Raw genomic sequence first — 225,563 nt, 5'->3', positions numbered from 1 at the left:
ATGCAGAATTCCCATTAGGAGAGCTTTTGAATCCCAGGATAACTTTTGATTCTTTTAGTATTTGGAATTTTTATTTTATTAAATATCATAAATATATTATAAATATTTTATTAAATATTACAAAATATTATTTTTTATTTAAAAAGACATTAAGGTTAAACAAGAGCTGTTTGATTCACTTACAGGATTTCAAAGGTATGGTGTAGATGCTTATATACTGAATTTACAATGGCAAAAAGTTCAGTTCTGTTAATTTCATAGATGCTTCTACTGATTGTCTCTTCTTTCTTGCCCCTCCAGGTGTTATTTGGTTTGTAGCATAGAGGCACTATGTACTCAGAGTGGAGATCCTTGCATCTTGTCATTCAAAATGATCAGGGTAACACCAGTGTGCTTCACAGCTATCCTGAGAGCGTGGGCAGAGAAGTGGCGAATGCGGTGGTGCGCCCCCTGGGGCAGGCTCTCATCACATCGTCGGTTGGGAGCGAGAGTTTGCTGAAAACAGACAAAGAAGTAAGTGATTCCTGTGACCTCCGTCGCCACGATCATAGTTCTCTTCGTGCTAAGGGTCTCTTTTAAGAGGCTGTAGAAAATCACTTTGATAAGCCAGGGTTTTGTAAATGTGCCGTGTTTTTAGGTTAGCAATCTGTGTAATGTTTGTACAGCCAGTTCGTGACAACTGTGTGCTTCATGGCCTAGTAGGAAGCGATGCGTGGTGTTCGGTGCTTATCTGAGCTATTATACCCAAAGTGCAGGCTGAAGGGGTTGGGGAAACTCAAAGGCTTGAGTTGGTTAACACTTTAAAGCCTTTGTAGAGCAGCCTTTGTATTTGCTGAAGCAAGTGTGTGACTGTAAGTGTTGGTATTATATGAGCACTTATTTGCTAGAATCTGCAAGTCTTCTACTACATCAGTTTATGGTTGTCCAGCTCTTTGTGTGTTCTGAGGAATTCTTTCTATGATTTAGACTGAAGAGATTCTTTTTGAAATCACAGGGCTGCATGAGAACACAGAGTCATTAACTTGAGCACGGTAGTGATAGGTTGCCAGTTGGACTTGGTGATCTTAAAGACTATTTACAGCTATTTACAGCTTTAATGATTCTGTGATTCTAATTTGTGTGTCCATCAGATCAATGCAGTTGTGTGGTAAAAGAAATTCTCTTTGCATTAGAGCTAGTGTGTGTTAATCATCCTTTACTCTCTAAAATTCACTGTTATTACCTTCACTTTACTCCTAGGTAAAATGGACGATGGAGGTGGTTTGTTACGGGCTGACCCTGCCCCTGGATGGCGACACCGTGAAGTACTGTGTCGATGTGTATACAGATTGGATTATGGCTCTTGTGTTACCTAAGGACTCGATTCCTTTACCAGTTATTAAGGAACCAAACCTTTATGTTCAAAGCATTCTCAAACATCTCCAGAATCTCTTTGTACCAAGGTGAGTGTCAGGGTAGTGGTGTTTAGGGTGGGAGAGATCCACAGGCATCCAGAGCCGTGGTCAGCAGGCAGTGTGTCAGAAGGATGTGATCAGCCATGCAGGCTCTTGTTTAAGTGAGGCTGTTATTGTAGCGAAGTTACAGGGATGTCACTCCATCCATGCCCTGTTGCTTATGTGTTTAGGTAACTAATCACTTCAGAACCATTATTATTACATGACTGGGGGGAGATTAAAAAAAAAAAAAAACTAAATCATGTGACTGTCTGCTAATAACGTGTACAAATGAGGTAAGTAAAAGCATGTGGTGGCCATCCCGTGCTGTGTTGACTTACAGCTTCTTCCATCACATCAGAAGAGTAGACACAAGCTGCTCCCTGCAAGTTTGCCAGAATTTGCTGCCTGTTAAATGAACATAATCGTATTGATCGTGTTTCACTGATCATTTTCAAGGAGCCCTACAGAAGTGCTTGCTATCAATCAGCCTGACATTACCCTGAACATCCTTGGACAGTGATGTTCATACGCATGCTCCTACCTCTTAGACAAAAAGTTGTGTTGCCTTGAGTGCTCTCAACGTTAGATTTCATGTGTAGTTTATGACAAATGGGCCTGATGGTGCAGAATACAGGCTGAATAAAGAAAAAGCTGTCTCAGTAGTTCCCTGTGAAACAGTACCTAGGTACTAGCTCCTGAAATTACTTCAGGTCTGGTACCTCCAGACCTCTACTGAACAACCTACTTTGCAGAATGCTGCATCACTGTGAGTGGCCTTCAAAACCCTGCTTGGGTTACTAACTTCATCTGAAGGTTGTACTGATAAAGGGCTTTGAAGAGGAATTCATACAAGCTCAAATGAAGAGGTCGTTCCTATTTGATTGTTTCAAATTCTGCAACTTAATTGGAGTTTTAATTCCTCTTAAGGCGCAGTGGAAGATGTTTTAATTCCCTTTAAAGGACAGTCAGGGAAGCAGTGGAGGGAAGAAACTTAAAGAAAGGATGCTTCAGATCAGGTTTCCACAGAAAGCTGTCTCTACTGGTCATTTCTTGGTGACTACCCAAGGAAGGTAAAGAAACACAGTCACTCCCTTCCTGGGCTGCTGGCATCTAGCCTAGAGCTGGCTGATGCCTTAGCTGGGCTTTGTCATGGGGCTCCATAAGAATAAAGCCAGAACTCAGTGTGTAGTAACCTGCTGTGAACCTGTGTCCAAGAAGAACAAAGAACTGCTATCTTTCCAGTTTCAAGCCGTGACCCTGAATGCACTTGTGCACAAGTTTCAAATATTTTGCGGTTAATAAGATAATTTTCAGATGTTTTCAGTATCTTTGAGTTGTTCACTCTCTTGGAGACATTGTCTTTTTTGGGGAGGGCTTTGTTACACTGCTGATTCCTTTATCTGGGATCTTTAGTCATTGTTTCTCAATAAGCAGCTCTCAAGCAGAGCAGATATTTAATCTTAGAATCCTTATTCATCAGTATCTTTTTCTTCTGAAAGCAATTGATGCAGGTTTGGGACCTGTGCTCTCACTTTAAGCACCAGATCATTTTAACTAAACACAGTGATTATTTTTACAATGCAATAATACATACTGGTCTAAAACAGCATTGCAGTGGCACACAGAGTTGAGGTAGAAGGTCCTTTGACTGCTGAGCACCTTCATGTGCTGTGTTGACATGTTTACTGTGTCAAAAACGCTGGGTGCTGGGAAATGTGGCAGTTGTTAAAGAAGCCTTCCTGAGGGATGTCTTTCCTGCTAGAGCTGGTGCAGGTCTTTAATAGGTGCAGAATGGAATTTGCTCAGTCCAGAAACGCTTATTTCCTTGGCCCAGTGGAGAATACACTCTTCTGTTTGATAAGCAGCTTTTTCCTGTGTTCCTTTGCCATGTGATAGAGGTCCTGTTAACAGTCAGTTTTGTTTCCTGTGTGCTGCTGACACTACTGCTGTTCTGTGCTTCTGCTCCAACTTCATATATTGAGATTGACGCAGGATGGCAGACCATGTGTGATGTCTGCTGAATGAAACAACTGACTTCTAGATACAGGATGAGCAGAGAAATCATGACTGTAAACCTGCGTGCACACCACAAAGCATAAGATCTCTCTTATTTTTCTTTCCCAAGCTCTTGGCATGTATCTGAAAGGCTGTGCTTGGTGTTTATTTTTTTTTTCTTCTGTTGTACCTGGTGCCTTTTCAGGAAGAAGATCTTAAAGCGTTTACTTCAGTTGAGCAATGCAAAAACATGATGTAACAAACATTAAATACAGAATTATGTTGTGTGCAAATTCTTTGAGAGAAAGGAAGGACTCATTTTCTTACACGTCTGTGTAGAGGGAGAAGAGTCTACTTTTGGTACCAAGCTGCTGCGGGTACCTGGTGCTGATAAGCACTTGTACACGCTTACCCAGGAGCTCCTGTAGCAACCTATGCTACAATATACTGATATACATTGATAATATATTGAACTATCTCCTGTAAGTCTCCAAAGTAGCAGGAAACACGAAGCTCTAATTGCAAACCTATGTCGTGTAGAGGTTTGGGGTTACGACAGTTTCCTTCCTTGGCCTGGTGTCCTGACAGTGCAGCGGATGCTTGGCTGCCTTAGAGGTGGTGGTTCAGAGTTGTGGTGTATCAGTGATATGTACTCACCAGATACAAAGCAGATGTGTATCATAAACCGTTTTAGTTTGAACATCCAGCTGAAGCAGCTGTTTATATGTTCTGTATGTTCATGAAATAGTGTGGTGCTGACAAAATAAAGACACTGGAAGAGGAGCAAGTCCAACTCCTTTTCTTCTGTCTGTCAGACACTAAGGAACAAGTGCATCTTTCCCTGCAGCACTGACCTGTCTGCCCTGCTGACTGGAGGACTTCTTTTCATGATGTAGTTGAGCACTCCTCAAGGCCCCCCCTGGCTGTCCATCTCTAGCAATGCTGTGATGCTCAGGGAGCGTAGCACACAACTTAACTGAGGTAGTTATTACTCTTAGGTAAGATTTCAGTTTGCTTGAACCATGGAAAGAAATTATGAAAGCTCTCTTTTCCCTGCCCTGTGGAATATAGGGTTGTAGACATGGCCCTGGGGTCTGCTCTCAGGTGTCTGGAATCTTTTGAGAGACCACAGGATGTGCGACTGGCCAAACATAACAGGCCTTTCTGATAACTTCTAATTTATGTATAAAATTTTGGGAGCAATTCTTGCTGAGTGTAGGTGTGGGAACCATAAGGACAGGTCCTGGAGAAATCTCTGGAAATAAGCCTGCAGAATGTTGCAGCTGAATTGAATTTGCCATTCAATTGACTTTGTGGGGAAAAAAAGAACTGATAAAGGGGTGAAAGCTGCAGAGCTGCCTTTCCCACTTCTGTTCAGGGGTTTCCCATTAGTCACCAGGAGCTCCTATTTGTACATCCCTTAATATTAATTCATTAAAATCTTAGGGAATCAATTCTTGAGACAGGCATTGAAACATAATGAATGACAAAATAAGGGTATTCTTTGCTTAAAAAGTTTGCTTTGTTGCATGGGGGGGAAAGCAGTACCATAACAGAGGCTTGCTTGTCCCCAGCTTTGTTGCTTTACCAAGATGATCTGTTAGGAGCAGCAGCACAGAACAGCCCCTTGGCGTTCTGAACTGTGACTGCTCCACGGTTTTGCTCTAGGCATTGTCTCTTTGTAATCTTACTTCCAGTACTGGCATACAGTATATTTATACTGCACAGATAAGAGCCGGTGATCCTTTTAAAAAGCATCTGTCGGTACGTGATCTCAATTTGAGCTGCTGTTCCCTGAAAATAGCAGATCCTTGTCTAGTGGATCTGCACGTTCTTGAGAGCTCGCTGTGTGAGCGACTCGTGGTTTACATTGCGCTGGCAGTGCTTGGGCTCTAGCAGTGCTGCTTAGTGGGTTGGTGGATGGTCATATCTTTGTGATTCTCTTTATTAGCAACTGGTAGGATGACCTAAGCTTACAACTTGAAATTTAAGCTTGCAAGTCAAAAAAAGGCTCGCATATATTGCACGCTTAAATCAGTAAGCTCTTTCATTCTTCATTCTTTCACTCTTTAAGTTTTTGGGCGTGCTTAGATGTGTTTACCAGTGTCCTCAGATACTCTCCAGAGCACTTCATGTAACTGTTCTGTCCCCATTCTGCCGTGCACAAACTGACTGAAGAGAGCCTGCTGCGCATGCAACACCTTGTGCTGTGTGACTCAGCAAAGGCAGTGTGTAACTGGTTCTTTAAGTAGGGAAAGACTTCATACTGCCAACTTCTTCCCTTTCTTCCCTCCTTATCCCTTCTTCTTTTAGTCTAGTTTCCCTATTTAATGACTTTCTTCAAGATTTTCTTTTTCCGAAATGCCAGAAATTCAAGGCAAGAGTTGGGTGTGCATTCGGAAGCAAGAGGTGAACAAGGAAGAAGTTTTAACATGTTTTCTAAATTCAACACTTTCTTCTCACTTAAATATCAAACAATGAAAGGTGTCTTAGCATTCGCATTGTTTGTCCTAGTAAATATTTTCTTGTTGTAAGAGATTATACTTTCTCTGGTTAAAATGTTCACTTTGTGTCGGTGAGTTCATGTAAAGAAAAGCATTACGGTACACCTTGTACTTGTTAAGACAGAGTTAGGATGCTCAGAGGCACAGCTGTGATGCATACATGCAAATTAGTTCATGTTCTTGGCTCTGGTTCAGTCATACTGATGTTTCCTCTTATAATTGCTCAAAGTTCTGATTACTGAACATGCTTGTCTATGGTGTATTCCATTTCCTCTTTGGAGACTCAAGTAATGTTTTCCTTCTCTTGCAGGCCAGACCCAGGATCTAGTCAGATTAGGCTGTGCTTGCAAGTTTTGAAAGCAGTCCAGAAACTGGCTCGTGAATCAACAATTATGGCAAGAGAAACGTGGGAGGTTTTGTTGTTATTTCTTCTTCAGATTAATGATACTCTTCTAGCAGCTCCAACTGTGCAAGGTTTGTGTTAGACTTTCATTTGATCCAATTACTAGAAAATGCTTTGGCTCTGCTGGATGTTGAACTGCTGTGGGAATTTGGGGAAACGTGTTAAAAGCTTGTAGTAGCCACCAGAGTGCAATAGCTCACTCCTAATTCTGCTACACTACTCCAAAATAAAGCACTGCCAGAGAAGATTGAGTGCTCTGGAGCTGAGTCAGTTTTCCAAAATATGTTTTTGCAGAACAGTGGACTCAGTACACAAAGAGTTCGTAGTGAAGGGTGTAGATAACATTGTTCCCTGTTAGTTTCACTGGAAGCCATACGTGCCTTCCAGTTTGGCCTGCCTACAGAAAAATAATGTTATCAGTTTATACCTTACTTAAAATGAATAAGACATCAAATATTCTGTGTGCAGAAGAAGACAGCCTAAGGTCAGTAGCTGAATTCTCAGTATCTGTTAGTGACACGAGCACGTGGCTGGGTTTTCTCTGTTACCTTTGGGCTTGTAAAAAGTTCTGTATGAAGCAATGGGGGATTACCTTAAATGATGAAAAATATGATGAAAAGATTGGGAATCTTTACAGTTATTGCTTAAACTGAAATCTAATATGTGAGATGCAGTTGTGGAGAGGGTCCAGAGGAGAGCCAAAAAGATAATCAGGGGACTGGAGCAGCTCCCCTATGAACACAGGCTGAGGGAGCTGGGCTTGTTCAGCCTGGAGAAAAGAAGGCTGCAGGGTGACCTCATTGCAGCCTTCAGTACCTAAAGGGAGCCTACAAACAGGAGGGGAGTCAACTCTTGGAAAGGGTGGATAACAGCAGGACAAGGGGAAATGGTTTGAAGTTGAGGGAGGGAAGATTGAGGTTGGATGTCAGGGGGAAGTTCTTTACAGAGGGAGTGGTGAGGTGCTGGAACAGCTGCCCAGAGAGGCTGTGGATGCCCCGTCCATCCCTGGAGGTGTTCAAGGCCAGGTTGGATGGGGCCCTGGGCAGCCTGGGCTGATATTAAATGGGGAGGTTGGTGGCCCTGCATGTGGCAGGGGGTTGGAGCTTTGTGATCCTTGAGGTCCCCTTCCAACCCTGGCCATTCTGTGATTCTGTGAGGGTTGTGAGAGTCCTTTAGTATCAAAATAATCCTTGAGGAGATGTCTGAAGTTATTTAGATTGAGCACTCACTAAAAGTATGCTTCATTTCTGCTATAAGGTGGCATTGCTGAAAATCTGGCTGAGAAGCTTATTGGCGTGCTGTTTGAGGTGTGGTTACTGGCCTGCACACGGTGCTTTCCAACACCACCTTACTGGAAAACTGCCAAAGAGATGGTGGCCAACTGGCGGCATCACCCCGCAGTAGTGGAGCAGTGGAGCAAGGTCATCTGTGCTCTTACCTCCAGGTAGGAGAAGTTGTGCACAAAGGGATGGACACCTGCTGCTACAATCACAGCTTGATTTCTCTGGAGTTTCGTGTTTCTGGAATGCACAGTGATCCCAGAGCGAATGAGCAAAACAAAGTGCTTAATAAGATTTTACAAATGCTCTTGGCTCTTATGGTTTGGGCACGTATGTATTTTCATTCTGCAAGTGAATTGTCTAAATGGATTTGTCCCTGTTACTGCATAATCGCAGCCTTCCTCCAACAATCAGCATTTTACTCAGTGTGAACGTGTATCAGTCTCCATCGCTGACTTTTGTATTATGTTCTGTGAGGAATGAGTCATTAGCATTAGTGTAGTACTACAATTTGTGTGTGTGACAGGCATCACCGAGATGATGAGGTTCTTATCACCACTGAGCAGTGCCTGTGTTTGAGGTGTCTCCTGCTCTGTGAAGCTGCAGCGATGCTATGGGCTGGCTGTGGGGATGTGAGGGGCCAGATGCAGGCTGCAGACTTCTTGCACAGGAGCAGTACCAGGCCACACTGTGAGGAACTGGGGGCTGCAGGGGAGGCTGGGCTGTAGCAGGAAGCCTCAAACAGTGAGGAGAGCATCAGTACTGATAATGCTGAGCTCTTTGTGCTGTGAAGTCTTTGTGGGGCAAATCTCATCCTCCTGGAGATGCTGAAGTGAGGATCAGGGGGATGAGTCTCCCCTGAGACTTACTAGTGATTTGCATGAAAGTTTGAAAATGTATTAAAATTGCTGCGCTGTGAAAAATTAAATACTGAAAACTTGCTTTTTAATTACTTGTTAAAAAAGCAAGTGTAAATAGATGTTTGCAGATTATGCAGCTAATTGTTAAACCTTTGTGGGAAACAAAGCCTCAATGCAAGTTTTGTGTATTTTGCACACTACTTCTTTAGCTATTTCTTGTTTGTTCGATGCAGCGTTGCATAACAGAAGGTATTTTATGATTCACTGATCTGAAAAGCGCAGCTCTGAATCCAAACATGCGTTGGCATTTCTGTTCCATGCACTTCATGCCCAAATTTTATCCTTCACTGTTGACTAACAGTCTTAGCTCTGTTGATTCACAGTAATCTGCAGGATTTCTGTAACGTTTATTTTGCTGATCTGCTGCATAGTAATGTTGGTTTATATCTAGCAAACTGAACTCCTCTGATGCTAACTTTAAGTGTAGTGCATTTAAGCTGAATTTTTAATACTTAAATAAAATAAAAGCTTCAAACAGTTGAAGTGCTGTCCTAGTGAACTGTTGTCTGAATTGAGTTGTCATCCATCAGCCACAAGTAAGGATCTCAAAGCCAGATAGCAAATTATATTTGGAACTTTGTACCCTTATGCAGCGTTAATCTGTGTCCATGGCTGTGATGAATAAAACAAGCTCTTGTGCTGCCATACCAATAGGAACTGCTTTTCCCCATATAGGGTGCTGTAAGTCTGTTTTAACTGATTGTGCATTACGACTTATTTCTGTTTGTAGTCATTCTTGAGTAAGTCTCAAATTTCAGTTAAGATCCTATCAGCTCCCTTGAGGAGCTGGTTTCTTGCAGCCCATACAAGAGGAACTGTGAAGCAGTGTGTTCTTCTGCAGCACACAGATGTGGGGCATGACTTAGCAAGAAGTGCAAGCCAAGGCTGATGCTAGGATTCACTGGGTGGTTGATTAGGTTCATGATGAGGTTGTTGGTTTTTTTTTTTTTTTGCAGCAGAACCCTATAGGAGCTTGCCTTTGGGGCACCAAGTGCAAATGGGTGCTGGGGCATCCAGCGTGGCACATTGCAAAGTGGCTCCTGCTCAATATGGGAATGTGTATTTCTGTTTTGGACTTAAAGAAGGCCTCGTCCTAAAGTTCATCTACTTTTCTGCCCAAACAAGTCATCATGACAGACTGTGGTTCCCTACATGCTGTGACTGTCTTTTGCATGAATTGGCTGCAGTGAATAGTAACTCAGGCTCTTTAACTTCAGGAATAAGCAGGACTTCCCCAACTCCTGGTGAGAAATGGTGCTACAAGACCATTTAACTTAGGGAAACCAATAAGTAGTTTGTGGGAATTGTTAGGAATTTCAGAAGGCACTGCTTTTCTCTCTTCCATGCTTTTAGAAAACACCAAGATTATGCTGGTCAGGGAAGTGAGCAAAGTTTGCAGAGCTGGGGATGAAGCAGGAATCAAATCAGACAGCAGCAGCTCGTAGAGGCTAAGCAGCGAGGATCCCAAACCACTTGTCTCAGCTATTGTCCTCATGGTATCGTGTTGCTGTAGTTCCCTTGTGGCCTCCTGCTCATTTCTTGGAGGCTTTGATGCACTGTTACATTTTGAGGAGTATTAAGAGCATGACAGATGTGTCTGACTTGCTTTCTAGATTGCTGCGTTTCACGTATGGACCTTCGTTTCCTCCGTTTAAAATTCCTGAAGAAGATGCTGGTCTGATTCCTCCTGAAATGGACAATGAGTGCATCGCACAAACTTGGTTTCGCTTTTTACACATGCTGAGGTATTGTAGCTACAACCATCCATTCTGTGTGTTCTTGCATCGTTTCTGAAGATTTTCAAATGAAAGGTTTCTCTGGAGGCTGCTGAGCTTGATGTACTGAAGTAGAACAAAGTGTGAGAAATGTGTGGTACAAGAGCCCTGCAGCAGTGCAGGGCAAAGCTGTGGTGGGCCGCTCCATTCTCAGCACACCACTTTGTGTTCTGAGTCAACAAGTTCAGTTAAAAAGTGTTTTTTGCTATGTGGCATTTTGGAGGATCTTAAAAAAAAAAAAAGACAGGACTTCAATAGAATTGTGTTTCTCTGAGCTAGCAAACAGGAACAGCAGAACAGTAACTGAGATGTGCACTGCTTCCATTTGCTTTGCAGGGCGTTAAATCTAACCTACAAAAGATTATTTCTAAAATGGGTGTATCTCTTTGCTTTTATAAGGAAAGCTTCATAGGTTAATTTTAACATCTATATTATCCTTCCTCAAATTTGCAGCAGAACCAAGTGGGTGCTTTGTTCTGAGGAGTGTTGGGAAGGCATCACATCAATGTTCCCAATGGACAGCATAATTGACTTTTTCCTCTAAAATCATCCTAACGCTTATTTAGGTTTAAAATTTACTTATTTTACTAGTTAAAATTTATTCTTCATTTCTGAGAGCAGTTTTGCGTTTCTGCAGTGTCTTCCCAATCCAGGCTTGATGGTGCAGCATTTGTATTTGGCAGGAAAAAACTCAAGTTTTTACAACCTACTCCCTCACTTTCACTTCATTTTTTTCTGACCATGTGTAATTTATCACTTACCCTTTGGGAAGAATCTTAACTATGTAAGATCTTAAAAATGGAGCTCAGAAGTCCTGAACACTACTGCAACTGCAGGATTGTTCTCTGTAGGGTGTGCTCTTGCTCTCTGGGTCTTAATAAATTAAGATTATTTGAATGCTTAAAGCTTTTTAAAATAGAGAATTTTTTGTTGTTGTTTTTTAAATGTTTGAACACAGTGTGCCACTACTAAACCAGGAAGGAAAAATGGACTTCTGTGACTCCTGTGATGGAGTAAAAGCAACAAAAAAGTCTCTATTAGAAAAAATGCTGGCAGAAGATGCTGACCTTTTGAGGGTTTTTTATTTGATGATCTCACGTGTTGCTGTTAATTTATTGCCTTAAAGCATTACATCTCTAAGCATTCTTGAAATCTTAAAAACTGTCCTTGAACTGACTGAAACATGTCCTCTTTTTTTCTGTGTGCAGTAATCCTGTGGATTTGAGTAACCCAGCCATTATTAGTTCTACCCCCAAATTTCAGGAGCAGTTTCTGAATGTGAGTGGGATGACTCAAGAGCTGAATCAGTACCCCTGCCTTAAGCATCTGCCTCAAATATTCTTCCGTGCCATGCGTGGGATCAGCTGTTTAGTGGATGCTTTCCTAGGTAATGCTTTCGACCTACCTGTGGGTAGCTGGGAACAGTAACTGGTCACTACTTTCTTCTTTTCTTTTTTTAATCTGGATTCTTCAGAAAACAGATGTGACCATTTGTCATTTGCGAGTACAGCCTAAAATTGATAGGGAAGGGACCTGAAGCCACTTGTAAATAACTGTCTGTGTACACAGTAGTTATATTTGAAAGTTACAGTCAACCTTAGTTTTAAACGAATGCCAAAAATGTTTTAATTAAATGTCGAGTCCAGCATCAATGTCTCTCCCCCAAATAAGGCTTCTTTCTCCTTTTATCTGACCAGCAATACAAGTGTTACACTTTAGCATGTTGTGAGCACTGACAACTTCACTTAGTGACTTTGTGGCAGCAGCTGTGTGCGGTGCCCATTTCTTGGTAGGTATTGATTTTTGATTGGCATCTTCAGGTACTTGTTCTGCAGCTGGCAGTTGCCCCTAGTTCAGGAATGGTTTGAATGCTGCTGCTGAGAAGAGGCTTTGTTTCTTTGCATCTCCTGGTGACGGAGTTGTTCAGGTTCCCTGAAAGATGAGGTTAGATAGAAGCACTGGCTGCTAATTTTTAAGTAACTTTGTAAAGCTTTTGAAATGTAAGGCAGTATTCTAAGTACCCTTCAGTCTTACTGAAAATTCTTCAGAGTTGATGTGCTATTGTAAGGTCAGAAAAGCCACCTGTCTCCTGCTTTTTTTTCTTTAAATGTGTGCAAGCAAGTGTTGCCATGTGCCAGAAGTGTGAGCTGCTACTGGACTGCAGTTGAGCAGGTACAGAAACTGTGCAGGAGAAAAAATAGGCTGAGAAAGTAGGCTGTGTTGGTACCCTGTTCCCCTGTGCAAACAAGCTTTGGTTGCTGTGTTTTTCACTTTGGTAGGAATAGCACTGTTTAGAAAGCTACCAAATGGCAGAAAAGAGCCGATGGTCAGTTGTCACTTCCACAGCCTGGGGCTGTTCTATGAAGTGATTGTGACTTTTAAAAGGGGTTGTGGGTACTGTGCTTCTTTCAGATTTCTTGCCACCAACTTTAGCTATCATTAAAATTCCTTATTTACTACTACTACATCTGAGATATTGAATGTTCAGTAGTCAAATACTATTGGAAGTTGTGGAAGAAAACTATATATAGGAAATGCCATATTTTGCTTCATAAAAGCATCTTTGTATTACTCTATCACTCTACTAACCTGTGATGAATTTGAGAATCTCCACTGAAATAATAATAAAATAAATAAAAATTGCAATCTGAGCATTAACAGGGAGAGAATCCTTTCCTGTCTGTGCAAGCTGAATTAAAACAACAACAACAAAAAAGCCCAACAAAGAAATGTAGCTCTTGGGCACAGCAGAGCTGCTGGTGATATCAAATACAGCACACACACACACACACACAGTGTGTCCTGGGCAGATGGATGAATTAATCTAAGGCTAACGAGAAATCCTGTTACTACACCAACATTGAAGCACATTGTTTTTATCTTGCCCTCTCTGGTACATGCTTAGGTGATGTGTGCATTTGGCAAAGTGTTCCACCTGACTTTCCACCCCCTCAAATAACAAATTGTACCAAAGGAATAAGTTTCATAGTACGTACATCACCTCTGCTTGGGGCCCAGCAGTAGTGGTTCAGCAGGAGTTCATTGTTCTGTGCTGTGTACATGAAGCATTCGAGTATTTCAACGTTGTCAAAAAACTGTGTCCAGTCTTCAGACCTGCTGCAGTTTTGCACTTAATTTTTCAGATGGGGGTGAGGGGCTGGTATTCACTGAAATGGGAAGAAGTGCTGTTTGTCACTGCAAGTTTGGCAGAGGGAATTTCTAAGCTAGTTACTTCACAATCTGTGACTAGAAAGAGTAACTTCTCACACACTTCAAATGCTTCCCCCAGGCTGGGCTGTGTGAGATTGCTGATCTAACTTCTTGCTGCCAGAAAATTATAGCTTGCTCAGCTTTCTTAGCCATCCTTTGCACTGGCTGTAGTGTTTGTTCAGTGAGCTGAAGCAGCTCACTAAAACAGCAGAATGCTGCACTGTGTATTGGTTTTGTCTTAGTTTAGTGAGCTGACTGAGGGTCAGACATCCTAGAGCTGCCTCAGAACGGGCTGTGGGATGTAGGTTGGAAAAGAAGGGCAAAGGTGAGATGCAGCTGATTTTTGGCAGGAGTGAGCTGTTAAATTGGCTTTGGCAGGTGACCCTTGCACCTTTCCCCCTGCCTGCTCCTAGGCTTTGTACTCCTGTGTGTATTTTCCCAGGTTCTGAAGTCATGGTTTTCTGTTCAACATTTGTTTATCTAACGCAACCAGAATTCTCTTCTGTTTGGGCATTTATTTTTGCCAGGAAAAGGGAAAAACGTCTTTCTTGTTCTATCTGCTCATGGAAGTGGGGGCGGAGGGAAGGCTAGTTTATTTACAGAAGGTCCAAAGGCTGAGTAACTGCGCTGCTGTGTGAGCTCATAGAAGAGGTGCTGAGAGCTTGCTGGATTCTTGCAGGCATTTCACGACCCCGCTCAGACAGTGCACCGCCCACCCCAGTGAACAGGCTGAGCATGCCCCAGAGCACCGCGATCAACACCACCCCACCCCATAACCGAAGGCATCGGGCCGTGACTGTGAATAAAGCAACAATGAAAACCAGCACTGTAAGATTTCGCATTCTGTGTTCATGTACTTGTCCTGTCGGAGGGCTCCCTTGGTCGGAGGAAGTGATTTTCATTTTTCTGGGAGCTGATTTGTTCTTCCATTCAAACAGGCAACCACTGCACATGCTTCCAAAGTGCAGCACCAACCCTCCTCTACTTCTCCGCTCTCTAGCCCAAACCAGACAAGTTCTGAGCCACGGCCACTGCCAGCTCCTCGCAGGCCAAAGGTTAACAGCATCTTGAACCTCTTTGGATCGTGGTTATTTGATGCAGCATTTGTTCACTGTAAACTTCATAATGGAATAAACAGAGACAGCAGCATGACTGGTAAATATTACTGAAAATGTGCTTTTTTTTTTTGTTTTATTGACATTTCCTACCTGCAAGATTAACATAAAAGCGTAATCAATCAATAAAAATAAAGCCTTAAGTGCTTACAGTGGTTAACCCCTCCCAGCTGAACCAGCACCAGTAGGTGTCTGGAGGCTGTTAAATTAAAACGAATAAATAAATCAATTACTTTTCACAATTAAGCACTCACTTGCTCTAACAAGTAGGGTGGTTGTAATTGTGCTAGTGGGAAAGATTTTATACAGAGGGAAATAGAGGCAAGAGTCCGTTTCCTGGTTTGAAATCTGCCTGAATATATCTTTGAATAATTGCAAATTTTAATGGTGACTCATATTTGTAAAGTTGTCAAACTTCACTGCAAATACCACACAAAGTGATGCTTTGTGTTTTTGGAGAATATTGTGAGCAGATGATTCTTAAAGTAGCAAGTTGTTTTCTTTCAATGATGGTTGTTACATGTTCCCATGTAAGACGTGATACCTTGCTTGTCTGCAGTTCTCAAGTGCTAGATTTATTTTGTCTGCTACACTTTGTTCGGCTCTAGAAGTTAGATGTTTTGAGATGTGATAGAAGTAGGGCGCTGCTCAGAGAGGCTTTCACACACTCTCTTTCCTTGAGTGATATATATTCAGAAAAAAAAAAAACCTCTCAGTCCTTGCATATTTCCTGTTCTTTATATTGTACTTCAGATGTCTTCTAAAGCTTTAGAAGACATCTGTTCATCAGAAGTTCACTGGCCAAAGTAAGAAAAATAGATAGAGGTTTGTTGTAGCAGGTTGGATTTCTAATAATATTCAATATTAGTAGTTAAACTAATGAACTTCCTTGTTCACTGTATCACAAATCACATTCTTCCTCTGTGCAGAAATGATGGGTTTAGGATTTGGGATATCCCAAATCCATTTTAAAGTAAGCACTGAAGAAGGATTTGTGCTGCTGAAACTCTACGGAGAGGCACCGTTCCTCTGGAGATCTCAAGGTCAGCTGCTCAGAAAACATGGCGAGTCTACTGAGGAGCTAACCTCATGGAGTTCCTGTTGACTTGAAGTATCAGAGTCTTCAAAGTCAGATCAAAGTCAGAATTGAAAGGCTTATTTTCTAGGAGTCTAATCTATGAAACCAGTTGCTTCCAAGAGAAATCTTTTACATCTTGAAATTTGTAAGGCGAAAGATGCTGCGTGGGACTGATGAGATGGGCCAGAAGGGCTGTATGCTGTGGTCCCTCTCCATCACACAAGTGGGGCCCATCATACTTGGTGTTGTGCCCATTCACTTGCCTCTGCTTATTCTACTCAATATAGAATCTTTAAGGTTGGAAAAGACCACTGAGCTCATCCATCTAGTGTAACCGTCATGCCCACTAAACCACATCCCTCAGTGCCACGTCTTCATGATTCTTAAACACCTCCAGAGATAGTGACTCTCTAACTACCTCCCTGGGCAGCCTGTGCCAATGGCTCACCACTTTCTGAGAAGAAACACCTCCAGATCCTTTTTCTCTGTGCAACTTTCCAGCCACTGTGCTCCAAGCCTGTAGCAACACATGGAGTTGTGAGGGCTTGGCTCTGCAATTGGTCCTACTGAAGCTCATGCAGTTGGCCTGTGCCCATCGATCAGCCTGTTCAGACCCCTCTGTAGGGCCTTCCTACCCCCAGGCAGGTTGACACTTCCTCCCAGCTTGGTGTCATCAGCAGGTGTCCTGAGGGTGCACTCAATCCCCTCATCCAGATCATCAGTAACACCTTTAAACGGGACTGGTCCCAGTACTGACTGCTGAGGAACACAGTTTCCTGACTGGCTGCCAGCTGGATGCAGTTCTGTTCACCACCACTGTCTGGGCCCAGCCCTGCAGCCAGTTCTTTACCCAGTGAAGAGTGTAGCTGTCCCAGCCACGGGCTGCCAGCTTCTGCAGGAGGATTCTGTGGGAGACAGCATGAAAGGCTCTGCTGAAGTCTAGGTGGGCTATGGCAGCAGCCTTTCTTGCATCCACCAGGCAGGTCGCCTTGTCATAAAGGAGATGAGGTCAGTCAGGCAGGACCTGCCGTTCACAAACCTGCGTTGGCTAGACTTGATCCCTTTGGTGAGGCTTGTGAAAAGAGATCAGCAGAGAAGGGACAGCTAGTTGTCACAATCCCTGTGCTTAGGGAAGGGGACAAAAGGAAATCTTGTTATGAGTTTCTTCGTCTGTGGGTTAGCTATGCCTGTATATCACAGTCCATCTCCCATTCTCAACAGCTTAGTACTGTAAAGCTTATGTCACTAGCTTGGATGCGTTTTGCATGTTTGGCACTGTTATTGATAAATCTTGTGTAAGCAGCAGGAAGAAAATCCTCTCTGCAAGACCAAGGAGGTCTCACTGCCCTGGTACACCTTTCCAGAAAGGTGACACAAACTTCCAACAAATACTGATATGATGTGATTTCTAAATAAACGTTTGTGAGCTACCCTAGAAGAAACCATGAAGGATGAGATGCAGTTTCAAATTCTACTTCAGAAATCACTTCAGCTCCTTTAAGTGAGCCCTACTGATTCGCAGGGACTAACACTTCACCTTTCTCCCATCTTACAAGACATCTTTTTGATGAGCTTTATGAATTAAGGAGTAGTTGGTCAAGGCCCAGGCAAATTAGTAGATATTGCTTTTCTGGACCTTGTGCTTTTATTCTAGATGTGGTGCCTCGTGTTTCTGATTTCTTCAACTCTTTCACCTCCTGAAAGGAAGTCAAGAAGAGCAAGAAAGGCATTTCTGAGATGGAAAAAATATGCAACTTCTTGTAGGTTTTGAGCTAAAAAATATTTGGGTGGATGGGAGAGTAACCCAGGTGGCTCTAGTTGATCTTGCTTCGATTTGAGCAGGGTGCCCAAATAGGTGATCTCCCCATGTTCCAACTTAGCTATTCAGTGGTTATGTGAAAACAAATACTGTCCCGCTGTATAATCAATGAATGTCATGTATCATCAATGAATGTTATATAAGGATGTTATAATTATGAAATAAACAAGAGAGTTTGGCAAAGCAGATTATAATAACAAGAAGAGAATAGATAGAACGCTTACCTGCATCCTGGGCTTGCTGTGAAACTCCAGAGGAGGGATCTCTTCTGGAGATCCCTCCCCACTGGTAATCAGCTCTTCAATGGGCCTGGGGGAGGTGCAGCCAGCCTCCACCCTTCCAGCAGCACAGGAGAATTGCCTTCACCTGTGCTCCCAGGGCTGACGCATTGCTCGCCTCAGGTGATCATTCAGAGGTTCAGGCCGTCATTCAGCAGTTCCCACACACCCACTCTTTTCAGTTTTCTGTTATTTCCATGGTAAAAATTGTACTAATCTAGAATCCTGCAATAGTTATCATAGATATTTCACATTTGCAGTTGTAGTGTTTTCAGCCTGTGTCTGTTTGGGAAAAGAGAGATTGCAGAATTATTTTCTCTGCTGTGAGGTTAGCTGGAGGTAATCTGTATACAGCTGAATGTTGATAGGGATTCATCACCTAGAAAGCAACCTTCCTGTTTGCTCTGAGCCTCCTCCTTCCAGATGGTGTTTCATAGTTGTTTCGATTCTGAAGACGTAACAGAGATCTTGGCATCAGTGCCAATGCTCTTGTGCCTGTTCTATGTCAGGTTTTAGCTTCTGCACTGAAACCTTAAAGGTAAAGCTTTATAGAAGGCAGCTACTAAACATTATTCTGTATCATGGGAAGAGAGGAAGAATGTTCTGTTCTGTAATGTATTTGGCATGGAAAGGAGCTGGGTGTTGCTGGTACAGTCTGTAGAATTGGATGGCTCAGTGATCATTATTTCAGTGTGGCACGGATTGCTCCACGTGATAAAACTCCTGAAGAAATCCATTGGGAAGGCTTTAGGAAGATAGTCCTGAATATGGCAGCTCTGGGGAGTGCGTGATGTGCTGAACTCCAGCTGCATGTGTCGGACACGCCGGGCTGTAGGAGTGTGTTGCTCATTGCTGTCCTCAGCAAACGGTGAGGACTGGGAGGAACCCATTAATCCTTTGTGCCACTGGTTCAACGAGAGGATCTTCCGGTGGCATGGGCTTGTTCTTAAACCTTGTTCCTAAAGAAGTCACAAGCTTGCCAGCCACGTGTTGTAAAGTGGTGGGGGAGTTGTGCTGCGGATGGTTGCTGGTATCACCAGGTGCTCTTGGGCCTCGAAGCAATCTCAGAGTGAAGTTCAATCCTCATCAGCTTTGGCCCTCCTCTTGTTATTGTGGTACCCCAAAGGCTGTATTGGTCTAGGAGGCAGGTAGGAGAAGGTAGGAGAAGCCCTGGTGAGGGAAGTTTTGAGTATTGCTGAGAGGCTTGGCGTAGGTCTTGATCTGACCCAGTGTGTGGAGAATGTGAGCTATGCAGATTGCTCTCATGATGCCTGGCTACTGGAGTCCTTTTACTCTCTCATCTGTTTCTGGAGATTGTTTTTGAGATGCTGATCTTTCTAGTGGTGCTCTGGCTTTATTTCTGCTGTGGAAGGTTGGTGGAGCTGATGGCCAGGGCAGGCATGCCCGTGCTGGTTTGGGTTGTTAGCAGCATGGCATACAAAGGACGGAGCAGTAGTGCAGTCGGGAGCTTATGGTTTGGAAACTTATGGTTGAGGAGGCTCTGTAGGTAAGTAATCTGCCCTTGTGAGACATAACCGAGTCACTGAAGTCGTGGGGGGAGCCCACGTGCAATGGAACGTAGGCAAATGCACCTGAGCTGGGAAGGGTTAATAATCCTTTTAAAAACTGATGTATGTCGGTATGAACAGATCTAAATCTTGCTAGTATTTTGTAACTTTTTGTTCCTTGTTTTGCATGATACTTTCAAAACCATAATTTTGGACCTGAATGCCGATTTCCTGTGTGTTTAACAAGCTTGCTGTATCATAAAGCTTTTAATCTATTTTTTAAACAAGCTAAAAGCTTCTTAACTTATATTACAATTTCACCATCTTAAAAGTATTTTATAACTACTGCTGTCCTTTGATTTGTTTCCATTTTATTTCTATTATCTTGCAGCATCTTTTATCCAAATTCTTCTTTCTTATAAATCTTGTAAGTAGGAACAAGTAGCTTTTCCTTAATTGCGGTCATGCTTTTCTTTTTCCATAACCCCATCTTTTATTTGTAAATTCATTCTCATTGTCCCTTGTAGCTTTTGCACTTTTACTTGAAAAAGACAAGTAATTTTTTTGTGTGTGTTTTTGAATGGGGAGGATTGTTGGCAAAAGCAAATTAATCTGCCTGAATCAGTCCCATCTTTTATGTACTTTAGTCTGTGATCATGTCATGAGTTTCAGGACTTTGCACTAACCATGTTTTTTTTACTTAAAGCTTATTTTACAGACTAGTGTTTGATTTGTATGCATTGTGCATGTAGTGTTTTTTTTCCAACTACAGTATATTGCTGGATAGCTTATTCAGGACAAAAAATGGCTCATGGGAAGATGCATAAAGATTTGTGCTTATTTACTACTCACACTGTGAAAATTTCTAAGTTAACCATAGGTCAAACAATGAATTTATAGGCAAAAATTAACAGGAGGTGCTTGTCATTGGGAAGTTTCCTTTTAAAAGAAACACAAACAAGCAACAAAAACTAAATCCAAACAAAAATCTTATCCATAAATGAAAAAGTATTCCATACATCCAAGTGTTCGAGTCTTTGTTTGCAAGGCTGACTGTGAACCTGATATTCCCGAGTATCCCAGGCACGAGATAGAGCAGCTTCTCTGGTACTGCTGGAGTTGTTAGCTTGATTCACCAGGAGCACACGTTATTTGTTCTCTTTGGTTTTGTAGCTCATAAAATGTCTGAAGATCAGCATAGTCTTAGCTAAAAATAAGAAAGAAAATACTGCTTCTGCCATTAGTTTTCCAAGAGTGAATTTTTTACTGTTTTTTTTTTTTTTCCCCTATCTCCTTGCACATTGAGGGCATTACACACAGATTTGCTTTGGTTGCCATTTTAGAAGAAATGAAGAAGCCAGCGAGATGAGTAGCCTCTTGCAGCCTGTGTGTCTGATACTGGTGTGTGAAAGGTGTACTGCAAAAAAGGCACAAATTGAATTGAGTCAGACTGGCAGAGCCATCCTGCAGGAACTGAGCACAAAGCTAAGCAGGATCACAGAACCTGGGGCTGGGACCTTAGAGATCATTGAGCTCCAGTTCCCCCACTGTAAGCAGGACCCAGTCACGGCGGTGATGGCGGCCTCTCGAGATATCTGTGAGCACGGTGTGCGTTGGCACACGGGGAGGCCTGCCCTCCTGGCAGCTTCCATCTGACAGCACTCTGGGCTCAAATGGGGACAGGGGGGACCAAAGCAGGAGAGTGGCTCTCAGCAGATTTCCTTCTTACAGTGAGTCCTTCGCAATTCTTGGATTTTTTTCATTTTTTTAAATTATCAGTTATGTTTATGCAACGTAATTGGATCGAAGTGGTTTGATGTTCAGAACTAGATAGGTGATCAGTCAGTTGCAAGTAAGCACTTGTGTGGAGGTAGTAGTAATGGCACAGTGAAAATGTTTGATGGTATTTTAAGAGTGCAAGGAAAGCCATTTTCTGGAGATGAGAACAAGGCGAGGAAGATCCTTGTCCTCTGAGAGGGTAGGGAGGTGTTCTGGATACAAGGAGACACTTCCCAACACAGAATTGGGATGAACTTCAGAATATGAAGGTCAATTGTTGTAATCCTTACACGGACAAAAGTTAGTTATAGCCTCAAATAGTTCCTAAACAGAGGCGCTGACTCAAATACAGTGAACTAACAGCTTCATGATAACTGCTAAATTGGACTTGATCTTTGTGTCCAGGATCCCATGAGCCTATTATATATGTTAACAAACGCAGTGAAATGCTGTTTTTTCTTTTCCCAGCTATAGCAACTCAAGCTAGTGTGGAGTTTCGCCGGAAAGGATCCCAAATGTCCACAGATACAATGGCTTCCAACCCTTTGTTTGATGCCAGTGAATTCCCAGACAACTATGAAGCGGGAAGGGCAGAGGCATGCGGGACACTGTGTAGGATATTTTGTAGCAAGAAGACTGGGGAGGAAATATTACCAGCTTACTTATCCCGGTACTAACCTATCTTTCAGTTGCTTTATTGGTGTAATGTTACGGTGCAAAGGAATTTGCAGTGCATAGCATTCAGTTACTGTCTGAATCCTGTGCTGCCAGCTCTAAGAGCGTGGCTGGCCTGCACGAGGCACAGACAGAGCTCCCTCTGTAAGCTGAGTGTTGGCTTTGTGTTCCCACAGTGCTGGTTTCCATTGGGCTTTCTGCAAGCTCTAGTTGAGGGGGAGCCCCTCCAGCAGCTGGAGGGAACTTCTTTGGTCTTTTTGACACTTGAAGGTTTTTAAACTTGCTATCAAATGTTGTTAAGATGGACAGAAGTGTGCAGATGTGAGATTGTGTTTTGTTAGACTGCAAAAGGTGCTGTCTTGTCAAGAAACATTGGAGTGGAGTATATATTTTTTAATGGTTTTTACATACAGAAATGCACTAATATTCTATTATTTGTTTGTATATATATATTTATTTATTTATTTATTTTCATCATGAACTACTTTGATTTTCAGTTTAATTTCTAGTAAAACAAGGCCATCCTGCCTATCATAGTTCTTGTTTTTCCAACTTTTTTGGTTAAAAAGTAGAAAAAGCCAGAGGCAGAGAATCAATTTTATAAATAGTAACTCTCTCAAACTGTTCAATTACCTTTGCCATAGGTGGCATCAAAACTTCTGGAAGACTGAACCACTGTATTTCATGTATGTGGTAGTGCTATATGCATTAGATGGTCTGTTCCTCATACACAGTCAAATTCCTCTGTTTTGTTAAGTTGTGGAGGGTTTTTTTGTGTGTTTTTTTTTTCGTTTTTTTGTTCTTTTTTTAATACAAATGCACTGTAACCTAAAACCTGTAGAGGAATCTAACTGCTTTAAGAGATGAGGTACTTTGGGATGATGGCCAGCTACATAAGGTGCTTCACATCCCTCTGCTTTTTCATTTGAAATAGCTGATTCGTATTTTCCCTCTTATTTACCAGATGTTAGGAGTGCTGTTCCCCCCCCAGGGATTTTGCAGTATTTTTCTTCCATGCTAGGGAATTGGAACCAAGGTCTCATTTACACCCTTACACGAGAAAGGCGGTGGCGGGGAGCACAGTTAGCACGCACCTGTGCTGTAGCTGCAGCAGCTCCCAGGCCCTGAGCTGCGACAAGGCAGATTTGCAGCAGAATGGTGCTCTGCTGGCTTTTCATGTGTAATATGTGTGATTAGCGTGGCTTTTTTTGAAAGCTAGCTAACTGCACTTGCCTGTGCTAACATAACTTCGGGGAATGCTCAGAAAAGCTTCTCTCAGCTCTGATTTTGAAGCTGTTCTGTGTAGAAAAGATCTAATTGCTGCACATTCGTGTTCGTGTGGGATGCTGATACTTTTTATGTGCAAATAATTCCGTCTTATCTTTCTTTGTCAGATTTTACATGCTTTTAATTCAGGGTTTGCAGATAGCAGATTTCGTTTGCCACCCCGTTCTTGCCAGTGTTATTCTGAACTCCCCTCCTTTGTTCTGCTGTGACCTGAAAGGAATTGATGTCGTGGTTCCATATTTCATTTCGGCTCTTGAAACTATTTTACCCGACAGGTAAACTGCTGTTTCCCTGTAGATACTATCAGAAATATGGGGAGATGTTTATCTTCTGGGGTTTCTGTCGTTCCTGGATGGCTTTCACTGGAGGAGTTCTGTAATGTGGGCCCCATGTTGTGTTATGTATGTGATAGTGATAACAGCAGCATTTCATAAGCTCTGACTTTTCATTTCATTTAATGCAATTATCCTTAAAGTAGCAGTAGGCCTTTTTAAAAATGAGAATGTTGGAGTTGTGTTATCTCAGTATTCATTATTGAAAAACAAGAATAGGGAAAAGAATACATTTAAAGCTGATTTATTTTTAAGGAGAACTTTACAGCATGTTCTATACTGGCTGTTATTGCAGTGACTTTATTCAGAAAGTAACTTTACACACCACTAAACGGAAAGAATTGATCATTTAGACTGACAGGGAAGTTGGAGTAGGTTCCTAAACTGGAATACATGCCCTTGTCTGTCAGAGCCGTACAGATTGCTAAATAACTTAAGGCACTTACTACTGCTCTGTGCCTGCCTTCCTCTCCATATCTTGTATGTACTGATGGTGCATTTCAGCTTGAAGTTGTGCATAAACTGCTGTTATTCTTCTGGGCTTAAATCTGAGCTGCTGCTGCTTGTAGGTGGATCTTACAAGCAGAATTAACTCGTGGCTTCATAAGAAACGTGGTCTGTTTCCAAGCAGAGTGTGCATACAAGATGCACACGAGCAAATTCTGGGGATTGTGGTAGAGCTGGGTTGGTGGGATTTGCAGTAAGCACGCAGAGGCTTGTGACTGGCATTTCCTGCCTTGAGGATGCAGAATACGAATAAGACTTCTGTTTGCTTAATGGTTCAGTGCAAAACAATTCAGGCAGGACTTCATAATTTGCTAATTGTTTCATTGCAACTGCTATAAAATAAGAATCTTGAATCTAGGAAGAAACAGCTACATTGGATGTTGCAAGTTATTTAAGACCAAGGAGTGGCTGTTTGTTTAATTTTCACTTAGGTTTGGCTTCAAAGTCTTATGAAAAGTTGATTAATTGTATGGTGCTTTGATTTGCAGGGAACTCTCAAAGTTTAAAATATATGTAAACCCCACAGAGCTAAGAAGAGCTTCAATTAACATCTTGCTGTCTTTGTTGCCTCTCCCTCATCATTTTGGAACCATAAAATCGGAGGTAATAACCTTACAGCTTTGTCTTACATGTTGAATTTTGTCTTTTGGGTTGTGGAGTGGCATTTGGGTGAGGTGAGTTGTGGTATTTGGCATTCTGTTTAGCCCTGAAACTCTTGGCACAAGTTTGACAGGAGTAATTTGTGCTGTGGATTCTGACTTTTGAAGGCAATGCCATGCTGGTGTGTTCAGTGTAAAAATGGCATCGAGTTCTAATTGATACTGAAATAAATTCATTGTTCATTCAGGTCGTCCTGGAAGGGAAATTCAGCAATGATGACAGCTCAACGTATGATAAACCAGTAACCTTCCTTTCCTTGAAGCTGAGGCTTGTGAATATACTTATAGGAGCTTTGCAAACTGAAACAGATCCCAACAACACTCAGATGATACTAGGTAATTTCAACATTTTTAATGTATCGATTGTGTTATGAAAGTGTCTTCACCTCTCCTGGAATAATTTGGTACATTCATGTGATACTTGGCAAGAAAAAGGAGAAATTCCTGTCAGATCATCTTCTGTGTAATCTCCCTCATACTCTCAAAACATCTTTGAAATCCTCACGTTCTTGTTAAGTAATCTCTCTCTACCATTCTAAATGTAATCCCTTCCATTCTAAATGTAGAATGGCGCTTGAAAAGTAAAAATAGAATTAAAGCACATTCCAGCAGCAGAAGTCAGTCATAACTCAGAACGGAAATAGGAAGAAATGTTCTAATATTGGTAAAAAATCATGAGTAATGGATTACAGGGAACATTTCAGTTTTTGCCATGCTTGAGCCTAGAAACAAGTTGAAATACTGGGTAACAAGTACTCTAGCATTGGCAGAATACAGATGGTGTTTGTTCAGCACTGTGTCAGTCCTTGCAGAAAAGCTTCAGCATAGAGTCTGCAGATACAGCATGGTTTGGCAACAAACTGTGTGTTGAGGTGGTTGGATGTGTTGAGGTGTCAGTGCTGAGGAAGTAACCAGAAGCTGGAATCTTACATAGTGCACAGTCTGTTAAGCAGATGTATTTTCAGGCAGGTAAAAATTTTGTTGCCTTACACTTTTTTTTCCCTTATTTGCTTCCCTCTCATTATGTAAAAGTACCTTTCTTCACATTATAATAGTTACCATGCCATTTTCCTTTAGTTTAAAAAGCAAGTGGATTTGCACTGGGTAGATATCTGATTGGTTCTGGAAGCCTGCCTGGATAATAGGAGAGGGAGGAAAAAGTGCATAAGCAATGAAGTGAATGGAAACAAATCCAGTCTGCAGTCTTTCTGAAAGCTGTTCTTTCAGGACAACTCTTGAAACCTTTTCTGTACAAGCAGAAGACATGGCGATAATAATTTTGAAGGATGATTTGCAGCCAGTGCTGCAAGTGAAGGGATGAGGATGTGTGTGGTTTCTTAGTCATGCTCCCAGAGCACATGTTGCTGTATCAGCTGTAGGGTGAGTGATGTTCTGTTAAATCCTACCCATGTGTTCTTACATGCCTCCACTGAGGTTGGTGCCTGCACCCCAGCTTTTCAGATACTCTGCCTATGATGTTTTTTTTACCATTACCTGGCTGACAGACCTTACTGCTTTGTTTCTTCAATTTTCCTACTGTTAGCTACACATGTAACAGGAGTTTATGTCCTGCTGGCTTTGGTTGGAGAGAATTAATGAGTCTGTATCTTAGCCAGAGATTCTTGCATGTTCCACCGTCCTCTCTGAAACATTGGTGTTTATTTCCAGCTGCTTTTTTAAATATTTGACAACAACTGGAGTGTTTCGTTTCCTATTGCAGCTGTTGTTCTCCTCAGCCCCATGGCTGTGCTGGAGGAAAAATGATGCAGCTACAGGTGGTTTGTGCCCCATGTGACATAAGGCATCCAGAGTACAGGCAGTTTTAGTTTACCTGTGTGATGCTCTTGTTGGTAGCTCTCTCTCCCGGGCTGGATTTTTCTGTCCACCTGCTGTTTGATTTGAATGCAGTAAAAAAAAAAATTAAATAAAAAGGCATGAAAAATTGGGTCCTGGAGATCACTTGTAGGGGGAGAGAGTTTTGGTGGATCATACCTCTGACCTCCTGATTTTGGAATTTGGTTTAATGTTTTTGCTAAACTGAAATGAAATTTATATTTACTATACTGATCTGAGAGTTTGGAGAGTGGTGTTGGAAATATTGACACAGGTTTTGGACAGAAACATCTCTGTAAAAATGCTTGTGCTGGAGTGGATTTGGGGTTCATTTAACAGGTCCTTTGATGATTGATTGTGTTGAGAATGATTGTGGTCTCATGTTGATGTCTTCAGGGTTGCTGGATGGAGCAGATATTACCTTATCTTCCAACAGGCTGCTGCCTGCACTGACAGCCCATTAAGTAGTGAAAGCACATTTTTGTTTGCCAGTTACCAGGTGCCTTTTGGCTCCTAATGGCCAAACTGAGGAAGGGAGGCTCCTTGTGCCAGGCACAGAGAGGAGCCCAGACAGAACGGTGTAACCCTTGAGGTGGCTTTGGATTACAGTGCACTTTGGCTGTCTGTTACCTAACAAATGCTGCTTTTTTACTCACAAAATCTGTAAACCTCTTTAAATGTAACCTGAGTTTTTAAATGAGCACAATCTGCTGGGAGACAGGGAAGCATTCCAGCCCTTCTGTGAAACAAGAATCCTTCTGAACGGAGGAATTCAGGAAACCTGTGTTCAAAGCGTTTTTAAAATAGCCAAAAGAATTCTCTATCTCAGCTCTCATCTGCATCAAATTGCTAAGCCTGGAACAAATCTTCGTGTTTTATAAAACTCTTATAAAAGCTCTGTATAAATCAGGAAGGAGATTCTGGATGCTTAGACCTTCAGTGCTTCTCTACATTGTAGCTGTCAGTATTCTACTGTGGTTTTTAGTTACCTCTTCTGTCTAATTCTTCAGGTGCAATGTTGAATATTGTTCAAGACTCAGCACTGTTAGAAGCCATTGGCTGCCAAATGGAAACGGTAAGATTTGTTTAATTGTTGTTTATGAAGTTATTGCTTCAGAAAAAAATGTGATTCATTTATCAGCAGTTTAAGTAAGTTCAGTCCAGAGGTATGATCCCATCTAAAAATATCCTTTGTTATAGAGAATTCTGTTCAGAAGATCTTCTCATTACTTAAAACTTTCAGTTTCATAGAATCATTAAGGTTGGAAAAAGCCAATAAGATCATATAGTCCAGTATCAGCCCATCACCACTATGCCCACTAAAACATGTCCCTCAAAGGACAGTGACTCCAGCACTTCCCTGGGCAGCCTGTGCCAATGCCTGACCACTCTTTTTAAGAAGCTTTCACTGATATCCTACCTGAACCTCTCTTGGTGCAACTTAAGACCGTTACCTCTCATCCTATCACTAATCAGCTGGGAGAAAAAGCTGACCCCCATCTCACTGCAACCTCCTTTCAGATGGTTGTAGAGAGCGATGAGGTTCCCCTAAGCCTCCTCTTCTCCACAATGAACCATCTCAGTTCCCTCAACTGCTCCTCGTAATCTTGTGCTCCAGACCCCTCACAGCTTCGTTGCCATTCTTTGGATGCGCTCCCATGGTCTCAGTGTCTTTCTTGTAGTCAAGGGCCCAGCACTGAGCACAGCACTTGAGGTGCGGCCTCACCCGTGCTGGCTGCAGAGGTGCGATCACCTCCTGCTGGCTGTGCAGTTTCTGACACAAGCCAGGATGCCATTGGCTTCTTGGCCAGCCGGGCTCACTGCTGGCTCATGTTCAGCCAGCTGTCAGCTAACACCTCCAGATCCTTTTTCTGTGTGCAACTTTCCAGCCATTGTGCCCCAAGCCTGTAGCAATGCATGGAGTTGTGATCAAAGGGCATGGCTCTGCAATTGGTCCTACTGAAGCTCATGCAGTTGGCCTGAGCCCATCGATCAGCCTGTTCAGACCCCTCTGTAGGGCCTTCCTACCCCCAGGCAGGTTGACACTTCCTCCCAGCTTGGTGTCATCAGCAGGTGTCCTGAGGGTGCACTTAATCCCCTCATCCAGATCATCAGTAACACCTTTAAACGGGACTGGCCCCAGTACTGACTGCTGAGGAACACAGCTCTCCTGACTGGCTGCCAGCTGGATGCAGTTCTGTTCACCACCACTGTCTGGGCCCAGCCCTGCAGCCAGTTCTTTACCCAGTGAAGAGTGTAGCTGTCCCAGCCACGGGCTGCCAGCTTCTGCAGGAGGATTCTGTGGGAGACAGCATGAAAGGCTCTGCTGAAGTCTAGGTGGGCTATGGCAGCAGCCTTTCCATCCTCTACCAGACGAGTCACTCGTTCATAGAAGATGATGTTGGTCTTTAACAATGGTGGCTAGGTTACATTCTTGCTGGGTTTTCACTTTTCTAATTTCTTTTTCCTAAATTTGCAGAATGGTGGTGAAAACAACCTCTTCAAAAGCCACAGTCGTACTAACAGTGGCATTAGTACTGCAAGTGGCGGCAGTACGGAGCCTACAACACCAGATAGTGAACGACCAGCACAAGCCCTTCTAAGGGATTATGGTAAGGACAGCTCTTTGGAAAAAATGGTATTATAATATCCTAACTTGATGTTTGTTTTTCTCCTTTTGTAGTTCTGGCTCATAATTAATGTGTGCGGGTGTTTTGAAGCCAAGATGGATACTCCTTTGTTCATTGCTGATTTGATCCCGTATGCACCCGTGTGTGGTGCTCACATGTGCTGGCTGGTTCTGTGTTGGTTGGTGTTTAACCTGCTAAAGGACTCTCCCAATACAGTTTTTAAAAAAGCTCGTGGAAAACTGTTGTACTTTATCATGTGTTTTCATGAACAGTGATGCCATAAACATATACCAGGTGCAAATTAATGGCTTCATTCATTTTGATAGCATTCCAAGTTTAGTAGTACCTTTTCTTAACTGTTTTTAAAGACCATTTGGGGGACTCCTGTTTCTGCAAGATAAAGAGGCAGAACGCTTGCAATGTGTCATTTGTTATAACAAGATCTCTTCAATTAACATTGGTTTGTGATGTCCTGTACTGTGCCCTTTTCGAATCTTTTAGTAGAATTTATGTCCTTCTTAGTCTATGTGGTAAGCCAGCTGAATGTGGAGATTCTGGAATTTCATTTGCTCCTTCATGCTTTAGCAGTGCAATGGATGTTAATTGGTGAAGTGAATGTGAGAACAGACCACCTTGTAGGCTAGGTGGGAAACTCCATTCTCACCAGATAAAAATGCTTCTTCCCCCAGTTCTCCATGTAGGAGGAGAGATTAGTGGGAAAGCTTTAGCATATTCACATATATACGTTACATACAGATGCAGGATTTTGTTTAAATGTTAGTTATTTCTCTAACGGATTTGTCTGAAGTGACTTGAAGTGCTGGTTTTTACCACACCACCTTAATTACGTATATAATTCCTGTGTTTTCATTGGCAAGTGTTTTTGGCACCTTGCAGTGTAAAATGTTCCTTTGTAAGGCTAAAAAACCCTCATGTTTTAAGTTGTTGAGTCGCTGACTTTTCAAACCATACGTGTAAATTGAAAGATATTTTTTGTAATATCTGGCCCTGAATTTGTTGGCATTATTGATTCCTTTTACTGGATTTAAGAAAAAGAATTCTGTGCCCACAAGGTAAGGTTATAATACACTTACAAAAGGAATTTCAACATTTCTACTGAATGCTTGAAGGGAAAATTGGAAACAAGATGGTTTATTTTTACTGGTTAACTGTAGCTGACATGTGAATCTGCTGCTAGACTGGCAGAGAGCATTGGTGCTGAAATGAATTTGCCTACTTCAGTTTTAACAAGTGTATATAATATTTGTGCTCCTAATACAATGAAGTTATGAGCAACTGCTCCTAAAAGCACCTCTTTGTTTTTAATGTTAGCCAAAGGTACAGGAAAATTAAACATTTAGAAACAATTATATCTTCCAGGTTGGTTTCTTTCATTATCTGCACATAAATACCTAATGCAGCTTCTGATAAATGCTGTGCATAGAGAGAATAGGTAACTTCTGGCCTAGGTATCTGAAGTTACATGTGCTCTGTTCATTACTATGACTCAGTGTGAGTACTGATGTCTAACATACGTGACTAATGCCTAAATTCTTCTGAGTCTGCAAGACACTGCAGCGGTGTAAGCACGGTAGCAAACAGCAGCACAACCCAACACAGGCTGTTCTGCTGCTGAAATGCATCCAGTGCTGTGATTGTCCGAAATGTCTTTAGAAGAAACAACCAAATTGATACAAGGTGCTAATCTGAATAGATTTGTATTGTGTACTGGTGTTGCATACAAGGGAGTTAGCCAAATTTCCAGATTCTGGGTTGTATGTAATTTTATGTGCGTATCGTGGCTGCTTTGGCTTGTTCCTGTGCTTTGCTTATTGTTACTAATGCTTAGTTATTTTCCCTCCCTGTGGTATGTGTTACTGGGGTTACATCCTAGCTCTTAATACAGATACGGCTGCGGGACTTCTGATACGCAGCATTCACCTGGTAACCCAGAGGCTGAACTCGCAGTGGAGGCAGGACATGAGCATCTCACTGGCTGCGCTGGAACTTCTCTCTGGATTGGCAAAGGTGAGAGACGAAGCTGTGGTTACTCCAGCCTCTTCTCAAAGGGACGATTCCTGTTCTCTTCAGGTGAAAATCATGCCACCAGGCAGACGTCTGTCAGCAGACGTTCTGTTTGGAGCAAAGAGGGTACATCCTCTTTGTGTAGGATTGCTCTGTCTTATCCTAGTGTATATGCTCAGTGATTTAAGTCGAGTGAGTGCAGTGAATGCCTTTGGGCTGAAGGTGAAGCTCAAGGTGGCTGCTTCAGATACACTAGCCCTACTGTGTGATTCTGGCTGATTTTAGCTGGATGGCTTCTAATCGTTCTCATGGGTTCTCATGTGTGGTTTTGCTTTGCTTTGTGTTTAGGTTCTGTTTTGTTGTCACTGTTTTTTCACACTGCAGTGGATGAATCTGACATATTAGGTTGAACAGCTGGAAGAAAACCGTACCACTGAGCTTCCAGTGGGCAGCGTGGGCTTCAGCCCATAGTTTTCAACTCCACCGTGAACCATTTCTCATAGGTTACTTTGTTAGATGTTTCTAAGGCTGGTTGCACAGTGGGTGGACAAACCAAACAAGAGTTTCTGTTGCTGCTGATCAGGGTTGGAAATAGACCAGGACATAAAAAATTTGATTGCCCTTTTTGTAAGTGCTGTGCCAACTTTTTTCCTTTTGTGTCACGTGCAAAGTAATTTTCTGAGCTATGTGTGACACCTTCTTAATGTGAAGGTGTCACCTGCTTGGGAGCTTTGTCTTCACACAGCTCTGTTCCTCAGACTAGCTGTGCTGTTTCTCTTCACCACTTCCTAGATGAACCACTCCTGTTCTGTTTTAGCACCCTCAGTTGTGGTCTCTGTTCCTTAACTGTAAGGAAACTCACCTGGCAAGTAGCTGGAGTAATTAGCAAGTTAGTGAATAGTAAATAACTAAATGCTGGGTTGGGGGGTCCTTTTTTGATGAAAAGTAAAATGTCCCTTTCTGCTTGAGGACACTTATTGTTCCCAGTCTGGAGGTTGTGATGTTTGCTAAGCAATGCTTTGGTGTATTTACAGCAGCCACAATGAACTGGTGCAGCAGCTGGGCGTTCCCTGATGTATTCCCTTTGAATATGTATGTCACAGGGCTCTTTTAAAGCTTGGAGTCAGCACTGAGCCATGGTGGGCTGCATGCTGCTTTCGTTTCTGCGGTAGCATGAGCTGAAGGACACATTTGGAAGTATTCGGCAATGAGTTCAAACATGGTTTTGGAGTGTTCCAGAGCACAATACAGAAACGGGGGTTCCTGATTCAGTTAGGATATTCTCCTGTCCCCTCTTTGTGCAATGAGATGAGAATATAAAAACATGTTTTCAAATATCTACCCAGTTTAATATTAAACACTGTAATCTCTGTGTAACTCTTAGGTGACTGAAGTGATTCTTCTGGGACATGCAGGGTAGTCCTCCTTCTCTTAGTGATGAACCAAGTGGAAAGAAATCTCCACATATTGCATAGCTGCAGAGCAGAGAGTCCATTCTGCTTTCACCTTTGGAAACCACAATTCCCAAAACCCTTTTCAGGTTAAGGGATGCCTTGTCCTGTATCTTTTCAGCTGCAGGTTATTACTGGGATTTGGTCCATTAGAAAAATCCTGTTTCCTGCAAGAGTGCTGGAAACAGCCTCTTGTCCTAAGCTGATCTCAAAGGGACTCTGCCATATATCTTACGCTTCCAAAGGAAGTACTGTGTCGGGCTCCAAACAGTCGTACGTGCCCTTGTTGAGTACAGCTGTCTGGCTCCCGTGTTGTCACCTGCAAAACCAGTCAGCAGGATGCTGGTGGTGCCCCTCCAATATCGAATAAGACTTTATATGGCATGGTCAAACTCTGCAGAGTAGAAAAATCCAGGTTTACCTGAGAGCTCCTGTGTCAGCTCACATGAAGAAGAGAGATTTGGTGACCTGGTTAACTTCAGACTGCTGATCCTCGTCACTCGGAGTGCACAGCTCTTTGTTAGCCCTCACGGCCTGGAGCCTTGCTCCCTGAAGCCCATCTGGGCAAGGATAGGAGCTGAGGGGGTTTTCTGCAAATGTTTTTTTTTCTGGTTAATCTGCTTGTCTGAGCACGGTTGTTTGTCAGTGAGAAAGTGAAAGAAAATCACTCCGCTGACAGAATTTGCCTAGTGGAAAAGGACAGGAGCAGAATGAAGCCCTCTGGATGGGAGACTGGGCAGTGAGTGGTTTCTTAGAGGGACCGCGTGGATGTGAGTGGGGCTGCTGTAGCTGAAGGAGAGGTTTTTGCTGAAAATAAGTTTAAAACACAAATTTATTCAGCTTACAATTTGTTTCTTATCAAACCAGATTGGTATCATTCTTGCTCTTGGAAACAAACCCAGCAGGGTGGTGGCTCCTTACTGCAGCGTTTCTTTCAATTTCAGTATCCATCCCTGTTTAACATTTGTACCATGAAATAGCTCAACTGTTTATTCGCATTTCTTAAAGCTGCATTTAGAAATGCTTTCAAAAGCTGTTTCTTCTCTGGAAGGTTTTGGGAAGAAATTCTCACCTGACAGTCCTCTTTTCCTTGCTTCACACAGGTGAAAGTGCTTGTTGATTCCTCCGACCAAAAGAGAGCTATTAGTTCTGTATGCAGCTACATAGTGTTCCAGTGCAGCCGGCCGGCCCCGCTCCACTCCCGTGACCTTCACTCTGTGATAGTTGCAGCTTTCCAGTGCCTCTGTGTGTGGCTCACTGAGCATCCTGACATGCTGGATGAGAAGGTAAGAATCTCTGATGTGTGTATTCTTAGCCCCCAAGACTGATTTGCTTTTTGTCCCCAGCTGTCAATGTTTCAGACTTTAAAACAACACATCTTTGTAGTTTTCAGAAGCATAGCAGGAATTCCAAAACTAGTTTACTTGGAAAATAGCTTTCAGTTTTGATTTCTCCTTTTCATTCACTGAGAATATTTTTGGCTATGCAACCACCTTTCATGTTTATAAGAAAATATTTTGATCTTTCTTCTTGCTTTATGGACTGAAAAAAAAGAAGAAAAAAACCTGAAATTGGAAAAGCAGAAAAATAGTGGAGAAATATGAGAATTATTGGTGTGTCAATAGTGTAGTTACCTGCAGCAGATAAGCTTCTAAAAGCAATGTCTTTTCTCATTTCTCAGCTCTTAACTATCTAAGGAATTTTCTAAATTTAACAGTGGAATTTCTTTAATGCTAATGTTTTGATGATCGTAAAATCATAAGAATCATAGAATGGCTTGAGTTGAAAGGAACCTTAAAGATCACTGAGCTCCACCCCCCTTGCCATGGGCAGAGTTGCCAGTCATTAAATCAGGCATCACATCAGGCTGCCCTGGGCTCCATCCAGCCTGGCCTTGTGTGCCTCAGGGATGGGGATCCCCACCTTCTCAGGGCAGCAGCAACAGTGCCTCACCGCCCTCTGAGTACAGAATTTCCTTCAAATATCTAACCTGAATCTCCCCTATTTTAATTCAAAGCCATTCTCTCTCATCCTATAGCTATCAGACTGTAAAACGTCAGTCTCCCCTGTTTATAAGCCCCGTCCAAGTAACGGACAGCAGTACCTGGTGTCTTCTCCAGACAGAACAAACCCAACTACCTCAACCTTTCTTGATAGTAGAGGTGCTCCAGCCCTCTGATCATCTTCATGGCCTCTTCAGGACCCTCTCCAATTGCTCTGCATCCATCCTGTGCAGAGGCCCCAGGCCTGGACACAGTACTCTTGATGCAGTATCACAAGGGCAGAGCAGAGTGGGACAATGCCTTCCCTGCCCCACTGCCCCCTCTGTTGATGCAGCGCAGGATACTGTTGGCTTTCCAGTTGCACTCTGCTGGCTTGTGTCAGCTTCTCCAGGACTGCTCTGAAGGAATTCTTTTCCCAGTCTGAACACATATCTGGGATTGTCCCAGCCCAGTGCAACACCCTGCACTTGGCCTTGTTGAGCCTCGTTAAGTTGATGTTGCTTTTCTGGGCCCCTGTGGGTGGCAGCCCTTCTGTTCTATGGCCTGCATCACTCAGTGTCAGACTGAGTGCTGAGGGTGTGTACCCAATCCCTCTGTCTGGGTCACTGATAAAGATGTTGAACAGCACTGGTGCCAGGACTCACCCTTGGCATCTTCACCAGAAGTTTTCTAGAAGCTGAGCAAGGCAAACCTTGATCCAGGGTACAGCTTCCTAAGGGAGTATGAAAGATGCATGTTGCTGATCTGATCGCCTCCTGTCATAGTCTCAAAAAAATCTTTTTTTTTGCATGAGCATCTGCTTTTGTTGTAGGTCTGCTTACAGTGGCAGCTCAGTAATCTGCAAATATATGTTAAAAATAACAAAGAATAACAGGGAGGGTTTTCAATAAAGATGCTTTCTGCATGTACTTTGGGATACTGGCTGTTGGTTGTAGGTGACCAGGAAAGGGGTGATTTCCTGGGATGTGGCACAGCACAGGTTATAAAGTTACATTATGCTTCGTTTCTCTTTCTTTGTTTGTTTTTCTGCATAAATTGTGTATTCAAGAAACAGCACAGGCCAAAGTGCAGAACCCTGCCTGGTTTCTGGTGGTTAAAACTGCTGATTTATTTGTGTAGTTAGTGTTCATTGTAGACTGCTACTTGTTCTTGAGAAAGCTTTCCTCTTTATTCCCTTGTTTAGCCATCAGATCAGAACTTTTGTTGTAGCAATCCAGATATTTTCAGTAAATGACTTTGCAGTGAGCAATATTGGGCAGTCGTAGCAGTGATCCCACTGAGTGCTGGCCTCTTCTGTCGTGTGTTTGTTGATGCTTTGCTGTGCGCTTTTAGAACACTGTTATTGTTCTCTTGATGAATTAGATACCACATATATTATCCTTCCTTATGGATGCTATTGGCAATTGAAAGATTCTGGAAAATTTTCCAGATGAGTTCATTCTTAATATCCTGAGAACTTAATTAAATTTTCTGCAGATAATTTCAGAAATGCGTTTATTGTTTAAAATATGTTTATATTTTTCAATTGCATTCCTAGCTCTCTTGGCTGTTTTGTACATGTCTAATGGAAGACGTTGTGTATATATTAATTCAGAGCACTTTCTAGCGCTGGATGTAGAGGCACACTAACACAATTAGACATCTATATACGGAGAAAATACAATTAATCTAGCAAATGTGATCTTATTTCAACACTGTCTGTTAAAATAATTTTCTGCCTTTATCTCTGAGCTCGTACCAGAAGCAGCACACTGCTTAGATGAGTCATCTGTTGCTGTTTCTCTGAGGTCTCTGAGACGTCTGTTGGAATGCTTCTGTTTTAAGGTAGTTCCTCGTGTGTTTTAGGATTGTCTAAAAGAGGTACTGGAGATTGTGGAGCTGGGTATTTCGGGAAGTAAATCCAAGAGCAGCGAACAAGAGGTGAAGTACAAAGGAGATAAGGAACCAAACCCTGCATCCATGAGAGTGAAGGATGCTGCAGAAGCTACGTTAACGTGGTATGTGATTTCTCAGAGCGTGTTCAATGTTTAGCATTGCTTTGTCAGAGAATGCTTTAATGGGGGGTTTCCACCTGGTATGTAGTTGAGGGCATCTGAAAAGTCACCCAGAAGTTCCTTCTGTTTTGTCTTTTGGGCAGGGTTGTCTTCCCCCTTCCATTACAGACGTGTAGCAAAAGAAAGATTCCTGTAATTGCTGTCTTCTTTCTGCCCCTTCCTTTCCTTGGAGAGCAAAACCTTCCTGCAGCCCCTGATGTTCTGCTCTTTGCCAGTGCAGAGAGTAGCTCCTTGTCTCCCTCTTCCCCTTGTCACCTTGTCCTTCCAGGCCTGCAGCCTTCTCCTTGGCCTGACAAGTTATGCTTTCCCCATGCTTTTCCCCACACGGTAGCTGCTGTCCCTGTGTAACACAGCAGGCAGTGACACACGTAGCAGCTATAAGCTAAGGCAGGGTGGGACGTCATTCTGCTCACTGAACTGGGCTTGCTTAATAGATCTGGGAGACTCTGCTGGAAATGTGATTGCAGATGATGTGTGGGTGAGGAGGGGGAGCACAGAAGTAAATTGAGATTCACTCCAGAGAAGCTGGAAAGTGCTGTTATACTGCACGAATAGCATGGTGGTGTAGACATGACAAACTGAAGATGAGTAGGATAAACATGTGTTGCAAAAGGTGAGAGCTGCTTGCTTATTTAGTTTGTTTTACTTCACAATAAAATCACTATAAACTTTACTATTAGTAAAAACAATGGTGTCATTATGAAAGCAGCTTCTCATTGGCACTTGTGGATAAATTTTTCTTGTTGCCTGAAAGTGCCCTTTTTCTTTTGTTTAGAGGCATGCAGATATCTGTTTTCCAAGGGAAAAGTGTGGCAGTAGGACTTCTGTAAATTTAGTATAGATCTGAGTGCAGACCCATTCAAAACATGTGAACTCCAGTCAGTGACACTGCATGGAAACCTCTGCTCCTGCTGTTGGCTCCTGTCATGGCAGTTTTCTGTTGGGAAGATCCTGCACAATTTCAAATTATTTAAATATATATGTATTCTTAGGAGCACTGTGTGTGCCTTGCTTGTTGGTATTGAACAGTGGGTTAAATTATGGAGGAGTACCTCAGATCATCCATAATGTTCTTATAAGAACAAACATAAAAAAACTGTAGAACTACAGATTATTTTTTGCTCTAAAATGTATCTTACTGTCTTTATGACCTTGATTATAGATGAACTTGTTCTATGGGCAGGTTACTCTTCTTTGAAGGATTCATCTACACTTTTTCTGAAATTACTGGTTCTCTTTTAAGACAGGCTGATGGGATAGTGCAGTAATTGGTTTGTGCTACCCATAAGGGTAGCTGCTATGTCGAGATCCCAGTGAAGAATGGAGTGAAAGTCTGTGCTTGGGTGGGACAGTAGGTCTTAATCTGTGGTGACTTCTGTCTTTTCTTCCCGTTTGCAGTATTATGCAGTTACTTGGAGCCTTCCCTTCTCCCAGCGGCCCTGCTTCCCCTTGCAGCTTAGTGAATGAAACCACGTTAATTAAATATTCTCGCCTGCCCACCATAAACAAGCATAGTTTCCGTTACTTTGTTTTGGATAACAGTGTCATCCTGGCAATGTTGGAGCAGCCTCTAGGGAACGAACAAAGTAAGTCCAGCAGTCACTATTCCTTGTTCCTCTTGTTAAAACTCCCAGCATGGAGCTATAGGAAAACAAAAAAAAGGTACCACATCGTGTGGTTCTGTCGTCTTTCTGGGCCCCACCTCATCTGTGGACATGCAGCTGAATGGAATGTTGCTCTGGAATGAAGTGGCAGGGCTAACGTCCATGTCAGCGATAGTCAGGCTTATACAAGCCCTCCTAAATAGTTCACACGGTTGCCTTTCATCCTTTGAGACCAGATGAGTGCAGCTGAGTGCCATCAGAATGGTAGCTGGTGGACAAAAGCAGTACCATTGCGGTATGAAGACATCCGTGCTTTGACCAAGGATAGCATGTATTAAAAAAATCTGTTACTTACATGATGCTTTGAGCTGAATAACTGATCTCCTTACCTTCCCCCTGTGAATCCTCGTGTATCAAAGCATCGCCTAACAGAATCAATGAAACTCTTCTCCTGCACTCGCTTCACCAATGCTAAGAGGGAAGCTGGTTTCTTACGAGTTGTGTTCCAGAATGCTCCCATCTCGTGGGGAATCGCTGTGCAGATCCTGCAGCCATTGCCACACGTCCACCCTCAGTCTGGGTTGGAGCCAACGTGTTCCTGACTGCAGGGGTATGGAACGTGCCAGAACAGCTGAGCACTTCTCACCCTTATTCTGCCTGTGCTAAATGAATTACTGAGGAATCCTGTAAAGCTATTATAATCAGAAATTAAATTAGCTTTACTTGCTGTGCAGAACTTGCTTACAAATCCCCCTTGAAATACAAGATTAATTGCAGTAATGCTTAAGTGTGTCAGCTCTGTTCTGAGGCAGACTGCTGTAGTGAATCATTGCGGGGCCTGGTGTGCTGCCTGTGAAATGCCAGCAAAGAAGTGGCTGTCTGGTAGTTACCCAGTGGTGTCAGTTTATGGTTTACATGCACAAAAGATGAGACACATGTCTTTAAAAGGTGAGAAACTGTAGAGGTGTGATTCCTCTTCTAAGTTGGCCTTTAAGCCTTGAAGGGAGACTGGAATCCCTGCCACAGAGCCCTGACTGTGCAAGTGGAAAGGCACAGTGGGAGGACTGCAGTCTGAGCTGCTCTCTGAACAGAGTCGATATTGAACCCAGAGTAGGTTGTTCATGGCTTTGTGCAGGGAGGGCTTGGAAGCCTCGGGGGAGTTTCTCTGTCCCTATTCCAGTGCCTGGCTTCTTTTAGAAATGTTTTCACTGCGTAAAGTTAGAATCTTCCCCCATCTTAGTTTGACTGATGGATGCTTTCCACCATTCCTCTTGCCATTATTTGTGTGGGACCTTCACAGAAACTCATGGGGGCGTCATGGAAACCACATGTTTCTGCATGAACATTTGTTGTACCTAAACAGGCAGCGGCTGAATAATTTTTTTTTTTAATTCATGGGAATAATTTGGAGAGAAAATCGGTGATCTGCATGAATTTGGACTAAGGTTACTTTTAATGATGAAATGGAGCTGATCTGGCTACTGCAGAACAGAGTAGTTCTCTGCTGCAGAGAGGGGGATTGCATCCAGTGTTTGCTTCTCACCAGAATTTGTCTTTAGGGTCAGGGTGGGAGTTTTCCTTGAAAACAAAATGTCTGTAATGTGTGTGCTTTTTTACAGTTTAATTACTGTTCAATGAAGTATTTGTGGTTTTGATGACGTATTTTTCTCTTCACCCATGTGCTTTGCAGATGACTCCTTCCCCTCTGTCACGGTTTTGATCCGTGGGACATCTGGAAGATTTGCATGGGCCCAGCAACTCTGTCTTTTACCAAGAGGAGCTAAAGCAAATCAAAAGGTCTCTATCAAAGCCCATAAAGAAATCTTTAACTTATTGATGTTCAGCTGAAATTCCACTAATGTGAGACAGCCCCACAGATCTGGTGATTATACATTAAGGCTGAGCCACGGGGCCTTTAGCTGTAGGTAATGTGACGCATCTCTGGTGACTCTTTACAACTCGTGATTAATATGAAATATAGGCTGTGAAAGTACTGTTGCCTTCTAGGTTTGTGTAGGAGGGTGGAAGAACTCTCCTTATTCTCGTGTCTTAGAAGCATCTTCTAAGCTGATGAAGCAATGGACCGTGTGCTCAGTGTGTTGATGTTAGGTGTCAGGCAGGGCTTTTGCAGCAGAAGGAACAAAGTCTGGAGATAACGTGTGAGATGCTGCTGAGAGAGCAGCTGTTAAGACTGCAGAGTTCAGTGTTGCAAAGGCGGCTGTAAAACTGCTGTGGAAAAGCCTATAGGTGGACTTTGGAATGATTCTGGACAGTAATAGTGGAGGATAAATGGCCCAATAAATGGTGTTTAAGTAGGATCTCTTATTGCAGTTGCCTGGTGGATTATACCCTCGTGTTACCAAAATTTCTTTGTTTGTAAACATCTCCCAAATGTTCAAACTGTATAATGTAACTGAAATGTGGGCCTGTCAGTCCCAGCTGTCACATTAACGTGTAGATCTCTGTAGTGCAGCCCTTGGGAGGACCCTACACTGGATGCCTTTTGGAGCTATGCTGTCACTGCAGCTGAAGCGTTTTGCTGAATAGTGTCAGTCCAAGGGTGTTGCCTCCCACACCAAAAGAAAAGTCACACTTTGGCTGGGGATCTAAGGGAACCATTCCAACTTAAAAGCATTATGTAACTTCAAGATTTGCCATTTTAAAGTGTACTTGGTATAAATACACTCATAAAGCACTGTTCAAGGTGTAATTAAAGGTCTCTCTTGCTTGGAGCTTAGGCACATGCAAACCTGCAACCTTCGGTTGCTTTCATCAGTGATGTCAGTTTTTGAATTGCACTGTCTAGCATAATACAGCAGCATTAGCAAAACTGTATGATAGGTAATGCAAGGCTGTTGCTGCCCTGGTGGGACATCTTGCTGCTGGCCCACAGCATTGCTGCTGTTCACTTCAGTACTTCTCAGCTTCACTTGTTGAGCTCATCATAAGTCAGCAAGGCATAGCTGTTACCTTTCCTTAAACATGGTTGAGGTAGATTTTAACCTAAAAATAAGATGTTGCCACGCAAGCTTGCTGTTTTTAACAGGATTTGCAACTGCTTAGACTCAGGTGGTAAGCAAGTGTAATAGGCATGATGATTACCACCACCAAAAGGGACAGAATGTTGTTGTTCTGTTTTATTTTTATTTTTAATCTAATTTTCAGTACAAGTCTATTCAAGTCTGAGGCATGTCTGAGTGCTTTTTAACAATACCTCTCGTGTAAGGATTAGTAAACATGTGATGGGAGAGAATATTTCCCATCTGCTATAAGCAGGTATTTTTTACTGATGCAATGCCCCAGCTCAAACTGTCTCCTTGCCCACCTTTTTTTTTTTGTCAGACTTTTGTACCAGAACCTCGACCAGCTCCTAAAAATGATGTTGGATTGAAATACAGTGTGAAGCATCGGCCTTTTCCTGAAGAAGTGGACAAGATCCCATTTGTGAAAGCAGACTTAAGCATTCCTGATTTACATGAAATTGTGAATGAGGAGGTAAGGGAGGTTTTGTCTTTGACTTCATTTTGCTCATTTTTCTGCATGTTCATGAATCACACGCTAACTTCTTATTCTTCTGCTTGATTAATTCACACTACTTAATGGAATCGTGAACTTTGAACAAATGAATCTGTGCACCAGCCCAGGAAGATGGCAGTGCCTTGGATGTGCTCTTGGGGAGCACAGCTCAGCGCAGTTTATTCTGGATTCCAATAACCTGTACACCAGCACTGCGAGGAAGCAGTGGCTTGTCATGTGTTGCATCCACAAGGGAGATGGAAGGGGCACTTGTTAGATCTCTTATGGTGCATATGCAAAAACAGAAGTATTCTAAAGCTTCGCAGTACTTTAGCTTTTATTCATTAGGAGGAAGATGCTGCATCTGATGCTGGGTGCATAAATTTGCAACAGCTCTCCCAGGCAAACAAGGTTTTGAGATATTCACTGTTAACCTTGCAAGGTCTCGTTGACAGTGCTTTAGTAAACATCCTGGGGGAGCTGCAGCTGCTGCATGTGACTTATGGCTCTGCTGTGTGACAGGGCTGTTGTTAGTGCTTTGAGAGTTTGGTACTTCATGTCTGTACAATGTATTTCAGCTCGAAGAGCGACATGAGAAGCTGAGGAATGGCATGGCCCAGCAGATTATTTTTGAGACTTCCATAGATCAGAAAAGTGAGGAGGAGTGGCGTAAGAAGAGCTTTCCTGATCCAATCACAGAGTGTAAGCCCCCATCGCCGGCACAGGAGTTCCAGACTGCGCGCCTCTTCCTCTCCCACTTCGGGTTTCTGTCGCTGGAGGCGTTGAAGGTGACCTCATGATTCCTTGTGTTATACTAATGGCATGAGTACCACTATGGCTGGGCTTAACAGAAGGGGAAAACTTCAGTTTCGATAGTGGAAGATTTTTCTGTGCATTGCCAGCTGCTTTTGTGCTGTCATGTGCTTGAGTTAGGTGGCAAATTTCCATCTTTCAGGGTTGAGAACAGGGTTGTGAAAGGCCTTGCTTGAAGCTGAACGTGCTCTGAATGGGTGGCTATTAGTCTACTTTTGCAGTAGGTGCATTAACTCTCACATTCACCTGTTTGTATTTGGTGTTATTCTTCCAAATTGAGTTAGGGATGCTTTGTGAGCATTTCTAAATTATGACTGCCATACAAGTTTCTGTTCCAGAAATTGTATTGAAGTACTCTAAAATGTTTACATATGGCTAAACCACATTTAGGCTGTAGAATCGTCCCTTTTGAAGTTAAAATGCCAACAACGTATAGGAAAAAACCGACATCCTTAAACTGAAATTCTGCCTTTTAAGTGAGAATTTTGCCTTTCATTTATTGCATTTTCTTCCAGAAAACTATCAACATTAGGAGGCAAAGTAGCTATTGCAAAAATAAACATAAGGATGCTTAATATTGTGCATATTGCTGGTGTATAGGTTACAGTAATAAAAGCAAAACGAGATGCAATGCAGCTGTAGACAGTAATGTGGCATTTTGAAAGTCTGCTGCTTTTGTTGTGGAATGGAGCATGTTTTGAGCAAATTATTGCTTGTGTTTTACTTGAAAAGTGTTAGTTTTCTTCTAAGGATTAGTTAAATGCAACAAACTGTCAGACTTCTGCTTGTTGTTGATCATTTATAACACTATTATATTGGATCAGAATTTTTTTTGCATGGTTTTGATTCATTTTTAACGGATCAGTGTGAAAACCACAGAGATCTTTTCAGTCAGGAACGTTTTTTGAAGCTATTGAACTCTGATCTATGCAACAGGAGCCTGCTAACAGTCGTCTACCTCCCCACCTGATTGCACTTGACTCTACTCTGCCTGGATTTTTTGATGACCTCGGGTACTTGGACTTACTGCCTTGTCGTCCTTTTGATACTGTTTTCATTTTCTACATGAAGGCGGGCCAGAAGACAAGCCAGGAGGTAAGAGAATGCGTGGGGCAGAGCTCTGGAACCAGTGGTTATTGGCTTTGGCTTTACTTAGACAGGAGGTGTAACAAACCACTGCATATTTTTCATTTGAAAGGTGATTTATTATCTGCATTTAGGATTTTTGCACGTGTATGAACGAAAGGGTGTATTTGGAATTCAAAGATTCATATCAGAAATGCATTTCAGTCTGTAGGGAAAGCTGCAGTTTGTTCTTGGTATGTGCAATATCCAGGTAATTTAATTTGATTTTGATGTTAAACATATGTTAAAGAAATCAGAAACTTACTGCAAGAAAGTATTACTGCTTTGTAAGTCTTTACATCATACTATTTGTGCTGAAATGCGATTATGTTAATTAGGTTAATTTGTGTAAATCTAAGCCATGATTTCTTCAGACTGTGATCTAGAAATTTGCTGTGAGTTTCTAAGCAGGTTTATGGGCTCAGTGGAGATATTTCTATAATACTTCTCATTTCTATTTGTAATTGTTCTATTAAAGAGTAGAGGCATGGCTTCAAAACTGATGAGTGTGTCATTGCCTCGTGTGGCTGTCAGCATACAGGTGTCAGAGCACAGCAGCACTTTCCACACCTGAGGGGAACACACCACCAATTCTTGAGGCCAGCATTGTGCTGTTTGTGAGTTTTCAAGTCAATGTTCAGAGCAGCAAGTAAGTGGTCCCCAAAGTCAGTGAGGTTACGGGGCGCGATGCCTTCCAGCCGTCCAGAAATGTTCTGCTCTTGCTGGACTAGCAGAATACTTTTTTCCTCTGATGCTTGTATGCAGTTACAGATTTAGACAGGTGAGACTTCTGTGCAGACGTTAGTCCTGCAGAATTTACAGAGCTTTGGAAACCCAGTTGGTGGTCTGTACTCAGGAAGATTTGCCATGTCAATTATAAAAAAAATATTTTGTACATGAGAGATTGTGGGTATTAGACAGACAGTGTAAAGATGGCATTCCTGCTTCAGAATCCCAGGACATCTTGCTGTGATTCCTAAGCCTTCTCGGTTGTGAGAAGTCAGAGGCAGTCAAGCTGGTAAGGTGCTTGTCTCTACTGCCCTGAACTGAGGAGAAACTGCTGCTGTTTCTGTGGTTGAAAAGAATGAGAACAGAAATAAGTCAGTGGTAATTTTCAATATTAGCAATCGAGAGAGGAATCAAGGCTGAGCTGCGGCACTGCTTTGGGTAGGGATGGCTGTGTGGTGCTACATAGCCATCCTTGTGCATGTGCTCATGCAGTTCTTATCAGGACCTAATTCTGCTCTGCAAGGTGATTCCCACTCCTGTCACAGGGAGCAGTGGCAGCTCTACATCTGATGCTGCACAGCCTAGAGCAGTGCCATTCATGGAGGTGTTCCTAAGTGAGCCCCAGTCTCTCTGCTGCGGTGATGCACGCTGACGGCTTAGAAAGGTGTTGTGGAATTTGTTTGTACAGGGTAACGAAACTGCGCACACCACTGTTACAGTATGATACTTAATAACATTAAATGTCCTTTGAACATGCTCCCTCACCTTTATTTAAGTTCTTTTTCTGAAGGTGCTCAGCTACAAAACTACACATTTATGTAGACCTTGAGCTCACGTATTTTCTGCAGCTGATGTTGCTCTCTTCTCTGAATTCATTCTGAAATGTAGCTCTGACTTTGAGCGTATTGCTAATATTTCAGTGCAGTGTCTAGTCACTGCTGAATATTGAGCAGGGTGCTGGAGCTGGGTGCCAGGGCACAGGGCCTTCCTTGCTGGGAGCTTTCTTCCCAGCCTGTCCCCAGCTGTGCAGTTTCTGCTCCAGTGCAGTCTGTGTCCCAGGGAGAGTCCCAGCACTGCCCCATACAAACAAGCTCCAGAGATCTTCTGGCCACAGAACAAACTCCCTGTGACTCAGAAAGAAAGGACGACGCACGGCGTGCTGTTGTCTCTTCCCCGTATCCCAGTGGCCCAGTAGGCCAAATAACAAACCATCCACTTCCCCTGCGCTCCGCTCGGTGCAGCTCTCCAGCCTCCCTCGGTCACACTGGGATTAGGAGGTATTTGGATGAGGAAACAACCTGGATCTTTGGGCAAAGTGAGATTGAGGCTCAGAATGAGCAGTTTGGGGTGGCATTTGATTGAAGTGCACGTGCAATCCTGCTGGAAATTGTTCTGCAGAATCAGTTTCATTATTTAATGTGTGGTGAGGTGGTGCCCTAGATCACCATGTCATGTACAGGTAGTGACAGAACGCCTTTCTCCCAAAACTTCCCCTCGCTCTAAAGTGAAACGTGCCCAGAAAATCCTCTTGTTATGTCTGGTATTGATGCAGACTCTGCACTGGCCAGGTCTGTGGTTTACCCCCGATGTGTGGATAGATCCTGAAATTACCATTTGTAGCAATGTGATCTCAGGCTTCAGCAGTGATGGCAGAAATCAGGACGTTGCCATGCAGGATGGCTGGGCAGCAGGGGACCGGTGTCCATGTAGAAAGCCTGGGGTTCCTGACTTGCTGAAGATCTCTGTTTGTCAAAACCATTTTGGTGACACAAAATTTGGTGATAGAAACAAAGGCAGGGTGAGGAGGGAAAGAGCAATTTCCAGGAGCCCCTGCACATACCGTGCTTCTGCTGGTTGTTTCAGATCCTGAAGAACATGGAGTCTTCCAGAATTGTTCAGCCACACTTCCTGGAGTTCTTGCTGTCTCTTGGCTGGTCTGTCGATGTGGGGAAGCATCCTGGGTGGACCGGGCACGTCTCCACGAGCTGGTCCATCAACAGCTGCAGTGATGAAGAGGGACCTGAACAAGGTAAAGCATAGTCAGCTGCCTAACACTGAGTTTTGTCTCCTATTGGATAAAACTGGTTTAAATTTTTTGTTCCTGTGTGCCTGTATGAACACTTGCATACTTCCTTCACATTTTAAAAGGCATTTTCTAGAAAGGTACGTGTAAATTGATTAAACTTCAAGACCAAGTGATTAAAGCAGTGTGTCTGTGTTGTTGGGAGGAAGTTGTTTCAGCAAGGAACACCGTTTCCCGTACTTCTAGCAGACTTGGTGAGTTTTGTTATGTAATCCAAAACCAAGATGCAGATGAAATTGGGTACAGATTTTAGTGTGTACTAACAGATGTGCTTGAAATATTGTGTGATTTTTTTTTTGTGCTCTGTAAGTAGATTAAAATGAGCTGTTGGTGAGTAAGTTAGCTGCAATCATGCTTGGTAGTAAGTAATGAAAACAAGTGGCTGTTTGTAGGTCACTGAGGCTGGAGCCCACACACAGCTCTTCTGCTGTCCTGCTTCATTTACTCTGCTTCTTTTCCACTACAGCAACTCTTCCTCTGGGCTTGTCTGGTACTGTGACTGACTAAAGGCTTTTCTGAACATCACTACAAGTGATGGAAGGTTTGAGGTGTTGGGGAGGGCTTAAGAGAACAGATGTATGGCTTTTTCAGAACGAGTCAAGGGAGGTTACGGGATGGCCGGGGCTTGGTTTGTTATTTCTTTCAGGATGGAGTTGTTGTGCTTTGTACTGGGGCAGAGTCCTCTCTCTTCCTTTTCTGGTTGGAGTTGTCAGTATGGCTGCACATCTTCCCCCTCTGATCCCCCCAGCCCCAAAGGGAAAGAAGTTCTTAAGCAATTCAATTTGGGTTGAGTTGCTGCTCCCTGGGAGCAATGGGCTTGAGAGACTTTGCTTCCTGATGGTGAGGCATGGCCCCCAGCTCCGGCGTGCCGCTGGCCACGGCTGCGTGTCAGTGTGCTGGATGGCCCCTCTCCACTGCTTTTGCTGAGGCAGCTGTTCCAGGGGCTCCTCTGTAAGCTGGTTCAGAGAAATAATTCGGCTTAAAGCCTTTGCTGTTCTTTCTGGAGGAGGTACGGAGAAAGGAAAAGGTGGTTTGGTCATCTTCTGGTACTGTGGCTCCACTGAAGACTTATTTGCTCTCTGTACTGTGACAGCCTGACTGTGTTACCAGCTGTGAGGTGGGAATAAGTGGGGGCTGAGAACTAGGAGCTTTCTTGCATTAGCTTCAGTTCAAGGGTGTGGGTTTTTTTAAATTATAGAGAGAGAGGAATTTATAGAAATTGGCTTAAATTCTAGAATGTTGTCAGGTTGAAGCTACAAATGTAAGCTGTCTTCTGAAATTTAATGACAAACTGAACAAAACTTATGTTAAGGAAATGAGTAGAAATAGCTACTGGATGAATTCTTGGAGGAGATGCTTACTTAGTGACTACCTTAGACTGAGGAAAGGATGATATATGGTAAGTATAATGGAAATATATTCAGAATAAATCCTCTTTCCAACCCTTGGTGCTATTTACTTTAAAATATCAAAAAAGTTTATCTGAAAATTGTTGTTAGCCATGAAATTTCACTGTGAAATCTTCTCATTTTTAAAACATGACTTATGTGATTTCGTGCACCTTATGGTTGAAGGTCTGTGCCTAGAGAGATGAAACTGCCTTCTGAATTAACCTTCCATCTGTGTTTGTTTCAGATGATGTAATAATTTCAGAAGATGTTGGAGCAAGTATCTTCAATGGGCAGAAGAAGGTGCTGTATTACGCTGATGCCCTGACAGAAATAGCTTTTGTTGTCCCGTCACCAGTGGAGTCCCTAAGTAAGATCATTTCATGTATGCGTTTCTAAAAACAAAACACAATTCAGAAGATCAACAGTTGTTTGTTTTTTAATAGAGAGCTCTGTCAGAAGCAGAAGCAGGATCCTTGTCAGAAAAGTACTGATTTAAATATCCTAATCCTTAGAAACCTTCTGAGTGTAACACTCCTCAGTGATACCTGTTCAGTGCTCCTTTGTTTTCCCAGTCTAAGCAGCAAATACCTATCCAGGTTTGCATGGTAGTACGTGCTTGCTTGGGTGCCTGAGGTTGGATGTATGGTTTGGTCTGCAGTTCTGACATTGTTAAAATGTACTATTCCCTGCTATGGAGTTCAGAGCAGTTTTGCTGGTGGTTTTGTTCTCTCTGTCTCTTCTTGTTGACGTGCTCCTGCAACGCAAGGAGGAGCATGTGCCTAATGACCACACTGATGGCTTCGTGGTATCTTTTACCATGTGGTTTCAAAAGGTTGTCAGGGAGTTAGAGCAGTAGCAAGAGGCTGTGCTGTGTGGCAGACGTAGTCAGACAGGGTGCTTCTGAGTCCATGGGGAGTGCTTTAACTGCAGCCAGTGTCTGGGTAACTCGTGTTATCCACTGCTGAATTCTCTGCTTGATTTTGAGCTCCATTTTGACTTGACTGTATATCCATCCATGTATCCAGTTTTAAAAACCTTAGAACCTCTCTGAGTTTCAAGACTGCACACATGATAACAACTGAGGGGAATTGTTTGGGCAGAAGAAAAGACACAACTCACTTTTCTGTTGGCTTGTAGCTGATTCATTGGAAAGCAATGTCTCTGATCAAGAAAGTGACTCTAACATGGACCTGCTGCCGGGAATATTAAAACAGCCATCCTTGACACTTGAACTCTTCCCCAATCACACAGACAATCTTAATCCCTCTCAGCGGGTAAGACAAAACTTGCACTGAAAAATGGCATTTGTTTGTTTGGCAGGGTTTTTTGTTGATTTTTTCTTGTCTTCAGGGTACACAGTGGTGGTGCATGTGGGTTTTGACAGCACAGTTCAGTCTGCTGACATTTGGAGTCACTCGTTCCTAGATGTTAATCTTCCACAGCAGCATCCGTCTGGCTAGCATTTACACCTGCAGTAGGAGATTGCAAAGTTACATTGATTAACTGTAAAACTGGAACTTGCTAAGTAGGAACATCTTATGTACTAAAATTTTGAAGAGCGTGCAGGAAAAAGTACATGCAGTGTTCCTGAAGTAAACCAGACCCCAGTGCATGTTTGGAAATTCAGGATGGACTGACATGACTGTTCATCCCTACCTGATTTAAAACAGCCTGTATCAGTTGTGGCTGAATTATCTAGAGTGAAGTTGCTTGAGTAACAAAGCAGAAAGACTTGAACTTTGAACGTAAAGGATTTACGACTGCTTATTTCTTGTTATAAATTTACTTCCAAATGTACTTTCTCAAGGATTCTAAATCAGTAAGTATGTTAAGAAAAACTTGAATGAGTTTTTAAGATGATTAAATGACTCATCTAAATAACAGCTGTTGCCTGGGTCCCTTTTTATTAGACTTGCAGAAAATTACTCTAAGTATAAGCACAGTAAAAGTGGGAGCAAATGGATTTGAATGTAGGGCAGGAACCTCAGTTTAGCTGACTGGATTGAGTGGGAAAATTAGCAAGGAAAAAGGCATTTCTTTGGGTAATGAGTAGATTTGAGCTGATAATGAGAATATCATAAAGCTCTGCCATGATGGGTGTGCTGGGGTTCCACAGTAGCATGGCCACAAAGCAGTGCACGTGCGTGTTCCCAGGGAACATGGAGCAATTGCACTGACTGCAGCTTGGACGTGTGGGGAAAACAAAAAATTGACGTAGTTTTCAATGTGTAAAGGAATAAGAGACTTTTCTGTTGTTTACGTTGAATGTAAGTATTGTGGAGACCCGAATTACTGCTTTTAGGTGGGGTAGTCCCACTGCAGCAGCGCCATGGTAATCATTTGCAGAGGTTGTACCTGTCTGAAATCTGAAGGACAAAGAAACAATTGATGAGATGCTTTAGATAAATCCCTGGGCTTCTGGTGTTTGCAAATCCTGCTTTTCTCTTGTGTTCAAAACAGCTCAGCCCAACTTCCAGATCCAAGAGGGTGCCTCAGGGCCGGACCATTCCACCAATGGGACCTGAAACCAAAGTGTACGTGGTCTGGGTTGAACGTTATGATGATATAGGTGCGTAGAATTTTCATTGTTCATTGATGTAGCAACAGAACAGAGATGAGAGGAAAAGCTCAGCTCCACTTCTCTTAAAAAAAGAATGCTAAATCCTTATTTATTTCTATAACTGACGCTCAAGATTCTAAAACTGTTCTTTGATATTTGAGTGATGGTCCATGGGGGTGTGTAAGTGAATCACTGGCTGTGGATGTGGAGATTATTTTAGCTCTGGCAGTACATGCAAGACACCCTCATGGAGCTTCTCTGTAAGCTCAGCGTATGAGACCAGCACACTCTTGGCTGCTGTGTTCTCAGAATGGAGCTGTTGCTCTTCCTTTAGAAGAGTGACTTTCTGACCCTTGTTTTGCTTCTGATCTGCTGGTCTGTTCTGAAGGGATCATCAATTTCTTGGTACCTTTGAAACTTTCTGCTTGGATCTGTCGTGTGGAGGGCTCGATTAATCTGCTCACGTTGCCAGTTTGGATGGTGCTGGGCAGCCTGTTGCCTTTCTGCGTGCCATTGTCCAGGCAGGGCCCTGCTCCTCCTGCTGAATTAATGCTCCTTGCCCTGGTGGTTCCCCCCTGAGTCTGGATAACTGAGAGAGACCCAGCTTTGTCCATCCTGTTGTAGCCATAGCATGGTTAGTTCTAGCAGCTGTCCCCCAGGCTTGAGGAGTCCTTTGTTCATGAGAGCTTCTTGCATGCTAGTTCTAAGCCATGGGCCAGGCTTCTTTGTGATGCGAGAGCCTGCCTGTGCTGGCCTAGCATAGCAGGGTCTGTAACACTGCCAGCAACAGATCATCTGTTTGAAGTTGTTGTTCTGCCTCTGATTTCTAATCCAGGTTCCCAGTTTAACATTAATTAAATCCTTAGCACCTCCCAGAGGATAGCAACCAAGAGATTGCAAGAGATCGGAGGAAGCTTCCCATAAGCTACCTGTGTGAAATGTTCCCTTTCCCACCCAGGACTCTGGCACAAAGATCTTGGTGTCCAAAGGAACGTGCTGCAGAGCAGTGCCTGGGATCGGGATACGCACGTGACGTTCTGGAGCATCTCTTCCTTATCCTGATGTTGTCCCAGAGGGTTTCTCCTTGGCACCAGGAGTCCCTCAACACTTCATTTCCTGAGCTGCTGGTGTCCCTGACCCCCTCCTATGTGGGGGCAGCTCAGGCCAGCTCCCTGAGGGGCAGTGACTGCCGCACACACACGTTTCTGCTCAGCTGCTCCTTCAGCAGCCATGGGAGTCCCCCAGAGCCATGGGCCTGAAGCCGAACAAATGAGCCTCAGTATGCTTGGCAGTTGGATGTCTTGCGGGGTGCTCTTGGAGGTTGCTCCTGGACCAGAGGCTTTGCCTCATGCTTCTTGTGTTCTTGGCTTTTGCCTTATGCCATCTTGGTATTTGCACAGTGGAAGAGCTGACTGCTGGCCCTCCCTTTCCTTTATCTCAAAATACTTCAGTGGCCACCCCCTCTGTTAGTCCCATGTGCTGTGTGCAGTCAGTTGTGTTACAAAGTGTTTTCAGGCTTACACTCTTTCTGCTGCAAGAGTGCTTTGTGTTATGCTGCTGTCTGAATTATACTTGACTTTTTTTTTCCCCAAACTCGTCTGTAAGCTTCTGCCCCTGAGCAAATGGATGGGAAGCGCCACGTTCCATTCCAGTTCTCATTTATTTCTTCTGCACCTGTTAGTGAGGGCGAGGCAGCGGAGCAGTGGGTTGTGGTGCAGGCTTTGCTGAGGGAGCGGCGCTGTGTTTGCTGGAGCAGATTGGCATTCCCATGGCAGCGCTGCAGATGTGAGCAGCGGTACCGTTTGAAATTCCCAGCACTGTTCTTGAGGCTGATGACTTGCAGATGGGAGAAGAAGCTACTGAATAATAATTTAAGAGGTGTTTTGTGACTGCGACACGTTTCAGCTTCTTTCTGCTTCACTGCAGCTCTGGAGATTTTGACCTTTGGGACTCGGAGATCTGAGGGTCTGGGATGCGTTCCCTGATCTCCTGAGCAGTGGGTGAAGCAGGCGTGCCTGTGTAGCAAAACTTAACGTGTGCTTAGGTAACAAAACCACACTTTGTATCACCAGTTTTGCCAGAACATACCTGGTATAAATGCTTGAGGTTGCATTGGTTTAACTGATGATAACTTTGCACAAAAACAAAGAAGCAAACAAAAACCGTGGGGAATCTAAACTTTATTCTCTATGTCCTCTTACAGAAAATTTTCCCCTCCCTGATCTGGTGTCTGAGACCAGCACTGGCGTAGAAACTACAGCCAACAGCAGCGCTTCCCTAAGGTGAGACCACTCTTATTTTCATTGTTTTCTTGGTTCTTGTGGACGACAGTCTGTGCTGCACTTCAGAAGCCGTGACATGGTTTATTTGCATTCTTCAGCTTTTACTGGCAACTCCAAAAACTGTGGACAGTGTTGTTAAAAAGATAGATGAGCTCCTTCAGTGGATTTGTTTTCTGTTGAGGAAAAAAAGAATGAAAGGGCTTTTCATATTGCTGTGGTTGAAACATAAATTAAGGGGTGGAAGATGTGTAGTCTTATTCTTGGGTTTGTGATCAGCCTCCTCCCTGGCTTACTCCCTGGTGAGGTGGTTAATGCTGCATATTTGTCATGAAGCTCAAAGCCCCGTCTGCAGGGCTTTCAAATTCTGTGGTGACAGAAGTTTGTAGGAACAGTAGCTGATGGAGACATCCTAAGGTCCAGAGAATGCACACAGGAGTCCTGCTGGTTTAGCCATGAGACATTTTCATGTCCTTTTAACACTGGATCTACAAAGAAGAAGGCTCACTTTAATTGAAGCGCTGCTATAGAACTGATTTATACTTTTTTCCCTTAAGATCTACCATTCCTGAGAAAGAAGTTCCCGTGATCTTCATCCATCCTTTAAACACCGGCTTATTCAGGATAAAACTGCAAGGAGCAACTGGGAAATTCAACATGGTTATCCCGTTGGTGGATGGGATGATAGTCAGTCGGAGAGCTCTTGGTAAGCTGACAGGGGTTAGGAGCACCTGTGGCTCCTTCTTGTCCTTTTCACGTGGAGGCAGTTCATTGAGTGCTCTGATCCTTCCTGTTCAGCCCTCTGCATCGTGGTCATCCTGCCAGCAATACTTCTGCCTCTACTCCTTCATGAGAAGCGGAGCATAACCAGCACTCTTGGTTTTGTGTTTGTGCTTCCCATTTCTGTTCCTCTGTTATGCTGTTACAGTGAGATCTGGCTGATCCCAAGAACTTAGTGGGATCGGAGTGAAGGAAAGCTCAGGTGTCTGTGGTGTGGGTAATAATGTATCTGCAAAATGCACCTAGTGGGATTTGTCACTGGGTTTTGGACATGCCAGCAGGTCTGTATTTTGTTCTTCTCGCCACCAGAGTGGCAGAGGGGACAGCAGAGGGAGTAGGTGGTTAGCATTTAGCTGGAGGAGTTGTGAGATAGGGCTGTGCTGTCTGTGGGAACCAGGTGAGGGCTTGGAGTCATACAGTGGAAGGAAGAAATGTAGTGTGGATGGAAAGAACAGAAATGTGACCTGATGCTTAGCACTGAAGGCCATGATGCTGGTGTTCCTCATCTGCCAAAGGGTGCTGCTGAGTTCCTGCTGCATGCTGCACTTATTCCTTCTGTTTTAAAAGCAGGCTTGCAATGAAAAGCCACAGAGATCGGTAGCCCATGTTAGTGTGTGTGTGCTGTCCACCTTTTCAGGTATTCCTGGATGTATTAACAACGGATCTTGGCTGTCAGTGCTGTTAGAAACTCAACAGCTGGAAATCTCTCTCCAGTGAGAGCTATTCCTGTGACAGAATGAAGTGAAAACACTCTGAGTATTTAGACACAGCCATAAAACTGATGTAGGAATCTGCTGGGGATGACTCCCAGGTTCTGATTTTGCACATGCCGTGCAGTGATGGTGAAAGCGAAGCCAGACGGGGCCTGCAGATAAAGTTTGTGATCTCAGCTGATAACAGCAGCTTGCCCTAGTGAGGAACCAGGTGTGTTTCTTCTAGTGTGGTGCTGGTTTTTCAGCTGCACTGGGGTAAAACAATAACATTTGTCTGATCTCTAAGGTCAGCAGATGTAGCTTGTGTGCAGTTGGGGATCAGGTCCTCTAGATAAGGAAGGCAGTGTTCGCTCTTTTACTGACACCTCTGTATAGGCAGAAAAGAGTCAGTGAACACTTTTTTCATGAGATGCATAGTAATTTTATTTTGGAATACCAGTAGGTCTGCTGTTCCTAGCCACAGTCTGTCCTCTTTCCTCCCCCTGCTCAGAGGGGCAGTTCTGCCATCCCTGCTGCTCTGCAGTAGGTTTGCCGTGCCCAGGTGGCTCCTCAGCATCACCCACTGCCACCTCAGACCCAGTCCTTGTGTGCACAGCCTCCAGCTGTCGTACTGCTCTTCTGCTCACAGGACCCGTGTGCTTACTGACTCAGTCCCGAGGGTGCTGCTGTAGCTGCCTGGCACTGGCAGAGCTGGGGAGCCCTCTTTCTGCTCCCACTGGCTGGGCGTACTGCTGACTTCACCCCTTTCTTATTTGAGTTTCACGTTGGAATGGGCTGGCAGGGCTGGGGACAGGGGCTGATCAGTTACCAGATGGCCTTTCTGAAAAGCTGCTGAGCATCTTCCCCTGGGTTCCTGGGTGCGGTGGGACCCCATGTTTCCTTTAGCTGTAAAACCATTGCGGGGGAAAGTTGATTTGGTCTAAGCTTATTTCAGACCTTCTTTCTTGTTTAGGTTTTTTAGTGAGGCAAACAGTAATAAATATTTGTCGGAGAAAGAGGCTGGAAAGTGATTCATACAACCCCCCCCACGTCCGCCGGAAACAGAAAATCGCAGACATTGTCAATAAGTACCGCAACAGGCAGCTGGAGCCTGAGTTTTATACCTCACTTTTCCAGGAGGTTGGGCTCAAGAACTGCAACCCGTAGGCCGTGATCCTCCCCGGACAATTAGATCAGAGCTTGGTGGCTACAGTAATGAAAACAGTTAAATAACAACAAATTTCCTCAGCCCTCCGGAATTCAGGAAACCGTATTTTAGCACAAGTCAGCAGATACCGTGTGGGAGGAAGGAGAAACGAATCCCAAGCAGTGCAGTTGGGATACTGACTCAGTTCACCTACCCGCGAAAGATTACTTAATTCCAGTCTTCCTGGATGCTTGCAACATAATCTCTCCAGCAGCCATCTACTCCCGGCTCATTAAGAACTGCGTCTCGTCCTGTGGGAAGAAAACAATCAAAGCAAAACCATCTCTGCGTTGAAGCATGAGGAGTGCGGGGCAAAGCAGCCTGCCTTCACACAGCCCGCTGTGCCCCCGTGCTGGAGAGGGGAGCGGGATCTCTCCTTGAGGAGGGAATCTCTTCCTGAGCGCTCGCTGTGCCCACAAGAACTTCAGGAGAAGTTTCTGACCCCCTTCGGCGTTCTGCAGGACATGCTTCACTGCTTGAAGCTCATTTGTTCACCACAGGGAGGAAAGCTGCTCGGGAATATCAGGTCACCAAATGCATAGCCAAGATGCTGTGTTTCCCAGTACCCCCCTGTGGGTCTGTGCACAGTGTTTCTGTCATCCTGGGAACAAACTGAGTTCAGACACACCTTCTTACTAGATAAGAGATCTTGGTTCTATAGAAACAAGGTCATGACTTTCAGGTCTGTTGCAAAATGTCACATTTAATTTTAGTTGCTTGGTTTTATTTTCTTTATGCAGCTGATTATGTTGAAATGTCTCTGTTGCTCAGTCGTCGTTTTCATTAAATGTGCAAACATCTCTTGCTTTCCTTCTGCTGGGCTGAAATCTGAGGTTCTGGGGCTGCCTCCTGCCTGACATTTATAGAATATGCAGCTTTTGCAGCTTCTGCACTTTCCAGAAGCTCCTCTTACGCAGGCTGTGAAACAACTGGAACAGAAAAGTGAGGAACCCTTCTTTTGTCCATTAACTTGCCATTCCATAGAAAGTCCATTTGGAGTTGTATCTTAAAAGTGTTTTGAGGTTACCGTGCTTTCTTGGCAGCAGTGATTCCTCTCTCCTTGGTCAGAAGTTTCTCCCTGAGCTGCCGGTGCCCCGGCCGGGCTCAGCCACAGCCTGGGTTGCTGCCTCACCCCACAGAGAGCAGAGCCGTGTGGATTCGTTTCTCTGACTGCCGGCAGCTTCCATTCAAGCGCTTTGCTTCCTCTGTGGCTGCACTCTGGAGCTCAGGCTGGGCTGGGAAAAGGTGTTCACAACTGCGCGTCAGTGCTGGCAGTATGAAAGCTGCAGCAGCACTGCCGCTCCTGGGGCTGCTTTCAGGCCCCCAGCACAGTCCTGCCTTGTGGCAGCAATGAATCACTGCTGATGCTCCTGTGTGGGTGCAGCCTGCAATGGCTGGCAGTGCACGTGTTCTTTCTCTTCCAGTAAGCAGGGAGGAGGTGAGCGTAAACCTGAGCAGGAATTGGTGGAGCTCCTCAAGTTGTGACAAAGTGTTTCTCGGAAGCTTTTTAATATGCATTGCAATAATGCCTGTGAGTCACTTAACTTTGCTATTTCAGTTACTTTTTGCAACAGTTGTAACCTGAAACAGTCTTACTTGTTTCATTACAGTTTCCTTACCAGGGGTGTGCCCGGATCCCATCTGCCTGTGGTCTTTCGGAGGGTTCACCTGCACCTCAAAAGACGTGCAGGGACCTGCGGGTCTCAGCTGAGGGGAGCTGGGGGGCAGGAGCAGGGCAGGCACAGAGACCTCTCAGGAGGTTTTGGTCCAGATGAATCACAAATGGAAAAACAAAACCAAAATCTCTGTGGCGGTGAGCAGAGTGGCCGTGCTTCTGCACCGTCCTGGGTGTGAGGGGCAGCGCTGGGTCTGGTGGCAAAGCTGAGGTGGAGCATGGCCTCATCTCTGCTCAGCTCTTGCCAGTGTGCATTTAATGCACAGGTACTAAATTTACCCACGCTGTGTATGTACCTTTGGATCTACATAATGGCCAAACACACTTTAGTCCACTGACTTAAAAGGCATGACCACTGCATGTGTAACAAACAGAAACATACAGAGCGATCAAGCTTTGCACATCTTCAGCAGCTTAAAACCCATAGCTGTGTGTGTCACGTGCAAAACCATTGGTTTGTAGCCCAGTGAGCTGCAGAAGCTGCTGCTTTCAGGTGCACGGTGCAGTCAGGAGCAGAGCTGGGCTGCAGGAAGCCCTGAGTGTCTCCTTCTGAGTCAGAGAGCCAAAGGAACTGCCTGAAATATTGCGCTTTAATGCGCTTAGGTCTGTTCCTTGTTCCATCCAGAGCGTGAGTGTGGCACCCACCTGAGCAGTGCTCACAGGGGGAGCAGGGCCGTGTGTCAGAAATCTTGAAAGAAGAGTTTTGTGTGTGCAGCCAGGGTGAGCAGCGTTTATAAGTCTGATATAAATCTGATCTGCAAGGTCATGCTGGACACCTTGCACGCAGGGTGAACCTGCCCGTAGCTTTGGGGTTTTGCGATCTGCAGAGGTGAACCTTGAAGAAAGTCTGAGTGCAGCGTAGCAGTGCTGCGTGCTGTGCTGTCAGCCCTCAGTTTGGGCGTAGGCTGCATGGCAGAGCTGTGCCCGTCACAGTGTGGTGTGGGTGATGTGAGGAGCAGTGCAGGAGCAAAGCCAGGCAGCAGAGCTGACGGCTGCGGGTGGCCCAGGGTGCCTTCAGCTCTCCTCCCCCATGGACTGAGAGGAAAGCTGAGATTTATATCAGTCGTGATGCTTCTGTCGAGACCCTGAGCTTCTGGGGCTCTGCACCACAAACTGCCCTATTGAGTTGGCAGCTTCTCAACTCGCATGGCTGTTTTTTTGCATCCATACCCATGGGAGAGCAGATGCCCACCCAGGGGCAGCGCATCGCGCCAAGCTGCCGCTCGATCACAGATGTGACACAACCAGAGTTCCTCTATTCACACAGTAACGCCTTTCAGTCTGGGTTCGTAATTCTGCTCTAAATGATGGCATCCTCTTAATGGTGCAGAAGGGGGGTTGGGAGGCGGCCACCTCGTTAAATGCAGAGCTGAAATTGCAGAAATGTCGATACCTTAATAAAGACTCATTTAAAGAAACTATCCTTTCTTAAAGGTACCTGGCAGATGTATGACACACATACAGCAAGGAGCAGGGGGGGGGGGGGGAGGGGTGTTGAGGGTCTGCATGCCCACATCAGAGCAGCTCCACTGCAACAGAGCACAGCTGTGAGCAGTGGCTGCGTGGCTGAGTGATGCCTTTGAAGGAAGGCAGACATCTTCCACGTGGATGTTAGCAGGAGCAGTTTGAGGTGAGAATGCCAGGGATCACGTGCTTCGAGTCATATGCATTCTGTCTGGATCTCTGTATGTTGCCAAGACATGATCTTTTTGTTCCTACTGTATTTTTCTGTAAATACCCCCGGCGCTAAGTTGTAAAGTAAAGGCAAAATGTAAATATGAAGATGTGAACTACGTTCCCTCGTCTCTAGTCCTTTATCTCCTATTTGTTTAGGGAAGGCACACAAAGGCTTGTTTGTATTTATGCCAATTCTTTGTCCAGGAGAAACACATCAAATATTGAATGTAACACAATTAGTCCAATAAATTTTAAAGATTCTTATCTAAGTGACTTTTCACCTTTCCATTTTTTTGGTGTTACTTTTCCAGTTCCTATGGTTGAAAATGCCAATGATGGCGCTTCCCATGAGCGCCGACATGTCATGCCCCCTCTGCTGCTCTGCTCGTGGGGTGGGCACGGAGGGTAGAGGCCCCATTGCAGGCGGGCGGGTGCAGCTGAAGCGCTAAAGCCATGTGGTTAGAATGCAGCACCGCCGGCATTGCACAAATGCTTTATTTGGTGCAAACTGGGGATGAGGAATTTCTGATCTCGGTCACTCGGACTGGGAGAGGAGCCGGGTCATAGAGTGCTACCTCCTGCCGAGGCAGTGAGCTGGGAGCACCCCACGCCCGGGCCCTGGGCCCCAAGAGGCTTTGCTGCTCTGGGCCTGGCTGTGCATTCCGGTGCCCAGCAGTGGGTCCAGCAGCCCGTTCCCCCCGCCGTGTCCCCACACGCAGCAGTGCGGCACGAAGCTCCTCTGAGACTGCGGCTTTTCCTGGGGAGCGGAACAGAACCCAGTGGAGGAACCCTTCAGAAACCCTGGGCAGAGCGGTGCAGTGCCCTCAGCACAGGCACTGCAGTGTGAGCTGCTTCCTGCTCCCGGGGAGCGGTGAGATTTTCTGCTTCATACACCGAGGTGCAATTTGTTATCAGAAACACCGCGCTGCATCCCGGGGCTCAACTCTGCCCTCAGCTCCGCTGTGGCTGTGATGGCGCCAAGGCTCAGGGTTGTGCTGCCCCAGCCGTGGCCTCGGGCACCTGGGAGGTGACACAGGAGGGGCACTGCCAGGACAGCCGTCCCGTCCAGCAGCAGCAATGAGGCGCGGGCAGGGGCTGAGCTCTGGCACCGCAGGGTGACTCTGGTAAATGACTCCGTGCATCTTCTGCCTCTTAAAACACTTAATATGTGTGCCCGTGTGATTCATTATTATTATCTAATAAAAGATTATCTGACTCACTTTCATGTTTCTTCCAATTACAAATTGAAATTGTTCCCACTATGACCTTGCAGCTGCTAGATTTTCTAAAATTAGCCATAATGATGCATTTTACTAAGATAATTAATTATCTAAACTGAGAAAATTGAGTAGTAGAACTACTTCACATGCTGCTAATTATCTTTTATTATGTCATCTTTACATGCAAATAGAGAAATATTGTGATTATTTTAAACACTGTTTTCATTAGCTAACACACTTGTTAGCACAGCCATGGCTCCGCTCCTCCTCTGCACTGAGGGCCCCCCGGGGACTTTGGGTGCTCATTGCCCGCAAGACTCTGATTTTCAGATTAAAAATGCAGACTTGCGCTCCAAACTCGATCAGCAGGATGAAACTCGAGAGCGGATTGGCAGAAACGGCCCCGGGGCTGCGGGGGTCACCCCCGTGCCCTCCGGTCGGGCAGAGGGCAGAGCGCTGCCAGCGGGGCGGTCCTGCGTTGGGCTCAGCGCTGTGCGGCCGTGCGGGGAGTGCTGGGCACGGCTCGGGGCTCTGCAGCACGGGAGGGACGTGGGCAGAGCAGTGAGGGTCCGGCGGAGGGCTGTGGAGGTGACGAAGGGAGCAGAGCATGTCCGCTATGGGAGCGTGCAGAGAGCAGCAGCCAGCCGTGCGTGGGGACGGGACCGCAGGCAACAGGAACAGACGCGGAGCTGAGCGGTTCCCTCTGGACGTCTGCACGCTGCTGTCCTGAGAGGCCGTGCAGCCTCCTTCCTGGAGGTCAGCAGCTGCTGGACGCGGTGCTGGGTGCCGTGAGGTGCTGGACGCTGGAGCAGAGTGGGAGCAGGGATGTCTGAGATGCGGCAAAGAGGCGCCCCGAGCTCCTGAACAGCACTGGGAGATTTGAGTTCCTCTCCGTGCCTCCACTCTCTGCTCCCTTCGGAGATCTGCTGCTCCAAAAGCAGCACGAGGTGGCTCAGGGCACAGAGGTACCACTGATGTTCCGGTAGCATCCCCACTGAGGATCCGCTGGGAGATCTCCCCCAGCCCTTCTTTCTCTCCCTGTGACCTGGCTGAGCCCCTGACCCAGGAGCTGCCTTTGGGAGCAGTCCTTGGAAGAGCTGGGGGCCTCCTGGGGGGCTGTGCGGTGCTGGGAGGACCCCGTGTGCTGACAGCATGCTGTGAGGAATGCATTGGCAGCACCAGCACAGCACTGTGCCTCCCACTCACGTGGGCCCCCATCCACCGGGAGCCATTGTAGGCTGGCTCTGTGTGAGGTGCTGAGCCATAAATCCGCAGAAGGATGGGCCGGTTCGCACTGCCCAGCTGCTCAGCCCTGCAGCCCCTTCCCATCCTCTCGCACACTGGTGGGAGGCAGCTGTTGGTGCTTTAGAGCTCGCAGCCCCTGCTCTGGCAGCCAGCGCCCTTCTGTGCACGGGCAGGGGATGCTCCCGCTCCCTTCAGCCCTCAGCTCTTAAATCACATTTGCAAACAGGGAGGAATGGCAGGATGCTGGGACACACGGGTTGTAACTTGGGGGGGCAGCATGAGGACTGGTCACAGGGCTGCTGGCTTTTGTCTCACTGCTCCAAAGGGGCTGTGCTGGGTGGGCAAGCAGTGCTTGCCTGCTGTGCTTGCTCCAGGAGGGGCCCACAGCCACCACCCAACCAACAGCCACAGTGGGAGCAAACTGCAGCTTGGGGCAGTCCTCAGTGCAAGCTGCAGCATGAGAGTGCATGGCGATAGAGCAAGGTGACATCCTTTGCTGAGCTATGCACTCCCAGCAGCGGAGCTGTGCAATGATGGAACAATGCCATGCAATAAATCTTCCTGGGGCCACAGATTTAGTGAGCAGTATGGATTTTGAAAAGGAGGAGCTGGCAGTGTGGATGGGACAGGGCGAGCTTAGATCCATTTCCAAAAAGGCTCATTTCTCCATCCCACAGTGCCGGTCAGCCCCAGCTGGGATGGCAGCTCTGCTGCCCAGGCACACAGCACCCCGTGCTCCAGCAGAGACACTCCATCTCCCAGCCTGAACAGAATCACAGAATGACCTGGGTTGGAAGAGCCCTCTTGGATCATGAATTTCCAACTCCCTGCCACACGCAGGGCCACCAACCTCCCCATTTAATACCAGCCCAGGCTGCCCAGGGCCCCATCCAACCTGGCCTTGAACACCTCCAGGGATGGACGGGGCATCCACAGCCTCTCTGGGCAGCTGTTCCAGCACCTCACCACTCTCTCTGTAAAGAACTTCCCCCTGACATCCAACCTCAATCTCTCCTCCCTCAACTTCAAACCATTTCCCCTTGTCCTGCTGTTAATCCACCCTTTCAAAGAGTTGAGTGGAACACTTCTCCCCGTGAAGACACACAGGAGCGGCACCTGTTCCAAGCTCAGATCTTTTCATGTAGAAGCATGGTCATGACCTGATCAGCTCAAACCCCACGGGTTGCCTTGCTCAGATCACCTCCTGACCAGAGCCCTGTTTGCCACAGTTGTGGTTCCTAAGCCCCAAACAGCACAATAACTCCACACCAAGCAAATGCTTTCCTGATTTTCTGGTGGCAGCCGCTGGGCAGGGAGGTGCTCAGCAGCTGGGACAGAAGTTGCATACAGGTATGGAGCACAGGAGGAGGCACAGGGATGGTGCACACAGGGGTTGGTGCACACCTCGATGGTGCTCAGAAAGTGGTGCACACAGGGATGCAGCACAGGCGATGATGCTCACATGGGTGACGCACAAGAGACTGTGCACACAGGGATGGTGCACAGTGGGTGATGCACACAGGGATGGTGCACACATGGAAGGCACACACATGAGTGGCACGCATGGAGCTATCAGAGCCATTGATGCTTGGAGGGGAGGCTTCAGCCACTGAGCCTCAGCTGCTGGGGCACAATGAAGAATGCCTGGCTTGGCTGCTTGCTTTTTTCCTAAATGTTCAAAATCCTTCAGATCAGAGGTTCTGGCAAACACTGCAGACACAGCCCAAGCTATGGCAGGTCCCCTTTGCACCCCCTGCTGCCCTATGGGGCTGTGGAACCCAAAGTCAGCTCTGAGCCCTGGAGACACTTTCAGCAGAGACCTGGGGACAGGAAGCATGGGGTTGGCTTTTCAGAGCCATAGGGCAGGGCAACAGCTGGGGACAGCATGGAGAAGCAGGGACATGTGGGTACGTCCCTGCTCAGTGCCTCTGCAGCTGGTGGCTGATGCCGGTGGGGCCATAGTTGCTCTCTGCCCAGCACAAGCAGCCGCCCCCCTGGGCACTCCTGAGGGCAGCACCTCCCTGATGAGGAAAGGAACCAGGAAGGTGTCCTGAAGTGCCACCCCCCAGCTGCTCACCCCCCCCAGGGGCCCTCTCCCCAGCCCGTGCTCTTTGTGCCCCCATTCCCTGCTACCTGCCCAACCGGTCCTGTCACCAACCTGCATTCTTGCTCCAAAAATATGCCTTTGAAGTTTCTGGGCTTGCTTTCACCCTGCCCCAGCTGTGTCCCTCCCTTGCCCGAGTCGCTTTGCTCAGGCCCCAAACCACCCTTTCCTCCCATCACCTCTCTTCCAAATGAAATGTCCCCCCCCAGGGACCAGAGGCCACTATCAGGCCCATGCAGCCATTTGCATGTCCTGCGGACACTGGGCTCAGTGCCACTCTCTCCTGCAGTCAGTGGACGTGGTGGCACCTGGACATAGTGGCACAAGGCCATCCCTGCTGCCTGAGACCCTCCCTGTTGGTGGCCAAGTGCCGGGTAAAGAATTGTGTCCACGAGTCACAGCAAGGCACGTGCAGGAAGAAGCAGAGCTGTCCACTTAGCTAAATTGTGGTTCTGGCTTTGAAAGGATTTGTAATGAAGGAATGAGATTTAAATCAGTTCTATTTCCTAAGAGTTGTTATAACCTAAAAAGGAGCAAGTTGTTTTATTGCATAAAGGAATATGAAAATAAGTTGTGCTTTCATGTCTGGAAACTCTCCTCGGTAACAGGGCTGCTGCAGTGAGACACCAGACCTGAAATACTCCCTCATGGTTCTCTGCCTTGCTCAGTTTTGGAGGCCTGGCTGTGAGGATGGGGGGCAGTGCACCCCAGCATCTCTCTTCCAGGGTCAGCAGTGGCACCGGGCACTTGGCCTTTGTCCAATTTGGACCTGAAACTGCCAAGGACGGATCCCAGCCCCACTGCTGGCCTCTGCACACCGTGCATCCCAAGAGGGGCACGCTGCCGGCTGCTGCTGCTGCAGGTCGCAGCGTGGGTTGGCTGTGCTTTACCCAGCTGGTGGCAGAGCCCGGCAGCAGTGAAGGCCCGCAGTGTGCTGACACGCTGCCCTTGCTGTCGGGCAAAACAACCGGCATCTCTTCTACCCCAGCCCCTTCTGGGGGATGCAGGGACAGCCCCGGGCTGGTGTGGGCACACGGCGGAGCTGTGCGATGATGGTGATGCCGGCAGCTCTCCCAGCCTCACGTGGGAGAAAGGAGCTCCCAGCCCTGGGGGGGCCCTGTGTGTCACTTGGCGTGCCAGCCTGTCACAACAGCGCTGTGCAGCCAAAGCGAGGTGTTGGGCAGCGTGAGAACAGCCCCGGACTCGTGGTGGTGGAGGATGATGTCCATTGGGTGCACACCCTGCAGGGTGCCCCAACACCCATCCAGCACTCCGTGGGCTGAGGACAGGGCTCAAGGCTCCCCGGATCAGCATGTCAGCAGCTCCCCTTCCCTATATGTCCAGGAAGATGTCTGTATGAGTGCAGTGGTAGGACGTGAGTGATCCCTCCATTTGTGTTTATGGCTGTTTAATGAGCTAATTTTCCTTCACACTATTGATTTCCCTGGGTTCTGCTGAGAGATTGCTTGCCTCCGGGTAATGAGAAGTAACTCAGCTGTTCCAGAGGGGTTTATGCCTCAGACCTGCAGGATGGGATAACATGGAGCAGGGAGGTGCTGGGGACATGGCCATGCCAGCCAATGGGCTCGGTGCTCCGTGGTCAGCACAGAGGTGCCAAGGTCGGCCCTACCCCCCTGGATTCCCTCCCTGGATTCCCTCCCAGGTCTGAGATTAAGGAATAGATCAGCATCACCCCAGCCTCGAAACACCTCCAGATATTCAGCACCGCTTGGGGCCGCATTAAGAAGGAAGATGGCATCCGAGAGCCATGCTGATTCCTCACCTCTCCCAGCCCAGACTCAGGGCAGCCTCACTCCTCTTAGCACTAATAGCACCGAGGGAACAGATGCAGCACTAATCCCACCTTCCCGCTGCATCACCCAGAAAGCATCGGTGCTGCAGGGAGCTGCAACCCAAACTGTCCGCTCTGAGCAGCCCTGTGGGAGCAGGGGGCTGCACCAGGTGTCCTCCAGAGGTGCCCCCATCCACCCAGTGCTTTTTGGGCTCTGGGCTGTGCCTCTGAGCCACAGTCACAGCCACCCACATCCCCAGGCCCACGGTGACACCCGGCCAGTGGCAGCACTGGAAGGAGCCGCCGCAGTACAGGAGGAGGCATTTTGGACACGGCCCTTGGGGACGTGGGGGACAGGGGGTCAGGGTGCCTGTCAGCTTCTGCATTGGTATGCTGGCAGAGATAAACAAAAGGAGCTGGAAGTCTTAATGCATGATCAAGATTATGATTTAATTGGCATAACAAAGGCTTGGTGGGCTCAGCCACATGACTGGAATATTAATATCGGAGGATTCAGCTTGTTCTGGAAAGACAGGCAAAGGATTAAGGAGGAATGTGTTGCTTTGTATATTAAGGATGCAGACATTTGTTCTGCACTCCAGGGAGAACCTGGCTGCTGTGCAACCACACAGCTACAGAGCACATGGAAGGGGCTGTGCTGGAGCCATGGGCAGGCTCAGCCAAAGCCAGGACGCAGTGGGGATGGAGATCTCTCTGCCTGAGGTGCCAGTGTGAGATGGGACAGCAAGTGAAAGGTCCAGAGCTCCGGCCTCGTGGGAGAAACCCTGAGTTTGTGTCCAGTCACAGCCCCCCGTGTGCTGGTATGGCTGCTAAAGGCCAGGCTGTGGCACACCAAGGGCATCTGCTGCTGTGACAGACTGGAATGGCAGTATAAATCTTGATGCTTGTAAGGCTTTCGACATCGTTCATAAAACAGGCTCCTAAACAAGTTACAGATCACATTCTGCCTAAACCTGCTATAAAACGAGCGCCGTTCCCAGCTCAGATAGGAGCTGCCAGGCTGCGGCTACCAGCAGGTGAGATAAAAGGATGCAGGACTGGCTTTTAAATCTGCAGACAAAATATGAAGGCAGGGAGGATGGGAAGCATGTCGGAAAGAAGGCTCTTCATTGCAAGCCTCCACGCCTCCACTGCTGACATGTTAGAGAAATGATCTCAGGGATGAGGATGCCGTGCGGTACAGATAAATGCCGTTGGCACTTCAGCACAAAGAGGCAATTGCATAAACAAGAAATGGGGAGAAAGAAGGAAGAGATGAATATGGGGGAAAGGAGCTGCGGTTCTGCGGAATCACGTGGAGCAGAGGATGCTGGCGGGCGCTGGAGGCACGGGGAGCAGCGGGGGGAGGCAGAGATGCCTGGACGCTGCCCTTTGGGCTGCTTGGAGAGAGTCCAAGGAGGATGTCAGAGACCTGGAAAACATGACCGGCAAGGAAAAACGGCGAGATGTGGGACTGCTTAATTGGTAGGAGAGAGCAGAGGAGGCTGGAGCAGCCGTCTGCAGGAATGCAAATGGCTCCTGCAAAGAGGAAAGGATTAATCTGCCCATGCTGAATAAAACAAGGGGAAACAGGCTTAAATTATCGTGGAGAAATTCAAAGCAGATGCTGGGAAAACATTCCCTGAGGGACTAGAGTGTCAGCACTGTGGTTCCTAGGAGAAGTTGGCCTGAAGCTGGCCCTTAGCTGCTCCCTAAGGTTCCCTCTTTTCTAGGATTTCAAATTTCAGGGTAAAAGTATATGGAAAACCTTAAGGCAAGGGCCTGGCTGGCTTCACAGTGTGCGGAGAAGGGGAAGAGTTGCAGCTGGGCAAGCCCTGAGAACAACCTGTGGAGACCCAAAGGGTCTGTGGGGCAGCAAAGCAGCTGCCAGGAGCGAAGTGCAGCCATGGAAATGAATTTTTTGGATGAAGCATAACAAGAGAAGCTCACATGGCAGCAGAGCCCATCACAACGGGTGCTCAGTGGGACAGAGCAGAGCCACCAGGAGTGCCTGGAAGTGACATCAGTCTGTGAGAAGTCTGTAAGAGCAAACACACTGGAGAGGAGCTCCGCACAAAGTGGCACAGCGCGGATCTGCGGGGCTACTCTGCTGCCTGAGCACAGGGCTGGTCCTGGCTCATGGCTCGGCTCCAGCTCCAGGCACACGGCGAGCAGAGCCCGCCCGAGACACAGGTAAGGGATGCTCAGGGGCCTGGCTGATGGTGAGTGGCGTATAAAGCACCTTTCTCCCTCCTTAATTGGGGGAGAGATTGGGAGCACCTTTGAGCTGTTGACTCTGAAGCAACAGGAGCCACAGAATTTGAGCACGCAGCAAGTCACTGGGACTGTGATGGGAGACAGCCATCAGGAAACCTTTCTCCTGCCCAAAGGATGGCAGGACCTGGGGCCTGACCATGAAATTCCCAGTTCCTGGAAGCTCCTCGCATCTCCTCTGCCATCAATCATTCACGGCAGCAAAACCCAGGAAACCACTTAATAATCCCAAATAATCCCACAGGAAAATTTACAACGGCAATCTCGTACTTCATCTGATAAGGCCCTGCCCAGGCTCCTGAGGGCAGGGGAATTCCCTCAAACAACCACATCCAAGGAAAGCCTGTCCTTCAGTTTCCAGCTTCAGGGCTGCTTCACACAGTCCCTAAAATCACTACTGTGCACCACAGGTGAGCAGCCCCAGGTCCCAGGCAGTTGCTCCTTGCTGGTCATGAGCCTTCCTGCAGGCCACAGGCCAGGAGATGGACACTGGCCCCTGGGGAGCTGCAGCCGGGCAGGATTCTGCTCACCTCCCCACCAGTGTGTGGTGGAAGCCAGCTGAACTTGTTATTCCTTTAATTTCCTCATTGCTTTCTTTTGTTTGCTGCTGTTGCCTAGTACAGGCGCTGGAAGCAGGCAGCTTCATTTGTGTGGCGCTCTTCCTGATTCCAGCTAACGTTCATTCTAAGGTAAGCACGTAACAGTAACACATGTCTCCTCTGGGGCTTTACAGACCCGTGTCTGAGGTCGCAGGCCCTGCCAGCATGCTGTGGGTGATGACGGCCGCTCCATGAGGTCCAGGGGCTGAGCTGTCTGCAGTCCACGAAGGGAGGACCCTGTGGGCCTCAGCCTGAGACTGCTTGCTTACGGATGCTGTCACGGTCCCTCAAATAGAGGCCCAAATTTGATTATTTCAGAGCAGATGGGAGGGGCTGTGAGCCCAAGGATGGGGCAGAATGGCAGCTGCAGGTGGTGAGGTGTCCTGCGCTCACAGGGTGTCACGTCCTGAACCCCAAAGGGTCTGGAAATAGCCAGGACTTAATTCTGCTTTCTGTAGAGGCTAATGGGATTTCCTTACTGGTGTAAGCACGCCCTGGGGACACCCAGGAACAGAACTTGTGATGGGAGGGAGCCAGGTGAGAACACGAGGGCGTGCAATTGCTCCCGTTGTCAGCAGCACAACGAAATGACAACACAACTGTTCTCCAAATCACACTGCCCACAACAACCACTGCGAACTGCAGGCAGGAGTCAGGCTGGGTCAGCGGATGAATTTCCATCATCAAATCATATATTCTGTTTTCATTGTGTCCCACTTTGGAGCCTCTGAAATGGTAAAACAGGTATGCATCAGAGAGGGATGACAGAGGTGGGCGCAGGCAGAGCTTGGTTGTGTTTTTCTGGTGAAGATAAGCACAAGAGCTGCATTCACAACACTGAGCTGAGAACTGCAAAGGCACTGGAGGCAAATTCTTGGCAGAGCCCAGTGATAAACAAAAAGGCAAAAAGCAAAGAGCAAGTCCTGAAAGGTTTGGGTGGAATGTTAGGAAAAATCCTTTTGTAGGGGGATGGTGCACAGGTCACCAAAAAGATGAAGAAATCCCTGGTTCAGGTGGGCAGAACCACGGCTGAAAATAACCGTTTTGGTTTTCTGATCGCCCAGCACAATTAATTCTGCCTTACCAGGAGTTCTTCATACAGAGGACAAAGCACGGCTCCGGAGGCAGAGAGAATACAGGGAAGGGTGGGGGTGGCTGACCAACGGCTGGGCAACACGTGGGACAAGGGAAGCGATCAGGTACAGACACAGCTGATGGCTGCAGAAGGGGTGGGAGGACTGGGAAAAGGGGAGGAATACCTTACGTGTTGATATTCTATGTACAGAATGAGAATCTCAATGCAGGGGACAGGGAAGACAAAAATGTAATATCTCAGAAGTGTCCACACGTCACCTTCAGGCAAGGAAACGGGCGGAGGAAAAAGGGGTCAGGGTGCAGATATGGGCCGGAGCAAGCGAGGAGGTAGGAGCGGGAATGCTGCAGAGGAAGAAGCCCGGGGTCGCTGGGAGGAGCGCTGGATGCAACGGGCCTGGGCGAGGCGTCGGCAGCTCCGCAGTGCACCTGTGCCCGCGGGCCGTGCAGCAACGAGCACAGCAGCGCTGCCCAGCTGCTGCCGGACAAATCAAAGCCTCCGAGGATGCGGCGCAGCGTCGTGCCCGCGCTCCCCCAGGGCCCCGCAGGCAGTGCGGCTGCACAAGGACTGCGCTACAGTTGGTTAATCGGCCCCGAGTCTCAGCTCAGCTAATTAGCTCTCGCATAGCTTTGCTTCGGTGCCGCTGACTCGCTCGTCTCTGCACCGGCTGCACCGCCACGAAGCGCAGCGCGGCTCCCTGCTGCCAGCCCCAATCCTTGCACCCCAGGTCCCAGCCTGCTCACCAGCACAGGGTGCTGCTGGGGCTGGGCTGGGCAGCACTGGAGGCGCTCAGCGGGCGATGCCTCCCGAGCACTCCTCTCAGTCCGTTCACGTCCTTCGGCTGCAAAGTACCACGTGCTGTGCCGCTCAGCCTTCCTCGCCAGCCGACCCCGCCGTCCCCGGCCCGTCGCATCCAGCACGACACCCCGGCTGGGCACGGCACGGCACGGTGTGCTGCGGCGCTTCCAGCCTCTTCCCGACCCCTGGGGTAGGAAAAGGGCCCAGGGCGCAGCCGGCTCTCGGCCGCGGTGCCCGGGATCACCGCGACCCCTCGGGGCGGCCACATCCGGGCCCCGCGCGTACGCGGAGGGCGCGGGCGGTCCCGGCGGCGTGGGGGGCGGCGCGCGGGGGCGGCGGCGCGGCCAATCGGCGCCGCGCTCTCATCGGCGCAAACAGGAGCACAATGGAGCGGGCCGCGGGCGCGCTGCAGCCAAGCTTGGCGCGAGCGGCGCGCGGCTGACGGGCCAGGCCGCCAATGGGCGGCGGCGCGCGGCGGCGGGCAGCCAATGGGCGCGCGGGGGGGGCGTGCCCGGGCGAGGTTCGGGTGTCCTTGCAGGGCGCTGGGCTAAACTTCACCAAATAATGGCTGTTGGCGCCGGGGCTGCCGGGGAGCCATTTTAGGTGAGTTCTGCCCCGAACTTTCGGGTTCGCCCGCGCGGCGCGGCCGGGGACGGCGGCGGGGCGGGGGGCGGCGGCGGCGGGGCGGCGCCAGGGCCGAGAGTGGCGGCGGGCAGCGGCGGGGCCGGGCGGCGGCGGCGGCGGCTCTGGGGGCTCGGGCCGGCCCTGTCACTACGCCGTCCTTGGGGCGCGGGGCCGGGCCGGGCGCTGAGGGGCGCGGGGAGGGGCGGCCCGGGGGGCGGGGGCGCCCCGCGGCATCTTCCGCGCCGCGCTCCCCGCCCCCGGGCCGCGGGGGACCGGCGGGGCCGCGTCGGGGCGCGGCGCGGGGTCGGGGGCGGCGCGGGGTTCTCCCGGGCGGGGGGCGAAGCGCCACGGGACGGCGCGGGACGGCGGCGCTGCGGAGCGCGGCGGAGCGCGGGGTCCGCCGGGCGCTGCGGTGACCCTGCGGCCGTGGCACGGAGCGCCGCAGTCCGCCGCCGCCGTCCCCCGCGTCCGTGCGGCTCCGATGACGACGTCGCGGAATTCGCCGCGTTCCTGCCGCGGCTCTTCCCGGCGGGCGGCGCGGATGGCAGGGTGGTGGTGGGGATGGCGGGGTCCGCGGGGTCGGAGCCGCGAGTCGGAAAGAAACGCGCGCAGCCGCAGCGGGGGAAAGCGATGCTGTCCGCCGGGGTCGCGGCGCAGGGGGCGCCGGGGCTGCCGGCCGCTCGGCCTCCGCACGGCCGGGCTGAGCCGGGAGGCTGGGCTGGGCTGGGCTGTGCTGTGCCGTGCCAGCCGTCCGCTGGTGTTTCTCCGAACGCTGCCCCAAACCGACGCTAAAAAGCTGTGATGTATTTTCCTCTCTTCCCTCCCCCCACCCTCCCCACTTGAGAATTGCAGCAAATGCTTTTGGACGCAGAGAACAGAGGGAGAGGGGGTGGGGGGCTGCAGACTGCTTGCCGTGCTCACATGAAGTTTCCATAGGTGTGTGCTGGCCCCCAGCCCTGCCTGCAGCCAGCTGTGGGTGTCCGTGTCAGATGCAGTTGTTTATCCCTGACCCTTTTGCTTGCAGATCTTTGGCATCTGCTGCCTCTGTCTGTTTAGCTGCTGCGGGGTCGGTGGGGTTATTGCTGTTGCCAGCTGAGCTCCTCATCCTTCCCACAGTGTTGGTGCTGAGCTGATGGCACGGCTGTTGGTGCCTTCGTGCCTCTCCTTGTTTACCTCCTTCATGTGGGAGCACGGCTCTGCTGCTCTGCAGAGGAATTGTTGTTTGGGTCCAGCTGTTGAAGGATGAAGCAATAGCAGCACATTTTTGCTCTGGGAGTAAATTATTCCTGGAGTATAGATAGGTTGTTTCTCTTGAGGCTTCTGGCCTTCAACTGGATTGCTTTTGTGTAGGGCTCCTTCCCCTCTTGTTTAGTGGAAAATTGACTCTTCTTCCATTGTAAAGCTTAATGCTGCTGTCTGTTTTTGGAAAGCTAATTCTTCCTATCACCCCTGAATCAGTACAGCTGCCTGGACTTGCAGGTCCTGCCGGAGTGCCAGGTGTGCTGCTGGATTTTTTCCTCTGCAAAGGCAGGAGACACGAAGCAGCAGTGGGCTGCAGCTCTCTGGGTGCTGCCCCGTTAGCTCTTCTGGCTGTAAAGCTAGTGAGTAGTGGGGCTGCATCCTACCAGAATGTCTGCTGCACCCCGTGTGGCAAAACCGACACTGTGTGTTGTTGTTCATCCAATAAAAGCCAAAGGCAGCAAGAACCTTTGGAGAAAGACTGATCCTTGTGGTTTGTTTTCACTTCAGGAAAGTCTGAAGACCATCCTGTGTCCATGGCTGTTGGTTTCTGTGTGTTGTCTCATTCCTCCAAACAGTGGCGTTGGTCCCTCTGTGGGCTGCAGCCCGTTGCTGCAGGTGTGTTACAAATTAACCTGCGTGGATCTGCAGAATGGAGGCAGCTCTTGCACTGCTGCTCGGTGCTTTTGATGTGTGAGGAATGTGCATCTCTTGCTGAAGGTGCCATTAGGTCCCATTATACCCGTTCTGTGTGCTGCTGTCCGGTTGGGCAGCAAAAGCTGACTGAAGTTCCTGTCCCCATGCACTGGTTTCTCATTGGCAGCAGGAGGATGGCTCTGCCTGAGCTCATGGAGTAGCTGGCCTTGGCTATGCCAGCGTTAGCCCCAGTGCTCACTCCTGGTTCGGGGACTGCTGGTCTCCTGTGGCATAGTGAGCTCTCAGAGGAATCTCCTATTTTCCTGACTGCTTTCTGCTGTATTTCATTAACAGGAAGCAAAGTTTTACTGTTTTTTTCCCTTCTAGATGTGCAATCTTGCAGTAATTTTTCAAGATTTACTCTTCCCTGAGATATATTTAATATTTTCTTCTTAAATGCTTCTCTGAAGACAATAAAGTTTTACAGGTGGATAATAGAAAGCATTTCACATCATTGTTGTTTCAGGAAGGGTTTGCACAAGCAGAAGGGCTTTGAGCAAGACAGCAAGGCTGAGCGCAGCCACTGGAGCCGTTGTTTTTTGCATGAGGCTGTGCCATCCTGGCCTGTCTCAGGTTCATGGAGATAAGAGCACATCTCTTGCTCATGGGTGTGCAGGAGGAGCTGCTTTGTGGGGGAGGGAGCAGTCTGATCAGGCTCGCACCAGGAGCGAGCCCCTAGTACAGGAATGTGGGCTTGATGTGCTGGGGCTGGAAAGCAGACACGTGCAGGGAGCTGTAAGGAATCACTGGCAAATGCAGTGGCTGGATGTCACTGGGCTTTGTGGCAGCTGAGCAGGCTCATCCCAGTGGCTCGTGTAAGTAGCAGTGGAAAGGCTCCAGTCTTGTCCCATTCCCTGCTCGGGATGGCATTTGTCACTTTATCCGGGTCTGTGGGACCAGAAGCTGTTGTTGGGAGGCAAACAAAGCAAGGGTTGAGGTGAGTGATCTGCTCCTGGCTGAGCAGCGAGGCACAGGCTTGGCGCGGTGGGTTCTCAGCGTCCCAAAAGAATGGGACGGCACAACTTCACCCTAGCAATGGTGGCAGTGCAGCAGTGCTGCTGCGCCAGCCTGCAGCCCTGAACTCCAGTGCTCTGCAGGCAGGAGCCAGCAGGGAGCAACGGGGCTGTGGGGAATGGCCCAAACCAACAGCAGGCTGGGAGAAACGTGGTCTGTGGGTGTCTGCCTGTGACACGAGGAGATTCTGATTTTGCTTTCTGTTATCTCAGGCTGGTGCAACATGTTTTCCGTGTGATAGGACAATGCCTTCAACTTTCCCTTATATGGGAAAATCTGGTATGCAGCCTAGTAACCCGCCGATGTGTGGCTATTAATTTTTAGCATTGTTACAGTGGTGGTGGCCGGGCAGCCGAAGCAGCAGGCGATTCTTGGACTGGGGCAGGTCCTGAGGCCGGGCAGGGCTGTCGGGGGAGCACCCTGTGGGTGCTGCAGGAGGGACTGCCCGCGGTGGGGCTCCTGCTGCTGGTGCTGTGCCACTGGTGCTGCTGCAGATGTGCCAGGTTGGCGCCAGGAGGTCGGTGAGGTGCTCTGATTTTCCCCCTGGAGAGGAAGTGTTGCCTTGAGGTTAAGGGGTGCGTGCTGTTCCTTGCTGCAGGCTGCTGCCTCTAGGGGATTCCCAGCCTGTAACAAGTACAGATTCTGTTCTAATGAGAGCAAAGCGCTCCTGTCCAGAGGAGAAAGCAAAAAGTGTGGGAACTGAGTGTCTTGCCCCTACTGGTTTGCAGTGCAGGTGCTGGAGGCTGCTCACAGAGGTGTGCTGGGCACGACCAGGGAGCACAGGCATTAACAAAACAAAGAGAGGTGTTGGCTTGGCCATGGGGTGCAACATCACATTTTCCAGCCCTGCTTTCCCTGCGAAGGATGCTGCTCAGTAGCAGTCTGGTGTTGTTATTAACAGCGTGTCTCATCACACACATTGCTTGGGATCCCTCATCCCTGCAGTCCTGCCTTTGCCCTGGCTTTGTGCAGTCCTGCTGCTGCACAAGTATAGCTTGTTTTATCTGCTCAGGCTTTGTTTTGCTTTTCAGCTGTATTTTTACTGATGAGATTAAGTTTTTGCCTCTTCTGTGCTGAAAGCAGGTGAAAGTGAAACTTGTAGATGCAAGATTTGCAGAAGACTTGTTCTTCCTCAGTGTTTTCCTGAAAGCGTGGGATCTGTGAGCCTGATTTTGCCTGAAGCAGGAGGAGGCAGTGCTGGACAGCCCAGAGGTACCCGGCCCCATGATGTGCAGCAGTAGAGCTGTAGGAGGAGCAAGGTATCTTGTGGGTTCAAATTGCAGCTGGGAAGCTCCTGCACAGAAGCACAGCTCTTGCTAGGAGGACACACAGGAATGTGCTCTGAGAGACCCTGGGGTGAAAGCCTTTGCAGGGAGGTGAGCTGGGCTGCAAAACCTCATGTTCTGCATGGAAAGTGTGCCTTGGATGATGGGAAGGGCTGCAGCTACAGCCCTGAGGATTGCAGAAGCTCTCCTAGGACATGAGAGCCCCCCAGGAGGAATCTCACTTTGTTTGTTTTTGAAGGAAAAAGCAGTTATTGAAGGACTGGCTACAAGGTGCTGCATGTTAGCAGCTGCTGCTGAGAGATTCGGCGCCTTGGTATTGTCCCAGAAATACGCTTCTGTTGCATGGGCACTGTTGAGTTCCTTTCAAAAAAGTTTCATTTGCTAAAGCACCCATCAGCAGTCATGGAGGTAGGTAGCGAAGTTTTTTTACTTACTTTTCCTTTTTTACTTTACTTTACTTACTATGTTTGTTTCTGTTTTTCATTTTGTGCTGTAGCCTATGCCCAGTGCTCCTCTGTAAAGGTGACTCCCAGCATCAGTGGTGTGCTGGTGTGCGTTGTGCAGAACCAAGGGAGATGCCAAGTTACATGAGATGTTCACTTTTTCTTGCCTTGTAGGTAGCAGAAGTATTGCTTCTCCAAGAAGTATTAATGTCTTGCTATTTATATGCATTGAGGAAGAATTAATGTCAGTCCTGGATGCAAGAATAAACGTTAGTGCTTTGCTATGGATGTGCTGTGAAAGCTGGTATTTTTGTGTGAACTGCTGCCTTCTGAAGGATTTGCCTGCCGAGCACCTTTAACCCCAAGTGTTTCACCCTTTTTGGTTGAACTTGCAGTGGAGTTAAAATAAAATGAAGTGTGTAAAATGCTTCTTGATGGAAGATCTCACAGGAGCACTGTTCCTTGGCCACTTCTATATATGTGCATGGTGCATCCCGGCTGCGCCCAGCAGGACGGCGTGGCGGGCAGCCTGCAGCTCCTGCCTGTGTCTGTGTGCGCCTCTGCTGCTGCTCGTGGGCCAAGTCCTGTTCCTCAGAGATCTGTCAGTCCCCGTAGAGTGCCCCTCACCAAGGTATCTGAGCTCTTCCCAGCATGCACTTTCCTGCATGCATAAAGGCAGGATTCTCTTTCAGGGCAGACAGCAGACTGTGCCCCATTTGTTCTCGGTGTGCGATGCTGCGGGCAGGCTGAGTGCAGCACAACCTGTGTGTGTGTGTGTGGAGGGGCCGAGGTTTGCGGTTCCCCCGATTCCTGCAGAGTGGTTACAGATTTGTGGGCTGGGCCCTGTGCCTGCTCCACCTCCTTGCTGGAGGGCAGGACTTTCTGCCTGACAATAACAGGGCTGGAGCTAGGCCAAGTCCACATCACGCTTCTGGAACGAGGAGTGGGCTCCTGGGTCTGGGAGCCAGAGGCAGCAGTGGTCACTGTTGGAGCTGTCACAGCTGTTGTTCCATCCAGAGTGGCCTCTCCTGGAGCCCCCTGGCTACGTGTGGCTCTGTGTGTGTTTGAGGAGTGCAGCTGTGCCCACGTCTGGCAGGGCACAGAGGTCTGGCTCTGCAGGTGCTGCTCCTCAGCTCCTGGCCCGGCTCTGCCAGGTGAAGGGTGATGCTGGGGCTGAGGAGCTCGGGGCCCTGTGCCCAGTTCTGCGTGCTGCTCCTTCTGCCCTGCTCTGGGAGTGCAGAGTCTGTTGGAGCAGCACCACGTTTCTGGGCCTTGTGCGCTGCTTTCTCCAGGCACCTCTCAGCCCGGAAATGCAGGAGGTGTGAAGGCCTTGCTAAGATGTCTGCTTCAGGAAAGGGTCAGAAATTAGTTGCTCATCCAGGTACTCGGGGAGAGGAGACAGCATTGATGTGCGCTGGTGAAGGTGGTAAGCGTGGGCTCTGAGGCAAGGCTGTGGGGCCGTGCCACTGTGTCCAGAGGCTTCCTGCCTGCCCTTCATAGTGCTGCATGTCAGAGGAGATGGCAGTCGATGGGCAGAAGGGACAAGAACGTAGTGGCACTGCAGTGCCACAATGCCACGTATGTGCCAGCTGGCAGGGGTGCTGCCTTCTGCGGCTGCGCCCTGGATGAGAGCAGCTCAGCTCCCTGTAGTCCTGTAGCAGCTCTGCTGTGCTGGAAGGAGAGTGTGCTCAGAGCTCCTGGCTGTGAGTAGAATGAGGAACTACAAATGCAGTGCTCTGCGATGTTTCCAGGGCAAGTGGGCTGTGCTCTTTGTGGGCACACGCGGAACTCCAGCTGGGGCAGGAAGGGGCCGATCAGTGTGTGCTTCTGGTGGTGTTTTACTGGCCATGTGTTTGAGCAGGTCTTCAATAAGGGGTACTCAAGCGTATAAAGGAATTGTCTGTGGCTGAGGAGGTTTCTATGCCCTGTGCTGCTGAAATCCAGGCACTTGCATGGGAGAGACTGATGAATTTTTTTGGCACTTCTCTCTTCCTCCTGGGCTAGAGTTCCTGGGATGGCGTAAAGGACACAAATGAGAGGAAGCATGGAGATGATTGAGAGGGATGTCAGCTTACAGATGGTGTCTGAACTCTGGAGACTGTTCTTCAAAGTAGATTAAGCTGAGATTGTGAAGAACTTGTATCCCAGAGGGTTATAATTTATAATCAGCTGAATCCCTTGGAGGTAAGCACCAGCTGAGTTACAGCTCTGGCAGGGCAGAGCAGAGCAAAGCAGCTGGAGTGGAGGCGTGGATGCAGGCAGCACAACCTGGAGGATGTTGGCCTTAGGACCGTGGGCAGCCTGGAAGAGTCACTTCAGCTTTGTGCTGGATCAGGAGAGTTTGCTATGTTTTGAATTCTCTCCTTGTTCTTTAAGTACTCGAGAAACAGCCCCGATGCTGCAACATGCAAGTTCTTGGGCCTGTAGAACAGCACATTTGTCTGTTGCTATTGTGGGCTGATGTTTGCCAGTTTCTCTGAGGATGTATGGGCAGACCAGATACTATGAGCTGTGGGACCTCACTACAGCACGCAGCAAATCCTCAGGCCTTGGCTGTTCAGGACAGCACCTTGCTGGCTTTAGCAGAGTAGCAGGGTGTGGGCAGCCAGCCCCTGCCTGGGTGGGGGCCTGGGGCTGGTGCAGTCTCCTTGAATGTGGCAGCAGCAAGCTAGTAAGTGAAGTCTGTGGGCTGTCGTGGTGGTGCTGAAGATGTCCTGTGCTAGGAGGTGTTCTCCTGGGGTCATTTCTGCTGCCCTTCCAACCTCTGCCCTCTGCGCAGGAGCACAGACCAAGCTGAGCAGTCTTTATTGCCTGGGTTTTGAGACCTGTGGAATGGGGCTGGCGTTAAAGAGGGCTGCTCGCTCACCAAACACTAAGAACAGCTTGCAGGTCTTCAACATGAATTCAGGGCTGCCCTGCTCTGCCCACCACTGCCACAGCTTTCTAGTTCCCAAACCCTGGGACTGCAGTATGAGCCCTTATGCATGGCCTTGTTCTGCACCCTGCCTTTGGAAGGCGCAGGGAGAGCTTAAAGCTGGCTGCAGACAGCAGCAAACAGGACTGGGGGCCACCAGCGCTCAGGGCAGGTCTTGGGCATGGAGTTTCAGCTGGAGAAAACTGACAGAAACACCAGGAGGAGCAATCTTCAGAGGGACTGGGCTCTGCAGTGGGCTCGGTGTCAGTGTTTGGAGCTGCTGTGCCATCCCTGCTGGGGGTCTGCACTGCACTGTTAGACGTGCTCTTCATCCATCCACGCAGCTCAGGCTCGAGGGGCATCGAAAGTGCTTGCTAGTCTTCTCGGCAGCCCTGCTGCAGAGGCTGATTTTTATCCCAGTTCTACAGTTGGAAAGCAGAGGCACAGAGGGCTCTGATTGCCTTTGAGGAGCAGGCTGCAAAGTGGCAAAGCTGCTTTCTGACAGCTTGAGTTTGCTGTGCAGGATGTCAACAACAGCAAGAGTGGAGGATGTCTGCTTTCTGAAATGCCATCTCATTTTTGACTGGCTGCCTTGGGATAGCTCTTAGGTGCGTGGCTCTGGGGCAGCAGCCTTACCAAGGGTTCTTAGAGCTGTGGCTGTTGAGACCTACTAGGTGAGCTGTCTGTTGCACACCTTCAGCACTAAGAAAGGTGCTGTGAGCTAAATTGTGTGCCTGGTGGCATCTGTACAGGCCCTGTGACCTTGAGGGTGGCCTTGGGCAGCTAACTGAAGCCTGAAGAGTGCTTGGAGTGAAAGATAAGAAGAATGAGGAAAATACATTGAGTGCATGGGCGCTTGTTTCTGCAGAAACCTCTCTGTCTCTCCTGGTAGTTAGAGAGCAGCAGGTGCTGGGCCTGCTGTAAGGAGCCTTTGAAGTGGCCAGCTGGAACCTCAGCCCAAAAATTCAGGCTTTTGCGGTGCTGATGGTAAGACTGGCTCCTCCTGTAGGAGCCAAGCCTGGGATCCCATCTCTGACTGGGGTTACCAGGCCGGCACTTCATGCATTCTTCCAGCATGAAGAGCATGTCCTTGGAGCTGCTACTTTGCTTCTGTCCACCTAAAATTCTGTCAGGGCTGTGTTGTCAGGTGTGAGCTTTGACCCTTGGCTTCATGCAGCCTCCTTGGTGGCCTTTTCAAATGCCCATTCCTTGGGCAGGTTTGTGTGCAGTCCCCCAGGAAGCAAGAGGAGATGCCTTCGTGCTGACCAGCCCTGCGGCTGCTGAGCGTGGTGCCAGCTCCTGCAGCACAGGGCACCGTGGGCTGCAGCGTGCTGCAGGCTGCTCAGCCACAGCATTTGGAGTAGGAAGTGAAATCCTGAGAGCACGATGGAAGAAGTGGATCGGCTCCATGGTCGCTGGCATGTCTGTTCCCTGGGCACGTGATTCGTGTCCTTCTCTTGGCTCGCTGATGGACGTGCCTGGGCCTGTGAATAAGTGGAGGAAAAACATGGTGCTGGTGGCAGAGAAATGTCTAATTACGATTTGGCAGCCAGGGTAGCTTAGGGTTCATTTTGCCTATGTGGTGGCCTGGACTGAATGCCATACCAGTGTTTGTGTTTAATGGGGAGCGAAAGTCTGGAAAATGCTGTGCTTTGTGGTGGGCTTGGGCAACGTGGTGATAGGAGCTGGAGCGTGGCAACCAGCTTCCTGCAGGCTGCCTGCAGGGAGCTGCACGCCCCGAGCTCCTGGCCCTGGCCACAAGGCTGGGCAGGCTGCGCCCACTCCCTTCTCTCCCTTGTCTGCACAGGTACAGAGCTGCAGGGCTTAGCTTTTGTTTTATTTTCCTTCTGCTTTTTTGCCCTGCTGATGCTGAGGATTAAAATCCACTGCCAGAGGCTTATGAGCAACTGTGTGGAGTGAGGCTCAGCCAGCTGGTCGGAGGGCATCAACCTCGTCCTGGGAAACCTGACCCACTCCCAGCTGCTTCCCAGTGCCAGGAGTGCAGCTGGCAGCAGGCACGTCCCTGCTCTGAACCACAGGCTGCTCAGAAAAGAACTGAGAGCTGCCGCTCAGCAGCTCCGGCTCCATCTCCCTCGCTTTGGCAGCTGTGTGCTCCTGCGGCTGCTGGCTGCCTGGGCAGTGCTGCTCTGGGCTCTGCTGTGTGCCTTCAGTGAACAAAACCGAGGGGGTTCTGGCAGTTATGCAGCTTTCCTTCCCCTTGTGCTGTTGGTTTCTGTTCGCTGCTATGCTTGCTGGAGTCTCTGCAAACCCTCTGTCCCCAGCCCCGTAGCACTGCATGTCTTTGAAGTAATGGCTGAAGGTCATTGTGGTTACAATCGTGGGTTAGGAGCTGCATTTGAAAACTCTTAAAAGGAGCTCTTGCCATTTTTGCCATGTGAGCTTGATATGAGAGTCATGTAGCACAGCTGGCTGAAGGCTGCACCCACACTGAGTATGCTCCTGCTCGCTGTGTGCCAGTGCAGCATCTCGGAGCTGGGGAACTGGCACTGTCCCATATGGGACATGGCTGCTGCTCCCAGACTGGGGGCTGCCTGGGGGCAGTGTGCTGCTGAACCAGCTTCTTTGAGGATGCTGCTGGGAGCCCTGCGCTGCTGTCAGCGTTGTGTTCCTTCTACCATGGAGTGAGGAGGCCATGGCTGTTCCTTGCCTGCCCTGTGGGGTGGGATGGAGCTGGGTGCACTGGGGAGGTGTGGCTGGTAAGACTGTCACATGCATTAGTACTGTTTAATTCCCCCCAACCTTTTCTATTTATTTATTTTTTTTAAGCTAAAATATTCTAAGGACAGAAGGCTGCTGGGAGTGCAGCTCTGCCTGCCCTGGGGCTGGCCATGGTGCGCTGCTCTGCATGCCTGCCTTGGACATGTGTACACACGTGAGATGTGTTCCCACCTGGCTTCTGTTGCTCTCTGCCCTATCCTTTCTCCCCTCAGTGCTCTTCCGTGTGTCCCTGGACAGGCAGGCAGGCAGGGTCTGTGCCCCCATCCTGCTGGGGCCCGGGAGCAGCGAGGGGACCTGGGGGCAGCTTTGATGCAAAGTGCATTTGGCTGCACAGGAAGGTTGGGATGCTGGAGGGATCTGGATTTCTGCAGCTGCGTGTGCAGAGCTGGGAGGCTGCCTTGCTGTATCCTGTGCTTGGGAAGGAAAAAATGTATGCCAGAGCTGCCTTGCAGCAAACTCGCAGGCTCCCCAGCCCCCTGCCTTGCTGCTGCTGATTCTCTCTCACTAAACTACTGGGTTATTTTTAACTTGGAAGAATTACAACCCAAGATTCACATTCTCTCCCCCCAGCGGAGGGCTGGAGGCAGGATGTGGGGGAGGCACTGCGGAGGGCTGGGAACGCAGCTCACAGCCCCGCAGGATCTGTGCCATGGGCTCACGCCCTGGCAGCGCTCTGCCTGCTGGGCCCTGCGTGGCAAGACCAAGACTGCTCCCTGCCTGGGCTCTCAGCATGGCCGATGTGGAGCAGCTGCAGCCACACAAACAAGTCCTGCTGCAGTGGGCTGTGCGGAGTGAGCATGGTGTGGGGCTGCTGCTGCCACAGCCTGCAGACAGGAAGCTTCTGGCAGGGCTGGGCACTGCTGGAGCGTCCTATGGAGAAACTCTTGGGTGCCGAGATGCTGCAGGGTGCTGTGCTGCCCAGCGCAGGCGACTCTGCTGGGCCACGCCGAGCTGAGCCTGCTGGAGGCTGGAGGAACTGGAAGAGATGTTGCTCCTTCCCCCTCCCCTGACTCTTAGGGGGTTTTGCAGGTGGGTAATGCATCAGCCCCACATCACTCAGTGAGCTGCCAGGTGAGCGGGAGCCCTCTCTTGTCTGACAGTAGGGAGATGCCTTCACAGAGCCTCTGCTCCAGGCAGCTTGCAGGGATGTAGCAGCTGGGTTTCTCTGGATAGTACCACAGATCCTTGGGCTGTGAGCTCCCAGAGCCCCACCACCTGAGACGTGCTTAGGAACAGGGGCAGGTGAGGGAGTGAGAGCCAAACAGGAGCAGGCTGCTCTGAGAGCCCGTCTGTCGGCTCCTTGGTGACTAGGAGAAGGGTGCTGGTCAATCCAAGTGGTGGATGCAGGGCTGTGTAGGTCTGGAACTCTGCTCCTGCTCTGTCTCATGTGAACCCAAAAGGTTCCTCCTGCTGCCCATGTGTGGTGTGAGTATGTTGGGTAGGACAGGTGGCTGCTCCGTGCCTGGGCCTACTTGTCTACCGCAGAGGGCACAGAGTCCTGACCTGTCCTGGCCAGTGTTAGTGCCTCAGCTCTGCAGAGGCGAAAGGCTGAGGCTGCACCTAAAGCCTGACCCTCACATAAAAACAATGTGGGCTGGCTGCAGTCCTTGAGCCCAGTCAGTGCTGGCAGGATGGGACCCAGCCCTCCTGGCTCATCTCCTCTTTTCTTCCAAGCTGTGCCCAGCCACTGAGGAGATGCACAGTTCTGTGGCAGAACAGAGCTGCTGCTGAACATCAGTGATTTCACAGCACGGCTGTGCCATTCTCATCTCTTCTTTGTCTTGCTGCCTCTACAGCTCGTCCTTCAGGGCTGAGTGCGATGTGCTGTGCCTGTTTGGGATCTGAATTTTCAAGGCATCCTTTTCATAATCAAAGCTGTGGGAGGGAGGAGAGGGAGAATCCACATGATGCTTCGGAAGCGAGGGAGGCTTGCACCCCCCATCTGGTGGGAAATGTCACAGGGATATGCAGGGGTGATACTTCTCGCCGCCTCTGTGGCCATGGCCTTGGGCTGCTGCCTGCTTCTGCTCTGAGCCACTCCACATCATGGGAGCCTGGGGTGTGTTCCAGTGCTGGGTGTCTCTAGAAAGTGAGAAGAGGAGGTTTTAGTGGGTGTGTGAGTGTTGCTAGAACCCATGGTGCCTTTCAGGAGGTGCCCTGTGAGCGCTGCCAGCGCCCAGAATCCCGTCTGCTGGCACACTTTGTGCTTCCCTTGTGAGGAGCTGCACACCCCTTTTGCTCTTCTGTCTGAAAAGGATCAACAGTCTCTGGGGACGTGGTGCTTGGGTTGGTTTTTGTTATAACTGCATACGTTGTTTCCTGGTTGCAGCTTATTTCTGCAGATAAAAATCTGTTCTCTCTCCCCTTTGAAGTGGGAAACCACCTGCTCTTGCAGGCAGCTGAAAATGGTACTGTGCTGCAGGGATGTGTGTCTAATAAAGCAAAAATTTCTTGTCCATTCTCAATATGGAGCTTTCCTGGGAAAATGCCATTGCTTTCTGTAGACAGTGAGATCTCTGCTTTGTCTGAGTTTGCAGCCCTTGTGGCTGGGGATGGCAGGCACATGGCAGGGCTGTGCCCACACCTGCTGGGGGCAGCTCGGCTCCCTTGGCCACACCACAGGTGTGATTTCCCTGCAGGGAATGAAAGTTGCTCTTTGGATAAGTAAGTAAGGATAAAGTAAGGAGTAAAACTTTCTTTCTGGAGTGTCTCTATGGCAGGGGGCAGCTGATGCATCTGCTCCTGGCTTGGTCATTTGACCACAGGACTCTTGAAGGGATATTGCTGAAAATGTGCAATGTGGGAAGAGAGCTGGAATTCTGAACTTGTGCTTAGCCTGTCTGAAGTTACTGTGGGGCCTGTCCTGGGTGCTGGGTGCTGTGCCGGGGACGTGCCCAGCGGCCAGGACGGGCTGAGGGGTGCTGGGTGTATGTCGGGGAAGCGATGGGGCAGTGCTGTGCTCTGTGTTTCACTGCTCTGGTACTGTTTGCGGCTGTTGGGAATCGAGCCCCATGCTCCTGTGCCATGCGTGTGTCCTGCTGGCACCCTAAGGACTGCTGGGCTGAGCCCTGCTGCTCGATGTGATGTTGTGGGGGCACCTCTGGTGGGCGATGGGTATCCTGGTGATCAGAGGGCTTGCATCCCTTGGTTGGTTGGTTTTGGATGTGCTGTGAGATCAGCTGGAGTTCAGAAGTGAGAGCCCACCAGCAGACTCCCAGATGAGAGCGATGTGGATGGTGCAGACTCATCCCCTCGCCTGCTCTTGGTATACATAACCTGTAGGCACAGTCATCTTCTGCTTGTTAACACATGCAATATTCTGATCTCGTTGGCTGTGAAGATCATCAGACTTGTGGGCCAGTCTAATTACAGCTCATTCCCACAAGATACACTTTAATATAATTCCATCTTATGTGGTGTTGGTGCTTTGTGTGCTGGAGCTGCTCTGCACAGCTGGAATAATCCTTGTCTAGCTCTCACTGTTTTGCAGTGCAAATCTTTGCAGTGCCTCAGGCTGCCTTTTTTTTGGTAGGGTTTCAATGCGAATGAATGTTGTTTTTGAGGAAGAAAAAGTCAGAATTTGATACTTTACCTGTCCTTGTAAAAATTCAGCCAGCATCAGCAAAGGATCAGTTTCTGAAAACAAACATTTGATTTTAAAAAAAAAGCTGTTTGTTGCTGTGCTCTTATTCCCTTTGAATGAAGGTGGGCAGGATCCTGGTTCTAGGACTGCCTTGTGTTACCCTACATGGAGAAGTCGTCTTTTTTTCCGACCCAGCCCTGTTTTCCTGCTGAACTGTACTTGAGGACCCCCCTGGGCATCGCACAGGTGAAACACTTCTCCCTTCCCAGCATTTCAGGAGCCCACAGCTTGCTCTGGCAGCCCACTCCCAGGAGCTGAACAGCAGCTCTTGTCCTGCACTCCTGTCCCTTGGATGTGCCACTGGAGCCATTTCACAGACTGAAGGCTACCCCCCCCTCCCTGGGGGGCTCCCAGCAGCCTTTCCCTTTGGCAGCTCCTTTCTCTATCCCAGCCCTGTCCCTGCCTTCTGGAGGAGTGGCAGAGCCTGCGAAGCCATTTCCAGCCCAGAGGTTTCTCCAAGCCCAGCTCTCTTTGCAGCTCCCACTTGGATTTGGCAGCCCATTTCCAGCCCCTCTCCAGTTGCTTCTCTGTGCTGTCCCTTTCTCTCAGTATTACCCTAACCCTAATTTTAAAGCCAGATCTTTTGAAGAGACTGCCACGCCAAAGATTATTCCCAAGCCGTGGTCTCTTGACAGCCCATTTCCACTTTCTGTCAGCCTTAGCCATAGCTCTCATTTTCCATCTGAGCGCTAGGTGTGAAAACCCAGATGGAAGTTGTCCCAGCCCAGCTCTTTTGGCAGCCCCTTTCCAGCCATATTCCAGCGACAGCCGCAGCTCTGTGTCCCGACCACAGCACTCACCTTGCTCTCACTTTCCTGCAGAGCAGCAGAAAAGGCTCCATGACCATTGATGTGACAGTGACTTACACCCAGCCCAGCTCTCCTGGTAGCCCCTGCTTTGCTGTTGAAGCCCTAGTCCAGGCTCAGCTGTAAGCTCTATCTTCCGTCATTCAACCTTAACTATTTTGTGGGAAGCTGTTGAGAAGACCCTTGCTCAAGCAAAGCTTTCTGCCAGTGCTGTGCTCCTGGCAGCCCTCAGCTCCCTCTGACAGCTCCTTCCCTTGCTTTCCTACCAGCCCCCAGCCCCAGTAGCCCGTCTCTAGCTGAGCTGTAGGGACAGCCTCTGAGTGATTTCCTGGACTGATGCTTTCTCAGGACTGAACATTGGACCAGACCTTCCTTATGAACTGTTTCTGTGAGCCCAGGTCATTCCACAGCCCCCTCCTTTGTTCTGGTGAGTCCTTTCCAGCCTCATTTGCATTGCAGCTTTTGGCTTTCCCTCAGCCCAAAGGTGAATCTTATATCTGAACCTGAGGGCTGAGCAGGGGCTGCTGGAGGGAGGCTTCTCCCAGCTGCCTGCTTGGGCTGCTCCCACTTTACTTTGACGCCTAAAATGCCACATGTATATCTCTGGATATTTCTTTTTTAAACAAGTCAAAAACCCTTTGTTTCAGAATGAAGTCTCAGAGGGAACTGTGCATTGTGAACTCCTATTTTTCCTCGTGCTCTTGGGGAAATGCAGCTCAGAGCCTTTCCGCATGCAGGGCAATGAAGAATGCCTGTTGTTGTATGAAGGTGCCTCTGTCTGGGTTTGGATCCAGGCTTTGAGTCTGGGTGCTGCTGCTAGCATGCAGCAGGGTCAGGCAGGGCTTCTCCTGTACTGTAACAGCAGCTTGCAGTTCACCTGTCAGTGCTTGTGCAGCCTTCCCTGTAGTGTTCTTTTGGGCTTTTGAGTGCTTCCGCAGCCATCCTTGATTGCCTTCTGGGGAGAGCCTCTGCCTGGGGTGCAGCCGGTGCCACTGAGCGAGGAAGAAGCTCCTGAGCTGGCATCATGTGTGGTCATAAAGAATGTCAACAGCTTCATGGGCATGATGGATTTTGCAGCCCGTAAAGCAGTTTTAGAGCTCTCGCGTGGCTGTTAGAGGTGACCTGTGCAGGTTTCATGGCAGAGGAGCCAGAAGTGGGTTACAGAGGGTGAGGGGTGCGGGTGCAGGGCTGGCGCTGCCTGTGCTGGGGCCGGGTGCACCGCAGGTGCTCCAGGATGGTAGAGTGGGCACCAGGGGAACAGGATGGGCAAAGGGTTGAATATTTTGTTTTCCTCATGTGAAACTGCAGCATCCTGGGTGTGCTGGAAAATGGTTTCAGAAAAGCAACTCTCTCTTTGAAACACATTCATTTTCTTAGAGAGTGTGGCATGCTGAGAGCTCTCCCTCCTGCCTGTCCGTGGTGGGAGCACAATTGCCGTCCTCTGACCCAGCAAAGTGTACAGAAAGGCAAAGATGGCCCTGGAGTGATCTCCACAGCTGATGGAGCCATTGAAGGAGGCAGCAGCTGAGCTGGGCACAGCACCGTGCTGCCCTTGAGCCTGGTCCCAGCCATGGTGCATCCCTCCCGCTCACAGGAGCTGTGCTGGAGCAGGGGTTGTGCAGGCTCTGTGCAGGCCTTGCTGGAGCGGCCTTTAAGCTCGCTGTCATGTGAGGTGATGAGTATTAGAAATTCCTCTTCTGCAGTGAAATGAAGCACATTCCATACTGGAAGCAGGGCTGTGGGGTAACGCACAGTGCTGTTGGAGCTTCGTGTGCTGCTGTGCTGCCTCAGGACTTGTGTGGCCCGGTGCAGCACGCGGCTTCCTGGCAGACCAGCGCAGCAGAAAAACGCCGCTTAACATGGCTGCAGACCATAGCAACGTGGTATGTAAATGAAATTCTTACTGAAGAACATTCCTTGTGAGTTTGTTATCCTTCAAGTTTCAAAATGAGACAAAAAACGTGCTTATTCCATAAAACTGCGGGACTGCTTTGGATGTGGACTTCGAAGCTGCTCTGAAATACATTTGGACTTACTGAGATCCGTTTGGTGCTGAAGGAGGCCCTGAAGAGCTGCGTCTTCTGACACCAAGGCATCCTGCACTGGAGCACAGTCTCTGCATTCCCAGGATAAAGAAACGCCGCTAAGCCCTCCCAGATTTGCCCCGCTTGTTTTCAGGCAGCCTCACCGACTCCTGTAAGCAACAAATGCACAGTGAAATTGCTGATTGCAAGCAGAGGTTTGCTGCGGAGGTCTGAGTGGAGAAAGGCCTTGTGCCTCATCATTTTCAGCTTCAGAGGACTCTGGCTTGTGGCCAGCCTTGCTCTCAGTGCAGCCCCAGGCACACAGCATGGTGCTGGGAGCCGGTGCCCGTGGCTCCTCCTGGCTCTGTGGTGTGGCTGCTGACCAGTTTGGCACAGGATGATCCCAGAGCTGCAACCCGGGTAATTCCACACGGCTGCTACTAACAGAGCTTCTGTTACATGTCTGCTCAAACAACCACGTGCTTCACTTCTCTGGTTCAGAGCTGCTGTAGGAGCCAGAAAGGATGCACTGCCTGTGGAGCTGTGGAACCCTTGCCTGGCAAGTTTTGGCTCGCTGGTGGAGTACTGCAGGGCTGAGGTGGGAGCTCCCCAAGGGCGGCAGCACAGAGCAGCTGCAGGAGCTGTAGTGGTGCAGTGGGTGCTGCAGAGTGCAGCTCCTACTTCCAAGAGTGCCTGGGTGTTGGCTGGCATCTTTGCTGCTGCATGCAGGGATGGATGTTGGATACTGCTGAGTACCTGCTGCTCCAGAACATGCCAGCTCTGCTTTGCCCAGGTGCTTCTTATTCTCCTTCTGCAGGCTGGGTGCAGCAGTGTGCATCTCCTAACTGGACATCGAGTCATGTTGCTGCTGCATGTGAGAGTGGAGTGTGTTGCCCAGCCTGTGCATCGGTTGCAGATCACTTGGCGACGGGTGCGCGCTTGTGTGTGTTTTGTTTGCCCTGTGTGAGGCTGTCAGCAGATGGTGTTCAGTGGGCAGGAACCTGGGTGTGGAGACATTGTGCGGTAGAAAGTTTGGGAAGGCGCTTTGGCAGTTGTGCCAGGATCCCCTCTTGACATGCAGTGGGACATAGGCAATGGCAATCTGTCTGTCCGTCAGGTGCAGTCCTGGCAGCAGCCCCAGCAGCAGCTTTGGCTTTGTCCTAGTGAGTCCTTGTGCTTCCTGGGGCTCTCCCTGCCTGCTGTGGTCTCCTAACATTGTTGTTCTGTGACTGTGGCAGCACAGATGTGTCGGCATGCTGTCTTGGTGCTGCACGGTGTGTCACAGCCAAGGCTCTGCGCCCTGCAGGCAGCAGCCTGGGTGCCTTGTGAGTGTTGTGACAGGGTCTAGCCTGGGGCCTCACCCTGTTACCATTGTTGCCTTCCTCTCCAGACCTACCTGAGGCATTTCTGAAATGCGTGTTCAGTTTTCTTCAGTAGCTGTGCACAGTGCAGTGGGTTTTGGAGCAGGGAAGATATGTTTCTTTTTGGCTTTACAAATCTGGGCCATCTCCAGTTCTCCGTGCCTCTGCATTCGGTGTATTTTCAACACTCCTTTTTACTTTTTCCTGGTGCTCATCTTGAGAATCTATTCTCCCGTTTCTAAGAGGGTGCCATGCGGGGATGTGCACTGTTGGAGCTGTGTGCACGGAGCTGAGAGGTGATCGCTCCCTGTACGAGCCAAAATAGGTTTGTGCTGGCAGATCAGAGCGCTGTGTGTGTCTGCAGGATGCTTGGAGCTCATGAACCTCAGCCTCCGCACTGGGAAAGTCAGACCTTCAGCTGCAGAACAGAGCCCGGCCACTCATGTGAGGAGCCCAGAGAGGGGAAGGGCACACGGCCACTGCTTGGTCTTGGGGTGGTGTTGGTTCAGATGTGGAAATTGCCGATCGTGTTTCTGGTTTGTGCACAAATGCTTCAGCTCTTGGAGAGGCATAAGCAGGCGTGCCAGGAAGTGCAGGCATGATGTGGGGTCAGACTGGTGTAAGGGATGTTGTGCTCTTGCAAAACAATAAGAATAAATACCAGGGAAGATGCTGGTAACCTGATGTGCCCCAAATTGTGTAACTGCAGACGTCACTGCTCGCAGCAGATACTTTGTAGAGGCTGTGCCACCGCGGGATGGGCTGCTCGCATAGAGGGTCAGCACAGCTCTTGGCGCCGCTTTGCTGCTCTCTTCAAATACAACCGGACTGCTTCGAGCGCCCTGCAGGACCTGCTGTGCTGCGGGAGATGTCTGGCCTGGGGTGGCCATGCCTGCTGGGCTGGCAGCACTGCTGTGGCACTCGTGGGCGCAAAAGGCAGAAAAACTTGAGCGCAAAGTGAGAGCTGCCATTTGTGATGGTGGCAGTAAAGCTGAATCTAGTAGCCTGGAGCCCTTAGATGAGGCGTAGTGAGAACATGTTGATCTCCATATGAAAACCGTAAGCTCATTTAGAAAATTGGGCTGCCTCTATTGAGATTAGAGTTTCTCTTTAATCTGCAAATACTTAATTAGCATGGAAATGGCTAGCTAAATGGGGCTGGCGGCGTATACATCCACATGCCAGAGTGGTGGTGCTCCTTGGCAGGTGGTGGTGAAGCTCCAAGGCCAGGCGAGGCGCTCAGGCAGCAGAAACTTTAGAGCACGAGGCCATGCACAGAGGTGGCCCTTACCTCCCCTCCAGTTTGGCCCTGGCGGGTGATGGTGGGTCCATGGGATTGTTACCAAAAACTGTAACCAAGAAAACTCTCCAAACCTAATGATAGTTTAGAAAGCTGACACTGGATTGTTACAGTGCTGGGTGCGTGGGGATCTCGCCACAAAGCATGCACACCCCAGAGCTAAATCACCCTCATTATGTACATCTAAGTCTCTGAATTTAAGTCTTTGGTATCAGAACATTTGGAACATGTGTCAATGGCAGCTCCCTGGTGTTTGGATTCACACATGGCTGCTGTGGCTCTGGTCAATGGCCAGCTCACACAGCCAGGAGCGCATCATGCCCGTTGCTGCAGGACCTGCAAGGACCAAGGGGACGGACTCCTGAGTGGGCAGCTCTGAGTGTCAGGAGACCAAGCACTTCTGCTGATGCTGGCAGTGACTTTGCTGGGCTTTTCCTTATGCTGGAAGGGCTTTGCTCTTTGTCAGGACTGATATCTCTGTTAAAGCTGTCTCCTCTGGGACTAATGAGCATCTCAGCTTTGATTTTCCAAGACAGATGTATACACTGGCTTCAGTGCTGTGGAAATCAGCTGGGTGTTTTGTAGGGCTGGTGTTGGGTATCTGCTGAAATCAAAAGCCAGGGCATAGCAGACCTGAATGTGGGCTTGGGACTGCTCCTGAGCGTGGCATGGGCTTGGTCAGCACAGCTCTGTCCTGTGGCTGTGGCCTGTGGGGACAGCACCTGGGCTGTCTCCATGCCAAGGTGCGTGCCCCTCGTGCTTCGCAACATTGGTCACAGAGAAATATTCAGTGTCCCCTCCTGTCCCTGTGCCCATTCAGAGCCTGCCAGCAACAGGCCAGGCCCTTGCCGGCCACTGCTGTGTGCCAGTGCTGCTGGCTGTGGCCAGCACAGGGCTGGGCCGCTGCCATGCCTCCTGCTGCCCTCCGGGTTTGGGGCTGCCTGTGCTCTGCCATGCCATAGTGAGCTTTAGGAGTGCTTTTTGGTGCTAACTTTTCCCTGGGAAAAGTTGCTTGTGGAAACTGTGTGCGCATATTGTGCATGCAGCAGAGTCTGCCTGCTCTCTGGGGAAATGAGACATCAGGAATGGGCAGCCCCAAGCAGTGCTGGGGTGATGCTGGAGGGGGGCTGGGCTAGTGGGAGGTCAAGGTTGATGGCAGCGGGGCCCAGCCTCCAGTTGGGCTCTGGAGCAGCCACTGACTATGTGGACATCTTGCACGTCACTTCCTGGCATCCCCCTGCTCTCATGTTCAGCTGTTGGCACTGCCTGTGTCTAAAGGAAGCTGTACAGAATTTGGAGATTGTGCTGGTACAACACTAAGCGTGTCTGATCCGTAATGTATCATGTTTGTTTTATTTAAATCAAAGAACATGAAGAGCAGGAAGAGAGTGCTAGTGCCTTCAAGAGTTGGAGAGCCCAAATCCATCTTCTGGGCTACCTTGAAAGAAAATCTGTGAAGGAGGAGCTGGGAAGCAGAGCAAGGACTAAAAGCATCTCCAGTCTGGGGATGTGGACCGGTACAGTTTGATGGTGAGGAGTGGTCAACTGAGAGCCTTGGAGCCTCCTGCAGCTCAGAGGCCTCTGAAAGCTGAACCTATCACAGATTTTAGCATTTCTTGCTCTGAGTAAACCCTTGGGTTGGGGCTGCTCTTTACAGGATTGTTTTGAACTGCAATGGCTGCTCAGCGTGATACTTCTGCCTGAGCCTTCATGGCAGCTGTGCATGTCTGCCCAGCCTCCTTGTCCTCTGGGCCTTCTGGGCCATGTCTTGGTGGACGTATGATTCTGACAGACTTGGCTGTAAGGCACGGAGAATTTCTGTACCATCCTCTCCAGATGTCATCAAAATCCTCACTGCTCAGCTGGTGGCACTTGGATGCCTTTACTGCCACCAAGCTTGGCTTCTCCATGGTAAATACTGGCCTGGTCTTTGCTGCATAGCCAGGATGGGAATTGGAAGCCTTTGGTGGTTCTTCCTGGTGTGGCAGGGTTGAGCTGAGGAGTCTGGGAAGGACCAACATCACCACATGGGATTGATCTCCTTGGATGCCTCCCACATTGGGCTCTTGCTCTGGGAGGAGTCCTAGCAGACCAAAGGAGAGCAGTTGCTGTGGGTTTTGGTAATGTCTTTTGCCAGCTTGGAGCCTGTGCTGGGCAGGGAGGCTCAGCATGGGTGAGGGGAAGGATCAATGGTCTGTGGTGAGCCTGTGTGCCGTACTGTGTGGAGTGGGGTTTGTGCTATATGGGAGGCAAATGAGACACATGCTTGTGGAATTTGTGTCTTAAATGCTTGTCAAATGTTTCTGGGCTCCTTGGCTCCCATTCCTGGTGCTGTGGGAGCAGACAACTGCTGGCCCTTCAGCAATGTCTGCTGGAGTGGGGGCTCCCACAAGGCCTGTCAGCTTTGTTGGAGCACCATGGAAAGGCTGCGTTGGGAGGATGTGGAGCTGAAACTACGCTGTGTCCCCTTGACTGTCCCCATGGTGAGCAGCTCCAATCCCGGGAGAGCAACATGGAACTCAGGTGTGCTTCCTGCCTGCACCCAGCTGTGGGAACACAGGAGTAGCCCTGGCCCCCAGGCTTGCTGGGCTCCTGCATCCTCTCCAGGATTTCACGCTCCCTTCGGTGCAGCTTGGCACAGCCAGTTGGTTTGCTGCTTCGCTTTGCTGCTGCAGAGCTGGCAGCATCTGGCAGGTCTCTCAGGGCCTGGTGTGGGGTTTGGGTGGTGGTGGTGGTGGTGGGGTAGGGGGCAATTCTGCAAGTCCCAGGTGCTCCATTTTGTGCTGGGACTTGAGAGTGAGGATGGGTTTGGGTAGCACTGAGTGTTGCACAGGGTTGTGTGGCCGTTTCACTGCTGCCTTACTGCTCTAAGTGGGACTGGGGTTTGCGCAGCCTCTTAGGGGGGTGATGTGGAAGATTTTGAGTGCCTTGGGATCACCAGTCTTTTTATTGTCAATTTGTTGTTGTATTGTGTCTTACAGAAATAACATTCATCCCTGATTTGATGATAATGAAAATACAGAAAAAAGACAAGCAGGTTTGTGACCCTCTCTCCTTCTCCTAACTCAGCTGGTGAGGCGTCGGGAGCTTGTGCTGTATGGTATTGCAGTGGATGTGTGGTGGGAAGGGGACGAGAGAGAGATTGCTGCACTTCCAGCAATGGCCACAGCTCAGGATGCTGAAATTTGACCAGAGCTGCAGCCTAGAGTGGATAAATCTTACTTGGGTGATTAGGCACAAAAGGATTTGTGTTCATTGATGTAAATGCTCTTGGTTTGGTCCTGGTGCCTGTGTAGAAGCAGCCCTTCTTTCCTCCCAAGTCACTAGTTCTGGTTCTTATTTGAATCTCATCACGCATATATTACAGAAATGCATGTTTGCTGTGATTGCTGCTAATAACGTAATGCCCCGGGGCTGACACTACTAGGGAGGCTGGGGACCAGCACATCTGCAGTGCTGCAAGAGCTTGGCCAGCAAATCTTTCCTTGCTCAGAAATAATCCCATCCCACTGAGCTGCCACTTCCGAATTGCTGCATCAGAGCGTCACTACCTGCTGGTCCCAGAGGAGATTTATTAGCCAGCAGTCTTTGTATTAACTGTGCGCACAGGAGAACCTGACCATCGGTGCTCTGGGAAGAGGAAGGGACCTGTTACAGCAGACGGACAGCAGGGTTGAAATATGGCTGGGGCTGTAGAATAGCCCACTCTACTCTGAGCTTTTTTGTGCCTGTGCTGCTTTAATGGGAAACCACGAAGCTGAACACTGAGCTGAGGGACGGATCTGCTGAAGAGCAACAACTGGTGCTGCTCCTGCTGTGGAGCAGAGCTCGGTGCTGCTCAGGGTCATGCTTTGCTGCTGTGGCAGATTGGCAGGGAGGAGGAAGGGGGAAGGATTTGGAAAGAGTGTGTGGCCATGATACAAGGTAGTGGCTTGTGGAGGAGATGTGTGTGTGCAGTAGGCTGGTATGGCAAGGAGTTTAATGACTGCATGTCCCAAAGGTGCTGTGAGGGGGCAGAGCCAGCCTCAAGCTGAGGGTGGGAGTACAGCAGGACTGGGCTCTGCTGCCTGATGGGGCCTTGGGGCACGCTTATGTGAGACCCGTCTGCCAGGTAGGAAATTCCCACACTTGCGTAGCAGCTTTGACTGCTCTGTAAATGGGATTGCTGAAATGATGTGGGGTTTGAACGCTGCAAAACCATCCTCCTCTCACATTTGGAGGTTTTTAAATAGCTCAGTTGTCAGTGCTTTGTGCAGCTGTCCCTGCAGATCAAATCTGGGAGGGAGATAAAGGCAAATTAGCACGAGGAAGATGTAGGGTCGAGCCGTCCATCTCCTGTGCTCTGAACCAGCAGCAGCATGGGATATTCCTTACAGCGTCACGGAGCGTGCTGCAGCATTCCCCAGCTCATCAGTTCCACAGGAGCAGTGCGGGGACGTCCCCTTCCTTGAGGGGTCTGTGCAGCACTAACAGCTGCCAGGGTGAGCCCTGTGTGTGGGACGAACCTGCCGCTCACCTGCGGGATTTTGGCTGGGCTGTCACCCTGCAGGCGGCTGTTTGGGGCCGCAGGGAGCTGCAGGAGTTGGCAGAGTGCTCGGCACCCTTTGTGTTGGTGACAGATGCTGGGAGAGCTGTTGGCTTCCTTTGAAGTAGGTTGAAGTAGGATGTGCCTTCTGCAGGCCTGGCAGGACAGCTCCAGCCGAGAGGCCCTGCTTGGCGGTCAGGGCCTGCCTTGGTGTGACTCTTCTTCCTTAGCAGTGCCTGAAATTCTGGGGGTTTGTCACCAGGCTGTGACTAACTTGTGAAACAGGTTACCTCCCTCCTGACTGGTAGTGCAGCATGCTGGAGTATCTTGTCCATTGGCAGAGCAGGAGAAGCAGCAGGCCGTGGCACTCACACCTGCAGCACTGCATCCAGCCCTGGGGCTGCCGTTACAAGAAGGACGCAGAGCTCTGGAGCAGGTCCAGAGGAGGCCACAGAGGTGCTCAGAGGCTGGAGCACCTCTGCTATGGAGAGGCTGAGGGAGCTGAGGGTGTTTGCCTGGAGAAGAGAGGACTCTGAGAAGACCACCGAGCGGCCTTCCAGTACTTGAAGAGAGCTTATAAAAGCTCCATCTCCATCCTGTTTGCACAGTCTGATAGTGATGAGACAAGGGGGGTGGCCTTAAACTAAAAGAGGGGAGATTTAGGTCAGGTGTGAAGAGGAAGCTCCTTACCCAGAAGTGGCGAGGCCCTGGCTCTGCTGCCCAGAGAAGTTGGGGATGCCCTATCCCTGCATGTGCCCAAGGCCATGGCTGGGTCCTGGGCAGCATGAACTGGTGGGGGGCAGCCAGCCCACAGCTGGGGTCTGTGAGGGCCATTCCCACCCAGATATGCTGGGATTCTATGATTTCCTCTGAGGTTCAGTGGCTGTGGCAGCTCCATCCAAGCCTGGGCTGTGCTCCCTACAGTGTCCTGCTCCCTGGGCACCAAGGGCCCTGCTTACTTTCTGCCACGTTAGCAGGGACTGCTCCTACTAATTTCTGCCAAGCTCTGACTTGTTGAATAACCTGGCAAATACTGAGCTAAGATGTATCCAGTGGTGCCTGTAAATCACTACAGGTGCGGTGGAAATGGCCCTGTACTGCTTGGAGCAGCATGTTATAGCGGAGCAGCATGTGTCTGTGTTTCCTGCGTGCCCTAGGAGTTCTTCTGGTTTGAGCCCAGGTGTGCAGGGGAGGCTGTGGGGGCAGGTGGGAACAGCCTGGGACTGGAGACCACAGACTGGAGGCTCTGCTTTGCCTTTGATTCCAGTACTCCCTGCTTTCCCCTGGATGCTATGGGTCTTTTTTATTAAACTTTGATGTTTCCCCTACTGCAGACAATGTCAAGAGCCATTAACAGAGCTCACCTGATGACAGCAGGACATCGTGCAGGGGCTGGGGAACCCTATGAGTGTTTGTGGTTCAGTCCCAAGCTGTGTTCCTGGGCTCCTGCCATTGCCTCAGGTGAGTGGGGAGCAGTGGGGATGCCCTGCTCCTCCCACCAGCCCCCACGGCCCCCACCCTGAGGTGCTCACCCCACTGCTGCACATGACTCCCTGCAGGGCCCACGGCTGCTGCCTCCCCGTGCCCATTGCTTGTGCTGGCTGTGCTCCCCGGCCGAGGGCTGTGGCTCACAAAATGCCTTGGGAACAGAGCCAGCCTCCACCTCCGTCACGCTCATCCCATGCCGGCTGCGGAGCCTGCTCAGAGACATGAAGACATGACAGAGGGTGGCACTTTGGTATTTTTAGCTTCTGCTGCATTGCATTAAGAGCTGGGAACAAGGGGTGTGGACAGTCGGCGAGAGGATGCACCAGGCTGTGCTGTGCCGCCGGTGGGACTGCAGCTGCTAACAAGAATGGCTTGACAGCCTGTGGAAATGCTGCATGTGGGAAAAGCTGCCTTCTGGACCCCTCTGGTGCCCTGTGACCGGCCATGGGGACAGGTGGGCAGAGCTGAGCACGGGGCCCATTGGCTGGGTGCCATTGGTACTGCAGGGAGAGGCAGCTGGTAGGGGTGTGGATCAGCCCCTTGGTATTGGGCTCTGCTTTAAGAAACCTGTGCTGGACCCTTTTGCCATGGTCCCTGTTGATGCTCCCTGTGTAGGACAGGTCTCTGCAAGGTCCAAGCCAGACCTGGGGGGTACCCCCGTGTTCTTCTCCTGGAGGCTGCAGAAAAAGGGCACTGAATCGTGCTGGGGTTTACAGGGCACTGGAAACAAAGGACAGCGTGTGGCACAGCTCCTGCTGCTGGCTGCAGTCCCACATCCTGCAGGAGCACACTGTGTGGGTGCCGTCTAACCAAGGGAGCTGTGGGTGATGCCCTGGAGAAGGGCTGGCGAGGTTCTCTGCTTGGTGCCCACCGCTGCCTCCCTCGGGGCTGTGCATGAGGGGGGCCCAGTCCAGCCGCTGCCATGGGCTGGATCCTCTGCTCCCTGTGCAGGTGCTGGGCTGGCAGTGGGTGTGTACCAGCTGTGCCCCCTTGCCCATCCTCACAATGCTGGGCCGTGGGTAGCCCCACTGCTGCCCCTCTGTCGTGCTGCTTTCCCTCAAGTCCTGAGTGAAATCAGGGGAGTCGAGTCAAGCTGTGGCTCCTAATGAAATAAACTGATTTCAAGTTAAGGAAATGCACCATTAAGGCCCATCCTGACCTTGGCTATGCCCTCTTATGGGGTTATGCAATTATGAGTGCTCTCCGTTAGCCCTTACAGCTCTCTGGGAGGATTTAAGCACTTCTTTGTTTCTGACTTTGTCAGAATGTAGGAGAAGACTGCGTGCTGCTGCTGGGGGAATTCCCTCCATCAAATGTGATTTGTGAAAGGTTCAGCTGGAAATTAAAAAAAAAAAAAAAAAAAAAAAAGTGTCCAAACTATGCACAGAAGTGTATCCAGAAAGTGTAAAATCATTGAAATCATTGCAATCCTCACCATTAAAAAAGCAAAAAAACCCAAAAACAACATGGAGAAATAATTGAAAGGGACAGTCCTAAAGATAAACGTGGTGCAGGGAAACAGGAAAAGGGGGAGGGGTGCTGGGGGGAGTTCTGTACTTCCCCTTCCCCTCCAAAATATCCCAGGAGGAAACAGCAGAGCTCACCTGGTCACTCAGCTACAAAAGATGTGTGGAGGGCTGTTGAGTATAAAAAGATGATATATATATATTTTTTTTTTAATTAAAAAATTGTAGCGAGAAAAAGGGCACATACTGGGAATTTAAAATAAACCCGTAACAAGGCAGGGCTAAAAATATTTTTAAGGGTTGCTTGCTAAAAGCATGAATTCTAATAATAAGTTCTTTGAATATCTCAAGACCATGGTGTCTTTAGGAGGAGCTGTGCTTGGAGAGCAGCTGGTGGCGCGTGCACAGGGATTGCCTCAAATTACAGCTAACGTGGCAGAAAGTAGGCAGGGCCCGTGGTGCCCAGGGAGCAGGGCACTGTAGGGAGCACAGCCCAAGGATGGATGGAGCTGCCACAGCCACTGAACCTCAGAGGAAATCACAGAATCCCAGCATATCTGGGTGGGAAGGGCCTCCACACCCCCAAGCCGTGGGCTGGCTGCCCCCCACCAGTTCATGCTGCCCAGGACCCAGCCATGGCTTTGGGAACCTGCACCGCTGTGGGTTTAAAGTGAGGATGAGGTGAGTGCACCGGTACGTTGTGCACGGACTCTGTGCTGCTGCTGAGCGCATTCCTCACCAGGTGCTGTTAAAGGAGGTGTGCCGTCCTCTGACAAGAGGCCTCTGTGTATGAATGGTGGGTTAAAGAACAGGGTCTGTGTGTAGGAGAGCTCTTGGCTCTCGAGTGGTAAGCACAGGTGCAGTGTGCAGCGTGCTGTTGTGGTGCGTGGTCCTCCTGCTGTGAGTATGTGAGGCGGTGAGATGGAGGCAGAGTTGGGAGAGCTAAAGAAAAATCTTGCCAAGTAACACATAGAGGTACCACCGTGTCATAGAGTCTCAGCACAGCTGGGATGGAAGAGACCCCCCCCAGCCATGCAGTGTGCTGGCTGCTCCCCAGCTCAGGCTGCCCAGTGCCCAGCCATGGCCTCGGGCACCTGCAGGGATGGGGCGCCCACAGCTCTGGGCAGCAGTGCTGGGGCTGCACCGCCTCTGGGTAAAGAGCTTTCATTAGCACCTGACCTAAACCTCTGCTTTTTTTGTTTAGATTCCTTCTCCATTGTGCTGTCACTGTCTGCTTCTGTGAAAAGTCAGCCTCCCTCCTCTTATATGCATGTTCTTTTAGGGCTTTCCCTGCTTCTGGAGGAGGTTGTAAAGCACTGGAAGAAGATTTGGCTTTGCTTGCAGTGATTTGCAAAGGGAGAGAGAACAGAGGTATATCCTCCTGCTGCGTCATGGTCCATCTTCAGTGATGGGTGCTTTCCTGCTGCCAGCTCAGATAGGTGGTTTAGAGGTGGACCAGCTGGTGTCCATGGAGAGGGAGGCACCTGTGCTGGAGCTGGGCAAGGAGCTCTGCAGGGTAAGAGCAGAGCAAGTAGGGAATGGGACAGAGAGGGCAGCAATGAGACGTTTCTTTGTTGACCTTTTTCGCCTGTTGAGAACCTGGAGCCAGGCAGGAGGGCAGCAGGATTAAAGTAAAATGAGTGTGTTTTCCCACATCTTACCTGTTGGTAGCACCAAATGCTGCTGGGCACTTGGAACCCATGGTTACAAAGGGCTGTGGGGCTGCAGAGGGCTGGCAGGACTGTGCCAGGTGAGCTGCAGGAGTGCTCTGAAGCCACGCAGGAGCACACATAACACCTGCACTGTTTTCCCAGGCTTTTCCTCTTGACTTTTGGTGGAGAGAAGCCAGGATAAGCTGAACTTCATCAAAGGAAACAGGAACAGCCTGGCCCTAGCTCTCCCCATTGCACCAAACCGACTGCACATGGCAGCAAGCGCAGTGCAGGCGGGCAGCAGGAGCGTGCTGCAGCCTCATGGCACACCCATGCATCGCTGTGGGTGCAGCAGGATGTTTGGGCTGGCAGCCCTTATCCAGCCTCTCTGGAGATGCCTGGTTTTGGCGTTCTCATGTTCTGCTGCTGCCTGTGTGAGCTGTGTGCTGCTTGTTGGCTGTGGCCCTCTCACTGCACAGCAGTTTCGGACTGTTCCTGTGGCAGATGTGTACTGCTGGCTGCTCCCACAGCTCTGCTGTGACTCCCCTGGCAGGCTTGGTGACAGCTGCCTGCAGGGTGTCCTGTGGCCAGCACTGGCCTTGGGGCACACGGCCCACAGAACTGCCTTGGGCTCTGATGGGTGTCTGGAGCTGGAGTGGCTGCTGGCAGCCTGGGGCGATGCAGCAGAAAAGGGGTTCCTGCCTCTGTGCTCTCCTTCTCTTGGGCCCTGCAGCCTGTGGCCACGTGCGGGTGTCACACAGCTCGGGCACGGAGTGCTGGCTTTCTGTGAAGAGGTGATGCATGAGTGGCCCCCCATGCCTGGCCATCATAGCTCGGTGTGGGACTGATCTTGGCTTGGGAGCAGCTCACCCTGCTGCCATGCTGGGATGCTATTGACTGGCTCTATATGGTATCTGTGCTTGGCTGCTGTTCAGTGCAGGATCAAAAGGAGATCCATTCTCATGGGGTCTGCGCACTTTGTAACTAATCCAGTACATTGTTCCAGCTGATCCCCAGCTTGGGCAGCCTGCAAGATCTAAGAAGTGCAAAGGCTGTGGCTGAGGCTGACCCTGTTGTTCAGCCCAGGCTGAGGCAGCACCTGTAGTGCGGTGTTTCTCCCTGCAGGAGGAGAGTTTCTCTTGGCTGCCCAGGGGCACGGTGCCATGTGGGTATTGGTGCTCTGCTGCTCATTAGCGGGGCAGCCTGGCATGGCCACTCTGTGCCACCACAGTGCTTTTGCTGATCCAAATTAGCAGTGAGTGTGCAGAGTGCTCTGTGCTTGGACCACGGTGAATGGGTGACCACTGTGAATCCAGCCTCAGCCAATGGGATGTAAATATTTACAAACCCCAGCAACTCTGGAATACCCAAGAAGCTGGATGGGGCTGGGCGTTCCAGGGTGCTGGAGGCTGCTTCAAGGACAGGCCCTGCCCTCAAGGGAAGCAGCTGTCCTGGCCTTGGGCAGGAGGATGTGGGGTGCTGGGAGGGCCCCACAGCGCACCGCAGCCCCATGGTTCCCAGGCTCCTTTCCAGCAATAGGAGCTGGGCTCTGCCCCTGGGACATAATTGCTGTAAGATAGGGAAGAGATGTCTTTGTGGGAAAAATGGGGCAATTCTGTGTTTTGGGACAAAAAGCTCTTACTGCTAGATGCATTCTAGTTTTCACGAGCCCTGCTGCTCCTGTAGAGCGGGAGTCGCTGGTTGTCCCCTGCAGAGGCCCTGGGCTGACTGTGCCTTCCAGGAAGGGCCATGGTGATGGCACAGGGAGCACCATGCTCCTAGGAGGGCATTTGGTCTGGTGCTGTGCCTTGGGATGCAGGAGAGATGTCAGGCTGAGGTCTGTGTCCTGTCCTGCTGTGCCACCATCCAGCAGGGCCGGGACTCCTGCCTGTAGAGCTCTGTGTGGGGTGGCAGCAGGTCTGCCACACATCAAGGGGCACAGCTCATGTAGCGCTCTGGCACGGGAAGCTTTGCTGGGCGTACAGCGGTATCCCCTCTGCAAACACGTGCTGCTTCTGTCTGTGGGGTTTGCTTCACGTGCTGCCGTTCTGTTCTCTCTGCAGCCACCCAGCTTAAAAGTGCTGAGCCGCTCCCCAATGTCGGATGCCTCGGACACCTGGGAGTGCAAGGCGCAGGGCCCCTTGGCCGGCAGCGAGGAGCAGCAGACCCACAGGGCGACGGCCACAGAGGCAGGTGGGCAGTGCCTGTGCCCTGAGGAGCAGCCCGACGGGGCTCCGCTGCGGCGGCCAAGCGCCCAGAACGGGATGCAGGACACTGGGGCTGTGGGCACGGGGGTGAAGAAGAAACGGAAGAAAAAGGATTTGGGAGAGCAGGAAGGAGGAGAAAAAGCAACTGTGGAGGTGAAACCAAAGAGGAGAAGAGAGCCTAAAGAACCAAAAGAGCCTAGAAAGGCCAAGGAGCCCAAGAAGCAGAAGGAGCCCAAGCAGAGGGAGGTGACCAAGAAGCCCCGGAAACCTCGGGAACCCAAAGCTCCCAAGGAGCCTAAAGACAGGAAGAGCGGCTCTGAGCCTGGCCCCAGAACAAGGCCCAAGAAGAGCAGGTGGGTGCTGCTGTGACCTGGGCTCGGTGACTGGCAAGGGCTGTGGGCTCCAGGGGCCGATGTGGGGTGCACCCTGGGGCAGGGACTGCCCCCCTACAGAGGCCGTGGGCTCTTAGCAGAGCTGTGGCTGAGGGTACCCTTGTACCGCACGGCCGAACACCACTGCCTCTGGTAATTCCTCATCCTATTAATTAACATCACTGGACAGAAGAGGAGCTCTGATTTCTTTTTAATTGGGAATGTGTGCAGAAAGCAGAGCTGGTGTCAACTGGCATCATTTGATTTACTGTCAAGGACTTTCTGTGTTTGTGGAGAGTCCTGTACAAGGCAGACTTATTGATTGGAGCTGGGCCCTTCTCTAGTGCTGTAAATAACCCATAGGATGAATGTATTTGTGCCAGAAACGAGATTAGTATGGGATCCGGCTCGGATTTTTTCATCAAAACCTTTCTTTGTTGGAAGACACCAGTTTGGTAGAGCTGCTTGAAGGAACTTTCCTGGAAACAGTCACCAAGAATGGGCTTCCCAGGGTCCACTGCATCCACCCACCTGCCTCCCTCCTGCCACGGCTGTCTGTGTGCAGGATGGGATGGAGCCCCAGATCTTCCCCTCCCCAGGGGCTCTAGCTCCTTTGTAGCTTTCTTGTGGGTGGAGGAGAGGTTGTGCCAGGGCGGCCATGCCCAGGGCTTAGGTGGATTGTATGGGGCAGCACAGCTCCCACAGCAGGCTGGTGGGGAGCTCAGCAGGTGAGAGCTGGGCTCTGCCCCTGGTGGAGCACCCACAGCTGAGCTGCTTAGTGCTGCCTCTTCTGTTCACCCTCAAACCCAGTGCTCTGCGCACAAAGGATGCCTGGCCCATGTCATGGACTGATGAGATGTGGGTGACAGGTCGAGCAGGGAGCTAGGGAGTAGAGCTGGAGCAGTGGGAAGGAAGAGAAGGATGAGGCATGTGCAGAGGCAGCACTCAGTGCCCAGAAGGATTGTGCTTTTCTTAGGAAGGACAAACTGCAGTCTCAGTCTTAGAGCACCTGCAGGGTCAGCGCCTGCCCTTAACTCTCCCTGTTTCCAAAAAGCAGGATTTCTGTTTGCTCTGTGTGGCCCATGGGCCAGCCAGGCGGTGTGGTCACCGTGTCCTGCAGGATGTGTGAGCACGCTGCTCTCCTGGAGCCTCCAGCCTGGCGCCAAGCCCAGCCTGGCCTCGTGCCCGGCACACAGGCCTGCTGTGGCCTTTCCTGGCAGGAGGCTGAACTGGAGGCCTTGAAGGCAGCTTGTTTCAACCTTTGCCAGAGATGAAGGATGCCGCTGGCAGCCTTTTCTAGTGCCGCCTCCGCTGCGCCTGCAAGAAACTGCCGTGTGGGTGGTTCACACACATCCACCCGTGGTGGAACCTTGGGGTCCAGGCCAGCGGAGGGAGGCTTGGGAAAGAGCAGACCTTGGAGGCTGGGGTCCAGCTGTCGTCCAGGAGCCTGCTGCCACCTGGAAGGTCCTTTGGTTGCCAGCAATGCCTTCACACAGTGCTAAAGGCAGCCTGCGACAGCGTGACCTGCCTGCCGTGGCTCCGGCCTGGTTGGCCAGGCAGGGGGATGTGGTGGGGTCACCCCAGCTGCAGTCTGGGGGCTGCTGCAGAAAGCAAGGCAGGGCCCGTTATGAGACTCTCTCATGGTTGCCTTGGCCTGTGGCTCAGCAGACAGCAAACAAACCCACCTGAAGCAGGAACGGGTGCTGGGAGCAGACACCCTGAGGTGGAATGGGAATCCCGCTCCCAGCCGTGGAGAAGGCTGGGGATGTGGGACGCCAGGGGGAGAGCCCCATGCCAAGCATGCGACTGGTGGGGCGGGCGCTCCGTGCAGAGGGATTGATTGCTGGGAGTCCTCTAAGTGGCAGATAATGGTGGCATAATTTCTTCTAAATTATTTCTAATCACAGCCAACTACTGGCTCATGAATGAAGCAGTTGTTAATTGTGACTTGCAAATCAATATCTCAGGAGTTATTGCTCGGGTGGAAGCAATGCTCTCTGTGCATTTTCAGGGCCTCTAATTGAACTGCTGCTACAGTCAGGTCAAATTTGGCCTGAAACAGCAGATTTTTAACTGTGTGGCTTTTGCTGGCCCCAGACAAGCATGATTGTCTCATGAAAATGGGGACGAAACCTCAACGGGGCTTTGAAACCCACTGTTCTCTGCAGCTGTGCAAGTCTTAAATGTGGAGGGGCTGCTGGTGAGAGAAGTAGATAGCTCTGCTCCCAGGCTTCTTGCTCAGCCCAGGGACAGGCAGCAACTCCTGAAAATCTTTCTCCTAGCAGTGTTTGTTGCAGTGGGTAAGGATGGCTGTGCCCCCCAGTTGGGTGGGGAGATGCTTGCCTGGCACCTCCTGGCTCCTTGCCCCATCTCTGTCACAGCATTCAGCCTGGCTCCCAGGTCCCAGGAGCTGTGCAGACTGGGAGTGAGCTGAACCCCATCTCCAGTAGCCCCTGTGGTGCCGCTCCCCAAGTCCTGTGCAGTTGGACCCTTTTGTCCTGGTGTGCTAGAATCAGCTGGAAATACCTGATGATGATCAAAGAGAAGACAAACTGCCACCACTGCTGGCTGTGCTGTGCTGATATGTCCAGTGCTAGGGGAGGCCCTGGGAGCCCTGTGCTGCCCTTGGTAGAGGAGGGAGGAGCATTTTGGAGCAGAACCCAGTGCAAATGCCTTCTGGCTCCTCCCAGGACCTCAGAGCAGTATCTGACCATCAGTCTGTCCTGGCAGCAAGGAGCAGGGGCCCACCCCTGTAGAGAAGAAGAAGAAAGGGAAGAGGAAAAATGAGATCCCAGTGGACAGCTTGGATTTGGATCAGGATCTTCTGAGCCCATCAGTACAGAGCCCTGAGGAATCTGCGGAGTCGGCTGACAGCCAGGTATGGCCCCAAACCCTTGGCTGGGAAAATCCTGGCTGCATCTTAGTAGGAAAAGAGCTGGGCATTACCCTGTGCATTCTGGCAGTGCCCCTCCCCAGGATGGCATGAGAAGGCTGCGGAGCATCCCTGCAGGGCTCTGCTGAGTGTGGCCTAGGGGCCAGCAGTACTGCGCAGGCTAGGCACCCTGCTCCAAGGCACAGTTGGGGCCTTGCACAGCGCTGATAGCAGCTGCTCTACCTGTGGCAGCAGCGCAGGGGCTTACGTCTCATGGTGCCCTCTTCTTTCCCACCACCTCCACCCCACCTGTGCAGAGGATGGATGGTCTGGAGATCAGGCAGCCCTGGGGCTCTCTTTCCTCAGGCTTCCATCCCCATGCCAGGCAAGGGAGGTACTCGGGCTGCTTGTTTCCCCATGATTACCTCTTTCATCCCATACACAGAAACGACGCTCTGGCCGGCAGGTGAAGAGGAGGAAGTACAACGAGGACCTGGATTTCAAGGTGGTGGATGATGATGGCGAGACGATAGCTGTGCTGGGAGCCGGGCGAACCTCTGCACTCTCTGCCTCCACTCTGGCATGGCAGGCTGAGGTAGGGCTGGGGGTGGGACTGTGGTGGTGGGGCTTCCTGCATGTCAGGGTGTCCCAAGAGTGTCGCTGTGGGATTCGAGGAAGTGTAGGATCCTTCTGCAAGAATGGGGCAGCAGTGTGCATGTAGGAGTGTGCCAGCAGGAGGTCTGAGTGCACTGGGGGTTAGGTGAGGTCCAAACTGCCTCCTCCTGCTGGGAGAGTAAGGCCTGTGGGACATGTTCTTTAGCTGGAGTTGTACCTGAATGCACAACCAACCCTCTGCCTCTGCCCACCTTTGGCTCCTGTTTCTGTAGCTCTTGCCCTTGAGGTTAACCCAGTATTTTGGCTGACAGCCAAAGGCTTTGAGGGTGCCAGATCATTGTTTTCTGTGCACATTGCCACTCTTCATCAGTCCTTCTGATTGTAGAGATGCTCAGCTTGACACCTGCCACAGACCTGCTCTGCTGGGCAATGTGGCAGGGACATGGACAGCGTGGCAGGGACCAACTGGAGTCACCATGGTGTGAAGCTCATTGCGCTTCCTTCTCTGCACACTGATCTTGTTCTTCCTTCCTGCTGGCCTGTGTACCAGATGCCTGCAGCTCACTGCCTTTCTGTGGTCACCAACAAAGCTGCCAGATATTAATAACAGTCACTAATTGTTGTCCTGGTGTTCTTGTCCCTCCCTAGTCCCTTTTATCATTTGGTGCGGCTATTAACCAGACCTGCTGCTGAGCCAGTAAGACCTGGCCTGATGCCCCAGCCCTGTCTGGAGGGCTGCCCTCAGGACGTGTTGTCCTTTCCTTCAGCGGCTGCCTGGGGCCCCAACAGGCTTCCACCAGTGAACTCTTCAAGTGAGATTTTCAAAACAGCAATTGGGAATGGATTGCCTGTGTCAGGTGTCCATGCTGCAAGCCTGCTTCTCATTGTATTTAGTCTTGGACACCCACCTCGGTGTGCCCAGCTCCAGATGAGCTGTGAGGGCAGGCATCGCAACGAGGCTGAGCTGAGGACCTGCTCTGGGCTCTTTCCCTCAGGCTCTGCCAGTGCTGACTACGGCTGCTCCTGGCACCAGGATTGACCCGGCAGGACAAGAAGGGAGCCCTGAGGTCCCAGAGCTGTCCTCTCCATGGCCTGAGCTTGCAGTTTTCCTCCCTGGATCCTGTGCCACAGAGTGTTACTGGGAGGGCCTCAGACTCCCTGCTTGTTTTGTGCCTGCCATCTCGGGGCTGGGAGCAGGATGGTGTTAGGAACACCTCCAGCACAACTTTGTGGAGTGGGTGCCCATGGTGACCATCAGAAGGTCTCTGCAGCCTCAGGGAGAATTTCCTCACAGTAGGCCTAAAGTCCTTCCTGGTTCTGTCCCCTTGCGTGTGCTGTGGCCATGGGCAGGTGGCAGTGATGGAGTACCTTGCTTCTGTGAGTCTTGGCAGAGAAGCTCCCAAGCTTCCTCTTTTCTGGGCTGGTGAGCTTGCAGAGGAAGAGCAACTGCTCTGTGGTAGGGTGATGCCAGACAAAAAGCTGAGAAAGCAACTCTCTGCTCTCTTTCCACTGTCACCAGGAGCCTCCTGAGGATGATGCCAATATCATTGAGAAGATCCTTGCCTCAAGGATGGTGCAGAAGGAGGTGAGTGGCATAGATGCCAGTAGGGCCGGAGGTCTTTGGACAGAGAGGGGAGGAGACCTAGCTGTCTTTGTGCGTCAGGCACAGGTTATGCAGCAGGAGTCCTTGTCTCTGTGCTGTTCCTGCACCTGTGCCTTGCAAGGGGGTGGTGGGGTGTGCTCAGACCATCACCTGTCTGGGCTGGGAACAAGCGCAGTGCTTCTCCTGTCCTGGGGCACCAGGAAGCCTGTGGAGAGGAGTCAGACCTGGACTGGTCACCAGGTGTTTGTGACTCTCATCTTCAAGGCTGGTATAGCACCGTGCTCCTCAGGGCCACTGAGCCTCAGAGCGAGCACTATGCTGTGCCTGGCCATCATTGCTAACTGTGAGACACAGCCTGCCTGGGGTCCGCAGCTGAGAATGCCCCTCCTGCCCCCCATGTTCTGCACAGGCTCTGGATGCCACTAATTTTCCTTCCCTTGGTTTCAGACTCATCCTGGAGGCCTGACATTCGAGATGGAGGAGTTCTACGTCAAGTACAGGAACTTGTACGTGCAGCGTTGTGGTGCTCTGTGCTGCAGTGGTGTACATTCCATGTGCAGCAGTGTGCTCTGTGTGCTCTCACCTCTGTATCAGCCCCAGCTGCAGCTCTGGCCTTGCTGCTGCTGCTCTCCTGAGCTGCCCAGGCTGTGGGGAACAGGGCAGCCACCGCAGCTGCAGTGCTCAGTCTTGTCCATGGCTTTCTCTGGCCTGAGGCCCCATGTGGCGAGGCATGAGCTGGGTGTTCCGTGGGTCTCTGGGAGCTCCTTGTTTGTCTTTGTGGTGGATAGGATCATTTCCCCAGGACCTCTTTGGTCACCTTTTGTTGATTTTTTTCCCTCTGCAGCTCCTACCTGCACTGTAAGTGGGCAACTCTGGAGGAGCTGGAGAAGGACCCCCGGATATCCCAGAAGATAAAGCGCTTCCGAAACAAGCAGGCTCAGATGAAGCATATTTTTACAGAGGTGAGAGCTGAGTGCAGCAGGCAGCCATTCCCTTCCCTGGCACAGCTGGGCCAGAGCTGTGGCTGAGCAAGCCATGACAGTGCCCTGAACACCCCTGGTGTCAGCAGAGGAAGTATGGGCAGGGTGACAGATAGCCCTTGCTGGTCACTGCCAACCCTGGCAGCATTGCTCAATGGGAAGGAAGGCAGCACACAGTGCTGATGGTGCTTTCATATGGGAACGTGCCTGCTTGTGATGGGGCAGAGGGGAGAGAGACCTATAAATACCTGGGTGTAGGGCCACTGCTGTCTGCTTTGCTATATAAGCAGATTAATCTTGTTTAGTATGGAAGGTGTTCTATCATTTATCTTTCTGTTCCAAAGATAGTTGTTGGATCTCCTCAGACTGCCCCTTATAATGTGAACTAGGTTGGTGGTCTATGAACATTTCTCCATGGAAGTAATTGCAAACTCGGGGGAGTGTGTGTTTAATTTCTCAATCCTGAGTCTGTTTGGGACTTTCCCAGGATGCAAAGAAAAGGCATATGTTGGATGCACTGTTCCACTGACAGTTTAACAAAGAGCAACTGCTCTTTCCTGTGACTAAGCTTAGCTTGGGGAGCTGTGAACACAGAAGCCTATTTTTTCTTATTCCCAAGCCCTAGACGCCTCTACCCAAGGACAACTGCTACTCTAAAGCCCACTCCTCCCCAGGCTTTCCCTTCCCTCCTGAGCAGTTGCCGCTGGTGTATGCTGAGTAGAAAGTGGGGAAGAAGAGAGAGGCGGAGGGAACAAAGTGTCATTCCTTGCAGAGGAACTGGGCTCCATGAGGGAACAGCTGCAGGGACCCAGGTGGTGCCGTGTGCGGTTCTGGTCTGTGGCAGCCACAGCTCTGGATGCTGTATATAAGCTGGAGCACACAGCTCGAGTCTTTGTGCCTCAGGGCCGGATGGGCTGGAGCGGACAGTTCTGCCTCCCAGCAAGGGCAGCACAGGGCCAGCAGCCGCTCCAAAGCGAGGGCTTTGCCTTCTGCAGGGCTTCTGCATCCTCCCTGCCCAGAGACAGATGTCACGTACCTGTGTCCATGGGCACTTGGTGTGCTGCACACAGCAAGCAGCATGCTGGGGACAGATGTCCCGCAGTTGTTTTCTCATGCCCACCATCTGTTTAACCCTCGAATCACCTTGAACTTACCTCTCCTTTTGCTGTCACAGCCTGATGAGGATTTGTTTAACCCAGACTATGTGGAGGTAGATCGAATTCTGGAGGTGGCTCACACGAAGGACCCTGACACCGGAGAGGTAAGTGGCTGCATCACTCACCTACCCCAGAGGGGGAGGGAGGTTCAGCAGGACAGCTGGATCCAGCACACGCATCACGTCATCTCTCATCAACTTGCCTTTCCAGCTTTGCACAGCTCAGACCCTACTTCTGGGGGCCCCCTGGCACTGGGGTAATACAAGGGCCATTGGGCATTGCAGTGATTCAGTCTCAGTTGCAGCCTGTGCCCATGCCGTGGGGCTGAGCAGCCGTGAGCCCTACTCTGGTCTACAAGCCTCTCTATGTGCTGCAGGAGGTGACTCACTACCTGGTGAAGTGGTGCTCGCTGCCCTATGAGGAGAGCACCTGGGAGCTGGAGGAGGATGTTGACCCAGGAAAGATAAAAGAGTTTGAAGCTCTCCAAATCCCTCCAGAAATCAAGCACATGGTAACGTACCCAGAGGTAACGTACCCAGCTGGCAACTGCTGCCCTGGGCAGGAAGGGACTGTCTGTGTTTTGTCAAGGTCTAACAGTGGTCACCTTCTTGTCCCTGCTACTTCAGTGCAAGCCCCATATCCTCCCCTCTGGAGGTGTTAGCAGGTGGGATTTGCGGGTGGGATCCAGAGGCCAAGACCTCTCTGCGAATCTGCTGAATGTTTTGAAGCATTGTCCTGGTGCCCAGTCCTAAAATCAGGGCCTGGCCACACTGGACATTTGCCTTTTCCTCTCCATGAGTCTTGCTCCTGCTCTCTCCTGCTAGGAGCGCCCAGCATCTGAGTCCTGGCAGAAACTGGAGAAATCCCGAGAGTATAAGAATAGCAACCAGCTGCGGGAATATCAGCTGGAGGGAATGAACTGGCTGCTCTTTAACTGGTATAACAGGTGAGGAGGGGCTGGAGCTCTGGGCTCCCGTGAGGGGCGCTGGCACATGCCTTTGCAGGAGTCGAGCTGACAAGCAGGGGCCTGACTGCAGCTGCTGAGAGCTGCCAGTGCTGGAGCTGATGGGCAGTGGCCTCAGCAGCTGTGTTTGTGTTAGCCTTGCAATTGAGTCTTAAGGAATGTTTCTCTGTGGTGATAGTATGGGTCTGAAATACAGCTGATGTTTGGTATTGGTCAGACTTCTGATGACTCATTTTTGTGGGAGAAATGCAGAAGCATGCATGTTCTCAGCATCAGCAGGTTTTGTTCACAAGCTAGAGTGCACCCAAAAGACAGCTTCTTTCACACTAACTTCGAGTCCATCATCTGGAAGAGGTTGGATGGTCTGGCTTACCCAGACCACTTTGGGCCACTGACCTGATGTCTCCCACACCACGGAGTCAGGTGTGCATGGAGGTGACATGCTTGACAGCACATTGAAGGGCTAGTGACAGAGTGGTTCTTGCCCCTGAGGGCCACATTAACCTGTCCTTGCCCATATCTGCAGGAAGAACTGCATCCTGGCTGATGAGATGGGGCTGGGGAAGACAATCCAGTCAATCACCTTCCTCTCAGAAATCTTCCTGATGGGCATCCATGGCCCCTTCCTCATCATCGCTCCCCTCTCCACCATCACTAACTGGGAGAGGGAGTTTCGCACCTGGACAGAGATGAATGCCATCGTGTACCACGGCAGCCAGATCAGCCGGCAGATGATCCAACAGTATGAGATGGTGTACAGGGACACACAGGTGACTGATGCATGCAGCACTCCCAGGATGTGTCCTCCGATTCTGACTTCCTTTACTGAGGAAGCACTGAGTTGCACATGGGGCTTGTGGTATCTTTTAAGGACCCCTTTGGTGGCACTGTGTATGAGTGAAGAAAAGATCCAGTTCAAGCAGAAAGGGGAAAATACAGCTGAGTCCCAGCCACAGCTGTTGTTCGGGCTTGATTATTTTGCCTTGAAGCAGTGCCTGGTTTGGAGGCATGCCGTCTGCAGCCAGCATGGAGGCTTGCAGGAACCTGCCCACTGCTTGAGGGAGGTGAATGTGAGAGAATCCCAAGTAGGATTCAGAAGCTAACATTGTTATGGTGTCCAGCCTCTGTGGACCGCCAGGGTGTGAGACAGCGTCCTGCTGCCCTGCAGGAGTCAAGCGCTGTGTATGGTTTATGTCTCCCTAGGGCAACCCTCTGCCTGGGATCTTCAAGTTCCAGGTGGTTATCACCACCTTTGAGATGATCCTTGCCGACTGCCCAGAGCTGAAGAAGATCCAGTGGCGCTGTGTGGTCATTGATGAGGCGCATCGCCTGAAGAACAGGAACTGCAAGCTGCTGGAGGGGCTGAAACTTATGGCCCTGGTGAGCATGTCCTGCTCAGATTCATATGAGTAGGGTGGGTCAGAGGTGGCAATGCCAAGCAACGTCTCTGCCAGCTGCTTAGTCCCAGGGCCAGAGCTGAGATCTCCCTGTCTCAGAGGGGAGGATTGTTTGGAAGCCACTTAGTTGCTAAAGCAGCACTAATAAAGGAGGACCCTTTGATGGGTGGGGAACTGGTGACCTGTATGGTGACATTTTTTTTGCTGAAGTGGAATACTAACCCACAGCTAGATGACTCCTCCTATGTCCTTGCATCTGCGTGCACTCCCTGACAGAGCACTAGCTGGCCACACAGCACAGCTTTGGACTGCTTCAGCATACAGAGATAGTGGCTGAGCAGCTATGTGCAACATCCTTTGCCTGTGGCGTGCCTTGTACCCTGCAGTGAGCAGGGCTGCCATATTTAAGGTGTTCTCTTAATCCTTTGCAAACTTGGGACTAATCTGTGCCAGGGATAGCGGTGCAGGACTGTGTGTGATGAAAAAGGGGTCAGTGAGCTGCTCAGGGAAGAGATTTGGATGTTCACGTCCTTCATACCTATTTGCTGAGAAGAGGGCCATTAGGCCTATTGGCCCCGTCTGGAGTGCTGTGTACATGTCTGGGGCCCCAACACAGCAGGGCTGTGAGCTGTTGAAGCAGGTCCAGAGGAGAGCTTTGAAGATGATCGGAGGGCTGGAGCACCTCTCCTATGAAGATAGGGTGAGGGAGTTGTGCTTGTTTAACTTGGAGAAGGGAAGGCTCCAGGGAGATGGCATCATGGCCTTCTGGTACTTGAAGGGAACTTACAAACAGGAAGGGGACCAAATTTTTACATGGTCTGATAGTGACAGGACAAGGAGGAATGGCTTTAAATTAAGAGAGGGGAGATTTAGATTAGATGTCTGGGGAAATGTTTTACTCAGAGGATGATGAGGTGCTGGAACGTGTTGCCCTGGGAAGTTGTGGATGCCCCATCTCTGGAGGCATTCAAGGCCAGGTTGGGTGGGATCCTGGGCAGCCTGATCTGGAAGTTGGCAATCCTGCATGTTGGAATGAGGTGATCATTAGGGTCCCCTCCAACCTAAGATATTCTGTGATTCTGTGACCCTTTCCTACCCAGCTGGGTCACACTGACCTGCAGCTGGACCAAGTCATTTGCCCTTTTTTCATAGCAGGTGACTCTTGAGGATGTTACCGACATCAAGTCTAGCAGGAGGATTAGCCTGAGCAATGACTGGATGTCCAGGTCTCTGGCAATGCTGAGGCAGAGCAGCTGGTGAGCCTGGGAGGCAGCATTCAGAACAGTGCTCTGATCTACCAGAAAAAAGTCTTGCCCCTATGTGCATGGAGTCTTGGGCTTTGTCCACGTGCCAGCACAGCTCTACCAAGGGGCTCATGCCAGGGTAGGGCTGAGCTGTGGAGGCAGCGTGGGGGATCACAGAATCACCCGGGTTGGAAGGGACCTCAAGGATCATGTAGTTCCAACCCCCCTGACTAGCAGGGCCACCAAACATACACATTTAGATCAGGGATCTCAGTGTTGGCTGTTCTTGCTGCACAGCCAGACTGTTGCACATCCTGGGGAGCATCCTGGGAACCACAAGACAGCATCTGGGTCAACACTGTGGCCAAGGAGCCGCTCTGGGTGTTCCTTTGCCTCTTGGTCACACAGTGCTCTTTTGGGGCCGGAAGACAGTGAACGTTGTGATCTTGGGGCCCTTTGGTCCCAGTCAGTGGGTCAGCCTTCAACCTGTTCTCTGTGTACACCCAGGAGCACAAGGTGCTGCTGACAGGAACCCCCCTGCAGAACTCAGTGGAGGAGCTCTTCAGCCTCTTGAATTTCCTGGAGCCACAACAGTTTCCCTCAGAGACAGCCTTCCTGGAGGAGTTTGGGGACCTGAAGACAGAAGAGCAGGTACCTAGAAGAGTGAGGCTGGTGACTTAGTGCAGATCACTGAGACAGCTGGCACACACTCAAGCTTTGTGGAAGTGAACACCACCCCTCAGTGCCTAAAGATCTGCTCTTTGCAAGGTGCAGTGCTACATGTAGGCCCTGGACTCAGCCAGGAGAAGCAAAACTATGACAGAGGCCATAGGCCAGTGCTGCTTTGGAGAGAGGAGATATGTGCCATGCCAAGGGCAGGGTCTGCTCCCTTCCCCACTGTTCCCCACTGCCTCTTGCATGCTTGGGCAGCTCAGTGCACTCACCTTTCCCATCTTGTCCGTCCAGCGAGAGTGTAGGGTGCGTGAAGAAGTCAGTAAGTCCACGTGTCTGTCACTCTGTCAGGTTTCCTTGGAGAACCATTCTCAGAGATCCCCTCGAGCGTGGGTCATGGGGAGCAGCACAGTACCCTGGGTTGCTTCAGTGCACTTTGAGTGCCTAGCTTAAGTGAAGACTGCAGAAGATCATCCTAGAGGAGCAGGCATGGACGCATGGAGCTTTGATTAGCTGTGATCGAAGCTTCTGGTTTACTGCAGCAGACGCATGTATCCAAAGCTGCCTGCAGCAGAACTGTGCAGAGTTCATGGCCCGTTCACTTGCCTGCTGCAGGGAAACCAGATCCTAAAATTGCCCTGTTTGTCAGAGCAGCTGTCTCAGGGCCATTTATAGTGGGTTTCCAGCCTGGAGAGGCTCTAATATTGCAGGCCTCTCTGCTGTTGTCTCCGTGTGCTTGCCGTGCAGGGAGGGCAGTGAATCTCTGCTCTTGCTCTGTCAGGTGAAGAAGCTGCAATCCATCCTGAAGCCCATGATGCTGCGACGGCTGAAAGACGATGTAGAGAAGAATCTGGCACCCAAACAGGAGACCATCATTGAGGTGGAGCTGACCAACATCCAGAAGAAATACTATCGGGCCATTTTGGAGAAGAACTTCTCCTTTCTGTCCAAGGGTGCCAACCAGCACAACATGCCCAATCTCATCAACACCATGATGGAGCTGCGGAAGTGCTGCAATCACCCGTATCTCATCAATGGTGAGGGCTGTGCGCCGGCACTGGGGGTTGGGTCTCACTGCAGGGTTTACTTGTCGCTGCCCATAGGGCTCACTCAGCTCTGGCCTTCTGCCTGCAGTGATCTGCTTTGGTGCCCTCCTGGGCAGCCCAGCTCCCCTGCAGTGCTGCCTGCTGGTGGGCACTGCCAGCCTCAGGGTCCTACCAGGTTCTCTGTGTACAGCTGTTTCAGGGGCATTTTAGAGTGGAGTCCTCTTCAGCATTCCAGTGTGACGTGTTCTGTCAAAAGCTGGTGCAAGACCAGAAGGAGTAGAGTCAGAGGAATGTAGGGGCTTTTTGGAGATCTCTAGCCAGCCTCCCTAGATCTGTCAGCTGCAAGGATTCTCTTCCTTGCTGTTGCCCTAGACAGGAAGCTGGAATCAACTGCACTGCCAGCCTGACTAAGAGCATACATCCCTTGGGGTTGGAACTAGATGACCTTTAAGGTCCTTCCTAGCCCAAGCCTTTCTGTGATTCTGTGATCCATTCTCACCTGGCAGGGGCAGAGGAGAAGATCCTGGAAGACTTCCGTAAAACACACAGCCCGGAGGCACCAGACTTCCAGCTGCAGGCGATGATCCAGGCAGCTGGAAAACTGGTGCTCATCGACAAGCTGCTTCCCAAGCTGATTGCTGGTGGGCACAAGGTGCTCATCTTCTCCCAGATGGTGCGCTGCCTTGACATCCTGGAAGACTATCTCATTCAGAGGCGGTTAGTACAAGCTTAAGCATTCACTTCGGCTCCTCCGTGTCGTGTCCATCCTGCGCTGTAGATACTGGAGTGGAAAAAGTCCAGGGTGGGGATTTTGTCATTCTGTGCCCACGTACCGAAAGATCTGAGTTACAAGTTAGCACCAATGGGTGCAGACTCCAGTGCTGGGCAATGTGATCTGGCCACTCTGCATTGCCCAGGACTGGTCCTAGGAGTGACCAGATGGAAAGCTGTTGGAGAAGGTCCAGAGGAGCCACAAAAGATGATCAGGGGGCTGGAGCAGCTCCCCTATGAACACAGGCTGAGGGAGCTGGGCTTGTTCAGCCTGGAGAAAAGAAGGCTGCAGAGTGACCTCATTGCAGCCTTTCAGTACCTAAAGGGAGCCTGCAAACAGGAGTGGAATCAACTCTTGGAAAGGGCGGATAACAGCAGCTCAAGGGGAAATGATTTTAAGTTAAGGGAGGGAAGATTGGAAGTCAGGGGGAAGTTCTTTACAGAGAGTGTGGTGAGGTGCTGGAACAGCTGCCCAGAGAGGCTGTGGATGCCCCATCCATCTCTGGAGGTGTTCAAGGCCAGGTTGGATGGGGCCCTGGGCAGCCTGGGCTGGTATTAAATGGGGAGGTTGGTGGCCCTGCGTGTGGCAGGGGGTTGGAGCTTTGTGATCCTTGAGGTCCCTTCCAACCCGGGTTCTGTGAGATAGGACCTTCCCTTGATCCTAGTTTGGGCTGACTGTATGCCCACACGCAGCCTGGGGGGAAGGAGCAAGAGGGGTTTGTAGCTGTAGTGAGGTCAGGCCCAGCCATGACCCTGCTCTCACCTCTTCCCTCTTGGAGCAGGTACACCTATGAGCGAATCGATGGGCGGGTGCGTGGCAACCTGCGCCAAGCTGCCATCGACCGCTTCTGCAAGCCTGACTCAGATCGCTTTGTCTTCCTACTGTGCACGCGGGCGGGTGGACTGGGCATCAACCTTACTGCTGCCGACACCTGCATCATCTTTGATTCAGACTGGAACCCACAGAATGACCTCCAGGTAACGGGCCAGGCAGGGCTGGACCGTACACCTAGCTGCTCTGATACGGCGTGCGGCACTTGGAGAGCTGGCACACATCACGGGGAACATCCCACTGTGGCTCTAAAAGCACAGGTGGGCAACACTTTGCCTGTACCTGCTGGTGGAGGGGTTGAGGAGAGCAAAGGCTGAAGCCTCATCCCCATTTCCTTGCCTTGGAGTGGTGGGTCTGGCTCCTACTCCAGCCCAGCCACAGGTGCTCAGTGAGGGGTGCTCCAGGAGGTGGGAGATGTTGGGCTCGCATGTTTCAGCTTGTGGCCTCCTCTCTCCTAGGCTCAAGCTCGCTGCCACCGGATCGGGCAGAGCAAGGCAGTGAAGGTGTATCGCCTCATCACCAGGAACTCCTACGAGCGGGAGATGTTCGACAAGGCCAGCCTGAAACTGGGCCTGGATAAGGCTGTGCTGCAGGACATCAACCGCAAGGGCGGCACCAATGGGGTAGGTTAGCAATCAGCGGGGTTCAGCAGGAGGCTCTGAGATAGAGTATGTCTCCTTCCCATGCATCCTGTCCCCCTGTTTTCTCTGGGCAGCTGCGCAGGGCTGTGTCCCCACATGGGGCTAAAAGCCTCAGATTCAAGTAGGATGGTTCTTACCTGAGCTCAGACCAGACCATACAGTTCTCTGCAGCACCAGTCCATTGTCAGATTGGCCAACATTCCCAGCCTGTCTGTTCCTCTCCTACCAGAGCTTAAGAGGCCAAAGCCTGTGTGGCTGCTTTGCTGCCCCACATGAGAAGAAATTGTGGGCTATATTAGCAGCCCACCCAGCCCATTTCAGCCATGCAGAGCTGTTTTATGAGCATTGAGCAGTACTAGGCAAAGCAGAAAGGTAGACTGGAGAGAGAAAGAGGCTGGGTAACTCCTGGAAGAAGTGCAAGTGACTGTCAAGTTGCAGCAGGCTTCTGGGTAGGGAAAGCCCAGTCCTACATGCTCACACTGTGGCTCACACCTGGCAGGCTGCCCCTGCACTGTCACAGGGTTTGTGGACACATGGTACTGTGTCTGGTTGACATGGACTCATGCAGCAGGAGGTCTGGGTCAGAAGAGCCTTCTCCCATGGTGCTGGTGCCCAGAGCTGGTAGGGGGTGGTGACGGTGTTGTGTTTGGGCAGGTCCAGCAGCTCTCAAAGGTGGAGGTGGAGGACCTGCTGCGGAAAGGTGCCTATGGTGCTCTCATGGATGAGGAGGATGAAGGATCCAAGTTCTGCGAGGAGGACATTGACCAGATCCTGCAGCGCAGGACGCAGACCATCACAATCCAGTCCGAAGGGAAGGGCTCCACCTTTGCCAAGGTGTGTCATGCTCTTTGGGTGGGAAGGGAATTGCCTTGTGGGGCAGAGGGGGCCACTCTGGGGGGTGTAGCTCAGTCCTGTTGGCGTGGCCTCTTCCCTGTGTATGGCTGAAGCTGTCCGCCTGGAGGCCAAGCTCTTCTGCCTGCCCCTGAATGCCCGGGAGTAAGACCTTGTTGGAACATGGAGACAGCCATTCTCCTCTGGAATGGCTCATGGTCTCTGGAGATGGCAATGGTCTCAGGAGATCAGCAGAGCTGTGAGAAGGCAGCTGCTAGCCTGAGAGAATTGAGAGCTGTGCCAGCCTGGCAGTGTGCACTTGCAGTCCAGAAGGCCAACTATATCCTGGTCTGTGTCAAGGGAGACACGACCAGAAGGGCAGAGATGTGATTTTCTCCCTCTACTCTGCTCTTATGAGACCCTGTTCTTGTGAGTACTGCATTCAGCTCTGGGGCCCCTGGCACAAGGATACAGAGCTGCTGGAGTGGGTCCAGAGGAGGCCATGAAGATGCTCAGAGGGCTGGAGCACCTCTGCTATGGAGACAGGCTGAGGGAGCTGGGGGTGTTCTGCCTGGAGAACAGAGGGCAGAAGGGTGTGGGAAGGCTTTGTGGTACCTTCAGCACAGCCCATCCCTGTGGCCAGCCTCTCTTCTGCCATAGGACATGGCTCTGTAACAGGACCCCTGGAGAGGTGGCAGGACCTAGCTGCTGGCCTCCACGATGCCGGAAGCTGTGTGCTGCCACACCATGGGGAGCTGTGTGCCTTGGGGTCCTGACAGTCCCACCAGAGCAGCCTCCTGCAGCCAGCTCCCAGGAAGGAGCCCAACAGGCCGGCTCTGTGCTATGCTCTTGGCTGCTGTCCTTGGGGAGTCATCGGGCTTCCCTCTACTTGCAGGTGGCACAGCCCAGGCTCAATTTCCAGCAGGCCAGACAGGACTGTAATGGAAAGAGAGTCAGCTTCCTTAGGCAAACAGAAGAGCCTTCTGACATATGTAAACATAGGGTGCAGTGCACTGGGGATCTCTGCTGGGGAAAGCACATCTGGAGAACACAGCTGCAACTTGCTCACTCACCTTCTCTCACTCTCAGGCCAGCTTTGTAGCATCAGGCAACAGAACTGACATCTCCTTAGATGACCCTAACTTCTGGCAAAAGTGGGCCAAAATAGCAGAGCTTGATACCGATGCCAAGAATGAAAAGGTAAGATCCAGTTCATGGCCTGTGAGCCCCACAGCTGGTACAGAATTGTCCCACATTCATCTAAGTCTGGGAAGTCCTTCAGTGGCTATGTAGGTCATGTTCAATCTCCAAGAAGCAAACCTCTCTAAGATCCAGAAACAAATAGGGCTGAGGGGAGCTGCCCAGGCTTCTTCAGCCCAGGTGGAGCAAGTGGGGGAACAGGTTTGAATTATGCCACTGGTTTCACCATGTGTATTTGCAGCCCTGCTGCCCTGCCTTCAGGCTAGTGATGGGAATAAGGAATAAAGCCAGGTTATCAGGCAGCCCATCTCTGTGTCTGAGCAAGGGGATGTGGTCTGTCAGTTGGATGCTACAGTGGTCTTGCCTACTGCCCTGCTTGGCAAATAGGCTCCTTCCCAGCAGGGAATATGGGGAATGTGCCTGCTGGAGCTCCAGGGAGCCAGAGCTTGCCTTCCCCTGACCTGATTGCAAAACTGCTGGACCTTCTGTGAGCATCTCCCAGGGTAATATCCTCGCACCTCCCATGCACCTCTGTGAGCATCTCCCATCCTTGTTCTTGGCCCTGCCTGCCATGTGAATGCTAAGAGGAACTGCAGCCTTGCTGGTACATCTGGAGGCAGCACAGCTGGGGCTCCTTCCCTGAGTTGGGCTGATGATGACGTGGATGCATTTGGCATTGATGGGAAGGAGGCATGTGCATACCACTTGATTTCATGTTGCTCCTTTCTGCCCCTTCTCGGAAGCCGCCTTTCTTTTTCCAGCCCACCTGTCTCCCCATCAACACAGCAGTTACACCACCTTCAGCACTGCTTGTCCCAGGCATTGCTGGGAAGGCCAGGATTGTGATTCAGAGCTGAATCAGCTGCTGAGCATCAGCAGTTTGACCTCTGAAGGCCCGATTTTCAGCCTCTGAGCATTCAGGCAGAATTATGTGCTGTCTCTGAATTGTCTTGTGTGCACATGAAGCAAATTTGGGACTGGAATCCTTGTGGCAAGGTGGTGACTAGCCCCAGGGCTGGGAACTAGGAGCCAGAGGCGTGAGCAGAGCCAGGGAGCAGCAGCAGGGCGAATTTACTGTGCCGTGGAGGGCAGGTGTTGCAACCCACACCTGAGTGCATTCCCTCTTTGTCCCCATAGGAGAGCTTGGTCATTGACAGGCCCCGTGTGCGGAAGCAGACCAAACACTACAACTCCTTTGAGGAGGATGAGCTGATGGAGTTCTCTGAGCTGGACAGTGACTCGGATGAGCGCCCCACTCGCTCGCGGCGCTTCAATGAGAAGACGCGGCGGTACCTGCGGGCTGAGTGCTTCCGTGTGGAGAAGAACCTGCTCATATTTGGGTAAGTCTCCCCCCTCCCAGAGACCTCGGACACGGCCTCCAGCTGCCCCAGCACACAGGTGGGCTCCCAGCTGCCGCAGTCGCATTCTGTCCGTCCTCAGCAATAGATACCCAAAGCAGCGTTCCCTTCTAGCAGTGACCCGTCCCCGTGGTACCTGGACTCCTAGGCTCTAAGCAAACGTTTGGGTGGAAGGGGAGTTTAGGGGACAGAGCACGAGCTGGTTGTCAGGGCTTCCAGAGTCTGCTCTTGCTACAGCCTGTTCAATCCTGTGCAAACTTCTCCCTATCTCTACTCCCATGATGTGGGGATGTAAGACCCTGTCCGTGAGAGTTGTGCCCTTTGTGAACTCACGCAGGGAGGTCTCCAGCTGCATACGAGTGTTTATTGTCTCTCTATTACTGCGGTTCCAGCTGGGGACGATGGAAAGATATCCTGACCCACGGGCGCTTCAAGTGGCACCTGAACGAGAAGGACATGGAGATGATTTGTCGAGCACTGCTGGTTTATTGTGTCAAGCACTACAAAGGGGATGAGAAGATAAAGAGTTTTATCTGGGATCTCATCACACCAACGAAGGATGGCCAGAACCAGGCACTGCAGAATCACTCAGGTATTGCGTGTTCTCTCTGCCATTGCAACAGTACCTGTCATTAGCGTGCCTTCTGCAGGACTAGGCTGAAGAATTGAAAGCAAAGCCATTTGAAACAGCCAGGAAGCACTTGTGGTGGAGCATGACAACTCTCTCATTGTAGATAAAGTGTCTGCCATGGGACTGACCTCCATACAGACCTCAGAGACAGCAGCAGGGGCTGCCTTTGTGTGGGAGTGCATTTCATGGCTCCTGATGCTTGTTTGGCTGTGGCTGGTGTGGAGAGAGCTTTGCAGTGAGAGCGGCCTGCAAAGTTTTATCTCGGTGTACTGTCAGGGTTTCCCTGTGCTGGGGGACGCTGCTCTGTGAGCTCATAAATGTTGGTGACCAGGTGAAGATGTTGGCTGGGACAGTTGTGAGGGTGCCTGGCTTTTCCTCAGAGCAGCTTAGGATGCAGAACAGATCATCACACCTGTGCCAGCCCAATACAAAGGCTAAAGTTGGATCTGCCTGGCCCTGGCCTTTAAGCTGCTCGGCTGTTTGGAGATGGCAAGGGACACTGGCAGTGCAGTCTGTGCAGCTGTCTCATCCTATGTCACCAGCTTGTGCCTCCTCTTGTCACAGTTCTTGTCCCAGACACCCTGCTCTGTAGTGCCTGTCCTGGTTGGTGGGGGTGCAGTTTTGATGATTTGTCATGAGATGCTGCAGTGCAGAATCCTGCTGAGGTGGTGCAGGACCCCTTGTCTCAGGTTTGGCTACACCCTCCCTGTCGAGCGGACTAGTGCATGTATATATGAACTCTGAATACCCCGCGTATCACACCATGTGTTCAGAGTATATTTGCATCTGGATTCTGTTGGGCTGAGGCTTCCTATGTGTCCTCAGCTTCTGATGGGGTCCAGCAGAGGCTTTCCTTGCTCTACTCTCCTGCTGCCCCTCTGGCTCCCAGGGGCTCTGCAGACTTTCCCCCGTGCCTGTGTTGCGTCATCCGCTCCCTGTAGGAGTCCCTTGCAGCACAGCAGAGTGCCATCACGCAGCCATGGTGGCCTTTCTCTTCCCTGGTATGAAGCCTGTGCTGGCTCCTTGGGCTAGCTGGAGGGTTGCAGCCTGGGACACATGTGCCCGTTCTGTGTCAGAGGACTTTGCACCAGGCAGAATCATGCCTGCATCACACGGCTTTCAGGACACGTGAGTTGGGCTGGGAAGCTGTGGGGGAGTCCTTAGTGCTCTCTTGGGGTGATCAAGCCCCATGGCTGTGTGCTACTTGTGGGGCACACAGTGAGGAGTGAGGAGGCTGGGTCTGCCCAGCCTGCTTTTGGCACCACTGAGACAGGCTGATACCTGAGACTCCTGTTTGAAGACAGCGGCATGCAGGTGGAGCACCTCCAGAGCAGGGCTGTCACTGAGCCCAAGGATGTGCTGAGCACGACACGGTGCTCAAACAACATGGTGCAGTCTCAAGAGCCAGCGCAACTGCTTCCTTCTGTCTGGAAATGTCTGACTGGCATACGGCATGAGGTCTGAGCGTGTGGCCTTAGGGGCTTCCTCCAGTCGCTTCCTTCAGCGGGAGCTGCTGGCAGGGCTCCCTTCTGCTCTGCCATGCAGCCCTGCATAGAGCAGCTTAGAGCAGCTGGTCTGAGCTTGAGAGCCCTGTGGGGAGCAGAGCAAAAGGAAGAAATGAATTGGCTGATATGAATGGGCTTGATGTAAGTAGTACCAAGTAACAAACAAGCAGCGGTTTAAGTGAAGTATCAGTAATGCTTTACTGCAAAAAGCAGCATTATAACCCATGTGTTTGGATATTTAGCACAGAGAAGCAACCTGAGCTTCTCTGTCATCTTTTCAGAGTGGCTTTTCTCAGCTATGTGTTGGCCAGAGGTTGACAGAACCATCTAGTCTAAAGTTGGGGGCTGGAGGAGAGCAGAGCCCTCCAGTGCAGAGCAGGCACACAGCAGGTGCTGCCATGGCTCACCAGGGAACCAGAGCTCTCCTGGATGCGGAGCTGATGAAGCAATACATGCTCCAGGCACTTCTGATGGGCAGAAAGCAACAGAAAACCTCCAGCCCTTGCACGTGCCTCCTGGATCCTCAATCCTGTGTCAGGGTGACTGTGAAAGGGTGAGCGGGAGCTGCAGCCAGCCCTGCTCAGAGCTCTGCTGGGCCCACCAGGCTGCTGCTGGCCATCCTGGCATGGGGCTGAGCTGTGAGAAAGGCAGAGTTTGCCCAGACATTGTGATGCCAAATTGGTGCTGGGGCAGAGCCTGGTGACCACAGCTGCCTGAGCTGGAGCCGTCTTCGTGCCATGGAGCTGCAAGCACTGTGCAGGTGTTGAGGGCACCGTGATGCTGTCTGCTCTGCCCGGTGTCCCGACAGATGGCTGCAGCAGCAGCACTGAGGCTTTTCTTTCCCCTGTGTGTGACATCAGCGGGACTCTGCCTGGGAAGTGCACAGTGCAGCTCGTCTCCCTTGGAATACTCCAAACAATAGTGACCTCACCGGGCATCATTCCCGTGCTCTGCTCTGAATTCACATGTTATTTCAAGGTTGAAAATGTGTTTTTCAGCTCCAGCCGCAGGATCTCACTTTATCTTTGTCAGCCAGATGGAACCGCGTTGCTTTCTCATTCATTGTGTTTGCCAAGTGCAAATACCACCTGCAGTGATCTGGTTCCCACATAGCCCTCCTTCTGATGCATGGAATGGGAAACAACCCCAAAAGATCAGATCATCAGGATTATTTTCTGGTCCTTGATCATGTGGAAGCCTCTTACTTGAACTCTTGTCCAGAATTTCTCTTGTAGTCCCTAGAGGGTGAGCTTCAGAGGCAGTGTTGGCCAGGGGCTCTGAGAGCTGTGCCCAGGGCTGAGGTCCATTTGATGTTTTCATACGTACATCAAGGGATCCTGTTATCCCTTGGGCTCAGCACTGCACTGTTTCTTTGGTGATCCCCACACTCTTCTAGGAGATGGAGTCTCCCATGCTCTAGGTTTACCTCATGAGCTTCATTGGCAGCTCCTTCACCTGTGTTGGGCTGAGTGAAGACGTTACAAACCCCCTGACATCTGTCAGCTTTGATCCATCTGAGATGTGCCACATCTATCCCATGTGATGCAAGTGCTAAACAGAAATGGCACGTCATGTTAAGCAGAGTGTCAGAGTGCTGCTCGTTGGCTTTATCAGACAGCCCTGTAGCGTTATCAAAAAGCAACAGCCTGTTTTCTTAAGATCTTTCCTGTCCCAATCCAGCGCTGACTGATAATTTTATCAGAGCTGTTGCAGTGACAGAGGAATGAATCTTCCTGTGATTTTTCCCAGCCCAGTCCTTCTTTCCAGTCCGTCCTTTTTACCTTATGATACACCTTTCAAGCTGTGTGGCCATGCTTGTCTCTCTGGTCGTGGGCAGAGAGATCTTGGAGATGGGTGTGATGCTCCCAGCTCTGTTTTGGAGGTGATCTGAAGAGCTACAGATGAGGCAAATTGGGGGCTTTGAAGTGTGCTGAGCAATGCTTGCCCCACAGTTGCCAGCCTTACTGGTCTGCAAGAAGGGTGATGACCCCACCACATACCTCTGCTATTCAGTGGCAGCATTTTATAAACCTGGGCACATACTCATCTCTGCAACCCTGGCTTGCAGCCTGCAGCCCACAGCCGTGCAGGGCTCCCAGCCGTGCTGCCTTGACACGGCTGTGCTGAAGGTGCCTGGCCTGGCCCTCAGTGCCCATGGTGCTCACTTGCTGCCACTTGCTGTTACAGGTTTGTCAGCACCAGTGCCCAGAGGCAGGAAGGGGAAGAAGACAAAGAACCAAATGCTGCTTCCTGAGATAAAGAACGCAGACTGGCTTGCTACATGCAACCCTGAGGTGGTCCTGCATGATGACAGCTACAAGAAGCACCTCAAACAGCACTGCAACAAGTGAGTGTAGGAGCCTGCGACAGCTTGTGGGGCATGAAGGGGGTGGGAGTGAGCCGTGGGGGGCTCTGAGCATCATGCTTTGGTGCTCCTCCTGCTGACAAGGCTGGAGCAGTGTTCCAGGCAGCAGCCAACAAGCTGCCCACCCTACAAGGAGTCAGCGTTCAGAGAGTGAGTCCTCCCATGTGGGAACACCACGTGGAACAGCTTTCGCTGCCCTCAAGACCTTCACGGCATCCCCCTGTAGATGCTCCAGTGAGAGTTCTGAGTACCTGCATGCGAATGTGTGTTCTCTGTGTGCCCGAGAACAGGGTTCTGCTGCGAGTGCGGATGCTGTACTACCTGAAGGCTGAGGTGCTTGGGGAGGCCGCTGACAAGGCCTTCGAGGGCACTCCTGCCAGGTAGGAACTTCAGGTGAACCCCAGCATTGCTTCTCGTGGTGACAGTAGTGGTGCTTGAGCAGTGTCCCTGTCAGCCCGGCCCAGGCAGGCCAGGTGAGCCAGGCACTGCAGCCCCATCACCGACAAAGCTGCATCCTTTGGTGGTGGCTGTGTGTGAGCAGGGGCTGTGGCAGCTCTGAGGCCGCAGTGCCATCCCCAGGGAAAATCTCTGTGTGCTGCCTGTTGAATTGGCCTTCAGGCCCAAAGGAAAAGCCTGCAGGGACTGCACCCGTTTCCCAGGGCCGGGCCTCAAGCAGAATGTGCCCCACTGCTGGGGCCTACTGTCTCTTCCCCATGCTGAGGACAAAGGGGCTCTGCTAATGCCACCCAGCTCCTGACCTACCCACTGTCAGCTCTTGGTGCTTCAGAAAGAAGCACAAAATACTCAGATGAATTTCCTGCAGGAGGGGCTGCTGCCTTCCCCCGGATGGTTTGTGCCAGCCCAGCTCCATCAGCACAAGTTTGTGTGGAGGGAATGTCGCACCCCAGCCTGCCAGCTGTGCTGCTCCTGTGGGTCTGGCTGGCTTGCAGTGCTTCCTCCCAGCAGACAGGAGCTCTTGTCCCCTGATGTTTCTTGAGCGGGAGGGCTGTGTGGTCTTTGGAGAAACAGCACAGGAAATGCTGTGGGTGCAGTGGGGCAGACCCCAGCTCTCCCCAGGGAGACGTGTCAGGCCAGCCCTGCACTCCAAGCTGTCCCCAGCTCTGGCCTCCCCCTGGCCCTGTCCCTCAGCCCCTGGCACACTGCCGTGCCTGGTGAGGCTGCAAGAGGAGTGCTTACACTTGTCTGCTGCAGAGAGCTGGATGTGCTGCTGCCAGACATTGACTACGTGGAGATCCCAGTGGACTGGTGGAATGCTGAAGCTGATAAATCCTTGCTCATCGGTGTCTTCAAGCACGGTATGTTGCCAGCTTGTGTGGGAGGTGGGCAGCGGGTGAGAGGGAGCAGCTGGCCAGAGCCACAGGACTCGAAGTGGGTGTGGTTTGTATGCTCCCACATCCATGTAAGGGGCAGAGCTGCAGCCATGCAGTGCAGCTGTGCAGGGCCAGAACAGCTCTTTCCAGTCACCTGCAGCTGTGCAGGGTCAAGGCAGCTCTTTCTTAGATGTACAGCAGGAGGTTCACCAGAGCAAGGCTCAGGCCTACCCTCACCCTGTCTTTCTCCTCTCTGATGGCTTTGGCAGGTTATGAGAGGTACAATGCCATGCGGGCAGACCCGGCGCTGTGCTTCCTGGAGAAGGTGGGCATGCCTGATGAGAAGCTGCTTTCTGCAGAGCAGGGCATCAGTGACGGGGCTCAGGACACTGCTGAAAGGTGGGCAGGGGATGAGCTGAGCCCTTGGGTGCTTTGCAGAGCTCCTGGGCCTGTGTGAGAAGCTGGTTGGTGTTAAGCAGTGAGCTATGCTTATGGAGGGCAGTGAGGGGAGAAGGAGGCAATGTGGATGGGAGCGTGGCAGGCAGTGGGGAGCACAGGTGGGAGCTGCTCCGTGCTGTAGGGATGGAACTGCTGGCTGTACTGCTGGCGCTGTGAGAGAAGTGGCATCTTACTATTAGGACTAATTTTCTGTCTTATCCAGGGGCACCATGGAAAAGGAAGAGAGCAATGGAGAAAAGCTGGAGGGGCTGCCGAAGCAGGAGGTGAGTGGGATTGGCAGTGATGGATGCTGCTGCCAGGGCTGCTGTCCTGCCCAGTGCTGCAAACATGGCTCAGCTCTGCTGTGGAGCACAGGGGAGCAGTGCTGCCTGCATCCCTGTTCTGTGCAGTTGCTGCCTTGCCAAGCACAAACTCTGGCCCACGCCATTTCTGCTTGTTGGAGCATGGCTTTTTCTTGCTGACCTGGACAGCATCCACTTCCCAGGGAGCAGAGGGATGTCGGGGGCTGGGAATAGCCAGGAGGCTCTCATGCTTGGCTTCGGCAGCCATAAAGGGCTTTGGCAAAGGAGCCAGGATGACAAGCGGTGGATCAGGCAGCCCATGAGGGTGTGGCGTTTGTGTGGTGCTGTCAGTGCTGCTACGGCCCAATTCATTGTGGTGGGGCCCAGAGGAGACAACGCTGCATGCTTGAGCTGTCAGCTCTGCTGTCAGCACTGCTCTGCTCCTGTGTGCTGAGGGCTGCTTGCAAGGATGTGTGGTCCTGCGGCCCAGTCCCTGCCAGGGCCATGGAGTGAGGGCTGAGCAGCGTGACCTCCTGTGCAGCTCAGCAGCGGTTCCTCTGATGGTTTCTTTCTGCAGGACGTTGTGGCTGCTGGGGCAGGTGAAGCTGGCGAGAAGCGGGATGAGCCATCGGCAGGTGAGGCTGAATCTCCCACAGCATGTCACGGTGCTGCCCAGGGACTGGCACAGGAAGGGCAGAGCAATGGCAGGGGCTGCTGGGGGGAGGGAGGGGTTGGGTCTGTGCTTGTGGCTGAGAGCATAACCTGGGCAGCAGTGCATACCCAGCACTCCCTCTGGCTTTGCTGAAGGGCAGAGGAGGCTTGCAGAAAGCCTGTTTGGCACATTGCCCTGCTGGCTGTAGGAGGAATGTCAGGCTTGGCTTTGCTGTAGCCCAGTGCAGTGATGGCAAGAGTATTTCTGGGGTGAGAGCACAAATGTGCTCTGAGAACTGAGTCATGCACAGCCCAGGGATGGGCTCTGTGGCAGGGCAGGCAGCATCCTGAAAGAGCAGTACTGAAGCCAGCTGAGATGAGTGCGTGGGGTCTCTGCTGTTGGTGCCGTGAGCTGCTCTCTGCAGGGCAGGCAGGGCAGAGTGAGTCCTGGAGGCTGTTTAGCCCAGAGCCGTTGCTTCTACCCCAGTCTCTGCCCTTGGGCTCTCTGAAGGAGGTTCAGACCTGGTCGGGGTGTGAGCCAGCAGCTTTTGGGGTGCACGGGCCTCAGGGTGGCCACCACAGACAGCCCCTCTTTCCCAGTCACACGAGGTGAAGGTGGGAGGGAGATCCCGGAGGCAGGTGGCAGCGCGCGGCCCTGGGGCTCTGCAGCGTGCGTTAAATACTGATGTCCTTGCTGATGTTTGAAGCCCAGGATGGCTCCGACTCAGACAGATCCTGCTGGCCTGTCTCGTCTGCCCTCACAGCCAGGCTGCGGCGGCTCGTCACTGTCTACCAGCGCTGCAACCGCAAAGAGTTGCCTGCACGCAGCGAGATGCTGGTGCCTGGTAACCATGGATACTGGCTGCAAGATGAGGTGTTCCGGAGAGCCTCTGAGATGGACTCGGTGAACAAAGAGATGCAGAAAAGGTAATAGAGCACCAAGTCCAGGTAGTGGGTCCTTTTCACAGCTGGTTTAGGCCTGGTGATGTCCCTTCTCCCCAGCAGCCACTGTCCCTGCAGCCGGCTGCCTGCAGCAGAGGCACATGGCTCCTTCCTCCACTGTTCCCAGCACTGGGGACCCCGAGGCCTGGACACCAGCCCAGCCCAGGGAGTGGCCCGCTGTGGTTTGCAGGTAATGGCTGTTGGCAGCACGAAAGCAAGCAGAGGATAGCCCATCAGGATCAAATCCAGCATCCGCTGGGCCACTGAGCAGAGCTGTGTGCTCAGAGCCCATCGTGGGTGAGGGGTGACGGATGAGCACCGTCGGCCTGCCCAGAATGCCCAGCCCTCCTGGCTGCATTAGCCTCCTGCTAGAGGCTCCTGGACACTGCTGGTGGCTAACTGCCGTGTGTTCCCATTCCATTGCGCTCCAGCAAATGGTGAGACTGTCACCAGGTACCCAGCACCCCTTTTTGCCCATTTTGAGCACATCTGCTGCTCCTTCCTATTTCATGGGAAGGTCTGACACATTTGTCTTTTGAGGATAGTGTTACTGGAGCCTCAGCATCCCTCCCTGCTCACTTCGTGGTTGTATGGAAGCTGCTCCAGCCCACTGACCTTCCCTAGAGCTCTGTTTATCACACTGGTCAAGATGCTGTTGTGCTGTAGATGCTGCAGCAACCAAATATTTCCTGTACTTTATCTCTATGGGCCCTTTTTTTGGTTACCTCACAGGTGTGTCCCTTCAACTGGAAGTCTTGTAATAAGCTCTTCTTTGGCTCGTTGGTTTGGATCATTCTTTTTTTTTATTGACTTCCTTCATGTTATTCTCATTTTTGGAATGAAACATCACTGCAGAAGACTCAGCCTGTGGGAGGAGGGGTGGAAATGCTGGTCTGGGTGTACTGGGTTGGGTTTGGAGTGCTGTGGGTGCTTCTGCCCTGTCTGCTCTCCCTTGATGAGTTCCAGTGGTTTGCAGCCGTTGGCACAGGGATGCATTCTGGAGCTCGGATTTGACTTCAAGATTTCTTTTGCACAGGGCACTCACCTGCTTCTGCTCTGGCCCTACAGTTTGTTCCTGACCTCTTCTCTGTAGCCCACATTTCTCTGCTGTTTGCCCAGGGCTGTATGTACCCCATGCAGTCTTCACCATTTCTATCCTGGATTGTTCCCTTGTGTGATCCCTATGGGATAAAAGCTCAGAGAGTCTGAGGCAAGGTGAAAATAATGATGTAACTGTACTGCAGCTATAAGAACTCATCTCCAGGGCTGCTTTCCTTCAGTGGTGAGCGGGTGACATCTGCCCTGTCACCAGTAGTCCTGCTGACTCCTCTCATCAGAGGGACGGGTATTTGTTAGTAGGAGCCTTGTGGCAGAGCCCCAGTCCCAGCTCACCTCTTGAAGTGGATGGATGAGAACTTTGTCTTCAAACTGCTGGTACTAGAATTGAGTTTTCTGTGGAGGTGGTGAAACTGAACCCCATTTGGCAGAAAGCAAGTTGATACGATAGCTTTGTGCATCCACAGAAGCTGATGGAGCTTGCCCTCCATCGGCAGCACAGCCAGGAGCTGCATGGGGTTTTGGACACTGCAGTGAGCCAAGAGCTCGAGAGCCCGTGGCCTTCACTCCTCCTCACTGTGCACCTTAGGGCCTCAGGTGCTGGTGCTCCTCCTGCAGCTCCCCCAGAACTGGTGGGCAGTAACCAATAACCCGCTCCAAGTCTCTCTGCCTGCTGTCTTGTCCTTGCTGGCACCAGCATGTGTCAGTGGTGCTCACATGTCTCCTCTGCCCCGCAGGTGGACAAGGAGGGAGCAGGCAGATTTTTACCGCACCATCTCTTCCTTCGGGGTCATCTATGACCAGGAGAAAAAGACCTTTGACTGGACCCAGTTCCGAGCCATCTCTCGTTTGGAGAAGAAAACAGATGAGAGCTTAGAGAAGTACTTCTACAGCTTTGTAGCCATGTGCAGGAATGTCTGTGGTCTCCCACTGTGGAAAGAAGATGGTAAGTGAAAATTGCATGGCCTTTCATAGAATCATGTAGCTGTGGGTGAGAAGTGGTTGCGCTGCTCTCATAGAGCAGCGGAGTGAGAGAAGGAGGAGTTTCATGGAGAGTAGGAGGCAGCAAGACACCAGCCAGAGTATAGGCTTGCAGACACCTGCATTTTTGGCTGCCTCTCTGGTGTAACAGGAAAGCAGAACCACAGCATGGTCTTTAGCCCCTGTTCTCACACAATTAATGGAATTCTCCCATGAAATCTCAACTAATTTTATCCAAGGCAGGTGATCTTCTGATGTGAGGGAAGAGAAGCAGAAAAGCAGCAGTTCACACCTCCTCCACACTGAATGAAGCTGGGGTTTGTTTGTGCAGTATGTGTTGCTGCTTTCTGCCTAAGCACCCCCCTGCTGGCACTGTACAGAGCCTGTGTTGTGCCTGCACTGATGCCCAGCTGTCTGAAGAGCTCTCCCGCAGGGCAGAAGGGGTCTGAAGGTAGCATGGGAGGCTTGGGAAGCCTGGCCAACACACTGGGCATCTGCTTTGTGGGAGCACTCAGCAGAGCCCCAGAACATTGGTTCATGCAGAACATGGCAGATGCAAAGCTGCCTGAGTGCTACTTAAGCACAAAGTGATTTGCTTTGAACAGAAGCAGGAAGGATCTCGTCTCAGACCTGCCAGGAGGTCCAGTCTTGTGCAGAGCTCCTTAGAGATGTGTGTTAATGCCTTCGGTGTGGGTGTATAGGTGTTACTCATCAAAAGAGCTTGCATGAGTTGAAGGACTCCCTTCTCTGAGAAGCTGCTGCAGGGCTGCCCCAGGCTCACACCTCAGGGAGCCGCTCTGATGGCAGCTCCCTGCGGCCCCAGCACTGCTGGCTCTGTTGGGCAGAGCTCGGGCAGGGCACTGAACCTTCTGCAGCCCAGTGCTGCTCTTGGCCCAACTGATCAGCTCAAGAAAGCATGCTCCAGTGTGAGCATTTGGTCACGCATGAGTGGAAGGCGGTGGCACTGGGAAACTCAGTCTCAGCATTAGCTTCAAGCACTGCCCTGCCCCCACCTCCCCGGCAGAAAACTCACCCGGCTTCTGTGCAGCCCTCATCAGTGTGTCTAACAGGGCCTTGGCTCTGCTGTCCCTGTTGCAGGTCCCCCGGATCCCGACATCTACGTGGAGCCCATCACGGAGGAGCGCGCTGCCAGAACCCTGTACCGCATTGAGCTGCTGCGGAAGGTGCGCGAGCAGGTGCTGAGGTGTCCACAGCTGCACGAGCGGCTCAAGCTGTGCCGGCCCAGCCTCTACCTGCCCGTGTGGTGGGAGTGTGGCAAACACGACCGGGACCTGCTGATCGGCACCGCCAAGCACGGCCTGAATCGCACAGACTACTACATCATGAATGACCCGCAGCTGTCTTTTTTAGATGCGTACAGGAACTATGCCCAGCATAAAAGAACAGGGATCCCAGGCTCGGAATCTCTGTGCTGCCTGTACCAGACTAACTCCAAACTCTACAGTTCCCCTCTGTATAGCCAGGTAGATCGGACTTGTGAATCCCTGGAGAATGAGACCGAGAGTCACATCAAGCTGGAAAACACCGACAGCACCATGTCCCAGCCCGGGGGCAGCCCGCTGGATGCAAACTGTGAAACGTTCATGTCTAAAGTCCGGGACATCATTTCCAGTAACTATGATGAGAGCTCGCTGCCGGACTCGCTGATGTGCATGATGTATGACGAGAAGGTCTGCAACAGTGAGCAGAGCTCCCTCGCCCGAGACAGCCCGACCTGCACAGATGTTGGAAGCAGCATTGCTAAACTGTCTGAGGGCAAGCTAGAGGGGGATGAGGATCCATCCAGCTGTGACGCGGAGGCCATGAGAGAGGCTTCCTTCCTGGAGGGTTTGCAGGTGGGCTGTGACCAAATGGACTGTCAGAATGAAGAAGCTGAGCCTTCACCTTCTACTCCTGAAAGTGACCCTTCACGGAGCGTCCCAGCAGAGCTCTGTGAGGCCGTGCAGCAGAAGAGAGACCTCAGCAGCCCTGCGCCGGTGCTGTCTGAGCACCGTGCCATGGAAGGGGTCATAAGTGTAGGGTTGTACAGTCCCAGCCTTCACAACTATGACATGAAGGTTCCTCCTGAGCAGAGGTTCATTAATCTGCTGCAGGAGAAAGGAATGGAAGCAAAAGCAGGTCCAAGTCAGAGCCACAGTGAGGAAGATGAGGAAGAAGAGGACGATGATAACTCAGAGGCGGCAGCAGATGTTGCAGAAGGCTTGAGTGGTCCGAGGGCCAGGGCCAGTTGTGACGAACTGGGGGGTGAGGAGCAGAGCCTTGGCCTCCCCACACATGAGGACACTTGTCCTGAAGATGTGAACAGCGAGAGAGGGTCCCTGGGGCTGGGGACGCTCGAAGTGCCCGCAGAGCCTGGGCCGGAGGGCAGGGAAGACCACAGCCTGGATGAGGAGAACACCCTGCAGCACTTGCCAGGCCAGTCTCAGAGCCGGCCTTTCAGCCTGCCTGCCCCTCCATTGGGAGCTCTAGGGACACAGCCCCTCCATGCTGGGGGAGAAGCCTGGGGCCAAGAGACCAAGGGGCAGGCAGGCTGCAGGGAGGCCCTGCATCCTGTGCCTCTGGGGGTGAAGCAAGAGGAGTGTGAGATCAGAGATGAGGAGGAGAAAACTGGCAGCAGCCAGAGTCAAGGTACAGTCTGAGAGCTCCTGCTAGCTGACAGTCTCCTCCTCCCTTCCATCTGGGAGGGGTGGGACCTGCTGTCCCCAGTACTGAGCCAGAGCCAAGAGGCTGCCCAGCCTCCTGGGACAGCTACCAACCCAGCAGGTCACCTATGGCCAATGTGACCAGGCTGGTTGCTAGCTGGTGGCTGGTTCCTAGTTGGGCTTGCCAGGACCCCAGCAGCCCTTCTGCCCTGGGTACAGCCATGGGGTGCCCAAACCCTTCCCTTCGAAGCCCGGAGCACTCTGGTGGGCAGCTCTGTCTGTAAGGCCCCTGCCCTTCTCCTCACCCACCGGGACTCCAGCTGTGCCACTGGGGAAGGTATGAGGCCACTGTAATAAAAGCCCAGAACTCAGCTCATGGCAGTGCCCAGCCATCTGCTCCTCTGTGGTGTGGGCTGCCTGCTCCTGGCCCAGGGCTGGCTGTGTTTCTTGGTGGATGGCGGGGGAGTGGGATCTGCTGGGGACCTGCTGGGCACCAGGGTGGGAAGGGGAGAGGAAGTGCCAACACCCTGAGGGGTTAGGGAGTGTGATAATGGGCTCTGTTCTATCGCTTTCTCAGATGGCCCGGAGAAATATTTGGAGGAAGAGAGCAAGAGTTCAGCTTCTGTCCTGCCTGGGGAGATTGATGACCTGCAGGATGTCCGGGCACCAACCATCGCCCAGCTGCTGCAGGAAAAGACGCTTTACTCCTTCTCTGAGTGGCCTAAGGTGAGTCGAAGATGAACACTTTCTACTGTGGATGTTACTGCCTTGTCCTGACAGACAGTGGCTCACAGCCCCAGCTCTGCCTCCTCCTGCTCCTCTGCACGTGGCTCCCAATGGACGCTGTGCTCGGTGCCCCACAGCAGTTTGCTGCTGAGCTGGGACACAAGGGTTGGGTTTATCTTTAGTACTGATTTGGCATACAAGAACTAAAGTCATTGGAGTCCCAGCATCCCCATCATCCAATCCTGTTTGCAGGATCGTGTGATCATCAACCGCATTGACAACATCTGCCACGCCATCCTGAAGGGCAAATGGCCATCCTCCAGCCAGCAGTTCGAGACCCAGAGTCTGCTGGCAGCCCCAGCCATGGCCAGCAATGCCGGCAGCAGGAACAGCTTTGCTGAGTCAGAAGCCCCCGATCCCAGCTTCAACAATGGAGTGTTAATCTCACAGGTACAAAAGGTGAGCGGGACCCTTGGCTGAAGACAGGTTTAGGACCCTGGGATGAAGCATTTCCCCAGGTGCTCATTAGCTTCCTGCTCCAGGTAGGGGTTTCACTGCCTCTTGGTGCCAGTTGTGGTGCATAACATGCAGCTTGGGCTGTTCAGTCCCTCTGGTGAGGACTCCTGGTGAGCTCCCAGCCCCCAGCTACCCCCGTGTCCCGAAGGAAGGAGTGCAGGAGAGGGCACTTCCCTGTTGGTCTCTCATCTCCCTCTGATGGACATGGCACAGAGCAGGAAGCTGCTGACCTGGGACTCACCTCTGCCCCAGCTGTGGATGAAGCATGTGGGAGTCCGTGTTGGTCCAAGGGTACCATGGCACCACTTGCACACAGGGTGAGGTGTGCTGTGCCCAGGGAAAGGACATGCTGCAGAGGAGCAGGGCAGCCTGACCACTAGCTCTGTGCGTTGGTTTGCTGGAATCCACGGCGCTGCAGCAGCAGCTATAACTTGCTCTGTGTCTCTGATCCATGCAGGAAGGCTTCCTGAACCCTGCCTTTGCAAAAGATGAGCGGAAGCACAGGCGGCTGTATGAATTTGAGCTGGAGAGAGATGCCAAGCAGAGGAGCTTGGAGCAGTTGGCAGCAGCCCATGTTCATCCTCCCATTGTGCTGAACGGCTGGCGCGATGCGGCTGTGGACCTGTCCAGAGCCTCTGACGGATCCCCAGGGAACTCCTCTCCTTTCCCTCTGAACACAAACATGCCCAAGCTGGGGACTGTCAACACCCTCCAGGGCTCCCTGGGCATGGACTTGTCTGGCATCTTGCAGGCAGGGTTAATCCATCCTGTCACAGGACAAATTGTAAATGGCAGCCTCCGAAGAGACGATGCTGCCATGAGGAGGAGACGGGGCAGGAGAAAAAATGTAGAAGGGATGGATCTCATCTTCCTGAAGGAGAGGCCTCTTCCAACCAGGCTGCCGGTGAGCTGATACTCCCTCCTTTCACATGGGCCCCGTGCAGTCAGCACAATTCTTCTCGTGGTCCAGCTCCCCTATACAAGCTCTGCTGCCTCCAGTAAGCATTATCACAAGCGGTTGTTCCAGATGTGGAGTGTTTGCTGTTAGAGAATGTGATAAAAAGTCCGTGACTGCATTTGAGCTGTTGCCAAAAGGCTTCTCCCCTGGGGTCCACTTGAGCACTGGAAATTGGGAGCCAGAGCAGTCCCCTCAGACCATGTGTAGGAGTGATCTATTGGGCAAGTGGCTCTTCTAGTCATGAGAGTGTTTGCAGGTGAGATGCAGAAGCATCCCCCAGCTCTCTGCCCTCCATGCTAGCAGTGCTGGGGCTGAGTGGAAGCAGAATGCGCTGGGGCGCTGGGCTAGGGAGCAGGTGCAGGGAACGTGGGTTTGAAGAAGCCAGCCTGTGCTGTGGTGGCAGTTGAGCTGCTTTGGGATCTGTGTGGGGACAGATGCATCACTACATGCTGCGACGGGCTGCTCCTCCCTTCACTCCAGGACATTCAGGACGATCAGCTGCAGCCACCCCAGAACAGCCCCCTCCCAGATGGGCCGGCAGCTGCTACCTCAACTCCGCAGCCAGTCCCAGCTGCAGGCAGCCAGGCTGAGAAGGCTGTCCCCAACAAGAGTCTCCTCGACTGGCTCCGTCAGCAGTCTGACTACACGCTCGACGTTCCCAGCTTCGGCACAGTAAGGGTGGCCTTTGGTGGCATGTGTGTGTTCCTGTGTCTGCTTTGTGTGCTGCCTTTGGTGTTAGGCTTAGTGTGGTTGCTCTTAAATTCAAGGCCCCCATGAAGTGTTCAAAGCGTAGCACCTTTCCCTGTGCCACAGGTGGCAGTGTTTGTCAGGCTTGGGTCATGCTCTGGGGATGGGCATGGTTCTCTGTGCAGTCGCAGAACCACCTGCTGAGCTGCATGCCCCTGCCCCAAGGTCCGTTCTACAGCTCCAGTCCTGGGCATCAGACATGTGCAGCGTGAGTCTGTAGTCCAGTGTCTTCCAGAAATGGCAGGGGTAGGGAGATAAATAGGAAAAGACTTTTGGGATGCTCAAAGCCCTTTCAACTTGGGGTCATTTTAGGCCATGCTGTTGTATTAGGCGAGGCCCTCAGACAGCATCTTCCCTGCAAAGCGGAGTTCCTTGCTTTGAAAATGGAAGCACTGCAGTGGGGGCACATGTCTGCAGGCACAGTCAGAACACGAGGCCTGTCTGATTCTTCTTGTAGTCTCATAGTCATCTGTCCACCTCTTGGTTTCACAGGGTGATCTGCTCCTCAGATTTCAGCCTGTTCAGCTTCTGGGACAATCTGGTAGGCAGATCACAGGCTGCAGAGCAGGAAGAAATGTGATGCCATACATAATAGACTGTTTCTTGGTCACAGAAGACTGTGTGTGCCCAAGGCAGGGCTTCCCCAGGGCTGGAGTGCAGGAGCATGGAGGAGGGGCAAGCTGGGCAGGGTGGGGGGCTCCTGAGAGATGAGGAGATCAAGCAGCTTTTTAAGACAATGAGACACACAGAGATCTGTGCCCTGGACCAGGAGCACTGCAGGAAGCAGTCTGTTGATGGAGCAGCAATGGAGCTGCCTTTCCACCACTTCCCAGTGCCCTGGCCTTCTGGGGGGCTTACAGAGCTCACACATCTGCCACGCCAAAGACCAGCTGCTGCCAGCAAGCTCTGTGTCAACACTGAGGGGTTCCCTGCCTCGAGGCAGGTGTTCTGTCTCTGAGAGATCAGTTTGAAAGCTGCTTTGGGGTTCTGGAGCAGCTCTGTTGAGTTCTCAAAGGCCAGGCCAGTCTCAGGACCTTCTCACAGAATCACAGAACGGCCAGGGTTGGAAGAGATCTCAGAGATCATGAATCTCCAACCCCCTGCCACATGCAGGGCCAGCCACCAACCTCCCCATTTAATACCAGCCCAGGCTGCCCAGGGCCCCATCCAACCTGGCCTTGAACACCTCCAGGGATGGACGGGGCATCCACAGCCTCTCTGGGCAGCTGTTCCAGCACCTCACCACTCCCTCTGTAAAGAATTTCCCCCTGACTTCCAACCTCAATCTCTCCTCCCTCAACTTCAAACCATTTCCCCTTGTCCTGCTGTTATCCGCCCTTTCCAAGAGTTGACTCCCCTCCTGTTTGCAGGCTCCCTTTAGGAACTGAAGGCTGCAATGAGGTCACCCTGCAGCTTTCTTTTCTCCAGGCTGAACAATCCCAGCTCCCTCAGCCTGTGTTCATAGGGGAGCTGCTCCAGCCCCCTGATCATCTTTTGTGGCTCCTCTGGACCCTCTCCAACAGCTCTCTTTTTTCATTGACTCCTGGGACTCGGGGCTTGCAGAAGTTTGTTACAATGCTATATCCATGCCTGCACGTTGGCGGATGTCCCAGGGCTTGTTGTGTGCAGTGGGAGTGCAAGAACTCAGCTGTAACTGCACTGTGGTCCTGAAGGGCTGGGACCCCAAACAGGTGCAGCAGCTGTGCAGTTGGAACTGCTAAAATACAGCAGAAAAAAGCATGGGCTGAGCTGCAGAGAAGCAGAGCACCCCACTTACAGATGTGTGTGTACAAGTGTGGAGCAGGTTGGGGGGAGCCAGGAAATGGTGCCACTGTCAGTGCGGTGCCCAGAAGTCCCTTTGTGCCTCCAGCAATTAATGCTCATTTGAAAACTGGCCCAGTGGCGGAGGCTGCGTGTGTTGCTCGTAGAGCTTCTGCCCAGGGCTGCCGGGGCATCCCTGTCCTTCGAGTGCTCATCTGTGTCATCCTTCCGCAGGGCTTCTAGCCAGCCAGGCTCATTAAGCTGTCTGCTCTCATTAACGTTGTGTTGTTTGCACTCCAGAATTTTTCAGACAAGCCCAAGCAGAGGAGGCAGCGCTGCAAGGACCCCAGCAAATTGGACATTAGTGCACTCACGGGCGAGGAGCGGGTGCCGGTGGTACATAAGGGTACCGGACGGAGGGTAAGCGAAGGTCTATTCTGTGCTCTGCCCTCGGTGTCCTGAAGCACTTAGCAGAACCTGAGCAGCCCAGGGGTGGATCTTAATCCAGGGAACCACGTGGACAGGGCAAAAGTATGGAATACATACTCGGTGTATGATATTCTGTGACACATGTGGGACTGAGGAGACACCTACAAGTGACTGCCTGCAGCACGAGGGGCTGGGAGCTCACTGCTGTGCTGTATGCCGACATGGCAGCAGCACTGCGACAGCCTCTAGTGGGGAGCTGCCATCAGCATAGCCCTGGCTGCTGGCTCCTGTTCTGGATCTAATCATTACCTCTGAACTCACTGCAGTATTCCAAAACTTGTAATATTCCCATGTGTTGCAAATGTCTCTGTTTTACTCCTCCTTATGAGGTGCAGCAGAAGCACATTGATACTCTGCAGAGCGAGAGGCGTGTGGGAATGTGGGGCTTGCAGTGCTTTCTCTTGCTTACTGAGATGTGCTTACCGAGCAGCGAGAGTTGGGAGTATGGAGTTACCCACTGCTTGTGCATGGGTATCAGCCTCTTTGAATGAGACAGGGAACTTTGCACCCAAATGTGGCTGTTAAACACACCCAAGGCTTCAGGAGGTGAGGTAGCCATAATCACCTCTAAACCCAAAGCAGAGTGGTAGGGTAGAGGGAGACCGATTCGGCCACACCTGTGTTTCTGTGTTGCACCCACAGTGGCTGCTGGAGACCTGGGGAGTTGGGTGGGTTCCTCCAGTTCTGAGTGTGTCTCGTACAAATGCTCTGTCCCCACCCCATGGCACACTCGTAGGCAGGAGGGCAGTGCTGGGTGGCTGGGCAGGGCACGGGCTGGCCCTCTGCTCCCTGAGCTATGTGGCTGGAGGCATTGGTCCCGTACTGAGTCCTGCCAAGTGGCATAGCAAGGGAAAAGCATCTGCCCCAGCCAAACCGCAGCCCCAGATGGCGAGCCAGGAGACGTGCTGTCATCCCATTCACAGCACGGCTGGAGGGACTGGCCCACAGCTGTGAGCAGAAAACCCTGGCCTTGGCTCCCAGCTGCATCTTAATCAGCACCTCGGGGTGTCCTCCCTCTGCTTGGACAGGACCAAATGGTCTCTGTCTGCTCGGCTACCTCCTGCATGAGCCTCCCAGGTGTGTAGCAACCATCCCCTTCAGAGGCTGGTGGATGCTCCTAAACTGTGTGTTTGCCTAGACATTTAATCGTATTTCTTGTGTTATTTTGCATAACTCTTTCTGCAATAGAGGTCATCCTTCTGCTATGTTTTATAGTTAGGGGGAGCCACGGCACCAGCATTGAAGGAATTGCCAAGGTGGCTTGATGCAAACTTGGAGTATGCTGTTGCAGCTGACTGGGCTGACATTGTTAAGCTTTCAGTAAGTTAGAGCTTTTGGAGAAATCTGTATCATATCATCTTTTCTTCCTCCTCCCCATCCCCACCACCTTTCTTCAGTGAGGCCCCATGAGCTGCAGGGCAGGGCCTCTCTGGGATGGCACAGCTGGAGGCTAGCTGGGCCGCGCGGCACAGGAAGGTTGGGCACAGCCACGGCTCCACATCACGGCTGAGCAGGAGAGGAGGTGCTCAGTGCCCTGGGAAGGGTATGGCAGGACAGGGCAGCCATTGCAGAACCTTTCTGAAAGGCTTGGGAGACTAAGAGGCGGGGGCAGCAGGAGCGCATCAGTCATCCACCTGCGCTCAGGGCAGGAGCTGCACACAGTGCTTTCTCATGAGTCACATTTTCCAGCAGTTTCCTGGGCCAAGCCTTTTTATCAGCTCCTGCAAGCTCTGTGCGTGCCAGCCTGAGCCTGCTGTTGGGTGTGCAGCGTGGGGGGCCCGGGGGCTGGGACAGCAGCAGGACAGGGGTAGCGGGGAGCAGAGCCCTACCAGTGCACTCACCCACCAGTCCCTGCCCTGGCGAGGGACAGCAGCCACGTGCATCCCCCCAGGCTGCTCCCAGAGGCCCCACTCACTGCTCCTTGTTTCAAGGCCACATACCTCAGCAACCTTGCTGAGCAGGGGCTAGAGGGGGGATCAGGCGGCTTAGAGTTTTATACCACTCTGAAATCCGTTTTTAATGAGTGCTGGCAATTTGGCACGTCCTGCCTCTGTCCACCAAAAACACAGCTCCACGTCCAGGCTGGCCTGCATGCCCTGTGCAGTCAATTGCCTCGAATTGCCTCCAGCTCCCGCGGATGCCTCCTAGGCTGCCCCACTTTGCCTGAGGTATGGCTGTGTATCAGCCCATAGCGCTCAGCAGCCCTATCTGCCTCTCTGTGTGCATGCGTGTAGAGGGACGGCCGCTGGAGGGGCTCGAGGGCTGGGTGTTGGGCAGGCTGCCCCGTGGTGTCTGGGTTACCTGGGCTGCTGTGCAGATTACCGTGTGCACCAGTGCTTGCTCGTCCCTCCTGGAGCAGCAGCTGGGCTGCGCAAACTTCCCCAATGGTTTGTTCTGCACTTGAGGTGTCAGTGGGAAGTATAGCTCATGTGCAGATCTATTATTGCCAATTGTTCAAAGGCACAAAAGTCTTTGAAGCTCGAGGGAGGCACAAAAAAACCCATTCAAATATTTGTGATGAGAATGCTGAAAAATGGAGTGTTAGGCTGTGCTGTGTGTCTGGCTGCACTGCTCCATAAAGGTGGGCTGTCTTCTCCCTCACTGTGGTCGCTGGGCTCTGTTCCTGCAGTGAATGCTCATGGAGCTCAGCAGTACAACTACTCTCTGCGTCTCCTGCAGCTGAAAATTTGGCCCTTAGAGCTCATATCCAGGGTTGCTGAAGCCAGGACTAAAGCTGGGATAGAAGTGAACTTTAAGCCTCTGACGTGGAGGTGCCCGGTGCTCCTTGTGCTAGGAGGGGTTCCAGTCCTTGGGAGCAGCTGGAGGGGCTCAGAGGAGCCAAAGGCTGCTGTCCCTGCTGCCTCCCTCCCCCCCCACTCACGTTGGCACTGCAGCACTGTGCCAGGGCACACTGAGGATGTTCTGCACTTGGCAGCATCCCCTGGGGAAAAGTCAGGCATACTCTCAAATTCCATATCCAGAATCATGTCAGCAAATGTTTCTGTGCCGACACCATCTGGGATGCAGACGCGAGTACGGAAAGCCACGTTTCCTCTCGTGCAGTAATGAGGCATTTTGTGTTGTGTCTGTTTCGTTCCTAGGGCTACTTACCAGAAAGCAAATTCAACCGTGTGCTGACTGAGCCGGTGCTGCGTGACGCGGGGCCGCGCCGCAGGGGGAGGCGGCCCAGAAGTGAGCTCATCAAAGGCCCCGGCGTCGTAGCAGATTCTTCTTCTGGAATGGGACCATTGTTCATGAACGGACTGATTGCCGGAATGGACCTAGTGGGACTTCAGAACATGAGAAACATGCAAGGGATCCCCCTGACCGGGCTGGTCGGCTTCCCTGCAGGCTTTGCGGCCGTGCCCGCTGGCGAGGACGTGAAGAGCACCCTGAGCATGTTGCCCATGATGCTGCCAGGCATGGCCACCGTGCCGCAGATGTTCGGCGTCGGAGGGCTTCTCAACCCACCCATGGCAACGACTTGTACCGCCACTGCTCCGACTTCCTTAACAAGCACAACAAAAAGTGGTACATCGAACGCAGAGAAAGCTACTGAGGATAAACAGAGCAGCCAGGATGCGAAAAAAGAAACTCTTTCTGAAGATAAGCCCGGCCCTAGTTCGTTTTCTAATGAGACAGAATCCGCAATAACTACCAGTAGTCCTGTAGCTTTTAACCCGTTTCTTATCCCAGGGATGTCACCCGGACTGATCTATCCGTCAATGTTTCTCTCCCCTGGCATTGGCATGGCGCTGCCGGGCATGCAGCAGGCCAGGCACGCGGAGGCAGCCAGCCTGGAGAGTCAGAAGCGGAAGAGAAAGAAAGCGAAAGGGGACGCAGCGAACCCAGAACCAGAAACTGTCTCGCTGCCCGAAAAAGAAGCTGCAAACGGTCAAAACTGTACAGAGCAAACACCGCCTTTGCCAGCAGAGAAAGAGCAGGATGTACCAGCAGAGGAGGAGGTCAAAGAAGTTAATGATACCAATTAGAACTTTTGTTTCATTGAAAAAAAAGATTGTGGCTTGTAAGTTTCTTATCCCATACCTATTTGTTACTTACCCTCCTGCCCCCACTCCACCTTCATAAACCTGTGTTTCCATGAGTAATATTATCTACCTAACTCCCTGTCAGAAAACTATGGTGACATATTATATGTTAATAGTTGCAGGGTCTTGCCACTTTATTAGATAAACAGTGTTGTCTAGCTAGTGTGGGAGGCACAGAATTCTCGTTCTGTTTTCCAGTCGTTCATCCCGGCCGAGCAAATCCAGTTCTTGGGCACCCCCCAAACCGCTCACACATTTGAGAAGAAAAGGAAGCAAAAACAGAGCAAAGCAAAGCTCTCACCTCTTGGTCTGCGCACTGACAGGGGTGGTTCTTTCTCCAGCGACACTGGGTGACAAAGCCTGTATTTGGGGGTAAAAAGCACAGCTATAGTAAGTGCTGATGTGTATTTTTGATTTGAAGTATTTCCCTATTTTATCATGGTTACTAGAATAGTAGTATAGACAGAAGTATATACCTAATGATTGAAAATGCATATATTCATTTCTTTGAAACAAAGAGACATTACTGGTAGTGGTATAATTTCTCCATCACCCCCACCTCAAAGGTTTGGAAACAAACGACAGTGAGTGACAATATTACGTAGGCATTCTTTTGTATTTTTTCAAACCAAAGTTTGGTTTTACGTTAAGTGGAATTTTCGTTGCCCTTTCCTCGATAGTTATGAGAGCTTTTCAGCCCGAGCTGAAAACGTTTTGCACATCTTGCATGACTTTTTGGGATTCCTGTACCCATCGCTACCAGTTCCCCCATGGCCCCGCTAGAATTCCGTTCTCATCTACGGCGTTAGTCCTCATTTATGGCATTAGGAGTGCTGTAATGTTATTTTTTCAGGCCACAAACAGGCCACACTGATTTTAATGCTCTTTTATGAACACTGAGACTTTCTGAGTTGCTGTCCATTGGGGTCCATGTTCAGATGCGGCGTCTGTCAGAGCAGGGGAGGCTGCAGGCTGTGCTGCTCTGAGGGCAGAAGGACCGCGGGATCTCCAAAGCTCGAGTTTGTTCTTCTTTCCTAGTGGTAGACTGTGAAGAGATCACGTTTGCTTCTTCTTTCCATTCCTCTACGTGCTGTTGAACAGTATTTCCAAGTCCCCCCATCGGCAAATGATTCTGACGTACGTGTTTTAAACGGACAGGTTTTAATGCAGTCAGTGCCCGAAACTCTGTGTGTGTTGAGACACCTCCACAGGCAACTCCTCCGTTTCTCCTCCCCTTCACTCCTTTCGTTTCCCTTTCACTTGGGCTCGTTCTCATTTGCAGCTCATGGTTTGAGACTTGAAGTCAGCGCGGCGGGCGTTGGGAGCGTCAAGTCACCGGTCACACATCTGGTTGTCACAATTTACTGTATTTTTTACTTATTTTCTGTTACAGTTTTGCTAATTTATCGGATGGTCCAAATGTTTTGGCATAACTATTTCGGTTTGCATTATTTATTTATGATGCTTTTTTTTTTTTTGTCATGTCTTTTATACATTTGGAATGATAAATGGTGTACATGTTGAAATCAGCATCTCAAAGAAGTCTGTTACCCACGAGCTGAAAAGTTCATCCTTTCACGGACGTATTCCCAGATTCCTGGATTGGGTGATTTTTTAAAGTCTGTAACCGATCACGATGCAAACCCCCCCCAATTAAATGTCTTCTATTTAATAACTTCCTCGTAGCATAGATACTGTATCGCTGTCGACAGATTTCTTAGAAATGCTGCTATCTCTATTTAACTAACATTTTGTTCAGTTTTGCCTCCAGTGGAAGCAGAAAGGGTTTTCTCAGCTGTTAAATCCAAAATCGATATAATTTATTTATGTAAAAAAAAAAAATCACGATTGATATATTTTTGAACCTTTTAAGTACTAACTTTCTTTTTATTCAGTAGAAGAACATGTACTTGCCCTAAATCCTTAAAATACAAATGCTATAAAACTTCATGTATCTTCAAAGCCTTACTGTGACTGGATGTAGACATCTCTTCAGAGTCCATTTCTCACACGGGATGGTTTTTCCAGGGTTACACTCATAAGGAACAGGGTTTTAAGTGGCGTTTATTTAATTAGCCGGCATGCTCTATACCTTGTTCTTATTATCAGACGTGTACGCTAAGTCTCTGGGTGTTTAGGCTTCTCTTTGACTGCTACTTTGTGACCCTTTTGCAACCCGATATAATCTGTGGATTACTTAGGCTGTAAGGCATTAAGTGGCTTCTTATAATTTTCCATCCTATCCAAAAGAAATGCCAAATTGTCGCCGGTTTCCATGGATACTCACACGAACATCCATCCTCCACCAAATGTGCTAACAAAATAAATGGTCTGTGCTCTTGGACATGGATAAAAAGAAAAAGAGAAAAAAAAAAAAAGATTTAAAGGTCAGATTTTTATTTTTTTAATTTAGTGACTAGATGATGCTTATCTTTCAGACTTGGCAGAGCCTTGCTACAGATGTATATAATTTTTTTCAGCAAATATATGTGAACGTTTAATTCACCTGACTCAGTGATAACGGTTCCTCGCCTTTCTCTCGGCACGAGCGCCGAGGCCCGCCGCTCTCCCATAGCGGAGCGGAGCTCGGGCGGCGCCGCGGCTCCCAGGGCTGCCGCGGCCCCGAAGGCACGGCGGGCCGATCCCAGAGCTCTCGGGGCGCCTGGGGCCGGACGCGAGGCCCCGAGAGCGACCGCGGCAACGGCCGGCAGCCTCCGCGGGACGGAGCGGAGCCGCGCTCTTTGCTGACGCCGCAGCCCCGTTCGGCGCTCCGAGGCGCCAAATAACGGCTTGCGACGGATCCGCGCCTCGGGACCGCGCGCCTCAGGAAAGCGGGTCATCAGCCGGAAGAAACGCGCGGAAATTCCCGCAGGTGCGCGAGGACGAGCGGGGTGGGCCGGTCTTGCCGCCCGCGCTGGCTGCCCCGCGCGCCTCGGCGCCGCTCCTCGCGAGCCGCACGGCGATGCTCGCCGGCCGCGCGCGGTGCCACACCGAGGGCCGCCCCGCGCCCGAGGACGACAGCTCTGCAGAGCGGACGCAGCGCGCGCGCGGCCCGGCCCCCGGGACCAGCCTTCCCTCGGGCGCGTCCGGGCTCCGGAAAAGCGTCCCGAGCCGGGCCGTTCCGCCGCTCCTTGCGCTCGGACCCGCGCGGAGCACAACCGCTCCTACCCCGCGCCCCCTCCCGCTTCCCGCCCGTCGGCGCCGGCGGCGCCGGAAGTGGCCGCGCCCTTTCCGGTTCGGAGGTTTTGGCGCGCTGAGCGCAGCTCGGCGCCGTGGCGGCCGTGCCGGGCCGCCATGTCCCGCACCGAGCCGCTGCCCGAGCCCGAGCTCGGCGCCGCCATCGAGCGGCTGTGCCGGGAGCTCAACCTGGACGCGGGCAGCGCGGCCGAGGCGCTCCGCGACTTCACGGCGCTGCGCGGCACCTACAGCCTGGAGGTGGGCGGTGGGGCCGGGCGGCGGGGCCGCGCCGTGCCGAGCTGCCCCGGCCCCACGAGCGGCGTTGCCTTGCAGGGGGACGCGCAGCACTGGCTGGCCTGCGCTCTGTACGCCGCGTGCCGCCGCAGCGTGCTGCCCACCGTGGGGAGCGGCCTGATGGAGGGCAACTGCGTGTCGCTGACCCGGATCCTGCGCTCCGCCAGGCTCAGGTGCGCCGCTCGGCCCGCACGGGGCAGCGCTGAGACAGAACGGCGGTTAAAGCCGGTGATAACACGACGGTTTCTTTGTCTTTTTTTCTTTCTTTTTTTTTTCCTCTTCCCTTTTAAGTTTGATTCAGTTCTTTAGCAAAATGAAGAAGTGGATGGACATGTCGAATATGCCACAGGAGTTCCGGGAGCGGGTGGAAAGGCTGGAGAGGAACTTCGAGGTGTCCACTGTCATCTTCAGGAAGTTTGAACCGATATTTTTGGATATCTTTCAAAATCCTAACGAGGAAACTTCGAAACCCCAACGGAGCAGGAAGCAGAGGTACTGGGGAGCTCTCGTGTGGCTTTACAACGGTTTTACAAATAAAGAGAGCGCTAGTTGTGCTTTAAAAAACAAGGCCGAGTTCTGAAGTGACTGAGTAGAAATGCAGGGATGCTCAGTGCAGGCATAGGCAGTGGCTGAGACCAGGCTACTGTCCCTCCTTGCACTCCTCACAGTGCTGCATCAGTGGACTCCAGTGAGCGGCTGCTTTATGTGAATGTCGGGTGAGCGCCGGCCCTTTTGTGGGAGCAAACTGCAGCCAATGTGCTCATCTGTATGACATGCAGCGACTGGTGCTGTCATCTTCCTGATGCACGGAGCACTTCTTAATTAAAGGGCTTCATTCTTTTTCTGCATTGACTGCATGGCTGTCCCTGGTAGCTCTGGTGAGGATATGACCTTCAGCAGAGGAAGCTGAGCTGGCTCAGTGCTGGGGGTTTCTGCAGCCTCAATTTGGTCTGGATGTGAGGGGGTAATTTACAGTAACCCGCTCTGGTGTGGCTCCTTATGCACATACGGGAAGGGAGCTGCTGCTGCAACCAGTTTTGCTGAGCCTGTATGAGGAGAAATGTCCGTGCACTGTGTTCATGTACCTTCATCAGAGCAGCATTCATTAACGTGAGCACGCAGCTTCTCTGTCGGGTGGTTTTGGTTCATCTCTACTTCTAGAGTATTCACCAGAAGAGCTGCAGTCGAGTTGTAGTTGCATATTTTGAAAGGGTGTGCGATGCTTTAGTAAAACGTTTAGGAGAAAGGTGCACTGCAATTGACAGAGCCCTCAGCAGTCTGCTACATGCAGCTCTGTGAGACTCCTGTCACAATTGCAACATTACCAAGGTGGTGCCTGGGGCACTGACCACAGACAGCTGTTGGCTCAGAGCAGTCGGTGACGCTGTGCAAAAAGCTGTGCAGAGCAGTCCAGGAGGCTGCAGTGAGAGCTGCTCTGTGTGCCGCCAGCTTATGGTGTGCCTCTGTGTGCCCTTGTGATGTGATGGCTCCGACTGTTGCTTTGAGCAGAAGGAAACTCTTGCTAAGCAGTGCGCTTCAGCTTCCTGGAAGCAGAGACTGACTCCTGCCCCTCTCGTTGACAGGCGGGTGCTGTGTGGTGTTAAGGATCTCTTCAACTTCTGCTGGACCCTGTTTGTGTACACTAAGGGTAGGCTTGCGTTCTGCAGCCGTGTGTTTCTCATGCATTCTGAGTTATGAACTTCTGTTGCCTGACGTGATGTGCTGTCTCTTCAAGGTAATTTCCGTATGATTGGGGACGATTTAGTAAATTCCTATCATCTGCTTCTGTGCTGCTTGGACCTGGTTTTTGCAAATGCCATTTTGTGCCCAAATCGAAGAGATTTGCTAAATCCGTCATTTAAAGGTACGGTGGGGATAGGCTGTTCAAAACGAAATGCGCTTTGTTCCTTTGGTTATTCTTTTTTTCAGTAAAGTTGAAGGTTGTCATTTGTTTTTCCCTCTCCTTCCCATTCCCAGGCTTACCAGCAGACTTCCATGCATCAGAGATGAAAGCCTCAGAGGACCCTCCGTGCATCATTGCCACGCTGTGTGAGCTGCACGATGGGCTTCTCGTGGAAGCGAAAGGAATAAAGGAGCACTACTTCAAGCCGTACATTTCGAAGCTGTTCGATAGGAAGGTGCGTATTACTATTTGGAGGACATGTGGTAGTGTTTGTACAGATGGTCTTGTCTTGAGCATTGAAATCCTGCATGTGCTGGAGGAAAGCGCTCTGGTGGGCGTGTGGACTCGTGTTGGTTCAGGTTGCTCTGCGTTTCAGCGGGAGCAGAACTGAGCTCTCCCTTCTAACGATGCATGCTGTAGGGCCCCCTCTGTTTTGGCTCTTTATGTCAGTGAAAGATCCTTACTTTCTTGGCAGTATGGAAGCTGCACTGTAGGTGATCAGCTTTTTTAATGAAAGATGTTATGTTGTGGAACAGCTGTCGTGATTGTCTGGGTCCCAGTGTGTGTCTGGGGTAAACGCAGTGCTTTGAATGAGGAGTTGGGGTCACAGATGGAAAAACTGTGCTGTGTGGGTTTGCTCCTGGAGAACTTCTCCAAGCTCCATAGAGATGTCTGTAGTCATCAGACTAGGAAGCAGGTTGCTTCCTCCCTGCCGGGGCGCAGAGCTAACAGCGCTGCTCCTGAGCTGTGCGTTCACCACAGCTTGGATGAGCTGAGCTTTGGCCTGGCCTGCGCCTCTTACCAACAGCACTGTGCTGCTCTGGTCTGGGCAAAAGGACAAGTCTGGTTGTGCTCATTGTGCTTTTGGCAAGGACCGTCTTGCTGTCACGTTGGTAGAGATTTTGTTTGATTGATGATGTAAGATATTTCTGCTTTTTTTTATTCTTAGATCTTAAAAGGAGAATGTCTGTTGGATCTTTGCAATTTTACAGAAAATAAGTAAGTGACAGTGTGCGTTTTTAATCTTGGACTTGGGTTTCTTTCTTGAGTATGGGTCTTTGAATGCTAAATCCCATGTTTTCCGTATCTTACTGTATCTCACTGCTTCTGGTGATTTGAGAAGCAGTGCTGTTCCTTGCCGAAATGCTTCCTGGGTCTGAGATACCTCCAGTATCAGAGGGTGAGCTGCAGAGTTTCTTTCTTAATGTCAGGTCACAGAAAGGTGCTAAGGCTCTGGAGCAGGATGCCCAGGGCAGGGCTGCATTCTGCATCCCTACAGCTATTGCAGACGTGTGGATGTGGTTTAGTGCTGGCTGATGGCTGAACTTGATTTTTAGGATCTTTTCCAGCATAGATTACTCTGTGTTGTTCTGGCAGCTCTTAACCTGTGTGTAGTCTGAGCAAGTCCAAGCTCTAAAACTCATGAATGTGTTACTATGCATACCTCAATATTTGCATGTGAATAGGGAAGTATTTAGGATTGTTTCTTAGTCTCCAGGTAAGTGCATACATTTGTGAATGCAATGGGAGAGCTCAAAAGAAAAAGGAGCAACAATTGCAAAACCACAAGAAAAGAGGAGGGAGGCAAACGGAGCTGTTTTGGGAACTTCTAACATTTAATTCTCAAAAGTAATTTAGATGAAAAGATGAGTCGCAACTGCTTTGTTCTGGATCCCACAAAGCTTTTTCCTCTTCCACAAGCAGCTAATAGTTCAGTTCTGCAAGGGGAGGTTTTAGCTGTGCCGTCTGCTTTCTGAGAAGCGTGAGCAGGGACTGCCCTGCTGCAACGTGCGGAGCATTCAGATGAAGAAGTGCTGCTCTGCTCCCTATGGAGCAGTGAGCTGCACTGGTATCCCTGCTTAACCACTAATGGTGGTAGTGGTTACTGCCACTCAAATGAGGCGGCGTTCCCTGTTCTTTACTGAATGACACCTGAGGAAACCTGCCTGTGTCTTTGCCCAAACAGGAGGTTCTGCAGCCTTTGTCAGGTTAAATGTTCCTCTTCCACACGCAGGTTAGCTGGAATCAAGGAGCCAAAGGAGCTGTTCAGTATCATGTCAGTGGTGATTCGAGGAGACTGAAGCTTCAGTTCCCTTCCTCTGTGCCATTGAGGGAAGATGCCACTGAGTGCCAGGAAGCCAAAGTAGAGCTCAGACTTAACACAGCCCCTGCTGCTCTGCTTGGGCAGAGCTTTAACTTCTGATGGGCTCTTTCAGTACTGTTTGTCTGAGGTGGAAGCACGTTTTCTCCCTGTGCGAGCCCAGTGACTTCTTTTCAGGAGGAGTTTTCTGTTCAGTGAGTGGAACATATTGAAGTCCAACTCATTCATGTTCCTTGTGACAAAGAAATCAGGATTTGCTGGGAAATAGTTAAGCAGCAGCAGGAAGACACAACTCCACCTGATGTTAACAAAGCTCAGTCAGTCTGCAGTTGTTTTGATTTGGGAATTTCTGTCAGCATTTTATAACCTGCACTTAGACTTCCACTGCCCCAGGAGCTCCATTCACATCTGGATTCTCATCCTTGTGAAGGACTTGCCCTGTATCTGTATTTCACAGATGGCTCCAAGCTCTGTTCCAAAAAACCAAAATGCTGTCCAGCCCACTGCGTGGGCACAGTGCTTTCAATTCAGAACCCACCCTGTGCAATCATCAGACTTTTCTGAATACCAACACTGGTATAGTAGATCTCTTTCCATTCCCTGCCCAGAGTGGTTCCATTTTCTTTACACATTGCTATGAGATTTTATGTCAGTTCACTTTACAGCACAGAAGGGAATGGGTACAGGAATGGAAGCGGGGAAAGGGCTGTGGCAGCCTTGGAGTGCATCACCGAGTGCCTCGTGGTCCCACGTTCCGTGTGTACCTACCAGGTTTTCAAGACCTTTAGGAGATTTTCTTCTAGTGTGTGGAACTAATTTAATGCTAATTGCCATCGAAGAAAGGCAGTTCTTTTTTCTACTTCCTCAGGAAAGTGTAAGGGAAATGTAATAATTCTGAAGATGTCTGTGTTGGTGAATGTCGTTTGAAGCAAATGCATCCTAGTTTGGCAGGTTTCAACCTAAGATCCCAACATTTCTGGATCAGTTGATGGGAAAATTGTTCAGAAAAGCCAGATTCCATGTATGTATATATTGTGTGTGTGAAGCAATTCAGCTGTGGAGCCTGATGCCTTGATTTCAGCACTGTCTGAGATTAATGCACTGCGTGGGCATCCCTGCCTATGGCAGGTGGCTTAGAACACTGTGATCTTTATGGTCCATTCCAGGCTGGATGCAGCTCTGGGCAGCCAGGTCTGGTGGTTGGTGACCCCGCACATGGCAGGGGGTTGAAACTAGGTAGTCATTGTGGTCCTTTTTAGCCCAGGCCGTTCTGTGATTCTGTAGCTCCATGAAGCACTGGTGGGTGAAGAGCAGGCCGTGCAGTGTGCTGCTGTGGGAGGCTTGGAGCTGAAGGCAGCCAAGCAGGGCTGTGAGCAGGCTGCTCACGCAGGGGAGCTCCATGTAGAAGCACTGCTGCTACTGAGAGCGTGAGAAGCGCTGAGTTTGTGCTGGCTTCACTTCTGTGTTTGTTCAGCAGTTTAACCTTTGCTGTAAAACTTTGGCTTCTCTTCCAGCAAAGCGCTGAATAAAGAGTACGAGGAGTATGTTCTAACAGTGGGGGACTTTGATGAGAGAGTTTTCCTAGGAGCGGATGCTGAGGAAGAAATTGGCACTCCTCGGAAGTTTCCTGCAGATTTGCAAGTGGGGAAAACAGCAGCGAGAGCTCACGTGGAGTGTCACCTTCAGCAGCACTTCGAAAAGGTGACTCATGTAACTTATTTTCGGGGGGACTACTCCTTCCTTTGGAGTCCAGTTCTCCCATCGTATGCACTTTGAATCCCTGAGATGACTTGGAAAAGCTGCATCCCTTGAATGGTTTGCTGGGAGGAAGGAGGTGAATGTCACTCACAGGCTTAGTCGGGCAGCCTTGCTAAGAGAAATTGTGGTGTTGTCTTTGCTAATGCAGGAAACAACTGCTCCTTGAGCAGGGTGGGAGCACTTCTGTAGGTGAACTGGTGTTATTTTGTCCAGGAAAAAGTGCAGGTAGTTAAGACCTCCATATATTGACATAGAGTTATTTCATGCTGCTTGCCCAGTAAGAATACCATGAAACCTTTACACTGGATTAATTTGTGTTTTCCTGTGATTCTTTCTGATGACAGGAAAAGTCAACCTGTTCTATGAAAAATAGCTTTCAAGACACGAAACCAAAGCCTGACTCCTCTGCTTTGGTTACAAACAGCAGCTATAAGCAAAGTCAGCATTTCGCTGTGTTTAACAGCGTGAACTGTATGGAACGAAGGGGGTGTATGGGAAGATACCCAACTAATAGCTTTCAAACTTGGATAAGAGGATTGTATGTATTTATGGAGCCCAGCATTGGGAAAAGGAACTAATTTTCCACAAGTCCTAAGAGCACAGACCTGGCAGCCTTCTTTGGCAGCATTTTGATTGTGTTATTTTAAACTTAGATGTGATTTTGCAGGAGATGCTGTTTCTGCACCACTTCTATTGGTTTTTTTACTGATTATCCATCTCTCTCTCAGAAGAGGTCATTTGCACCTTCAACTCCTCTGACTGGAAGAAGATACCTACGAGAAAAGGAAGCTGTCATCACTCCCGTTGCTTCAGCCACACAAAGTGTGAGTCGGCTGCAGAACATTGTGGCTGGGTTGAAAAATGCCCCTAGTGACCTGCTTCTAGCTGTTTTTGAGTAAGTACATCCACTGCAGCTGTTCTCTAACAAATGCAGGCTCATCTTTTCGTGATTGGGGCTGCTTTCTTTCTCAGATTGCACTTTCTTGTTTGGTGCAGTGTATTTTTTTTTTTTTTGCTTCTGTTTTTCTATTATTTCCAGTTAATGGGTCTTGATGTCAAGTAGAACATTGTTTTTTAAATGGTCCGTACTTCTGGAGGAGAGCTGGACCCCCCATCCCTGAGGGGTCACCAGCACCATCTTCATTCATCCCTTTCAGCAGCTGTATGATACTGGAAATCCTATTCAGTTTTTGCTGAAGGCAGCCCCAGGCCTTCCTCACCACCATTTCTGGGAGCAGCACTCTGTTCTGCAGATCAGCTTTGGCCTCCTGGATGCACGTCTGTGTGCTGACTGCAGTGACACGTGCTCAGAAACGTTGGTGTGTAAGCAGATAAATGCACGCAGTGCAGCAGTAAAAGGTGGACCAGTGTTGCTTCATAGCAAGTAAAAATTTAATAATGCATAATCATAGAGCTGTTGGGCAGTTGTCTGACTGTCTGTGAGTCAGTCTTGCTGAATAGTGGTGTATGGGCTCTGGATTTTTTATTTATTACTATTTTTAGTGATAATGGGTACTTAGTATTAGCACTTAATATCTGACATGTAAAAGTAGTGTTTTGTAGCGACCTTCATGAATAGATGAGGATAGTAATTCTAGTTCTCATCTTTGGAATTGTGTCTGTTTTGAAGGTCCTTCTAACAGATGTTCTTAGAAGTTGGGATTACAAATGCTTGGAAGGATGCGTTTCCGTTTGGCAGGTGTTGTGTGGAAATCCAGTGTTATTTCCATCATCCTCTTAAAATGCCTCTGTAATCTCTCGTGAAAAACGTGTTCATTCAAGTAATAACCTGTCAGTAGCTGTAAATATTAAAACTTAGATGAGCATTGAGAAAAGCCTCTGATAATAAATGCGTTGAGGGCTTTTCTCATCCTGAACACGAGTTCTGCAGAGGCTGGGATATACTTTGGCTGACTGGGAGGAGTAGAAGAACAGTGGTTTTGATTCTGGAATGGTCCATGCTTCTGAATGTTCTCTCTTTCAGATATAAATCCCTTGTCAGAGTAACTTTTAATCAATTAGAAGGCTTTGTTTGAGGAACCCATTGTTGCAGCGCTGGCTTTTCAGCATAACTCAGTATCTGTGTTTGCTACCAGTCCTGAGCCACTGTCCTCTGAATATGGAGGCATTCAGAAAGGCGTCTCCAAATGTAGAGCTTCTCTGGGTGCTTTTCCCAGCAGTGTCTGTGGGGGTTCATCAGTGCCCTTCTGCCTTGCTTTTCTTTTTGAAAGCTCTCACGCCTTGCTCCTGCTGATACATTTTTTTCTCCTGATTGTGCTCTCAATTTCTCTTATGTTGGCTGTGAAATCTGTACAGCTGGAGAGAAACAATCTTTCCGTGTGATGTTTCCCGTGATTTATGATGTTGGGGTTACTGTCTAACAGAAAGCTCAGGAAAACCAGCCTTGTTTGTTTGTTTGCACGGGATCAGGACACTTACTTACATGGCCAAGGCTTGCTTCCTGTGTTCTCCTGCAGGTCTTGTGCACGCAGCCCTGCAGAAAGCATCGTGAACAGAGTGAGAGAAATAGGGGAGACGTTCTGTCACAGCTACACGCAGCCGACAGACGAACTGCCAGGATCTCACATAGGTAGGAAGGTGAAATGCGTGGGATGTTCCAGAACGTAACGCTCAGCCTGTCCCAATACGTGGGGGACTCTTTAGCAATCAGCACTCCCAATCAGAAAAGTACTGCTGTTGACACTATGATGAATAGTATCTTATTACAGAATTAAAAGAAAGTTAAGTTCAAAATGAGATAACAGGAGAGTGCTGAAACTTCAGAGATTTTAACAAAAATTGATACTTGTATTCCTAAAGATGAAGGAAGTGGAATACGACTAGGAAATGCATTGCAACTGTTTCCAAGTGACTTCAGTATAAACATTAATAATCCTCTCCAGTATTTCCAGTGTGCTGCTCTTGTGACTAGCATGTATCAAAGGATGCTGTGTTCGTTTGCAGGATGCGTATATGTGTGCTGTGCTTTGTTAGAGGAGCCCTAGTATGGGTCAGTGCAGGCTGAGGCCGTTTGTGGAAACAGCACAGGGCTTCATCAGCATTGGTTTTAAATTTCAGATTTTGCTGTAAACAGATTAAAACTGGCAGAGATATTGTACTATAAGATCTTGGAGACTATAATGGTACAAGAAATGCGAAGACTGCATGGGAAGGACATGACTGTAAGTAAAGAACCTGCAAAAGAGAACACTTCATAAATCCTCTGTGGGGGGATATGTTCAGATGGTTCCAGTACAGATCAGTCTGCAGACAGCAACCCATGTGTATCATTAATGTTACACACATCCCATGCGTTTCTCTTTTAAGTGTAATCTGACTACTTTTGAAAATTGTAGAGATCTGCCATTATTACATGAATTATATCCTAGCAGTAATTATACTCCTTGTAGTAATTATTTTAAGGGATCATCCCATCTTTTCCCACCCTAAGAAGTTGTTGTTTTGGAGGCTCTGTGAGCGTGGGGTTTCTTAGATTAATACTGAGGTGCCTGTGATTGTGCCTGGAAGGCTTTTCACATACCTGTGCCTCCATTTCCATAAGCTCAGGTCATTGGCATCTTCTCTCATCCCTTAAGGCTCTCTTGGAACAAGATGTGTTTCACCGCTCCCTCATGGCGTGCTGCTTGGAGGTCGTGCTTTTTGCCTACAGCTCTCCTCGCACCTTTCCCTGGATAATCGAAGTGCTTGACCTAAGGCCATTCTACTTTTATAAGGTAAAGACATACTGTCTGAATCTGCACTGAAAGTGGCACGTTACTGGACTGGCAGTCTGAGGCTGGTGCTCTCCTAGTAGTCATGTAGGAGAGAAACAGATGTTAACGTGTGCCTTGGCTGTTCTAAATTCTGCCTGTCCGTAACGTTACCTGGGATGTGTAATGTTTGAGTTGAAGCTGAAACTTAAAGCAAGTAAACCTTTTTGTAAATGGTTCTTCACTGTAACTTGCTATTAATAAACTTCTAGTTCTTTTCATGTGCCCAGCTGAATCTGATGCACCTGCTCATGTCTGCCTGGCTGTAACACAGCATGTGCTTTGTGCATCCCTTCTGTATATGCTCAGTGTGAGAAGGGGCCTGAAGGTACCCTGCGAGCAGTTATTCTCTACTAACAGGATGCTTGCTGTCTATTTCCAGATCCCCTTTGGCAAAGGGAGTAAAAAAAAAAAAAAAAGCAATTAATTTGTACTTTTAAAAGGAAATAAAGGAATGTGTTTGGGCTTGATACATCTATTTCATGTATATCTGTGTGCTTGTATGGACACAGGACAGCACAGCTGCACTGAAATGCAGAAGTAGGATGTTGAATAGAGGCACAGAGGCCTTCTGTTGAGGTGTGATGTAAGATGAAAAATCAGAAAGCCAAGCTGCCAGAGGAAGGGCGGCATTCAGGGCAGAGTGTTTGGGGAATCTGCTTCTGTGGGTGCCTTGGTGGAAACTGGGTTGCTCAGGGGAGTCAGAAAGGGCTGGGGAGGGTTCAAGGGTGAGGGGGAAGCTGGAGCGTTCCACCTTGAAGGGAAGTTGGGAACACAGTCCTGAAATGAAAAATGGTTTGGTTGCGTTACGCAGGAGTGGTTTGACTTTGCTTTCATGTGAGTGCCTTGTTGCTGTTAGGTAATTGAAGTACTGATTCGGTCTGAAGAAGGACTTTCCAGAGACATGGTGAAGCACCTCAACAGCATCGAGGAGCAAATCCTTGAGAGCCTTGCCTGGACTCGGGACTCAGCACTCTGGACTGCTCTCCAGGCTTCAGGAAACAGGGTTCCCACCTGCGAGGAGGTATGTTATTTGTTTTCCTCTACTGAAAAATTATCTTCTTACTGCTGCTTTGTACAGAACACTGTTCAAATGGAACAGTTTATGCAGAAAAAAAGATATTAAAGATTTGGGACAAAGGAAAGCTATTTGTTATCTTACACTGGTTTTTCTTGTTTCTCAGGTAATATTTCCCAATAATTTTGAAGCAAACAATGGAGGAAGTGGGCTTGGGCATTTGCCTATGATGCCAATATCTCCTATAGTTCATCCTCGAGTAAAAGAGGTTCGGACAGACCTTGGCGGGAGTTTAAGACGGGGTACGTTCAGAGCTCCTCATATATGTTGGATGTGTGATTTTATTTATTCAGTTCTAGTCCCAGTTGATCAAGAAGTCCAGATGCACCCAGTCAAACCCTTGTGTCTTTTACTAGCAGCAGTCATTGGTCATCACGCTTCCTGTGTGAAGCGGAGCAGGACGTGCCTTTGTGTAGGTGCAGGCTTACCTGACTTGTAGGATGAGTTGTCATCTGGTAGCTTTGCAGTCTTTGTGGGGGTTGTGGGGGTTTTTGTTATTGGGGCTGTTTGTTCTTTGGGGTTTTGTTGTTGTTGCTGTCAGTGAATTGGACTGGATTTTTGGTTCCTTTCCTTCAAGTATAACCTTTTCTTTGCAGTGTCCAGCATTTTTAGTAGCTCTGTTTCATTCTTACCATTCTAATCCTTCAGACCACGGTCTCTCTGCATGTTGTCCTACTGGCTCAGTGATGGTTGCCACTGTCACCCCTTGTTACTGCATACTGAGATGACAAAACTGCATTTAGTCCTCTTCATACTGACCTTGCTTTTGCAGGATGGGAGGATGATAATTTGTCTGCAATATTCTTTTCCTCTGAAGAACTGCCTTGCTCTTCCCAGGCATCATGTAAAACATCCTTAAGGGTGAGGATGAAGGGTTAGTGGCAGCACTGCTGTTGCTTTTTCCCACTTCACTGGTTAGGATGAGCTGCTTTCACTCTTTCACTGTATCTCATACAAGAGTCCATGAGTTCTTGCTTGTGGCGCTGTGATGCTGTTGTCTTTTGTGTTCATCTGGCAAATCATGGTACAAAACTGTTTTTTTTTTTATTTTTTAACTACTCAAGTTAGGGAAGTGATGTATTAATGGTTACTGCAGGTGTTATGGTGAGTGGTTCAGTAGAAGGGAGATGGTACCAGGTTCTCACACACCTCTGTCCATCTGTACCAAGTGTTCTTCCTAACTTCCCATGGAAGACAGTGGGGATTGGAAATGTTTGTTTGCTCCTGGCACCCAGCAGACCATCCTGGCAGAGGAGAAATGAGGTGTCCATTGGTTTCTCCTTGCTGGTTAGCCAGAAAGCTTCTGCACCATGAGGAGTGTTCTTTCCACAAGCAGCACTGGTAGCTTGGTTGCTCCTGTCTTTCCTGTTGCTATCATATTATGAAACCAAACTGTCTGGGGTAACTACAGAGTAATAAAAATCAGTTGAAGGTCTGTAGGTCTCTATTCATATTGCCAAGAAACAGCGAGCTGTGAGATCACTTCTTAACCAGAATTGATGCATTTCAATCTGTTGTTATCTTCTGCCTCTTCTTGTGCTGCAGAGAAATATTCCCGTTCAGCTGCTCCACTGAAGATTGTCTTTTCTCTTTTGCTCACCAGACACTCAGCCATTGTCACCAATCTCTGTGCATGAGCGCTACAGCTCCCCTACAGCAGGAAGTGCCAAGAGGAGACTCTTCGGAGATGACAGCCCCAAAGAGATGCAGATGGAAAAGATTTTAACAGAGGGAACCAAGTTGACAATTGCTCCAGCATCAAGCATTGCTGCTGAAAATGTGTCCATCTCTCCTGGGCAGACAGTACTGACTGTGACAACAGCAACGGTAGCAGGAAAAGCAGGACAGAAAGTTACTATTCCACTGCATGGTATGAGTTCTTTCTGGTTTTCTTCCACGTGAGATGCTATGCTTACCCTTAAGATCTGGCTAGGTGGACCACACGTCTTGTATCTATTTTTCCTTATTTAAGAGAGCACTAACAAAGCAAACAAGCAAACACAACACCAGAACTTAAGCTTTTGTGCTAACATCTCATTCTGTGCTTTAATGTGATATCTGACAAGAGTTCCAAGGATTCCACCTGGCAAACAAAGTTGTGGAGTTCTTCCTTCTAGTTAAATCTCATCACAGGTTAAGCATTGGTTTGTTTCTCAACTCTAATAGTGTTATCTAAAAAGATTCTGATATTACTGAATAAGGGCTGTGTATAGACATTGAGCAAAGTAGTGGGGGGTTGTTGCATTTGTTTTTTGTGGGGTTGGCTTTTTTGTTTTACTGGAACTGATGCTTGACTGTTTCTTAGGACGATACATGAGAAATGAGGTTTTGTAGCCTTTCTGAATTGCAAAATCTGTGTCTTCATATAGGAAGACCAAATGAAAAAATCACTGCTTTTCATGTTTAAACAGACATTCATTAAGAGAATTTGACAATTACAGAAACTAACGTGGACTGCAGATAGTCAGATTTACAAAATAGTGTCAGAAAATGAACACCAGTGCCCGTCACTCCCAGAAGAGTGATAGGCTGACTACAGAGATTGCAATTTCATGTAAACCTCGTACTTTGAAGATAGTTTCAGAAGTGATTATTCGCAACCATACTCTTCATTTAAGCATTACCAGAAATGTACTTCTCTATTATTTGTGAAGACTCGGTCTTCCTAGTGCCCAATACAGAAGGAAGAAATATCTTCTGTGTGAAATATTTGTGAAAGAGTTCAGGATTTACAGTTCTGTAGTGCATTGTCGTGGCTGCCAGCAGTTCATTTCTTGGGTGCTTGTGTCATCTCCAGGTATCGCAAACGAGCTGGGTGGGATCACTCTGGTACCCATCTCAATGAATCTAGGTCAGGCACCTAAAATAGAGGCTCAGGATCCCTGCCACCCTCAGGTGAATCAGGATCAAGAAGTGCATCTCTCATCAGGAAACAAACCAAAGAGAACAGGATCCTTGGCGCTGTTCTACAGGAAGGTGAGCTGTGACAGGAAGGTGTGACTTACCTCTGCGGCTGTGCTGAAACTCCATGCAGTACGTTACCTGTCAGTCTTCACGTGCCTTGCCTTTGGCTTGAAGAATTCTCGTATTGCTGGGAGAAGGGAAAAGCTATTGTAGAGAATTCAGTAACCCCGTTCACTTTCTGCCCTGTGCTATCATTACACTGTTTTGTTGGGGGTTTTTTTGTTTTTTTTTTGTTTTTAACTCAGCAGCTTCTGTAGGAGACATTGCCGGTTTGTAATTCTCTTGTTATTGCCTCTCACGTTTGCAGAAGTTAGATGCATCAAAAATGAGGTTGCCCTTCTGTGTTTTGGTCATTCAAAACTGCTGTGTTTTGGATCCTGTACCAGGAGATTCTCTTGTTGGCATTTTTGAGATCTCCCCAGTACTGCGGATCTTTCTTGCGCATGGCCTCAGAAATCAGGGATGAAAAGCATGCTATCTCAAAGCTTCTAGAAAGGAGGAATTTCTTGAAAAGAGTAAAGGAGTAAAAGGAGTAAGTTAAGAACCTACTTTTTTTAGGGCAGGAAGGTTTATTCTTACTGAAGATGTTCTCAGAGATTTTCTCCTTTATATCCTAAACCGGAGAGGGATGGATTTGAAGGTTGGACTGTTTGGTGGATGAAGAACTGATTGGATCAGCGTAGCCAAGGGTTGATTGCATCCCACTGTAGCGAGTGAGTGATGTAATACAAAAGGAATGGAATATTTTCAATCAGGTTTCCTATAAGCACCCAGTATTTGCACAGAGTTGACAATTGAGTATTTGAAGACATTCTTGTGGGCAGAAGGAGAAAACTCTGAGGAAGCAAAGTATTGAAAGATCAAACAGCTGCACTTGGCTTTCACTTCTGCAGGATAGGTTAGGCTCAGTTGGCTCCATTCATTGCTGTGTGTCTTTCTCTTGTAGGTTTACCACCTGGCCAGCGTGCGCCTGCGTGACCTGTGTTTGAAGTTGGATGTGTCCAATGACTTGCGCAGGAAGATCTGGACGTGCTTTGAATTCACGTTGGTTCACTGTGCTGATCTAATGAAGGACAGGCATTTGGACCAGCTTCTCCTCTGTGCCGTTTATATCATGGCAAAGGTAACATATGGGCTTAAGGAATTAGAGTTTTATTTCAGATGAAGGTGTAAATTGGATGGCTGGAAGACCGAGTCCTGTGTAGCAGACGAGCAATTCTGACATGTGAAAGAAAACTAAAATAGTATGTGTGTGTATGTACCCGTGTGGTGGTTTGTTGAGTATTTCCTCATTTTCTACTTAGAAAAGTTGAGACACGTAGTTTTCAAATTCACAAATACATCTTCTGATGGAATAATGCTTCGTTTTTAATTTTTAGTATTATTGGAAGAAAAGTTGGAGGAGGGATAATGTCTAACAGGCAACAAATAGCTTTACTATCAGAAATAAAAAAAAAAAAGAATGCTTGAACATGGAAATGTGTGGTTTTGTTCATATTCCCATCAGCATATTAATGCTCATGGAAGATCTGTGTACAAGGAAGCTAATTGAGTACACTGCACCTGAGCAGCCCTGTCTTTCTGTTTGCGCTCTGCCTTCAACAGCCTTTTCTTTTCCAGGTCACCAAAGAGGAAAGAACTTTTCAGGATATAATGAAAAGTTACAGGAATCAGCCACAAGCAAACAGCCACGTGAGTAAATGATGGCTCCTTTCCTTTGTATAAATGTTGGACAGAGGTGGCCTTCAGATGATTCTGGTGATAATGGAAAAGTTAACTTCATTGCTCTCTTCATTCTTACTCAGATGGATTTCACCTCATAGGATCACCAAGGTTGGAAAAAGCTTCCACGACCATCCAGTCCAACCGTCACCTCCCACCAGTGCTTCCCACTGACCCACGTCCCTCACCACAACATCTGACCGTTTCTTGAATGGCACCAGGGACAGTGACTCCCCACCTCCCTGGCAGCCCATTCCAGCGCCTCATCTTCTGTCTTTTCTGTTTTCCTTGACAGCAATGTTTTTTCCTCTCCTCTGTGTCCTGTAGGTTTATAGGAGCGTTTTGTTAAGGAACACTTCTGCCAGTGTCCCTGTGGAGAGAAATGCGAACCAAGACGTACAGATGACAGAAGGTAAGTAAGGCCATCTGACATTTTTTTGAAATGTGTTTGCATGCTTTTATGAAGCTGAGCTGTCAAGTGATAAAGAGAAAGGAAGTGAGTTTTAGAGCTTTAAACATAATGAAGAAAAATAAGTATATTGCTGACAAATAAACTGTTTTGTCAACTGCCCTCCTGCATTAGAGAGAGAAAACATTCTTCCCAGTTGGAACAAATGTTCAATTTTGTTTGTTTGTTTTTTGGTGGGTTTGTTTGTTTGTTTGTTTGTTTGTTTGTTTTTAAGGAAAAAAACCAATAGGTTCAGCATCCTGTCCAGCAGCTGCCTGCACGTTGCTGATAGATTCGTGCCTCCTTTATCTTGTTTCAACTCCTGTTTTTTAACAACTTTTGACAACTTTGTGTTGTAACACAAGGCAGACGTACTAAAGAATTACAGACACCAACTGAAGGAAGGTTTTATTTATTTATTTATTTTTAATGCTTTCTTTCATACTGCACTGATAACAAGAGGCTTTCTTTTGTGATCTTGTTTTGCTTGGTCAGTAGTATGGAGAGTGAAACAGGATGTTGTGCTCAGTAACGGCCTGACTTGAGCAGGCAAGAGATAACATCAACTTGCTGTGCAGCTGCAGCTTTTTTCACTGAAGCACCACAGAATTCCTGAGATGGGGTCATGGCATCCATGCAGTAGGTGTGAGTAGAGGAAGAAGCTATTTTTTTTTTGCCAGCTGACGACTAGGAAGTTTCACAGAAGCTAAAAGCTGCACATTGTCAGACTGCTTAAAGCACTGTTGCAAGTTTGAATAGCACATAGCTGAGTGTTGGAAAGGTGAAGGTTCTGAGTACCTTTAGCATTGTTCAGCACCCTGGCTAATTTCATTATTACTGTGCTGGGATTGTATAGCAGTCCATAAAAGATGAACCAAAAAAATAGAAGGCTTTTTACTACTCCTTTTAAAAATAAAGAAAAGGGATCAATACTGCTTTACTTCCTAATCCTAAGCTGGAAATAGCTGTAGCACAGATCTGCATTATCCACTTCAGTCACCATCCACTGGTCTGCTGGCAGCGATTCATAACTCCTCCTGATGTTCATAACCACCTACAGTGCATCTTTGAGGCGTGTTTCAGGAGTTCATCTTACTGACTGGTCAGCTCATGAACGAGCTCTTGTCAGTTGGATGTCTCAAATTTAAATCTGAAGAAGTCAATTTAATGCCGCATTCTAAAATCTGAAGCTTTGTCTTGTAATCAGACTCATCTGTGAAGAGTGGAAATTCCTTGGGAAGATCAGCAGAGGAGAACTGCACTGAGCTGGGAACAGAGGAGAGAGGAGATCTCATTAAATTTTACAATGCGGTCTATGTAGGAAGAGTAAAATCTTTTGCACTGAAGTACGATGTCACAAACCAGGATCATGTAGTAAGTAAAATATATTGGAACTTTGCTTTAAAAATCAGACGCTGGTTTATTCTGTGTCAGGTTTTTGTTTTGTATTTACCTGGCATGGTTACAGAAGTCACAAAGTGATGCTTCTTGTAATGTTTGCAGCCCTTCAGGAGCTGTGCAGCTCAGTTACAATGGAGATAACAGCCTTAGAAGGATGCTGAGGGGCACTGCTGTGGAAAATGGGGCTGGCTTTTCTCTTTGTAAACTTCCCTTCTGTAGATAAAGCTGCAATGAGGGGAAAGCATCACGGGCGGTACAGAGGGAGAAATAAGATTGGGAGTTTTCAGAGTCGGGAAGAAAGCTTGTTAGCACCAGCAGGAAGAGTACAAGAGACAGATCTGCTGGCACTTAATCCGTTAACACGAGGCTGCCACAGCCCAAGTGCACCAACATTTGGCCTCAAGAAACTGGGGTGTGAGAGTGTGATTAAGCAGCGCGGAGAACTGAAACTGAAATTCAGTTCAGTTTCCTGGTAGGAAGCATTCTTATGTGCCAGGCCTGTGAGTCAGGCAGAGTGTTTTTGTGGTTTAACACTTGAGGGACAGGCAAAAGTAAATGCATTGTAATCTTCATTTCCAGTAAGTGCATTACCCATCACTTCAATAGCAGTTGCTGAAAAGCAGGTATGAGCTGAAGGGGCGAATGCTGCTCTGACAGACTGTTCAGCTACAGCTGCTCCAGGGAGCCCAGTGGCACAGGGAAGTGCTGGTAGAGATGTCTAAAGTAAAAGCATAAAGCAAACCAACCCAGTTTACAACCCCATTTTCAGTTTCTTTAGATAGCAGTGCTCATTTGCTCATGTGGCTGTGTTGACGCATCCGAAAAATACATAGTTTGCTCCAAAAGCAGTGCCTCCTGTTATTACTGTGGACACTGCAGCAGGTACAAAGAGCACAAGAACACTGTTGGACAGAGCAGATCCTACAACACACCGTTTTTCAAAATATTCACCACTGTTGGCTGTGCACATTCACAAGCGATGAACCAGAGCCTGCATGCTGCACTCGTGGGGGGAATACTTGTAGGGGCAGAGGTGGCCCGCTGTCAGCACTGCTGGAACACACCACCCACCTCTCGCTGCGCTCACATCCACTGCTGGTCTCCATAGATGTTCACATGTTCATGATGAACGTCACTGGAGGCCATTTTTTTCCACACGGAGGAATTCAGTCCCCCCTGTTTGCTCCATGTGCGCTCCCGTGTCACACACTGTTATGTCAGACAGTTCCATATGGCAGCAAAATGGAATGGGAGATCAGTGGGAAGGTTCCACTCGTCTGTCTCTGACATCATGGGCCAACATCATAAAACAGGAGGCGTTACTTTTGGAGCTGCCTTCGTACATTTGTTCTGTGGATTCTTGCTTGGTTGTCACACTGCTACAGGATAAAATGTTCTACAGAAAACCCAGAAGTGTGGCTGCATTGCCTTTTTGTGAAGTTACTGCTGTCTGGTAGCTCCTGATTCATCTGGGGATTGGTCCTCTTTCAGATGGAAGCCCCCCCCTTGTCTCCGTTCCCCAGCATTAAGCAGCAGCCGGTGTCTCCTCGGCGGATCTCTCAGCAGCACTCTGTTTATGTCTCGCCTCACAAGAACAGTGCCTGCCTGACGCCTCGAACTGCGCTCCTGTACAAATTCAATGGGAGCCCTTCCAAGGTAAAAATGAAAGGGTTGGAAGAGGTTGATCTGGGAGAGGATGAATTCATCTCACCGCTGGAACGTGCTCTGTGTTGGTGGGAATCCACTGAGCCTCACTTTGCGGGGAGGGGTAGAGTTCTTTTGGAGCGTTCTTCACTCGCTCAGCAGAGAGGTTCAAAATAATAACTTCTTTAGTTCTCAGCTAATTGAGAACCAAATCGGGTTTGAAATGAAGTCATAGTTACTCATGTTACTTTGTTCTTAAATTGTCGTTCACAGAGTTTGAAGGATATCAACAATATGATAAAACAGGGTGAACACAGGAGTAAGAAACGAGCAATAACGATTGATGGCGACACTGAGCCCCCTATGAAGCGACTCTGCCAGGAAAATGATGATGTTCTACTGAAGCGCCTTCAGGATGTTGTCAGTGAAAGAGCAAATCACTAAAGCTGCCCGTTTTCTGTGGGATCTCAGAGCTATCTTGAGCAGGTCGATACAGCAATAGTGCTATTACTTCCTTACAAGATGTGGTATATGCAGGCAGCTGCCTAGTTTGGTTAACATTGAACCTCTGACTTCCACAGGATGCAGGAAGCAAGAGATAGGCAGTAAGGAATGGAGCATGGAAGGTGGTTTTATTCCCAGAGAACATACTGTACTGTAAGTTACTCTCTTTGAGCCATTTTAGGAAAAGAGTGATCTGCAGAAAGCTGTGGTGGATGTTCTTGAGCCTAATCTAGAGCATTTCAGTTCCGAGTGTAACTCAGCTTCTGGTAACCATTTTATTTTTGGAATTAAAACGGTAAGGAAATGAGTGAAGTCGGTTACGTTTCTCAAGCTTCCGTACTTGAGGTAGAAACTTTGAAAGTGCCTTATTTCTAAAATAATATGGAGTAACTGAAGAGGAGAACAGACTGATTCAGTCTCAGAAAGAGTGGAACAGTTCTGAAGCGTGTGACTTTACATCCTGTGCCATTGTCTCCTGTCAGAGCTTCAGCAAAAGCGTATGTTGCAGCATGGATCAGAGCGTAGAACGTGAATCAGGAAGCAGATGCAGCAGTTTAAATTGGACACCGGCAACTGGAAAAGCACAGAGATACCTTTCTGAATAAGTCTGAATTACCCTTCTCCTGAGCCAGTGAGCACTGCCGTGGGAGATGCTCCTTTCCAATGGGAAGCTTGGTTGCTGCCTGGCTGTAGAAGCTGTGGATAGGAATTGCAGCTTAACTGCAAAGACCTACAAGTTGGTTACGGTTGGAAAGAGAGCTTGGGCTTCAACTGCCTTACAGCTGTTGAAATGTGGAAATTCATTTAACACAGTATGTAACTCTACATTTTAAGATCTTACTCTCTTGTTGTGTAGTATCTACACTGAAAGTAAACCCATCGGATAAGGTATGTTTGTATATATGACTTTTGTAGCTTCTAAAGGATTGCTTTCATTGGAAATGTGTAAGTTCTTATTTCTTATAACGAAAATTGTTGTTAACACTGAGGGATTTTATAGGATTTATTTTACCAAAACTGAAAAAGTCAAGTTTACTGTAAGTCAGTATTTTGATCTTATTTCTTAATTGCATTTGAAGTTAGAGCCATACAGAAACTTCTCAGCACTGTACTGTGTGTGTGTGTGTGACGCTGGAAAAAATAGCAGTTCCATAGCATTTGTGCTAAGGGCTCTGTTCACTTTGTTTGCTTTGTTTAGTACATGCTGCCAGGTCTGCTGTGCTGTGCTTACAGGAAGAAAGCTTGTGTGATCTCACACATCTGGCCAGCAGCCATGGAAGGAGTATGTACATGGGTATGTGCAGGGACCCTACTCAGCAAGGATAGGATGTTTACAAACCAGTTCATTTGGGTCTTTAACTACTTTGATTTTTGACTTCCAAAGAAAAGGTGCTCATTTCTGAAAGGTGTGACTGTGGGGTAATGGACACAGATGCACAGAATGCAGATTCTTCAGTTCCTTTAATTTTATCCAATTTGAATATTTGTCTTCAGATGGTGAGACAAAATGTACAATAGAAACAAACTTTGTCTTGATCCACTCATCTCTGCAGTTACAACCACATTCCCTTCAATGCATAACCCAGGCCCTAGAAGCCTCCTGCATTGTAGGGGAAATTAGGAATCCTGACTGAGCCTTACCTGCAGGATCACTGCAGCCCTTATGGGTGATGAATATAACCTCAGGCTTACCAGGGTTACGTTCTTCAGCAGTATGGCGTGGTAAGGACGAAGCTGATTCAGTCGGGATGTAGCATCTCTGGAAGATCGTTGATGATCCCTTGGGTTGGAAGGGGCCTCAGGGATCCTCAAGCTCCATCCCCCCACCATCTCTTCCTACCACACGTACGCCTCCTGCACTCCTGCAGCCTTCTCTGGAACGGCAGAGAGCTGATGGTGCTAAGATCCTCACTGGTGTCATTAAGCACAGTGTTTTTTCATTAGAAAAATGGATGTACTACAACTGGATGCAGTTCAGATTTTTCACCTGTGTAGGTGACAACATGAAAAACGTTTTTGGACTTGCGGAACAGCTGAAGCAATGTATGTGAAACTTTTCTAATGGTTTAAAGTGCCTTCACATGTAAATATGTATTTTATAATAAAAGTATTTTAACCTCTGTTTTGTGTGGTCATTCACTAAATCTGTCTGCATCTCCTGTAATATCAAAGACCTTCATTTTTGTACCTCCTCACATTTCCTCTCTATCTTTTTCAGTTTGAATTTATCTTTTATCTACCTGAAGTTTCCTCCTGAGATTTCTCTGGTGTTTGTGCTTCAGTCAGATGTGGTTTCTGGGAGGAGACTGAGAAATGCTCCTGCTGAAGTAAGCAAAGAAATGCTGCGCAGGGGCGGTCCTGCAGTGCCCGGCGCCCCTGCCCAGCTGAGCACTTAAATGCTGTGGGCTCCTGGCTCTTGGGCTCCGGCTCTGCAGCCACGTGGGCAGTGCTGGACAGCCCTCATCCCACAAGTTAAGTACGTTGAACGTGTTCAGGTTTTTACTGGCTGGCTTTATGGTGGTTTTCTTCCTGTGAACATACACAAAGTTGGTACCAGCTCAGTGCTCAGAGCTTGTTGAATTTTGCCCATGCAGCTACTGAAGGAAAAAGTGGGGCAGTGTGCTAGTGTAAGTAGTACTGAAATCTTGGCACCAGAGCTTCAGAGTCAAAAATTAGTTCCAAAAGACAAATTACAATGGAGATAACAGCCTTAGAAGGATGCTGAGGGGCACTGCTGTGGAAAATGGGGCTGGCTTTTCTCTTTGTAAACTTCCCTTCTGTAGATAAAGCTGCAATGAGGGGAAAGCATCACGGGCGGTACAGAGGGAGAAATAAGATTGGGAGTTTTCAGAGTCGGGAAGAAAGCTTGTTAGCACCAGCAGGAAGAGTACAAGAGACAGATCTGCTGGCACTTAATCCGTTAACACGAGGCTGCCACAGCCCAAGTGCACCAACATTTGGCCTCAAGAAACTGGGGTGTGAGAGTGTGATTAAGCAGCGCGGAGAACTGAAACTGAAATTCAGTTCAGTTTCCTGGTAGGAAGCATTCTTATGTGCCAGGCCTGTGAGTCAGGCAGAGTGTTTTTGTGGTTTAACACTTGAGGGACAGGCAAAAGTAAATGCATTGTAATCTTCATTTCCAGTAAGTGCATTACCCATCACTTCAATAGCAGTTGCTGAAAAGCAGGTATGAGCTGAAGGGGCGAATGCTGCTCTGACAGACTGTTCAGCTACAGCTGCTCCAGGGAGCCCAGTGGCACAGGGAAGTGCTGGTAGAGATGTCTAAAGTAAAAGCATAAAGCAAACCAACCCCTGCAGCAAAATAAATCTGCCCTCCTCCTGGCTCCCACCAGCTGCCTTGCTCTTTATTTCTGCAAACTCCCACCAGGCCCCCCTGGGGCTGTACATTAACTTGATTCTCACCACCGCCACCAGCCTGCACCAGGCTGCAGTCAGAACCTGGGTGCACAGCAGAAGGGAGGGGAGGTGGTTTTGTCTGCATTTATCACATGTAAACAAGCAGGAATGGTTTCTGTGTCTTTCCTGTTTCTCTCTGCACTTCTCCCATTAACGCTGTGCTGCTCAGGCCAACGCCCCAGGCACTGCCTTTGCTTTCTTCCCTTCCTACTAGAGAATGACACTGGTAACCCCTGGGCCTGTTGCTTTGTGTCCATCTGATTTTGGCACATCAGCAGGCTTTGCATTGATTCCAGAAGGTTATCTGGCTGCTTCATGGCCCAGAGGCCACGAGATCTCTCTTGTTTGTTTCTTCTTCTGAGCCAGTTCTGTTTTTCTGATAGGGATGAGCTTCTCCTCCTCAATAAGACCTCAGTTCCGAACACTGTCCCGCTCAGCAGGGAGGTCTGGGGGCTGAAAGACAGCTTGGAACAACCGAGCAGTGTGGAAAGGCTCAGCCAGGTGCTGAGCACTGCGTGTGCTTCCCTGGCAAGTGTTTAAGTGAGAAAACTCTGTTTGTTAACAGAAGCAAACTGCTATAGCATTACAATGGCTCTGCTGCTCCACAGAGAGACCTTGCAAAGAGCCTAGGAAGAGTTTGTTTGTTTATTTTTGCTACATCTTTGAGGAGTTTATGATGAGAGCACAAGGCCTTACAGAAAGTTGTTTTAGGCTGTTTGGAGCTGGGCTGCATGCCTGAGGAACATCAGGCTGTGCTCCCATTGCCCGCTGTGGTGGGGGGAGAGAAAATGCAATGAAAAAATATTGCGGGGTTGGGATAAGAATAGGGCCACTGCTCACCTGACAGCATCAAAGGTCTCTCCCATGGATGCTGCCCTTCCTGAACTGATCCCACTTGGGCTTCCCATGGGCTGCAGCTCTCCAAGCATTGCTCCGCTGTGGCTCCATACCATGGGGCCCATCCTTTAGGCACTGCTCCAGCTCCCCCAGACCCTCTGCTCCCTCCAGCTCTTCCCCACGGGCTGCAGCTCCATCCCAGGCCCTGCGGGGCTCCGTGGGCTGCACCTTCTTCAGTCCACGTCCACTGCTGCACCGCAGGTTCCCCCACGGCTGCAAAGGGAGATCTGCTCCGTGCGGTGCCGTGGGCAGCAGGGGGATGGCCTGCTCCACCGTGGGCCTCTCCTGGGCTGCAGGGAGCTGCCGCTCTGTGCCCGGGACGCCACCTGCCTTGGGCTGTTTCTCCCCCTCTCCTCGCCCTCTCGTCGCTCTCCCTTAAGCCCACCTCCGCAGGGGCACGGCTCACAGCGGCCCCGCACCCTCCGCTCCCAGAACTTTCTGTGCAAGCCCAGCACGCGAGTGCGCGCTTCTCGGCCGTAGGGGCACGGGGGCGTCGCGAGCACGGCGGACACGCGGGCGGCGCGGCACAGCCGTTCTGCGGCCCCGGGCGCGGGGCCGCGTCGGGGCGGGGCTCGCGCCGCAAGGCGCTTCCCGCGCGGGGCGGGGGGCAGAGCCACGAGCCGCGGCATCGGGGGGCCGCGCCGCGCGCTGACGTCACGGCGGCGCCAGAGCCCCGCGGCGGGGCCGGAGCGGAGCGCGCGATGGGCAGCCCGGCGGCGGGCTGGGCCGCGGCTCCCGCCAAGCGCGCGCGGCGCGAGGGCTTCGCCGAGAGCTCCGGCGGCACCGCGGCCTACGGCGACCCGCGGCTGTGGGACACGGAGCGGCTCTGCCGGCACCTCTCGCGTAGCGGCGTGGGCGAGCCCGGCCTGCTGCGCCGCTTCCGAGGTAACGGGACCGGGCGGGAGGGTGAGCGGGCGGGGGGCGTCCGGCGCCGCTCACCGTGTGCTCGTCCCCGCAGAGAGCGGCGTCACCGGGGCCATGCTGCTCGACCTGCCCGCCTGCGCGCTGCGCATCACCCGCGTCTGGTGAGTGCCGGGGCGGGCGGCGGGAACGGCTTTAAACTGAAGAAGGGGAGGCTCAGGTCAGGTGTGAACGGGAGTTCTGTTCCCAGAGGCGGTGCGGCACTGCGGCCCAGAGCTGCGGGTGCCCCGTCCCTGCAGGTGCCCGAGGCCGCGGCTGGGCGCCGGGCAGCCTGAGCCGGGGAGCAGCCGGCACAGCAGGGCGGGGGCCCTTCCGTCCGAGCCGTGGATCGGTGGCTGCGCTCGCCGTGCCGCAGTGCCGGGCTGCCCCGTGCTCCGTGCTGCTCAGCCCGCTCACCGCTGCGTCCCTCCCGGGGCCGCTCCGTCCCCGCGGCCCGCGCCGAGTTTCCCCGCTTGCTTTGGTTCCGCCCTCCGGAGCTCTCCAAACGTTCGGCTCCCCTCACGTGCTTCCCCAGCGCTGTTGGCGGAGTTGTGCTGGGCGCCGCGCGGAGCAACGCGGGGTGAGGGGTCCGGGGCGGCGAGCGGGTCGAGGAGCTGCGGCTCGGAGCGGGGCGGGCGTCGGCCGGGACGGTGCTGTTCTTGGAGGGGAGGTTTGGGCTGGAACCGCGAGGAACGCGGCTGTGGGGTTTCTGATGCGTGAGGTGTTTTTGTCACCGAAATAACGAACAGAGAAGTGCGAGGGCTGCTCCGAAAGGAACGCTCCTGTTTTATGGTGTTGGCACGCGGTGCCAGGAGTGGACGTCGGTGAGATGGCAGCAGAGGTTGAACCTTCCCACCGGCGCCCCATGCCATTTTGCTGCGGGACAGATGGCAGCAGAGGTGTCCCTCTGTGGCAGAATGGTGTTGGACATGGGAGCGCATATGGAGTGAAGAGCTGGGTTTGAATTCCTCCATGCAAAAAAGAAAAAAGTGGCAGTCATTGATGCTTTTGAACTTTTATAGAGTGGATGTCAGCACAGCAAGGGCTGGGCAGTGCTTTTCAGCAGTGGTGACTATAAGTGTATATCATCTCCCATGGCCCAGACTTCTACAAGCTCAGGTGTGGCTCTTGTTCATGTGTTCGCCCTGGTGAAAATGCCCAGCATGAGTAGCTGAGAATTTGCTCTATCCAACAGCATTATTGCAGTCTTTGTTGTAGTTTCCATGGAAATAAATAGAAGGCATGACTTCCTGAGCAACCTATGTGATTTCTCTGTATACTATCCCCTAAGGCCAGTCGCTTTTAGTACCTTTTTACGTTTGCACATCGAGAGCTCACACTGGGTACTCAGGCATGGGGAACATCTGTGTGCTCCTTCCAGGCCTCTCTGGGCTGGGTGAGTCCTGTGGGTGTGCAAAGTCGCCTCTGGTTGTGGTGGGGCTCTGTGTCAGCCCAGCAGTGAGTACACACATCTAGTTCCGCATTCTTCTCAGCATTCAGGGGGCAGAGCTGGGAATCCCAGACGCTTGAGCTGTGGGTTGTGACACAGGGTGTGGTGCACATGAAATATAATTGGTGAGCGGGGCTGTCTGCTTGATGTCTCTGGAACAGGTCAGTCTCAAAGGGCTGTGGGGGGCTGCGGGCTTCTGGTGTTCCAGCCTGTGATGGGAGGGAGGGTGTGGGGGAAAGGGAGTGCGTGGGGAAGGGGCAGCTTTCACCTTCTCTAGGACAGATACTTTGAGGACAGCTTGAGGAATGTGTCCGGTGGCCAAGAATGCCAGTGGCATCCTAGCTTGGATCATGAATGGCGTGGTGACTAGAGAAGTAATCCTGCCCTGTACTCAGCATTGGTGAGGCCTCACCTTGAGAACTGTGTTCAGTTTTGGACACCTCCATACAGAAAAGACATGGAGGTGCTGGAGCAGGTCCAAAGAAGGGCAACAAGGCCGGTGAAGGGCTACAAGGAGAGACTGAAGAAACTGGGGCTGTTCAGTCTGGGGAAAAAGAGGCTGAGGGGAGACCTTATTGCTCTCTTCCAGTACCTGAAAGGTGATTGCAACAGAGCGGGGCTGGTCTCTTCTCACGGTAACAGGTGACAGGATGAGGGGAAATGGCCTCAAGTTGTGCCGGGGGAGGTTTAGGTTGGATATCAGGAAAAGGAAGGGTTGTTAAGCACTAGAACAGGCTGCCCAGGGAGGTGGTTGAGTCACCATTCCTGGATGTGTTTAAAAACCGTTTGGATGTGGTGCTCAGGGACATGATTTAGTGGAGAGTTGTTAGAGTTAGGGTAGTGTTGTTGGGTTATGGTTGGACTTGATGATCTTTAAAGTCATTTCCAACCTGAGCAATGCTGTGATTCCATGTGTGTAATCTGGTGAGGCAGCCTCATCCTGACGACACAAGGTAAGTAAGTGTCTGGTGGTCTTTCTCTGAAGAACACCAAAGAGCTCTTTGTGATTTAATGCTTGAGTGCTCAGTTGTACCAGGACCGTAATGTGGTGGAGACCAAGCCCAAAGCTGTTGGTGTTCCCGGAAGTGGGGCAAAGCCTCGTGTGTGTCCCATCAGACAGGGACTGCCGCCGTCAGAGCAGTCGCCTGCAGCACCGCGCTGCCTGGGATCGCCTCCTGTCCGTTCAGCTCTGCTTGAGGGGCCTTTCTGGAGCATAAAGGCACACTGAGCCATGTTCTTGTGGACATGTTTGTGTGGGTGCAGTGTAAGCAGAACAGATAGGTTTTTTCTCTGCTCTTTCCATAGCTGCAGCCATTGGTAGTTTGTCAGGGTGCTCTCATGCCATCCTCTGTGCACACCTGATTGTTTTCCAGTTAGCTTGCTCCTTGCTCCCAAGTTTCTGTGGCATTTAGAAGTGTAAGCAGGTGTTTGCAGCCAACTGCTCTGCACTGGGAGGTGCTGGCTGTGCTCAGCGCTGTGTGCTTTGCATTGCCTTGCCTTCCCCTGAGCACCGGGAACCTTGTGGACTTTGTGTGGCCCTGATGTCCTTTAGAGCGACTGTTATCTGATGTCACGGCTGCTGCTGGTGCAATTGTGCTTTCCACAACGTTGCAGCTCTTTCAAAAACGTGCTTGTGAGGTTTGATCTCTGTTATTAGCGAGCTTTTAGGTCATATCCACCAAGACCTGTGCTGGAATTGGTAACTTGGGTGCCATCTCTTTACCGATGTAGAGTTGTAAAGTTGGGGGGGGTTAAAGTCTGCTGGAATCTTACTCAGCTTTGCTCTGGAAGTGATTCAGTGTCTTTGAAGAGTCTGGAGAAAAATCATCTCTGCGGAAGTGAAGTGAATGTAGGTAGCTGGAAGCAAATAGCTTCTCACATGGCTCTACCTGAATGCTCTTAGGAAAGCTTGTCACCTTATCGCAGCACAGAAGGACAGGCAGATATAATGGACCTCATGTTTTCGCTTTAGCTGCTTTCTGTTGCCCTGTAAGTAGTGGGCTCGTTCAGGAACTCCCTTGTAAGCACCTGAGAATTTCTGACTGCCCTGATGCAGAACAAAGTGATGCAGCAGGCTGAGCAGCACTGCCACGCTTCTCATTGCGTTTGCAGGCAGAGGCAGCAGAGGACTTGCAGTGACAGAGCAGAGACTGCAGCTTGAGGCCCCTCCTGCTGGGGGAAGGTGAACTGGATAAGATAGAAAAGCCCACCAGCAGCTCAGACATCACATACATTTACTATTTCTGTGGACTGTGAATTATTGCATGATTTGGCTGAAAATATGTAGTGCACTGAGTAGTGTTTGTCTCTGCTAATAGCTGACATTTTATAGCACTAATTTCTGTTAAATTCAAAGACTGGTGTAAAGCTGGACTCGCAGCGGTTAATTGCTGAGAAGTGTAAAAGGTTCCAAATTCTGTTCTCATGGTGTTTGCTGTTGTACTGAGGCTGAAACTAGTTTGCTCAAGGACAAAAGTTTGCAGACAGTTAATAAAAGTGGGCGTAAGGAAGTGTGCTATCTCTCCCTCCAGAGTTGTTTTAAGGCCATGTGGCTGCAGCACAGTAGCTCTACTGGGAGCTCAGTGCACTTGTGCAGGTATTTGGGATTTTCCTCTTCTGTTTGACTGTAGAGGACCAAATGCTTTCAATATTTCTCTGAAAAAGCCATGGAAATATTTCTATAAAAGAATCAGTGAACATCAGAGTAATGAAAACTTGCACAAGTAATTTGCTAGATATGCAGATTGTGAGGGAGTGAACTTTGCTTTCAAGTAATTTGTTATTGCTGTCTTATTCCTAGCCTCCCAGATGAGAGACTGAAAGTGCTCGCCTGCCTGAACCAGCTGAGGCAGACAGTGGACATCATGAAGGTAACAGCAGTGCTGTGTGGGCTCTGCTCACAGCACCTTGCTGGCACCTGCAGCCCTGTCTCTCTCCTCTCCTTCCTTTCCTTCCTGCTCAGTCCCAGCAGCTGGTGCTGCCACTGTGCTTTTCCCTTGCAGAGCTTCAAGCTCCAAGCCCTTCTTCTCAATAGCTGGTGGTCTGAAAACCACGTTAACCAGAACAGTTGTTAAGATCAGCAGTTCAGAGCTTGATGTGGGCACCTGGCGGCTGTGGGAGACTGGATAAGAAATGAGCTGCTGTTTGAAATGTGAGAAGCTCCCTTTTCACATCTTCTGTCCTGTAGAGCCTCTGCTTTTTGTGCTTTGCTACTTCAGCCTCTGGTCTCAGCTGACAGCTGGCCTTTCCCTTCCGCTGTTTGTGATGTCCAGCAGCTTCTCACAGCGGTGTCTGTTGATTTAACCCGATCCCGGGCTGCCTGTCAGCACACGTGGCTCCGTTGCCTGCATGTCTGCTGCAGCCCTGCCAGTTTGGTGGCAGGGAGGAGAGAGAAGACAGAAAGGCCTTATTTGCCTCAGCATTTTACTGAGATACTAAATTGTGAAATGGCTTCATCTTCTGTTTTGATGCAAGGATTAAATGTGTGTGCTTCTCGTCCATAGTAAGTCTGTAAGTTACATAGTAAGCCTGTGGTTACGTGGGTGCCTTCTGAACTGCGTACCCAAAGCTGATCAGGGAGTACTTCAGATTTCAGTTGTCTTGGTTTTGGGTTTTGTTCTGTGAAAAAGGTTAGAACTATCATTTCCACTCTTTGATCTTTCACTTTGGATTTAAAAAAGCCGTGCAATGTCATACCAAGCACTTAGTGAGTACAAAGATTGTTCCTGTAAGGGGGGCTTGACGTTGCTGTGGATGAGATGCTCAGTAAGGCCAGCAGTCTGCCTTTGCAGTCCAGAAAGCCAGCTGCATCTGGGCTGCATCAAAAGAAGCGTGGCCAGCAGGGCGAGGAAGGGGATTATCCCCCTCTCCTCCACTTTTGTGAGGCCACACCTGCAGCTCTGCATCCAGCCCTGGGTCCCCAGCACAGGATATGGACCTTTTGGAGAGAGCGCAGAGGGAGATACAGAGATGCTCAGAGGGCTAAAGGACTTCTGCTGTAGAGACAGGTTGAGGGAGCTGGGGGTGATCCGCTCGGAGAAGAGAGGGCTCTGGGGAGATGTTACAGTAGCCTTCCAGTATTTAAAGGGAGCTACTGGAGAGATGGGAAGGGACCCTTTGTGAGAGAGAGTAGTGACAGGATGAGGAGTAACATCTTTGAACTAACAGAGGGGAGATCTAGGTTAAATATTCGGAAGAAATTTTCACTCAGGGTAGGGAGGAGCTGGAAGAAGTTACCCAGAGAAGCTGTGGCGGTGTTCATGGGCAGGTTGGATCCCCAGGCAGCCTGATCTAGTGGAAAGTCTCCCTGCCAATGGTATGGGTTGGAAATAGATGGGCTTTAAGATCCCTTCCAACCCAGGCCATTCTGATTCGGTGATCTCTGACATGCATTGCAGTATCCTTTAAGTGGAGTAGCAGATGTCACTGATAAAGACAGTGGTTCTCAAGTGTTAAGAATTGAATTGAACAGGTAGAGCTTCTAGAGCTGTCTGGAATTGCCTTGCCCTCTGAAGTGCACAACTCTGTCTTCTCTGCTGCCATGCCTAAGCAATTCTCCAGGACAAATCTTGATTAAGATAGACAGAATATGCCAATTTTAAAGCTGAAACCAAATAATCATTTATACAGCCTCTCCCACCAAATCCCTGACCCTTCTCGATGTCCTTTACCTTAACCCTGTTAACTTTCAAAGTCAAATATACACTGATTGCATTATTGTTTGGCTTTTGTAGGTTTTTAATGATCCAGTCCATGGGCACATCGAGATACACCCTCTTCTTGTTCGCATCATTGACACGCCTCAGTTTCAGCGCCTGCGATACATTAAGCAACTGGGTGGCACTTACTTTGTTTTTCCTGGAGCCTCCCACAACCGCTTTGAACACTCATTAGGGTAAGGTGGTGTAGCCTTGTATGCATGTCTCTTTTGCATTTGAATGTCTGAGATTGGTTCCACAGATGTGCAGTGCCAGCGTTTTGGTGACAGCTGCTGTCCTGGCATTTTCTGTCACCTGAATCTTCCTGTGTGTGATTGTGGACTTTGTTTACTAAAGACAGAAAAAGAAACCTGCAAGATGGATCAGTACTTTCCCTTCTTCTTTTCCTTCTGGTGAGAATAATGCCAGTTGGAGACAGTGAGTGATTTTCTCCCTGGTCAAAATTTGAGTTTAAAAGCATAAAGCGAAGGGCGCTGAGTCTGTTACGAATATGTCAGGCAGCTGTAATCCCCTTGGATTACCCAGCATGGATGATTTTACTTGTAATATTTGCATTTGAAGTTATGCAATCAGGGTCAAGTTGTCAGGCTGTTAGCAGTACTATAAGTTAAAGAAACAGATTGTGGACATAAGGATTTCCAGGGTGTTGCTAAATCATTCACACTCCACAGAGAAGCTGATTAATGATAACTTCAAGCTTGTTTTGAAGGTATATCTTGAGGTGCAGAGAAGTTAAACTGGTCAGTGTTTTCATTCAGGTGATCTGGCCAGCCTTGTGTTGCTTTTGTAGTGCTCAAATAGAGCACGGCTGGCTACTGCCCACTGTGAAACTAACAGAAAGCAAAAGACCGTTGCAGAAGATCCACATTAGTGAGGTGAGCTTGAATTGACTGCATCTGATGAGCCTGGAAAAAAAAAACAAAAACACAAGGAATATAAACAAAATGTTCCAAACAGGAGTTTGAAAACTCCAGTGGCAGCAGCAAATTTTTCTTCCAAGCAGTCTTGTTAATCCATACAGCTAGACTTAGGACAGTTATTCTCAACTCATTTTGAAGGTTTTTGCAGAGTTAAAATAGAGGAGGTGAACTTCATGTATACTGGTAGAGTAGGAAAAAAATAAAAGCAGACAGTAAAGTTGTGTCCAGTAAAAGATAGAATAGCATAGCTGAGTTGGAAGGGGCCTTCAAAGGCCACCTGGTCCAATGCCTGACCACCTCAGGGCTAACCAAAAATTAAAGCAGGTAACAAGATTGTCCAAACTCCCCTTGAGCACGGCCAGGCACAGGCCATCCACCACCTCACTAGGAGCCTGCTGACTGTCCTCACGGTAAGGGAATGTTTCCTAGCGCCTGCTCTGACCTTGGCACAGCTCTGTGCTGTTCCTGTCCCTGGGTACAGCACTAGTGACCGCAGGCAGGTGCAGCCCCATTGCCAACGGCTCTCAAAGCTCTACCACAGAGCCAGTTCATCACCCAGTGCAGCACGGAGCCATTTGTCACACAGCTGAACAATCTGTCAAAGGATGCCGTGAGGGACAGCAACAAAGGCCTCACTGAAATCCAGAGAAACTGCCTCCACTGCCTCCCCTTCATCCACCAAGCAGGTGACCTTCTCATAGGAGACCTAGGAGAATAGGAGAAACATAGGAGACATAGGAGAAATACGAGGCAGGACTTCCCCTTCATGAGCACCTGCAGACTGTGCCTGATACAGCTTTGTTCTTTAAGTGCCTTCCGTATCCCCCAGGACAGCCTTCTCCGTCACTTCTCCCTGGACTGACAGGTCTGGAGGGCCCTGGCTCTTTCCTCATGTCCTTCTGGTGGGTGGGTGATGCTGGCTGTCTTTGGCCACAGTCCTCACACCCCCAGTGCCTTTGGTAAATTGCTGGAGGGTCCCACAGTAACACCCCTCAGCTCCCTCGGTGCTCTGGGCTCACTCCTGGCAGGCCCTGCAAACTTGTACCTCTACTAAAACCTGCTCTTGCTTTAAGATATTCAGCGTCCCTGAAGTTAAATGGATAAAGGGAGTGAAATAATCATGATAAGCTGTTGTTAAAATAGGAATTTGAAAGAACAAAGTGCTTTTGTGGCTGCTGTGGAGCTCTGACTAGAAGTAGGAGGGTGGTCTGTAAGCTGTGATGCTTCAGGATGCATGCTGTCAATAATACAGTGAGCTCGCTTACACAGTGATGTTATTTGGTGTCTGTCCATTATGAAATACTGGAGCTGCTGATGCATCTCAGCCTCATGTTGAGTAATGGGGCAGGGTTCCGTGAATCTGCTAGGGTGTTTGTTTTCCTGCAGGCTTGTGAGCAGTATTAGCTACGTGAAAGGAGAAGTCTGTGAGGATTTCAAAATCAGAAGCTTTCCTTTAATTGAGAAGAGAGTTGAAACTAGAAATTAAACCAAAGATTGATGGTAACTCATTGATTTACGGGAAGGAGGAGAATGTAAGATCTGCTTAGTTAGCAGAATGCCATATTAGGATGCTGTTCTTTCCAAATTTGGGCACAGTGTCTCATGCTTTCTCCTTTCAAATGTGTTACTGTTGACTGGAGCTCTATGACAGGAAATAATTTGCCTGTGATTATCTTTCAGGTTAGGGCTTGAGTATCTGTTGTGTACTGTCTTTTAGATGAAGACTGTGACCTAAAGCAGCAAAACAGAATAGGTGAACTGCTCTTTTCCTGTTCAAAGTAAAATACTGTTGTATTCACTTCTGGTGCCTGTGGGTTTTTCTCTGCAACAGAGTGGGCTACCTTGCAGGATGTCTGGTTCGTGAACTGAAGGAGCGGCAGCCGGAGCTGGGTATAACCCAGCGAGACATCCTCTGCGTGGAAATCGCTGGGCTTTGCCATGATTTGGGTGAGCAAGAATTGAAGTGGCTTGTTGCTCTTTGAAAGCTGACCTGCTGGAAGAGATTGCTGTGAGATCAGAATGAGAGCTCTCTCAGATGCTCAGTGCGTGGCCATGCTGTGGGGTGGGAGCTGTCTGGTTGGAGACCTCTGTGGAGCAAGTCCATTTGATGAGTACAGGGCCACTTTTCACAGGCTTTTTTGTGTTGTTTTCTTATGGTGTTTTAGAGTTCTGTAGCTGCGTTTTCCTCATGGGTGATGTTAAGATCAAGTCAAATAGAAGAGAATCCAGATCTTTAGCTTGGTCCAGGTATTTCTTCTGACAGCCGTGTCTGAAATTAAACCTGTGTAATCTTTATTTTTAAGGTCATGGGCCGTTTTCACACATGTTTGATGGAAGATTTATTCCACTTGCTCGTCAAGGTTTGAACTGGAAGGTAAGCATTTCAGTACTAAAGTGCAATGAAAAAACTCACATTTTTATAGGGAAAATAATTTATCAGCGAGATTGCCAGCACTTGTGAGCATGTGGTCATCATTTAGCCTTACTGAATCATTTTGATGGCATAATTGAAGTTGTATCAATACCTTATAATGATTTTTCTTGTTCTCTTTAAATGTCTGGAGAATATCTCTACCCCCTTAGTGTTGCTGTGAGCAGACACAGCCTCACCAGTGAAATGGAGAGAGGTGTGAGGAGAAGTGGGGGCAGCAGATGTTTGTCACCTGTGTTCCCCTGGGGTCAGTACTGCATCCAGTCTTGCTGAACATCTTCATCAGTGACCTGTATGAAGACATAAAGTCCACCCTCAGCAAGTCTGCTGGGGATACAGAGCTGGGAGGAGTGCCTGGTGCACCAGAAGGCCGTGCTGCCATGCAGCGAGAGCTGGGCAGACTGAGTTGGGCAGGGAGGAACCTGATGAGGTTCTGCAAGGGCAGGTGTAGGATCCTGCACTGGGAGAGGAATCACCACGTGTACCAGTGCAGGCTGGGGCTGAGCAGCTGGAGAGCAGCTCTGCAGAGGAGGCCCGGGTGTCCTGTGGATAACAGAGCCAGCAGTGGGCCGTGGTGGCCAAGAAGGCCAGCGGTACATTACAAAGAGCCTGGCCAGAAGGGGGAAGGAGGTGGTCCTCCCTCTGTGCTCTGCCCTGGGGAGGCCACATCTGGAGCACTGTGCCCAGTTCTGGGCTCCCCAGTTCAAAAATAACAGGGATCTCCTAGAGAGCCAGTGGAGGACCAGAAAGATGATGGAGGGCCTGGAGCATCTCCTGTGTGACGGAAGGCTGGGAGCCCTGGGGCTGTTCAGCCTGGGGAAGAGAAGGTTGAGGGGGGATCTGATCAATGGTTATAAATCTGTAAAGAGTGGGAGGCAATTGGATGAGGCCAGACTCTTTTCAGTGGCTTGTAGTGATAGGAAAAGGAGTAATGGCCAAAAACTGGAGCATAGGAAGTTTCACACAAATATGTGGAAGAACTTTGCTACAGAGCCCTGGCACAGGCTGTGCAGAGAGTGCTGGAGGCTCCTCTAGAGACATCCAAACCCACCTGGACACTTTCTTTTGCAACCTGCTCCAGGGAACCTACTTTAGGGGTTGGGATTGACGAGGAGGAGCTCCAGAGGTGCCTTCCAACCCCTACAATTCTGAGATCTCCCCAAAAGTGAAAGTGCTCTTGAGCTTCTATGTAATATTTTGAGATACTCGTGTATGCGTGTCCTCTTGCAGATCTCATTGCATGACACTGGAAAATTAAATGGCTGGGTCTTGTCTGTACCCATGGTCAGGTTCTGAACTCGCTACAGCTGTACCCATCATTTTAAGAGTGTTTCTTGATGCTGCTCACAGAGTGGTTTCCTGTTTGGGTAGATATAAATGATGAGAAAATGAGCCAGGTGCTGCACTTGCACATTGCTGGCAGCACACCAGGCAGTGCTGCTGTGTTAGGAGAGAGCTGTGGCACTTCAGGAAGGGCGCTTGGACACGGTAATGTAATGTTTAGGTATCTTTTTCTAAATTTTTCACAGCATGAAACTGCTTCTGTTGAAATGTTTGAGCACCTGATCACATCCAACAAACTGGAGGAAGTCATGGAATCGTATGGTCTCATCCTGGAGGAAGACATGGCCTTCATCAAGGAGCAGATAGGAGGGCCTATAGATGAGACAACTTGTGAGGCATCGGTGAGTCGCTGGACTGCGACTGTGGTTGTTTGAACAAACATCTTAAATTTTTCTGAGAGTCAATTTTAATAAGAGAGTAGATAATTTTCCCTCTCTTCCGTTTTATACTGGTTTTGGAGATTGCGTTTTTAATTGGCCAGGTGAAGAAAATGAGGAGATGGTTTATGTTAACAAGCCAGTACCAGAGCTGCCAGATGGCAGAGGTGAGGCAGTGAGTCACCACAAAGCATGGCCCAAATATGAGGAGTGCCAGAGCCTCAACAGCTTTGATGGCTGTAGAAAACGTTTGGATGTATCCCAGTGGCACAAACAGAGATGAAGGGATAAGAAATGCGTTGTTTCAAGAGGCAAGGAAGAAGACATCATAATTATTAATGTTTGCAACTCTATGAAAGAATCAAGTCCTCCCTCTTTTTCTTGCTCATGTCTTCTCATCTGTCCACTTACTACTCCATCTGTAGGAGATCTGTTATGACAGTCTGGTCCTAATCAAAGTTTGCATGTTGTCCCAAACAAGTCACCCATAAATGTTAGCACTTATCCATTATTTTCTGTTCTGTTAGCATCTAGTGCTACCACATATACTGTAGCCCTCTGATGACAGAACGTAGAGAACTCGGCAGAGCAGCTCAGTACGAGATCTTTGGGAAGGCAGGAGGGAAATTTTACCCATTTGCAGTTATTTGAACAAAGTCTTGCTGCCTGCTGCTTCTGATGATCTTAGGCCGAGTTGGTGCCTGTTTTCCAGCAGCATACCAGGAAAAGCAGCATTGTATGTGATAGCTGCCAACGTTCTTGACATCTGCCCCATCTTCTGCCTGCAGTCATCTGTGTTGAGCTGGTTTTAGCAGAGCAGGGACTCTTCTGCTGATGAGCACCTGTGCTGTGATGCTGTCACCTCGCAGTCCTGGTCCCGGCATAAACAGCACCTTCCATCTTACTGCTGTCACCTCTGCTCCTGATTGTTGTCCCTGTAACAGCTCTTTGTTGTCAGATGGGATGGTTTTATCTTGATGTGCTCTCCTCCCACTGTTCATGCACATTTCCCTTCTCCTTTGTATCCATGTTAATACTTCTGTAATGCTAATGTCAACATTTGAACCATACATCTTAAGTCGTTTTCCCCCCAGAATTTCGAGGCAATGTTTATTTAACTGAAGAATCATTAAATGTTTAAGAGAAGTTCACATGCAATTTGTAGTTTAAGTTCTGGCCTTGATTTGCTGTTTGCCTTGTGACTGAGTCACTCCTCAGTTGCGGGTTAAGAGTTCAAGTCAGCTCTTTGAGCAGTCATTGTTTAACATACCTGAACAGTTGGTTTACAAGTACACTGTAATGCTGTAGAGCTGATGGCAGAAAACTGCAAGGGAGTGGCATGTGGGTTTAATTCCTTCCCCTCGGGGTTAAATAATGGCAGTGTCTTCCTCTGCTCGTTGCTTCAGGTTGTTTGCACTTCAAAGCTGTGTGCATTACTTTGATAGAATGGGGAATTAAATGCTCCTAGTGTGTGTGGATTTTGTTCTTTCTGGTGTTCTGGGAAGTCACCTGCTGAAGTCCTACAAGCTCTGGGCTTGTAATGCACAGTGCAGCTTTTGAATCTCTTCGGTTGTCTCTGTGTTCTTTGTCACCACGGTGTGAGATTTTTATCATAGGCAAAGTCAAAGTGCCTCAAAAATTATTCTGCATGGGGTGCTCCAAAAGTAATGCCTCCAATTTCTGTGAAAACCACAACGGATACAGAGAGCACAATAATACCGTTTGACAGAGCAGATTTTCAGCTACAAAACACTGTTTCTCTACACACTCAGCACCACTAGCTGTGTATTTCCAGCAGCGATGAGTAGGAGCTGCATTCTGCACTTGTACAGATTTGCAGCAGCAGAGGTGACCCACTGTCGTCGTTGCCTGTGCTGAACTGCACTGCCCACCCCTCACTGTGCCATCTGTCTCTGACGCTGTGGGCCAGCACAACAGAATAGGAGGCATTACTTTCGGAGCAACCCTCTTACCATTGCTTGCATCGTTACATTTCTCAATGTTCCTGATTTTCCTTCTTGGCTCCTCTGTCATTAGTGGCCCTACCGAGGACGACCAAAGGAGAAGAGTTTCCTATATGAGATAGTAGCAAACAAGAAGAACGGCATTGATGTGGACAAATGGGATTATTTTGCAAGGTACAGATCCTACAGCTTCTGCTTTTGTTCAGTCCCTACTGAAACAGCACTGCTTTACTCGCATCTCTGACCTCACTGTTAAGCACTCGCTGTGGAATATTTTCAGGGATTGCCACCACCTAGGGATCCAGAATAATTTTGATTATAGGCGCTTAATTAAATTCACTCGAGTTTGCGAAGCGGGAAACCAGAAGCATATCTGTGCCCGTGATAAGGTAAGCGGTGTGTGTGAGCTGGGAGCGTCAGCAGCGTGTCTGAGGAGCGAGGAAGCAAATGATTGTGTTGTTTGGTTGTTTTTGGTTCAGGAAGTTGGGAATTTGTACGATATGTTCCACACTCGGAATTGCCTGCACCGGCGAGCGTACCAGCATAAGATTGGCAACATCATTGAAATAATGCAAGTATTACAGTTCCTTTGTCTCGCACATCATTTATTTTATTTTATTTTTATTTGGAATTGTAAGTCCATTTGGAATCTTCACCAAATCAATGAGCTTTGACATGCAGTGAGAGCCGCTTGGCTATGTAACCAAATGCTGCATGTTTTAGAGGTTTGAAATATGGGCCTGCTGGAGTGAGTGCGGCGGAGGGCCATGAGGATGCTCAGACTGTGCAGCACCTCTGTGGGACCTGGGCTGGTGCTTTCAAGAAAGAGAAAGCTCTGTGAGACCTCACTGTGGCCTCCCAATAGCTAGATGGGTCCCCAGGGAGGCTGGAGAGGGAACTCTTCATCAGGGAGTGTTGTGATGGGACAGGGGGTGACAGCTTTAAGCTGAAAGAGGCAGATTTAGATGCTTGGAAGAAATTCTTTATGCAGAGGCAATGCAGCCCCAGCACTGCTGCCCAGAGCTGTGGGTGCCCCATCCCTGCAGGTGCCCAAGGCTGTGGCTGGGCACTGGGCAGCCTGAGCTGGGGAGCAGCCAGCCTGGAGCTGGAGGGGCTATGAAAAACAAAAAACAAAAAATAAAAAAGTGGAGGGGACAGACAGCTGCATCTTTCCATGTTAAATCCAATTAGAAACAGATTACAAAAGCCCTGAAGGAGCTCTGGACTGGGACATTGTTATGCTGTTGTAACTGCTGACAACAGGAGCTGAATCTTTATCTGCAAGTTAGAGACAGCTTGGCTCAAACTGAGCGCTTAGTGGAGCAAGGTAACTCATATGTGGAAGCAATGAGCAGGCATGGCATGGCTGAGGCTCTGTAAAACTGCAACAGGAATAGTTCAGGACCAGCTTGGTTGCCTCCCGATGTTTATAGTTCTCCTCTTGATACCTGCAGGAGTTTCCTGGTAACACCATTCTGTTTACTTTTATTCAGAAGTATCCCCAAATGTTTTTTAGTACGGATCTTGTCTGCCCAGTAACTCTGCTGTGTTTTGAAAGAGCAACACAGAGGATTGCGTGGTACAAGAAGTACTGGGGGCTTTGGATGAACTCGTCCTTAGAAAATCTTTTTTCCACTAGAAAAAGATTTTGCACATATCTGATGCTTTAACTTTACAAAGTTTGGTGTTCACTCAGTTATCTGAGTGTGTAAGAGGATGTGGTCTTCTGAGGGTGTCATTGCATTGTGACAGTGTCTTGCGGGGTCCTGCAGCCATCTGAGCACTGTTAAACCCATAGTCCAAAGCAGAACAAAGCAGACTTCCACCTTTCTTGAAGTAAAGTTAAGGTCTGATCTGAACCTAAAAGGAAAAGGCTCTGTTCAAATGTGAAATGACAGCACTGAGATGGGATGTACTGCAGTGCAGCTGTGCTGCATGTTTAGGACACAATTTAATTTGTCTTTATAATGTAACTAAAGTGTTTATTTTTTGACTCTTTTAATTCTCTCTTCTGCTTGCATCTAGGATTACGGAAGCCTTTCAGAAAGCAGACAGTTTTTTTCAAATAGAAGGCTCTAAAGGAAAATTGTACCAGATCTCTACAGCAATGGAGGACATGGAAGCCTACACGAAGCTAACTGGTATGAGCTCTCAGAATTCCTTTTAAAGTGCAACAGCATGAGTGCCTCTTAGAAAGGACTCCTTTTTTTTTTGTTTGTACAGCTGTTGGCACAGCAGATGCTTGCCCACGACTGGGACTCTTCAAGTACTGCTTTTGTGCACAGGTGGTGGTTTAGACCTGGAGCATCTTTGTGCTTTCACATCTTACTGGGAGAGGAAAACATTCTAGTTTAAATTAATTTTATGGAGAGGGAGGAACTGGTTTTCTGCTTGCATTCAAAGCCAAGTTACTGTGTGGCCAAGCAGTCATACCTGTGCCCTGGTTTTGTTGTATTTGTCAGAGATGGAGTGTGAGTCAGCTCAGAGCAATACTGCACCTAACTCCATCAGGTAGAGGAGCACTGCATGTGTGTTGTGTGAAACTAACCCTGGGACAGATTTTGAAGGACTCTGATAAGATCTAATTTAATTTGCTTGAGGCACTGCAATCCTTGCAAATGCAACAGAAGAAAACAGTACATAAATGATTTTATTCCTGGAAGTTTCTAGTTTCTTAGACAAGATCTTGTAAATATAGTTCTTGTAGGGTAAATACAAGAGCAGCAGTCCACTTAAAGACCTGTGGGAGAATTCCAGTATGATTACATAGTGAAACAAATGAGAAGTGCCTTGTGATTGTTTCCTAGACAAATAGTCTGACTGCTGGCAGCCACTTCTCCAAGGTCTGGGTCAGCGCTGTGAGGAGGAAGAACTTGGAGAAATTACTGAATTCCCAAAAACTGACTTGAGTTGTGTTTTCTGTCATGTAGTTCAGTCTTTCCATTGCTTCTTGTCTTGGTTTTGCCTGTCCCTCCTGGCCTTCTCTGCAAGGCACAGCAGCACTCCTGTGTTCAGTGGTGGCTTTGAGTGGCAGCAATGGGAGCAGAGGCCAGGGTGGGCATGTCAAGCCGTGCTGCAATGAGGGCTTGTGGCTGGAGTGGCTGCAGGGCAGAGGATGCTTCAATCCTTGCAGAACTGCTGCTCTATGTATTTAGCCAATAAGCTAATTTCTTCATGTATTCTGTTTTCTTCTGTTGTGTTTACAAGCTGCAGTGTTCCCAAAGGCTGGCAGCTCTTGCTGTTCCTGGGAGCTGCTGCTCACAAGAGTTTCCAAAACATTCCCGAGTGGGACAGCAACTTTCCTGAGCCCACCATCAAGCCTTGGCTGGCCACCAGAGGGATTCAGCAATTCTTTCTTTGAATTCTTTCTATGGGCGAGGTGCTGCAGGCATTGATGCAGAAGGTCTGCTTGCTGTAATCTGTTAAGCTGAGGATCTTCTGTTGGCGACCCTTCATCTGCTGTAGTCACGTTCAGCTTGATTAAGACTAAGACTAAATTTTGCATGGGTTGGAGCCTATCCCAGGGATTGTGTGGTCTGTAGGAGCAGCCGTGCAGGAGCTGAGCACCAGGATCCTGTTGTTGCTGAGCTGTGACATCTGGTGAGCTCACGGCAAGGAGGGCGGTCTGTCCCCTGCGTCTTACAGTCAGCAGCAGTGAGGAGCTGAGTGTCAGTGCTGGGGTGTTCCTGATCCAGAGGGAGAATTGGTCAGAAAGGAGAAGGATGAGGGGAGTGTGTCAATATCAGATGTAATGGTGGAAGGACCTGTGTTCTCATGCTAAACCAAGACACTTCCTTTCCTGCGTCCAGTGGTGTCAGCCTGTGAGGACAGTAGGCTTGTTTTCAGTAGTCTGTGGTGAGTGATGCCTCTGTGGAACTGTGCAGCTGCCATTGGGATCTTTGCTGATGCTCAACCTCTTGTGGGATTCTGCAGCAGCAGGTTCTCCAGCTTCTCTCCGTGATGGGTGAAGAGAAACACTTTTTGGTTTTGAATTTGTAGCCTTCTGATTTTGACAGTGAATCCTAATTTTTGTAGTGGTGACACAGCAAGCAGTTCTTTGCTAATACTTTACACAACACGTGTTCATGGCTTTCCTGTTTTCCCTGGGTTATCTCTCAAGCTGTAGAGACAGTCTGCTGTTCCTTGGAGGGAGTTTCACGCTTCTATTAACCTTGGTAAAGGTGTTCTGGTCATTGTGGTTCATAGCTTACCTAGGCATTGTGGGGGGCTTCTTGCTGTGGTAGGGGGGTGTTGCAGAGCTGTACCTAACACACATCAAAGCTGTGGCTGCTTCTGGCTGGGGAATGTTGATAGAAGCACAGAGTGCAGCTGTGTTGGCTGTGTGACAGGTGAGCTGCATCCGTTTGGTTTGGGGACAGCCAGAAGTAACCCTTCTGCTCTGAAGCCATAGCAAAAAGAAATATCTGAGACCATAATGCAACTTCTCAGTTGTCTGACCTACGGTGTTCAGCCACTCCCCCAAAGTGTGCATTTTCCCCAAACCTTTAGATTTTCTTGTTAGTTAAGCCTCTGTCCCTTTATGTGCGTTTTGCTGTCGCGATGGGTTCTGACACAGTTAACTGAAATCACTACAACTTTGGCAGATAACATCTACCTGGAAATTCTGCACTCAAGTCGTCCAGAACTGAGTGAGGCACGCGAAATTCTGCGTAAGATAGAACGGCGTCAGCTGTACAAGTTTTTAGGAGAGACCCAACCCGAGAAAGTGAACGAAATTCCAAAGGTAATATCCGTCACCGAGAGATTCTGAATTCTGTCCTTCTAACCATGTTCTCTGAGTTGCTGACTACCTTTTTTCCTCTTCCTGTTTTCTTTTTGTTATTGATAGTGATTGGTTTTTTTGGGGTTGTGTTTTTTTTTTTTTTTTTTGAGAAGCCTAAACAATACTCCAAAAATCATAGAATCACGGAATGTCTGAAGTTGGAGGGCACCACTCGTAATTTGTCTCCACTTGGATATCGAGCCATTGAACCCTTTGTCTGTGACCATCCAACCAATTCTTTGTCACCAAATAGTCCAGCCTTCAAGTCCATTTCTGTCCCATTTGGAGATAAGGCCGTGCTGCAGGACCGTGTCAAAGATCTTGTGGAAGTCCAGGTGGATGACATCAGCTGCCCAATGGGCTCAGAAGTTCTCTCCCACCCATCCTTGTCTTTGTGTTGTTATGGAATATTTTACAGAAAACTGGGAAGAGTTTTATGTACAGACATGCCCTCACTGTACCCAGCTGGGTACCCCGCTGGTCTGCACCACGTGGGGGTCACTCAAGAGGTTGGTGAGGAGGACTTGCTCTCAGTATAAACCTAAACTTTCCCTGGGCTCCTGGAGTCACTGCAGGCTGAACATACAGCTCGTGGAGATCCCTCTCAGCAGTCCCTCTGTCTTGCAATGGACAAATCTGCTGCTGGCCAAATTCCTTTCCCTCTGGACCTGTCTGCTCTGTGCTCAAAGCTTTTCTCTCTGGAGTCTTAGGTGCTCCCAGGAAATCCTTCATCAAATCTTGCATCTTGCACTGGCCATCCCTAAGCAGGCAATGTTCTCTCTCCTGCCCAGCCCTTTAAAGGCAGCATACACCTTTCCATAAATAAGAGTTTTCTCCACCACACCGTGTACACTCAGCATTAGCCCAGCCTTTGGCAGGGAATGCTCTCACCAGACGAGGCCCTTTGTGGATTTCTGCTTTGGAGGTGGGAGCAATCCCCTCTGAAGCTCCTTGAGGAGGTTGTTTTGTCTGCTTCTCTGTAGTGGTCAATGATGTTACTGATCCTGTCTGTCTGTCTTAGTGTTTTTCTAGTACAAAAACTACTAGAGGGTGACATCCTGCAGCTGTCAATTAAAAAAAAAAAAAAAGTTGAGTAAAGATATTTAGTATTTAGCTTTGGGGAACTTAACTGCATAATGCGGTTGTGCCAGCAAACAACTTGCTTGGAAGTTTGTTCTTTGCTCGTTAAAATTTCTGTGCTCATGAAATATCCTGGAAGGGCTTTCCTTGCTTCCTGCAGCCAAGTTCTTTGGATCTTTGTGGTTTGTTAAGGTTGTTCTTGTTTTCTTTCTGAAATCTAACAGCAGGACTCTGGCTGTTTAAGGTGTACGAGGGTTCTCACAGCCAGATTGCTGTAGGAAGTCTGTAGGGCTTGACCTGATGATTGAAAAATGCAGTGAGAGCTGTTTTCTTTTTCAGGATGAATATGATGACCTGGCAGGTGACATTGCTAACTCCAAGCCAGAAAAGGATCCTCCAAACGTGGAGCTGACAGCTGGAGACTTCATAGTTGATGTAACTATCCTTCCAGAGCAAGCAGCTCTTATCCTGCTCAGCTGCACGCAGACGTTGCTCTGCGTTGTCCCAGGGCTGAAGGTGTGGGGAGGTGGGCGCTGCTCTCTGGCCGCACAAATGATGGTTTACCAAACAGATGCTGACACTGTTATTTAAACTTCATTAAGTGTAATAAGTAATCAGTTGTTAATTACTCTTTTATTTGACTACTCTCATTTACAGAAGTATTGCGCACATCTGCTTGTATTTATTGTCAGAAGATGAATGACTAACATTAACAAATGTCCTTTTTATTTGTTCTGCACGCAAGGTTGTTAATATGGATTATGGAATGAAGGATCAGAACCCCATTGATAATGTCCTCTTCTACTGCAAGGCTGATCCTTCCAAGGCCATCAAGATCAGTAAAGAACAGGTAGTCCTTTATCCTCCTCAGCTTCACGGCTGGCAGTGGGAGCCATCGCAGTGCTTCCTGGTGCTTCGTGCCGTGTTTGTGCATGAGGGTGGTGGAATCGGTGTCCTTCTGCATGGATGCTCTCAGAGGTCTTTTCCAACCTTGGTGATCCTGTGGTTGGTTCTGTGTGAAGTCCTGATGGCCTTTACGTATGAACGGCCTTTAACTTCTTCTGACGAAAATACAGTTTTTGGGTAAAACTCAAGGATTACAGGGAGATGGTTCTTGTTGCTCTCTTTGTTTTGAGAATGAGTTCCAGGGACTCTGAATTAAAAGGACTAAAGCTTGTTTGTTTGTTTGTTTTATTCCAAAGGTTTCAAGGCTTTTACCAGGGACCTTTTCAGAGCAGGTTATCCGGGTTTACTGCAAGCATCAGGATCCAGTTATTGTTTCAGCTGCAAAGCAGTATTTTGTTCAGTGGTGTATAAAGAGGGATTTCACCAAACCACAGGTAACTAATTTAGGTATTAGTTTCTAGAAATTTTTGCATTAAAAATATTGGGACTCAGGCCTTGTCTGTGGGGCAGAGCTGCTTCCAGTATTCCTGTTTCTGTTTTGCTTGTAGTCCACATCTGGTCATACTCTGGTTTCACTGAAGCGCTGACAGATTTTCACTGATTTAATTCAAGTGCTTGGAAAAGTCACGTTTAGTTAAAAATAGCTGGTGGCAGACACTCACTGATGCAGGTTTCCTCATACAAAGGCTTACAGTGCCACAGGGATTGAAAGATCCTGAGAAGTGATCAGGTTGGTGCTGCCTATTGCTTTGCCTCTTTTTCTGCCCTGCTCACCAGCTGTTCCAGCACTGCTCCCACTGGATATCCACGGTCAGTCTGTTGAGCCTGGGAGGGCAAAATCCCCAGGGCAACAGGACTGCAAGCCTCCACTCTTAAGGCGACCAATGTGCAGGCTGAGTGCTTGGAAGGCCTCACCTGTGCTGTGCCCCTTTCCTGCCACGTCTCAGACGTACAAGTTTGCAGCTGTGAGGCAGGAGGGAAGGCATCTCACCTAAGGTTACAGCTCACCTAAGTTTTGTTCTGCTCTGGGGATGGTGTCAGAGCTGCCATGGCAATGAAAAGGGAAAACCTAAAGCAGAACCTGGGTCCATATGCCTTGCCTTGTGTTCCTCCTGCCAAAAGTGATGGAAAAGCCTGTAACAACTCTGACTGTAAACTAGTGATTCATGATGTAGCTTCCCCACTGTGTCTCCTTTGCAGAAAGGTGGATGTCTTTTTCTAATAAAGTGATTGTGTTGATGCTTCCAGCATTATCCTTCGTTGTAAGGAAGCAGTTATGACATTATGAAGCGTGTTTTTTTCACTGGAATATGTAATGGAGCCATTGCACTGTGTGTGTGGGGTCAGGCTGGAAGCCTGAACAGGATTAGTAGATGAGCTGGCAAATCCATTGCTGAGTTTCTCTCCCAATTATTCACGCTGGCTTTTGTCTAATTGTCACATCGTGGGAAGGAACAGCCTTTCTTTCTTTCCATGTTTGTTTGGTTTTCTTTTTTTCAGGTATTTTCCTTTGTCTGGGATCAAATCTCAAAGTAAAATCTGCAAGTTGCTTCAAAAGTGCAGCATAAACACTTTGTTCCGTGAACCTCGCGTTTCTCCTTTTCATTGCATATGCTAACAGCCCTGAGCCTGCATCTTTCCTAGATACACCTGCAAATGCCATTCAAGGAAAGACCTCTGTTCTCTAAAATGGAAGATCAGGCTGTAGATCGGTGTTCTCCTGTGCTGGAGCAGCAACTAGAGGCATGAGCAATTTTGTTTCAGGGTTCGTTCATGCATGATACAGCCTGCATCCATCTTGTGAGAGCAGTTACTTTCTGGAGGGCATTTTACAAAGGGGTCACATAGCAGGCTGCCTTCACAGCCTGCAGAGCACAGCAGGTCAGGGGTGTCTGACTGCACCATGGCAGTCCCAGCTTATTTCTGCTTGCCCTGCCCTTGCAGTGTTTGATCATGAGATTAACATACGTGTGTGACAAGTGTGAGCACAGAGCCCAGGCCACAGCAGTGACTGTATGGGATGCACCCTAAGGTGGCGAGGTGCAACTGTGCTTGGTAGGTGCTAAGCAAAGCTTTTATAAGCTTTTTTTTTTTCCTAAGCTTTTAATGTGAGGCTGGGGAGTTCAGAGCAAAGACTTAGAGTAATGTTATAGAAACTTACAGTAATGTTTCCAAGCTGTGTACCAGTGTCCATAATAGAAGCCTCTTGAGCTTCCTGAGTTTGCTGCTGTCAATTCAGGAAGAGGTTAAATACGAGCAGTGAAGGTTTCTCCCATAAGTGGGGAATTGTTCCTCCCCACCCGTTTCTACCACTTACTGGCAGCAGTTTCCATCTCTGCAGTGCAGTTCTCCACGCTCGCTGCTGTGCAGCGCTGTGTTTATCGGTGCTCAGTCTGGCAGCTGCTTTTCCCTGCTTTGCACAGCGAGTGAAAATGGACGCGTTGTCATGAATGCTCTCTGACTTTCAATGACAGGATGGTGATGTGGTTGCCCCTCATCTAACTCCACTGAAACAAAGCTGGAATGACAGAAGCAGGGATGAATACATGACAGCTTCAGAGCCCAGCTGCAAGCAGAAGCTTTCTTTCAATAAGTAAGGTGTCTCCTTTTGCACTGTTCAACCACCTCCTTCAGAAGACGGGCAGCTCTGAGCAGCAGCTCTTTTAAAATGCAATCCAATGAACTGTAAAAAAAAAAAAAAAATAGAGGAATGCAGCAGTGCATTTTACAATACTGTGTGCTTTTATGTGTGCACTTAAACTAAGTGCTTATTTGGATTGAACTGCTACAAAGCTAACAAAGAACCTGTTACAGCAAAGCGAGCTCAGTTCTCGTGTATTTTTGAATGTATTGGTGCTATTGTAGCAAGAGGAACTTCATTTAAAAAAACCATTCATCATAATGGCCAGAAGTGCAGTGGGTTTGATACTGCTTGTCCTGATCCCTTCTGAAGGCAACTGCAGCATTGCTGGAGCTGGTGGAAAAACTTCCTTCTCCTTTAATCTTTGTTATTCCACCACCTCTTGTTTTCTGTAACGATCTTTTTATTGAAGATGACAGTTCTGGTGTTGAAAGCTGATGGGATGCAGGCCTCTTGCTATGAAAGTGACCACACAACTTGTATTGAAGTAGCACTGCCCTGCAGTGGCACACAGCGTTTTACTGTTTTTATAGCATATTTTTGATACATTGAATGTAACTTTTTTTTTTAACTGCTACACTGAACTGCAGAACTCCTCAACAGCTCTGTGCTTGGGGTGCTTGCAGGAAAGCAGAGCTCCGTGCTGGCTCTCAGTGTAGTGGTGGCCCAGCACGTGGCTCTGCTTCTCCTTGCTCCCAGCACAGGCTGTTTCTGCATTTCTCTGCACTGGGTGGTCAGGTTCTTCAGGAACCCTTCCATGATTGCATCCCGTCCCTGTTTTCCTGGCCTGATGGTTGCTGTTCTGGTGTATTTTTTATCTCCCTTACAGACAGTAAGGGTTCTTACACTCTCCCCTATGGGCAGTACTAGTGTGAGTGTTCCTAGGTGTCTGTCCCATCAAAAGGCAAACAAGGAAGACTTCTTCCCTGTTATACTCAGGTCTGAGGTGTTTTCTTTGAAGGCTGCTTTCTTTAAATGAAGTTAATTAATAAAAACCCATCTTCAAAACTACTAAGTAAAGCGTTCTCACCCTCAAAACTGCGAAGTAAAGTGTTCTTTAGTGCTCAGAAACTGGAAAAGAGCTTTGGATTTCTGTGTCTGAAGAGAGGATATAGAAGCTCAGCATTCAGTCTTGACAGCCAAGCTTTTGAAGCTAACTCAAGAGGTTGCTGTGTGAGAAGATGGTGTCACTCTTCTCCCGTCTGGTTGCTTCCTTGGGCTGGAGGCTGATGGCTGTGACGTGAGAGGAGGTATTGGCCTGCTTTGCAGATGTGGTCTGAACTGCTTTGCAGTTGTTGTTCTGCGCTCAGCTGCTTGTGAGCCTGTGTTTAATGGTGATGCAGCACTGCCTCTGCTGTTCCTGTTAATAGCATTTCACAGCTGCAGTGTACCACGTTACTGCTGGAAGGTGGGGGGACCTTTATAGAAGCTTTTGGAGTACTTGTTCTATGGTTTAAGGAATAATGTTACAGAGTGAAGGCATTTATCCTCGTTATCTAAGTGAAATCAAGTACTGTTCCAGAATAATGTAATTCTATCACTGTTCCTTGGGTTTGTTTTGATGCTGTTATAAAAGGTGCACTTTATATTTGGGAAAAGCTTTCTGCTCAAAACTAAGCAAAAACTTTGTACTTAGAACTTAACATCTGGTAGAGTTGGGACTCTTTTCTTTTTCTCAGACATAATCTGAGCCTTTCTGTGCTGAAAAATAAATTAATAAACAACAATTTTAATATTCTTGCAGTGAATTGCAGTGTGTGAACTTTATTAAAAACAGCAGTCTCACTGTGCAGGGCTAAAGAGCCCAATGAACTTCTGAAGGTGCCTAGAAATGATTTGGGGGAGTTAGGAGGATTAAAGTCCTTTTGAATTTGGTCGTTGTGTGCAGGTGGGGCTGATGGGTGGAACTCCGTGCTGCTGGGTTCCAGAACTCAGACCTCTCCTTCCCCGTGCTTCCCCTTCAAGCAGGGCAGTGTGGGGCTGCTGGGGATGCGTCGTGTGCTCAGAGCAGAGGCTGCTGCTGCAGGGCATTGCCAAGGAGGGCTGCAGAAGGCAGGTGGGCAGCCCAGGCAGAGCGCAGAGCTGGTGCACCCACGGCTGGTGGAGCAATGCAGGAAGGCCCAGCCCTGAGGGGAGAGGTGTGAAGTGTGACCCTGGTACAGGTATTAGGCAAACCAACTGGTGGCTGGACCCGGTGGTGCTCACTGATGCACATGAGCTCGTTAAAGAAGTTCAGATTAGAGTTGTTCTGGGCTCATGAGCTGTTCATGAAGCAGCTTCATCTGCAGATAATACGAAGCTGAGATGCCTATGGCCCCTTTGTTCCCCTGCTGATCTGCTTGAAGCTGGAACAATCACAGCCATCCTGTGGTTCATGCTAGGAGTCAGCGGTGGGTCCAGGCCTGTATCGCTGCCTCACTAATGATCTGGGTGATGGGGCTGAGCTCTCAGCACATGCTGAGGATCCCAAAGCGGGAGGAGCAGCTGATGCAGCTGAAGGCTGTGCAGCCATCCAGAGGGACCTGGGTAGGCTGGGGAAGTGGATGTTGGGCAGCTCATGGATTTTAACAAGGGGAAGTGCACAGTCCTGCCTCCAGACAAGAACAGCAGGAGGTACCAGGGCATGCAGGGAGCACCCATCTGGAAAGCCACTGCAGAAAAGGCCCTGGTGAGGCCACAGTGTCCAGGTGTGGGCTCCTCAGTGATATGGAATTGGATCCAGGAAAGAGCCGCCAAGCTGCCGGGGGGGGTGGGAGCATTTTTCCTTGAGGAGAGTGCTGGGATGGTCTTCCTGCCAAAAAGAAGGTTCCAGGGGATCGTATCACCGTCAGTAAACTGTGGAACGTCCAAAAATTGGTGGTAGAGCAGTTGCCTCTATTTCCTTTTGAGAGATGAACTAGAAACTCAGCCTAGGGTCCTGCTGTAAGGAAAGGGCAGGAGCAGGGAAAAGGTTGCTGGTCCAACAGCAGCCAGTTGCGCGTGCCGTGTGGTGTCCCTGCCCGCTGCTGCACACTGTGAACCAGGAGCACAAGGCTTTGAACTGCTGAAGGCGAATGTGCCCTTTGAAAAGGTCTATCAGAACATTTACGGCCATCCCCAGCTCCTCTATTATTAAGGCCTGTTTCGTTTGGACTCCCATCCCTCCCAGCAGCCCTTTCTGGGACTGGTTCATGTGCGCAGCTGCCGTTCCTTGTTGCCTGCAGGATCTGTGACCCCTTCAGCCTGGAGCGGGTGAGTCGGGGATCAAAGGGCGGCTGCACTTCGGTCGTTCTGTGCGGGTGGAGCTAACGGGTGGCATTTTCCATGCTGTTGGATTCACAAATGCACAGAAGCCCTCTCCTCCCCAGCACTTTCTGTTGGAATACCGTGACACTACGCAGCTTCCCTCAGCCGCCCTCCCAGCAGACTTAAAGCAGTCGCAGTCGGCCGTTGCCCCGAGTGCCTGGGGAAAGGTGGGCAGGGAGATGTCAGCCCTGCCAAAGAGGGGGGACACAGAGCAGCCAGAGCCGCTCCCCCTGCGGGACATTCCGTGGCCGAGCCCAGCCAGGGCCAGCCCTGCTTGATGCACACAGAACCTGATGGCACTGGCTGGGGGTTCTGGTGGCAGACGCCCCAACGTCCCCATGGTGCCACGTGTCACGGCGGCGGTGACCTCCCAGTGTGGGTGTCCAGAGCTTTCCCCGCACAGGAGAACATGAAGCGTGAGGGCACCGTGAGCCGAGCCATGGGTGGACATTGGGGCAAGGCAAGGAGGGGCCTCGGGCTTCTTGGGTCTGTTTGTAAGGTCTGTGTGAGGCCTGTGTGAAGGGGATACACTGCGGGACCGGGCCAAGCACAGCTGGAGCCACAGAGCATCCTGCAGAACTTGGGAAAAAGCAGTTGTTGCCACCCAGCCCCAGCACCTCTGGGCTGGTAGCTTTGCTAAAATTCTTCACTTGGACGTGAGCCCATCAGAACAACAGGGAGCTGTTTTATTTCACGGGGATTCAGAACTCCTCACTCGTATCTTCAGCCGCGGGAGACCAAAGAGTCTGGTGAGGTTCATTGCTGATGAGCACAGGGTAAAGTCAAGCAGTGCAGTCTGGGTGACGGGTGGAACCAAGCTCCATCGAATTACAGGAGCGGGAATGGAATGTTGTTTCTGCATTAGATATTAAAAAGGGCAATTGGTTGGAAGAAGTAGAACATAATGCATTTGTATTCTGTAACATTTCAGAACATAATTACCGAATTACGTGGTTAATTCTTTCTTGCAAAATTGCAATAGTTGTTAAATGTTCCAAACAATGTGGGTATAGTGTTAGCGTTTAGAAAACATACTGTAGGGTTGTTCTCCTAGGATAAGAAACTCCCAGCAAAAGAAAAGCAGATTTAGCAAACATCAAAGAGGACAGGGCCTCTGCACAAGGCCGGGCTGTGTCACCCCGTGGGAAGGTTGGGACGTGACAGGCACCAAGATCCTCCCCAATGTCCTCCTTCCAAGCTTATCTCTATGCAAGGGAGGACGAGCAGATACCCAGAAACAAGGACCTAGTGTGGAGAAAGGGTTAGAAGTTAATGAATTAATTAGAGATTTACACTCAGACAGTGAGGATTTATGTTTGTCCAGTATTTGCATGTTCAGTGAAGCGTCGAGAAGATTGTGAACCTAAAGTACTCAGCCAACGAGGAACCAGGGGAGAAAGAGATCAGCGTCGGGCAATAGGAAATAAAAATGGAACGCTGTTTTCTGGGTGCTCTCCTGCTTGCAGGAGGCCCGCCATCGCAATTGCAATAAAATCTGCTTTATCAGAGATACCATCCTGATACAGTATTTGGATATTTCCAACACAGGTTTTACCTGAAGCTGCTGCTTTCTGTATACAGCTTCATGGCACTGTTATTTTGGCAATAAGGACGAGGCTCAGAGCGCAGCTCTTCCCATTTATTGGTGGCCAGCAGCCTTTCACACACCAGCCCCGCTCACACTGTCCTCAGGGCAGCAGCTGGTGGGACAGGGCCGTCCCAGGTGCTCACTTCTCCCCCAGCACACACACGGCTCCTGACTCGTGCCCTTCTGGGGGCCGTTCCCATCTCTGCCAGTCTGCGTCCAAAGGTGCTGCAGGCAGGGCTGGCCCTGCAGGGCACTGCGTGCACCACAGAACCCCGCTGCAGGGCCGGCATCCCGCAGGGTTCCGTCCGCACCGCCCTTCCCGGTGCCTGCAGGACGGGGCACAGCTCTGTCGGCTCCGAGAACCGTAGTTTCAGGCGCGTCCTGTGGCACTGCTGCCCGTCAGGCCAGGCCCCACACCTCCAGGTCCTGGATGCAGAACTCCCCCCGCGCTGAGAGGCTTTCGTTGTTGAAGGTCTCGCAGGGGCAGCTCCCTCCGTGGTGCAGATCCCCGTCCACCCACAGCCCAAACTTGCCGCTGGCACATGCAGAGGCCGCGCTCAGTCGGGCCCCTCCTGCTGAGCCCGTTTGGCCACATGAGCTCTGAGGATGCCCCTACCTGCCCCCGCCGACCATCAGCAGGTCCGTGTCTCCCTTCAGGAAGAAGCTGTTCCTGCCCGTCCACCTGAATACCTGTGGGGACAGCAGCCATGTGGGGTTGTCCCTATCCTGCTCCTGTCCTGCCCGCACGAAGGGCTCTGTGCCCGTCGGTCATGGCTTGAAGCCTCAGAGTCCATAGAGAGGCCTGCCCAAGGTGTGGGTGCCATTTCGCTGTGTCCTCCCCCCCTCCAGGGAACAGCTGCCATCTGCTGATGCCACCAGTCCCACGGGTGGATCTTCATATTGGTTGGGACGTGGGGCAAATTGGCCTAGCAGCTTTGCTTGTGGACAGACAAGTGCAGCTGCATTACCCTGCACTGTTCCCCAGACCCTTCAGAACTTCCGAGTCCTTCCAGCAGGGCAGGCTGTGGAGCATTGCTGGTCCCCAGAATCTCCCTTTCCTCTGGTCCCACAGCCCCTACCTTTAGCTCTGGGGAGAAGGAGAAGAGGAATGTCTCCCCTGTGCCATAAAAGCCACTGCTCACATGAATGGGGCTGGTGGAGAAGGCACCAAAGGCCTGGCAAAGGGAGAGGAGAGAGATGCCGGTGCTGTGGGGTCACAAACTGTACTGGGATTACGTGGCACATTCCCATCCAGTGAACAACAAGGACAGCATCAGGTGCAGGTGAAGCCACTTTTGGTGCCACCAGGTGACAGCTCCCAGCCGTACCTGAGCCTCGGTGTCACGGATGAGCAGCAGTGCCGGGGAGCTCAGCCGGCCGGTGCACCGGTACAGGGTCCTCAGGCTGAAGCCATCCCGCGCAGTGCAGTACAGCAGGCTCCAGGGCTGCTGCTGCAGCCGGGTGGGCAGGTGGGGGCCCAGCTGGGGCAGAGCAGGCTCAGAGGGGCTGGCAGGCAGCTCCCCGCCGCACGCTGCTGTTTGCAGAGAGTCCTGGCCTGGGCAGCAGCCCCTGCTTGTCCCCCAGCCCTGCTTCCCCAACCCTCCCTGCCCACCTGCAGCAGGACGCCAGGGCTGCAAGTGCTCCCAGCCACCTCCTACCCAGCTGGAATGAACCCCACCACCCTCACCCCCAGTATCCTCTCCCCACATAGCAGTCTTACCCTGTAGCATCTTCACCCATAGCATGTGCCCAAAAGGTGTCCCCGAGCATTCATTCTCCCAACACCAGCCACGTTCCCCAGACAGCACCCAGAGCATTTGTTCCCAAGAGGTCCTTCTGACCATCCTCCCAGCCTCCCGGCATCCTCCCAAGCTCTCTGCAAAAATCCCCACCCTGAGCCCCCCTGCAGAAGGCCAGAGAACAAGCTCAGGGAGGAGCAGAGCAGGCAGCTGGCTCAGGATGAGCTACACCACAACACACTGGTGGGGTGTGGGGCCTCACACTTCCAGGGCTGTCACCCAAAGGCACCCCTCTGTGGCTTCTTGGGGAGCTGCAGTTCATGAACCATCCATGCGTGACCCCCTTTTGCCCTCCGCAGGAAACCATGCAGGGGGATGGTAATGGATGCACTGTGCTGGAACACACGTGGGGCTCCAAGTGCTTGGCACCCTTTCTCTGGCAGTGCCAGCCCTGCTGGCTGCCTCTGCTCCCTGGGGATAGAGGTGATGTCACCCACCAGCCTTTCACCGGACCGGTTCCCGGCATGCAAGGATCCCTCACCTCCTCAATCTCCCTTTCCTGCAGGATGCTGCTTGGCGTGCTCAGCACCAGCCTGCATGGCTCCTCTGGGGCTGGGGGTGTCACCGGAGCCCCCTCCCAGCCTGGCTGCTCCTCACTGTCTGGCTCTGTGCACTCTGTGGGCTGGTCCTCGTCCTGGTCAGGCTGGGGGTGGATGGAAGTGATTACTCCCCTGGAACCCCACGAGGCAGCACCCCCAAACCTGCACCACATGAGGCTCTCCCACCCCGTGCAGAGGGCAGGGGCCGGGTGAAGAGGCTCGAAGGTCACGTGGACCCCAGCGGTGAGCGACTGGCTGAGCCTCCTGCCCCTCTCCCAACACACACCGCCATTCCATGGCGTGCTCTGGCACCCTGCCTGGCAGTTCTAACATGGCACAGAAGTTCAAGGGTGCGGGCTGCCCAGGGAGGAGATGGGGAAAGGAGGAGGAGGAAGAGGAAGAGGAGGCAGCAGAGGCTTCCACAGCCTCCAAGCTCAGTCCCAGTGGAAGGGTTCACTGCAGTCAATCTCAGCTGCATCTTTCCCTGGCCCTGTGCACCAGGACACAGATGCACCTCGGGCCAGGCTGAAGCTGGTGACGAGCCTCGGCCATCCGCAGCTGTGTGCACAGCCTGCGCACCCGCTTGAATGTAGGAGGGCAGCAGGGCAGAAGCAAGCAGCTGCTCCAGGCTCCCCGAAGTGGCAGCAGGCAGAAAACACCCTGGGGAGCAGGGGACAAAGGGAAGAGATAGGGGTGGCCCTGCAGTGCCCAACCATGTGTTCCAGCCCCACGTGAGCGCCCTCAGGGTCAGACCTACCAGGAGGTGATAGTGGGCACGGAGTCCCCTCATCCTGTGTGCTCCTCGGGTGCTGCGCTGCTGGGGACACCTCGCACTGCCCCAGGTTAATGTTCACCTGCTCTGGCCCCTCCCCAGCCCCCGGTGCCTCCACCAGCGTGTCAGTGTGACGCAGGGTTGGGTGTGGAGCCCTGCAGCCTCGTGGAGCTGGGATGAGTGGGCAGGTGCCCGCTGCCACCAGCCTGGTGCCTGTCACTGCTTCTTCACCCTGCCCACCGTGTGGGCTCAATTCACACCAACAGCGTGAGGATCCCTTGTTTTGGGATCAACCAACAGGTCATGGTCAGTGTTGCTCTTTGCAACACAACTGTTGCAATAGCTGTGTTAAGTGTCAACACAGTGCAGTGGGAATGGCGCAGCTGCAGGGCAGCACAGGGCACTCTGCCCTGCTGTGGGATGCACGGCCTTGGGCTGCACTCTGTGAATGGGCAGCTGGGAGAACTGGTGATCCATGAGAGCTGGGCTTGATGACTGCAGAAAGAGGGAAACACTGGGCTGCGGCGTCCCTGCCATGGCCTGGGGCTGCTGCAGAACAGTGAGGGACTGCAGTGAAACTGCGCTGGCCTCCTGCTGCTACTGACCCAATACCCATGTTCCCAAACAGCCGGTACCAGGTGAGCCTGTGCTGCGGAAGGACTTTCCATTTATGCAAATATCAGACAGGGAAGATGAAGGTGCAAGGCAGCACCCTGCATGTTAGCAAGATGGCACAGTGGCTTCTTTCTGCCTTGCTGCATAGAACCTGGTCCCACAGCACTCCATGGGGGGATTTCAGGGTTTGCTTCCTTACTCACTGCAGATCCGTGGGTCCTGGCTGCCCACTCGGCACCCAATGACTCCATCAGGCTCTGTCAACAGGAGTCCCAGCTGAGCGTCCCAGCGCTTGGCATGGCTGGCACTGGGCCCCATCAGGGAGCTGTGGAGGACAGGGGGGCCTGGTGGCTCCAACATCTCACCTGGCACCCTGTACCAGGAGCATCATTAAAGCTCAGGACCAGGCATCTGGTCTCTGCCTGCTCCCATAAAGGCCATCCTGTCTCAGTCCTTGTCTCTGGCCCCATCTCCTGCCTGGGTTCCACGTAACACCAGCATGCATGGCGTGGGCACCTACTGAGTTCAGTGCTGCAGGATCCCATCTTGCCATGGAGATGTGCCAGCTGTGAGGGTTCATTCACATGAGGAGCCTCCCTTTAATTCTAAGAAAAAAGACCTTAAGGGAGTAAAATCTTTCATGGCTCTTTCAGAATTGAGCTGCCACAATTTTCCATTCTGCCAAAGGCCATAAATGTATACTGAAGATCCACCAAGCATTTGCATGCCTTTCTGTTTAGGAGCAAGGATGCTCAGTGCGTTTCACCCACCGCGTGCCCTCCTGTACACCGTTATCCCTGCTCAGGGCTGCTTTTGCATGCCAATTTGGGAGCTGCCTCCCAGGAGACCCAGCAGGAGCCAGCCCCTGAGCAGGCCCCTGGGCACAGCCACAAAGCTCAGCTGCTGCCTGCAGCTCTCAGCTGCAGTCCTGTCACCTCCTGTCACTGCAGCCAGCACTGCCTCCCTCCTGACAAGCAACTTATTTTCTATTTTGGGGAAGGAAGGAGGGAGCTGCAAAATGGGTGCTGAGTGGAAGACACACCTGCAATTACCTCTGCCTGTCCTCTCCATAGCCACAACACACCAGTCAGCCCAGTTTGGTGCTGGCAGCCCCACACCTCCCCTGGTTACCCCATGGCGATGCCTCGGGGGGGGGCACTTCTTTGGGCAGTGACTGCTTCCTGAGCTGGACTGTGAGCATCTGCTGGGCAGACCTATCTGCAGCTCTGGTGCTCCCAGTGCCTTCCACGTATTTCCCAATAGCCACATTTTGCATTCCTGTTTGCCCTTTGGTGCTGTTCAGAGCCTGCTAGTCACTTTCTGACTAAGCCCAGCCCCTCGGCTCGAAGCTACTTGGCCTGGAGCTACTTTTCCTGGTGGCGATGTGCCTGCACTGTCCCCTCCCTGTACAAAAGTAAAACCAGCCCTGGGATTCCCGCAAAGCACAGGTCACACCCTGAGCGCCAGATGACAGACTGCGCTCCTCCCTCCGCCCATTGTTCAACACAGAGCAGGCAAACGACTCCTAAAACTTGCACAGTTTATTGTGCTCTTTGCCATGCCGCACGGGGCAGCCCGGAGCAGCCCTGCCTTCGCGACCTGCGGCCCAGGGCTGCAGCATGGGGTGGCTGAGCCGGACTCACAGTAACATCCCCCGGCAAAAGCGCTAACAGCAGTGCAGTAAGGCAAAATTTTTAACTGCTAAAAAAAACCACAAGATTTGTTCATAAAACTGCCTGGGGAAGGCCTGGGCATGCCGCTCTCTCCATTGCTCTGGGCCAGGCAGTCCTGTTTCCATGCTGACAAACCACCAGCCCTTCCGCTTTTTTCTCAGCGCGAGTGAGGAGCAGCGGCCGCTCCCTGCCCCAGCACTGCAGAAGGCTTTCAACACTATGGTTAATGGCCCAGTGCCACGTGCAACCAGCAGAGCCCTGGGGATTCCCTAGGCGGGTCACATTCATGGGGTCAGCAGCAGCAGAAGCTCTGGAGAAAAGGTGTGAACACAGGGAAAGCAGCAGGGGAGCTGAAGGACAGCATGTTACAGAGCCTTCCACACACAGCAACAAGATATCTTCGCTGTGTGTGCAAGAGTGTAAACACTGCCGTGACTATCCGTATGGTTAAGCTGCTGTGAAACACCTGGAGCCCAACAACTCTGTAACAGTGGAGTCCAAGGCACCTTCTGAGTTTGGTCTGTGGGGAGATCTTGACACCTCCTGGTCCCCAGCCCAGGCAGGCAGCTTGCTTGTTTCATGTATGTGCTGCTGCCCCAAGCTATCACAACAGTGTAGTGCAAGCCCTGCATTGCCAAGCTTTGTTAACACACAGAAATAAGGAGCAGTAGGAGACTACCTGCACAGCAGCGTTTCTTCTTCTGAGACCCTGCCACGTTTCTGTGCAGCTCCCCACAAGGAAGCATCCACTCAACAGGATAGAGCAGCTACCCACTACCCACACTGTAGTAGGAGACTATCTGCACAGTAGTGTTTCTTCCTCTGAGAGCCTGCTGTGATTCCCTGCAGCTCTTCACAAGGGAGCATCTACTCATAAAGGGGTCGAACACTTGCACACTGCCCCGTGCTCCTGCTTTCCTCTAGTTCCAGTTCTCAGTAGTGACGTGAGTGCCAAGAGCTCCCACAGCAGCAGCTCCTCCTTCCAACAGTTCATCCTTGCTCACCTACCTACTTGCTTCAAAAACTGCCCCTGTGCCTGAGCACATGGTTTTTCCAGAATCCGCAACAGCAGGCAGGCCTTTGGCACAGGCACCCAGATGTTCTCGTGTCAAACAGGAGCATTACCAGTAAAAGCTGTGACAGAGAAATTTCCAGGAGAAGCAAACATTTTCAAGAAGCAGTGACGTAAAGAAAACAGTTAATGGTCTGAGCAGTTTCTGGTCCAGAGATTGAGCCCTGTTTTTAGCTCAAATGCTTGCTCCAGTTCCTGCTGGACTGCCCAGAACTGATGGCTGAGGTCTCAGTGAAAAGCACAGCTGAAGGAAGAAGGGCGATTCTCCAGTGAAGGTTCTTCTTGCAGCTCTTGCAGCTCTCAGCCTGCACTGTGTCCGCTGCTGCAGAGGGTGCTCCCAGAAGAACCGCAGCCCATTCTTTCGGTAGGTATCATCCCCAAAGCCAGACCTCATCCAGGGAACCTTCCCCACCCACCCCATATACACCCAGCTTCACATGTTCCTTAAAGTAGTCCATGGCCCAAGAAACAGTGGATTCAACCCTTACTTCAAAACAAGCATGGCCTCTGTCCCATCCTGCCTTGTCAGATGCAGTCCATGAGTGAGGTAGTACTCGCGCCGGAGGAAGGCATAGAAGTAATCCGAGATGAGCAGGATCTGCACAGAGATGATCAGACACATCAGGGATGCAACCAACGGGACACGCTTGTGACAAAGGGGTTTAAGAAGCTCCTAGGCTGTTCATCACAAGGCTTTGTGATCCTGTGAACACTCCTTAGCCACTGCCTGACTGCACAAAACAAAGGGAGGCTTTAATTTATCTAATTATTTTACTACCAGTGTGCTTTCAGATACCTCACCTACAGAGACAATAGTTCCACAAATGTCCAAAATGTATGACAAAAGCAGGCCATCTGTGCTGCAGCTTTACAGACTGCCCCTAAGCCTCACCACAGGACTCCTTCCATGCAAATGCTGTCATGCAGCTCAACCCAAATGCTCCAAGTCTCCTGCTGCAGACTGCAATTAAGTACTTTTAAATTGTGGTTGTTTTTCTGTTGCCATTTCTACTCAGGAAGGGTAAGAATCTTCCAGGCAGTGGCAGAAATACCACAGCTTCAGAGGTTAGCTTCAGCAAACAAGTTTTAATAGTCTAATGATCTACACCAGACTAAGGGCTGAAGGGAAGAGCTGAAAACTCAAGGCTACAGCTTCGTGGAATCTAGGAGCATCACTGGCTAAGAGCAGCTCCACCACTTTCTGCCTCCCTGCTGTCCTGTCCTCTCCATGAGGCAGACAATCCTGCACTGTTCACGGACAGCTGGCTGAACATGAGCCAGCAGCGTGCCCAGGTGGCCAAGCAGGCCAACGGCATCCTGGCTTGTGTCAGAAACAGCAGAGCCAGCAGGCGTGGGAGGTGATGGACCCTCTGCACTCAGCTCTGGTGGGGCCACACCTCAAGCGCTGTGCTCACTGTTGGGCCCTTCACTGCCAGAAAAACCTGCAGTGTGTCCAGAGAAGAGCAGTGAAGCTGTGAGAGGTCTGGAGCAAAAGTGTTATGGGGAGCAGCTGAGGGAGCTGGGATCGTTCGGCCTGGAGAAGAGGCTCAGGGGAGACGCTGTAGTAAGGAGAGTTGCTATAGTAAGGAGAGTCGGCCTCTGCTTTTGTCATACATTTTGGACAGTTTGTGGAACTATTGTCTCTGTAGGTGAGGTTATCTGTGAAAGTCACAAGGTGACTTGTGATGGGATGAGAAGTAGTGGGCTTAGTTGCACCAGGGGAGGGTCAGGTTGGATATTTGGAAGAATTTATTCAGAAAGAGTGATCAGACATTGGAACAGACTGCCGAGGGAGGTGGCAGAGTTGCCGTCCCAGGAGGTTTACTAGAGAAGGGTATGCGTGGCACTGCGGGACATGGCTTAGTGGCACAGCAGGGATGGGTTGACACTGGGCTAGATTATCTTAGAGCTCTTTTCCAGTCTTTAGGATTTTATCATTCTAATTGACCTGATGCATCAGTAATGCCACTTGTCATTCAGTCTCCTACAGTGCAACCCTTCCTCTCCATCTGAAAACAGCATCACATAACCAGAGAGGGAAACCTTTTCAGTGCCAAACCAATTTCCGTCCTAACGTCCAGCTGCCATTAGCACCTTGCTTTGGGGTGACACACCTGGGGAACTCACACTGGGGACAGCTTCATCTAAGTATGCTGCAGTGCTAAGAGGATGGAGGAGGGCACAGCCAGGCTGCTCAAGCTACTGTTAAAGGCAGCTGCCCATCTTTAAGGTTCAGTGGCAGAAAGGGAGGATATGAAGGATGGAGTGAAATCCAAGGGAGAGAGAAAAGGGCTGCACACTGCTGGGCTCAGAGAAGAAAGTTGGAAGGAGAACAGAGAAAGGTAGTGGTGCTCACAGAAAAGGGTGAACAGCAGAGCTTATTTTGTCTGCTTGTTCTGCTTTACTGACTACATGAGATGCTCCATTTATACTAATACTAATACTATTAATAGTTGATTTTGTTTTCAAATAAATATTTCTGCAGATGTCTTAATGGGAAAAGAAGGAACTGGGATTGGCAGGGATGAAGGCTAGTTCTTTCTCACAAGGAAATCAAGAGAGAGACTTTGTCTGCATTGGCACAAAGCACAAGTCCTTGCAGGACCTGCTATGACTTTCTCAGGTAGGAAATACAATCCTTTTCGGTCAAATGACATGGAAGTTTTACCATTCCTTTCACTCCTCAGCAAGACATGGTTAGAGAGCTACTGAATCACTACAGTTTCCTAAGAGCCCTTCTTATTAGCATCTCCATCTCCCCCTTCCACGTTGGATGTGGCTCCGGGCAGCCTGGTCTAATCGCTGGCAATCCTGCCCATGGCAGTGAAGTTGAAACTAGATGATCATCATGGTCCTTTTCAGCCCAGGCCTTTCTATGATTCTATGATCTCTCTTCTCACTCTACTCCCTCTTCTTGCTTTTACAGAACAGAGTTTTACAGCACAGTGTTCATTCCCATTTAACAAGGGGTTGGGGATTTCCAGTCTCTGGCAAAACTGCTCCTTTAGTTTTACAAGACGTAGGAGACACAGACAAATGTGAATGGCTGAGGTACATAAAAAATCAACTTTAAAATGAAATGAACATAAAATTGTTCCAGGACATGGGGAGTATCTGCAGCCCATATCAACTAGCAGAGAAGAGGAAGGACTTAAAAAAGGTCATAGCAGCTGGGTATATCAGACCTCATCCTCCAGGATTGCTAAGCTCTGTTTCTCCTGAGGCCAGTGGAAGTCACACAAGTAGAAGGGCACAGCCCTGAGAGAAGGAGGGAGAGCAAGGCCTGCACATGCCCAAAGCCCTGCATTTCAGTGAGGTGAAAATCTGGTGCCATGCCCAGTGTTAGAGCAGTTCTCACTTGTCTGCTGTGGGGTTCCACCGCTGGTGCCCTATACTATTTTCCATTTTCCCTTCTCTACTCTCTTTATCACAAGTGCTATTTACCCTGCCATACTGAAATGCTTTTCCTTTGCTATCAAGCATTGCATTGTGTAACTTGTGGTGCATTAAGCTGTAGTTTAAATACCACATGAATTCTCTCCTGTTAGTGTGCCAGAAAGTGAGGTGAGGCAGATTTCAGCCAGAACAGAGAAGTGGGAAGCTGCTATGCAGGATGATAAGGGGTGCAAAGAGCAGGCACATCCTGCAGAATTATTCACTGGTTTCCTTCACTCTACTAACCTGCCCTATGTTGAAAGTCAACGTGATGGCGTAATAAAAATTGGAATTGGCACTTCCTGCAAAAATCCAGAGATGCCACAAAACAGGGAACAGGAGGGAGCAGGCGATGAGCATACATGACAGGATGAAGATGTTCCGAAGGACTGCAAAAGGAAAAAAAAAAAAGCAGTTAGCATTATGCATTACTGAACTGCCATGCTCATGCAACAAGCATGGACATCTCGGCTATCCGCGGTGGGGAGAGGCACTTGGCAACTCACACTTCTCTGCAATAACCAAACTTTTACAGTTTGAACAACTCCCTGGGAAGCTTTTATAAGACATTCTCTTTAAAATAAACAATTCTGCCCTTGCTTGACTGTGGCCCCTTCATTTGTAGCTCCTTCCTTCTAGGTTCTGCACTTCCAAAGATCAACTCTTCCACTGAGGACTTTAGTTTTCTTCGTGTCTACCCTACAGACAGCATTTAGTAGTTTGGAGAAGGGTCTTTCCATCAGCATCAAGATTCAGAAAACAGAGCATGCCAATCCCTAGCCCCACCAAGCTGACTATCTGGACAAAAAGCAAATCCACGGACCAAAGGAAAAAGACATACTGCCTGAGGAGATGGTAAGGAAATTAAAGCACCATCAAGGAAAACATTCATATAGGTATGAGAATCCTTTAGGAGGTGGAAGTGCAGCCAGAATCCATTAGCCTGCATGAGGATGTATGTATCAAATGGCCAACAAGCAAGCACAACTTTGTCAAAAAGAGCTCGGAACGACTAAGCCAGAAGAGATTTTGTTTTCTGTATAGTTTATCCTGGCAGTCGTCTTGCTGTGCCTGGCTGTAGCTCAGCCAACGTCCCTGAAGTTAACAAAAAGAATCCCAATCATTCTGCAGCTGGAGGGAGCTATGTGACATTTGATGAGCACTGCCACACCTTCACGTCTATCTTTTCAAGCTTCTTGTTCCACAGTTCTGTTCACTCACTGTGGGATGGGAGCAGGTGACAGGTGACTGTCCCTCTAATACTCACACTCCCCTCCTTCTGTATGCTTGGAACACGCAGCTCACTGAAGCTGAATCAGGATTTCCAGAAGTGTGCCACCTCGTATGGCTGCAGCATGCTCAGGGCTAGCCTGAGGCTTCCTGCCCTAATTTATTGCAGCTGCTTTGGCCTTAGCTTTCACTAGTCTGAGACCAATGGGGCGGATGGTCTCCAAGTCAGACAATGTCCCACTCACTCCCTACTACTGATGCTACAGAAGATGAGCGTCAAACCCAACATACCCAAACTACTGTCTCTTTACTCCTGATTATGTCTCCTGCTACCAGGCAGACTGGCTGCCTTATACCAACCCAACTCTGTTTAGAGGAGGCTGCAGTAAAAGCTCAGGGCAGACTGACAGCGCTGGTGAAAGCTGTTTGTTTAAGCTGACTTTGGCAAGTAACACCAGGAAAACACATTTATAAAGTGCTTGCAGAAGAACTACACTTGGCAGGCTTGCAGCAGGTTCTACAGTCAGAGCTTGAAAATCATCAGGTAGCTCTCTGGTGACTTACAGAAACAAAGAGGTGAGAATTAAAAAAAAAAAAAAAGACAAATTCAACTGACGTAATTCAGTTGCTTTCACTTGAAGCAAACAAGCACATGTAAACCAAAGAACTGCTGCAAGGTGTGGGACTGTATGTAAGGCCTGTAGACTCATCAGTTGCAGGAGCAGCAGTCAAATTACATAGCCTTAATGGGCAGCATGAATGTACTTGACACAAGTCACATCCTTCCTACAGCACTGTAAGAGGTTCTTACAAAAATATCTTAATTCAGAACAACTTCGAGAGAAGGAGAAGGTAATGTACAAATGAAAATTCCTTCTGTGACTTCTTCCAACCCTAATCCCAAACATAAGGTAGAGAATTTATCACTGGCAATCAAGGTTTCCTTCACAGGAGGCTACAAGAGCCTACAGGTTTGGATTTGGGTTAGTGGTGGCAGTTACTGGACTGATAGCTTCCCATTCCGGAGGAGAACAATCAAACACAAAGAACTTACACCTGTAAAGGTGGCTCCAGACTGGGAGGAAAGCCATATACAGTGCAACATCTCCCACTGTGGGATAGGACTTGAAGATAGAAATGATTGCGAGCTGGACAAACATGAAGAACACAGGGTGTTCCCTGGAACAGAAAGACAAAAGGGTTAAGAGGATGCAGTAGGTTCTCTGGAATGGAAATAAAGATCAGCAAGAGCACAAACATACTGTGGGTCAGGCTCTAAAGACCCTGTTGTTCTCTGCAAGCAAGCCTCTCAGTGCTGGGTGGGACAGACTGAGTTGCTTTGCAGGGAAGCAGCACAAGAGGATGCACATTTTCTCAGCTGCAGAAGCCTGTTGGAAAATGTGGCCCCCTCCCCCCAGTTCCCCTGCAGCACTCCAAGCATCTTGATTTCAGACCGTATGCAGGCATTTTCTTATGCTGAATTTGCAAGAGAAAGTCATGTGTTACTGCCTGTGTCCACAGGCTACTTTTAGCTTTCCACACACATAAGCAGCAGGATGGGGTTCCAGCAGGGGCAGGAGTGACTGCTGTCTCCACAGACACCTGACATGGTTTAGGAAAATGGTATTTCCATCTCCAAATCTAAGTGCATATTACTAAGACAGCAACGAGGCTTTCCAAGGCTGTACAGCAGTAGTACGTTTCTCAGCCATAGCCTTGGTGAGAAGGGGACTTTGTGTGTTTTTCAGTCCAACCTGCTCCTCAGAGCAAAGTCAGTGTTGAATTCAGGCCAGACTGCTTGGGGCTTTGTTCAGTGAGACCTAGAAAACCTCCAAGGAGGGTTTCCAAACCACAGGGCCCTACTCCAATCTGTGACTGCTGCCAAAGTGATAAACTGTTCTCCTTATATCCAGTTAGAATCTCCTTTCTTTCAATTTATGACCATTGTCTTCTGCTGTACACCTCTGCAAAAGACTCTATCTTCTCAGAAACCTCCTCTTAGGCATTGAAAGGCTGTTATCAGACATTCCCTAAGACCTTCATTCTGCAGACTAAAGCTCTGTCCCTTAGTTCCTCTCTACCCTCCAGCCCACTGACCACCTTTGTGGTCCTTCACTGGACTTGCTCAAGCTTGTCAACTTCCTGTTGTCAACTTCTCTACTGAGAAGCTGAAAACTAGAGGCAGTATTCTAGATGGAGTTTAATGAGCACAACCACTCCTGTGATACGTGGCTGAACAAGAGGTATTTCCCCTTCCATTCCATCACAACGTAATAGAGGGGAAGAGTAAAACTTTGGGAAATGAGGAAGATAGGCTCCATTAAAAAAAGCCCTTTTCATGCTCATAGATTCAGACTGCGATGTCAGCCTTATAACCACTGCACGACTGTGAGAATTAGAAAGCTAATGAAGAAACATACTTACTTTAGCTTTACTGCCAGGGGAACGGTGTAGAAGAACACATTGATTTGAAACACACATACAAAGAAAAGACTGAAGTGTTCAAACATCTCTGCAAAGAAGTACCAGAAAAGGCCAATATTGGGCGTCAGATCTGGAACAGAAAGGCTGAAATTGAAAAAGAAACATAATTTTTAATTGGCTGTTCTCCATGTAACTGCTTCTGTAACATTAATTCAGTGTTGGGTGCTATTGAAAGGAGGGCCTATATTTTAATGCTGTGGAAAAGAAGCCAAAGAGGTGAAAGTCTGGAGACGAAAGGGATTAACCCTTTCCTATGCCCCAGCAAGATTTAAACCACTCCTGAGCAGACATTACTCCAGAGATGGAAACTCCACAACTACAGCAGCTCAATAATCAAATCCATTTCCGATCTAATCAGTGGAAAACATCTCCTGTCTTCCTTAATCTTGCTGCTGCTTAATTAACAGGATCAGGCTAATGGCAGGCCTTCTCCACACATACTTTTCGTGTGTTGCCAGTAAAATCACAGATCACATATTCCTTAGGGCAGGGAGCAAGACATGAGTGTGATGCATATGGAGCAAAATAAAACTGGTAAGAGTTCTTATACTTACATAAACCCGTAAACAGATGGGATAAAATCCCACGAGTTGAGGAGGAAGAAGGAGAGGCAGATGATCACCACCAGGCTGCAGAGGTACAAGGCTGTATACTGCATGGTGAAGAGCCAGAAGCTTTTACTTTTTGGTTTTATTGGTATGAACTGACGCTGAAAACAAAACACAAGGAGGCAAATATTCCTCATCAGTTGGAAAGCCCCAAGAAAGCCCAAAAGTTCAGAACATCATTTGAAACTGACGGAAGAAAGCATCAAACACCGGCACTGCTGCACTGAGACGAGCAGCTTTAAGCACAGTGTGCTCTCCAGTTAAGTTCTATTTCCAGAACTGTGCTTGAAATTCAAGTGTCCAGCCTGGCAGTTTCTTCTTAGTTTCTGCTTTTGTGTGCCTACGATATGGTTCCACTGCCAGCTTTCTCCTCCATGAACCTCCATTGACTGAGGTGACCAAGAGGCACGCTCCATGACCAACTGTCCTGTGATGGCAGCTCCTACCACATGGACTGTGCTCATGTTCTGCTGAAATTAGGGAAAGAGGAGAGCTGATGGGTTCCTCAGCACAACAGAGCTGCTGTACAAGGTTGTTCCTTGAAGACAACTGTTACAGCCCTGCCACTGCCACATACCCTGAAAGGTCAGCAACAAGCCCTTGTCACACAACATCACATACAGGCACCTCACTCCAAAAGATCTGAAGTCCCAGCTGCATTTGTAAAGCCAAGTGTACACACAGGGGCGATGCCTTGGGAACTGCTCAGCTTTCTCCACCTCCAAGGCACTGATGTAGCTTTTCCATTTGGCACTGGGGTTTGCACTGGCAGGAGATGTGCTGGCCAACTCTAACTGGCACAGGCTCTGAGGAAAGCATGCTCTGTTTCCTCAGTTAGAGTGCATTTAACACAATTTGCTGGAACAATCTGAGCAAATTTACCAAGGATTTTTGGCAGGACAGATTGGAAAGTGCTGGAGAAAAGCTAGTTAACTCTGTACAAAGAATTCACAAAAGATCATTTACAAATATAGATAAAAGAACACACACAAGCCTGCTCCGCTTTAAAGTCAGTCACAAATCACTCATTCAAACACCAAAGCACTCATTGCTGCTTGCAGACACAACACTTGTACTTTTCTATTGCCAACAGGAAACACAGCTCACACTGAAATTGGAAAAAAATGGTAGCAACTTATAAAATAAATGCTCCTGAAAATTAACTGAAAAACAACGTTGGCTCTGCTGAAATTCTAGTCTTGCAAAGAGTAGCAAAAGACAAACTCCTGAAAAAAGTAAGAGATTGTCAGGAAAAGAGAATGGACAAGAACTGAGTCTCCATCCCTTTCTGAAGCTCAGAGACTTCAGAACAGGTTGTGATGAACTCATAAAGATTAGCTAAAAAAAATGAAGTACCAAGACCGGTATTAACTTAACAGCAGGACTTCCAGATGGTAAAAATCATCAAAATGATCACCAAGTGATCTGTGAATGTGAGATAAGAGTCTTCTGCTAGTAGTTACAGCCTCTCCTTAACCCCACATCAGGATCAGACCGGCAAATTATCAGCGCTCATCAATTCTGACTCTCTGTTAACTCACTGTTTACAACATCACCAGAAGAGCTAAGAGAGAGGTCGGGGGAAGCATGCAGGCACGGTTAGATGGATCCACTGGCTGGCTAACAGCTGCCTCAGCTTTAAACCCTGCCCATGCCTACAGGTGTGCCCATCAGTCTCCTGCTGGAGTGGCTGTGCCTGGAGCAGCGTCTGTTGAGCTGCTGTGCACCCGTAAGTGACCAAGGTCAGCCCTGCAAGAGCTCACCCTCAGCCCTGATAATGGGGAGGAAGAACGCACAAGGACAACCGCTGCTTGCACAAGCACATCTTCTGACTTAAACGAAAAATTTCTGAGTTTTTTGAACACACAACTCTTCATTCAAATGCAGCGAGCCATGTCAAAGGAAATTCTCCAGGCCTAAAATCCTTGTTGTCACAAAGAGTGACACAAAGAGTAGCACATATTTCAGGCAAGCCAAAGGCAATCTGTAGACTGCTTTCCACTTCCTTTTCTCTACACACAGGCATCTCCATGAAGGCTTTAAACTTAAACTCTCAGTGGTGTGAGGAGAGAGTTACTTTTTCTAAGGCTCTCCTCCCAACACAAAGAACTGCAGCTGCACACCTACAGTAAGACAACAGAGATCAACAGTTAGCAATCATCTACCTGTAGAAGGTAAAGCAGTGCTGGAGCAAACAACGTGATGGGGTAGAGTGACTGGTATGTTGCTAGGGCCAAGAACACAGCACTGAGGAAGGCACTACCTACAAAAAAAAAAGAAAAAAAAAGAGTTTATTGTAAGGGGTATTTAACATAAATAAATTTGCAGATAGGAAATCCAAATGGGAAGAAATGCATAACCCTCTGCAATGGCTTATAAGTATCAGAACACCTCATGAAGGCTAGCAGAATGTGTGCTGGAGAATGGGCTTTTATCTACATTTTGAACAGACAATGATGTGTATGAGTAAGAACCACTCACTGGTTTCTATCTCCTACAATTCAAACACAAAGAGATTCATGTAATTCAGTCTATATATAAGTCTATATTTAGGTCACAATGGCTCTGTTTATCTATGGGAATGCATTCACTTAAGTCATATCCACAAGAAACAGCTCTTTGGTGTGTGCCACTCATCATCAGAATGTGTCAGGGACCTCAGCAAAGCTCTGTGAAAGAGTGCAGTGAAAATCTGCAGCTGAAGGAATGAAGGGACATCGGTCCTACTTTACAGATACCAGAACACAGAGAGACACAGAAAGAACTGGCACAGGTCTCCCAAGTGGTTTTAAAACCAGCAGTGTCTTTACCAAGGAAGGTTTCTGTGAGGTGTGACAGGTGGAGCTAACTGCTGAATGTGCTCACTGCCCAACTGCCAACACCAGAAACCAAGTCCAAAAGGTGCACAACAAAGAACACAAGCACCCAGTGCAGTAGCCTGGTTGTAGCTTTCCACCTTGGAACACTTTATGAAAGTTACCTGTAAAAATGTAGCCTGGAAGACAAGAACCTTGACTCAGTGTGTTGGGCTAACTGTCAGCCTGTGCCCACTCACTGACATCAAACACTCAGTAAGCTTTTCCCTGCTTCCACCTTGCAAAAGCATCACCTGGCAATGAACTGCCTCTGCTCTACAGTTCTAGCTTCCTAAACACAAACCACCCAATTAATACTTTTTAATTATTTTTTAATTAAACTCAGTATTTTATTGTTAAATTCTGCATACATATAAAGAAATGAGTACTATCTAATATTCTCCCTTTGCCCAGCTTAAACACTAGAGGATGCCACACTCCCAGTGATGGAGGAGACAAGGGGGACAGCAGCTACAGGTCTGAGTAAGTCCCACAGTATCAGTGAACTAAAAATCAGGTTAACCAAGTGGATCCCACACATTGGCTTCTGGAAATGCTTCTAAATGGAAACCCCTCCTGCCTCAATGACTTAATCAATGGAGGAAATCTTTCTTTTGGAAATACTCCTAATAACAATCCAGCAGTTTCCTCTGTGATGTCTGGTTCTGGGCACTTCTGGAGACCACAAAAGAGATCAGACCCACTTTTCATGTGACCCTAATGTACTCCTAAAACTTACATGCCCAGTACAAATCACATATGCTAACATACTTCAGCACTGAGGGTTCACAAAACAAACAGAAGCCTCACTTAACACTGGTACAAAGTGAAAGAGCCATTTTGCCATAACCTATTCAATGGGGCTCCGTGAGTCTTTGGTTACTGTTTCTGCCTCCCCAAAGCTCAGTTAGCGAATTTCAATCCCACATTATGTTTGTAAGTAGAAGTTGCAGGTTTTCAAACACAAACTCATGGTGTACATGCTGTGGGTGCATACTCACATACAAAAGAAAGAGCAGCAGAGCATTATGTGCCTCTATGCACAGACAGATTTTTTCATAAACAGAAAACCATGTGAAGTCAGCCAGGAAAGCGGGTAGGTTTTTAGAGGAGAAACTCCAAGTTACGCTGAGACAAAGGGAAGTTTTGACTTATAGTACCTTGGGCTCCTGTGACTTCAGGTCGAACTGAGACACTGCTCCCACCAGGACCTGATGTGTCCCACTCACATATCTGTAGCAAGCATTTTTGTAAAATTCTACATTGATGTTATTTCTCATCATGACAGAAAGACATAAAGAAAGGCTTTTTGTTTATTGTGTTACCTCTTATTGTAGCCAAAATGAAGAATGCAATGACAGTATTGCTGATGGCACAGGTGGACTTTGCCACACAAGACATCACAGTGTAGGGGTTTAACAGATAGCTGAAAAGGGACAAAGCTCAAGTTACATTTACATCATTCAAAGGAGGTAATTAAAGAGATATTCAAATGAAAACCAGATGCAGTTTGCAATTTCTTTTTGTTTATTTGCATGCTATGGGTTCCTCTCATCACCAAACTCACTCAGGTGAACAGGTGGTTCTATCTGGAGCAAAACCCAGATCTTTGCAGTGCAGCCTGAGGCACCATGGCCACAGAGGGCACGCTGGAAAAAAAGGAGATGGGAAGATTTCTAAAATGCCAAATTCTGTCTTATGAAATGACCACCAAAACCTTCCTTGCTTTTCGGAAAGACTGCATTTATCCAGCCAGACCCAGACCCACTGGATCTGAAGCTTTCTGCTTTTCACAGTTACTGGCTCTGAGAAATCAACAGCAGGAAGAAGAAAGCAAGACGGACACAAACCCTTCTGGTGCATGACCAGGGAGTTTCCCTCAAACCGTTTGCACCCATGCACTCCCAGCCTGGCAGAGCAATCACGCAGGCTCCCCATGGCATAATCAGAGCACAGAACTGCCAGCCATGAAATCCGGCCCATTTTAACTGCAGTTACTGAAAGACAGTGAGCCCTGAACGCCTTCACCTTCCAGAAAGCAGCTGCACTTCAAGGCTGCCAGCTTCTTCTGGGGGTGGTTTACACAGTGTTCTCCATTAGCTAGGTTCAAAGCCCAGAAACGTGCTTGGAAGGCTTAGCAATACAATACGCAAGATAATGGGATGCTGCCCTAGTAACAGCTACATCAGTCACATTAATAAGCGGACAAGGCTGATGACTTCCTAATTGCCTTCTTACATAAACCTTGCTCCCACCCCTGAGTGCCAGCTCGCTTTTGCTCGTGTTCCCACAGACAGACAGGCCACAGCAAGAAGTGTGATTTAATGACAGCCTTCCTATGAGAACGTGCACCAGTGTGAGGGACAAACACAGAGCAGCCTGCGCTTTGCGAATGTGAAAGGCAAAACTCTACCTTCCTCACCCTGCAAAATTTACAACATTCATGTAAGAAAAAATAACTTTTCTTATGGAAAACTCTCTTTGACACAGAATAATTTAAGACAATGATTTACTTAGGTCAAAACCCTCATGAAAAAAAAAAACCTTTTATATTATGCTATATATCTTGCTTGTATATTATATATTTTAATTGAAGCTTTCTGAGATCAGAACACATTTAAAATACAGAAGAACACCAACACGTGACATTACTAAACTGACAACCTGGAATGTCTTTGAGCATTACATACATACATACAATTCTGGGAAATGCAACTTGAAATATTAAAAAACATCTTTCTTGAGTGCAGCCAACTCTCCTGACTGAAAAGACATCTGAGATATTTGGCATAGAATCAGCTCTGCCTACACCAGTGTACTGACAAAATAAATGGGAAGTCGCCTATGGAGACACAAGGCTCTTCACAGCAATTGCTGACCTCATGCTGCTGAGTGCACTGAGTAAATCTGCTCGTTGGCACCATACGTTCAGGAAAGCATTCGCTTTAAAATCAAGTATTTGGGAATTTTATGTGGAATAGGAAATGCAAGATTTTATGAGAAAAAAAGTCTTCAGCAAATGTGGAAGTCCTGAATCGGAAAGAAAAATCCAGAGAGCAGAAGAACCAAAGCAGCCCACTGCAATTGGAAAGAAGCAATACTTACACCAGTGCTACCTTGAGGGGGATGTAGTGCATTTCCATGGGCGTCCGGATGAGCTCAGCCACATCTGGTGCATATTTATCCAGCTCTATCAGGAGCTTTTGCTTTTTGAACTGAACAAGGGAGAATGACCAAAGACTGTCAGGTGAGGAAAGTAATTGTTTCATACTAGTTAGGATCTCCAATACTACAGAACATACGTCAGTTGACTTTGTAACCTCACTGTTCAACACACAAGCCCCAGAGAAACCAAGACACAGAACTGTGCCATCCTGATTATTTCAAAGGTAGATATCCCTGTGTCAAACCTCTTCCAGAGATCCCAAAGCTCTCTCTTCAATATACCTTGTATTTGATGCTTTTGATGGAGACAAAGGAGAAATCCAAATTATGAGCTTACTGAACTACGTCGTGGTGAGACAAAAGGAGAGGACACTGACAATAAATTCTCAACAAGTGAAGTAACTCACACGGATTTTTACATGTCAGCAGTTCTATCGTGTTATTTCTTCAACCTCAGAGGACAAAGAACAAGCTGGATGGGAGATCACACAGTGCTGTGGATAATGCAGCCTCCCTGTTCACATTAGTGCTCTACCACCGCCCCTCTGGGACAACAGGGAGAACAGCACTGCTTACACAGTTAGAGGAAGCTGGGAGAAATCATTCACCCCCAAAAATAGGTAAGAGAAAAATATGATAGAATAATACATAATAGAACAAGTCATGTTTGGTATTGAACTTTCATCTTGCTCTGCACAACAACATATGTCTCCTCAGCATCCTACAAAAATTTGGTCCTTCCTTTACACTTCTCCAGTCTCTCTATTAACTCATGCTGAGTGCAAACACAAGCCATGTTTTATCTTGAAGGCAAGTTCAGGATAAAACATTCCACTTTCTAGCTACAAAACGTATGGAGGATTGTGACAGAGGCTGGACAAATCAGTAGTTCAGCAATTAAATTCTGCACACTTCAAACTGCTGCAACAACCAAAGGTGAATTTTCAGTACACGTTTTACATTCTCACACCCCTCCTGGGTATCACAACCCTGGAGAGATCAGCATTTCTTTGGATATTGTATTCTGAGGAATTTTTAAATTGTTTTAATTCCTTTCAGATTAAAGAATCAATACTGCAGCAATCATCATTCACATACTGTGCAATAGCTATGGAAGCTAATTTGCTTCACCCTATAATATGCACACAACAGAATTTAAAGTACTTTAGCTGGTTTACCACATTCAGTCCCTATGTTGTGTTGTTGTTTTTTTTATATATCCAAGGGATGTGCTCAGATTTACTGCTAAGTAAGTAAATCTGCTTGGTAACGAGGACTGGTTGATGCTGCATCCTATGAGACAAGTTTCTTTGGCACAAGATATTTGTACTTGCTTGGAGAAGAGGACCTGCAACACTGACAAGTCAGCTTACCACAACTTTGTTGTAGTCCTGGACGGCCAAGTAAAGGGCGACAGCTGTTAGTACATCTGTTATCTAAAAAAGCAAATTAAGTAAAACAAGTGAATGAAGAAAAACATATTGGACTCTTCTGCAAACTTGAGAAAGGGCTCTGATCTGACTTGATTAATGAATAAACAAGCTTTAAAAATGCCAACTAGCTTGCTGATCTGTGCGCTGTATTCACACCCCACCAATGAAAACAGAAGCCATGGGATGTATCAAAGACATCAATATTTGCAGAATAACAGAATGGGGAATTGCAGGGATAACAGAAAATGAATCGGTGTTATCAGGGCATGGCAACACCAGGACAGTGCCCAGCTGGCTAAATCCACCTGCCATGAATCCAGAACGACAGTGCCTATAGCTGTCCTGCACTTCACAGGAAGCAGCAGTGAAGAATTGGTGTAAGCACAACCCAGATGGCTGCTAGCCCTGTTACAGACCTGCCAGCAGGGAGCTGGGGACAGAGGCTCCACCAGGTGGTATGTGCAGCCAGCTATGTGATTTCTGTCCTTCTGAATTACACAGGACTCACAGATCAGCTTACAACAAGGGACATTCGGATTACTGAGTTCCATCTCTGTTCTCTTTATGGCCCTGGATTTCAGCAGTGGGTTTTAATGAGAAACGTGGCAACACAGGGATTGACCTGTAAGACGTAAACCTTGAAATGTGAAACCAAATGTCAGCGTCCTGTCCCACTGAGGGGATATTTAACAAGCCAAGAACTAACAAACAAACAAAAAAGAAGAAAAAAAAGAATTTACAGAGCAAGTGAAAAGCTTGAACTTCGGTTTGTACATGCAAAGCTGCCTTTATAATCGAACTGTGAGGTCAACAGGAATTTGGACTACGGGGAGCCTGAAGGTCCCTGATGCTTGCAGGAGTAAAAGGAAAGTCGCGCTCAGCGTTTCACAGAATGGGACCTTTCAAGAGCAGCTTTGCAGGGGCACTCACCATGAAGACCAATTCAGCATATTCAATCAGGAAGTGAAAGAGGTATATTATCAGTGGGGTCTAAGAGAGAGCAGAAGAGAAATCCATGTCAAACAGTGCTCACCTCCATTTGGACAAACCAGCCCGAAATTCGAGGAGAAAAACAAAGCAGCGCAGTGAGAGGCTGCAAAAGCTGACCTTCCTCAGCCTCTTCCCCCAGGCTGTTACTTTGGAGTGAAGTGATAATCAAACCACAATTCACTGAATCTTTTTCTTTGCAAAGTTCTCAACACATTTTATAAAAGACACGCCAACTTGGAAAATCATATTCTATTCCCAACTTTCAATTCTATAGCACAGTGGTAGAGCTGCAACAGAACTATAAAAGAAAAGTTTCAGAAAATCTTTTTTTTCTTTTTTTCTAGAGAATCTCTTTTTTTCAGGTTGTTTGCATGTCTTTTGAAAGCTTTTCCTACTCAGCTGGTCACCCTGCTCAGCCTGTTGGTTAGGCAAGCTATTTATGGAGTAAAAAGAAAGCATGTGAAAACAAAGCAGTGGTCCTGTTATTCTCATACCCCCGTAGTTCCAGGGTAAGTAGAGGAGCAGGTTTCTGAATTATTCCTTTGACAGAAAAGCTTAATCTGGACGTATTACGTTCACATGGTGTAAAATTTGGTCTTCACAGTGAGAAAATAGAATTCTTTTAAAATACTTTTAACATAATGTGATGGTATAACTAAGCATCCATAAATACTTCATGGTCCGGGAGAAAATTGTTTCAGAAAAAATTTACTGAAAAGAAACAAATTTTCAGAGACACCCAAAGCTTGAGACACACGCAGGTGACACCACGTGTAAGTGTATGTTCATACCAGTAATGCCATTCAAGGGACAAAAGCCTTTGGAGGAACAACTTGCTTTCCAAAATGAGGAATAAGCAATGCATGACTGCGCTCAAACCCCAGATGCTGCTATGCAGCAGAATTACATTCCAACTGCCAGCAGCTCTGTATCTCCCTGCTCCTGCCTCTACTCACAGGAACAAAGCATTTTATTTCTTAGAGATTTCCCCTATTCTGGACTCTCCTTACCCACCACAAGTACCACAGTGTCTATCATTTGCTCTCAACAGTTGTTCTGAGAACTGTGAGCTACATTTCCTCACTGCGTGGAACTCTTGCAGACACAACTCCACATTTTCTGAAATCTTTGGGACAAGATAAGTCCATCATCTTTTGCCAATCCACATGCAATAAGACTAAGAAATGTGCTGCTGGAATATCATGTTTAAAATAAAGCACGCATACCAACCTCATGAAAAATAGCTCCAGAATACGGTGAGACCCCTAAATCCAGCAGAGCTAATCCTTCGACCACTGAAACATAAAATAAATCTGCATTAGAATCCTGCAGTGCTGGAAGAGAAAAAAAAACTATAGTTCTCAAAACACCTATGCTCATAAAAATCTCACACCGAACCACCATCTGAACGGGAGGCACAGAATCTCATACAAACAACCATCAGCTAGAATTGATTGCTTTCTAACTTCTGCTCTGCAGTCCTGCCATTTGTTTCAGACAACTCAACATGTTAAGAGATGAAATGTTTTACAGTTATCTGTATTTATAAATCACATGTATTTACTGATTTTAAGTCACCTATTATGTGACATGTGGTATCTACACTGGAGAAATAATTCTGACTGAAAACTTGGAAGAGCAGAAAAGTTCAGGTGGAAGAGACCCACAGTTATCATCGAGTCCAACAGCCTGATCCCATTGTGCTGGGCCAGGCAGGGAGGGGTTTGCTGCTCTCAGCAGCCATGCACCACTGTGCTCTGCACTTGCCACTAGAACAGTGCTGATACAGCACTGGCATTTTGCTCTTGTTGAGCAGCACTGGCACAGTATCAACTCCACAGCTCCGAAAGCTAGCAGGCCGGGGGTGGGCAAAAGGTGGGGAGGGGACATTGCTGGGGCACTGACCTCAACTGAAGGGATATCACACATTGTGTGATGCCACACACGCAGTGACAGGAGCTGAAAAGGGAAGAAGGGGAGCTCTCATTAAGAAAATGTCTGTCCACCTGAACAGCCACTAGGCACACTGAGGACCTGGTTCCCAAGATGCAGTTGAACTTAGCTTGCTGACTGGGAAATAGAGACCAGGGCACACTGCTGGCTCCTGCTGTGCGTGCTGCCACCAGAGCCCCCAGCCCCTTCCTGCTAAGCTGCTCCAGCCACTGGCTCCCAGGCCATGCCTGTGTCCTCACTGCTCTGTCCCCACTGCACAACACAGCATTTCCCTTTGCAAAACGTCATGCTGCTGGTGACGGCCCGATGCTCCCACCTGTCCACATCCTCTGCAAGGCCTCTCGTCCTTCCAGGGAGCCAGCAACCTTCCAGTTCAGTGCCATCAACAGCCATGCTGAGGATGCACTCCACACCCAGGTCACTGACAGAACTGTTTGAATAAGACTGACCCTAAAGCTGGGCCCAGAGGACAGCGCTAGTGACCACAGGCCACAGGCAGGTGCAGCCCCATTGCCAACGGCCCTCAAAGCTCTACCACAGAGCCAGTTCATCACCCAGTGCAGCACGGAGCCATTTGTCACACAGCTGGACAATCTGTCAAAGGATGCCGTGAGGGACAGCAACAAAGGCCTCACTGAAATCCAGAGAAACTGCCTCCACTGCCTCCCCTTCATTCACCAAGCAGGTGACCTTCTCATGGTATATGAGGTCACCAAAATACAAGGCAGGACTTCCCCTTCGTAAGCACCTGCAGACTGTCCCTGATACCAGCTTTGTTCTTTAAGTGCCTTCAGTATCCCCCAGGACAGTCTTCTCCATCACTTCTCCGTGGACTGACAGGTCTGGAGGACCCTGGCTCTTTCCTTGTGTCCTTCTGGTGGGTGGGTGTGATGCTGGCTGTCTTTGACCACAGTCCCCACATTCCCAGTACCTTTGGTAAATTGCTGGGAGAAGTCCCACAGTAACACCCCTCAGCACTCTGGGCTCACTCCTGACAGGCCCTAAAGACTTCCGAACATTCTGCTGATACAAGTGCACCCTTTTAGTCATCACAGATGGAAAGTCACTGTTTCCACAGCATTAAATGTCCCCACCTTTTCCTCGTGCCTACTTATGAAGTGACCATCTTCATCAAGTATCAGTCCAGTGCTTTCTTAGATCTCGTCTTGCTGCTGACACACATAAAAGAGCCTTTTCTCTTGTCTGACACCACACTGGCCAACATCAACTCAAATTGAGCTTTGTTTTTCCTCATTTTCTCTCTGCAGATGTGAACTGCAGCTCTACACTCTCCCTGTGAAGCCAAACTTTCTTTCAGAGGTTGTGTACTTTCTCTTCCTGCCCGTTCAGCCAGGCAGCCCTCTGCCCCACCTGCTTGTCACACAGTGGATAGCCTGTTTTTAAAAGATGGTTCTTGAGAGGCATTCAATTCTGGTGGGCACCTGCACCCTCAGGAGTGGATCCCCAGGGTACGCTGATAACTAGATCCCTGAGAGGCTTACAGTGCAATTTGAACTATGCTACCTCATTATGTGTAGAGGCCTCAAATGAATAAAACGAGATGGAGAAATGAACAGATTACAGGAAGCAACAAGAGGCTTTTGGATCAGCTCGAGATCCAAACAACAAGAGGCTTTTGGATATGCTCGAGAAGCAGATTCCATTTCTGTCCTCCAGCTCAGGCCCCTCAGACAGGGCTCCTTCCCAGCTGGAGGCACAGTCTGATGCTCTAAGGTGGGATTTAGAAGGAATCTGTTGCTGTAAGGGCAGTCTGGGGAGCTGTGTTTTGAACCTATGAAGTGCTTTAAAGATCATCAAATGCATTCATGCTTTTTGGCCTTTATTACACTGTGCCACTGTATGCTGCCCCAAACCTGCGGGTAATTTCATCTGCATGGTACCTGGATGTTATCTCCCATAAGCAGTCTTTATGCTTGGCTCTGGGCTCAGATGCCTTGATGATGCATGTCACAGAAAAGCCTTGGTTACGTCGCAGCTCGGTCTTCGGACAGGGTTCGGATCCGGAGTTGGTAACAAGGTGAGGCCACGAGTGAACACAGAGAGCGGAACAGCGAGCAGCAATGCCGGAACGGCCTGGTTCACGGCGCGGCGCCCGCACGGTCACAGCGCAACGGAGGCGACTCGGTCACAGCTGCTGACGCTCTCCCATCTCCTCCCTGCCCACGCAGGGCCGCCCCAGCCCCGCTCCGGGCTCCGCGTCCCGGCAGCCGCCCGCCCGCCCGCCGGCCTCGGCCCGTCCAGCTGCCCGCGGAGCCCGGCGCGGAGCCTCACCTCGCTTCCAGGCGTTCAACGGCGACGCCACCTCGACCCGCTCGGCGATGAAGGCGGCGAAGCTGGAGCGATACAGCGCGGCCCGCACCGTCACGGCCGCCAGGACCACCAGCACCAAGGGAGCCGCCATCCTCGCGGGCAGACGCCGGCCCGCCGCCGGCTGTAGTTCGCGGGCGGCGCCGTAGAACGGGGCGGCAATGCGGGGCCCGGCCGGGCGGACTACGCTTCCCAGAAGGCCCCGCGCCGCCGCCGCCGCTCCCGACGGCGCTCGGGAACTACGGCGAGCCCTGGGCCGGGCCGGGCCGGGCGGGGCGCTTCGCGGGCGCTGCGGGGATCCCGAGCCGGTGCCGGGCGGGAGCTGTGGGAGAGGGAATGTTGGTTTTGCGTAACGGCACCAGAACGAAGCTTGTGCGACCGAGTGCCTGAGGGATCGTCGTACCGACACGTTGCGGCTCGGGACCAAGCTTAAAGAGCTGCGTTCTTCAGTAACATCGGGAAATGCGTTAGAGCGGATCGGATCTGTGCGACGAACGGCAGGCAGAGGGAGGGTTCAGTGCGAGAGCTGATCCCAGCACAGCTAACAGGGAAGAGCTAAACGGGAGCACAGGGAACGGGAGCGGTAACCAGGGGCGGGATGTGTGATAAGTCAGAAGTGGGACGGGCTGCGAGGAAGCAGAGCTTGTGCTGGGCGGTAGGACTGGAGCTGCTGCGTCCGTCTGGTCACGGAGCGAGGTAAGGGCCGTGAGGTGTCACTGCGGGCTGGGGAGGCTCTTGAGAGACAGCGAATGAGACGAACTGCGTGTGAAGAGAGGAGCCTGGATCTGTGATTCCGTTACCCTGCGAGGGACACGGCCAGAGAAGGGTGAAGATTTAGACTTGAACTGAAAGAGAAGTCTGGGGAGTTATGGGGAGTGATAATGCTGGGCCTCGGAGAGAGGAAGAAAAGCCCCGGGAAACGCTCCTCTGGTAGCCCTTGGGAAGGATGCGGAGATGGGAGGAAAATCATTATTGTGTTTTTTGTTTGGACAAAGAAACTTATTTCAGGGCAGCATGTATTCTGGCCAGAATATGAATCAGGTGGGGATTGGTGTGCAGATTGATGGCGATTTGTCGTTACCTGAGGAATCGTGTTTGAATCCACCTACCTTCCTGTGGAAGGGTGAAAGGAATAAGTCAGACATAGAACGTAACTGCCTGGAGCTGATAGAATACCAAACTAAAGTGAGAACTTATTTAGAGGATGTACCCGTTGGCAAAGAGGAATTGTTTTCTTATAGAT

At 49.6% G+C, this 225,563-nt stretch overlaps 6 protein-coding genes across 8 annotated transcripts; 4 read left to right on the top strand and 2 right to left on the bottom strand.

Annotated features, from left to right (window-relative positions):
* Positions 1-330: 330 nt before the first annotated feature.
* On the top strand, positions 331-55,295 carry RALGAPB (Ral GTPase activating protein non-catalytic subunit beta; the record flags this gene model as incomplete). 2 transcript variants are annotated; one of them, XM_079543221.1, is made up of 29 exons in its annotated part: positions 331-513; positions 1,240-1,442; positions 6,246-6,409; positions 7,596-7,782; positions 10,152-10,283; positions 11,522-11,700; positions 14,203-14,351; positions 14,462-14,678; positions 21,569-21,770; positions 23,170-23,337; positions 24,390-24,504; positions 24,749-24,896; positions 27,404-27,468; positions 28,873-29,005; positions 30,930-31,051; positions 33,603-33,785; positions 36,348-36,499; positions 37,955-38,142; positions 39,851-39,957; positions 41,503-41,655; positions 42,255-42,464; positions 43,426-43,584; positions 46,207-46,372; positions 48,062-48,184; positions 48,955-49,091; positions 50,278-50,386; positions 52,581-52,659; positions 53,214-53,362; positions 55,102-55,295. In XM_079543221.1, the coding sequence occupies 29 exons, from the start codon at positions 331-333 to the stop codon at positions 55,293-55,295; spliced, it is 4,476 nt and encodes a 1,491-aa protein (XP_079399347.1). The 2 variants fall into 2 exon arrangements, with proteins under 2 accessions (XP_079399347.1, XP_079399346.1); XM_079543220.1 differs by having other exon boundaries at positions 30,918-31,051.
* Positions 55,296-70,300: 15,005 nt separating this feature from the next.
* On the top strand, positions 70,301-141,847 carry CHD6 (chromodomain helicase DNA binding protein 6; the record flags this gene model as incomplete). The annotated part of the gene is given in 39 exon segments (XM_079543411.1): positions 70,301-70,360; positions 70,364-70,415; positions 92,883-92,938; positions 101,096-101,592; positions 104,341-104,488; positions 104,928-105,077; positions 106,617-106,682; positions 107,148-107,206; positions 107,545-107,662; positions 108,855-108,941; positions 109,214-109,363; positions 109,662-109,783; positions 110,328-110,571; positions 111,005-111,181; positions 112,950-113,093; positions 113,896-114,151; positions 114,667-114,877; positions 115,714-115,909; positions 116,222-116,386; positions 117,059-117,238; positions 118,325-118,435; positions 119,573-119,775; positions 120,186-120,385; positions 124,117-124,276; positions 124,585-124,674; positions 125,507-125,610; positions 125,895-126,024; positions 126,287-126,347; positions 126,943-127,000; positions 127,724-127,943; positions 129,752-129,960; positions 131,094-132,644; positions 133,236-133,384; positions 133,637-133,843; positions 134,358-134,804; positions 135,339-135,530; positions 137,667-137,786; positions 139,071-139,175; positions 140,957-141,847. Coding segments are annotated over 39 exon segments (8,346 nt in total).
* A 3,351-nt stretch (positions 141,848-145,198) lies between these two features.
* Positions 145,199-164,608, top strand: RBL1 (RB transcriptional corepressor like 1; the record flags this gene model as incomplete). Of its 2 annotated transcripts, XM_079543455.1 has the most annotated exons (22): positions 145,199-145,339; positions 145,415-145,548; positions 145,667-145,867; positions 146,959-147,023; positions 147,111-147,239; positions 147,353-147,513; positions 148,228-148,277; positions 150,894-151,080; positions 151,866-152,032; positions 153,615-153,727; positions 154,216-154,319; positions 154,734-154,871; positions 155,767-155,931; positions 156,092-156,227; positions 157,589-157,855; positions 158,783-158,961; positions 159,896-160,072; positions 160,570-160,641; positions 160,999-161,083; positions 162,327-162,493; positions 164,012-164,176; positions 164,438-164,608. In XM_079543455.1, 22 exons carry the CDS (start codon positions 145,199-145,201, stop codon positions 164,606-164,608), a joined length of 3,174 nt encoding a protein of 1,057 aa, XP_079399581.1. The 2 variants fall into 2 exon arrangements, with proteins under 2 accessions (XP_079399581.1, XP_079399582.1); XM_079543456.1 differs by lacking the exon at positions 145,199-145,339 and having other exon boundaries at positions 145,496-145,548; positions 158,837-158,961.
* A 5,075-nt stretch (positions 164,609-169,683) lies between these two features.
* SAMHD1 (SAM and HD domain containing deoxynucleoside triphosphate triphosphohydrolase 1) lies at positions 169,684-192,452 on the top strand (the record flags this gene model as incomplete). The annotated part of the gene is made up of 16 exons (XM_079543442.1): positions 169,684-169,867; positions 169,941-170,007; positions 174,133-174,202; positions 176,066-176,226; positions 178,802-178,917; positions 179,274-179,344; positions 180,931-181,086; positions 183,160-183,260; positions 183,367-183,475; positions 183,566-183,669; positions 185,112-185,227; positions 187,691-187,830; positions 189,289-189,384; positions 189,695-189,799; positions 190,152-190,289; positions 192,330-192,452. 16 exons carry the CDS (start codon positions 169,684-169,686, stop codon positions 192,450-192,452), a joined length of 1,857 nt encoding a protein of 618 aa, XP_079399568.1.
* Positions 192,453-197,768: 5,316 nt separating this feature from the next.
* TLDC2 (TBC/LysM-associated domain containing 2) lies at positions 197,769-201,454 on the bottom strand (the record flags this gene model as incomplete). Its single annotated transcript, XM_079543526.1, has 8 exons — positions 197,769-197,904; positions 197,986-198,059; positions 198,449-198,544; positions 198,698-198,850; positions 199,650-199,839; positions 199,938-200,064; positions 200,222-200,367; positions 201,294-201,454. The coding sequence occupies 8 exons, from the start codon at positions 201,452-201,454 to the stop codon at positions 197,769-197,771; spliced, it is 1,083 nt and encodes a 360-aa protein (XP_079399652.1).
* Positions 201,455-204,323: 2,869 nt separating this feature from the next.
* PIGU (phosphatidylinositol glycan anchor biosynthesis class U) lies at positions 204,324-224,414 on the bottom strand (the record flags this gene model as incomplete). Its single annotated transcript, XM_079543343.1, has 12 exons — positions 204,324-204,437; positions 207,521-207,663; positions 209,559-209,683; positions 210,929-211,072; positions 211,543-211,697; positions 213,762-213,859; positions 215,777-215,877; positions 217,557-217,666; positions 218,990-219,052; positions 219,980-220,039; positions 221,270-221,334; positions 224,285-224,414. 12 exons carry the CDS (start codon positions 224,412-224,414, stop codon positions 204,324-204,326), a joined length of 1,308 nt encoding a protein of 435 aa, XP_079399469.1.
* Between the last annotated feature and the right edge of the window lie 1,149 nt (positions 224,415-225,563).

This window comes from Tetrao urogallus (genome assembly GCF_951394365.1).
Source record: "Tetrao urogallus genome assembly, chromosome: 16".
Taxonomy (NCBI): Eukaryota; Metazoa; Chordata; class Aves; order Galliformes; family Phasianidae; genus Tetrao; species Tetrao urogallus.
Note: the sequence above shows the minus strand (reverse complement) of the source record. Positions and strands in the feature narration are given on the sequence as shown.